At 49.3% G+C, this 268,133-nt stretch overlaps 14 protein-coding genes, 3 long non-coding RNA genes and 2 pseudogenes across 50 annotated transcripts; 5 read left to right on the top strand and 14 right to left on the bottom strand.

Annotated features, from left to right (window-relative positions):
- The first annotated feature begins 9,283 nt into the window (after positions 1-9,283).
- RDH13 (retinol dehydrogenase 13) lies at positions 9,284-32,049 on the top strand. Of its 2 annotated transcripts, XM_088830431.1 has the most exons (8): positions 9,284-9,484; positions 11,765-11,883; positions 13,852-14,007; positions 16,558-16,662; positions 18,042-18,254; positions 19,024-19,125; positions 31,569-31,658; positions 31,937-32,049. In XM_088830431.1, the coding sequence occupies exons 1-7, from the start codon at positions 9,420-9,422 to the stop codon at positions 31,655-31,657; spliced, it is 849 nt and encodes a 282-aa protein (XP_088686557.1). In that variant the 5' UTR covers positions 9,284-9,419; the 3' UTR covers position 31,658; positions 31,937-32,049. The 2 variants fall into 2 exon arrangements, with proteins under 2 accessions (XP_088686557.1, XP_055266638.2); XM_055410663.2 differs by lacking the exons at positions 31,569-31,658; positions 31,937-32,049 and adding an exon at positions 20,912-23,971 and having other exon boundaries at positions 9,285-9,484.
- Positions 32,050-32,114: 65 nt separating this feature from the next.
- LOC148774267 (uncharacterized) lies at positions 32,115-46,651 on the top strand. 2 transcript variants are annotated; one of them, XR_016035866.1, is made up of 7 exons: positions 32,115-32,283; positions 32,508-32,543; positions 35,976-36,231; positions 36,324-36,361; positions 37,707-37,759; positions 44,168-44,266; positions 45,291-46,651. XR_016035866.1 is itself a non-coding variant. In XM_088830448.1 (7 exons), the coding sequence occupies exons 1-7, from the start codon at positions 32,250-32,252 to the stop codon at positions 37,932-37,934; spliced, it is 462 nt and encodes a 153-aa protein (XP_088686574.1). In that variant the 5' UTR covers positions 32,115-32,249; the 3' UTR covers positions 37,935-38,528. The 2 variants fall into 2 exon arrangements, 1 of the variants encoding a protein (XP_088686574.1); XM_088830448.1 differs by lacking the exons at positions 44,168-44,266; positions 45,291-46,651 and adding an exon at positions 37,815-38,528 and having other exon boundaries at positions 35,976-36,113; positions 36,189-36,231.
- A 390-nt stretch (positions 46,652-47,041) lies between these two features.
- Positions 47,042-72,007, top strand: GP6 (glycoprotein VI platelet). 9 transcript variants are annotated; one of them, XM_088830423.1, is made up of 9 exons: positions 47,042-47,239; positions 49,963-49,998; positions 50,116-50,373; positions 52,095-52,379; positions 53,860-53,913; positions 55,231-55,281; positions 58,287-58,341; positions 59,801-60,084; positions 71,989-72,007. In XM_088830423.1, coding segments are annotated over exons 1-9 (1,059 nt in total). In that variant the 5' UTR covers positions 47,042-47,205; the 3' UTR covers positions 71,991-72,007. The 9 variants fall into 9 exon arrangements, with proteins under 9 accessions (XP_088686549.1, XP_088686548.1, XP_088686550.1 ...); XM_088830422.1 differs by lacking the exon at positions 71,989-72,007 and adding an exon at positions 62,418-62,568; XM_088830424.1 differs by lacking the exon at positions 71,989-72,007 and adding an exon at positions 62,418-62,567 and having other exon boundaries at positions 58,287-58,337.
- Positions 62,803-73,864, bottom strand: NLRP2 (NLR family pyrin domain containing 2). The gene is made up of 8 exons (XM_055411166.2): positions 72,320-73,864; positions 70,211-70,381; positions 68,478-68,642; positions 67,179-67,349; positions 66,667-66,837; positions 66,271-66,441; positions 65,465-65,635; positions 62,803-63,062 (listed from the first exon to the last, which is right to left on the bottom strand). The coding sequence occupies exons 1-8, from the start codon at positions 73,759-73,761 to the stop codon at positions 62,924-62,926; spliced, it is 2,601 nt and encodes an 866-aa protein (XP_055267141.2). The 5' UTR covers positions 73,762-73,864; the 3' UTR covers positions 62,803-62,923.
- Positions 73,865-84,260: 10,396 nt separating this feature from the next.
- On the bottom strand, positions 84,261-84,506 carry LOC148774266 (pyrin domain-containing protein 2-like; annotated as a pseudogene).
- Positions 84,507-94,345: 9,839 nt separating this feature from the next.
- LOC129546001 (leukocyte immunoglobulin-like receptor subfamily A member 5) lies at positions 94,346-110,196 on the bottom strand. 2 transcript variants are annotated; one of them, XM_088830430.1, is made up of 12 exons: positions 110,020-110,196; positions 108,540-109,067; positions 108,403-108,438; positions 107,938-108,222; positions 107,389-107,685; positions 101,589-101,624; positions 101,124-101,408; positions 100,575-100,871; positions 100,293-100,337; positions 98,234-98,365; positions 96,603-96,655; positions 94,349-96,530 (listed from the first exon to the last, which is right to left on the bottom strand). In XM_088830430.1, the coding sequence occupies exons 2-12, from the start codon at positions 108,571-108,573 to the stop codon at positions 96,390-96,392; spliced, it is 1,641 nt and encodes a 546-aa protein (XP_088686556.1). In that variant the 5' UTR covers positions 108,574-109,067; positions 110,020-110,196; the 3' UTR covers positions 94,349-96,389. The 2 variants fall into 2 exon arrangements, with proteins under 2 accessions (XP_055266636.2, XP_088686556.1); XM_055410661.2 differs by lacking the exons at positions 107,389-107,685; positions 107,938-108,222; positions 108,403-108,438; positions 108,540-109,067; positions 110,020-110,196 and adding an exon at positions 101,726-101,855 and having other exon boundaries at positions 94,346-96,530.
- Positions 102,130-103,676, bottom strand: LOC148774265 (uncharacterized). Its single transcript, XR_016035881.1, has 3 exons — positions 103,540-103,676; positions 103,206-103,415; positions 102,130-102,253 (listed from the first exon to the last, which is right to left on the bottom strand). It is a non-coding gene; the product is annotated as an uncharacterized LOC148774265 (long non-coding RNA).
- LOC129545957 (NACHT, LRR and PYD domains-containing protein 7) lies at positions 108,166-137,317 on the top strand. 5 transcript variants are annotated; one of them, XM_088830313.1, is made up of 8 exons: positions 108,166-108,239; positions 124,279-125,855; positions 126,271-126,441; positions 129,918-130,088; positions 131,750-131,920; positions 132,585-132,755; positions 134,871-135,038; positions 136,788-137,317. In XM_088830313.1, exons 2-8 carry the CDS (start codon positions 124,303-124,305, stop codon positions 137,089-137,091), a joined length of 2,709 nt encoding a protein of 902 aa, XP_088686439.1. In that variant the 5' UTR covers positions 108,166-108,239; positions 124,279-124,302; the 3' UTR covers positions 137,092-137,317. The 5 variants fall into 5 exon arrangements, with proteins under 5 accessions (XP_088686439.1, XP_088686442.1, XP_088686441.1 ...); XM_088830316.1 differs by having other exon boundaries at positions 136,697-136,929; XM_088830315.1 differs by lacking the exon at positions 108,166-108,239 and adding an exon at positions 112,420-112,499.
- LOC129546020 (leukocyte immunoglobulin-like receptor subfamily A member 5) lies at positions 111,967-116,019 on the bottom strand. Of its 4 annotated transcripts, none has more exons than XM_088830441.1 (6): positions 115,350-116,017; positions 115,213-115,248; positions 114,748-115,005; positions 114,199-114,378; positions 113,916-113,960; positions 111,967-112,709 (listed from the first exon to the last, which is right to left on the bottom strand). In XM_088830441.1, the coding sequence occupies exons 1-6, from the start codon at positions 115,381-115,383 to the stop codon at positions 112,531-112,533; spliced, it is 732 nt and encodes a 243-aa protein (XP_088686567.1). In that variant the 5' UTR covers positions 115,384-116,017; the 3' UTR covers positions 111,967-112,530. The 4 variants fall into 4 exon arrangements, with proteins under 4 accessions (XP_088686567.1, XP_055266677.2, XP_055266678.2 ...); XM_055410702.2 differs by having other exon boundaries at positions 114,199-114,495; positions 115,350-115,992; XM_055410703.2 differs by having other exon boundaries at positions 112,589-112,709; positions 113,828-113,960; positions 114,199-114,495; positions 115,350-115,990.
- A 6,708-nt stretch (positions 137,318-144,025) lies between the features above and the next one.
- On the bottom strand, positions 144,026-150,148 carry LOC129546011 (natural cytotoxicity triggering receptor 1). Its single transcript, XM_055410682.2, has 7 exons — positions 148,472-150,148; positions 148,354-148,389; positions 147,893-148,177; positions 145,560-145,838; positions 145,238-145,285; positions 144,661-144,708; positions 144,026-144,553 (listed from the first exon to the last, which is right to left on the bottom strand). Exons 1-7 carry the CDS (start codon positions 148,503-148,505, stop codon positions 144,387-144,389), a joined length of 897 nt encoding a protein of 298 aa, XP_055266657.2. The 5' UTR covers positions 148,506-150,148; the 3' UTR covers positions 144,026-144,386.
- Positions 150,149-157,330: 7,182 nt separating this feature from the next.
- FCAR (Fc alpha receptor) lies at positions 157,331-171,354 on the bottom strand. Of its 3 annotated transcripts, none has more exons than XM_055410685.2 (5): positions 171,204-171,331; positions 170,318-170,353; positions 162,857-163,141; positions 160,448-160,735; positions 157,331-157,783 (listed from the first exon to the last, which is right to left on the bottom strand). In XM_055410685.2, exons 1-5 carry the CDS (start codon positions 171,235-171,237, stop codon positions 157,554-157,556), a joined length of 873 nt encoding a protein of 290 aa, XP_055266660.2. In that variant the 5' UTR covers positions 171,238-171,331; the 3' UTR covers positions 157,331-157,553. The 3 variants fall into 3 exon arrangements, with proteins under 3 accessions (XP_055266660.2, XP_055266661.2, XP_055266662.2); XM_055410687.2 differs by lacking the exon at positions 157,331-157,783 and adding an exon at positions 157,990-158,401 and having other exon boundaries at positions 171,204-171,335; XM_055410686.2 differs by lacking the exon at positions 170,318-170,353 and having other exon boundaries at positions 171,204-171,354.
- Positions 171,355-180,233: 8,879 nt separating this feature from the next.
- Positions 180,234-186,109, bottom strand: LOC148774264 (putative killer cell immunoglobulin-like receptor-like protein KIR3DX1). Of its 3 annotated transcripts, XM_088830443.1 has the most exons (6): positions 185,684-186,109; positions 185,425-185,460; positions 183,725-183,915; positions 182,221-182,519; positions 181,380-181,479; positions 180,234-180,810 (listed from the first exon to the last, which is right to left on the bottom strand). In XM_088830443.1, the coding sequence occupies exons 1-6, from the start codon at positions 185,689-185,691 to the stop codon at positions 180,782-180,784; spliced, it is 663 nt and encodes a 220-aa protein (XP_088686569.1). In that variant the 5' UTR covers positions 185,692-186,109; the 3' UTR covers positions 180,234-180,781. The 3 variants fall into 3 exon arrangements, with proteins under 3 accessions (XP_088686569.1, XP_088686568.1, XP_088686570.1); XM_088830442.1 differs by having other exon boundaries at positions 180,234-181,479; XM_088830444.1 differs by lacking the exon at positions 180,234-180,810 and having other exon boundaries at positions 181,364-181,564.
- A 1,342-nt stretch (positions 186,110-187,451) lies between these two features.
- LOC129545983 (putative killer cell immunoglobulin-like receptor like protein KIR3DP1) lies at positions 187,452-194,861 on the bottom strand. 9 transcript variants are annotated; one of them, XM_088830390.1, is made up of 10 exons: positions 194,752-194,825; positions 194,574-194,609; positions 193,996-194,105; positions 193,187-193,459; positions 191,989-192,288; positions 190,674-190,988; positions 189,656-189,706; positions 188,793-188,915; positions 188,012-188,064; positions 187,452-187,902 (listed from the first exon to the last, which is right to left on the bottom strand). In XM_088830390.1, exons 3-10 carry the CDS (start codon positions 194,021-194,023, stop codon positions 187,750-187,752), a joined length of 1,296 nt encoding a protein of 431 aa, XP_088686516.1. In that variant the 5' UTR covers positions 194,024-194,105; positions 194,574-194,609; positions 194,752-194,825; the 3' UTR covers positions 187,452-187,749. The 9 variants fall into 9 exon arrangements, with proteins under 9 accessions (XP_088686516.1, XP_088686512.1, XP_088686513.1 ...); XM_088830386.1 differs by lacking the exon at positions 193,996-194,105 and having other exon boundaries at positions 194,752-194,861; XM_088830387.1 differs by lacking the exon at positions 193,996-194,105 and having other exon boundaries at positions 190,674-190,973; positions 194,752-194,860.
- A 1,453-nt stretch (positions 194,862-196,314) lies between these two features.
- On the bottom strand, positions 196,315-199,459 carry LOC148774263 (uncharacterized). The gene is made up of 3 exons (XR_016035879.1): positions 199,107-199,459; positions 198,788-198,893; positions 196,315-198,385 (listed from the first exon to the last, which is right to left on the bottom strand). It is a non-coding gene; the product is annotated as an uncharacterized LOC148774263 (long non-coding RNA).
- A 12,291-nt stretch (positions 199,460-211,750) lies between these two features.
- LOC148774262 (leukocyte immunoglobulin-like receptor subfamily A member 2) lies at positions 211,751-219,739 on the bottom strand (annotated as a pseudogene).
- Positions 219,740-226,156: 6,417 nt separating this feature from the next.
- LOC129545989 (leukocyte immunoglobulin-like receptor subfamily A member 2) lies at positions 226,157-231,338 on the bottom strand. 3 transcript variants are annotated; one of them, XM_055410635.2, is made up of 9 exons: positions 230,564-231,338; positions 230,233-230,384; positions 229,983-230,018; positions 229,540-229,824; positions 229,079-229,384; positions 228,596-228,874; positions 227,897-228,196; positions 227,017-227,067; positions 226,157-226,887 (listed from the first exon to the last, which is right to left on the bottom strand). In XM_055410635.2, exons 2-9 carry the CDS (start codon positions 230,264-230,266, stop codon positions 226,766-226,768), a joined length of 1,413 nt encoding a protein of 470 aa, XP_055266610.2. In that variant the 5' UTR covers positions 230,267-230,384; positions 230,564-231,338; the 3' UTR covers positions 226,157-226,765. The 3 variants fall into 3 exon arrangements, with proteins under 3 accessions (XP_055266610.2, XP_088686507.1, XP_088686506.1); XM_088830381.1 differs by lacking the exons at positions 226,157-226,887; positions 227,017-227,067 and adding an exon at positions 227,092-227,631 and having other exon boundaries at positions 230,233-230,433; XM_088830380.1 differs by lacking the exons at positions 226,157-226,887; positions 227,017-227,067 and adding an exon at positions 227,092-227,631.
- A 6-nt stretch (positions 231,339-231,344) lies between these two features.
- LOC148774261 (uncharacterized) lies at positions 231,345-234,778 on the top strand. Of its 2 annotated transcripts, none has more exons than XR_016035872.1 (3): positions 231,345-231,785; positions 231,920-232,140; positions 232,551-234,778. It is a non-coding gene; the product is annotated as an uncharacterized LOC148774261 (long non-coding RNA). The 2 variants fall into 2 exon arrangements; XR_016035873.1 differs by having other exon boundaries at positions 231,352-231,785; positions 232,026-232,140.
- A 71-nt stretch (positions 234,779-234,849) lies between these two features.
- LOC129546051 (leukocyte immunoglobulin-like receptor subfamily A member 6) lies at positions 234,850-239,438 on the bottom strand. The gene is given in 7 exon segments (XM_055410750.2): positions 234,850-236,089; positions 236,985-237,287; positions 237,497-237,808; positions 238,022-238,324; positions 238,465-238,749; positions 238,920-238,955; positions 239,107-239,438. Coding segments are annotated over 7 exon segments (1,377 nt in total). The 5' UTR covers positions 239,123-239,438; the 3' UTR covers positions 234,850-235,967.
- Positions 239,439-250,643: 11,205 nt separating this feature from the next.
- Positions 250,644-260,256, bottom strand: LAIR1 (leukocyte associated immunoglobulin like receptor 1). The gene is made up of 9 exons (XM_055410681.2): positions 260,101-260,256; positions 259,654-259,689; positions 256,189-256,506; positions 255,580-255,630; positions 254,378-254,497; positions 254,241-254,283; positions 254,119-254,156; positions 253,872-253,924; positions 250,644-253,468 (listed from the first exon to the last, which is right to left on the bottom strand). The coding sequence occupies exons 1-9, from the start codon at positions 260,132-260,134 to the stop codon at positions 253,322-253,324; spliced, it is 840 nt and encodes a 279-aa protein (XP_055266656.2). The 5' UTR covers positions 260,135-260,256; the 3' UTR covers positions 250,644-253,321.
- Between the last annotated feature and the right edge of the window lie 7,877 nt (positions 260,257-268,133).

Genomic DNA, 268,133 nt, shown 5'->3' with positions numbered 1-268,133 from the left:
ACTGTGCCCAGGTAAGAGAAAATGCGAGGAAGTGTTTGCACCCACATAGGTGAGGGCTTTCTTCCACAGGTCCTGCAGCAGTAAGGCTGAGCGTGACTTGGGAGCCCAGAAGAGGCGGTTCAGAGGGTCAAGGCAGTCTTCCCGGAGGAAGGCGGGGCGGGGCGGCCGGAGTCAAACCTGAAGGGCAAGTTTGGCAGCCCCAGGCGGCCTCGAGGGTGAGGGAGGGGTGTCCCCGCCGGGAGCGGCGGAGGGGAGGGCTGACTCGCCTGCCCACGCGCCGGCCGCTGGCCCTCGGCCCCGCCGCAGGAACGACCCTGCGCTCCTCTGTGCCCTGCTTCTGTCACTTTACGTCCCTGCGCGTCCATGCCACAAATATTTTCTGAGCTTGGCCAGCCTTGGGGGCTGGGATGGCGGCAGGCTGGGACTGGTGCCCCACTGATGGGGAAGACAGCGGTCGGAGTGCGGAGGCCACCAGCCCCAAGTCTCAGTGGCTCTGGGCCAGGACCAACGCAGACCCGGCCGAGCCCAGCTCCTTCCTTCACGTGCAGCTGGAGGACAGTGTGGCTGTGTAGGCATTCGGCGGGGGCTGCAGTCCTGGGTTGGGGAGGACTGCCTAGGGCTCTGCACCTCCGGGTCTGAGGGAGAGCGGCCTGGGGGGTCCAGACTCCGGGGTCTGAGGGAGGAGGGGCTGGGGGCCCGGATTCCCGGGTCCGAGGTGGGAGGCGGGTGCAGCGCAGGCGCCCCAGGCCCCCCCACCCCGCACCCCGCAGCTCCTCGGTGCTTGGGAGCAGCAGGTGACACAGAAACCCGAGCCTCCGCCCCAGTTCAGGGCCCGGGGCCTCCTTCCTTCTTCCCCGGCCACAAAGGAGCCGCCGCCCTCTCTCCAGACCGGGACTCGTGGTTCCCACATACCAGTGGACGCTCACACCCCTGCGCCGGCTGACTCCCTAAGTCCTGGCGGAGCGGGTGGGGGCGCTCACCTGGGGAACCCCCGAACCAGACCACCAACAGTGCAGCGCCTTTTATTGAGGGAGCTTTCGGGCTCTGTGGCTCTGCACTTGTCTCTGTCACCGGATGGGGGGCGCTTGGTCGCGGGGGAGCCGGACTGTTCATTGTCTCCGTTGGGTGATCCCGGAAACCAGACGGAATGTGCGCCGCAGCTTGTTAAGCCAACATCGTCTGTGGGTCGTATCAGAAACCACCCTTCTCTCTTCCATCACCCACCTCTTCCAGGGCACGCCCCCACTTCTATCTCCCCGCCTGGAGGCTTTGCTGGTGAGTTCCTAGGACTAGGAGGGAGGCAGAATTCACAGGAAGTGGGGTCTGGTAGATCGCTGGGGCAGGGCTTATGAATAAGATGCGAGCTGGCTATCAGCAGATATATTTAAGGTACATATTTATTAATTTACTCATTCAGTAAATGGCTCCTGAGACCCAACTGGTGCCTCACTCTTTGCCCTCAAGAAGACAGGTTGGTTGGGGAAATAGACCTTGCTGGCACTCACAGTAGGGATTCACACGACATATGCTCTGACTGAGGTGGCAACAGGGCCCTGAGTGTCCCTGGAGGAGACCTTTCATTTGAACCTGTGGTGGGCACGTGAGGAGGTCAAAGAAGACTTCCCCAGTTAAGCGATAACTGGATGGGGTTCTGAAGGATGAGTAGGAGTTTGCCAAGGAAGATGTTGGCAAGGAACACTATTCCAGGCCAGGGAAGTGGCATGTGCCAAGTCCCCAAGTCATGCAGGAGCAGGTACTCAAGCACCAATCTGGTCCAAGCACGTTCTAAGTGGGGACCAACAAGACCCCTCCCTGCCTTTGTGTTCTTGTTCCTCTATGGGTGTGGTGGGGAGACAGAAGATAAACAGGTAGGAACACACTGTGAATAAGCCTTTCAGACTGTGGGAGTCTCTGTGGAGGAAGCAAAAGGTGACAAGATGGAGTGACCCGGGGCGGGCAGGTGTGGCGACTTCTGGTGAGGTGGTCACGGGTGGCTTCTCTGAGGAGGTGGCATGGGTGCCTGGACTTGAATTTCAGGACCCAGGAATGCAGAGAGGGTTTTGGGCAGAGGGGAACACCTGGGGGAGGCTGGGCAGGTGAGGGTGTGGCTGGCCAGAGATGAGCCTGGAGACAGTGTGGAGGATGGTCCTGATGTTGATGTTGACCATGACAATGGCAAAGGACAGGGTGGTCAGACTCCAGCTCAGATGGATTTGCCCCAAGCCTGAGTTTCAAGATGCTCCCTCTCTGGTTGGGGAGGTGACATGTACATGGGTGGCCCAAAAGTTACCATAAACGGAGGCCACTCTGGCAGGGTGGCAACTCAGAGGAGTTCTTCCTGGGGCGTAAAAGCTAAGAGGTTAAGGAAGGTTTTCCTTGACGCTCCTCTGAAACCAACTAGCCCATGAGCGGTGGCGGGGAGTGACACCCAGAGGGTGAGTCTAAGAACTGCCCTGGCTGGAGGAGGGAGGCTGGTGGTAAGCTGTTTATTCTCTGGGAGGGATCCAGGGCGAACGGTCTTCCAAAGCTGGAGGAACTTGGCTCTCAGGCTGGGGGGCTGGGTCGGGGGTGGGGTAGGTGATAGGAAAGGACTCCAGACAGACTAGAGCTGGGATCCTGGGTTGGAGCAAGTGACTCCAGATTGCTCTCCTTTCTACCTCGCTACAAGGAGCATAAGCCCTGGTTGCTGCAGTAAAGGCTGCTGGGAAGATGAGGTGTGAAAAGGCAGGTCAAGTGCTTAGAGTGGGCTCAGTGCTCAGCCGATGGATGGGTGAAATATAGACAAAGGGATGAACCAAGAACTACATGCCCGGATCCACATACATGAGAAGGACTGGTTCTGCAGACCGAGAGCTCCGTGCCCCAGTGCCTGCTCGCAAGGAACGGGCAGACTCAGTCCTCAGCTTCTGATGACTGTTCATTTATTCAGGACATTTATCCATTCACTTGACAAGTGGTTATGAAGCATCTACTCTAACCAGGTGCTGTGCCAGGGGCCGGGGAACTCAACGGCCCCAAACCTGCCCTCGTGGAGTTTATATTCCGGTGGAAAGTAAAAACGTGAATGTGTGGAATGTCAGGTGGCGGCCATAAAGCAGGGGAGAGGGTCCCGTGGCTGTCTTGGGAGTTTTATCGGTTGGGGAAATCCTCACTGAGACTGTGCTATTTCAGTGAAGACCTGAAGGGAGTGAAAGTGTTAGCTGCTCAGTCATGTCCTACCCTTTGTGAGCCCATGGACTGTAGCCTGCCAGGCTCTTCTGTTCATGGGATTTCCAGGCAAGAATACTGGAGTGAATTGCCTTTTCCTCCTCCAGGAGATCTTCCCGACCCAGGGATTGAACCTGCGTTCCCTGTGTCTCATGCATTGCAGGTGGACTCTTTACCTGCTGAACCATCAGGAAAGGGAGTGAGCTGTGAGGAGATCTGGGGAAGGATCTTCAGGCAGGGGCAAGGGCCAGGGCAAAGGTCCTGAAGCGGGTGCTCACGCAGCAAAGCCAGTGTTTCTGGGGCAGAGGTGCAGGGCATGCAGTCAGAAAGGTGATGGGGTGCACTGTGTGTTCTCAGGATCACTGTGGGAGTCCGAAACTGACAGGTGCTATGGTGGGGTTTTGATCAAGTTTTTTTAAAATTGACCTGAAATTAGCCATCTTAAAGTGAACAACTGAATAGCATTTCGTCCATTGACAGTGTTATGTAACCATCAGATCCATCTAATTTCTAAACACTTTTATCCTCCTCAAATAAAGTCCATACCCTTATTTTTATTTAGCAATTTCTTTGGCCACACTGTGCAGCATATGGGATGTTGGCTCCCCAACCAGGGATTGAACCCATGTCTCCTGCCTTACAAGGCGATTCTTAACCACAGGACCACTAGGGAAGCCCTGGAGTTGCCATTTTCTGAGATTCCAGGGAAGCCCGCCATCCTAGCTGAGCGGTCAGCCGTTTGCACGGTGCCTGCCTTGCTCCAGGCCAACTCGCGAAGTCTCTCCTTTCCTCCCTTCCTTCTCAGCACCGTTGACTCACGTCCATGCTCTGCCCCCCGCCCCCCTGACTTCCCTCCCTTCCTCCAGATTATGGAGCCATGAATGCTGCGCTGAGCACCTGGACTAAACCAGCAAAACAAGACTGATTGTCCCAGTCACTATGGCCATGCAACAAATCATTCCAAGACCTGGTGGCTTCAGACAAGGGCCACATTCAATCTGCGCGTGAATCTGCCCTCTGCACAGGGCTTGGTGGCGGCGGCATACAGGGAAGGAAAGTGAAGTTGCTCAATCGTGTCCAACTGTTTGTGGCCCCATGGACTGCAGCCTGCCAGGCTCCTCCATCCATGGGATTCTCTGGGCAAGAGTACTGGAGTGGGTTGTCATTTCCTTCTCCAGGGCATCTTCTCCACCCAGGGCTCGAACCTGGGTCTCTCGCACTGCAGGCAGGCTTCCGTCTGAGCCACCTCTGCTCTCTTTGGTGAGGGTGGGTGTGGATTGGAAGCTGGGGCGGCATCGGGACTGGAAAAACGAGCCTGGAATCATCAGGGCTCCTCCACCATCTAACCTTGTCTCTATGTGGTCTATCCAGCATGGTAGCTTCAGGGTCGCTGAACCTGTTTCTTACATGTCAGGTAAGGGCTCCAAAAATGCGCGGCTAGGAAGAGAGGAGAGAGGGAGGGAGGAAGAGAGAATGAGAACGGGAATGAATTGGGTGTGATCAGCCTTCTGAAGGGGGAGGAGTTCTCTCAGTACCTGGGACAGCACCCAACGTTTGTAGGGATTTACTGGCAACATCCACAAAGATAAACGAGTGCATAGACCACCTGATAGCAGATATTCTGAACTCCTCGGGTGCATCTGGGAATCAAATAGGAGCTCCTCGGAGGAAGGAGTTTGCATGCATTTCTCTCTTTGTAATAACACTACAGCCATCAGTTGCTCTGGCGTTTCCTGTGTCCTTGTCATGAATTACTTTCTGCCATCCTTCCAAACCCTGTGACAGGCCAGCAAAACGTGGCCCACCGCTTGTTCTTATAAAGTTTTATTGGAATGCAGCCTTGCTCACTTGTTTTCATATCGTCTGTGGCTGCTTCCCTGTCATAATGGCAGAGTCGTTGCAACAGGGACTGGATGGCCCAAAAAGCTGAAATTATTTTCTCTCTGGTCCTTTGCAGAAGGTGTTTGTTAACCCCGGCTCTAGAGGTAGATAATGTTCAGTTCAGTCGCTCAGTCGTGTCCGACTCTTCGTGACCCCATGAATTGCAGCACGCCAGGCTTCCCTGTACATCACCAACTCCCGGAGTTCACCCAAACTCATGTCCATCGAGCTGGTGATACCATTCAGCCATCTCATCCTCTGTTGTCCCCTTCTCCTCCTGCCCGCAATCCCTCCCAGCATCAGAGTCTTTTCCAATGAGTCATCTCTTCGCATGAGGTGGCCAAAGTATTGGAGTTTCAGCTTTAGCATCAGTCCTTCCAATGAACACCCAGGACTGATCTCCTTTAGGATGGATTCGTTGGATCTCCTTGTAGTTTATAGAAGAGAAGAAAAAGGGCTCACAGAGGGGATGTTTATTTGAGGTTGAGCGAGCCAGCATCAGTACTTTTTTATTAAAAAATTTCCCCATTATTTTTAATTGTGATAAGCTGCACATTCCATGAAATTTGCCATTTTAACTATTTTTGAATGCACAGTTCTATGGCATTAATCGTGTTCACATTGTTGTGTGCCCATCAACAAACACCTTCCATCTACAGAATTTTATTTGTCTTAGAAAATGGACAAGAACTCCAGAACAAGAAAATGCAGATGAACAAAAAGAAAAAAAAAAAATCCTGCCTGGCAGAGATGCCAAAGAGAAGAGTAGTTTTTTTTTTTTTTAACTCGAAAAATATGAACTTTGATATTTAAGCTTAAAAAAGAGAATCAGTCTGCTCTCCCTGCCTCCCCCTACCCATTGACATTTAAGGAAAAAACTCTGGATGTTGTTAACCATTTGAATTTCCTAAAGCTGTAGACAGAGTCTACCCAGGGACACGTACAGATGAATTAACTTGTATAGACGTAGAGGTTGATTTTATTTGTGCCAGTGTCTTGCTATTACAGAGAGACAGGGCAATGAGAAACATTTCCCCATGTATGTTTCTTTCCCAATGACCTATTATTCTCTTAGCCTAAATTCTTCCAAGGGGAAGAGGTGGGTCAAAGATTGGCACAGATGGTTTTGCCATGTATTACTGAATGACCTTTTCGGAAGGCTGTACCAACTGACGCTCCCACCAGCAGGTAGGTGTACCTGTTTCACCACATCCTTGCCAACACTGGGTATTATCATTGCTTTGATCCTGCCAATCTGATAAGTGAAAAATATTATCTTGTCATTATCCTAATGAGTTTCTTTGATTCCCAGTAAAGCTGAGTAGTTTTATGTGTTTGTTGATTTTCTTTCTTTGCAAATTGCTCCTTATATCCTTTGCCTATGCTTCCCCCTCTCTCTGTTAGGGATGAGACTTTTTTTTCTTATTGATTCATTAGAACTCTTTACATGTGAAGGATACTAATTCTGTCATTTTGGTGGGTAAGAAGAGATAGAATTTGACAGAGGGGAAGTACTACTCAAGGTACACATCTAAGAAGAGGTGGAGCAGAAATCTGAAACAAGATCTTTCTAGATCCATGCCGGGGGGTCTGTACAACCTCTGTGGAACCTTCCCCTTTCCCACATCTTGCCCACTCCATGATTAAGGAACTCTGAGTTTCCACAATCTCAGGAAAGGGATAAAGCTTTTGCCAGATCCAGCTACCCTTGCAATGCCCCAGCAGCAAAACTTTATCTTGATTTGCTGTGTGGATTAAATATTTGGCACAGACTAGATACTCCATAAACAGCTCTGTGCTGTGTGCTGTACACAGCTGCTCAGTTGTCTTTGATTCTTTGCAACCCCATGGACTGTTGCTCACCAGGCTCTTCTGTCTGTTGAATTCTCTAGGCAAGAAAACTGGAGTGGGTTGTCATTTCTTTCTCCAGGGGGTCTTCGCCACCCAGGGATCAAACTCATGTCTCTTGTGTCTCCTGTATTGGCAGGTGGATTCTTTACCACTGTGCCACCAGGGAAGCCCACACTTAATAAACAAAAGCTGGCATTATTGCCTTTTTTGTTTTTTAATCTTCTCTTCAGCCACATCTCTTGCCAGATGCCTACCCCTTCAAGTCAAACCTCCTGCCATCCCAAGCAACTTGCCTCACAACTTCTCATGACTCCAGTCAGTCCACTTGAAGAACTCCTACTCATCCTTCAAAACCCTATTTAGGATTTGTCTCCTCTAGGAAGTCTTCCCTCACTCCTAGCCTGATTCTCCAATCACAGATCCTGGATGCTGGCCATTGTGTTTTCTTTGGATGCCCTGTTGTGTTTCCTGTGTCCAGGAGGCTTTTCATGGCTCACTGTTGGTTCTGCTGCCCCAGACCTGCAAGTCACGTCAGCCCTCTGTGTCATAATGGAGCCAAGGGGTGATGCTTCAGAGTTTCTAGATCTTTCTCCATCCTGGACATCCCCATCTCAGAGACTAACCTGGAGCTTCCTGTCCAGGTACTTTCATCCTGTCCCCAAGAGTTCCTGCTGTTGTTGGGGGTGGGGCTCCCCACCCTCAAGACTGCTGACCTCTGGCTCCTCCACCCTGAGTGCTCTATTGACCCCAGAGCCTCTCATCTCCATCCTTGTACATTTCTGCCGATGTCCTACCCCCATTCACCAATTTTAGCTAAATAGGCATGTTTTGTCTTGTTAAAAAAAAAGGAAAAGAAAAAAAAGTTCTTGGGACATTTGGAAACAGTTTATTAATCAGCTATTTGTCATTTTGAAAGTGTTCTAAAGTGTGTCTGTGGATTATTGACAAACTCAATCCAATCATAAATCAGAGTTACTTGGATGATATAATTTTTGAAACTAAATTATGAAAATCTTCAGTGTTTGTTTTGCTTTTTCATCAGTTTTATTGCAGTATAATTTAGATGCAATGCGTGCCTGCTAATTGCTTCAGTCATGTCCAACTCTTTGCAACCCCATGAACTGTAACTCGCCAGGCTCCTCTGTCCATGGGATTCTCCAGGCAAGAGTACTGGAGTAGGTTGCCGTTTCCTCCTCCAGGGGTTCTTCCCCACCCAGGGATTGAACCAGTGCCTCTTATATCTCCTGCACTGGCAGGTGAGTTTGTTTTTTTGTTTTTTGTTTTACCACTAGCGCCACTTGGGAAGTGTCTTACATGTAATGAAATTCAGTGAACATACTGCTGAGACTTGAGGAATGTATGTTGTCATATGTATAAATTTTTGTGTAATCAAGATACTCTTTCCAAAACTCCCCATAGGTTCCCTTTGCAGTATTCACTTCCCCTACCCCCTCGGCCTTTGGTAACCACTGGTCTTCATTCTCTCTCATAGACTGTCATGTGACTGGAATCATACATATTGTACAAATACCAATAGATCATTCTTTTTTATTAAGAAAGAGTCCATTGTCTGAGGAGAAGGAAATGGCAACCCACTCCAGTATTCTTGCCTGGAGAATCCCATGGACAGAGGAGCCTGGTGGACTACAGTCCACAGATTGCAAAGAGTCCGATACGACTGAGTGACTTCACTTTCACTTTATTTCCATTGTCTGAATTTATTATAACTTATTCCTTTAGCTGTTGATGGACATATTTATTACAAAATTGGATTACTTCCCACTTTTGATTATTTTGATTAAGTGGGATGAGTTGAATTGCCTCTCCCTTCTACCCCCACAAATTTATATATGTTGAAATCCTAACGTGTAGTTCAGTTCAGTCGCTCAGTCGTGTCCGACTCTCCTTGACCCCATGAATCACAGCACGCCAGGCCTCCCTGTCCATCACCAACTCCCGGAGTTCACTCAAACTCATGTCCATTCACATTTTTAATGGATTACATTTGGTTTAAAGTTTTTATGGAATACTGGCGGTCGTCCCTGTGCTGTACAATATCGTTTCGGAGCTGTTTTGTTTTATACATAGCTAGTTCGTAGCACACGTATTTTTAGATGAGGAAACATGCTGATCCATTTGAAAGGCAAACCGAGGGCCCAGGCCCGGATGCGACAGCTGCCTCGCTGGGATCCCGCGGTCCCTACGGCACGGCGCTGAAGTTTTAAGCGGAGCGGTGTGACGTCATCGGAACAGCGCGTAGGCCCCGGCCCCGGCAACTACCATTCCCAGCAGCAGCTGCGCTCGCAGTCCGTCCCCATAGGTCCCACCTGGAGGCCCCGCCCCCGCCCCGCCCCTTCCGGCGGCGCGGGTTCCGGCGGCGTGTGCCCTTCCGCACGTGGGTCCCGGGCGGCGCGCTCCCGGGGCGGACTCCGGGCGCGGGCGTGTGGGCGGCTGCAGTCGGGCTCCCGCTCCCGCCAGGCATGAGCCGCTACGTTCTGCCGCTGTCCGCGCTGGGCACGGCCGTGGGCGGCGCCGTGCTGCTCAAGTGAGTTCGCGCGGGTCTCTCAGGCGCGGTAACGGCGGGCCGGTGGGCTTGGACAGCGAGGGAGGGCTGGGTGGAGGTCGCCAGCTCCTCGCCCACCCGGGAGGCCTCCAGGCCACTCGTCCAGCAGTGCTCCCAGGGAATGCGGGGACAAGCCTGGGCCCCGAGCGGCAGGTCACGGCCCAAGGTCGGCGGGAGAGAGGGGCGGGTCCGGGCCCTCGTAAACACTTTGGTCTAGTTGCTTCCGGACTTCTAGTGCGTTAATTCATTCTTTCAGCAGATACCTGCTGGGCACCTCCCATATGTCACGTCCTGGCCCAGATGCAAGGAACATGTGTGCCCCCTAAGCTCTCGTTGTCCGGAATCAGAGGAACAAGTTGGAATTGTCCAACTCAGTCAATGAAAAGATCGTTATTGCCTGCGATATACACATACGACAGTTCTTTCCTGTGGCTCCTGGGCTAATTCTCTAAATAAAAACAAGACAGGGGACTAAGAGGTACAAACTGTTAGTTATAAAATAAACTACAAGGATATATTGTACAACACGGGGAGTATAACAAATCTTTTATAATAGTTATAAGTGGAATATAACCTTTAAAAATTGTAGATCATTATGTTGTACACCTGTATATAATATTGTATATCAACGTATATAATATTGTATATCAACTATTCTTCAATATATAAAAATCCCCCCCACTCCAAACCAAAATACAACAACCAAATATTCTATAGCAGCACCATTCAGTAGAACTTTCTGTGAAGATGGAAATCTTTTACATTTGCCCTGGCTATTTTAAGCCATACAGTGTGACTATTGAGCACCTAAAAATATAACCGTGTTATGTTTGTGGTAACAGTATTATACTGTACACTTAAAAATTTGTTAAGACGGTAGACCTCATCTTAAGTATTCAGGATTAGCAATATGTATTTTATTACAGTTACAGGAGAGCTGGGAGTTAGGCCAGAAAGTGACTACAATATTGAAGTATCTTTTTTTCCCCCTCTCATAAGGGGTTGAAGGATAGACTGATTGACTGTTAATCTCTTTGCATAAAAACGTTTAGGCTTCTTCATCTGCTCTGTGATGAGGCTTCATTTTGAAGTTGTTCCTCCTGATCCAATAAAGTCTTTTTTGTGTAGCTGGATGGTATCTTGTTTTTTATAAACTCCTGCTTTGTAAATATTAACTGCCTTTTTTTGGGAAGCTCTAGGAAATGGAAATAATTTTTCCTTATCATAGATATCATGGGGAAATTCCCTGGCGGTCCAGGCGTTGGGACTTGGCGCTTTCACTGCCGGGGCCTGACTGTTCAGTCCTTGGTTGGGGAAGTAAGAACCCTCAAAGCAGAAGACATGGCCCCCCCAAAATTCATTGGCTGCTGTTTTTATTTTTATTCGTGCTGATGTCTGTTAGTTCTGAAAAAGCTTAAAAAAATAATAATAAAAAATACCAACATGGGAAGAATAAAAGAAAACTGAATTCCCTGTCCCTGGTTGGGGACAGGGAATATGACTATTTTTAATTAAAAATGACCCTCTTGTCTGGAGAGGACACTGGCCAGCTTCCTGTTCGTGACATTTAGTTGTTTCCAGTATTTAGCCTTTGGAATATGGACACAGTAGCAGAATAAGGCCCTCCTGCCCTCTCCCGAACATTCTAATGCCCAGAACCTATGTTTCCTTACCTGTTAAGGGGACTCTGCAGATGTCATTAAGGACCTCCATGATGGGAGATGATCACCAGGTGGCTCACAGCATCGTCACAATGGTACTCACAAGAGGGAGGTGGAAGAGTTGCTGACTTTGAAGGCAGAGGAAGGGGCCACAAGCCCAGGAATGCTGGTGGCCCTTAGAATCTGGAAAAGGCTTGGGAACAATTCTCAATTCTCCCTTGTGCCTCCAGAAGGAACACAGCTGTGCCAACACCTCAGTTTTATCCTGTGAGACTCGTCTCGGACTCTGACCTGCAGACTCTAGGGAAACACCATTGTGTGGTTTTAACCCACTGAGCTCCTGATGAAATGTTACAGCAGTCGTAGGGATTGAACACAGAGGTCTTTATCAGCTGGCAATGGTTATGACGAGGAGGCTTCCCCACACCAGGCGGTGCTGAGTAACCACAGGGCTCCCTTGGGTTGTGTAATATTGATCCCATCTTTTCGCTGGGGGAACACAAGCTCAGAGCGGTCACTTGTCTGAGATCGTAACCATTGGGGGCACCTGCAGTGAGAGTGGACAGACAGATGGAACTGATCTCCCGTTTCCTACCTCCAGGGACTTTGTCGCCGGCGGGGCTTGTCCCAGCAAGGCCACCATATCCGGGAAGACTGTCATTGTGACTGGTGCCAACACGGGCATCGGGAAGCAGACTGCCTTGGAGCTGGCCAAAAGAGGTGATGTCCCGTTGAGCACCTGCTTCTCAGCCCGGGGCTCGGGCGCGAGATCTGGTGGTGGACAATGGGATTCTCCTGGGGGTGTTAAGATCTGGTGGTGGATGGTGGGATTTCCCTGGGGGTGTTAAGGCTTCTGATTCTTTTGGTTTTGCAAGTGGCAGAAACAAATGCAGGTTGGCATAAGCCCCAAAGCCTGGTGTTCCTGCAAGGGGGCGGATGGGTCCAAGGGCTCAGAGGAGCCTGTGGATGCTCAGCAGCTTCTGGTTCGGGTTTTTCTCTGCATTGGCCTCGCCTTCCCCTATGCTGGTTGGACTCAGTCCCAGTGACTGGGTCGGGGCCTGGCTTAGAGGTTGGGAGTAAGACTTGACTTCAGGCTCTTCCAAGCTTACTAATCAGGTCTTTAATAGAAAGAATGCCCCCTTTGATTTGGGTCTGTTTGATGTTTTTCTCATGGTCAAAGTGGGCTTATGGAGACGTGTCCTCCTCAGCACACAGATCTCTCTTTTTTTAAAAAAATTATTTAATTTTGGCCCCACTGTGTGGCATGCAGGATCTTAGTTCCCTGACCAGGGACTGAACCTGTGCCCCCTGCACCGGAAGCTTGGATTCCTAACCACCTGACCGACAGGGAAGTCCCCACAGAGCTCTCTTTTGAATTTAGAATCAGTGGGGTTTCTGGGGGGACAGGCACGAGAGAGGGAGGCATCCCAGTTTTTGTTTGAACAGCTGGAAGATGAGTTGGGAGGGAGAGGCCGGGGCAGGTGTGAGGGCTGGGGGAGGCTGGGACCTCTCCTTGTGGGGCTCGAGTCGCAGTGGCCAGTGAATGCGTCCCTGCTGGATCAGCCAGGCCCAAGCTGCAGGTTTGCCCCGAGGTCAGAGTGATGGGGGCCATGATGGGCGGTCCTCTGCCCCTGCGCCTCATCACACGGGATTTCCCCCAGGGAGGGGCAGGTGTTCCTTTCGGGACCTGGTCAGACCGGAACTTGGGCCGTCTAAGGGCCGGGCTGGCCCTGTGAGGACGGCCGGAGCCTGGAGTTGATGAGCTCTGTCCTGGACTGTGTGATGGGGCGGCCGGTGTGGGAGGCGGCTGGTCCACCCCAGGGGAGCCCCAAAGACCCACACAGTCAGCATCGTTGTTGCCTGTCCTTCTCTCAGACCCTGTTTCTGCTCACTGTTCTCATTTGAAAAAAGTTTTTTTTAATGGGTGTATTAAGATTTAATTCACACATTTAAAATACACACTTCTGTGATTTTTAGTATATTCACAGAAGTGTGCAACCATTACTGCTCTCCATTGCAGAACATTTTTCATCACCCCCAAAATAAAACCTGGGTCCTCTAAGTCATCACCCTCTTAATTTCCCATCCTCTGCAGAGCTAGGAAACCGCTGATCTTCCTTCTGTGGATTCGCCTCTTCCGGGTGTTTCAGATCAATGGAATCTCACACTGTCCTTTTGTGTCTGCTTTCTTTGACTGAGTGAGAATCGTGTTTGTGAGGCTCATCCATGGTGTAGATGTTTTGGGGTTTCCTTCCTTTTCATGGCTGAGTAATACTCCACTGATGGGTAGACCATGTTTCCCTTAATGATTTTTAAAGATATTGGAGTATAGTTGATTTACAGTGTTGTGTTAGCTTCCCTGTGCAGCAGAGTGATTCCGTTTTACACATACATGTAACTATTCTTTTTTAAGTTCTTTCCCATTCAGCTCATTACAGAATATTGATCAGAGTTCCCTGTGCTCTCCAGTAGGTCCTTGTTGGTTATCTATTAATATGCAGTAGAATGTCCATGTCATTCTTCCCTTGAGGGACGTTTGGGGCGTTTCTGCCTCAACCGTGCCTCTGTGTACGTTACAGTACATAGTTTTGTATGGACTTATCTTTTCATTTATCTTGGGTATGTACGCTTAGGAGTGGATCTTTTTTATGTTTATTAAAAAATTTTTTTCTCGTCTGACTCTTCCAGGAGGCAACATCATTCTGGCCTGTCGAGACATGGAGAAGTGCGAAGCGGCGGCCAAGGAGATTCGAGGGGAGACCCTTAATCACCGTGTCAATGCCCGGCACCTGGACTTGGCCTCCCTTAAGTCCATCCGAGAGTTCGCGGCGAAGGTCACTGAAGGTAAGAGAGAGGCCGCTGGCCTTGTGAGGGAGGGCTTGAGCGGCCAGGCTGTGAGGAGCGGATCACACCAGGCAGGTTCTCGAGCCGAGTGTTGCTCACTGCCTGCTTTTGTTCGGTCTTTGGGTGAAGATTTTACATTTTTTTCTTTTCTGACATTTTCACGTTTGCATATTTTTCATTTTTACATGTGGGAAAGAAAAAAGAATAACATTTGACGACATGTGACTTTTTTTTTTTTTTTTACTTTTTTTTTGACATGTGACTTTTATTTGGAATTCAGACTGTGTTTTATTTTTTTTGGCCACACTGCATGGCTTTGAGGATGTTAGTTCCTGGGCCAGGGATTGAACCTGCTCACTGGGCAGTGAAAGCACAGGATCCTAACTACTGGATTGCCAGGGAATTCCTGGAATTCAGATTTTAGTTTCCCTAAAGGTTTTTCTTTTAAACTGGAGTATAATTGTTTCCAATATTGTCTTAGTTCCTGCTGTAGATGAATGTCGATCAGCTGTGTGTACACATATGTCTCCATAAAGGGTCTTCCCTGGTGGCTCAGTGGTAAAGAACCTGCCTGTCAATGCAGGAGATGTGAGTTCGATCCCTGGGTCAGGAAGATCTGCTGGAAAAGGGAATGGCAACCCACTCCAGTATTCTTGCCTGGAGAATCCCATGGACAGAGGAGCCTGGCGGGCTATAGTCCATGGGGTTGCAAAGAGTCGGACACGACTGAGTGACTCAACAACAACAAAGTCATCTCCGTAAAGTTTTATTGACACGCAGCTGGGCCCAGCGGTTTCCATATTGCCTGTGGCCGCTTTAGACCTGTGCGGGCAGAGTTCAGTGGAGACAGACCAAATTGCCTGCATAACCGAAAGTATTTGCTGCCTGGTCCTTTGCAGAAGAAGGTTACCGAGTCCTGCTCTCCAGGAAAACCAAGTCCTTCTGTCTGAGCTGGGCTCCTGGGAGAGACGGATTTGATGTGTAGGGAGGCAGAGGACACGAGTCACCCACTGTTTGCTCAGGCTCTCTGGCACTGAGGTGACTCCGGGGACACAGACGTGAGTCAGATTCAGGCTCTGTCTCTGGAGCGCCCGGGGCTGTGTCGGCCGTGAGGACAAGTGACTCAGAGGGGACCCGCAGGCATGACGCAGAGCACCCGGAAACACCCACCTTCTCCACTGGGCGTCTCCTTCTGTAGAGCCAGGCATTAGGCTGGCGTTTCTCTGCACTTCCATCTGCTTGATGGCTGACTCACTCTTCCTGCTGCTTGCCACACGGTCTCGGAACCACTTACATATTTATTTATTTTTCGAACAGGAACGACATTTGCAAGCTTAAACGTTCAGAAAGTGCAAACGGGGCTACAGGAGGACATCTTCCTGGTGCACCGCCACTAGCTCCCTGGATGCTGTCCTCAGATGGGTTCACTACTTCCCCTGCTGTGTGTCCTCTTGGGGACCTTTTATGTATAAAGCAGACGGGGGCTCCACCTCCCCTTGGGTTTTCTGTATAAACCGCAGCCTGTTATACAGCCGATACTGCCCCTCACTTTTTGTCCCCAGCTCACACCTGGAGATCAGTGCGGGCAGGACTTTTTCCTTTTATTGTTGTGGCTGTCTTGTGTCTGTTTCTTTCCCTGCCCCTGTGGGACTTGCAGGATCTTAGTTCCCAACCAGGGATTAAATCCATGTGCCTTGCTGTGGAAGTGTGGAGTCCTAACCACTGGACTGCCAGGGAATTCCTGTGTGTGTGTGTGTTTTAAAATTTTTATTGAAATATAATGGACTTACAATGTTTTGTTAGTTTCGGGTTTATAGCAAACTTGAATTCTGATTTAGTTATGTACACACATGAATGCCCACAGAAATAAATTTTTTTTTGAGATTCTTTTCTATTATAGATTATTACAAAGTTTTGAGTATGGTTCCCTGTGCTACAGTATGTCCTTGTTGGTTATCTATTTTATATATAGCAGCAGGCATATGTTAATCCCAGACTCCTAATTAATCCCTACCCCTGCATCTCAGTTACCATAAGTTTTCTGTCTGTGAGTCTATTTCTGTTTTGTAAATAGAGTCATTAGTATCCTTTTTTTTAGATTCCTTATATAAGTGAGAGGATGAGATGGTTGGATGGCATCGACTCAATGGACATGAGTCTGAGCAAACTCTGGGAGATGGTGAAGGATGGGGAAGCCTGGTGTGCTGCAGTCCATGTGGTCGCAAAGAGTCGGTTGCAAACTTAGTGACTGAACAAAACAGCGTATAAGTGATAGCGTATAATTTTGCCTTTCTCTGGCTCACTTTACCTAGTATGATCATCTCTAGGTCTATCCCTGTTGCTACAAATGGCGTTATTTCATTCTTTTTTATGGCTGAATAATATCCCATTGTACTGCGGCTTCTTTATCCACTCCTGTCGACGGACACTTAGGTTGCAGAAAGTACTTTTTGAGTGGATAATGATGAAGCCGTCCTACCTGGCAGGTTCTGTTACCCATTTTACAGAGGCGGAAACTGAGTCCCGTTTGTCCTCACCCCTGTTTTCCAGAGGAGGAGCATGTTCACATCCTGATCAACAATGCGGCCGTGATGCGGTGCCCCCACTGGACCACCGAGGACGGCTTTGAGATGCAGCTTGGCGTTAACTACCTGGGTGAGGCTGCTGGCTGAGTGGCATCAGCCGGGATGTGGGTGGGGGCCCCCGTGGACCAGACGCAGGTTCCAGGAGGGGTCTTCCTCCACTCTTCAAGGTGGCCGTGCGTGGGGTCATCTGGCAGCTCGGGGAGCCCCCTGTTCATGGCTGGACCTTCAGTCCTTTGGACCTTTCATCAGCCTCTTGGCCTCTTGTCCCTTGTCTGTCTGTCCTCCGGTCTCCATCTGCCCTTCACTTGCTGTGTCCGTTTATCTGCTGTCACTCTGAGTCCACCAGTGAGGCTGAGGGACGTCGGGTAGACATCAGTCACGCAGGATTAGGGACTACCCTAATGACCTGGTTTAAACTTTATCACCTTTCTGTAGGCCCTCTCTCCATATAAGGTCACACTCCGAGGACTTTTTTTTTAGGAGTGTTTAGGGGGGTGACATGGCTTCCCTGGTGGCTCAGGTGGTAAAGTATCTGCCTGCAGTGCAGGAGACCCGGGTTTAATCCCTGGGTGGGGAAGATCCCCTGGAGAAGGGAATGAGCAACTTCCGTTCCGTTCCGTTGCTCAGTTGTGTCCGACTCTTTGCGACCCCGTGGACTGTAGCCTACCAGGCTTCTCCGTCCATGGGATTCTCCAGGCAAGAATACCGGAGTGGGTTACCGTTTCCTTCTCCAGGGGATCTTCCCGACCCAGGGATCGAACCTGGGTCTCCCGCATTGGAGGCAGATGCTTTAACCTCTGAGCCACCAGGCACAATTCACCCATAACACACATGTGACTGTCTTCATCCACTGCTGGCTGGGACTCAGTCATGTGACCTGGTGGAGCTGCAGGGGAGACTGGGAAATGTAGTCGTTTACTGGGCTGTCTCATGGGTAACCCAAACTTCTATCACTAGAAAGAAACAGAGAAAGGATTTTGAGAGACAGATGGTCCTCATAGAGGGTTATCACAAGACTTTGTGATAATTAGTTGTGGGGACTATCTTGTGCATTGCTGGATTTTTTGTTTGTTTTAATGTAATTTGTTTTTTTGGTACACCACAGGGCTTGTAGGATCTCAGTTTACTGGGCAGGGACTGCACCCAGGCTGCAGGAGTGAAATCCTGGCATCCTAACCACTAGACCCCCAGGCAGTCCTGCGCTGTGGGATTTTCAGCCGCATCCCTGGCCTCCACCCACTAGGTGGCAGTAGCACTCCTGTACGGTCCACAGCCGTAGTGATGAAGCGTGCCTCCAGACTTTGCCAGTGCCCGCTGGAGGGCAGAGGGGGACCCTGCTGAGAAGCACAGGTTATGGAAGGAGGCGATAAGGTGACGGTGTTCTCAGTAGGGTCCTACGTCCAGGACGAGAATTCAGGAAAAGCTGTCTTTCTGTTTTCCTTCTTCCAGGCCACTTCCTTTTGACGAACCTGCTACTGGACAAGCTGAAAGCCTCCGCCCCTTCGCGCATCATCAACGTCTCGTCCTTGGCCCACGTCGCTGGGCACATAGACTTCGAGGACTTGAACTGGGAGCAGAGGAAGTATGACACGAAGGCGGCCTACTGCCAGAGCAAGCTGGCTGTCGTCGTCTTCACCAGGGAGCTGAGCCGGCGGCTGCAAGGTGCGTGTGGCCGAGCCTCGCTGGGCTCCCTTCTGCTTTGGCTCCGAGTCTGAAACGGTCCTGCCGTGACCTTGGGTGGCTGGGAGGTCAAGCAGTGGCTCCAGGACAACCCATGACACGCTTACCACCACGGTCCCCGCTGGTGCCCGACGCAGACATCACTAATCCATCTCCGCACTTTCCTGTGCTCGTCCCATGCAGGCATCCAAGCCTTCGCTGTTCTAGGCCAGTGGAGCTTTGGCAGTATCTGGAGATGTTTTTGGCTGTCTGTCTGGGGAAGAGGGCGGGTTGGGAGATGTTCCAGGCATCTCGTGGGCAGAGGCTGGGGGTGGTGCTCAACATCCTACAATGCACAGGATAAAGAATGATCCCAGCTCAGAGTCTATAGTGCCAAAGCTGAAGAGCCTGCCCTTTGCCTTGCTTCTCAAAGAGAGTCTGGACTTGCAGCGTGGGCTCACCCGAGCGCTTGTCATCCCTGCAGCATCTCAGACCCCTCCCTGACCCACTGCTTCAGACTCTAGGCGTGGAATCTAGTGGTCTGGGCTTCTCCAGCCCTCCAGGTGATGTTTACACACTCAGGTTCAGAGGCTTCGCTCTGGGCAGCCGTGAGATAGCTGCCGTGTAAGATTAAAGCACGGATGTGAAGGTTTCAGAGCAGGAGGGTGATGTGGACTCGGGGGAGCCCCAGAGCCCAGGGCGGGCAGCATTAACCTTCAAGGTAAGGGGTGAACCTGCTGTCTGCTTTCCTCACTGTTCCCTTCTGTCCCAGGCACAGGCGTGACTGTCAACGCCTTGCATCCCGGCGTGGCCAGGACAGAGCTTGGCAGACACACGGGCATGCACAGCTCCGCCTTCTCCAGCTTCACACTCGGTAAGTCGCCTCCTGGTCTGGGTCCCTTACCTGAACACCTGTCCTCCCAGCTTGAGGCCCAGGGCCCTTCCTCAGTGTATTAGGGTTTTCCAGGAAAACTGAACCAATAGGGTATATAGGGATATTTAGGGAGATTGACTAGGAGGGTTTGGCTTGTGCATCTGGGGGTCTGACCTGTATGTCAGAGGCCCGGGAATGCTGGCCCTGCAGTTCCAGCCCAAACCCGAAGGCCTGAGGACCAGGGGAGCCGCTTGTGTAAGTCAAGTCCCAGGCTGACTTGAAAAGCCAAGAGGGGATGGACATCTGGGTTTACCGTCTCATCCCCGGTTAACTTCCCAGTGCCCGCCCACCTCGGGAGGGTGGATTTCACACGCTCACAGACACCCCGGAAATAGTATTCTGCCTGCTCTCTGGGCATCTCTTAGCTCAGTCAAGTTCACACATACATTTTCTTTCTCTTTGACCTTTGGCTGCTTTGCACGTGGGATCTGGTTCCCTGATCAGGAATCGAACCTGTGCCGCCTGCATTGGCAGCTTGGAGTCTTAACCACTGGACCATCAGGGAAGTCCCCCACACACATAAAATTAGCATCGCACTTGAAGTCTGTCTCAGGGGCTTTTCTGTTTTCCCCTGTGTCTTCCCTGGTGCCGACTCACTTTCATGCGTCTGCCCAGCCGGTCAGCCTCAGAGCACCCTGGGAAACAGGCCAGAGCCTGTGTTGTTCAGTCGCTCAGTCGTGTCCGACTCTTTGTGACCCCGTGGACTGCAGCACGCCAGGCCTCCCTGTCCATCACCATCTCCCGGAGCTTGCTCAAACTCCTGTCCATTGAGTCGGCAATGCCATCCAGCCATCTCATCCTCTGTCGCCCCCTTCTCCTGCCTTCAATCTTTCCCAGCATCAGGGTCTTTTCTAATGAGTTGGCTCTTTGCGTCAGGTGGCCAGAGTACTGGGGCTTCAGCTTCAGCATCAGTCCTTCCAGTGATGGATGAGAAAAGTGTTTGAGAGGAGGAGGTCATGGGGCTGATTGCCTGGAGTCTAGCCATGCTTGGGATAGCTCCAGTTTCATCCCAAGCTAGCTGGGCCGCCCAGGGAAGGGACTTATTTCCAAACCCCTATTTGCTGATCTGCCAAGTAAGGCTCACAGTAGTGCCTGTCTCACAGTGGGGAGGACTAGATGAGACCGCCCTCGAAAGGACCAGCACAGCGCCTGGCCCAGACTCAGGCTGAATAAATAGTGAGAGCCTTATAACCAGTGTTTGTTATCCTGGAAAACATTCTAGTTGGTGGCGGCTAGGTATCAAGACTCTTAAGCCGAGGCTGGCACTGGAGATAATACACAATAGTTTAAAGAAAGATCAGGGTGGTGGGGGTACTTCCTTGGTGGTCCAGTAGTTAAGACTCTGTGCCTCCACTGCGGGGGCCCCAGGTTCAGTCCCTGGTTGGGGAACTAAGATTCCATATTCCACGCATGGCGCAGCCAGAAACAAAGCAAAAAGAAAGATTGGGTGGGGTGAGGACTTGGACTGTCCATTTGCCTGGGAAAAGCCAGGGGGGCTTCCTGGAGGAGGCAGCTTTCAGGCTGGTTCCTTCATCTGGAGTTGATTTGTCTGGGCAGTGCCAGGGAAGGGAGCTCCTGTGTAAAGAACCAGAGCGGCAAAGGCCTGGAGGTGAGCTCTGTGGGACTCCAGGGACCCTTCTGGCTTTGGTGGGCCCTGAGCAACGCGGGGTGAGGTGTACCTTCGTCTCTGAATGTCTGGACTGAACTCTCTGTGGACTGACTGCAGGGCCCATCTTCTGGCTGCTGGTCAAGAGCCCCCAGCTGGCCGCCCAGCCCAGCGTCTACCTGGCCGTGGCGAAGGAGTTGGAGGGCGTTTCTGGAAAGTACTTTGATGTACTCAAAGAAAAGCCTCCGGCCCCGGAAGCTGAGGATGAAGAAGTAGCCAAGAGGCTTTGGGCTGAAAGTGCCTGCCTAGTGGGCTTGGAGATGTCCCATGGATCCCATGGGAAGAGGGGGCAGCCGCTCCCCAAATAACTGCTGGGAACAGGTGTGGAAGCCACCAGGAAGACAGAGCCACCAGGGTGGAGCGGCTACCCACCAAAGCTAGCTGTCATGTCCGCAGCATCCACCAGGTGGCAGTATTGACAAGGGTCAGAGCTATGGTTTTCTCAGTGGCCACTTTGGGATGTGAGAGTTGGACCATAAACAAGGCTGAGCACTGAGTCTTTCGAACTGTGATGCTGGAGAAGACTTTTGAGAGTCAACCAGTCCATCCTAAAGGAAATCGACCCTGAAGATTCATTGGAAGCACTGATGCTGAAGCTGAAGCTCCAGCACTTTGGCCACCTGATGTGAAGACCTGACTCATTGGAAAAACCCTGATGCTGGGAAAGATGGAAGGCGGGAGGAGAAGGGGAGACAGAGGATGAGATGGTTGGACGGCATCACCGACTCGAGGGACGTGAGTTTGAGCAAGCTCTGGGAGACAGTGAAGGACAGGAAGCTTGGTGTGCTGCAGTCCATGGGGTTGCAGAGTCAGACATGACTGAGTGACTGAACAGCAACAAATTGTCAAAGGGCTGCTGACCGCCATGCCTGCGGCTCCTTCTAGATGTGGCATTGCCTCTTCTGGCCACAGGGGATTGGCCCCCAGGTGAGCATCTGGCCCGGGGCTGGCTGGCACAGCTGTCCTGCTGCCAACAGGTGAGCTGGGCCAGTGGACGCCTCCTTTGGGAATCCACACAAGGAGTTTTGGGGGCGGTGACACCTGCCTCTGGTAGGAACCGTGCCTGAGACAGGATAGCCCGTGGGCAGGTTTCTCTGACGCCGCTTGAGGGGTCCGTGGTCCGCCGTGTGAGTGTGTGCACCTCCGGTCTCCTCTCTCAGCCTTGGCTCCCCCAGCTGTTCAGCGGACTTCCTCATCGCATGGGGCCGAGTTTCCCCTGGCTCGGAGGATGGCAGCTGCATCTTCCTTGCCAGTGGCTGTTTACTGAGGACCTGCCACATGCTGTCCCCCGGCGAGGTGCTGGAGACGCCCCCTCAGGAACACACCCTGTTGTCTCCGTGTCATGCTGGCGACATCACGGGGGCGGGGAGGAACCACAGAGGAGCCCGGAGGCCCGGGACCACGACCATCACAGCAGTTCCCGTGGGGACTTCAGTCACAGACTCTCCAGCAAAACTGTAACTGCCTTATCGGTTTCATTTTCTTCCTCTGTGTGTGTGTGTGTGGCGCGGGCAGTGCTAACAAGCTGGCCCGAAAGAACTTGGATTTATTACATTTAGAAAATGGGCTCTTGACTTAACTATCGCCAGGGCAGTAAACGGCTCAGAAGTTCAGACTTTTGGAGACTAAAGGGGCCCGTTCCTCCTTTCTTGAGGCCTGGGCGCCTTCCAAGTTAGAAGCGGGGCTGACGTTCCGCTTGGGCACAGGGTGGAGGGGACCCACAGAGCTCAGTTATCGAGGTAAAACGTATCTTAACGTTAAAATGTTTAATACTTGGGAGAACCGTGGAGGCCACATTGTACGATGCGCAGAAGGGCAGAGAAGGACCCTGTCCCAAATACTGTCAGTGCCGAGGGGCTGGGTGTGGAGGAGGTGCTGAAGACACCCCAATGCTCCCTGGACACGGCGAGTGTTCCCTCTGTTCCCATGTCAGGCAGACAATGGCCAGAGGACTGGCATGGGGTGACCAGGCCTGGGGGGCCCCCCTCCCTGTCTGTGCCCGCTGTCTTCCCTGTGGGCTGCACATGGACACTCACTTCTTTTTTTAAAGAGAATGGAATTAAAAAGAAGCATTTATTTGGTTGTGTTGGCCTCTTTCATTGGGAGCGAGGGCTTTCCACCGGGGTTGCTCCGTGGCAGGTGGGATGTTTGTTCCCCAACCTGGGATTGAACCCACAGCCCCCGCTGTGGAAGCATGGACTCTTGAGCACTGGATCACCAGGGAAGTCCCTTCTCTCGTTTTTTAAGGGCCTCTTGATACCTCTTGTCCCATCCAGACAATCCAGGATTGTTGTCCTCCTTTGAAGTTAGCAGTTAGGAACTTGAACTGGACATTCCCCTTGCTCCCCCTTTGCCCTGTAAAGTAGAAGTTTCTGTGGATTAGGATGTGAACACCTTTGGGGGCACCCACTTTTCCGCTGACACTGTTCTTTTCAAAATTCTTAAGCAAAAATCCTTTCTGCTTAAGAGGAATCAGCTTCACCAGGGTTGTTTGCAAGCAAATCAACTGAAAAGAACAGGTTTTTAAAATCACAAACTCCCCACTATCTGCTTGCAAAAAAGAAAAACTTGGGGTGTGTTAGCAAGAAGAGGGGTTGGAATTCAGAGTCTGATTGCACAGCCCACTCTTTCTGGGGGAGGGTTATAGGTTCAAATGTCCATGAGAACCTCTGAACGCATGGAGATTCGTCTGTTACGGACATGCAAGCAACCTGCGGCCTATGGCTAACCACAAACCTTCACAACCAACATCCGCTTCCTTTCTGAAACCGAGAAACCCCAAAGACCGCAGGCGTGGAGTGACACATCAGCTTCACCCTTGACTGCTTCTCTGAAGGCTTTGAGGTGGTTCACAAACCCATCTACAACCTTCAGACGGACGGAAGACAATCAAAACCAGTCTATAACAAGACGGCACAAAACAAAACCCAAACGCGCAGAAGCAGCTCAGAGGTGATGGTGGCAAAGTTGTGCACGGACCCAGGGCCCTCCGTGGAAGGGGTGCTCGGGTGGGCTCTTTGCCATGAGAAGCCAGGCTGGGGTCACATCCTTCATGCTGCCCTTTGGGGATTGGGAACTGTGTCGGGATGGTTTGGCTGCCGATCATGGGACATGAAGGGTTTAAGCTGAACTGACGTGTGCCCACGACCATGTGTAAAATAGATGGCTAGTGGGAAGCTTCTGAGTAGACAGCGCAGCTCAGTGCTCGGTGATGACCCAGAGGGTGGGATAGGGGTGGAGGGAGGTTCAGGAGGGAGGGGATATATGTATACATATAGCTTCCCTGATAGTTCAGTTGGTAAAGAATCCACCTGCAATGCAGGAGACCCCGGTTCCATTCCTGGGTTGGGAAGATCTACTAGATAAGGGATAGGCTACCCACTCCAGTATTCTTGGGCTTCCCTGGTGGCTCAGCTGGTAAAGCATCTGCCTGCAATGCAGGAGACCTGGGTTTGATCCCTGGATTGGGAAGATCCCCTGGAGAAGGGAAAGGCTACCCACTCCAGTATTGTGCCCTGGAGAATTCCATTGCAAAGAGTCAGACACAGCTGAGCGACTTTCACTTCACATGGCTGATTTGTGTTGTACAGCAGAAACTAACAAAACGTAAAGCAATTATATTCCAATTAAAAAAACAAACAGGGTTTAATCTGAGCTGACCTTCTTCCCAGGCAAAAGCGAGAAGGAATTCCATTTCACAGAAGTACAAGCCCAGGGGTGTGGCAGGCTTTGGGTTCCGTAATATCATGGAGATTCCTCCTGCAAGATTGGGGTCCAACAATTACTGACATCACTCCAGGGTAGGGCTCTGTGGCAGGTTGAGTGGATGTGCTTCCCCTAAAAGGTACGTCTGTTCCTGCCACCAGTACCTGTGAATGGAGCCAATTTGGAAAAAGAAGTTTTTTTAAGATTTTTTTGATGTGGAGCATTTTTAAAGTCAATAAGGAGTTCATGATCTGAGCCACAGTCAGCTCCTGGTCTTATTTTTGCTGACTGTGTAGAGCTTCTCCATCTTTGGCTGCAAAGAATATAATCAGTCTGATTTCGGTATTGACCATCTGGTGATGTCCATGTGTAGAGTCTTCTCTTGTGTTGTTTGAAGAAGGTGTTTGCTATGACCAGTGCATTCTCTTGGCAAAACTCTATTAGCCTTTGCCCTGCTTCATTCTGTACTCCAAGGTCACATTTTCCTGTTACCCCAGGTGTTTCTTGACTTCCTACTTTTGCATTCCAGTCCCCTATAATGTAAAGGACATCTGTTTTGGGTGTTAGTTCTAGAAGGTCTTGTAGGTCTTCATAGGACTGGTCAACTTCAGCTTCTTCAGCGTTACTGGTTGGGGCATAGACTTGGATTACTGTGATGGTGAATGGTTTGCCTTGGAAACGAACAGAGATCATTCTGTCGCATATTGGGCACCTACTGATCTCGGGAGTTCATCTTTCAGTGTCCTATCTTTTTGCCTTTTCACACTGTTCATGGGGTTCTCAAGGCAAGAATACTGAAGTGGTTTGCCAATCCCTTCTCCAGGGGACCACGTTTTGTCAGAACTTCCACCATGACCCGTCCGTCTTGGGTGGCCCTACACAGCATGGCTCATAGTTACACCGAGTTACATGAGGCGGTGGTCCTTGTGATCAGATTGGTTAGTGTTCTGTGGTTGTGGTTTTCAGTCTGACTGCCCTCTGAGGGAGAAGGACAGAGGCTGTGGTCCTTGTGATCAGATTGGTTAGTGTTCTGAGATTGTGGTTTTCAGTCTGACTGCCCTCTGAGGGAGAAGGACAGAGGCTTATGGGAGCTTCCTGACGGGAGAGACTGACTGTGCGGGAAACCGGGTCTTGTTCTGCTGGGCGGGGCCATGCTCAGTTCAGTTCAGTTCAGTTGCTCAGTCGTGTCCTACTCTCCGCGACCCCATGAATCACAGCACGCCAGGCCTCCCTGTCCATCACCAACTCCCGGAGTTCACTCAGACTCATGTCCACAGAGTCAGTGATGCCATCCAGCCATCTCATTCTCTGTTGTCCCCTTCTCCTCCCGCCCCCAACCTTTCCCAGCATCAGAGTCTTTTCCAGTGAGTCAACTCGTCGCATGAGGTGGCCAAAGTATTGCAGTTTCAGCTTTAGCATCAGTCCTTCTAATGAACACCCAGGACTGATCTCCTTTAGGATGGACTGGTTGGATCTCCTTGCAGTCCAAGGGACTCTCAAGAGTCTTCTCCAGCACCACAGTTCAAAAGCAGCAGTTTGGAGATCAGCTTTCTTCACAGTCCATTGACAGAAAATTGGATTAAAGATTTACTGAGCATGGCCGGGCCTTGCTCAGTAAATCTTTAATCCAATTTTCTGTCAATGGACTGGGCTGTGTTCCTTCCCTGTTATTTGACCTGAGGCCAAACTAGGTGGAGGTAAGATAATGGTGACCTCCTTCAAAAGGTCCCTTGCACTAAGACATGACCTAAATCAAATCCCTTATGATTATACAGTGGAAGTGACAAACAGATTCAAGGGATTAGATCTGACAGAGTGCCTGAAGAACTGTGGACAGAGGTTCGTGACTGTACAGGAGGTAGTGATCAAGATCATCCCCAAGAAAAAGAAATGTAAAAAGGCAAAATGGCTGTCTGAGGAGGCCTTACAAATAGCCGAGGAAAGAAGAGAAACAAAAAGCAAAGGAGAAAAGGAAAGATATACCCACTTGAATGCAGAGTTCCAAAGAATAGCAAGGAGAGATAAGAAAGCCTTCCTCCGTGATCAGTGCAAAGAAATAGAGGAAAACAATAGAATGGGAAAGACTAGAGATCTCTTCAAGAAAATCAGAGATACCAAGGGAACATTTCATGCAAAGGTGGACTCAATAAAGGACAGAAATGGTATGGACCTAACAGAAGCAGAAGATATTAAGAACAGGTGGCAAGAATACACAGAAGAACTGTACAAAACAGATCTTCACGACCCAGATAATCACGATGGCGTGATCACTCACCTGGAACCAGACATCTTGGAATGTGAAGTCAAGTGGGCCTTAGAGAGCATCACTACAAACAAAGCTAGTGGAGGTGGTGAAATTCCCAGTTGAGCTATTTCAAGTCCTAAAAGATGATGCTGTGAAAGTGCTGCACTCAATATGCCAGCAAATTTGGAAAACTCAGCAGTGGCCACAGGACTGGAAAAGGTCAGTTTTCATCCCAATCCCAAAGAAAGGCAGTGCCAAAGAATGCTCAAACTACCGCACAATTGCACTCATCTCACACACTAGCAAAGTGATGCTCAAAATTCTCCAAGCTAGGCTTCAACAGTATGTGAATCGTGAACTTCCAGATGTTCAAGCTGGATTTAGAAAGGGCAGAGGAACCAGAGATCAAGTTGCCAACATCCTCTGGATCATTGAAAAAGCAAGAGTGTTGCAGAAAAACCTCTACTTCTGCTTTATTGACTATGCCAAAGCCTTTGACTGTGTGGATCACAACAAACTGTGGAAAATTCTGAAAGAGATGGGAATACCAGACCACCTAACCTGCCTCCTGAGAAACCTGTATGCAGGTCAGGAAGCAACAGTCAGAACTGTACATAGAACAACAGACTGGTTCCAAATAGGAAAAGGAGTATGTCAAGGCTGTATATTGTCACCCTGCTTATTTAGCTTATATAGAGTACATCATCAGAGAAGGCAATGGCAAGCCACTCCAGTATTCATGCCTAGAAAATCCCATGGATGGAGGAGCCTGGTAGGCTGCAGTCCGTGGGGTCGCTAAGGGTCGGACACGACTGAGCGACTTCACTTTCACTTTTCACTTTCACACATTGGGGAAGGAAATGGCAACCCACTCCAGTGTTCTTGCCTGGAGAATCCCAGGGACGGGGGAGCCTGGTGGGCTTCCGTCTATGGGGTCACACAGAGTCGGACACGACTGAAGTGACTTAGCAGCAGCAGCAGAGTACATCATGGGAAACGCTGGGCTGGAAGAAGCACAAGCTGGAATCAAGATTGCTGGGAGAAATATCAATAATCTCAGATATGCAGATGACTCCACCCTTACGGCAGAAAGCGAAGAAGAACTAACGAGGCTCTCGATGAAAGTGAAAGAAGAGGGTGAAAAAGTTGGCTTAAGCTCAACATTCCAGAAAACAAAGATCATGGCATCTGCTCCCATCACTTCATGGGAAATAGATGGGGAAACAGTGGAAACAGTGAGAGACTTTATTTTTGGGGGCTCCAAAATCACTGCAAATGGTGATTGCAGCCATGAAATTAAAGGACGCTTACTCCTTGGAAGGAAAGTTATGACCAACCTAGACAGCATATTAAAAAGCAGAGACATTACTTTACCAACAAAGGTCCATCTAGTCAAGGCTATGGTTTTTCCAGTAGTCATGTATGGATGTGAGAGTTGGACTGTGAAGAAAGCTGATCGCCGAAGAATTGATGCTTTTGAACTGTGGTGCTGGAGAAGACTCTTGAGAGTCCCTTGTACTGCAAGGAGATCCAACCAGTCCATCCTAAGGGAGATCAGTCCTGGGTGTTCGTTGGAAGGACTGATGCCGAAGCTGAAACTCCAATCCTTTGGCTACCTGATGGGAAGAACTGACTCATTGGAAAAGACCCTGATGCTGGAAAAGATTGAGGGCAGGAGGAGAAGGGGATGACAGAGGATGAGACGGTTGGATGACATCATGGACACAATGGATGTGAGTTTGAGCCACTCTGGGAGATAGTGAAGGACAGAGGAGCCTGGTGTGCTGAAGTCCATGGCGTCACAAAGAACTGGACATAACTCCGAGACTGGACAACAGGTCACAGAGGTGATGTTATTTGTTACAGGGGTTGGAGCCTAATGCAACCTCTTTGGTGGAGGGTCACGAGGTGGCTGCCAGAGCCAGTTTGGGCCACTTGCTTTTTTGTGTTTGTTTTTTTTTTTGGCGAGTGAGGGAGAGAGAAGTGCTTCCTTTTCGCGCCTCTGATTGGGCTGTCTCAAGTCACGTGCTCATCTTGCGTGCATGCTAAGTTGCTTCAGTCGTGTCTGACTGTGCGACTCCATGGACTATCGCCCACCAGGCTCCTCTATCCATGGGATTCTCCGGGCAAGAATACTATAGTGGGTTGCCATTTCCTATTCCAGGGGATCATCCCAACCCAGGGATAGAACCCATGTCTCCTGCATTGCAGGCAGATTCTTTACCATCTGAGTCACCAGGGCAGCCCTTGATCAGTACAAAATGTAGCTCAAGACTTTTGATGAAAGATAGCCTCTTAGGAGGGAACTGTGCTTTACTCTGTAGCCCGTCAAGTGTAGTGAGCCACAAAGCTGTGACCAGGCTTGGGCAGGTTTTCTGTTTATCTCCCCCCTTACTCTCTCCATTAGGCACCTCCCCAGGGCAGAATCTCCTTGTTGGTTCTGTTCAGTTTACAGCAGCAGACTCAGCAATTCCTCCCTCAAAATGAAGCCTACGAATCTACACGCACGGGGAAAAGCTGATGTGTAAAAGAACGTTGATTGCGCTTGTAAAAAAGTGCATTGATTGCCTTCCTTTAACACAGAAAGGCTGGGGAATATGTAAAAGTCAGCTGTATGGCTTAAGCAAATAATGGTGCATTCAAGGGAGGAAACATTTCGCAACCATTCAGTGAGCACAAGCCCTGTTTTCCTGTTGTTTTTAAACAGGTCGTCTGGGAGAAGAGCTCAATGGGGACATAGTGAAGTGTGGGTGGGTGGGACTGAGGGTGGACCCCAGCCAGTAGGGGCATCACGGTACCTGGAGCAAGAGAGTAGGAGGAGGGCGGGAGGTAAACACGGCGTCTAGTGAATAGGCGCTGCTCTCCCCACGTGGCCAGGACCAGCCATCACTAACAAGCGTCCAAGAGAGAGCCTGGAAAGTGAGAGGCCGCCCAAGGAGCCCTTTGGGACTGGAAGTTGAGGAGCGGGGGTCATCTACTTAGAAGTGACACATTAGGAGGTCATGCGTTCTCGGGGGGTGGAGGGGGTCACAGAGGAGGTGTGTAGGTTGACGGCCAAGATCCGGTGGATCTGATGAGATGGAGTTGAGAGGAGGAGAAAGCAGAGGCGGGTGAGACGGAGGGAGGAGAAAACGCGTCTTGTGCCACCAAAACCGAGCACGGTAGGTTTTTGGAGAGCCTGGGACCCCCAGCGCCAGAAAGAGCAGAGAAACACGGAGCTGACGTCAGCAGGCTGGGGGGGCGGGGAGCCGTGGGCTGAGCTGGCCAGGCTCATGATCCTCCTTACCAATCTTGGGGTGTTGCTTATAGTTATGAGGGCTCCTCCCCAGTTGGCTGAGACCAACACACTTGAAATCTTCTCTGCTGAACCAGGCATCAACCGTGAAGACCCCTGGGATCACCAGAAACATGGCGGCTTCAGCCAAGCGGATGAGAGCCTCTGCACTGTGGTCCCCAGGGCAGCGCCTGGGGACAGAGACAGAGAACTCACTCATGGGGGAACTTGCCCTGTCTCATACCAGACTTCTAGACACATTTTTATTTGAGGGGGAGGATGGATTTGGGGTTGGGATTGACATATACACACTATTATGTATAAAATCAATAACTAATGAGAACCAAAGTACAGCCCAGAGACTCTGCTCACTGCTCAGTGGTGACCTGAATGGGAGGGAGTTCAAGGAAGAGGGGATACATGCATACGTGTGGCTGAGTCACTTTGCTGCCCACAACACTGTAAGCAACTACAGCCCAGTTTAGAAAACGAGGTCCTACAGGGGCTGGAGTATATAATGTATATACTTCCGAATATACAGTTATATACATGTATAAATATATATAATATACATGTGCTTACAGACACAGTAATATGCGTATAATAATACAGACACAGTCACAAACATACACCTGTATATATTTATGTGCAATTAACAAATTATGTGTATAATTATATATATGTAATTATATATAATTTTATATACAATTAGATATATTTATATGGACTTCCCCAGTGGCTCAGCAGTAAAGAACCCACTTGCTAATGTAGGAAACGTGGGTTCGATCCCAGGGTCGGGAAGATCCTCTGGAGGAGGGCGTGGCAACCCACTCCAGTATTCTTGCCTGGAGAATCTCATGGACAGAGGAGCCTGGCGGGCTACAGTCCATGGGGTCGCAGAGAGTGGGACACGACTGAGCAGGTGTGCACATCTATGCAATTGCATATATTTATATGCAATTCTATATAACTATATACTGATTGTTCCTTGAACAACATGGGTTTGAATGGCATGGGCCCACTTACACAGGATTCTTTTTTTTTAAGTTGGGGACATTTTTATTTATCTATAGGCAATTAGTGTGTCAAGTGACTGATTAATGTATCAAGTGACTCCCAGGTGCCAAATCCCATGTGAAACTGCAGAATATTCCATGTCGCTTATGTCTTTGTGGGAAAGAATTGATGATCAAAACTGCAGGAGTGGAATGAGTATCAATGCTTCTTTTTTCTCTTTTTTTCATCCTTTTTTCAGTAATGAAGTCTCAACCTTGTTATCTGTTTCTTTGATTTTCTTTCAGCTTCTTTCAGTTTGAATATGATATGCTTAAAGTTTAGGACTTGTTTTGAGGTGTTTTGGGTATTCATTTTTTATTAGGTATAATTGACATATCACATTATATTAGTTTCAGATGTTTTTCTCCACAACTTTCCCCCCTTTCTTTCTTTCTCTCTGACGTGGCTGCATCTTTTCACACACCCCTTTACTGCAGAGTCCGCGTCGGACAGAAGAATTGGTCTTCCAGGCGTCTTCCTGGGACCGCTCCACACTGCTCTCCATCAGACTCTCAGGTCTGATTAAGGTCAGCAACACCATCCCTCAGAGTTTCCTTTATCAGAGTCAGCCTTTACTAGTTGCATGTCACCTCCTTTTTCTGGGGGAGGAGTAAGACTTCTTAGATGTGTGTGTGTAGTCAGTCGTGTCCGACTTTTTGTGATCCCATGGTCTGCAGTCCGCCAAGCTCCTCTGTCCATGGGATTCTCCAGGCAGGAATACTGGAGGGGGTCGCCATGCCCTCCTTCAGGGGATCTTCCCCACCCAGCGATCGAACCCGCGTCTCCTGTGTCTACTGCGTTGCAGGTGGGTTCTTCCCGCTGAACCATCAGGGGAGCCCTGCAGCAGATCAGCAGGGCGTTGTGGAGAGCCGATGTCCCACATCTTCGCGGCGGAAGATTACGGCAGGAAACCCGCAGGTAACCCACGCCCAGCCCGGGCGCCGTGCTGGAGGGTGGAGGGGCACCGTCTCCGTCTTGCACAAGCATTGCTTCCCCTTCTGCCGGGCAGGCGATGCTGTCACTCGGCGGCCGGAGGTCTCCGGCCCAGGCGGCTCGGGCCGCGGTGCAGCCGTGCTGGGCGGGCTGCGCGCCGCGGGCGGTGCGGGCCGGGCATCGCCATGTCCCCGGGCGTCCTTCTCCTGCTCGGGCTCGGTGAGCGGGCCACGGGCGGTCCTGTGGGAGGCTGGGGAGGGAAGGAGGCGCCAAGGAGGGGTTCGTAAGCAGGGTCCTCTGCTGGGACTCCCGCCTGTGAGGCCCGGGACAGGGGACTGCAGGGCCGCATTTCTCCGGTTCGGTGTGGACATCACGACTCGCGGTGTTTGGGAGCCCACCGTGTTACTGGCCGACTTCTGTCACCAACTGTTTCTCCGTTGCAGTGTTTTGCTGGGACCACGGGATTTGGGCACAGACTGGTGAGTGGTGCCTGCCTTTCTCTCCCGGAGAACTTCGAGTTGGGCTGTGTGGACATGGGGGTGAGCTTGTGTCACCTTGACAGAGCCTCGGCCTCTCGCCGGCACCATCCCCTCTGCCACATGCTTCGTTTAATTAATTTAAATAATTTATTTTTATTTATTATTATTTTTTTTGGCTGCGCTGGGTCTTCGTAGATGGGCGTGGCCTTTCTCTAGCTGCAGTGAGCAGGGGCTCCTGTAGCTGGGATGCTCGCCGCGGCGGCTTCCCTTGTTGCCCGAGCATAGGCTCTTGGCTGCCCGGCTTCAGTGGTTGCGGCTCCTGGGCTCTAGAAGCGGACTCTGTTTGTGGCACACGGGCTTAGTTGCTCCTTGGCAGTGGGATCTTGCCGGACCAGTGGTGGAACCGACGTCTACTGCATTGACGGCCGATTCTTTACCACTGAGCCGCCAGTTGTTCAGTCCCTCGGTCGTGTCTGACCCTGCGACCCCATGGACTGCAGCATGCCAGGCCTCCGTGTCCTTCACTATCTCCTGGAGCTTATTCAGACTCATGTCCATCGAGTCGGTGATGCCATCCAACCATCTCATCCTCTGTCTTCCCCTTCTCCTCCTGCCTTCAATCTTTCCCAGTATCAGGGTTTTTCAAATGAGTCAGTGCTTTGCATCAGGTGGCCAAAATACTGGAGCTTCAGCTTCAGCATCAGTCCTTCCACCGAATGTTCAGGGCTGATTTCCTTTAGGATGGACTGGTTGGATCTCCTTGCTGTCCAAGGGCCTCTCAAGCGTCTTCTTCAACACAACACTTTGAAAGCATCAATTCTTCAGCGCTCAGCCTTCTTTATGGTCCTTTCTTTATACATCACTACTGAGCCACCAGGGAAGACTTTAATTAATTTTTTGTATTTTAATTCTTCAACATTTTGCCAATCTTTGGTGGAAAACCTCTTCCGCTCTAGAAAGCTTCCTGATCTCCAGCTATTCCCCATCGGCACAGATGAGTCACGAAGGAAATGCTCAGGTTTTGATTTAATGCAGAAAGAGAACACAGCTGAGGTCGACATTCACAGCGCAGATGCAGAGAACCGGGGACATTTATACAGGCCCCGGGTCCCCCTGTGGGTTCGGGAGTGTCACTTGTTGGGGGTGCTGTGCGTCCTCTCCGTTTGCCGTCACCTCACCTGTCTCCAGGTGGCTCAGTGGTAAACAACTTGCCTGCAATGCAGGAGACGTGGGTTCGATCCCTGAGTCGGGAAGATCCCCTGGAGAAGGAAAAGGCAACCCACCTCAGTACTCTTGCCTGAGAATTCCATAAACAGAGGAGCCTGGCGGGCTACAGTCCATGGGGTTGCAAAGAGTCGGATATGACTTAGTGACTAAAGAACAGCAACAGTAATTGCTTCCGGCTCTCTCAGCTATGGAAGTTCTGTTCACAAGGAAGGCACTCTTGATTAGGAGACAGACTTGAAGTAAAATGAAGACATCAAGATTTGCTAGTTCTGTGACCTTTGGCAGGCAGTTTCCTCATCTGAGCCCCAGGTTCCTTCTTCCTAAAGTGAAATTACAGGAGTTCTCTGGAGGTCCAGTGGTTCGGTGCTTTCATTGCCATGGCCAGGCTTCAGTCTCGGATTATGGAACAGAGATCCTATAAGCAGTGAAGCACAGCCAAAAACAATAATAATAACAGTGTTGCATCAGTTAAGATGCGATCCTGTGAATCAGACAACAAGCTTTTGCTCAAAGTAGGCATTGTTGTTTAATGTTAACAGTTGCTAGGTAACATCTGTTGAGGTTTTCCCATCTACCAAGTGCTATTCTCAACATTTGTACATATGAACTTGTTTTAATCTTATGAATCTATCAAGAGGTAAGTTAGTTTTTTCGTATTCCAGATATATTGAGCCCTGGTTGTGACCTCAACATTGGACTGTTTGGCATAGGTTTTTCATAAGTTAATGGAAATACAGTTGAAGTACAATATTATAGCAATTTCAGGTGTCCCTGGTGGCTCAGATGGCAAAGAATTGGCCTGCAATGCATGAGACCTGGGTTCCATCCCTGGGTTGGGAAGATCCCCATAAGTGACCAGCTACCCACTCTAGTACTGTGGCCTAGAGAATTCTATACAGTCCATGGGGTCACAAAGAGTTGGACACAACTGAGCGACTTTCACACTGTATAACGATTGGACATTTATATACCTTATGAAATGATAACCGGGATACGTCTGGTAACCATCTATTCTCATGTAAAGTTATTAGGTTATTATACATTCCCTGTGCTGTGTATTTCATCTCTGTATTTTTTTTTATTCTATAACTTAAGGTTAGTACTTCTTAATCCCCTTCAGGCATCTTGGCAGCCGCCTGGTTGTTCTCTGATTCTGTAGGTCTGCTCTTGTTTTGTCTTGTTCTTCAGATTCCACACGTGAGAGCCGGTGGCATTTGTCTTTCTCTGACTTATTTCACTTAGCCAAACGCCCTCTAGATCCGCCCATGGTGTCACAGATGTGCGACACTTTACTCCATCTTTTGCAGCGTTAACGAACCTCGGCAGCGTCGGGCCCCTGCTGCTGTGAGGCTGCTCTGGTCGTGGAGCGCGGGCGCCTCAGCAGTCGCAGCTCGCGGCTCAGTGGTGGTGTGCGGGTTTAGCCGTTCCGAGGCATGTGGGAGCTTCCTGGGCCGCGGATGGAGTCCATGCCTCCTGCTTTGGCAGGTGCATTCTTAACCACCGAGCCGCCAGGGAAGCCCAGGGTTGTGCTGTTCAGTCGCTCAGTCACGTCTGACTCTGCGGCCCCGTGGACTGCAGCGCGCCAGGCCTCCTTGTCCTTCACCATCTCCCGGAGCTTGCTCAAACTCATGTCATCGAGTTGGTGAAGCTGATCCAGCCATCTCATCTTCTGTCGTCCCCTTCTCCTCCCGCCTTCAATCTTTCCCAGCCTCAGGGTCTTTTCCAATGAGCCAGCTCTTCGCATCAGGTGGCCAAAGGATTGGAGTTTCAGCTTCAGCATCAGTCCTTCCAATGAATATTTTCAGGACTGATTTCCTTTAGGATGGATTGGTTGGATCTCCTTGCTTTCCAAGGGACTCTCAAGAGTCTTCTCCAACACCACAGTTCAAAAGCATCAAGTCTTTGATGCCTAGCCTTCTTTACAGTCCAGCGCTCTCATCCATACGTGACTACTGGAAAATACAGTAGATAGTTTTGTTGTGTAATTTGCCTCATTGCACAGAAGACTAACAACTTCTGTGTATTGGCTCATGTGTCTAGACTATTGTTGCATAGGTTCACCACAGTCTCTAAGACATCCACTGACTTGCTCGTATATGGAAGGTGCACAGTACAGATACAGTAAATACAATACGTCTTTACTGAAAGGGTGACTTGGTCCAGCTGGAGACCAACCGCAGATCTGGACTGTTCTCCGACTCCTAGACCTGCCTGAAGTCTACCGAAACCCTCTTGAAGAAAGAGCCCTTCCCGTCATGTCCGGGACTTCCGCCATCGGGCTCCTCCCTCTGCTCTTCCTCCTCCTCTTTTTCCTCTGCCTGTGCTGCTGTGGAGGCCAACAGGGTACGTCCTGGAAGGGGAAGGGGTCGCCTGGGGGGCAGAGCGTGGGGAGGGGCTCTCAGCACCGCCTCTCTGTAGGTTCCACCGATAATGAAACCAAGAGCCAACCGGATTTTAACAGGTAGGAAAATCCAGACTCTTCCCAGTAGAAAATGCTGTTTCCATCTCATTCGTCAGACCCAAACCTTAATACGTCTGTCTCCTTTCTCTCAGCTCCAACCCTGGCATGGACTTCTCAGAAGAAAATCCGGGTAAGAGGCTGAGAAGGCGGGGGAGCCGGGCTGGGGGAAGGATGCCTTCAGGTGCAGATAGAGGGATCCCCGAAGAAGCGGAGCGGCTGGGGCGGGCCTTACCACGTGTGGCGTCACTGCCCTGCCCTGCTTCCAGTCCTCCGGCTGAAAGCAGCTGGCGTCGTTCCTGGGGGCTCGGAAGAGCTCCGAACCACAGTCCTTCCTGTCTCAGCGCAGAGAATTCAGTCAGAGCGAAGTGGTAGGCAAGAAGTGATTTACTAGGAAAGGACGCTTGCGAGGCTTCCAAGTGGACAGAGAAGGGGGTGCCACCCCCGAGAGTTTCCTGGGCTACAGTTTTACAGTCACAGGAAAAGTGGGGAGGGGGAGAAGACCTTCTCTGACTTTCTTGAGCAGACATCACAGTTCCCACATCAGCTCCTCCTCCAGGTTGAGCCGGTTCCCCTGGCCCCTCCCCCAGGTGTCAAGCGAGGTCCACAAATGATTGTTCTTTTTTGATGTGAGCAGAGAGCATGTCCCACGGATCATTGAATTCGGCGCTCCCTGGGCAGGCTGTGGGGCTCACGCCACTGTCACGCGTGTGTATGTTCCTCGGTTCTTTGTCTCGTCACAACAAAAATTTGGAGTGACGGACATTAAAGCCCCGTCAGCGTGTCACAGCTCTCGGGTCTTGGACAGACCGTGTTATAGCTCTCAGGTCTTGGGTGGACCATTTTATAGCTCTTAGACAAATCGGTGTTACAGCTCAGTGTAGAAGATAGCAGGAAAATCCATCTTCGAGGCGTGAGGGCACGTTTGTCCAAAGACGCGAAGAGAAGAGCGGCCCAGCGCGCGGGGGAGAAAGAGAGAGAAAGAGCGTAGGCCCGCGGGAGAGGGAGAGGGAGAACAAGCGCTTGGCTCCTCCTTTTATATGTTTTCCTCCCCCTGGGCCTGCCCTATGCACAGTGGGCTTAGTCAGGAGTGCTGTTCTACCTGCAGTCTTCACTCTGGTCCTCGGACCTTCCTTTGTTCTATTTTCGCGGGCTTTTCCCTTCCTTGTCTTTTGGCCACCGCCATTTTGGACTCCTTTTCCCTATTCTACCTATCTAACACCACCACTGTTTCATTGTTGGGGGCAGGTCTCCTGCTTCTGTTGTGTCGTTCTGTTGCTAAGCAAGCCTGCTTTCTGGAGTCCCCCACTTACAGGGGTCTCCCATACTGTTTCCTACCTACAGTCCCCTGGGGGACTGACTGTTGAGTCACCTACGTGGTCCGCCCACTCTGGCCCGTCACGGCTCTGAAATACAGATGGCAGGACTGGGTGATCAGAAGGCCCTTCCTGGAAGCCTGGCCTCCTCTTTCCTTGCAGACGGTGTCTCGGGGCACCTCCCGCCGGAGGAGGACAGACAGAGGGACATGCACGTGAGTCCCCCCCCACCCCCGCCCCGGCCCCGCCCCTCACTTTGTGTCTTCCCAGATCCACCCCGAGGCATGCCCATGGGGCTCTTCTGAGTCCTCCGCTGAGCCGCACCAGGATTCCTGCACGGGGAGTGAGGTTTCACTCCCGTCTTGCAGCCCTGAGGACTCCTCAGTATAGCCCCGCCTGGTCCCACCTTCAGCTCGTCCAGAGAGCAGAGCTGGAGCTGGCTGTGTGCACTCCATGGTGCAGGTGCCCCTTAAGGAGTGTGGTGCTCATGTGCCCACAGCAGTCGTCATCTTGTGTGTGAGTGAGTGTGTATGTGTGTGCGTGCGTGCACCTGCCCAGTCGTGTCTGACTCTCCGCGACCCCATGAATCACAGCACGCCAGGCCTCCCTGTCCATCACCAACTCCTGGAGTTCACTCAAACTCACGTCCATCGAGTTGGTGATGCCATCCAGCCATCTCATTCTCTGTCGTCCCTTTCTCCTCCCGCCCCCAATCCCTCCCAGCATCAGACTCTTTTCCAGTGAGTCAACTCTTTGCATGAGGTGGCCAAAGTATTGCAGTTTCAGCTTTAGCATCAGTCCTTCCAGTGAACACCCAGGATTGATCTCCTTTAGAATGGACTGGTTGGATCTCCTTTCAGTCCAAGGGACTCTCAAGAGTCTTCTCCAGCACCACAGTTCAAAAGCATCAATTCTTCGGCGATCAGCTTTCTTCACAGTCCAACTCTCACATCCATACATGACCACGGGAAAAACCATAGCCTTGACTAGACGGACCTTGGTTGGCAAAGTAATGTCTCTGCTTTTTAATATGCTATCTAGGTTGGTCATAACTTTCCTTCCAAGGAGTAAGTGTCTTTTAATTTCATGGCTGCAATCAGCATCCGCAGTGATTTTGGAGCCCAAAAGAATAAAGTCTGACACTGTTTCCACTGTTTTTCCATCTATTTCCCATGAAGTGATGGGACTAGATGCCATGATCTTTGTTTTCTGAATGTTGAGCTTCAAGCCAATCTTTTCACTCTCCTCTTTCACTTTCATCAAGAGGCTTTTTAGTTCCTCTTCACTTTCTGCCATTAGGGTGGTGTCATCTGCATATCTGAGGTTATTGATATTTCTCCCGGCAATCTTCATTCCAGCTTGTGCTTCTTCCAGCCCAGCGTTCCTCATGATGTACTCTGCATATAAGTTAAATAAGCAGGGTGACAGTATGCAACCTTGACGCACTCCTTTTCCTATTTGGAACCAGTCTGTTGTTCCATATACAGTTCTAACTGTTGCTTCCTGACCTGCATACAGGTTTCTCAAGAGGCAGGTCAGGTGGTCTGGTATTCCCATCTCTTTCATTTACTAGAGAAATGCAAATCAAAACTGCAAGGAGTTGTCAGCTCACATGGGTCAGAATAGCCTTCGTCTAAAAGTCTAGAAACAGTAAAGAGTGGAGAGGCTGTGGAGAAAAGGACCCCTCCTGATGCTGGGATGTAAATTGTGAACAGTCAGGATGGAGGACAGGGTGGGGGCTCCTTAACAGGTGAAAAGTGAGCCAAGTTACACCACTCCCTAACCAATTACAGAAAAAGAAACTCCAGACCGGTTAAAGAGCTGGATGGAGGGACAATTACTCTAACCCTCTTGAGGAAACTATATTAATAGCAGAACAGGCTTTGATAAAAATCACAGCAACTTCTTTCTGGAGCCACTCTTAGAATAATGAAAAATAAAACTGAATGAAAGGGCCCTCATTATCATCAAAAACTTTTGCATGGCAATGGAAACCCTAAATGAAAAGAGAAGACAACCCTAAAAATGGGGGAAAAATGTTTGCAAATGAACTTAAAAAGCAAGGAGTTCATCTCCAAAACATGCAAACAGTTCATGCAGTGGTGGTGGTTTAGTCGCTAAATCGTGTCCAACCCTATGGACTGTAGCCCACCAGGCTTCTCTGTCCATGGGATTCTCCAGGCAAGAATACTGGAATGGGTTGCCATTTCCTTCTCCAGGGGATCTCCCCGACCCAGGAAGCAATCAATCTAATACAAAAATGGGCCAAAGACCTAAGTGGACATTTGTCCAAGGAAGGCATCGAGATGTCCATAAAGCCCATGAAGAGGCGCTCAGGATGACTGTTAGAGAAATGTCAACCAAAGTGGCAACGAGGTATTTGCTCACATCCCTTAGAACGGCCATCTTCCAGAAGATCTACAGAGATAAGGTGCTGCCCAGGGCGGGCAGGAAGAGTCTTCCTACTCTGTGGGTGGGGATGTAAAGGGTTGGGTGCCCGCAGGAAGGAAGCAGTATGGAGACAGCATAAAACACTAAATGCTGACTGACCGCCTGCAGTGACAAACTGCCTCTTGCCTTAGATCTGGAGAAATTCATAATTCAAAGGGATATGTGCACTGCTAGTTTTAGGACAGCACTATTCACAATATTTAAGACAGAGCACCAAACCAAAGTGTCCATCAACAGAGAAAAAAGGAGTTAACTGGTCCATCCAGACACAGGAATGCACTCAGACAACCAAAAAGAGGGGAGACGTGCTTTGGAAGCAGCGTGGTTGGACTGAGAGATTTATCATGCTGAGTGATATCAGTTAGAGAGGGAAGGAGAAATAACATACCACTTAAACGTGGAATTTATTAATTCATCCAGATAAACTAATATATAAATCGACTCACAGACTTAGAAAACCAACCTACCATTATTGAGAAAATGGTAGGGGAAGGGGGACATTAACAGGGTGGGAATAAGTAAATACACACTAATTATTATCAGATCACCCAAAAGAGCCTACAGGAGTAGCACAGGGAGCCCTCGAACACACTGAAAGTACCTATTTCGGAAAAGACCCCTCCCCCCCAAGTAGATATACGTCTAAACCAAGTTCTTGTACGTCTAAAACAAACACGTCGGAAATCAAGTCTACTTCAATAGAAAATAAGTGCTCAGTTACCAAAAGAAAAACAAAGAACGCCAGTGGAGTGTGAAGAAATGCTGTCACCTTCTGGCCATTTTTGTAACAGCAAAAACCTGTGCCGATGGACGCGTCCTCACCAGGCCTGTGGGGAGGTAAGGAAAGACCCCTGTCCTCAACAGATGTCCTCGGGCAGGTCCTGGAAGGAGGATTCAAAACAGGGCAGATGGTCAAGAGGCCAAGCTCCAGAGGTCAGTTTTACTCAACTGTTCTTTCAAAAATCACATGAAAAGCCTCCACATCCTGACATCTTATTGAAATGCAAACCGAAATTACAATGAGGAGTCAGCTAGACAGAGAGATAGGTATGCTCAGTCGTGTCGCCAGGCTCCTCGTCCGTGGGGTTCTCCAGGCAGGAATACTGGAGTGGATTGTCATTTCCCGCTCCAGAGGATCTTCCCGACCCAGGGGTTGAACCCGGATCTCTTGCATCGCAGGCAGATTCTTGACTGTCTGAGCCACCAGGGAAGTAGCATAAGCAGACTCAGAAGACCACACATACACAGTCTGATTCCAGTTATAAGAAATACCCAGAGCAGGGCAGCTCTAGAGACAGAAGTACACTGGCAGTTACCAGGGGCTTCAGGAAGGGAGAACGGGGCGCTGTCACCATTTTGGTTTCTCTACAGGGGTAAAATGCATGGAAACGGAGAAGTGTTTTGAACAAGGTGCTCATATGGAGCAGTACCTGACAGATCTCTGTAATGGATGGTTTCGGCGAACTTTTCTTTGGAGCAGTGACGTGGGTCAGAAATATTCACAGAGGAAAAGCAGCACACTCAGCCCTAGAGCCCTGATGAGGGAAAGAGCCTGCATTTCACCCAGAAAATGTGAGCAGGAAAAGATGGGTGTGGCCGGAATGAGCTGAGCAGAGTCCTGACTGCAGACTGCAGGGGCGGGGTCAGGACGTGCCAGCCTTGGGGGGCGAGGCTTTATCTTCAGTTATAATTATAGAGCTATCTAATTAAACATATAAAGTATATGCGTGTGTGTAGTTGAAGGATCCTGGTGGCTCAGTGCTAAAGAATCTGTCTGCAATGAAGGAGACCCTGGATCAAGAAGATCTCCTGGAGAAGGGCATGGCAACGCTCCAGTATTCTTTTTCTTTTTTTTGCAGTTGAGTTCCTTTTCCTGACAACCCTGCAAACCACCCTCACTCCAGTACTCTTGCCTGGAGAATCCCGTGGACAGAGGGGCCTGGCGGGCTACAGGCCGTGGGGCTGAAACGCTTCAGACGTGACTGAGTGATCTTGCGTGGCTCATTTACAATGCTGTTAGTTTCGGGTGTCGGCACGGCAGCTCAGCGATGCACGTGTATCCACGTTCTAATGTGCACACGTGTATGTTCCTTCCCAGCCTCTTCTCCCTTTGGGTTACTGTTGACACAGACACTGAGTCGAGCCCCCTGTGCTGTACAGTAGCTCCTTCTTGTTCACCAGTTTTGTGTTGTAATTCCTCCCTCTTTTCTGGCTGCACTGTGTGACATGCGGGATCTGAGTTCCCCGATCCAGCCTCGGCCGCCTGCAGTGGAAGCGTGGAGTCCTAACCACTGGACCGCCAGGGAGGCCCCTGTTTACCTGTCTTATAGGTGGTAGTAAGCATATGTTAATCCCAAACTCCCAGCTCATCTCCCCCGACCCCCTGCTGTCCCCTCTGGTAATCACACGATTGTTTCTTATGTGAGCCTTTCTGTTTTGTAAATAGGTTCCTTTGGACCAGGTGATTCTTGAAGTAGGGAGGAGAGAGCTGTCCTGTGCATTAACCACTAGATGGCACTAGTCGATGCCCCATCCAATTGGGGGATAACCAGAAAATGTCTTCAGACGTTGCCGGATGCCCCTGGGGAGGGGATAGAATCACCCCCAGTCAGGAACTGTTGGGTTACATCATTCAGGGACTAAGAGGGCAAGATAGACTTGGGCATACAGATACCTCTTCATAATGCTGGAGAAGACTCTTGAGAGTCCCTTGGACAGCTAGATCAAACCAGTCAATCCTCAGGGAAATCAGCCCTGAAGATTCATTGGAAGGACTGATGCTGAAGCTGAAGCTCCAATACTTTGGCCACTTGATGCGAAGAGCTGACTCATTGAAAAAGACCCTGATGCTGGGAAAGGTTGAAGGCAGGAGGAGAAGGGGACGACAGGATGAGATGGTTGGATGGCATCACAGATTCAATGGACATGAATCTGAGCAAACTCTGGGAGGTAGTGAAGGACAGGGAAGCCTGATGTGCTGCAGCCCATGGGGTCAGAAAGAGCCTGGCGGAACTGAAGCAACTTAGCATGCATGCAAATTCAGCACAGGAGTTAAGACAGCCCAATGAAATGAACGAAAGAGAGCACTTTTCTCTCCCTCACTGGACAAAACACACACACACACAAGAAAGCAAGTGGCCCAAACTGGCTGTGGTAGCCACCTCCTGACCCTCTACCAAAGAGATTGTGTTAGGTTCCTCCAGCCGCTGTAACAAATACCTCACCTTGATGACTTGTTCAGTTGCTAAGTTGTCTCCAACTCTTTGTGACCCCATGCACTGCAGCACACCAGGCTTCCCTGTTCTTCACTATCTCCCATAGTCCATCCATTGAATTGGTGCTACCATCCAACTGTCTCATCCTCTGTCATCCCCTTCTCTTCCCACCTTCAATCTTTCCCAGCATCAGGGTCTTACCTAATGAGTCAGTTCTTCGCATCAGGTGGCCAAACTCTTGGAGTTTCAGCTTCAGCATTGGTCCTTCCAATGAATATTCAGAGTTGATTTCCTCTAGGGTTGACTGGTTTGATTGACTTGGTGACCTAGAACAAGATAAATGTATTCGTTCACAGTTCCAGAGGCCGGTGTCAAGAGCCAGGGGTGGGGGTGGGGTGGGGGGGACACACCCTCAGAGGCTCGTGCCTTTTGCAGCTTCTGGGGCTCCAGCCGCTCCTCGGTCGGGGCTGCATCATGCCTATCTCTGCCGTCCCCTTGTCTCCTCTTCCCCTGCCCTCTCTCTTCTCTTCTGAGGACACTTGTTGGAGCTAGGCTCCACCCAGATAGTCTAGGACAGTCTCATCTCCAGACCCGTACTGATATCAGCGAAAACCTTTTTCCGGGGACTCCCCTGGCGTCCAGTAGTTACGACTTCTCCTTCCGATGCAGGGGGTGGGGGTTCGATCCCTGGTTAGGGAGTTAAGGCCCCACATGCCTTGGGGCCAAAAAACCAGAACACAAAAAACAGAAGCAATATTGCAACAAATTCAATAAAGACTTTAAAAATGCTCCACATTAAAAAAAATCTTAAAAAACCCCCTTTTTTCCAAATTAGCTCCATTCACAGGTACTGGGGGGAGGACCAGACGTATCTTTTAGGGGAAGCACCTCCGTTCAACCTGCCACAGCGACCTGCCTTGGGGTGATGTCAGTAATTGTCGGACCCTTGTCTTGCAGGAGGAATTGCCAGGACATTGCTGAATCCAAAGCCTGCCACCCCCCTGGGCTTGTACTTCTGTGAAAAGGAATTCCTTCTTGCTTTTGCCTGGGGTGAAGGTCAGCTCAGCTTAAACCCTTTTTTAAAAATTGGAATATAATTGTTTTACAATGTGGTATTAGTTTCTGCTGTACAACAACGTGAGTCAGCCGTGTGCATACCTGTATCCCCGCCCTCCTGAACCTCCCTCCACCCCCAGCCCACCCTCTGGGTCATCACCGAGCACTGAGCTGCGCTGTCTACTCAGAAGCTTCCCACTAGCCATCTATTTTACACATGGTCGTGGGCACACGTCAGTTCAGCTTAAACCCTTCATGTCCCGTGATCGGCAGCCCAAACCATCCCGACACAGTTCCCAAGCCCCAGAGGGCAGCATGAAGGATGTGACCCCGGCCTGGCTTCTCTTGATGAAGAGCCCACCCAAGCTCCCTTCCATGGCGGGCCTTGGGTCCGTGCACGACTTTGTCACCGTCTCCTCTGGGCTGCTTCTGTGAGTTTGGGTTTTGTTTTGTGCCGTCTTGTTGTAGATCGGTTTTGATCGTCTTCCGTCCGTCTGAAGGTTGTAGGTGGGTTTGTGAACCACCTCAAAGCCTTCAGAGAAGCATTCAAGGGTGAAGCTGATGTGTGACTCCATGCCTGTTGTCTTCGGGGTTTCTCGGTTTTAGAAAGGAAGCGGATGTTGGTTGTGAAGGCTTGTGGTTAGCATCAGCCATGGGCCGCAGGTTGCTTGCATGTCCATAACAGAAGGATCTCCATGTGTTCAGAGGTTCTCATGGACATTTGGACCTATAACCCTCCCCCAGAGAGTGGGCTGTGGAATCAGACTCTGAATTCCAACCCCTCTTCTTGCTAACACACCCCAAGTTTTTTTTGCAAGCAGATAGTGGGGAGTTTGTGATTTTAAAAATCTGTTCCTTTCAGTTGAGTAGCTTGCAAAGAACCCTGGTGAAGGTGATCCCTCTTAATTTAAGCAGAAAGGATTTTTTGCTTAAGGGTTTAGAAAAGAACAGTGTGGTCGGCAGAAAAGTGGGTGCTCCCCCTGAGGTGTTCACATCCTAATCCACAGAACCTTCTACTTTACAGGGCAAAGGGAGAGCAAGGAGGATGATGGATTCAAGTTCCTAACAGTCAGTGTCAAAGGAGGAAGACGATCCTGGATTGTCTGGATGGGCCAAGCGATATCAAGAGGCCCGGAGAAGACTTGCAAGTCCCTTGGAATGCAAGGAGATCCAACCAGTCAATCCTCAAGGAAGTCAACTCTGAATATTCATTGGAAAGACTGATGCTGAAGCTCCAATACGTTGTCCACCTGATGGGAACAGTCGACTCATTTGAAAAGACCCTGATGCTGAGAAAGATTGAGGGCAGGAGGAGAAGGGGGCGACAGAGGATGAGATGGTTGGATGGCATCACCAGCTCAATGGACATGAGTCTCAGCAAGCTCTGGGAGATAGGGAAGGACAGGGAAGCCTGGCGTGCTGCAGTCCAGGGGGTTGCAAAGAGTCGGACACGACTAAGCGACTGAACAGCAACTTCTGCACTGGCAGGCAGATTCTTTGCCACTGAGCCAGCAGGGAAGTCCTGCTGATGTACTTTTCCCCTTTCTTTTTTAAAACGTTAATTTATTTGGCTGTATCTGGTCTTGGTTGTGGCCTGTGGGGTCTAGTTTCCTGACCAGGGATGGAAAATGGGGGTCCCCAGCATTGGGAGTGCAGAGCCTTAGCCACTGGACCACCAGAGAAGTCCCCAGTGTACTTTCTGACTCTATTGATTTCACTGACCCATTGGGGTTTTGATTTGCGAGCCCCTGTCACCTTGCTTATTTAACTTATATGCAGAGTACATCATGAGGAACCCTGGGCTGGAAGAAGCACAAGCTGGAATGAAGATTGCCAGGAGAAATATCAATGACCTCAGATATGCAGATGACACCACCCTTATGGCAGAAAGTGAAGAGGAACTCAAAAGCCTCTTGATGAAAGTGAAAGAGGAGAGTGAAAAGGTTGGCTTGAAGCTCAACATTCAGAAAACAAAGATCATGGCATCTGGTCCCATCACTTCATGGGAAATAGATGGGGAAACAGTGGAAAGAGTGTCAGACTTTATTTTTTTGGGCTCCAAAATCGCTGTGGATGCTGATTGCAGCCATGAAATTAAAAGATGCTTACTCCTTGGAAGGAAAGTTATGACCAATCTAGATAGTATATTAAGAAGCAGAGACATTACTTTGCCAACAAAGATACGTCTAGTCAAGGCTATGGTTTTTCCCGTGGTCATGTATGGATGTGAGAGTTGGACTGTGAAGAAAGCTGATCGCTGAAGAATTGATGCTTTTGAACTGTGGTGCTGGAGAAGACTCTTGAGAGTCCCTTGGACTGCAAGGAGATCCAACCAGTCCATTCTGAAGGAGATCAATCCTGGGTGTTCATTGGAAGGACTGATGCTAAAGCTGAAACTCCAATACTTTGGCCACCTCATGCGACGAGTTGACTCACTGGAAAAGACTCTGATGCTGGGAAAGGTTGGGGGCGGGAGGAGAAGGGGACGACAGAGGATGAGATGGCTGGATGGCATCACCGACTCTGTGGACATGGGTTTGAGTGAGCTCCGGGAGTTGGTGATGGACAGGGAGGCCTGGCGTGCTGTGATTCATGGGCTCGCGGAGAGTCGGACACGACTGAGCGACTGCACTGAGCTGAACTGAACTGAATGAATGGAGGGGGCTACGGGAAGTAGCAGAACACAGACGATGCCTCAGGAGGCAGACTCGCTGGGACCCTGGTCTGGCAGCAGGAGATAAGCCAGGCTCCTTGGAGCTTGTGTGCAAGTCACGCTTCGGAGGGGACAGCTCCGCTCGATGAGTGCCAACTAGGGAAAGCCAGGCTAACAGGGGAGGGAGGAGAGGGCCCTTCGCCCCCGCCGTCGCATCCTGTGTCCAGCTCCAGCCCCACCCAAGGCTTCCCTCCTGGGCTGCAGAGCTCAGGACAGGCGAGGAACCATGTCCCCAGTCCTGTCTGCCCTCTTCTGTCTTGGTGAGTCGTTCTGGAAGATGCTGAGGGACAGGCAGTGGGCTAGGAGACAGAGAAGGTTTTTTTTCTTTAATTGCATCAGGGCAAGAGGCGACCTACAAGCATCACCTCACTTATTTGCTGGGTGGGAAAACTGGGACCCGGGGGAGGCTGCTTGTATGAATTATTCTAGTTTATTCGTGGCTGGGTCGAGAAATGAATACAGGTCTCAGAGTGTCGGGCTGCAAACTTCTCCCACTATGCCATATTGTTTTATTTTTAATTAACTGATCAATTAAAGTCTGCTCAATTTACAATGTTGTGTTAGCTTCAGGTGTACAGCAAAGTGAATCACATATATATTGTATATATCACATATATAATCACACACATATAATATAAATAATATGGAACATACATATTATATAATAATATTAATGCATTAGTATTATAATACTAGTATACATATTATATATATAATATGTATTCTTTTTCAGGTTCTTTTCCCTTAGAGGTTATTACAAAATTTTGAGTAGCACTCCCTGTACCCTATAGTAGGTCCTTGTATTATAATTTTTAATTTTGTTTGAGGTGGATTTGATATCAGTGCTAGATTATAGATTGAGCTTGTCAATATCCCTTATGGTTCTGGTGCCAACAATTTTGCTGTTTGTGACAATGTGTTTGGACCTTGAGGGTATTCTGCTAAGTGATATAAGCCAGATAAACAAATATTGCAGGATCTTACTTACACATGGAGTCTCAAAAAGTTGAACCCACAAAAGCAGAGAGTAGCGCGGTGATCGCCCGGGTTGGGGACAGGCGGTTGAAGGCAGAGGTGCGGGTAACGGGGAGGTTGATGGTGTGGGTCACTTATAAGATGAAATCTATTCCGGGGATTTAAGTCATAACTTGGTGCCAACAGTTAGCCACTCTATAGCACGTACTTGAAATTTGCCAGAAGAGTAGATTTAGATTTCTCACCAAAAAAATACCCCCAAAGATATTTAATTATGTGAGGTGACGGATGTGCTAACTAGCTTGATTGCGGTAGTCATTTCATGAGTCATCACGCCATACACCTTGGATATGTTCGATTTTTATTTGTCAATCTCAATAACGCTGGAGTAAGAGTCTCCTGCAATAGGACTGGCGCAGGGGCTCAGATGCGGTTTTTTACAGTCTTCTCCTTATCAAGCTCTATTCTGGGCACGTCTGCGCATGATTTCCTTATTTCCTCAAAGGAATTTTATCACGGAAAAGGACAGAGGCTCCCGGGGTAAGCAGGAAGGGAGAGCAGTTGTGTCATCAGGGGTGGGAGCGCACACTGTGAAGACAAACTGCGTCTCGGTCACTCGTGCCTTTATCCAGCCTTGAAAGGACTCACGGGGCTCTTACACACGCCTTATTCTGTGCTTTTATTTTACTTTTGGCTGTGCGGGGTCTTCGCTGCTGCGCGCGGGCTTTCTCTAGTTGTGCTGATGGGGGCTCCTCTCTGGTTGCGGTGCTCAGGCTTCTCACTGCGGTGGCTCCTCTTGCTGCGGAGCACAGGCTCTGGGGCCCGCAGGCTTCAGTAGTCGCAGTTCCCAGGCTCTGGGGCACCGGCTCAGTAGTTGTGGCACACGGGCTCAGTTGCTCCTGGGCACGTGGGATCTTCCTGCATCAGGGATCGAACCTGTGTCTCTTGCACTGGCAAGCGGATTCTTTACCACTGAGCCACCAGGGAAGCCCTACTCTGTTTCTAAAAAGACACTCATTTAATCCCCATCATGGCCTGATGAAGCAGGGCCTCCTATTATTCCCATCTCATGGGTGAGAACACAGGCCCAGAAGGATTAAGTAACTTGTTTAAGGTCACGCAGCGACAGGCTCAAATACAAACTAAGGAATGTTTGCACCAGAGCCACATGATTTACTGCAAAAATGTGCTGCCAGTGTTTAAATCTACCTCCTGCCAGTTGCAGGACTATGGACCTCATGGGATATACTGTGCAAAAAAAAAATTATTTGCTGTCTATCTGAAATTAAAATTTAACCAGGAGCCCTGTGTTTATTTTTTAATTTTTATTAACTGGCCATTCCACAGGGCTTGTGAGATCTTAGTTCCCCGAGCAGGGATTGAACCTGGGCCCCTGCATTGGGAGGGCAGAGTCCTGGTCACTGGACCACCAGAGACGTCCCAGGTTGGCTTCTTTCACTTCAATCATGTGCTTGTGTATCTTTGAAAAAAAAAATGACACACACACAGAATAATGACAAAAGAAAGGGACTTGAAACTAACACAAGGTTGTTCAACCACCAATTCGGTTCAGTCGTTCAGGTGAGTCTGGCTCTGTGACCCCATGGACTGCAGCATGTCAGGCCTCCCCATCCATCACCAGCTCCTGGAGTTTACCCAAAGTCATGTCCATCAAGTCGGTGATGCGATCCAACTATTTCATCCTCTGTCGTCCCCTTCTCCTGCCTTCAATCTTTCCTAGCATCAGGGTCTTTTCAAATGAGTCAGCTCTTCACATCAGGTGGCCAAAATATTGGAGCTTCAGCATCAGTTCTTCCAATGAATATTCAGGACTGATTTCCTTTAGGATGGACTGGTTGGATCTCCTTGCTGTCCAGGCGACTCTCAACTATATCCCCAATTCAAAAAAAAAAGCAAAAGCATGCAAGTCTGTCAGCTCAGTGTGCAGCACGCAGGAGGTGTGGGTTCACATGAGGTCCTGGTGACTGGTTGCTTGCTCTTTCCTCAGGGCTGTGTCTGGGCCAGGTGATTCGCGCTCAGGAAGGTGAGACCAGATCTGTCTTCCGGGTTCAGCCAGTGAGAGGGCAGAAGCTGGGGGAGGGCCCAGGACGGGAGGGCTCTGTCGGAAGCTGAGCTCCACTAAGATTTGCTTCACTTCCAGGTCCCCTGTCCAAGCCCTCCCTCCAGGCCCTGCCCAGCTCCCTCGTGCCCCTGGGGAAGCCGGTGACCATTCGCTGCCAGGGGCCTCCGGGTGCAGACCTGTACCGCCTGGAGAAGCTGAAATCCGGGAGGTATTTTGACCAGGCGGAGATCTTCATCTCCGCGATGGAAAGAGACCAAGCCGGCCGCTACCGCTGCTCCTATCAGATAGGGATGCTCTGGTCCCCTCCCAGCAGCCAGCTGGAGCTGGTTGCTACAGGTAACCAGGGGTGGGCGTGCTGGATGTGGAGCCTCAGGGCTGCGTGGTCCTCTGTTCTGGGCGCCAAGAGGGTGAGAGTGGGGGTGATGGAGACCCTAAACCCAAAGTCCCGGGGCGAGGGTCGGGGGGTGATGCTGGGATTAGGGTGGGGCAAGCGAGACGTTGGGCTTGAGTGCCAAATTTAGGGAAGGTGCCCAAAACTCAGTAACCCACATAAATAATATGTTAATGCAATATTAAAAAAAAACACCCCAAATCAAGGCAAAAAATCCAGGATGTTCACAATAGCACAATTTCAAATAAAGGCAGATTCTAAGTCACATGCAAGCCTGACACGAGAGGGAAATGTGTACCCCTCTAGCCATGTTTATGCCTGAAAAGTATTTATTTTGTGGCCACACCCTTGGGGCATGTGGGGTCTTAGTGTTCCATTCAGGGGTCCAACCACTTGTCCCCGCCAGTGGAAAGGTGGAGTCTTAACCACCTTTTCTCTCTCTCTTTTTTATCCCCCCCCAGTTTTAATATTTTTTAATTGAAGTATAGTTGATTTCAGTTCAGTTCAGTTCAGTCACTCAGTCGTGTCCGAATCTCCGCGACCCCATGAATCACAGCCTCCCTGTCCATCACCAACTCCCGGAGTTCACTCAAACTCATGTCCACAGAGTCGGTGATGCCATCCAGCCATCTCACTCTCGGTCGTCCCCTTCTCCTCCCGCCCCCAACCTTTCCCAGCATCAGAGTCTTTTCCAGTGAGTCAACTCGTCGCATGAGGTGGCCAAAGTATTGCAGTTTCAGCTTTAGCATCAGTCCTTCCAATGAACACCCAGGATCGATCTCCCTTAGAATGGACTGGTTGGATCTCCTTGCGGTACAAGGGACTCTCAAGAGTCTTCTCCAACACCACAGTTCAAAAGCATCGATTCTTCGGCGATCAGCTTTCTTCACAGTCCAACTCTCACATCCATACATAATCACAGGAAATACCATAGCCTTGACTAGACGAACCTTTGTTGGCAAAGTAATTTACAATGCTGTTAATTCCTGCTGTACAGCAAAGTGCTCCAGCTATATATATTTTTTTTTGAAAAATATTTTTCCATTATGGTTTATCATAAGGTATTGAATATAGATCTCTGTGCTATACAACAGTAGAATCTTGTTGTTTACCCATCCCATATATAAACACTTACATCTGCTAACCCCAGCCTCCCACTCCATGCCTCTCCCAACCCTCTTGCCCTTGGCAACCACCAGCCTGTGCTGTGTCCATGAGTCTGCTTCTTGTTCACAGATAGGTTCATCTGTGTCATATTTTAGACCCCACATATAACTGATGTCATGTGCTATTTGTCTGTCTCTGTCTGACTTACTTCAGTCAGTGTGGTCATCTCTGTTTGCACGTGGCATATCGTCACCAATGGCATTATTTCATTTTTTGTGGCTGTGTCGTATTCCACTGTGTATATGGACCATCTTCTTTATCCAGTCCTCTGTCGATGCATATTTAGGTTGTCTCCACGTCTTAGCTATTGTGAGCATTGCTGCTGGGAACATACGGGGGCGTGTATCTTTTCGAGTTAGAGTTTTGTCTGGATATGTGTCCAGGAGAGGGATTGCTGGATCATATGATAGGTAATTCTAATTTTAGTTTTCTGAGGAACCTCCATACTGTTTTCCACAGTGGCCACCATCTTTAATACTAAAGTCCTCTCCTTTCACAGGAACTTCCCCCAAGCCTTCGCTCTCAGCCCAGCCCAGCACGGCGGTGCCCGCAGGAGTGACGGTGACTCTACGCTGCCAGAGCCAATATGGTTTTGACCAGTTTGCTCTCTACAAGGAGGGGGACACCAGGCCCTTCAAGACACCAGAGAGGTGGTACCGGGCAGACTTCCCCATTGTCACAGTGACTGCCGCCCACAGCGGAATCTACCGATGCTATAGCTTTTCCAGCGCACACCCATACCTGTGGTCAGCCCCCAGCGACCCCCTGGAGCTTGTGGTCACAGGTCAGGGGCACAGACAAAACCTTTTCTCCAGCCTTGGCAGTCCCTGACGGAAGTTTCCAGGGGCAGGGCATGGGAAGTCGGAGGCTTTGGAGGGTGTCTGGGTGTCTGGGTGCTGCTGTAACAGGTGACCACAAGTTCGCTGGCTTAAATCTCACAATATACTGCCTTACAGTTCTGGAAGTCAGCAGTCTGAAGTGGGTCCTGCAGGGATAAAACCAAGGTGTCAGCCAGCCTTCCTTCTGGAAGCTCAAGGGGAGAGTTCATTTCTGGTGCCTTTTCCAGCTTCTAGAATCACCTGTATCTCTTGGCTCCCATAGTCCCTTCCTTCATCATCAAAGCCAGTATCATAGCATTTTCTAATCTTTCTCTTTCTCTCTGACTCTTGACCTTCCCGCTTTGCTCTTAGGCTTTTAAGGACCCTTGTAATCGGACCCACCCAGATAATCCAGGATGGTCTCCCCAGCCCAAGATTTTATTTTTTAAAAAATTTGTTTTAGAGTATAGTTGATTTACAGGGCTTCTCAACTAGTGTGGTGCCAGTGGTAAAGAACCTGCCTGCTAATGCAGGAGATATAAGAGACTCAGGTTCGATCCCTGGGTTGGGAAGATCCCCTGGAGGAGGGCATGGCAACCCACTCCAGGATTCTTGCTTGGAAAATCCCCATGGACACAGAAGCCTGGTGGGCTACGGTCCACTGGGTTGCAAAGAGTTGGACACAACTGAAGTGACTTAGCACACACACACAGTTAATTTACAATATGGTGTTAACTTTAGGTGTACAGCAAGGTGCAGGAGTTATATATATATATGCATACATATATCCAGTCTTTTACATTAATTAATTAATCAATTATTTCTATTTAAAAATTTTAATTTATGTATGTTTTCTTTTTTTTGGCTGCACCTCGCGCCATGTGGGATCTTGGTTCCCTGACCAGGGACTGAACTTGCACCCCCTGCAGTGGAAGCCTGGAGAAAGTGAAAGCCAGGAAAAAGAAATTTTAATACTGTTTTAATTTGAATGCTATGAATAATGCCTTGTGATTGGTCTGGGTAAACAAGCAGATAGCAAGGGTAGTGGGAGAGGGAAGGGGCTGTTTTGTTCCCTAGGCAGTACCCATTTGTCCCCACATAGGATGCCTGTCTTTCTCTGGACGTAGTCCATGGTTTCTGCCTCCTTATCTGGTTCCCAGGAGACAAAAGCCACTTTTGTTCCCAGGATTTGTAAGATGGCAGGTCACAGGGATCCAGAAGAAGGGACAGGACTAAAGTTTGGAAAGTAGGGAAGGCAGCTACAGGGATCATCATTATTTAGCTTCAGAATGTGTTAGGTGTGCCTTTCAAATGCTGTTTAAGACTCACCACAGTCCAGTGATGGAAGCATCCGTATTTTTATTTTCCAGGTGAGGAAACTGGGTTTGCTCAGGAACCACACATAACAGTGCACAGATCACTCTCTGTTTTTTTCTGATTTCTCAGGGACCTCTGTGACCCCCAGCTGGCTGCCCACGGAGCCACCTTCCACCGTAACAGGTAGGTTTTGGAGCATTCACCCTGTGTCTGTGGTATAAAGGCACAGGAACCCCGTTATCCTTCTCCTCTTTGTTTAGATTTCTTGATTTACTTGAATACTGAAGTGGGTTGCCATTTCCCCCTCCAGGGGATCTTCTTACATAATTACAGTACAACAGAAAAACCAGAAATCTGACATTGGCATAATATATATGTATAGTTCTATGTCGATTTATCACACAGATTCATATAACTACCATTGCATTCAAAATACTGTTCCAAGGGAAGAAAACAAAAAATGCTATTCCATCCTCACAAAGATATTTCTCAGGGTCCCCCCTTTATAGACACCCTTCCCCTCCCATGATCCCTAACCCCTGGCTAATTTGTTCTTCCTAGATTTAATTTTGTCATTTTGAGAATGTTACATATAAACAGAATCATACAACATGGGACTTTTTGAGATTGTCTCCGCTCCCCCCTTATTATAATACTCGATGGACATGAGTTTGAGTAAGCTCTGGGAGTTGGTGATGGACAGGGAAGTCTGGCCGTGCTGTAATCTTTGGGGTTGCAAAGAGTCGGACATAACTGAGTGACTGAACTGATCGTAATACCCTTGAGATTTTTCCAAGTCATTGCTTGCATCAATAGTGCTTCCTTTTTAAAAAAAAATTAACAAAAATATTTGTTCTTGGTGGTGTTGGGTCTTCACTGCTTCATGGGCTTTTTCTCTAGATGTGAGAGTGGAGGCTACTCTCCAGTTGCGACACATGGGCTTCTTATTGTGGTGGCTTCTCTTGTTTCAGAGCACAGGCTCTAGAGCATGTGGGCTTCAGTAGTTGCCGCTCCTGCGCTCTAGAGCAGAGGCTCAATAGTTGTAGCACACAGGCTTAGTTGCTCCACAGTATGTGTGATCTTTCTGGACCAGGGATCGAACCCAGGTCTCCCGCATTGCAGGCAGATTCTTTACCCCCGAGCCAATGGGGAGCCCCCACCCTCAGTATATACAGACAAGAAAATTTAAAAAAGTGTATTCACACAGAAGCTTGTATGTGAATGTTCAGACAGTAGCAGAATCCACAATAGCCCCTACGTGGAAATAACTGTGTCCATCAGTGGATGAATGGAGCTATTTCTCAGGAAGCCACTCAGAAGTAGAAGATGGTCTATCTCGGGCTTTCTGAGTTTGTCTTTCCTCTGTGTCTGTGCAGTGTGTGGTGGAGAAATGAGTTCCAGGGAGATGCGACAGCTCAGAAGGGGTAAGGGGAGTAGGGACTCACTGAACAGACCTGACATTACCCACTTTCTTATAATCCTCTTGCTTAAAATTCACAGAAGCCTCCAGGAAATTGAACCACTTGATTCTGAACGAAGCCTCCACAACTGGTGAGTAACCAGGCACTCAGAGCTCGCTATTCCGTCATCTAAGGCTGTCGGCTTTCAGTCTGCTTCTCAAAACCACCTGACTCTTCCCAGGAAAGTCCTTGGTTTGAGGGTGAGTGGGGTGGAGATGGGCTCTGAGCTTGGGGGTCGAGGAGCGTTCTGGGTAACGTGGCTCCTTCCAAGCTGGCGGCACCGAGGCTACCGTGGGGACGCCGTTACTCATCCCTGCACTGTGCTCTTCTTCTTTTCTGAGTTTACTGTTCACTGAAGGACAACTGCTTTACCACGAGGCTGCCGTGGGGACGCCGTTACTCATCCCTGCTCTGTGCTCTTCTTTTCTGAGTTTACTGTTCACTGAAGGACAGCTGCTTTACCATGAGGCTGCCGTGGGGACGCCGTTACTCATCCCTGCTCTGTGCTCTTCTTTTCTGAGTTTACTGTTCACTGAAGGACAGCTGCTTTACCATGAGGCTGCCGTGGGGACGCCGTTACTCATCCCTGCTCTGTGCTCTTCTTTTCTGAGTTTACTGTTCACTGAAGGACAGCTGCTTTACCACGAGGCTGCCGTGGGGACGCCGTTACTCATCCCTGCACTGTGCTCTTCTTTTCTGAGTTTACTGTTCACTGAAGGACAGCTGCTTTACCACGAGGCTGCCGTGGGGACGCCGTTACTCATCCCTGCTCTGTGCTCTTCTTTTCTGAGTTTACTGTTCACTGAAGGACAGCTGCTTTACCATGAGGCTGCCGTGGGGACGCCGTTACTCATCCCTGCTCTGTGCTCTTCTTTTCTGAGTTTACTGTTCACTGAAGGACAGCTGCTTTACCACGAGGCTGCCGTGGGGACGCCGTTACTCATCCCTGCACTGTGCTCTTCTTCTTTTCTGAGTTTACTGTTCACTGAAGGACAACTGCTTTACCACGAGGCTGCCGTGGGGACGCCGTTACTCATCCCTGCACTGTGCTCTTCTTTTCTGAGTTTACTGTTCACTGAAGGACAACTGCTTTACCACGAGGCTGCCGTGGGGACGCCGTTACTCATCCCTGCACTGTGCTCTTCTTTTCTGAGTTTACTGTTCACTGAAGGACAGCTGCTTTACCACGAGGCTGCCGTGGGGACGCCGTTACTCATCCCTGCACTGTGCTCTTCTTTTCTGAGTTTACTGTTCACTGAAGGACAGCTGCTTTACCATGACGTGTTGGTTTCTGCCGTACAACGTGAATCAGCTCTACGTGCGTCGCCTCCCTCTCGAGCCTCCCTCCCACCCCGGCACAGTGCTGTGCTTCTTTTCCTTTTGGACTTTCCGTCACTTAGAGTGTTGCCACAAGAGCTCTTCTACGTAGGTAGTGAGTTCTGAATGCTTCTTTCTTTCTTTTTTTTTAAAATTTGTTGGCTGTCCTGCATGGGATCAAACAGGGATCAAACTCACGTCTTCTGCATTGGAAGTGCAGAGTCTGAACCGCTGGGCCCTCAGGGAAATCCCTTTGGTGTGCTCTTCCAACTCGGCTCTGATCAATGTGTGTAGCCTTGTTCCCATTGCTTCCAGGCACGATCCTGTGCCTCAACCCCACGCAGATCGTAGTTCCCTGGACACAGTACGGTCCTCCAGCCCACCGGAGTTATGTTTCCCTCAGACGGTTTTTCTCTTTGCCCTTGGCTTCCCTAGGGAGAGTCTCCTTTTCCTTCGAGACAGAAAACCTTGGCAGATTCCCTGAGAATTCCTTAGCTGTCTCCGTGGGGTCCATACACTTTAGTTTCCTGATTCCGGCAGGTTCTTTCTAAGACTCTGAGGAGATTCTTCTCCGTCCTATGTTCAAAACACTTCTTGGTTCCCAGTCACTCTCAGGAGGAGTAGGAAAACTGACCCATAGCTACTAAGTCATTTGCCAGATAGTAAAGAATCTACTTGGTAATGCAGGATACCTGGGTTTGATCCTCGTGTCAGGAAGGTCCCCTGGAGAAGGCAGTGGCAACCCACTCCAGTATTCTTGCCTGGAGAATTCCATGGACAGAGGAGCCTGATGAGCTACAGTCCATGGGGTCGCAAGGAGTCAGACGTGGCTGAGTGATGAGCCTAATAAGTGACGAGTCTGAGGTGCAGAGTCTGACTCTGCGGTGCATGCTGTTGACTCCCTCAGTCGTGTCCGCAGAGTCTGACTCTGCACGCTGTTTACTCCCTCAGTCGTGTCCGCAGAGTCTGACTCTGCGGTGCGTGCTGTTTACTCCCTCAGTCGTGTCCGCAGAGTCTGACTCTGCCGTGCGTGCTGTTTACTCCCTCAGTCGTGTCCGCAGAGTCTGACTCTGCACGCTGTTTACTCCCTCAGTCGTGTCCGCAGAGTCTGACTCTGCGGTGCTGTTTACTCCCTCAGTCGTGTCCGCAGAGTCTGACTCTGCACGCTGTTTACTCCCTCAGTCGTGTCCGCAGAGTCTGACTCTGCGGTGCTGTTGACTCCCTCAGTCGTGTCCACGGAGTCTGACTCTGCGGTGCTGTTGACTCCCTCAGTCGTGTCCACAGAGTCTGACTCTGCCGTGCGTCCTGTTTACTCCCTCAGTCGTGTCCACAGAGTCTGACTCTGCGGTGCTGTTGACTCCCTCAGTCGTGTCCACAGAGTCTGACTCTGCGGTGCTGTTGACTCCCTCAGTCGTGTCCGCAGAGTCTGACTCTGCGGTGCTGTTTACTCCCTCAGTCGTGTCTGACTCTTTGTGACCCCGTGGACTGTAGCTTGCCAGGCTCCACGTCCATGGGATTTCTCAGCCAAGAATACTGGTATGGGTTGTCATTTCCCCCTCCAGGGGATCTTTCCAACCCAGGAATGGAACTCGTGTTTCTTGCATTGGCAGGCGGGCTCTTTTTTTTTAACCACTGAGCCGTCAGAGAAGCCCTTTGCAGTTCATGCTCTTCTTATAAACCTGGAATTCTGCCTCTCAATGCAGCTGTTCAGGATTAGGGCGGAAACAGGGATAGAAGAGATGGCTCCACCTCTTTACGCTTATCCTTTTTGATTCCCAGAAGCTTCTAGAAATATCACTGTCTTTCCAAAGGAGTCGGACCCTCCAACTGGTGAGTAAGTGTCCTTCTCTGGACCAACTTCCTTCCCCTCTAGCCCATGTCTTTACCCCAAACTGGCTGCTTTCCCTTCAAAGAGACTGCAGCTCTGTGGTCTTGGGTTCTGGTGTGTCAGCTAAGAAGGGAAGGGGTGGTGTTAGCATATGGAGCTCAGAATTGGGCAAAGACCAGTGTGAAGGTGGAGATTATCTAAAAGGTCAGAGGAAGGGAAACTTCATCTCTGTCCCATCCCCTATGGCAGTCTCCTCTTCCACAATCAGCCAAACAACCAGGTGGTGTCTGTGTGGGGAGAATTTGTATCAGAGGCCTGTGAGGGGCTGAGTGGAAGACGTCCTACTCAAAGAATGGGGCTTATCTAGTCCTGGTGCTTGGTGAGGATGAGAGGAACCCTCGAGGAAGGAGGTTGGCACCCTAGCTTGTTATTCTTCAGTGGTGTCCGACTCTTTGCAACCCCATGGACTGCAGCATGCCAGGCTTCACTGTCCTTCACCATCTCCCAGAGTTTGCTCAGACTCATGTCCATGGAGTTGGTGATGCCATCCAACCATCTTGTCCTCTGTTGTCCCTTCTCCTCCTGCCTTCAATCTTTCCCAGCATCAGGGTCTTTTCTAATGAGTCAGTTCTTTGCATCAGGTGGCCAAAGTATTGGAGTTTCAGCTTCAGCATCAGTCCTCCCAATGAACACTCATGGTTCATTTCCTTTACGGTTGACCGCTTTGATCTCCTTGCAGTTCAAGGACTCTCAAGAGTCTTCTCCAACACCACAGGTCAAAAGCATCAGTTCTTCAGCACTCAGCTTTCTTTATGGTCCAACTGTCACATCCATACATGACCACTGGAAAAACCATAGATTTGACTAGACGACCTTTGTTTGCAAACTAATGTCTCTGCTTGTTAATATGCTGTCTAGGTTTGTCAGAGCTTTTCTGGCTAGCGGAGAGTAATAGGTTTTCAGATGAAGGATTTGGCTATGACAAACTCAATATGCGGCTTGGAGTGGGTCCTGGCGAGGAGCTTTATTTATAATTTTTATTTTTGGCTGGGCTGGGTCTTAGTTGCAGCTTGAGGCATCTTTGATGTGGCACATGGTTTTCTCTCTAGTTATGGTGCTCGGGTTCAATAGTCAGGCCTCACAGGCTTGTGGCATGTAGGACCTTAGTCTCCTGACCAGGGATCCAGCCTGTGTCCCTTGCATGGAAAGGCAGATTTTCAACCACTGGACCACCAGGGAAGTCCCAAGATTATTATCATTACTTTTTTGGATATGGACCACTTTTAAAGTTTTCATTGTATTGCTTCTGTTTTATGTTTTGGTTTTTTGGCTTCAAGGGCTCTTAGCTCCCCAACCAGGGACTGAGCCTGCATGCCTGGCATCAGAAGGTCAAGTCTGAACCCCTGGGCCACCAGGGAAGTCCCCCTGTAGCTGGGCTTTTACCACCTGCTCCTGTCTCTTCTAGTTCCTCCAGGTCTTGCCCTCCAGCGCTACACCAAGGGCAATCTGGCCCGGATATGCCTTGGGGCTGTGGTTCTGATTCTCCTGGTGGGGCTTCTGGCAGAAGACTGGCACAGCCGAAGGAAACCTCCGATGAGGCACCGGCTCAGAGCTGCACACAGGCCGCTCCCGCCCGTCCCGCAGACCCAGAAACCACAGGGGCATCAGGATGGGGGTCGACCAGATGGTCCCAACCATGGCTTCCATCACTCGAATCCCAGGCTTGGTTGCGTCTAAGAGATTGGTCATGTGAGTGGGGAGGGGACCTAGAGTGAGTGGACTATGAGAGCCACAGTCTACTCATGGTCGTCTTACTCACTGCCTTTTTTTTGGGGGGTGGGGGGTCGGACTGCGAGGCATGCGGGGAGTTTAGTTTTGTAACCAGGGACTGAGCTCACGCCCCCTGCATTGGAAGGAAGAGTCTTAGCTACTAGACCACCAGGGCAGTCCCTCCAGATGGACTGATTTTTTTTCATTCTATTTATTTTTAATTGGAGGATAATTGCTTTGCACTGTTGTGTTGGTCTCTGCCGAATGTCACCTGAATCAGCCGTGGGTACACACATGTCCCCTCCCTCGGACCTCCCTCCCCACCCCACAGCCCTCTAGTTGTCCCAGAGCACCAGTTTGAGCTCCCTGCGTCATACAGCAAATCCCCACTGGCTATCTGTTTTACACGTGGTAGGGTGTGTGTTTCAGGGCTGCTCTCTCAGTTCATCCCACCCTCTCTTTTCCCCACTGAGGACTGACTTCTGACATCACCCCCTCTCACAGCTGACCCAATCCATCCTCTGCCCCAAACTCCCCCATGTGTTCCCCTTGCCCACCTGCCTTGTGCTTTTTAAAAAATTCTATTGACATATAGTTAATTTACAGTGTTCTGTTAGTTTCTGGTATGCAGCAAAGTAAATCAGTTCCTGAGGGTTTTTTTTTTTTTTTTTCTGGTTATCCCCAAATGTAACCCTCATGCTAATGCTGTCTTAAGCTACAGTCTGACAAAAATCTCTTTTTGTTTCTTGGGTTTTACCTGACTCTTTCAGGCCTTTGGGTATTCTATTCTTTCCCCTTCGAATATAATAATAATTATAACTTACATGTTAATGACTTGCCTTTATATTAGAAAAAAAGCCCAAAGTCCTAAGCTTATCCTAAAGGTCTGGATAGGTGAATCCGTAGAGACAGAAGACAGACTGCTGGTTGACAGGGGTTGAGGCGAGGAAGAAACAGGGAGTAACTACTTGCTGATCAGTCGCTAAGTTGTTCCGACTCTTTCTGACCCCATGGACTGCAGCACACCAGGCTTCCCTGTCCTTCACTGTCTCCCAGAGTTTGCTCAGATTCATGTCCATTGAGTTGATGATGCCATCCAACCATCTCATCCTCTGGCACCCCCTTCTCCTTGTGCCTTTGATCTTTCCTAGCATCAGGGTAATTACTTAATCGGTGATTTTTTTCTTTTCTGATTTTGCAGTGATGAAAACCTTTTGCAACTAGGTAGAGGTGGTGGTTTCATAACAAAGTGTACTAAATGGCACTGAATTGTTCACTTTAAAATGGTAAATTTTATGTTACATGAATTTCACCTTAATAAAAAGGAAAAAAAAACCAAACCCAACCTTACTCCCTGACATTCATCCCTGTCTGTGTGGGTCACTTATCCTAGGGAGGTAAGTGACATAAGTCAGAAATACTTCCCTTTTCCTGTCGCCAGCCTGTGGCACCTAGTTGGGTGCCCCATGCTAAACAGAAGCCTCTCTGTTGCTGACACAGTCTTCAGATGAAGTCCAGTCTGGCTCTCCCGTGAATATGACTCTGGTATATATCTGGGGTTCCAGTTCCTACCAGAGTGAACCCCAGACCCTGACTTTATTAGGGAACTTCCCCCCAGGAGCTGTGATGAAGATTGGCAAGATCTGGCCCCTCCCCCAACACTGCTGGCCCCCAGGCTGCCTGCCTTCCTGGCGATTCTGAGCTCAGAGCCCTCCCCCAGTGTGCCCTCTGTGCCACTTTGGCTAGAGGAACTATCTAGAAGGAAGTAAGGTTTGGAAGAAAAAAAAATAGTGCTTAATAAAAAAGTAATTCTTATAGAAAATAATATTAAAAGGAATATATATATGTATATATCACCGAGTCACTTTGCTGTACAGCAGAAATTAACACACCAATGTAAATCAACCATACTTCAATTTAAAAAACATCAAAGAATAAAGGTTCTAATAAAAAAGTAATTCTGCACTGCTGCTTTAAGGAATTTGGGGATTCTGTATGTCACAAGGGAATTCTGAGGGCTGTAAGAGGAAGAGCTATGCATACCATGAAGTTCTGTTTTCTGTGGAATCATTAAATCACTGACATGGAATCATTAAAAGTTAATCAGAGCAATGATGTGATCATACGTGGGCTTCATGTATGTGTGTGTTAGTTGCTCAGTGCTGTCTGACTCTGCGGCCCCATGGACTGTAGCCCACCAGGCTCCTCTGTCCATGGTATTTCCCAGGCAAGAAAACTGGAGTGGGTTGCCATTTCCTCCTCCAGGGGATCTTCCTGACCCAGGGATCGAATTCTGGTTTCCTGCCTTGCAGGCGGATCCTTGACCTTCTGAGCCACCAGGGAAGGCCACTGAAGCATGCAAGAGGGCTGCACAATACTGTGGGACCAGCAGGAGAAGCACTCCGCTGAGGAAGACTTGTCAGGCGCCTGTCCACTCAGGCCAAGAAACATCAGGTCTGGGCAGTGACTTGGCAGACAAATCCATGTGATCACCAGCATTTCTTTCCCACTCCCTTACCCCTGGGCTAAGTTCTCCCTGAATACAGTATCTTTTCTCCAAGTCTGGTTGGAATCCATTCATAAATAGACTTCACTCATGAATGCTTTCACCTTTATTTTTCTTGATATACTCAAGGTAGAGACATTTCATCCACCACAGGGTTAAGTGATGAGTGTGTGTTTTATGTAAACCAGAGGCTCAGCCATGGCTAAGCTAACAGCTGGCGCGGCAGCTAACATCACTGAGGGGCTCTCGCTAAGTTCACTCTCACCTTGATGATCTAGGACTTCACTGGAGAATGAATGGCTCCAGCGTGATTCAGAAAATGAAGTCATGGGAAGAAGGTCTGTTATTTTTTGGGTCTCGATGGTCACTCTCAATAGTCAGCTGTGGGTTGCTTTCCTTCATTTCTCTCAGCAGCTTCTGAACTCGAGCATCGGATTCATCTATCTTCAACCTAGGAGGCAGAATGTAGGAGAGAGAACGTTTTCTTATTGCTTTGAGGAACTTCATTCCAAATGCCCAAGTGCCTGGCAAAGGTCATGATTTAGAAATTTACAGAGCAAGGGCCATCTGCACTGGCTATTCTATGCTGCAAAGTAGAGCTCCAGATCGATTTGGTAGGGAAACAGATGCTCCTGGGTTAACACTGGTGGTGGTGGTGGTGGTGGTGTAGTCATTAAGTCATGTCTGCCTCTACAGTCATGAACTGTAGCCCACCAGTCTCTTCTGTCCATGGGATTTCCCAGGCAAAAATATTGGAGTGGGTTGCCATTTCCTTCGCCAGGGGATCTTCCTGATCCAGGATCAAACCCAGGTCTCCTGCATTTGTAGGCAGATTTTTTACCACTGAGCCACCAGGGAAGCCCTGGGTTAACATTGTAATAGTATAAAGGCACTACATAGCTTTGGGTGCTTGAATGATCTTGGGTGATTATATCATCATGCTTGGCACTAGAGATGGAGTTTATGAATACCTCTGTGATGTCCATCTAAAACCTACCTACTCCATAACATTGACAACTTCTACTTGGTGAATCCAGGATGAGGCAGACACATTTGAATCAAGTCAGTGGGATTAGCTTTTTATCTTCCTTGGCTACGAGCTTCTAGATAACTACCACCTCATATGTGATCTGTGATAAGAGCAGTCTCATTTCTTGGAGTTGCCTTTTAGTAACCATATTCAGTCACATGTATGTGGAAATGGGAGTGGGGAGGGAGAGGGAATAATTAAAATTACAAATAAAAACAGGAGACCAAGGGTATTGGCTGCCGTGTTTCTGATTGGCATTATAGTCCCAATTATGCTGGCATATTAATCAAAATCTGTTCTGTTGTTTGAGCTTCCCAATATGTCATGCAACAAACCTTCAGTTAAAATGAGTAAGTTTTGGGGGGTCTCATGTACAGCTTGGTGACTATAGTTAATAATACTATTGTATATCTGATATTTGCTAAGAGAGTAGATCTTATGTGTTCACACCACACACATGAAGGTAACTGTGTGAGGCGATGGACGTGTTAATTACACTGACTGTGATGCTCACTCCACAACATATGCATACATCAAAACAGTACACTGCATACCTTAAACATATACAATTTTGTTAATTATATCTCAGTAAAGCTGACAGAGCACCCCTGCCCCCAAACTCCACGTACCCGGTCAACTTTAAGCTAGCTTGAGCAGAAACCTTGTCAGCAATCAATATAACTTTTGCTAAAATATAGGCCAACGAGCTTCAAAATATTTAAAACATGACTCTTTAAGGTTAAACATAGTGTGTCTATTCATGATTTTCAGAAGTTGGTCACAGTCTTTGGTAGAAAAAAAATAGTCCCACAGATGATCTGTGTGTGGCTGAAAATGTTGAAGGAATCAGAAATGGGGTGTGAAGAACACATCAGAAGATACAAATGTGTTACTCGAAGAACTAGGATGGTGCTGGAGAAGATGCCTGGGAGTCCCTCGGACAGCAAGGAGATCAAACCAGTCAATCCGAAAGGAAATCAACGCTGAGTATTCGCTGGGAGGACTGATGCTGAAGCGGAAATACTGATGCGAAAAGCCAGCTCGTTGGAGAAGACCCTGACGGTGAGAAAGAAGGAAGACAAAAGGAGAAGGGGGTGGCAGAGGATGAGGTGGTTGGATGGCACCACCAACTCAATGGACATGAATTTGGGCAAACTCTGGAGATCACGGAGGACAGAGGAGCCTGTTGTACCGCAGTCCATGGGATTGCAAAGAGTCGGACATGACTTAGTGGATGAACAACAAAAGCCATTGTCTGGGCTGCATCTGAGGATTTAAAAAAGTTCCCACACTCTCGGGAAGAGTTTTATGGTTCTTCGTTACCACAGTAGCAAATCAACAATAGAGCAAGAACAATAGAACAGTGAGCAAGTAGAAGACAACCCATTGGTAAGAGCTCCTACAATCACAGATTACTTTGATTGGGCAGCAAACTCACTCCAAAGAACATGCTTCTAAGTCTGACATTGGCCCATTGGACCTCTGTAACTAATACAGTCCACAAACAAACTTTCCAAAAACACCATGTAAGAGCTGTGATTCCATTTTCCTAATGAGACAATCGCTGGCCGCCATAAGTCCCCCTCAGGTAGATAAACCCTAAGTTCAGCCTCTTGGTTTCCAGGTTGAGTTTTGGTCTCCTTCGACTCACCTTCTCTGTCAAAACAATGGAAGGAACCTATGGGAAAATTATCTCATAACCAGACATCAATAAATGAAAGTTGAATGTGAGCATTAAATGCCTATAACAAATTGCTATAGTTTGTGTTCCCCCAAAACCTAGGATCGTGGAGCAAACACTCAGGGGAGTAGGAGGATCATACCTGAGTGTCTGGAGGGGACAACTTTGAAGTTTCAAGGCATCACACAGCATATTTACTCCACTGGACCCCAAGGTATTTTGGCCCAGGTCCAGCGTGATCAGGTTCTGATTGCTTCTAAGGGCAGATGAGAGTTCTGCGCAACAGAAGGGAGTGATGGCACATCCCCACAACCTGGAGGTGAAACACACACATTCACTGATTTACTCAACCAACGCTCGTTGATACCACCCCATATGCCAGGCACACACTTGGGTGGTAGTGGCCTTTGTGGTCAGGGTTGATTTGGGGTCCTCTGTGGTTCACTATGAATTTGGGGATTAAATTTTGTGTGTGGGTGTGAAAAATGCCATCCTGGTAGAATTTTTAATTTTTATTTATTCTTTAAAGATTTGCCTATTTTTGGCTGCACCGGGTTTTTGTTGATGTGTGTGGGCCTTCTCCAGTTGCGGTGTGGGGGCTACTCTCTAGCTATGGTGTTCAGACTTCTCACTGCAGTGGTTTGTCTTTTGGGGATCATGGACTCTAGAGTCTGCAAACTTCAGCAGTTGCAGCTCACAGGCTCCAGAGCACAGGCTTTGGTATTTGTGGCACACGGGCTTAGTCGCCCTGTGGCATGTGGGATCTTCCCGGATCAGGGGTTGAACCCGCGTCCCCTGTACTGGCAGATGGATTCTCTACCACTGAGCCACCAGGAAAGCCCCATCCTGGTGGAGTTTTTTAAATGCTCAATGAAAATTGCGGGGGAGGTCTGCTGTATTGACAGTACCTTTTAGATACAGACTAAAGTTCACAAAACCGTAACTCACCATAGACATCTTAGTTTACACAGTGGTTTCTTCAAAGCCTCGCACAGAAACTTCAATCCAATAATTCCTATGTGATTCAGTCCCAGATCCAAGTGTGTGAGGCTTGAATTTTGCTGGAGGAGTGTCGAGAGATGAATGCAGCCATCGCTGGTTATGTTGCAACACCATAGCCTAGCAATCAGATCACACGAAGAAAACATTTTTCTTTTCTGCCACCGATGAGACACACCAAAACCATGATCATCTATCTCAAGCCATGGCTTTTTAGATGAGTTTGAAGATAATGGAGACAGTAACTAGAAACTGCCCTACTTGAATCCAGTATGCATGTATATACATACAACACACGTGTGCGCACACACACACAACACACACACACAGCCAGCACAGACGTACACCAGGGTTTGCAGTTGACATTCCGGGTAAGTCAGGCCCTCACACAGCAGTTTCACCCCACGATCTCCAAGAGCATTCTTGGCCAAACACAGGTGAGTCAGCCTCTGGTTGACAATCAAAGCAGAAGACAGATCTTTGCAATAGGCTTCCGTAAGGTGACAGTTTTCCAACCTGCAAAGGCACCGCGCAGACAGCAAGATGGTGAAAACATTTCCAGAACCCAACTTTCTTGGCTGTCTCCACTGACTAGAGCCCTCGGTCACACCCCTTTTTGTCAACTCTCTGCCCTCTCTCAGTGGTATGCTAGCGATCGTGGTCACAAAGGGACAGAAATGAGAGAACAATGAGACACACGAGCCATTGGTCTGGGGCCAAAACTGGGAGCCAGGCGTCTATATCAGTGGGGTGCTCCATCCTGGACACCCAGCAATTCCAGGTGTTGCCCCTGCTCTTCTCCGTGTGACCCTACATCTACCACAAAGATGCTCGATGGAAAGAGAGGAGAGACTTACGACAGCCTCTGTAGGGAGCACGTGGGATGTCTCAGCGTCATGTACAGCAACTTGGCTCCCTCATCCAGGAACTCATTGGCTGTGAGGTTCAAGCATGTGAGGGACTGATTGGTTCTGAGGCAGCAGGAGAGATCAGCCCATTGCTGAGTGGTGGCAGAACAAGACACCAACCTGCAGGAGAAATGGCAGCAAGTCATTCGTGAGGACCAAACACTGGACACACAACTGTCTACAGTTCTGTCTCTCACTCTATTGTGTCAGGGCTTCCCAGGTGGCTCTAGTCGTAAAGAACCCACCTGCCAGTGCAGGAGACTAAGAGACCTGGGTTCGATTCCTGGGTCAGGAAGCTCCCCTAGAGGTGGGCACGGCAACCCACTCCAGTATTCTTACCTGGAGAATCCCATGGACAGAAGAGCCTGGTGGGATATGGTCTATGGGGTGATAAAGAGTTGGACCCAGCTGAAATGACTTAGCGTGCTATTATGTTAGCCCTGGACTAAATTATCTGGAGCAGAGGTTATTCAAGTGTGATTCCTGTACTAGTTGCATCAGCACCATCTGGTAACTGTGTAGAAATGCAAATCGTCTAGAGACTCTAGATGGAGAGGCCAGTGATCTATGTTTTAAGGTATCCTGCAGTCACCTGGAAGATGTCTTTTAACAAATTCCTGGGCCATATACTCAGATTGTGATTCTGAAGATCTGGGTGAGACCCAAGAATTTGGATCTTTTTATCAAGTTCCCTGGTGATGGTGCTGCTGCTGGTGGTCTGGAGATGACACATCAACAACTACTTATTTAGAAATCCAGCCAACCAAGCATATTGTGCCACTATATTCTATCTGGAGATACATATTCTATTTCTGGAGGTACACATTCTTCATCATGAGCAAATAAAACTTTATTGGACCATGATATATAGTATCATGATAAAGAATATGCATTTCCAGGAGTAGAATACAGGTAACATGTTTTTCTTTCTTTGGGCGGGGGGAGGGCCACGCTGCCTGGCATGTGGGATCTTTGTTCCCTGACTAGGGATCGAACCCGCACCCCTTGCAAGGGAAGCATGGAGTTTTAACCACTGGACCTCAAGGGGAGTCCCCTCCAGCTCATTTTCTATTCTGGGGCATGTTCCTTAATTGGTGGAAGTTGTTGTTTAGTCGCTAAGTTGTTCTGACTCTGTCCAGTCAGAGTAAGGTATTCCCACCCTCTCCGATGTGCACAGCATTGCCATGTAGGTTTGTGCTAGCTCTGTTCACAGGCTGCGGGTTTTCAGCGATGGTGAGGCTGATATACCTGAGATACTGCAGATTACAATTGGGGTTCCTCAAGACCTCACACAATGGGGGAAGCATGTCATTCTGGTCGTTTCCTTCAAGGGTCAGATGTGTTAAAGTCTTGTGACCACCAAAAGCCAGGCAGAAGTTCCGATAAGTGTCAGCTGGGGAAATATTTTTGAGGCTAGGGAAAAGAAACAGGTATTAGCTTGATTTTGTATACCTATCCTGCATACACATAGAATAAAGAACTGCCATGGGTTTAAATGTTAGAAGTAATTTTTTTTATATTTTTACCTTTATTGACATACTGTTGACAGATAAAACTGTATATATTTAAAACATATGACTCCATGTTTTGATATACAAGTACCTTGCGAAGTCACCCCTACTATCAAGCCATCACTGCACACAGATCCCCTTCCTCCTTTTCTTCTGTGGCAAGGACACTTATGATGAACTGTCTTAGCAAATTTCAAGTATTCAGAGCAGTACTGTTATCACTGTGAGCAGTCACCACATTGCAGTCCATCAGGTCACCAGAACTTACCGTCCTGCATACCTGAAACTTTGTGCTATTTAATGAACAGCTCATTACAATTAGAAGCTCGAGTTTCATTTTTTTTTAAAGCAGGAAAGAATTTTAATTATCCAATTATTCTCATTGAAGAAAAAGATCTGAGCTATTAGTAGCTGTCATGTCATAGATGGATAGATGGATGGACAGACAGATAGATGATAGACAGATCTTATGAAAGTAGAAGCTCCAATTTCTTTAGTTGTTTCAAACTTTTGCCAAAGGGAAGTCAGTCATAAGCAGTCATTTTAGACAAAACCTGTTCTCCTATTGCTTTTTGAGAAAGATAAGGCAGCATCTCTTTTTCTTGAAGTGTTAGCAATGGATGCATTTCAACATGCATAATTATGTCCTTGATGACAAAATTATAACAGAGTAATTACAGTTCAGGTGTTCAAATTGGAGTCAGGCGGCTACTGAGAATCTGGTCTCAGACACCTCTCTGCATCACTGAGAACTTGAACTTTCTTAAAAAGCCCAAGGACAGCACCCTCCAGCCCCACCCTTATGGTCCCGCCAATCTCCCCTTGTAACCATATAACCATTTCAGACCCCAAGCAATCCTTGCTTAAGAAGCACTCTTACTTCTTGCCAGCTCCAATTATAATTCTTGACAAACAACTCAGGTAACTGACTGTAACCCTGCATTTTCTGCTTTATAAACCTCCTCAACTTTGTAGTCAGGAGGAACACAGTTCAAACATTTCCTGAATCTGTTTCTCTTGGGCTGTGGTCCTAAATGACCCCTAATCAGCACCTTTTAATCTCAATCAAGCCTCCATTTCTGAAATGTTGGTTAACAGCCTGTTGAATACTTTGACTCTAAGGAACGCTCTTGGGCTTAGAATCAGGACTGCAGAGTCAATAAAACCCAAAGTGGGAGGAACTCTTGTCTCTCCGTGCTGAGAAAGAGTACCGAAAGAGGACGCCAGCAGCCTGGGCGGGCCTCAGTGATGCCGAAGCTGACGCAGCTGATGCAGCAGCTGGCTCCTCCTCTCCCCTTCGTCCTGACTCACCTGCCCAAACGGGAGCGTGCAGGGTTTTCCCACAACACTAGCTCCACAAAGAACCTCAGGTCCAGGAAAACTCGAACTAAATGCTGTCTTAGGAGGACAAAATATAAGAAGCTTGGACATGCCCTGGAGGCTTTAATCCAGGGACTAGCTGCTACTTACACCACTTTCTGGAGACTAGAGGCAGCAGAGGCTATTTTTTCGCAAAGAATTCTCACTGACGAGGTACTGAGGAAGCTCTGACTGATGTCCAGAAACAGCAGATTCCTGTTTGAGTCAAACACAGAACAAAGATCCATCCAGAGAGGGAGCATGTGTTGATCATTCTGGGACCTATGGGAAAGAGACGAAGGAAGGGACTTAGAGAAAAGTAACATCTGTCCATCTTCGTGAATGTGTTTCAGGTTGCTCTGGGCATTATTGTTGCTTAGTTGCTCGATTGTCTTCTACTCTTTGTGATCCTATGGACTGTAGCCTGCCGGCTCCTCTGTCCATGGGATGTCCCAGGCAAGAATATTGGAGCGGGTTGGCATCCCCTTCTCCAGGGGATCTTCCTGACCCAGGGATAGAACCTACATGTCCTGAACTGGCAGGTGGATTCTTTACTACTGAGCCACCTGGGAAGCCCTAATAAGAAATTATAACTCTAAAAGTTGGGTGATTTAATTATTTAGCACAAGTATCAGACAAACCAATACCTAAGACATATTACTGGAGAAAGAACTTGAACTTCTCGCATGTCAATCTAACAGAGCCTTAAAATAAGTCAAAATTCTAACCATATCATTGATCAAAGATTGAGAGCAATATACATCATTGACAAACACTTAAGAGTAGGTGTACACATCAATACAGGTTATTTGGATATTTGATGGTAAATCCATATAAATAATATTCAAGCTAATTTATAACCGTGTTTGCTGACCTAAGATGGTGTCCATAAAATTTTGAGAAAATACAGTCTTTAAGTGGTTGCATATTCATGTACAAAGATTTCTCCAAGAATGGCTATTTTGTTCTGGTGATTGCTTTTGAGTGGAAGGATTTTAGCAGACAAAAGATATAGGAGACCTGGGTTTGATCCCTGGGTCAGAAGATCCCATAGAGCAGGAAATGGCAACCCACTTCAGAATTGTTGCCTGGGAAATCCCATGGACTGAGGAGCCTGGCAGGCTATAGTCCGTGGGATCGCAAAAGAGTCAGACACAACTTAGCGACCTAACAAAGATTTAGAAAAATTAGTATGCAAGCCTGTCAAAACATTTGAGTGAAAGAAGGGGAAAAAATCAGAATATGAATATAAATGGATCCGTAAGGTAGAGAAAAGCTGATGTCAAGTTATCATGGTCCTAACACTTCCTGGAGGTAAATCAAGCTTATGACTCTTCACCAAGTGGTGAGGGAATGTGAGAGAACGTTAAGGGAATATGTAAAACAGACACCTCCCCCAGGGGGCTAATGAGGGCATTTTATTCTAGTTCAACAAATATACATGGAGATTTCAGACACAGATTTCAGATAACCACCTAGGGGGGAGGAAGAGGTGAGTTGATAAGATGAATATCAGTATGTTGACAGGTATTACACATCACTGTGAGGCAGAGATTTTAGATTGTGAGCACACGACTTTATAAGCCAATAGCCTTGAGCTCTAATCCCAGCCAAACACCCTTTTCTGAAGCCAGCATCTTCATCTTAACATGGAAGGTGACCTGTTTCTAGTAGGTGCCAAGTGAGAAGTATCTGGAAACTGCAAATGATCTCAGCTGATATTATTTGTGCCTAAATGGAAAATAACAAAGATTCATAACTGGCCATCTCGTTATCTAAGTCTGTCAGGTGAAGTTCTTGGGGGGAGAGTCTCCGTGATCATGGGTGGGGTGTAGCATTCAGAAACTTGGCAGATTCAACTCCTGACTCCATCTTTAATGCTTTTCTAGAAGTCATGCCCCACATGGGACCACCATGTCATACGTCTCCCCAAATCTACACAGCCAATCTGCAGACTGAAACAGGTGAGGCCATTTGCAAAAAATGGTTTGTCAAGGAAAATGGAGGTGGGTCTCCAAAGAAGGTCTGGTTCCAAAGCTCCCATTTCTAATGACATCATACCTCCTCCCTTGAATGTTAGGTTGTCAGGACACAAGGCCACAAAAAGCCACTTACTGACCTTAAGCAAGAGGGAATAAGACACACTGGCCTTTCCTTAACGAGCCATGGAGTAAGATAGTAAAGATAGGAGAACTAGCTGGGTGAAAAGTGAGTTCTCACCTTTCAACCTGAGTGCCTGATTCCAGTACAGTATCATTATCCAGGAATATCCCCTCTTCTACCTGCAGTGAAAGTTTCTGCAAGTTTTCACAGTGCTTGAGGCAGAATGATGAGTGCACGACATCCGTTTTATTTTTCAAGTGCAGGGACATCTCCTTGATGTGGGCCATGGCATCCTTCACCAGCTGCTCCTCCTGAGACTCGTAGAGACAGCACAGAACCTCCTTCGTGTCCGTCACCGAGAAGGATTTCTTCCCATGGGGCACCAGCGCGTATTTCAGTAGCTCCCGCTTGATCTCCGTCGACACCAGGCAGCCGAAAGTCGCCTCCAGCTCCATGGCGCTCCTTTGGTTGCAGAGGCCGAACAGGAAGCGCCCGACGAGGGTCAGGCTGGGGTTCTCGAGCCTCTCCTCCCTGGACAGCAGTTTCCGCACGTCCCCGACGTGCCACGGGCGGCCGCCCAGCCCTTCCTCCTCCTGCTCTTCCGGCTCCAGGACGTAGAAGGCGGCGGCCAGAAACTGCTGGACGCTGAGGTGGATGAAAGCGTAGCAGGCCTCGGCGTCCCCGCGCTTCTGCAGCACGCTCCCGTCCAGGAAGGGGCGGAGGGCGGCCGGGCGCACGCCGAGCCGCCCGAGGTCCTCCGCGTCGAACTCGGAGCTCCGCGTCCACACGCCCTCCGCGGCCAGGAGGCACAGGGGCCTGAGCGCAGCCTGCGCGCCCCGCCGGGGGCCGCGGCCGCAGAGGAAGCGCAGGAACAGCGCCGTGCAGGTGCGGCAGGCGGCGGCGGGGTCCTCCCCGCGCTGCATCTGCTGTCTCAGACAGCTGCAGACCACCCAGCACACGGACGGCGCCGAGCCCAGCTGGAACAGAGCCGCGTTGCTCCTCATCGAGTGGAACGCGCGCAGGGCCTGGCCCTCCTCTTCGAAGCGGCTCAAGAAATACGCCTTCCGCTCCTCCTCCGAGAACCCCTCGATCTCCAGGAAGAGCGGCTGTTCCGTTAAGAGCCGCAGCTCCCGCAGGGCGCCCGGTCGCGTGGTGATGAGTAAGGTGGCCTTGGGTAGCAGCTTTCTCTTGAGTAAACTTCCCAGGAGGACGGGCACCGGCTTCTGCTTCTTCCAGTCGCCACATAGGTCGTGGATGAGCGCCCCCGAGGGAACCTTCAGCTCATCAAAACCGTCGAGGATGAACAGGACTTTCTGGGCCCGGGCGAGGATCGCTGGTATGTCGTCCTGCACACGTGGCCGGTTGGCAGATATCAGCTCTGCAAAGGTGCACGTCCCTCTGTGGTTGAGCCCCTTGCAGCTGAGGTAGAAGGCGGAGTTGGAGGTCTCTGCCAGGTTGTCCTGTGTCCAGTCCAGCATCAATTTCTTTGCCAGTGTGGTTTTCCCGACGCCAGCAGGACCGTGCAGCACCACAGTGTGTGGAAATGGCCCGGCCAACATTTTAGGATTACAGAATGGGATCAGGGTCTCATATCTTTGGGTGACAATACAAACATCTTCACTGAGTCTGGGCCAGAAGTTCTTCCAGCGTTGACAGAACTTCTTCTTCAACATATTTCTGTTTTTATCTTGTTTACCTTCAGTGATAAGAGGCAGGGGATAGACAGAATATAGTTGGTTATTCATTAGGGAGATGATGCTTTGTTTTAAGTAGGAAAGGGAAAAAGAAGAAGAAATGAGGTTTATAAAGAACCACCCGACATCAAACTCACTCCAGGTGGAGAGGACAGACCTGGCTTTTCTCCTTCCAAATCTTTTGTTTCTCCTAGGTTTGTGACATCTTCTTCCTGTACTTGGGCCAGCTCTGCAAAATACAAATTAAAGTCAGCTTGACACAAAACCGGTGTACTACTTCTTTTTTTTTTTAAAACCAGAAATAGGGTGTTAAAGTATACCCCAAGGAGTCTGGAATCTAAGTTTCTTGTCCACAGTATGTGCTGGGATGTGTTAAGTTGGGTTTATAGTGATGAAGATAGCAAGTGAATCCCTAAACCAAGTTGCATGCCTCTACTCTGTGGAACCATAACAAGAAATACTGCCTCTATCACAACTCAATGTGGTTTATTGAAATTATTTGTCTATCTTTTCCAAGGGATTAGGAGAAGTGCCTGGGAAACAGGTAATGGATCTTCCCCATAATAGTCTCAAGTCATTATAGGAGTTCAAGTATTAAAGTACAGGCAACTCATAAGTATGCACCCAAGATAAATGGGCATGTGTCTATACAAAGATTTGAACCCTCTATACAAAGAGTGCTCATGGCAGTGTTATTCAAGACAGTCAAAAAATAGATATGATTCAAACTTCCCTCCCCTGATGAATGAGCAACCCAAACGTTTTATATCTACTCAATAGAATATTGCCCAGCAACAAAAGGGATGGCTCAGTGACACATGTAACAACATGGATGAACCTCAAAAGCATTTTTTTTTGAAAGTTGCTCAGTTGTGTCCAACTCTTTGTGACCCCATGGACTGTAGTCCATGGAATTCTCCAGGCCAGAATACTGGAGTGGGTTTCCATGCCCTCGTCCAGGGGATCTTCCCAACCTAGGGACTGAACCCAGGTCTCCCGCATTGCGGGCAGATTCTTTACCAGATGAGCCACAAGGGAAGTCCAAGAATACTGGAGTGGTTAGCCTATCCCTTCTTCAGCAGATCTTTCCAACCTAGGAATTGAACTGGGGTCTCTTGCGTTGCAGGAGATTCTTTACCAACTGAGCTTTCAGGGAAGCCCCCGAAACCTCAAAAATGTTATTGTAAGTAAAAAAAAAAAAAAAAAAAAACAGACACAAAAGACCACACATATTCAGAAAAGGAGAATCTAGAGAGACAAAAAAATTAATGGCTGCCTGCACTTGGGGGATAGAGACCAGGGAACAGTTACATATAGACAAGAAGGATCTTTTTGGAGGTGATGGAAAGATTGTAAAATTGAATAGTGGTGATTTTTTTACAACTCAGTAAACTGACTAAAAGTTATTAACAGGTACACTTAAAATGAATGAACTTTATGATACATAAATTATACTTCAACAGAGCTGTTGAAGCAGACTTGAGAGTAAGACTAATGTTAAACTGACCTCCACATCAGTTGAGGCAAATCAGCTACCTACAACAGGTCTCAATTTTCTAATCTGTGAGATGATGCTATCAAAGTTGTCTGAACAATTGGCAAAATCTAAGAAAATTCTATACAACATACTCCTGATTTTCCATGAACTGAATTCTGGCTTTCCCAAATGTTTATTTCCCCCTTTATTCTTACATAATAGGAATAAAAGAGGGAGGAAGGCATTCTCCATAAGACAACTGGGGACGATGAATCAGTTCAGTCCAGTCACTTAGTCGTGTCCGACTCTTTGTGACCCCATGGACTATAGCATGCCAGGCCTCCCTGTCCATCACCAACTCCTGGAGCCTATTCAAACTCATGTCCATTGAGTTGGTGATGCCATCCAACCGTCTCATCCTGTTGTCCTTTTCTCCTCCTGCCTTCAATCTGCCTTCAGCATCAGGGTCTTTTCAAATAAGTCAGTTCTTTGCATCAGGTGGCCAAAGGATGGAAGCTTCAGCATCAGTCCTTCCAATGAACACCCAGGACTGATCTCCTTTAGAATGGACTGGTTGGATCTCCTTGCAGTCCAAGGGACTCTCAAGAGTCTTCTCCAACACCACAGTTCAAAAGCATCCATTCTTTGGTGCTCAGCTTTCTTCACAGTCCAACTCTCACATCCATACATGACTGTTGGAAAAACTGTATCTTTGACTAGATGGACTTTTGTTGGCAAAGTAATGTCTCTGCTTTTTAATATGCTGTCTAGGTTGACTATGAATATGTCTAGGGTACTATGAATAGTGGTAAAATAAAGTTAGAGAGAGGTGAGGTTCCCCAGAAGAGTGGGAGAGGACAGCCAGGAAGGGTCTGCTTCATTTAGCTTACTCCAACATTGGATGTCCTAAGATCAACCTGGCTCTTTGTCTTCCTCTTCTCCTAAATGCTGCTGTGTTTGTTCCGGGTTTTCACATTTTGTTATCCCTGAAGAAAAGGGAGGGTGTTATGGTCTTGCCACTATGCCAATATTGAAGCTTCTGTTTATAATAGAGTGGGATTTCAAGAAGTTTCAAGTTCAACAATTGGGTCTCAATGTCTAAGCCCAGATTACATGAAAAAGGTGTTATTGAGGTTCTAGAGATAAAACTAAAGTGTCAAGCCATGATCTAAGTGCCGCTTTTGACAATTGAATTCCTGTGCAGTTCAGAAATGGGCACATATAGACAATGGCTCTTTCCGAGGGGCATCAAAAAGCCTTCAAGACAAATTCCCTAGTTTCTGACAAGGTATGTAAAGTTACATAGTCCTAGGATGCAACCTTGGAACAGGGAGAAGTCATACAGGAGAAGAAATACTTCAAGTGCAACATGGATAATGAAGAGGTGAGGGAGTTCCCTTGTGGTCCAGTGGTTGGGATTCTGAGCTTTAGTGCTGAGGACCTGAGTTCGATCTCTGGTCAGGAAGCTAGGACCTCAAAGGCAAAACAAAAGAAGAGGTGAGCGTGTGGAACTTCCGAAAAGGTATCCAGGAGGCAACAGGATATAAGTATCTGAAGTTCAGGGCAATGAGGAAGATGGCACCTGGAGAGTCCTTGGCATATAAATAGCCAGTAAGACTCCAAGTGAGCCTTCCAGGATAAGTATAAAGAGTGAAAAATGGCCAACCAACCATTCATTTTGAAGATTAAACAGGAGAGCAGGGGCACTGGGGGAAATATGATTGTATACAGGTGATGACACGTTGCCAAGAATTAAGGTTTTTTTTAAGGATTTTTTTTTGATGTGGACCACTTTTATGAAGTCTTTAATGAATTTATTACAATATTGCTTCTGTGTTATGTTTTGGTTTTTTGGCCATTAGGTATGTGGGGATCGAACCTGCATCTCCTGCCTTAAGGTGAAGTCTTAATCACTGAACCATCAGGGAAGTCCCCAAGAGAAATATTTTTAGACAAGGAACTCTCTGATGCTAGTTTAGTTAGAACATTAAATTAAATATCAACTTTGAGCCTGGTACTATTCCTTAAAGCATTGCCAAATGTCAGTTCTAACAGATCGTTAGCTTACGTTTGAATTTGGGTCATAACTGTAGGACATTTAACATATTTGTCTATCAATAGAAGCAGTTAGGTTTTCAGTAGGGGGATTATGTATGAATGGCTGTCTTTACTTTTCAAACTATCCCCTAGTCTACAATTGCATTGAACCCAAGTTATTTTTAAAGATACTGGGGACGTCAAGAGAAGATAATGTTGAAAATCATAAATTCAAAAATCCTTTTTGGCCAGGATTAGCAAACTTTAAAAAAAAATCCCCTCTGCAAAGGAGCAGATAGTGAAGATTTTCTGTTTTATGGGCAATATAGTTTGTTGCAATTACTCATGTCTGCCCTTGTGGGGCAGAAGCAGTCATAGGAAATATATAACCAAAGGACTATGCTGTGTACAAATAAGTTTATTTACATTAATATGTAGTTAAATTTGAATTTCACATGATTTTCATAGGCCATCAAATATTTCTTTTTTAAAAAATTATTTATCAGCTGTATTAGATCTTGGGGTTTCTCTGATAGCTCAGTTGGTAAAGAATCCACCTGCAATGCAGCAGACCTAGGTTCAATTCCTGGGTCAGAAAGATCCCCTGGAGAAGGGATAGGTTACCCACTCCAGTATTCTTGGGCTTCCCTTGTGGCTCAGCTGGTAAAGAATCCACCTGCAATGCAGGAGACCTGGGTTCACTCCCTGGGTTGGGAAGATCCCCTGGAGAAGGGAACGGCTACCCACTCCAGTATTCTGGCCTGGAGAATTCCACGGACTGTATAGTCCATGGGGTCACAAAGAGTCGGACACGACTGAGCGACTGAACTGAACTGAATTGACTGAACCTCTACTCTAGATTTTTAATCTTTGCTTTTTGGTATTTGCTGTAAATTTGTACCTTTAAGAATCTAATCTTCAATATCCATTTTCACTTAGGGATGTGATTACTCACTTGATTTCTCTCTCTTCTTTTGATTCCCCCTTTTCTCCCTCAGGTCACCTCTATCTCCTCTCTTCCCCTTCTCTTCTCTGTGTAACTCTGTGAACCTCTCTGAGTGTTCCAGACTGGGGAGAGCACATAGGGAATTGATCACTGGCTAGCTTGCTCTCTCCCCTTTAGATTCCCCCTCTTCTCCTCCTGGTCACCTCTGTCTCCCTCCTCCTTCTTCTCTTCTCCATGTAACTCTGTGAACCTCTCTGGGTGTCCCTCACTGTGGAGAAGCTTTTCACCGTTAACCTAGATGTTTTATCATTGGTGCTGTATGGATGGAGAAGCCTAGAGCCTACTGTAAGAATAAGACCAAAAACCAGAAGCAGGAGGCTTAAATGCAAAATTTGAGGACACTAGAAAACTTCTGATTCCAGGGATCATTAATAGACAAGAGCTCATTCAAAAGCTTCGGCTCCGCCCAAGAGCCAACAAGTTCCAGAACAAGACATACCACACTAATTCTCCAGCAATGCAAGAATACAGCCCTGAGCATTAAAATACAGGTTACCCAAGCCATGCCAAGCCCATAGACACCCCAAAACTCACTATTGGACACTTCATTGTGCTCCAGAAAGAAGAGATCCAGTTCCACCAACCAGAACACAGATGCAAGCTCCCCTAACCAGGAAACCTTGACAAGCCACTAGTCCAACCCCACTGACAGGGAGCAAGCTCCACAATAAAGAGGAACCACAAACTTCCAGCCTACAGAGAGGCCCTCCCAAACACAGCAATCTAAACAAAATGAAAAGGCAGAGAAATATTCAGCAGCTTAAGGAACATGATAAACGCCCACCAAACCAAACCAAAGAGGAGGAGATAGGGAGTCTACCTGAAAAAGAATTCAGAATAATGATAGTAAAGATGAGCCAAAATCATGAAAACAAAATGGAGTTACAGATAAATAGACCAGAGACAAGGATTGAGAAGATACAAGAAATGTTTCACAAGGACCTAGAAGAAATAAAAAAGAGTCAGTCAATAATGAATAATGCAATAAAGAAGATCAAAAACACTCTGGAGGGAACCAACAGTAGAATAAAGGAGGCAGAAGATAGGATAAGTGAGGTGGAAGACAGAATGTTGGAAATAATTGAAACAGAGAGGAAAAAAGAATTAAAAGAAATGAGGACAACCTCAGAGACCTCCTGGACAATGTAAAATGCCCCAACATTTGAATCTTAGGAGTTCAAGAAGAAGAAGACAAAAAGAAAGGCCATGAGAAAATACTTGAGGAGATAATAGTTGAAAACTTCCCTAAAATAGGGAAGGAAATAGCCACCCAAGTCCAGAAACCCAGAGAGCCCCAAATAGGATAAACTCAAGAGAAACACCCCAAGACACATATTAATCAAGTTAACAAAGATCAAACATTAAAAGCAGCAAGGGAAAAGCAACAAATAACACATGAAGGGAGTCCCATAAGGATAACAGCTGATCTTTCAATAGAAACTCTTCAGGACAGAAGGAAATGGCAGGACATACTTAAAGTGATGAAAGAGAAAAACCTACAACCTAGCTTACTATACCCAGCAAGGATCTCATTCAAATATGAAGGAGAAATCAAAAGCTTTACAGACAAGCAAAAGCTGAGAGAATTCAGCACCACCAAACCAGCTCTTCAACAAATGCTAAATGATCTTCTCTAGACAGAAAACACAGAAAAGGTGTATAAACTTGAACCCAAAACAACAAAGTAAATGGCAATGGGATCATAATTATCAATAATTACTTTAAATGTAAATGGGGGTTGAATGCCCCAACCAAAAGACAAAGGCTGGTTGAATGGATACAAAAACAAGACCCCCATATATGCTGTCTACAAGAGACTCACCTCAAAACGAGGGACACATACAGACTGAAAGTGAAGGGCTGGAAAAAGATATTTCACGCAAATGGAGACCAAAAGAAATCAGGAGTAGCAATACTCATATCAGATAAAATAGACTTTACAATAAAGGCCATGAAAACAGACACAGAAGGACACTACATAATGATCAAAGGATCAATCCAAGAAGATATAACAATTATAGATATATATGCATCCAACATAGAGGCACCACAATATGTAAGGCAAATGTTGACAAGTATGAAAGGGGAAATTAACAATAACACAATAATAGTGGGAGCCTTTAATACCCCACTTACACCTATGGAATGGTCTACCAAACAGAAAATTAGCAAGGAAATGCAAACTTTAAATGATACAATGGACCAGTTAGACCTAATTGATATCTATAGGACATTTCACCCCAAAACAATGAATTTCACCTTTTTCTCAAGTGCACATGGAACATTCTCCAGGATAGATCACATCCTGGGCCATAAATATAGCCTTAGTAAATTTTAAAAAATTGAAATCATTTCAAGCATCTTTTCTGATCACAATGCTGTAAGATTAGATGTTAACTACAGGAAAAAAACTATTAAAAATACAAACATATGGAGGCTAAACAACACACTTCTGAATAACCAACAAATCACAGAAGAAATAAAAAATGAAATCAAAATATGCACAGAAACAAGTGAAAATGAAAACACAGCAACCCAAAACCTATGGGATTCAGTAAAAGCAGTGATAAAGGGGAAGGTTCATAGCAATACAAGCTTACCTCAAGAAACAAGAGAAAAAGCAAATAAATAACCTAACTTTACACCCAAAGCAACTAGAAAAAGAAGAAACGAAGAACCCCAGGGTTAGTAGAAGGAAAGAAATCATAAGAATCAGAGTAGAAATAAATGAAAAAGAAACAAAGGAGACTATAGCAAAAACCAACAAAACTAAAAGCTGGTTCTTTGAGAAGATAAATAAAATAGACAAACCATTAGACAGACACATCAAGAAACAAAGGGAGAAGAATCAAATCAACAAAGTTGAAATGAAAATGGAGAAATCACAACTGACAACAAGAAATACAAAGGATCATAAGAGACTACTGTCAGCAATTATATGCCAATAAAATGGACAACTTGGAAGAAATGGATGAATTCTTAGGAGAGTATAACCTTCCAAAACTGAACCAGGAAGAAACAGAAAATCTTAACAGACCCATCACAAGCACAGAAATTGAAACTGTAATAAAAAATATTCCAACAAACAAAAGCCCAGGACCAGACAGCTTCACAGCTGAATTCTACCAAAAATTTAGAGAAGAGCTAACACCTGTCCTACTCAAACTCTTCCAGAAAATTGCTGAGGAAGGTAAACCCCCAAACTCATTCCATGAGGCCACCATCACCCTAATATCAAAACCTTACAAGGATGCCACACAAAAAAGAGAACTACAGGCCAATATCACTGATGAACATAGATGCAAAAATCCTCAACAAAACCCTAGCAAACAGAATCCAACAACATAGTAAAAAGATCATACATCATGACCAAGTGGGCTTTATCCCAGGGTTGCAAGGATTCTTCAATATTTGTGAATCAATCAATGTGATACACCACATTAACAAATTGAAAGATAAAAAATATGACTATCTCAATAGATGCAGAGAAAGACTTTGACAAAATTCAACATCCATTTATGACAAAAACCCTCCAGAAAACAGGCACAGAAGGAACATACCTCAACATAATAAAAGCCATATATGATAAACCCACAGCAAACATTATCCTCAATGGTGAAAATTGAAAGCATTTCCCCTAAAGTCAGGAACAAGACAAGGGTGCCCACTCTCATCACCTCTATTCAATATAGTTTTGGAAGCTTTAGCCACAGCAATCAGAGAAGAAAAAGAAATAAAAGGAATCCAGATTGGAAAAGAAGTAAAACTCTCACTGTTTGCAGATGACATGATCCTCTACATAGAAAACCCTAAAGACACCAGCAAAAATTACTAGAGCTAATCAATGAATATAGTAAAGTTGCAGGATATAAAATTAACACACAGAAATCCCTTGCATTCCTATACACTAACAATGAGAAAAGAGAAGAAAAATTAAGGAAACAATTCCATTCACCTTTGAGATGAAAAGAATAAAATACTTAGGAATAAATCTACCTAAAAAACTAAAGACCTATATATAGAAAAGTATAAAATATTGATGAAAGAAATCAATGATACAAATAGATGGAGAAATATACCATGTTCATGGATTGGAAGAATCAATATAGTGAAAATGAGTATACTACTCAAAGCAATCTATAGATTCAATGCAATCCCTATCAAGCTACCAATGGTATTTTTCAGAGAACTAGAACAGACAATTTCACAATTTGTATGGAAATACAAAAAACCTCAAATAGCCAAAGCAATCTTGAGAAAGAAGATGGAACTGGAGGAACCAACCTGCCTGACTTCAGCCTCTACTACAAAGCTACAGTCTTCAAGACAGTATGGTCCTGGCACAAAGACAGAAATATAGATCAATGGAACAAAATAGAAAGCCCAGAGATAAATCCACGCACCTATGGACACCTTATCTTTGACAAAGGAGGCAAGAATATACAATAGAGAAAAGAAAATAAATTAATTTAAATAAATTAAATTAATTTTTAAAATTATAGGATAAGAAGAAGAGATATGTTAAATGCTCTTGCTGAGGGTGGGGAGAGAGAGAATGTTTATAGTCATATTATATGGGGGAGGGAAACATAGTGGGACTTGAAGACAAAATAGAGGGTTTATAACCCCAATCTTCACATTTTTCTCCTATATTTTTTACACAGAAGCAACTATTTTATGAGTAATTGGAGTAGGAAATGGCAACCCAGTCCATGGAAAATCCCATGGACAGAGGTGCCTGGTAGACTACAGTCCATAGGGTCACAAAGAGTTGGACACAACTGAGAGACTGAGCCTGCATGCACATAGTATTTTTACTTTTTTCTTTTAATTCTTTGAATTTCATTTCTCTTCATGTTTTTGTTTTACTTTTTTATATACATAATACTGTATGCATTTTAAAATATACATAATACTATGAATGTTTTATGGAGAGGGAAATGCCAACCCACTCCAGTATTCTTGCCTGGAGAATCCTTTGGACAGAGGAACCTGGTGGGCTGCTGTCCGTGAGGTCTCACAGAGTCAGACACGACTGAAGTGACTTATGACTTAGCATGCATGCATGCATTGAAGAAGGAAATGGCAGTCCACTCCAGTATTCTTGCCTGGAGAATCCCAAGGGACAGAGGAGCCTGGTGGGCTGCTGTCTATGGGGTCACAGAGTCAGACATGACTGAAGCGACTTAGCAGCAGCAGCAGCATGAATGTTTTAAACAGAGGTTTGATAAGATCTTGGAGGACATATGAAAGAGTGAAAAAATGAACCTACTCCAGAAATAGTCTTGAACGGGAGAGGAGTTGTATAGTGAAGTGGACAGGGTAGGTATACAATACCTGGAGTAAAAATAGCTAGAATACAAGAACCTTGGAAGACACCATCAGACTTGACCAAGTTATAGCACTTGTGTTCAGGTCAGATAGCCTCTCCATGGAGCAACATTATTTCTGTCTTTCTAAAAGCACAGAGACTATTACTCCTCCCTTCCAGGATGCAGTGTGGGCTTGTTTCTGCTTACCCCGGAGTTCATCCTTTGCTCTCTCAGACAGATCCATTTGGTTCATCTCATCAGAGACCTGGATGCATAATGGAGGAAGGAGAGGGTGGGACAAATTGAGACAGTGGGGTGAAAATATATACACCACCACATATGTAAAGTGGGTAGCAGTGGGAATTTGCTATGTGAGGCAGGGAGCTCAACCTGTGCTCTGTGATGGCCTAGAGGGGTGGGATGGAGTGGGAGGTGGGAGGGAGGTTCAAGAGGAAGGGGACACATGCATACCTATGGTTGATTTATGTTGATGTATGCCAGAAACCATCATAGTAGGTCAAGTAATTATCCTCTAATTAAAAGAAAAGAAAAAGACCTGGATGGTCACCATCTCTACCCAGTAGTTGGGGCAGCGGGCAGTGAGGAGGTCAGCCAGGTGCTTCCTACTGGCTTCCTCCACCTCCGTCTACAGGAGGTGCTGTAACTCCTCTTTCAGGGAATGGTCCCTCAGAAGAGATTTGAATTTGCTCCACTCATCCTGGCCGAGTTCCTCTGGTAGAGGCTGCAGACGGAAACCCAGCTCGGCAGAAGGTGCCATCTTGACCAACAAACGAGAGCTCAAATTTTGGCATTAACCATGTTTTAAGGGGAGGAAGGGAAAGTCACAGGGGATTGGTACTCCCCTCTCAAATACTGGTTGCTTCTGTGTCAGGGAATAGTCTGTTTATTCTCATTGCCTAACCTGCTGCTTTAAGAACAAACTCCCCAGTAGAGGTAAAACCCACATAGAACTCTTTATTGGCTTTAGAGCTCAGGACCTCTCTGAGAACAGGAGGTAGCTAAGGTAGGAAGGAAGTCCACACTGCTGGATCTCCTGTATGCAGCAGGTCAGGTCACCTGTTATTTTTCAGTAAATTGATGTACAAATAAATTAATGAGAATTATTGACTTTAGCCCTTAATAGCTACCTGATGTGTAGTTATCTTAGGATGTTTATGGAGCTTGACTACTATGAGTCGATACTATCTTAACAGATATTCACTCTGCAGTTGAGTGGACTGCCTTTTCAATTTACTATTCTTAAAGAGTCACTTCCTGAACTCAACAGACCTGGATGTGAAACGCTTTTAACAGTTGAGGGTTTGAGGCAAGGGTTCTGAGCTCGAATTTCTAATTGCCAATCAACTACACCATCACCCACCTTATTAAATGGCTAGGGGCATTCATCTATGCCAATAAAAGGTTCCTTTGGATGTCAGGAATTATTTAAAAAATTATTGATATAGTTGATTTATGTTGTATTAATTTCTGCTGTACTGCAAAGTGATTCAGTTATACATATATACTTTTTAAAATTTTAATTGGAGGCTAATTACTTTATATTATTGTATTGGTGTTGCCATACATTGTCATGAGTCTGCCCCGGATGTACATGTGTTCCCCATCTTGAACTCCCCTCCCATCTCCCTCCCCATCCCATCCCTCTAGTTCATCACAGCGCACCAGCCCCGAGCATCCTGTATACATTTTTACATTCATTTCCATTATATTTGTCATAGGATATTGAATATAGTTCTCTGTGCTTTGCGGTAGGACCCTGTTATTTATCTATCCTGTATATAATAGCTTACATCTGCTAACCCCAAATTCCCAATACATCTCTCCCCAACCCCTCCCCGCCAGGAACAATTTTAGGACTCAAGTGACAGCTGTAAAGATGGGTAAGGACTCTGCCTACTTGGGGTTTATACTCAGTGTGAGTACACACATGGTGTGTGTTGAGGGGGAGAAGTAGACACTTCACAGATGAATTCAAACGGAAGCAACGACAAAGCTTGAAGACAAGATGACACAGAGAAATAGGATCAGGGTCATGTAACCATGGAATTTTCTCAGAGGAAATATCATTTCAATTGAGGACCTGAAGAGTAGGAGCTGCCAGTTAGGGAAACTGGTGGGGCTTAGAAATTCTAAGCAGTGTGAACAACTAGCATCATTTCAGGGCTGAAATGAATATGGCGTGTTTGAGGCAAAGAATTTAGGTGTGTATTGGTTGTATCTCTTGCTCAGACGAACACAGGACGTGACTCCTACCCTAGGATCGGACATCCTGTCATGAAGGGGTTCCAGGTTAAATGAGGATTTGCAATTTGATTTCAAGTGCAGTAGCAAGTTGCTCTAAAATTTCCAGTGGGGAGACCTCACAGACCACTGTGTTTTCAGAGGGAGTCACACCAAGGAGCCGATAAAAATTTTTCATGATGCTATGCTTAAAGCTTGTAAGGAAGACTTTGAGAGAGGTTACGGAATTGGAGGTTTTGAAGTTAGGGGAGAGAGACAGAACTTAACTCCAACTGCAATAAGGACAAGTGGGAATTGAGAACCAAAGAACAGGATTTACAGGGTGGGGAGGGGTTCAGTGGGGGCCCAATTACTAACAGGAAACATCAAGGCTAGGAGTATTCTTGCCAGATTGACTCAACAGTATTCTTGCTGAGGGCAGGTTGGGGTGATCAGACGTCCCTCTGAGGGGTGATGAATTTGATCAGATATTGAAGGTGGGGATTTTTGCTCAACTGACTGAGCAGTGCTGTGCTTAGTTGCTCAGTTGTGTATGATTCTTTGCGGCCCAATGGACTGTAGCCCGCCAGGCTCTCTTGCTCAAACTAGACTGAAACGGGCCAGGGAGAGAGCCCAAGGATTAAGTCTAGTGAAAAGCAACTCAGAGAATCCTGACTTGAGTTGGGGCAAGGAAAGTCTTTGTTGCCGCCTGCTGAGGATTCTGAACTCATCCAGGTGAGGGTGGGGGCAGGGAACACCTGGATAGTACCAGGTAATGCAATCAACTCTGTAGATTTGGCTCATTAATCCTATGATATTCTCAAGTACTATATTCTCCCTATTCCAGATATTGATACTAGGGTAGCAGAGATACTGGGGTAACAGAGATCTATCTAACAGCGATGTTAGAGAGATCATCCACGTTACATGGCCCGAAAGTGTCAGAACTGGACTCTGAACCAGGTATAACAAATAGCTCTAGGGTCCATGTTTTAGTTAATTACTCTGCCATGATGGTTCTTTGTTCTTAGATGTAGTTGTAGAGGGGATTCCCAGGTGGCACTACTGGTAAAGAACCCACCTGCCAATGCAGGAGACGTGGGTTCCATCCCTGGGTTGGGAAGATCCCCTGGAGGAGGACATGGCAACCCACTCCAGTATTCTTGTCTGGAGAATCCATGGACAGAGGAGCCTGGTGGGCTACAGTCCATAGGGTCGCAAAGAGTCAGACATGACTGAATTGACTTAGCACTCACACCTAGTTGTAGAGAACTAATTGAATTCAGGTTATATCTTTTGAGAGAAATCAATAGTTTTTGACTGGATATGGAAGGAGGGAAAAGAAGAATTTGCAAGAACATAAGCACTTGAGTTACGGCCCCTCATTTGAGCTGGGATCCTTCCACCTCCAACTGCTTGGGATTCCCATATAGCCTTCCCACTAAGGAAAGGGTTAGGTTTAAGGTTTGGGCCAAGAACAGGCACCTCTGTTGTGCTTCTGAGGTGCATGGAAAGTTAATCCAATTTACATTATGTTCCTGTGACTTGAGGAGGCCGAGCTTCAGCAAGAGGAAAAGAACCTGTATAAAGTTATGGAAGGAGCGCTGGGAAGGGGCTCCCCTCCAGGAGTGCTCCATCTTTGCACAAGCAGGAGTTTGACTTGAAACTTCAAGTCCTTCAACAGTTTGACATCCAAACATTCAAAGAAAAGGAGGAGGAATTTTTTAATTGTAGAGACTTAGCAGTTGAATGAAGATAGAGAGGCATAAAGTCAAGAAGTAGGATTGTTACTCACCTCTCCTACGCCTAACCCCTGCTCCATGACCTACTCCCTGCCTCTGAGTGCTGAAGCCACAGGAAACCTCCTACAAAAGACTTCCTCTTTCTGCCCAAGCTCTGTGATTGGCCGCTGGGATCCAATCCCATTGCCAAGAACTTCCTGCAGCCACACAATGACTGACAGGTGGAGACCATTTCCTCAACTTGAGCATCAAGTTCTCCTAGGCCAGCGGTTCTCAGCCTTGACCGCCTTAAAACTCACCTCCCCGGGGCATGGTTTCAAAGGATTAATGCCCAGAGATTCTGATTGCTGGGTTAGATCAGAGATGCCCAGACACGGAGGTTCTCTAAAGGCGCCCTGTTGTTGTTGAGTCACTCAGCTGTGACCGACTTTTTTTGACCCCATGGACTGCAGCACGCCAGGCCTCCCTGTCCCTCACTATCTCCCAGAGCTTGCTTAAACTCATGTCCATTGAGTTGGTGATGCCATCCAACCACCTCATCCTCTGATGCTTTCTTCTCCTTCTGCCCTCAATCTTTCCCAGCATCAGGGACTTTTCCAAAGAGTCATATATTCGCATCAGATGACCAAAATACTGTAGCTTCAGCTTCAACATCAGTCCTTACAGTGAATGTTCAGGACTGATCTCCCTTGAGATTGACTGCTTTGATCTCCTTGTTGTCCAAGGGACTTTCAGGAGTCTTCTCCAGCACTACAGTTCTAAGTCATCAATTCTTTGGCATTCTGCCTTCTTTATGATCCAGTTTTCACAATTGTACATGACCACTGGGAATATCATAGCCTTTACTACGTGGACCTTTGTTGGCAAGGTCTCTGCTTTTCAACACACTACCTAGGTTTGTCATCACTTCCCTGCCAAGAAGCAATTGTTTTCTGGTTTCATGGCTGCAATCACTGTCCACGGTGATTTTGGAGCCCAAGAAGAGGAATCTGTCACTACTTCCACCTTTTCCCCTTCAATTTGCCATGCAGTAACAGGGTCAGATGCCATGATACTAGTTTTTTTTTTTTTTTTTTTAATATTTAGTCTTAAGCCAGCTCTTTCACTCTCCTCCTTCACCCTTATCAAGAGGCTCTTTAGTCCCTCTTTGCTTTCTGCCATTAGAGTGGTATTATCTGCATATCTGAGGTTGTTGATGTTTCTCTGGCCTATCTTGATTCCAGCTTGTAACTCACCCAGCCCGGCATTTCTCATGATGTGCTCAGCGTATAGGTTAAACCACAGGGTGACACAGACAGCACTGTAGTACTCCCTTCCAGATCTTGAACCAGGCAGTTTTTTCATACAGGGTTCTAACTGTTGCTTCTTGACCTGCACACAGGTTTCTCAGGAGACAAGGGCCCCTAGGTGATTGTAATTGCAGTCAAGCTTGAGAACCACTGCTTAGAACCTTCAGCTGTTGATCAGCTGCCTCCTCACATCAAACCAGATACATTAAAATCCATCCACATTTCACATTCAATATAAGTAACATAAGAAATGCATCAAGCACATAGTTCATCAATTTTACACTATTTCATAAAATATTAATATTTACAATATTAATTTCTGTAGATTTATATTAAGACTTCAAAATTGTTGGTTTTTAAGTCTTCATCTTTTAGAAGCAGTATATCTATATCTACATATCTCTCTTCCCACCTCCACCTATCTGCTCAAAATTGAAGTCTTATGGTGAAAACAATATACCATACAATAAATTGAATACAATAAAATAGCTTAACATACTAAAATAATATAGTAAACATGTAATATTGACCATGCTTGTAATTTAAAATTTTCTAATAGCCATATCAAACAAGTAAAAAGAACTAAATAAAACTGATTTTTATAATATATTGACTCCAACATATAAAGTATTATTTCAACTTGTAGTCAATATAAAAACAATTGAGATATTTTCGCTTCAACATTTGGTACTGAGGCTTCAAAATCCAATATTTCATACTTGGAGGACATTTAAGCTTACATTAGCCACAGTCCTTGCTTTCAATAGCCACATGTGTCTACTGGCCACCATATGGGTTAGGTCTGGACTAGAGGATAGGAAAGGGACCTCTGGCTTTAAACGTTTTTATAATTATTATTTTTGGATGTGCTGGATCTTCATTGCTGTGCCTGGGCTTTCTCTAGTTGGGGTGAGCAGGGACTACTCTTTGTTGCAGTGTGTGGGCTTTTCATTGCAATGGCTTCTCTTGTTGCGGTTCATGGGCTCTAGAACGTGGGCTCAGTAGTTGTGGCACGTGGGCTTAGTCACTCTATGGCATGTGGGATCTTCCCGTACCAGCGATTGAACCCATGTCCCCTGCATTGGCAGGTGGATTCCTAACCACTGTATCACCGGGGAAGCCCGGGACCTCTGGGTTTAAAAGAAAGGAGGGTCAAGGGATTCAAAGGTTTGGATATCCTCCGTTTGAGCATCAGTTTTGTGAAGTGGGCTTTCCCTTTCCCTTAAATCCAGAAAAGGAGAAATTGTACTTTATGCAAACCCTGAAACACTGTAGTCAGAGGCCCTTCCACACAGGTCAGGTAAGCCATATTAGTTAATAATGTGATACATAATAAACCTTTTAATGGCTAAATATTTTAGCTCTTTCAGGTACTGTGAACTCGCCATCTTGCAAAAATATATTTTTTATGCAAGATTTTATAGACATGGAAAAATGAGGCAATGAATACTTTAAAGCTGATTTATTTTTACAGAAAAGTTACATCCTCCTGATTCCATATCCTGCTGTTTCTCCTTAAAACTATATCCCTGACATTTCCACCTCTGTTTCTATTCATATCTGTATCCATAGATGTGTGTGCTCAGTCGCTTCAGTCGCATCCGACTCTGCGACCCATGGACTGTAGCCCACCAGGCTCTTCTGTCCATGGAATTCTTCAGGAAAGTATACCAGAGTGGGTTGCCATGTCCTCTTCCAGGGGATCTTCCAGACCCAGGGATCGAACCTGTGTCTTTTGTGTCTCTCGAATTGACAGGCGAATTCTTTTACCACTAGCACCACTTGGGAATGCCCTCAGACATCTATAGATATCTAAATAAAATGTATGAACATGAGTTATATGTAGAATCATGTGAATGACAAAATGGAAAGCTACTCAATCATTTAAATTATGCACAAGCACATATAAAAATACATTCTAAACAATAGATTATCATAATATATTACATGTATAATATACTATACACAATATAAATATATAAAAATGCATATTCAAATGTATGCATATATGTTAGTATATATAATGTGTATGACATATTAAATATATAAATACTTAAATCTATGCATGATTTAAGTAACTGAAGGTTTTTCCATTTGGTCATGTACATAATTATCTTTATTATTCCCAAGATCTACCTTTGTGTAATTTTTGTGTTTGTGTACATGTTCGTGTGTGCATACATATGCTTCTAATTGTGTGTTTGTGAGTGCCTATAAAAAACTTATAAACAGAAACCTCAATTAACTGGAGTTGGGAGAGACCAGAAGGGGGCGCTCCCACAGCCTGAGCTGATAGCTCAGCGTGACAGGAAGAAGGAAGACCCCTCTTCTCGGTAGCAGCTCAACCAATGAAAAGCCACGGACGTTTACCAGGTTCCTAGTCCCCGCGATAAAAGTGGTCTTCTCTTGCCCTTTGGGAACATGGGTCCCCATGGCCATAGAACCTGAAGTGTAATTCTCCAATTCTGAATAAACACATTTTTGCTGTTGAAATAACTGGCAGTCTATTTGTTCAGGTTAACATCTACGGTTTTCCTTTTCTTTTTTAAAATTTATTTTTAATTGGAGGGTAATTGCTTATTTAAAGGACACTGAACTGAGAATTTCTTGAGAAAATAGTTCCATGTTGTGTAACGACCTCTTGAATTCAAGTTTCTAAAGTGGATTTTTGAGTCAAAAGTCACCAACTTCTCCAGTTCTGAGACACGTTGCAAGCCGCTCTCCAGAAATTCTGCATCGGCTGGTGCTTCCTCCAACTTCTTCCTCTGAGTCAACCACAGGGACCAGTCAGGTGGTGCAGCTTCTGTTTGCTACCTTCTGGGAAGCTCTGAAATCTACTCCTTCCTTTCTGTGTGGGCTCAGGTCTGACCTCTGACATGGACTCCCTCCTTCTTTAAAGAGCTCCGCTTCTCTCAGTTCCTCCCTTCCTTCCAGTCTCCAAGGTGACCTCCAGGGAGCTCTTTCTCACACGCAGTTCTGATCTTGTCACTTCTCTATTCAAACCGCACCTTGACTCCCAATCCCCCTTTCTGTAAAATCCAGGCGGAATGTAATTTTCAAGACTTGTTTGAATCTGGTTTCAGCTAATTTTTTTCTCTTTTCACATTTCTATCCACTTGGTGCTCACCCCAAGCAAAGTTTTGTGGTTCCATGGGAAATAGATGGGGAAACAGTGGAAACAGTGTCAGACTTTATTTTTTTGGGCTCCAAAATCACTGCAGATGCTGCTTGCAGCCATGAAATTAAAAGACGCTTATTCCTTAGAAGGAAAGTTAGATAGTATATTAAAAAGCAGAGACATTACTTTGCCAACCAAGGTCCGTCTAGTCAAGACTATGGTTTTTCCCGTGGTCATGTATGGATGTGAGAGTTGGACTATGAAGAAAGCTGAATGCCGAAGAATTGATGCTTTTGAACTGTGGTGCTGGAGAAGACTCTTGAGAGTCCCTTAGACTGCAAGGAGATCCAACCAGTCCAATCTAAAGGAGATCAATTCTGGGTGTTCATTGGAAGGACTGATGCTAAAGCTGAAACTGCAATACTTTGGCCACCTCATGCGACGAGTTGACTCACTGGAAAAGACTCTGATGCTGGGAAGGATTGGGGGCGGGAGGAGAAGGGGACAACAGAGAATAAGATGGCTGGATGGCATCACCAACTCGATGGACATGAGTTTGAGTGACCTGCGGGATTTGGTGATGGACAGGGAGGCCTGGCGTGCTGTGATTCATGGGGTCACGAAGAGTCAGTCACAACTGAGCAACTGAACTGAACTGAACGTGTGGGGCAATGTTGCAATAACTTTTTATCAAAGGGATGGTGGGTTTTTTAATTTTCATTTTAAAAATAGCAGTCGTGTGTATAATATATAAGGTGTACACAATGATAGGAGTTCTTTTGGTGGCTCAGTGGTAAAGAATCCGCCTGTCAATGCAGGTGACTCAGGTTCCACCCCTGGGTCGGGAAGATTCTCTGGAGAAGGAAATGGCAGTCCACTCCAGTATTCTTGCCTGGGAAATCCCATGGACGGAGGAGCCAGGAAGGCTACAGTCCATGGAGTCACAAAAGAGTCGAACACGACTTAGCGACTAAACAAGAACCACCACCACCACGTGACGATGACTGAATACTAGGGTTATATCTTCTCTCTGCATTTCATGCCCACAGGTCTTTGCTATGGTCCCTGTGACTGACTTCTGTTCATCCTAATTCCCACGACCGCATTTTTTAAAATCACTTCCAGATAACCCGACTCAATGCATGCGTTGTTACAGAATATTCTGTCTACCTAACTTTCTTCACTTACTAGACCAGGATGTTTTTCAAACATCCTCTGTAAATGACACGACAATAAATATTTCAGGCTTCGTGCACTATAGTTCTCTGTCTCAAAGACTCAACTTTGCTATTGAAGTGAAAAAGCAGCCAATATGTAAATAAGCACAGACATGTTCTAATAAAGCTTTATTTAAAAAAAAACCAAACAAGCATAGTTTGCCAATCCCTGGTCCAATGTAAGTGTTGGTAAAACTACAGCCTGAGGGTCATTCTCCTGTTTCTGTAAATAAAGATTTACTGGAACACAGTCATGTCATTCCTTTACGTGTCAACAGTCCGCTAACTGCTGCATTACATCACGGGTTTGGAGCCTTGGCTGCACATGGGAATAACCTCGGAGACTTAAGGAATTTTACTGCCGGGGTGCCATTCCAAGAGATTTTTCCAGGGGGTGGGAGAGTGTGGAATATGGTTCCCAGGATTTAAAATAATTCTTTAGTTGATTTGAATATGCAGCCAAGTTTGAAAATCACTGTATTAGAGTCACATCTCTTTAAGTGGGTGCCTCTTAATTGTCTGTATTAGAAATACGTGGGAATTTTTATAAATGATAACCATTTCCTGAGTACTGTCCTTGGTTGGCTGAAGAAGTCATAGAACCAACCTTTAATCCTCCTCCTCCATGCCCTCTTCCCATACCAATAATTCTTATTGAAACTGAAGTTTTGGAACATTTGCAATAAACCAGCAGCTGGCAGATGTTTTCGTCAAGGGCCAAAGAGTAAATATGTTAGGTTTTGAGAGCCATCTGGTCTCTGCTGCAATTCCTTAATGCTACAGGAATTACAGTGGGGGGATAGCCACAGGTAATATGTAAATCAATATGCATGGCTGTGTTCCAGTAAGCCTTTATTTGTGGAGGTTGAAGACTGAATTTAGAATATTTTTTACATGTCATAAAATATTACCTTTTTCATCCTATTTGGGGTCCTTTGGGCTTCACAGATATGGTTACATCTAGTTGGGCTTCCCTTGTGGCTTAGCTGGTAAAGAATCCACCTGCAATGTGGGAGACCTGGGTTCAATCCCTGGGTTGGGAGGATCCCCTGGAGAAGGGAAAGGCTACCCACTCCAGTATGCTGGCCTGGAGAATTCCATGGACAGTATAGTCAATGGGGTCACAAAGAGTTGGACACGACTGAACGACTTTAACTTCACTTCAGTGGCTTGATTGTGGTGATGGTATCATGTTATTTGCATTTATCCAAACTCATCAAATAGTACCCACGAAATATGTGCAGTTCTTTCTTTTTCTTTTAAAAATTTTTTTTATTTATTTTACAGATGGCTAACAAACACATGAAAGGATGCTCAACATCACTCATTATCAGAGAAATGTGCAGTTCTTTCTAAATCAGTTATACCTCACCAAATCAATTAAAGTATTCTTCTTTTGATTTTTTTCCACCATACAAAATGCAGTGGTGCTGACTGTTGTATAACAATGTGAATGTATTTAATGCCATTTAACTCTATACCTAAATTTTTTTTTTTCTTTTTCATTTAGCCATGCCCTGAAACATGCAGGATTTCCCCAACCAGGGACTGGACTCATGCCCCTTGTGGTGGAAGCGTGGAATCTTAATCACTGACATCCAGCAGGTCCCTAAAAATGGTTAAAAAGGTAAATTATATTGTACCACTGGGCTTAACTGCTCAGTCATGTCCAAGTCTTTGCAACGCCATGACTGTAGCCTGTCAGGCTCCTCTGTCCATGGGATTCTCCAGGCAAGAATACTGGATACTGGAGTGTGGGTTGCCATGCCCTCCTCCTGGGGATCTGCCCAACCCAGGGATCAAACCCAGGTCTCCAGCATTGCAGGTGGATTCTTTACTGTCTGAGCCACCAGGGAAGCCCACAAAAGCAAAAAAAGTATTGAAAAGTGTAAAAATGTAACATGTATGGTACAAAACAGGTGACTTGCCAGATCTGACCTGTGGGTTCTAATTTATTGACCCCTGCCCTAGAGAATAAACTTCAACAAGAGGGATGGTTTTAGGCTCTTTCCTGTGTCCCTACAAATAGTCAATCTGCAAAATAAAGCACCAGTCATACAGAAACAATGAGAGTGAGGTTATTTACATCTGAGGACTTATCTGAACTGGAAACCTGATTTCAAAGTTATTTTCATGGACCTTCAGTTAACTGGCACCCAGGAGCCTCTGAGTGGAGACTTTCAGAGTGAAGGTCAAAAAACTATCAGAATTTCCTATCAATCACTCAAGACTCCTGATAGATTCCTTAAAAGCCAATGTTCAGCCCTTTCTCATTCCTGTATATAGATTCAAATTTTCATCTGGTATATTTTTTTCTTCGCTTAAAGAACTTCCTTTAGTATTTCTTATAGTAGGTTATGAACATTCTCAGCTTTTGTGTTCAGAGGGCTGTAACGTAAAACCTGGTACCCAAGAGGATTTAAGTACACTTACTTAATTAATCCCCTTCATGGATCACAGCCTTGTCATGGTAAAAGAAAATCAACCCTGAATATTCACTGGAAGGACTGATGCTGAAGCTGAAGTTTCAATACTTTGGCCACCCGATGTGAAGAGCTGACTCAATGGAAAAGACCTTGATGCTGGGAAAGACTGAGGGCAGGAGGAGAAGGGGACGACAGAGGATGAGATGGTGGGACGGCATCACTGACTCAGTGGACATGAATCTGAGCAAACTCCAGGAGACAGTGAAGGACAGGGGGTCTGGCGTGCTACAGTCCACGGGGTTGCAGAGTCGGACATGACAGAGACTGAACAACACCATTTAACTAACGAATAATGAACACTTACAAACTATTACCACTGTCGCTCTTCTGATGACTTCAGAGGGTCTCAGGAACTCCTGGGCAATTAGAGATTCTGGGACTGACTGGGTGATGTTGCTGAGGTCTCTAGATTTCCGTGTGTAGGGGGGCAGCAGGACCTTCCGGGGAATCTGGGCTCCCTCAACCAGGCTGACCGTCAGGTTTGGAGCCTCAGTTCTAGAGGAGGACGCTACCGACAGGTGGCTGTGAGTTCTGCCGCCCAGATGAAGCGCTGGCCCTGGCGCCTGGCTTATCTGAAGGCCAGCGTGACATACTCACTGCTGTGGGTCTGTCTGGGCACCCAGGAGGGGGTCCCAGCTGTCCCCTGGGGGGGGACACGGCAGGTCACCTGGGAATAGGTGACCTCCTGCGGGTCTGCCGCTTCAGAGCCCTGAGGAAGGGAGGAGACTGTGAGAGGGGTGTGGCACGGGGTCCAAGGGGCAGTCCCGGGGGAAGCCCTTACCTGCCCACTCGCCCGGCCGGCTGCCTCTGCGTGTCTCTCTTTCCTCGCAGCGTCTGCAGGGAGAGGGGAGGTGGTTGTGGACCGTGTATCTGTCCCCACTGCCCCTCCCCTCAAATTCGTCTGCTGAAGTGGGGACCTGCACGTGATGGTGTTTGGAGATGGTGCCCTGGGGAGGAACTGAGGTTTCAATGGGGTCCTGAGGGTGGGATTCTCATGTTCAGCCAGAGCTCTAGCTTGCTCTCTCTGCCAGGAGAGGTGACCGTCTGCAAGAGAACCCTCACCAGGAACTGAACCCTAGCACCTACATCTCGGACCTCCCAGCCTCCAGAACTGTCAGAAATGAATACTGGACGTTTGAAGCACCTGGTCTACGGTGTTCTGTTACAGCAGCTCGAACAGGCAAAAACAGCGTCATTTCTTAAAAAATGGAAGTACTGTTGAGTATACAATATAAGTCACAGGTACACACTATAATGATTTATAGTTTTAAAAGGTTAAACTCCATTCATAGTTATTACGAAACATTGCTATATTCCCCATTTTGTTGTTGGGGCATTTAGGATCTATTTTTTTGTTTTTTTTTCTTAGTTGTGGCATGTGCGATCTAGTTCCTTGACCAGGGATCAAAACTGTGCCCCCTGCATTGGGAGCGTGGAGTCTCAGCCACTGGACCACCAGAGAAGTCCCATCCTTGTAGATTATTTTATGCATACTAGTTTGTTCCCTTAATCCCCTACCTGTTAGTTACCCCCCCTCCCCATTGCTGCTGCTGCTGCTAAGTCGCTTCAGTTGTGTCCGAATCTGTGTGACCCTATAGACGGCAGCCCACCAGGCTCCGCCGTCCCTGGGATTCTCCAGGCAAGAACACTGGAGTGGGTTGCCATTTCCTTCTCCAATGCATGAAAGTGAAAAGTGAAAGTGAAGTCTCTCAGTCGTGTTGGACTCTTTGCGATCCCATGGACTGTAACCTACCAGGCTCCTCTGTCCATGGGATTTTCCAGGCAAGAGTACTGGAGTGGGTTGCCATTGCCTTCTCCGCCCCTCCCCATTAGTCACTGCTAATTTGTTCTCTATATCTGTAATTTTAAACATACAACATTATAGCCGGAATATTTCTCTTTGTCACTAGAGGTGTTTCCTAAATAATATTTTAAATGGCTACATTAGCTATACCATCATGTGTGGTTTATATCCTGTTTTACGACACTGTTTTAGTTTATGGGTTATATATTGTTTCATGACATTGTTTTGTAATATTGTAAATAATGCCATGGTCACTACGTTTGTGAATCCGTGTATCCTTCCACCAGCAGCTTAAGAGAGTGCTTACATCTCATCTTCCCAGATTGAATTTTCTTATCTTTTTAATGAAAAATGACAACAATCTCATGAACATAACAAAGAGAGGGTCACGTTTTCGGGAGGGTGGCTGTAGATTCCCCCCAGCCCTGTCTTCTGGAAGGCAGTTACCACAGTCACTGCGTGAACCAGCAAAACAGCCCACCCCTCATTGCTTCTGGACCTCTCAGCCCCTCCCCATCCCCTAGCAAATGCCCCTCCCTGTTTCCCCAGTGGGATTTGCATCCCAGGGAGCTCTGCACAGGCTCCCCCTCCGGCTCTCAAGGACCTACTGATTTTGGCTTTGCGCAGACAGTAGAGGGTGAGGAAGACAGGGAAGACTAGGAGCAGGAGACCCGCGGCCACCGGGACGCCGATCCAGACGCCGAGGAGTCTGTCTCGGGAGGCTAGGTTGTCAGACGGGGCTGCAAAAGAGGACACAGTGCTGGAGCAGGCACCCTGAGTAAAGAACCTTCACACCCAGCACGGTTTCTGAGTACTTCCTCAGACCCCACCACAGTCCCCAAGCTCAGAATTGTTGACCCCTTTTCTTAGAAAAGAGCAATGAGCTCTGACCAGCTCGTTTGCTTGCTCCATGAAGTCACGGATAACAAAGCACTTGGAGGGACTTCTTTGGTGGTCCAGTGCTGAAGACTTTGCCCTCCAATGCAGGGGGTGCTGGTCCCATCCCTGATCAAGGAGCTGGGATCGCACATGCCCCGTGGCCAAACCCCCCAAAAAAACAGAAAACAGAAGCAACATTGTAACAAATTCAATAAGGATTTAAAAGAGAAGGTGCTCGGAAATGGAAATTTATATCTTTATAGAGACCAGCATGTGATGACACACTGACCAAACCCCTGCCCACCTGTGTTTTCCTGTGGCCCTCGAGCTCAGAATAGACTTACATTTTTAAACTGTAATCCAAAAACAATTAATAATAATAATAAAAGAATAAAATTTGCAAACAAACTGAATTCAGCACCTTATCTACAGTTTCATCAGAGCTCGTCCTCGGCTCACTTGCTCCTGCATCTTGTCTGTGGCTGCTTTTGTGCACAGGGTCAGAGTGGAGCGGTTGGGAAAGAGACCAGCTATCCACCCACTGAGTGACTGGCCTATTATAGGAAATATTTACTGACCGCTGGCAGAGGAAGTACAGCTCAGAAAAGGGCCAGCAGTGGTGAATCAAGAATGTGGTGTTAGCCAAGCTCAGGGGAGGGCTCATTCCAAGAACTGACTTGAGCCATCATATGGAAATGTGTAGGAAAAGTATGCATTTAAAGACACAAAACAACCACAGATAACAAAAAGAATTCTTTCTGTGTTGGCTAGATTCCAATACAGAAAACAATATATACATATATTTAAAAAAACAAAGAAGTGTGAGCTGAATAGAGCACACGTTTCACACCCCCACCCCTCCCCCCCGCCCCCAGTTTTCCAATCAAGGTTCTATCTGTCTCATAGGCGATAGGGCCCACATGGGGTCTCATTGATAAGGTGGCTCACTATATCGACCTCGCAAAGAATCAAGTCTCGACAGCCATCCGTGAGACTGACCACATTGCCCACACGGCACCCTGTGAGCGCACTGGTGCCCATCTTCTCAAAGCTGCGAGGCCACAGATTCCCGACCTCTGGCTATGTGACCATCCCTTCAGAGAAGTTTTCATTGGTGGGGTCTAAGAAGGACTCCGTCAGAAAGGGAGAACGCTGGTTCTCCTTGGGGCCAGTCACCCTGGTTTCCCTCTAATACGTTTCCTTTTCTTGCTGACTGCCCCGCTCGCTCTCTCTCTCTGCACTCACCTTAATTCTGGTGCCGAAACCCGGGAGGGAGAAACGAACCCTTCTGGGAGCAGAGCTCCGTGGAAAGTGAAAGTGAAAGTGAAGTCGCTGAGTCGTGTCCAACTCTTTGCAACCCCATGGACTTCAGCCTACCAGGTTCCTCCATCCATGGGATTTTCCAGGCAAGAATACTGGAGTGGGTTGCCATTTCCTTCTCCAGGGGATCTTCTCCACCCAGGGATTGAAACCAGGTCTCCCACCTTGTAGGCAGATGCTTTACTGTCTGAACCACCAGGGAAGTCCAGAATATTGTCAATGATGGATCACTGATAAATGGTATCTATAGATCCTGTTGGCTTTATCTGCAATCTGTAGACCTTCTAATCTTCTCCTTTCCCTTAGGGAGAGCAGCCCTACCTACTATATCTGTGTTCCATGCCCCAAGACAACAGAAGTCTTCTTAAAAAGGTGGCCTTGCCTCTAGCAAGCCCCGTTCCACTCCAGGTCAGAGAGAAGAGAACACAGAATCTCGTTTCAGTTTTCCTCCTAAACTCAGCCACTCACCAGGTGAACGTCTGGGCTGTGTGCTGCTGGGAGAGTCAGTAGTTCCTGAAAATAGAGGTGAAGTGGGAGCAGTCTGCCTTATTTCCACCCAGTCAGGCTCTCACCTCCCAGAGTCCCAGGGACCCAGATGACCCGTCCCAGCCCGTCCCTTAGAGATGCGTGTCTAAGCCGATGGCCCTCACACACCCCCCTTTTGTGGTCCTCTTCCCCAGCCAGTGCTTTAACCGTGCAGAGTCAGCCCCCAGGGCGGGGATCAGGTGGGCGGATGGGCTTCCTCCTCACCTTCGACCTGAAGCTGCAGTGGGTCACTGGGCCCAGACCACACATAGGGGTCCTGGTGGAAGGCACCGTAGCATCTGTAGGTCCCCGCCTGTGTGGGGGAGACTGGATTCAAGAGGAAGATGCTCTGGTGTCGTCCGTCCTGGGGGGCGGAGTTTTGGTTCTGGGTGTGATTACCATCTCCTTTGGTGAGGATAAATACATCATAGCTTAATTTGGAGAAACACTGCAACTTCACCTTCTCCCCCGGAGCCACCACTGTGCCAGCCACGTTGGAGAGGGAGGGCTTGTCATAAGCTCCTGAGAAAGAAGGCAGTTCAGCAATGAAGGGAAGGGTCACACACGCACTGTCCCTTTCTGTCCCCTGGGGGCAGACGTGGCTCTGGTCTCTCTCCCTCCTCGCCCCCCTGCCCCTGGAGGAAGTCTCTCAGCATCACCCCTGAGACCTCCCCAAGGACAAGGATTGGTCCTCTTCCTTCCTGTCCCCAAAGCCCGGCCCTTCCCTAGGCAGAGGGGTCAGTCCCGGCTCCCCTGCCTCTGTGTCCCCCTCACCCGTCATCACCAGCTGCAGGGGGTCACTGAACTGGGACCAGCGGCCTCCTCTCTGATAGGAGCAGTGGTACAGCCCTGTCTTGTCAACTGTCATCTCTGCAATAGTCAAAATGTTGGTCTTCCTGGGTGTGGTCTCTTCCTCTTTGTCCAAGGGCTCAGGACTTCCCACTTTTGATATCTTGTACCCGTCAGCTCGTTTAGGTCCTTGACACAGGAGGGTCACAGGACTCTTCTGTGGAACTGTGGATCCAGGCAGAGCTGTGATACGAGGCGGGGGAAGACTTCCTAGACACAGGGAACAGGTGAGAGACACATGAACGTTTCTGCTCCTCCCTCCAGCCTTCTATTTCTCCCCTCTTGCAGCCCCCACTCTAAAGTCTGAGTCCCGTCTTTCCAGCGGCCAAGAGAGCTGAAACCTGGCTTAAACCCTGCTGGGTCCTCGGGAGTATCTCACAGAACACTCACCCTTCTGTGCCCAAGTGCTCTGGCTCAGACACAATCCTAGAAAGAAACGCCCGGTGAGAACAGCTTGAACTTAAAGAACCACCAGCCCCGCCCTCCTTAGCCGTCTATTTGTGCCCAACCCTCTCTCCCCGACTGACCAAGACAGAGCAGCGAGGGTGGAACCGCGGACATGATCCCGCGTTCAGGCTGCCCACTGGCCTCAGCCCCACTCCTCTGATGAAGGGCACACTGCTCCGTCGAGTGACCCACACTTACAGGAAGCTGTGCAGTTGCTTTCAGTTCTCAGCCCTGTAGTGAAGGCAGTTCACACCCTCTTCCTCCTGGGTTGGGAGTGGGGCTTACAGACGTAGCTGACAGCATGAAGACGTTGATCTGAACTTCTCTGTGGGCTTACTGGGTCACGGCTGGGTAGAGAGAACCATGGTGTCGGGGTTGAAACTTCAGAGGCCCGTGGCTCAGGGGGGCTTCCCTCAGGACAGAGGAGGCGACTGAAGGTTCCCACTCAGAGCCAGAGGGGGTTGTTGTTGTTTAGTCACTCAGTCGTGTCCGACTCTTTGCGACCCCACGTGCTGCAGCACGCCAGGCTTCCCTGTCCATCACTGTCTCCCAGAGTTTGCTCCCACTTGTGTCCATTGAGGTTAGGCAGGGCTTTCTTTCCTCTGACGCTGTGGAGAATACACATATCCATGTCTATCATCATCCGTCATTTTATTGTCTACTTATCGATCATCTGGCATCTAGCAATCATGCATTTATTATCTGTCCATCATTTAGTATCATCTACCTGCTGCTGCTAAGTCGCTAGCTACCATTTATTTATCTAATTCTATCTTCTATCTATGGCCTTCCATGGTGGCTCAGTGGTGGAGTATTGCCTGCAATGCAGGAGACGTGGGTTCTGTCCCTGGGTGGGGACGATCCCCCGCAGCAGGAAATGGCAACCCACTCCAGTGTTCTTGCCTGGAGAATCCCATGGACAGAGGAGCCTGGTGGGCTACAGTCTGTGGACTCGAAAAGAGTCAGACACGACTTAGCGAGTAAGCAGCAGCAGCAGCAGCAGCAGTCACTTGCGTACATCTGGACATCGTCATCTGTTAATAATCTCTTTGCTATTTATCTGCCATCTATTCATTCTCTGTCTGTCAAGCCGTCATCTATTGTCTATTATTTTATTTTAAATATCCAGTTATTTGTGCGTTTATCTGACCGCACCAGGTCTTACTTGTGGCCCCGGGATGTTTAGTTGCAGCAGGTAAACTCTCAGCTGCCGCCGGTGGGATCTGGTTCCCTGACCAGAGACCAAACCCAGGTCCCCTGCGTTGGAAGCAAGGAGTCTCAGCCACTGGACCACCAAGGAATTCCCCATTTTTATCTTTAAGACAGCCTGGAAATAGACTATTTTATTTATTTAATTTTGGCCATGCCCTGTGGCATGTGGGGTCTTAGTCCCCCGGCCAGGGATTGAACCCACGTGCCCTGCATTGGAAGTCTTAGCCACTGGACCACCAGGGAAGTCCCTATCCATCATTTTCATATGTCATTGTTTGCTTACCTATCTAACTATCTGTCAATATCTAATGTCCTCTATCTTTGAATCATTTCTGTCCCTCCTCCCACCTCTTTCCCTCCATCCAGGGCATCGAAAGGGAATCCTGAGAACACCCGCATCACTGCTTTCTAGGAGAACCATCTCCAGATACTTTGTTTAGCTTGTCTTCGCTCTCAAGTTACTTGGACTCAACTTTTTGGAGGAAAGATTGTAAGAAAGGATCATTGAGTTCTAAAACCCACTGTCTGTTTTTGCATGGCCTCAGGATTTTTAAATGGCTGAAAAAAACAAAAAAACAAGAGAAAATTAGCATTTGTAACCCATGAAAATGATTTAAAATTCACACATTTGCTTTTTCAAACTAAGTTTCACAGGATTATGGCCTTGTTCCTATGGTCATACATCATCGTTCCTGCTTCTGTGCTGTGTGTGTGCTCAGTCAGGTCTGACCCTCCGTCTGACCCGTGGACTGCAGCCCGCCAGGCTCCTCTCTGTCCATGGACTCCCAGGCAGTATACTGGAGTGGGCTAGCAGTTCTTTCTCCAGGGAGTCTTCTTGACCTAGGGATTGAATCTGGGTCTTCTCCGGCTCCTGCATGGGCAGGTGGGTTCTTCAGCCCTACTGCTCCCTGGGAAGCCCCTATGAAAGCAGAACTGAGTGCCTGCAAAGAAAGCGAATGGCTCACCATATACTTACCGCTTTACAGAACTAAGCTGTCATTTAGAACATGACAGGGACACCCAGCTGACTCTGAGAAGACATTCAGAGAAAGCACCCAAGGAAAGTTACGTCTGTGCTGACGCAGAGAAAATGCATGGAACAGGCAGAAGGAGGGGACTTTGGCGAGGGAGCAGCAGCCAATGGCAGATGGCTCTGAGTCGAGTCTTGGGGCAGAGATGAGACTGAAGAGCATGTGATCACTTAGTACCTCTGTTTTTCTGTGCGGTATCCATGGAGGTTTAAGTCCAAAGGTATTTATCATTTACTTAAATAGCTTGGAGCTAAGAAGTCCCCAAACTATATCATCAGCTCAACTGTAACGGGGGTGAGTTAGCCTTTCTGTGACTCTGCTGTTTTAGTCTCATGCTTTGAAAGATGTTTCTTCTCAGAAAGAAAAAAACAAACCCCCAAACCCAAAGAGGAGCAATTGCTAACATCACAGTCATCTGTGTAACTTAAATTCTCCAAACCAACCAACCAATATGCATGTTCATGCTTTTATATTTGCTTTTTGCTGCTGCTGCTGCTGCTAAGTTGCTTCAGTCATGTCCAACTCTGTGTGACCCCATAGACGGCAGCCCACCAGGCTCATGGGATTTTCCGGGCAAGAATACTGGAATGGGGTGCCATCGCCTTTTCCACTTGCTTTCTAGAATTTTTAAATTCGGCAGAGTCGGACACGCCTGAGCGACTTTCACTTTCACAAGGGCTATATTGAAGGAAAAAAGAAATCAGCATTTCTAGCCCTAGACCCATTTCCCACCCTGCAAGAACAACCACTCTAAGGAATTTACACATTACACATAAGCAAAGTTTATTAAGTATCATCTCTGTTTGAATCACGTCCTGTTCTAAATTGAAAAGAGTGTTCAAACATTTATTCCCAGGTACTTCCCTGGCAGTCCAGTAGTTAGGACTTTGCCTCCCAATGCGGGGATTGTGGGTTCAATCCCTGGTTGGGGACCAATGATCCAACATGCCTCGTGGCCCCAAAACCAAAAGGTAAAACAGAAGCAAAATTGTAACAAATTCAATAAAGACTTAAATATTAAAGCAAAACAAAAAACCGTGCTTATTTCCAAGTCTCTCCTGCAGGGCATAAATCAAGGATTTCTGGCTCAAAGATCAGACTCAGTGATCTCCAGGAGGCAGGGTGAGAAATAGCCCTCTAATTACAGTTTTGTAAAGCTACCCAGAACCGCCATGTCAAAAGGGACACCGCAGATGTGGTGAAATTAAGGGTCTTGGGTGGGGGCTTATTGCAAGTTGTCACAGGTGGGCAACATAGTCACGTGTTCTTTTTTTAAAATATAATTTTATTTGTATGTATTTATTCATTTGGTTGCTGCTCAGAGGCTTAGCTGCTCTGCCGCCTGTGGGATCTTGATTCCCTGACCGGGCATCAGACACACACCCCCTGAGTTGCAGGGCAGATTCTTAACCACTGGTCCACCGGGAAGTCCCCACAGGTGTTCGTTAAAAGGGAAGCACGAGGGTGGGGGTGTGTGAGGCAGGAAGGTAGGAAGGAAGCCGAGGTCAGAGAGAAGAGGCGCCCCCCCCCAGCCCGGGTCTGGAGGAGGGAGCTACACGACAGGGAGCGCAGGCAGAGTCTAGAGGCACCAAAGGCAAGGACACCAACAGGAACGCAGCAAGCAGTGCAGGCTCGCGGACAGGGTTCAGGCTCTGCTCTCTGGAACTGAAGGAGAATTCACACTGGGCAGCTCTCGGCCACGGTGCCGCCGGTGCGTTGTTTCGGTTCAACAGGAAGCGAGTACCCCGCTGTATTGGCTGGGAGGCCCAGCCAGGGCCCTGTCTCCTCCGCCCCAAGGTGAGCACAGTGCTTTGATGCCAGCGGAGGGTCATCGGCGCTCGTTTGTCCACTGGGGCGGGGGCTCATCTGACTTCACTGAGGGACCCCCCCCCCCCCCCCCCCCCGCCGCTGCACCAGGCTTCAGCCAACAGGACGGCCATGACCAGGAGAAGCAGGGCAGCCAGGCTCAGGCGGACTTGAGTCTCCACAGAAAGATGCCAAGCGGTAGGCGCTGTGAGAGAAGAGGCAGAAGGTGCCGATTCCCGTTTGTGGTTGTTGATGAGTCACTCAGCTGTGTCCTTGTGAGCCCATGGACTGTGACCCACCAGGCTCCTCTGTCCATGGGATCTCTCAGGCAAGAGTGCTGGAGTGGTTGCCATGCCCTTCTCCAGGGCTTCTTCCTGACCTGGGGGTTGAACCTGGGTCTCCTGCTTGGCAGGCAGATTCTTTACCACTGAGCCACCAGGGAAGCCCATGCCCCTAAAGGACCCTAAACCCGACCTCATTTCTGCAGGCCTCTGGACCTGGTGGGAAGCCTGCCCAGCCCACCCCCTCGGGGTAAGCAGTTCAGTACCTTTCTTTCCTCCTGTCACAACGGGCGCTGTGCTGATACCGGCGGGGGCTTCTGGGGTCAGAAAGACAGGACTGGGGCGCTGGAGGCTGCCAGTCCCCGCCCCAGAGCCCAGCCTGCTCCCCGCTCGGTATCCCCTGAGATTCGACCGTTCCCCAGCAGACACGCTGGCCACTTGCTACCGGTGGGCTCCTGAGCACAAGTCTACCTCGGGTCTGTGCCCCTGACTTGTACCTCTGCCTGTCCTGCGCTCTCTACAAGGATCACCCCTCGGATTTCATCCCAGTGTCCGTTAAAAATACACCCACGACGGACTGGCTTGCTGAGCCATCTTCTAAATCATTAGCCCCTTCTGTCAGTCTTATTCTGTTACACTGCGTGACTTTGTTTTTCCCAGCCAGTCATTATGTTAGCATTTTTATTCTGACAGAGGTGAAAATACATATAACACACGTATTAATATAGTCTATATAAATATTTTTCTGCAAAGCATATATGATATTTAATAATAGTTACATATATATATATAATACATACATATACATGGAGTTCCCTGTAGCTCAAACAGTAAAGAATCTGCCTGCGATGCAAGAGACCAGGGTTCCATCCCTGGGTCAGGAAGATCCTCTGGAGAAGAGAATGGCAACCCACTCCAGTGTTCTTGCCTGGGGAATTCTATGGATAAAGAAGCCTGGCGGGCTACAGTTCGTGGGGTCGCAGAGTCGGACACGACTGGGTGACTAACACACACATACATACATATACTATATAACACATACACCTTCATCCACGCGGTTAACACTCCAGGTCAGAGACATGGGAACACAGAATCTCGTTTCAGTTTTCCTCCTAAACTCAGCCACTCACCAGGTGAACGTCTGGGCTGTGTGCTGCTGGGAGAGTCAGTAGTTCCTGAAAACAGAGGTGAAGTGGGAGAGGTCTGCTTTATTTCCACCCAGTCAGGCTCTCACCTCCCAGAGTCCCAGGGACCCACATGACCCGTCCCTGGCCCGTCCCTTAGAGATGCGTGTCTAAGCCGATGGCCCTCACACACCCCCCTTTTGTGGTCCTCTTCCCCAGCCAGTGCTTTAACCGCGCAGAGTCAGCCCCCAGGGTGGGGATCAGGTGGGCGGATGGGCTTCTTCCTCACCTTCGACCTGAAGCTGCAGTGGGTCACTGGGCCCAGACCACACATAGGGGTCCTGGCGGAAGGCACCGTAGCATCTGTAGGTCCCCGCCTGTGTGGGGGAGACTGGATTCAAGAGGAAGATGCTCTGGTGTCGTCCGTCCTGGGGGGCGGAGTTTTGGTTCTGGGTGTGATTACCATCTCCTTTGGTGAGGATAAATACATCATAGCTGATTTTGGAGAAACACTGCAACTTCACCTTCTCCCCCGGAGCCACCACTGTGCCAGCCACGCTGGAGAGGGAGGGCTTGTCATAAGCTCCTGAGAAAGAAGGCAGTTCAGCAATGAAGGGAAGGGTCACACACGCACTGTCCCTTTCTGTCCCCTGGGGGCAGACGTGGCTCTGGTCTCTCTTCCTCCTCGCCCCCCTGCCCCTGGAGGAAGTCTCTCAGCATCACCCCTGAGACCTCCCCAAGGACAAGGATTGGTCCTCTTCCTTCCTGTCCCCAAAGCCCAGCCCTTCCCTAGGCAGAGGGGTCAGTCCCGGCTCCCCTGCCTCTGTGTCCCCCTCACCCGTCATCACCAGCTGCAGGGGGTCACTGAACTGGGACCAGCGGCCTCCTCTCTGATAGGAGCAGTGGTACAGCCCTGTCTTGTCAACTGTCATCTCTGCAATAGTCAAAATGTTGGTCTTCCTGGGTGTGGTCTCTTCCTCTTTGTCCAAGGGCTCAGGACTTCCCACTTTTGATATCTTGTACCCGTCAGCTCGTTTAGGTCCTTGACACAGGAGGGTCACAGGACTCTTCTGTGGAACTGTGGATCCAGGCAGAGCTGTGATACGAGGCGGGGGAAGACTTCCTAGACACAGGGAACAGGTGAGAGACACATGAACGTTTCTGCTCCTCCCTCCAGCCTTCTATTTCTCCCCTCTTGCAGCCCCCACTCTAAAGTCTGAGTCCCGTCTTTCCAGCGGCCAAGAGAGCTGAAACCTGGCTTAAACCCTGCTGGGTCCTCGGGAGTATCTCACAGAACACTCACCCTTCTGTGCCCAAGTGCTCTGGCTCAGACACAATCCTAGAAAGAAACGCCCGGTGAGAACAGCTTGAACTTAAAGAACCACCAGCCCCGCCCTCCTTAGCCGTCTATTTGTGCCCAACCCTCTCTCCCCGACTGACCAAGACAGAGCAGCGAGGGTGGAACCGCGGACATGATCCCGCGTTCAGGCTGCCCACTGGCCTCAGCCCCACTCCTCTGATGAAGGGCACACTGCTCCGTCGAGTGACCCACACTTACAGGAAGCTGTGCAGTTGCTTTCAGTTCTCAGCCCTGTAGTGAAGGCAGTTCACACCCTCTTCCTCCTGGGTTGGGAGTGGGGCTTACAGACGTAGCTGACAGCATGAAGACGTTGATCTGAACTTCTCTGTGGGCTTACTGGGTCATGGCTGGGTAGAGAGAACCATGGTGTCGGGGTTGAAACTTCAGAGGCCCGTGGCTCAGGGGGGCTTCCCTCAGGACAGAGGAGGCGACTGAAGGTTCCCACTCAGAGCCAGAGGGGGTTGTTGTTGTTTAGTCACTCAGTCGTGTCCGACTCTTTGCGACCCCACGTGCTGCAGCACGCCAGGCTTCCCTGTCCATCACTGTCTCCCAGAGTTTGCTCCCACTTGTGTCCATTGAGGTTAGGCAGGGCTTTCTTTCCTCTGACGCTGTGGAGAATACACATATCCATGTCTATCATCATCCGTCATTTTATTGTCTACTTATCGATCATCTGGCATCTAGCAATCATGCATTTATTATCTGTCCATCATTTAGTATCATCTACCTGCTGCTGCTAAGTCGCTAGCTACCATTTATTTATCTAATTCTATCTTCTATCTATGGCCTTCCATGGTGGCTCAGTGGTGGAGTATTGCCTGCAATGCAGGAGACGTGGGTTCTGTCCCTGGATGGGGACGATCCCCCGCAGCAGGAAATGGCAACCCACTCCAGTGTTCTTGCCTGGAGAATCCCATGGACAGAGGAGCCTGGTGGGCTACAGTCTGTGGACTCGAAAAGAGTCAGACACGACTTAGCGAGTAAGCAGCAGCAGCAGCAGCAGCAGTCACTTGCGTACATCTGGACATCGTCATCTGTTAATAATCTCTTTGCTATTTATCTGCCATCTATTCATTCTCTGTCTGTCAAGCCGTCATCTATTGTCTATTATTTTATTTTAAATATCCAGTTATTTGTGCGTTTATCTGACCGCACCAGGTCTTACTTGTGGCCCCGGGATGTTTAGTTGCAGCAGGTAAACTCTCAGCTGCCGCCGGTGGGATCTGGTTCCCTGACCAGAGACCAAACCCAGGTCCCCTGCGTTGGAAGCAAGGAGTCTCAGCCACTGGACCACCAAGGAATTCCCCATTTTTATCTTTAAGACAGCCTGGAAATAGACTATTTTATTTATTTAATTTTGGCCATGCCCTGTGGCATGTGGGGTCTTAGTCCCCCGGCCAGGGATTGAACCCACGTGCCCTGCATTGGAAGTCTTAGCCACTGGACCACCAGGGAAGTCCCTATCCATCATTTTCATATGTCATTGTTTGCTTACCTATCTAACTATCTGTCAATATCTAATGTCCTCTATCTTTGAATCATTTCTGTCCCTCCTCCCACCTCTTTCCCTCCATCCAGGGCATCGAAAGGGAATCCTGAGAACACCCGCATCACTGCTTTCTAGGAGAACCATCTCCAGATACTTTGTTTAGCTTGTCTTCGCTCTCAAGTTACTTGGACTCAACTTTTTGGAGGAAAGATTGTAAGAAAGGATCATTGAGTTCTAAAACCCACTGTCTGTTTTTGCATGGCCTCAGGATTTTTAAATGGCTGAAAAAAACAAAAAAACAAGAGAAAATTAGCATTTGTAACCCATGAAAATGATTTAAAATTCACACATTTGCTTTTTCAAACTAAGTTTCACAGGATTATGGCCTTGTTCCTATGGTCATACATCATCGTTCCTGCTTCTGTGCTGTGTGTGTGCTCAGTCAGGTCTGACCCTCCGTCTGACCCGTGGACTGCAGCCCGCCAGGCTCCTCTCTGTCCATGGACTCCCAGGCAGTATACTGGAGTGGGCTAGCAGTTCTTTCTCCAGGGAGTCTTCTTGACCTAGGGATTGAATCTGGGTCTTCTCCGGCTCCTGCATGGGCAGGTGGGTTCTTCAGCCCTACTGCTCCCTGGGAAGCCCCTATGAAAGCAGAACTGAGTGCCTGCAAAGAAAGCGAATGGCTCACCATATACTTACCGCTTTACAGAACTAAGCTGTCATTTAGAACATGACAGGGACACCCAGCTGACTCTGAGAAGACATTCAGAGAAAGCACCCAAGGAAAGTTACGTCTGTGCTGACGCAGAGAAAATGCATGGAACAGGCAGAAGGAGGGGACTTTGGCGAGGGAGCAGCAGCCAATGGCAGATGGCTCTGAGTCGAGTCTTGGGGCAGAGATGAGACTGAAGAGCATGTGATCACTTAGTACCTCTGTTTTTCTGTGCGGTATCCATGGAGGTTTAAGTCCAAAGGTATTTATCATTTACTTAAATAGCTTGGAGCTAAGAAGTCCCCAAACTATATCATCAGCTCAACTGTAACGGGGGTGAGTTAGCCTTTCTGTGACTCTGCTGTTTTAGTCTCATGCTTTGAAAGATGTTTCTTCTCAGAAAGAAAAAAACAAACCCCCAAACCCAAAGAGGAGCAATTGCTAACATCACAGTCATCTGTGTAACTTAAATTCTCCAAACCAACCAACCAATATGCATGTTCATGCTTTTATATTTGCTTTTTGCTGCTGCTGCTGCTGCTAAGTTGCTTCAGTCATGTCCAACTCTGTGTGACCCCATAGACGGCAGCCCACCAGGCTCATGGGATTTTCCGGGCAAGAATACTGGAATGGGGTGCCATCGCCTTTTCCACTTGCTTTCTAGAATTTTTAAATTCGGCAGAGTCGGACACGCCTGAGCGACTTTCACTTTCACAAGGGCTATATTGAAGGAAAAAAGAAATCAGCATTTCTAGCCCTAGACCCATTTCCCACCCTGCAAGAACAACCACTCTAAGGAATTTACACATTACACATAAGCAAAGTTTATTAAGTATCATCTCTGTTTGAATCACGTCCTGTTCTAAATTGAAAAGAGTGTTCAAACATTTATTCCCAGGTACTTCCCTGGCAGTCCAGTAGTTAGGACTTTGCCTCCCAATGCGGGGATTGTGGGTTCAATCCCTGGTTGGGGACCAATGATCCAACATGCCTCGTGGCCCCAAAACCAAAAGGTAAAACAGAAGCAAAATTGTAACAAATTCAATAAAGACTTAAATATTAAAGCAAAACAAAAAACCGTGCTTATTTCCAAGTCTCTCCTGCAGGGCATAAATCAAGGATTTCTGGCTCAAAGATCAGACTCAGTGATCTCCAGGAGGCAGGGTGAGAAATAGCCCTCTAATTACAGTTTTGTAAAGCTACCCAGAACCGCCATGTCAAAAGGGACACCGCAGATGTGGTGAAATTAAGGGTCTTGGGTGGGGGCTTATTGCAAGTTGTCACAGGTGGGCAACATAGTCACGTGTTCTTTTTTTAAAATATAATTTTATTTGTATGTATTTATTCATTTGGTTGCTGCTCAGAGGCTTAGCTGCTCTGCCGCCTGTGGGATCTTGATTCCCTGACCGGGCATCAGACACACACCCCCTGAGTTGCAGGGCAGATTCTTAACCACTGGTCCACCGGGAAGTCCCCACAGGTGTTCGTTAAAAGGGAAGCACGAGGGTGGGGGTGTGTGAGGCAGGAAGGTAGGAAGGAAGCCGAGGTCAGAGAGAAGAGGCGCCCCCCCCCAGCCCGGGTCTGGAGGAGGGAGCTACACGACAGGGAGCGCAGGCAGAGTCTAGAGGCACCAAAGGCAAGGACACCAACAGGAACGCAGCAAGCAGTGCAGGCTCGCGGACAGGGTTCAGGCTCTGCTCTCTGGAACTGAAGGAGAATTCACACTGGGCAGCTCTCGGCCACGGTGCCGCCGGTGCGTTGTTTCGGTTCAACAGGAAGCGAGTACCCCGCTGTATCGGCTGGGAGGCCCAGCCAGGGCCCTGTCTCCTCCGCCCCAAGGTGAGCACAGTGCTTTGATGCCAGCGGAGGGTCATCGGCGCTCGTTTGTCCACTGGGGCGGGGGCTCATCTGACTTCACTGAGGGACCCCCCCCCCCCCCCCCGCCGCTGCACCAGGCTTCAGCCAACAGGACGGCCATGACCAGGAGAAGCAGGGCAGCCAGGCTCAGGCGGACTTGAGTCTCCACAGAAAGATGCCAAGCGGTAGGCGCTGTGAGAGAAGAGGCAGAAGGTGCCGATTCCCGTTTGTGGTTGTTGATGAGTCACTCAGCTGTGTCCTTGTGAGCCCATGGACTGTGACCCACCAGGCTCCTCTGTCCATGGGATCTCTCAGGCAAGAGTGCTGGAGTGGTTGCCATGCCCTTCTCCAGGGCTTCTTCCTGACCTGGGGGTTGAACCTGGGTCTCCTGCTTGGCAGGCAGATTCTTTACCACTGAGCCACCAGGGAAGCCCATGCCCCTAAAGGACCCTAAACCCGACCTCATTTCTGCAGGCCTCTGGACCTGGTGGGAAGCCTGCCCAGCCCACCCCCTCGGGGTAAGCAGTTCAGTACCTTTCTTTCCTCCTGTCACAACGGGCGATGTGCTGATACCGGCGGGGGCTTCTGGGGTCAGAAAGACAGGACTGGGGCGCTGGAGGCTGCCAGTCCCCGCCCCAGAGCCCAGCCTGCTCCCCGCTCGGTATCCCCTGAGATTCGACCGTTCCCCAGCAGACACGCTGGCCACTTGCTACCGGTGGGCTCCTGAGCACAAGTCTACCTCGGGTCTGTGCCCCTGACTTGTACCTCTGCCTGTCCTGCGCTCTCTACAAGGATCACCCCTCGGATTTCATCCCAGTGTCCGTTAAAAATACACCCACGACGGACTGGCTTGCTGAGCCATCTTCTAAATCATTAGCCCCTTCTGTCAGTCTTATTCTGTTACACTGCGTGACTTTGTTTTTCCCAGCCAGTCATTATGTTAGCATTTTTATTCTGACAGAGGTGAAAATACATATAACACACGTATTAATATAGTCTATATAAATATTTTTCTGCAAAGCATATATGATATTTAATAATAGTTACATATATATATATAATACATACATATACATGGAGTTCCCTGTAGCTCAAACAGTAAAGAATCTGCCTGCGATGCAAGAGACCAGGGTTCCATCCCTGGGTCAGGAAGATCCTCTGGAGAAGAGAATGGCAACCCACTCCAGTGTTCTTGCCTGGGGAATTCTATGGATAAAGAAGCCTGGCGGGCTACAGTTCGTGGGGTCGCAGAGTCGGACACGACTGGGTGACTAACACACACATACATACGTATACTATATAACACATACACCTTCATCCACGCGGTTAACACTCCAGGTCAGAGACATGGGAACACAGAATCTCGTTTCAGTTTTCCTCCTAAACTCAGCCACTCACCAGGTGAACGTCTGGGCTGTGTGCTGCTGGGAGAGTCAGTAGTTCCTGAAAACAGAGGTGAAGTGGGAGAGGTCTGCTTTATTTCCACCCAGTCAGGCTCTCACCTCCCAGAGTCCCAGGGACCCACATGACCCGTCCCTGGCCCGTCCCTTAGAGATGCGTGTCTAAGCCGATGGCCCTCACACACCCCCCTTTTGTGGTCCTCTTCCCCAGCCAGTGCTTTAACCGCGCAGAGTCAGCCCCCAGGGTGGGGATCAGGTGGGCGGATGGGCTTCTTCCTCACCTTCGACCTGAAGCTGCAGTGGGTCACTGGGCCCAGACCACACATAGGGGTCCTGGCGGAAGGCACCGTAGCATCTGTAGGTCCCCGCCTGTGTGGAGGAGACTGGATTCAAGAGGAAGATGCTCTGGTGTCGTCCATCCTGGGGGGCGGAGCTTTGGTTCTGGGTGTGATCGTCATCTCCTTTGGTGAGGATAAATACATCATAGCTGATTTTGGAGAAACACTGCAACTTCACCTTCTCCCCCGGAGCCACCGCTGTGCCAGCCACGCTGGAGAGGGAGGGCTTGTCATAAGCTCCTGAGAAAGAAGGCAGTTCAGCAATGAAGGGAAGGGTCACGCACGCACTGTCCCTTTCTGTCCTCTGGGGGCAGACGTGGCTCTGGTCTCTCTCCCTCCTCGCCCCCCTGCCCCTTGAGGAAGTCTCTCAGCATCACCCCTGAGACCTCCCCAAGGACAAGGATTGGTCCTCTTCCTTCCTGTCCCCAAAGCCCGGTCCTTCCCTAGGCAGAGGGGTCAGTCCCGGCTCCCCTGCCTCTGTGTCCCCCTCACCCGTCATCACCAGCTGCAGGGGGTCACTGAACTGGGACCAGCGGCCTCCTCTCTGATAGGAGCAGTGGTACAGCCCTATCTTGTCAACTGTCATCTCTGCAATAGTCAAAGTGTTGGTCTTCCTGGGTGTGGTCTCTTCCTCTTTGTCCAAGGGCTCAGGACTTCCCACTTTTGATATCTTGTACCCGTCAGCTCGTTTAGGTCCTTGACACAGGAGGGTCACAGGACTCCTCTGTGGAACTGTGGGTCCAGGCAGAGCTGTGATACGAGGCGGGGGAAGACTTCTTAGACACAGGGAACAGGTGAGAGACACATGAACGTTTCTTCTCCTCCCTCCAGCCTTCTATTTCTCCCCTCTTGCAGCCCCCACTCTAAAGTCTGAGTCCCGTCTTTCCAGCGGCCAAGAGAGCTGAAACCTGGCTTAAACCCTGCTGGGTCCTCGGGAGTATCTCACAGAACACTCACCCTTCTGTGCCCAAGTGCTCTGGCTCAGACACAATCCTAGAAAGAAACGCCTGGTGAGAACAGCCCGAACTTAAAGAACCACCAGCCCTGCCCTCCTTAGCCGTCTATTTGTGCCCAACCCTCTCTCCCCGACTGACCAAGACAGAGCAGTGAGGGAGGAACCGCGGACATGATCCCGCGTTCAGGCTGCCCACAGGCCTCGCTGATGCGGAACGGACTTGTTAAGACCTCCAGGAAGTGAGTTTGTGGCCCTCAGCATCCTCTTTCCCCCTACTTCCTCTGGGTGAGGCTTGAAGTATCCGCCCTTAAGAAGATGTTCATCATCTGCACTTCAGCCTGAGGGATCTTTCTTGTGTTACGTGGCATGTGGGATCTGAGTTCCCCGACCAGGGATCGAACCCACAACCCCTACATTGCAAGGCGTGTTCTTAACTGCCACACCCCCAGGCAAGTCCAATCACCTGTGCGTCGGATTATCATTGGTCTAATCTGATTCCTCTCTCTTCCCCAATCCCCTGTGTCAGCATTTTAATCTTTACATGATGTAAGGGGTAAGAGACTCTCAGTGTAAAAACAGGAGGGAAATAAATTCCGTTGTGGGGATTGCTCTGAAATCTCCTGTGTATTCAGGGCCCTGGCCTCTTAACACTGCATTCCAGTTCTTTATATGCAAATCTGGCGGAGTGTTGAAATGTTCCCAAAGCTACAATCACTTGGTATATGGAAATTGTCCAAAACAGACCTTGCTAGAGAGATTGTTTCAGAGTCACTAGGAAAGCAACTCTTCTGCCCTTTCCTGTTTGTCCATTCTGGTTTCCCCAACCCTAGAAGAACCTATGAGTAATGACAGAAATGAGATCACTAGCCAATTTAACCTAACTGCTGATTTACGTTCTACTGAATGCCCACCGTATCTTGCCAACCCTGTATATTCTTTTCCTAGATTAAAAGAAGAATGAAGAATTAAGTCCTTAAAGAGTGACTAGCTCTCTACTCCCTTAGGGATCCCTCAGGCTGATCACATGGGCAAGATAACTTCTGAAAAAAGATCATGTGGGAGACCCTGGTGATGTAGTGGTTGGGACCTCACCTTCCAACACAGGGGCTGTGGGTGTGACCTCTGAAGGGGTAGCTAAGATCCAATTTGCCTTACGGGCCAAAAACCACAACATAAAACAGAAGCAATATTGTAACAAATTCAATAAAGACTTTAAAAATGGTCCACATTAAAAAAAATCTTATAAAAGGAAGAAAGATCATGAAGAGTTAGACAGTCGGCAGGGTGTGCAAAGAAAAGGACACAGGGACTAACCTGCCTTGATGATTCACTTGGGGTTCTTTGCCTTTAAAAGTTGTCTTGGCCACACAGAATCTGCGGAGTGGATTCTGGAACATGGGTCTGCCTTCTTCCCAGATGGCTGGCCTTCTGATTAAAGCAATTTTCCCTTTCTACCAACACTTGCCTCTCCAGTATGTTTTTTTTTTAATATAGTTTTTGATGTGGACCATTTAAAATGACCTTTACTGAATTTGTTACAATGTTGATTGTATGTATTGGTGGTTTTTTGTTTTTATTTTTGGCGATGAGACATGTGGGATCGCAACTCCCTAACCAGGGATCAAACCCGCACCCTCTGTGTTGGCAGATGAAGTCTTAACCACTGGATGACTGGGGAAAGCCCTCCAGTACTGGTTTTAGAGTGGTGAGCGGTTGAATTCGAGCTTGGTAACAATTATTCCACCATCCCCACCCACTTCTGCAATATTCCCAACATCATGTCAGCATTGATTATCCACTGGTGTCAATTTTGAACCTAAATGAGATACATACACTCCAGGTGGCTCAGTGGTAAAGATCCTGCCTGCCAATGCAGGAGACACAGGAGATGCAGGATCGATCCCTGGGTCAGGAAGAGCTGCTGGAGGAGGAAATGGCCACTCACTCCAGTATTCTTGGCTGGAGAAGCCCATGGACAGAGGAGCCTGGCCAGCTGTGTGTCCACGGGGCCACAAAGAGTCAGACAGGCCTGAGCAACTGAACACACACACACACACACACACACACGTAAGGTTAAGTCACGACTTTGTTCTTAAACTTTCATTCTGGCTGAAACTTACTGAATAGTTAATGGTAACGCACTCCAGCGTTCTTGCCTGGAGAATCCCAGGGACGGGGGAGCCTGGTGGGCTGCCATCTATGGGGTCGCACAGAGTTGGGCACGACTGAAGTGACTTAGCAGCATTCTCGATATACACATACCATTGATTTAAAGTATTCCCTATTATATTGTCATAATGCTATCTTTGCAAAAATCTAAGCTAACTTGAGACACCCTGGGCTTCCCAGGTAGCTCAAACAGTAAGGAGTCTGCCTGCAATGCAGGAGACCTGGGTTCAATCCCTGGATCAGGAAGATCCCCTGGAGGTGGGAATGGCAGTCTACTCCGGTATTCTTGCTTGCAGAATCCCATGGACAGAGGAGCCTGGTGAGCTACAGTCCATGAGGTCACACAGAGTCGGACCGGACTTAGCACCCATGAACAGACACACGTAGTCACATTGTAGATCTGAAATTTCCAGTTACAATTCCCTCAGGACTTAAGGACTACTGTGGCATGGGATACAGGCTTTATTACAGGGATTGGACTGGACTGTGACCATGGAGGAAGAAATTTGTGGAAGGCCACTGTGGTAGCATCTGTGGTCCTCCTGAGGTCATGAAACGTCAGCTGGACTGGGTGTTGAGAGGTGAACCTGGCTGTGTGTGGCAACCTGTCCATCTCTGGCTCCCATCTCAGTGAAGCGTAGGGCTCTCTATCACAGGTCTTCAAAAAGGCGGGTGCAGGTGCTGGCCTCGTTGAAGGAGCTGGGGGAGTTGGAGGCACTGGGCTTGGCTATGGGCTCGCACCAGTGGGTGGGCTGCAAGTCCCACGTAAGGTGTGTGGGCTGAACACAGGCCCCTGAGCGTGGTCACACTCAGCGTCTGGGTGTCAGCAGGCCCGCTGCTTCACTTCCACCTTCGGTGCCCTGCGTCAGAGCTGGAGGGGGAAGAAGATTCTAGGAAACGTCGTTCAAATTTAGCTAAACTGACAGAGGGGAAAGCCACAGTCGCTGCTTCTCATCAACTTGGCTTCCAAAACACATCCTTTAACCATACTCCAGGCTTCCCCAATGGCTCAGTGTGTAAGGAATCCGCCTGCAGTGCGGGAGACACGGAGATACAGGTTCGATCCCTGGGCTGGGAAGATCTCCTGGAGGAGGAAAATGGCAACCCATTCCATTACTCTGGCAGGAAACATCCGAAGGATAGAGGAGCCTGGCGGGCTACAGTCCATGGGGGGCGCAAAGGAGCTGGACACGACTGAACGACTAAGCACAAAAGCACACGACCACACTTCCCTTTTGGATATAGACATGGAAAAATCAGGGTTTCACTTGACATGATCATGCCAATATTCTTCATATGACTGGAAGCATGCCAGTCATCTCCCGGTAGAGGGTACGGGAGGTTTTATCCACCGTGGGGTGAGGTTCAGTCCTTTCCTAGTCGAGTCATGCTCTTAGTCTGACACCTGGTCAGGTATCAGAATCGCTAATGTTTGTGGCTTTGGCCAGCGTCTCCCTTTCCCCCACCTACCCAGCCCCTGAGAACCACTGTTTTACTCTCTTGTCTCCACAAGTTCAGTTTTTTGAAGCTTCCACATATAGGTGATACCTTTCACCCTGAGACTTTCTCTGCCTGGCTTAATTTCACTCAGCAGAATGCCCTCCAGGTTCATCTACGTGGTCACCAATGGCAGCATTTGGAGACCCAAATTAGAAGCAGGCGATCTACTACTTATTTATTTTTCAACTTTTTATTTTGTCTCAAGGGTTATTGCTGATGAACACTGTTGGGATCGTGTCAGGGGGACAGTGAAAGGACTCAGCCCTACCTTTACGTGTATCCGTCCTCCCCCAAGCCCCGCTCCCATCCAGGCTGCCACCCAACAGGGAGCTGGGTTCCCTGTGCTCTACAGAAGGTCCTTGTTGGTTCCGCATTTCAAATGCAGCCGTGTGCACACGTTTGTCCCAATCTCCCTGACCGTCCCTCCCCCAGTTCGTCCCCCTGGCCACCGTAAGTTCGTTCTCCAAGCCTGGGAGTTAGAAGCAGGCGGTTTAGACGGTGGGCTTTATTTCCCCTTCTCAGGGTAACAGTCCTGCCTTATCCGTCACCCTCACCTGCCTGTCTACAGAGACCCACAGTCTGGCTTCAGTCAGCTGTAACAGCACTGGACATGCTGTTGAAGTATTTTGGAATTGTGGCTTCTTATCAACTTCACCAGTGCTATGTTCTGGCCATGGAGTTCCTCTTTTGAATATCCGACCACCTCTGCGGGCTTGGTCTACCCTCCCCAAACTCACTTATTCCAACAGAAGGCTGTTTAATTGCACCCCTCTCCCCCGCCACCCACGAGTCATATGAACTTCGGGATGTTAGCTGACATTTCAGTTTTAATTTCTTCACTCATAAATGAGAATCTTAAGAGCACATATAGGGTGATGGGATGATTAAACAAAACCATGTAAAGACAGGCTCACAACATGTATGATTCCAGGGATACACATGGGATTGTATTTTTTCCAGCTGTTTTTCTGAATTCCAAAATATGTGTGTGCGTGTGTGAGTAACCGGCAAAGCCCCTGATGCTGGGAAAGATTGAAGGCGGGAGGAAAAGGGGGTGACAGAGGACCAGATGGTTGGATGGCATCACCGACTCAATGGACATGAGTTTGAGCAAGCTCCGGGAGATGGTGAAGGACAGGGAAGCCTGGCGTGCTGCAGCCCGTGGGGTCGCAAAGAGTCGGACACGGCTGAGCGGCTGAGCATCAACAGCAACACACGTGTGAGCGAACAACTGCCCACTTGGTGAGTGAGCTGGCTAGTCAGCTACTGGGCTTAGCCAATAGTTTGAGGCACTGGCTGGCAAGCCTTACTGTCTTGATTAGAATCCTGGATCAGCCAATTATAATCCTACAGCTAACTGAGCGTTACTTGAAAAAAAGTTTTTTTGGCTGCGATGGGTGGCATGTGGGATCTTTGTTCCCTGACCAGGGATCAAACCAGTGCCCCCTGCATCATTGGAAGTCCAGAGTTTTAACCACTGAACCACCAGGGAATTCCCCTGAACATTACTGTTTAGCATTCAAAAGACTGAAATAATTATAGTACCTATTTCATAAATTTTATGAGATTTAAAGGGTATAATATGTGCAATGTTGTTACAATGGTTCTAAGCAATAGTTTGTTCCACAATTTTATTGTTATTAACAAAATAATAGTTTTATTATTAATAAAATTAACGCTATTATTAATTTTTATTTAAAAACCAATCATTGATACTTCCCTTTAATTATACAGGCTGTTAAACCATCCTTTAAAATGCTGAATGGGACTGCAGGCCATGGCTAACATAACCTGTTTTGGTAGCTATTAGTTTTCTCGGGCATTTAATTTGCACAGCTGTCATCTCTCCCAGCAGTGTATGAACGTGTCCCCATTCTTTACGAGATGGGCTTCCAATAAACACCATTTTTGGTTTAATTTGTACACAGTTTATTGGTGAAGTTAATCATCAATACATTGACTGGATTTGTATTTCAATACTTCTGGATCATAAGTGTGAGCTTTGAAAAGAGGATGAGAGATGCGACTTTACAGAGTGAAAGAGAAATACACTCTCAGGGTTTGTACTGTACGTGTGTGCACAGAAGCATCGGACTGCCAGATTCTGTTTGTGAACAGTAGGTTGATACGTGGCAGGATGGGATTTCAATTCCCATTTGCTTAGGCTTATTGATTGATAAGACTAAACAAAATACTATGTAGTTTTATTTTGTGGGGAAACAGAAAAGTTGACAACAGTAATCAAGGTTTTTCTCCTATGTTTTGAGTAAAAATATCCAGAAAGTCTCTGGCCAAAGATCTTCCAATTTCAGCAAATCAGGGCCAAATAGAAAACACTTCACACACACACACACACAGTGTGTGAAGTGATGGATGTGCTAGCTTGATGGTGGTGATTATTTCACAGTATAAACATATATCAAAATATCACATGTACACCTTAAATATATAAAATGTCTATTTGTTAATGTTTTCAAAAGCTGGTAAAAAAAAACGACTCACGAAAAAAAAAAAATCAACAAACAAAAAAATCCAGAAAGAAACTTGTATGTGTGCTCAGTTGCTAAGTCAAGTCTGACTCTGTAGCCCCACGGACGGCATCAGGCTCCTCCGCCCATGGGACTTCCTGCAAGAAGTCTGGAGTGGGTTGCCATTTCCTTCTCCAGGGTATCTTCCTGACCCAGGGATTGAACCTGGGTCTTCTGCGGCTCCACCATTGGCAGGGGGATTCTTTACCACTGAGCCACCTAAGGAAGCCACAAAGAAACTATATGGGACTAAAAATAACCGTGTACATGTGCAGTTGGGGCAAATTCTGGACAAAAGATACAAAGAGACCCAAAAGCCTAACTGCCAATTTTGAAGAGCCTGGAGCAAAAGCAGAGTCCTGTGTCATGTCCCCTACACTCAACACATCCTTAGAAGGGGCAAACCATGCCAGCCACCCCTCCAGCCAGACCCCTGGACATCCCTACCCTCTCCCCACATAAGGAACCAGCTCACCCTCCCTCTTCGGGAATAATCAAGCTGTCCAGGGAAACTGTTTCCTGTTCTTGCTTCCCCCTGCTGCAGCAGGGACCCCGGTCAAGCCATGCCTGAATTTCCTGTCTGGCCTCTGATCAGTTTCTGTTAGTTGGGGAAGATCAAGGACTCTGGTGGATGTAAGAATCACCTGAGGAGCTTTTGAAGCCTCCTGGCTTCCTAAAGCCCACCCCAGACCAATTCAATTAGGATCACCAAGGATAGGACCTGGGTGATTGCAATGTGAGTTGCATTTTCAAGATTGAGAACCAGCCACTGTTAGGAGGGTCATTCACCCTGGGCAGGAAGTCCAGCCCTCACCCAGGGGCCCACGGGCCAATCCCAGAGCATGGGCTGGCGGGGGACTTTTCTTATTGAAGATTTCATTTGTGTGAAATACCCACAGGCTGCAACTGAGTCTTTGCTGGAGGGAGGTGAGTACCGGCTCTCCAGTTCGTTTCTCTGTCTTGTCTTCTAAGTCAGTGGCAATTATTGGTGGAGTCTGTAGCACTGAACATTGCAAGCCTTAATGGCTGGCGTGAGGCTTTTATTACTTTTTGGCCAAGCAGCAGCTTGTGGGATCTTGGAACCCATGGCCCCTGCAGTGGAGGCACCCAATCCTAACCACTGGGGTGCCAAAGCTGAACTCTCTCTTTAGTAGTTGGAGAAAAGACTTGGACAGGGGTAGCTGTCAATGACTTCCTATGTAATTTTTTTCCTTCTGATTGTCTTGCTTTAATTGGCATGTTTCAGGTGTGGTGATGTTTTTCGATTATTGCACTCTTCTGATTTAGCATTTTAGCATGAACATTTTAATTTTTTTTAACGATTTTTTTGATGTGGACTATTTTTAAGTCTTTATTGAGTTTGTTGCAATATTGCCTCTGCTTTTTATATGTTTTGGTTTTTGTGACCGTGAGGCATCTGGGATCTTAGCTCCCTGACCAGGGATCAAACCTGCGCCCCCTGTATCGGAAGGCAAGGTCCCAACCACTGGACCACCGAGGAAGTCCCCGCATGAGCGTTTTTATGTTAAATATCTTCTAACAATCATGCTCCCTTATCATACATTGTGTTTTAAAATATTTTGCATAATAAACCTTCTGTTTGGGTGCACTTCCCGTCCCCCCCACCGTGTACTTACTAACCTGTGTTTCTCATCTTGTGAACCATCCCTGAGTGTTGCCCATTTAATGAATGAGGATGTAAGGATTTTTGTTTATTTGCTTCTATTTCACTGAGGCTTCCCTGATAGCTCAGTTGGTAAAGAGTCCACCTGCAAGGCAGGAGACCCTGGTTTGATTCCTGAGTTGAGAAGATCTGCTGGAGAAGGGAAAGGCTACCTACTCCAGTATCCGTGGGCTTCCCTGGTGGCTCAGCTGGTAAAGAATCCTCCTGAAATGTGGGAGACCTGGTTTCAATCCCTGAGTTGGGACAATCCCCTGGGGAAGGGAAAGGCTGCCCACTCCAGTATTCTGGCCTGGAGAATTCCATGGACTGTATAGTCGATGGGGTCACACGACTGAGTGACTTTCACTTCAGTGGGGAAATGTCAGTGATTGAGAGCACAGATTTTTGAGTTAAACTCCTGGATATAATCTTGGCTTAAACCTGGGTCTTTGTTTCCCATGCCCATGATCCTGTAACTAACATTTATCATAATCACCTGGAAGGTTTGTTAAAAACACAGTTTCCTGAGCCCATCTCCAGGGATACTGATTTTATAGGCCTGGGATAGGGCTTAAGAGGAGAAGGGCATGGCAACCCACTCCAGTATTCTTGCCTGGAGAATTCCATGGACAGAGGAGCCTGGTAGGCTATAGTCATGGGGTCGCAAAGAGTTGGACACGACTGAGCGATTAAAACAACCACCACCATCATTCTGGGAACAGGGTCTCTATCAGCAGAGACGTCTGCATGGGTGGAGGGCAGCAGGAGGAGCCGGCAGGACTTGGCGCTCAGAGTCTGCCCTGGGACCCGTCGTCTCTGCTGGCCCCACAAACAATGCTTCACCAAACAACTGCTTTTCCATCTTCACCTGTATTTCCCTCCTCCCCTTTGAGTCCCAAGCTATTACCTTCAGCAGCCTCTTTTTGTTTTAGCTGAAGATAACTTTTAGGGGGAGGGTTTCAGCCATTTTTGTGAGTTAATTCAGTTTTCCTGGGTTTCTGTTCTTATATATGTTATTAAATTTTTTTTAAATTCTCTTGTTAATCCATCTCACATCAATTTAATTCTTAGACCAGTCAGAAGAACCCGGGACAGGGGAAGCGCATTTCTTCCTCCCTAGCGCTGGTCCTTTACAGTGTAAATGTTCAGCTGAATGTTCCAGTATAATCACTTTCACCTCAGTGCTCTCCCTTTGCACATCAATACAGGCGAAGAGGAGAGACGGAAACACGATGGAGAAATTCTCCGTCTGGAAGGATATACTGTGGTCAGGAGATGATGGTGGTTTTCACTACAACATCACCCAGAGAAGCCCCAAGCTGATAACATACCTGAACCCGCAGGCACCCACACAGTCCACCCCACTCACGATGGTGCTGCACGGTCCTGCCGGCGTCGGGAAAACCACGCTGGCCAAGGAGCTGATGCTGGACTGGACACAGGACGACCTGGCAGAGACCTCCAACTCCGCCTTCTACCTCAGCTGCAAGGGGCTCAACCACAGGGGGACGTGCACCTTTGCAGAGCTGATATCTGCCAACCGGCCACGTGTGCAGGACGACATACCAGCGATCCTCGCCCGGGCACAGAAAGTCCTGTTCATCCTCGACGGTTTTGATGAGCTGAAGGTCCCCTCGGGGGCGCTCATCCACGACCTATGTGGCGACTGGAAGAAGCAGAAGCCGGTGCCCGTCCTCCTGGGAAGTTTACTCAAGAGAAAGCTGCTACCCAAGGCCACCTTACTCATCACCACGCGACCGGGCGCCCTGCGGGAGCTGCGGCTCTTAACGGAACAGCCGCTCTTCCTGGAGATAGAGGGGTTCTCGGAGGAGGAGCGGAAGGCGTATTTCTTGAGCCACTTCGAAGAGGAGGGCCAGGCCCTGCGCGCGTTCCACTCGATGAGGAGCAACGCGGCTCTGTTCCAGCTGGGCTCGGCGCCGTCCGTGTGCTGGGTGGTCTGCAGCTGTCTGAGACAGCAGATGCAGCGCGGGGAGGACCCCGCCGCCGCCTGCCGCACCTGCACGGCGCTGTTCCTGCGCTTCCTCTGCGGCCGCGGCCCCCGGCGGGGCGCGCAGGCTGCGCTCAGGCCCCTGTGCCTCCTGGCCGCGGAGGGCGTGTGGACGCGGAGCTCCGAGTTCGACGCGGAGGACCTCGGGCGGCTCGGCGTGCGCCCGGCCGCCCTCCGCCCCTTCCTGGACGGGAGCGTCCTGCAGAAGCGCGGGGACGCCGAGGCCCGCTACGCTTTCATCCACCTCAGCGTCCAGCAGTTTCTGGCCGCCGCCTTCTACGTCCTGGAGCCGGAAGAGCAGGAGGAGGAAGGGCTGGGCGGCCGCCCGTGGCACGTCGGGGACGTGCGGAAACTGCTGTCCAGGGAGGAGAGGCTCGAGAACCCCAGCCTGACCCTCGTCGGGCGCTTCCTGTTCGGCCTCTGCAACCAAAGGAGCGCCATGGAGCTGGAGGCGACTTTCGGCTGCCTGGTGTCGACGGAGATCAAGCGGGAGCTACTGAAATACGCGCTGGTGCCCCATGGGAAGAAATCCTTCTCGGTGACGGACACGAAGGAGGTTCTGTGCTGTCTCTACGAGTCTCAGGAGGAGCAGCTGGTGAAGGATGCCATGGCCCACACCAAGGAGATGTCCCTGCACTTGACGAATACATCTGAGATGATGCAGTTTTCCTTCTGCCTTAAACATTGTGCCGAATTACAGAAGATCTCACTGCAGGTAGGAAAGAAGATATTCCTGGAGAATGATCCCGCACTGAAATCAGACCCTCAGAATGATACGTAAGAACTCTTTTTTTTTAACTTGTCTTCCCATCTTCAGCTTCACACTGTTTTAGGAAGATGACAGTCTCCTATGACTCCTTCTGGTTTAGGGTCTGAGTTCTCACTGAAGTTTCTTCCTACCACGTTGCCATGAGGAATGGGGGCTTTTGAACCTTACTTTTAGTGTCATTGTTCACATGTGGCTCAGCACGCTCTAGACATTTCATATAATCCGCCCCCGCCCCGCCGCCAGTTCTTTTCAAAAACTTTGTTTTCATATATAGTCACCATGCCGCCCATTACATCCCAGGACTTTGTTATCTTACAACTGGATGTTTGTACCTTTTGAAGTGCTCACCAGTTTTTCTGCCACCCCTCCCCTTTTGCTGATGGTTCTCTTTCAGAGACGATCCCGTCTGTGCGTTTCTCCTAGGTCACAGCACGACCATCATTCTCTCCAACACTGGGCGGATCTCTGCTCTGTGTTCAGTTCAAATGAGAACCTGAACTTCCTGGATGTGAAGGAAAGCTTTCTGAGTCACTCCTCAGTGAGGATTCTTTGCGAGCAGATAACCCACGTCACCTGTCATCTCCAGAAAGTCATGTAAGTGACAGCTGATCTTGCAGTTCAGTTCAGTCGTGTCTGACTCTTTGTAACCCCATGGACTGCAGCATGCCAGGTCTCCCTGTCCATCACCAACTCCCAGAGTTTACTCAAACTCATGTCCATTGAGTCAGTGATGCCACCCAACCATCTCATCCTCTGTCGTCCCCTTCTCCTCCCACCTTCAATCTTTCCCAGCACCAGGATCTTTTCCAATGAGTCAGCTCTTTGCATGAGGTGGCCAAAGTATAGGAGTTTCAGCTTTATCATCAGTCCTTCCAATGAACATTCAGGACTGATTTCCTTTAGGAAGGACTGCATTGGGGATTTAAAATGTGAGAGCAGTATTGGAATGTCAAATCAGGCCCCATCCAGCCAGGTGGTCAGAATACAAAGAATTGTTGCTTGAAAAAAAGGTTTACTTATTTATGGCTATGATGGGTCTTTGTTGCTGCACAGGCTTCTCTGGTTGCGTAGATTGGGCCTTCTCATTGTGGTAGCTTCTCCTGTTGCAGAGCATGGGCTCTAGGGTGTAGGATCAGTAGTTGTGGTGTGTGGGCTTAGTTGTCCCACGGCATGTGGAGTGTTCCTGGACCAGAGATCAAACCTGCGTCCCCTGCGTTGGCAGGTGGATTCTTAACCACTGGACCACCAGAGAAGGTCCCCACGCAGCCCTTAATGGTCCGTACATTCAAGGAGTCTATAACTTATTTGCTGACTTATAGTCCATAACTTACTGTAGCTTGAATGAAAACTGTGTATGGAAGTGCAGATGACTACATGGGGATATAGTAGGAAGTGGTTTACTTTTTACCAGAAAAAGTCAGGCATTGAGGAGGAGGGAAGGTTGTGTGTGGACTGAATGTCGAAAGAGATAAAGGACATAATACTGTCTGAGAGGAAGAAAATTCTGTCTATACTTCTGGCTGGTTGGAAAATGAGATTGATACGAGACAGATTAGGAAAAGAAAATCAAACATTTAGTAGCATCCATATATGGGAGAGACCCAGAAAAACTGAGCAACTACCCCAGTGACTGAAATCCTCACGTTAAATACAACCTTCCATTAAAGACAATACAGGATGATGAGGGTTGTGGTTTGGGACTTCAAAGGGGAGGAAGGCAATTCACTTGGAGATGGAAATCAAATGTTTGGTAGACAAAGGATCAGATCTGTATTTCCTGCGTTTGCAGGTGGATTCTTTACCACTGAGCCACCAAGGGAAGCCTGGTTACAGGAACAGAACTATCCAAATTCTTCAGGAAGTTAGGGGAAAGATCAAAGTATCTTCCTGAGTGTTTTCAGTCCTTGTTTATTCTCAACCTGAAATAATCTTCACATCGAAGAGACATTTTGGGGTGACAGATTTTGTACCCCTGCAATAAAAAAAGGATAGAGTTTCTCCGAAGATGAACATAAAGAAAAGAGAGCATCAAACCCTTTACCATTCAATTCCATCTTCTCATCACCATATACTGCTTCCACTAGTGGTCTGTCCTTCTCTTCTCTCCAGCTATCACTCCATTGACTGGTTCTTCAAGTCAGTTCAGTCCCGTCACTTAGTCCTGTCTGACTCTTTGTGACCCCATGGACTGCAGCACTCCAGGCATCCCTGTCCATCACCAACTCCCGAAACTTGCTCAAACTCATGTCCATTGAGTTTGTGATGCCATCCAACCATCTCACCCTCTGTCATCCCCTTCTCCCCTCAGTCTTTCTCAGCATCAGGGTCTTTTCCAAGGAGTCAGTGCTTCATATCAGGTGGCCAAAGTACAGGAGTTTCAGCTTTAGCATCACTCCTTCCAATGAATATTTAGGGTTGATTTCCTTTAGGATTGACTGGTTTGATCTCCTTGCAGTCCAAGGGACTCAAGAGTTGTCTCCAACCCCACAGTTCAAAAGCATCAATTCTTCAGCGCTCAGCTTTCTTTATAGTCCAACTCTCACATCCATACCTGACCACTGGAAAAACCATAGCTTTGACTAGATGAACCTTTGTTGTCAAAGTAATGTCTCCGCTTTTTAATATGCTGTCTAGGTTGGTCATAGCTTTTCTATGAAATGAACAAGTGTCATTTAATGTCATTGCTGCAGTTACCATCTGCAGTGATTTTGGAGCCCAAGAAAATAAAGTCTGTCACTGTTTTCATTGTTTCCGTATCTATTTGCCATGAAATGATGGGACCAGATGCCATGATTTTCGTTTAGTGAATGTTGAGTTTTAAGCCAACTTTTCCACACTCCTCTTTCACTTTCATCAAGAGGCTCTTTAGTTCTTCACTTTCTGCCATAAGGGTGGTGTCATCTGCATACCTGAGGTTATTGATATTTCTCCCAGCAGTCTTGATTCCAGCTTGTTCTTCATCCAGCCTGGCATTTTGTGTGATGTACTCTGCATATAAGTTAAATAAGCAGGGTGACAATATACAGCCTTGATGTACTCCTTTCCAAATTTGGAACCAATTTGTTGTTCCATGTCCAGTTCTAACTGTTGCTTCTTGACCTGCATATAGATTTATCAGGAGGCGGGTCAGGTGGTCTGGTATTCCCATCTCTTTCAGAATTGTCCACAGTTTATTGTGATCCACACAGTCAAAGGCTTTGGCATAATCAATAAAGAAGAAGTAGATGTTTTTCTGGTATTCTCTTGCTTTTTTGATGATCCAATGGATGTTGGTAATTTGATTTCTGGTTCCTCTGCCTTTTCTGAATCCAGCTTGAACATCTGGAAGCTCATGGTTCATGTACTATTGAAGCCTGGCTTGGAGGATTTTGAGCATTGTTTTTTGCTAGTATGTGAGATGAGTGCAATTGTGCAATAGTTTGAGCATTCTTTGGCATTGCCTTTCTTTGGGTTTGGAATGAAAACTGACCTTTTCCAGTCCTGTGGCCACTGCTGAGTTTTCCAGATTTGCTGGCATATTGAGTGCAGCACTTTCACAGGATCATCTTTTAGGATTTGAAATAGCTCAACTGGAATTCCATCACCCCCACTAGCTTTGTTCATAGTGATGCTCCCTAAGGCCCACTTGACTTTGCATTCTAGGATGTCTGGCTCTAGGTGAATGATCACACCATCATGATTATGTGGGTCATAAAGATCTTTTTTTTTGTACAGATGTGTGTATTGTTGCCACATCTTTGTAATATCTTCTGCTTCTGTTAGGTCCATACCATTTCTGTCCTTTATTGTGCCCCTCTTTGCGTGAAATGTCTCCCTATCCCCTTCTTGACTTGTGGCTTCTCCTTGCACTCTGTGTTCTCAGCACCATCCAGCTACAACAGCCAGAACAGAACCCCTTCTTTTTATATTCCCTATCCCCGGGTCAGGAAGATTCCCTTGGAGAAGGGAATGGCTACCTACTCCAGTATTCTTGCCTGGAGAATCCCATAGACAGAGGAGTTCTGGCAAGCTAGAGTCCATGGGATTGCAAAAGTCAGACACAACTGAGTGACTGACACTTTCACTTTCAGGATTAAAAACGTCTCCCCTGCCAGCGCTTACCGGGACTTCTGTCTGGCTTTCATTGGTAAGAAGACTCTGACACACCTGGCTCTGGAAGGCAGCTTCCATGGTGATCAGATGCTGCTGCTGCTGTTGTGTGAGATCCTGAAACATCCGAGATGTAATCTTCAGTATCTGAGGTAGGTCTTGTGTCATTGCTGTCCTCAGCATGAAAAGGATGCTGTGAGTTCTGAACGAAACAGAGGATTACCGTGCTGATCAGGTACCATGCTGAACAGGGGAGCATATTCCCAGATAGTAATAGAATATCAATGGTACGTCAGCCAGTAATCTTCTCCCAGCCAGCCTGTCTTCTGGACTGAATAGTGAGACCTGAATGCAAAGAAACACTCAGAATTTCATTAAATTAGAAAAAAATCTACTACTCTGTTCAGTTCAGTTCAGTCACTCAGTTGGGTCCAACTCTTTGTGACCCCATGGACTGCAGGGGTCACGCCAGGCTTCCCTGTCCATCACCAACTCCTGGAGCTTATTCAAACTCATGTCCATTGAATTGGTGATGCCCTCCAACCATCTAATCCTCTGTTGTCCCCTTCTCCTCCTGCCCTCAATGAATGATGTTTCTAAGTGAATTACCAAATCTCCAAAATAACAAATGGCCGGTGCACAGTCTCCTAGTTTTGCTCATTGACTTGAGACACTTTACATTTTGCCTTGTATTCAAATTATTTAAGTGAATTTACAATGTCCTTTTTCTAGGTTAAACTTTGAGGGAGGAAAGGTACTGATTTTTAAGAACTCCGGGTTTACTTATGACATATATTCTAGTAGGCAGAGTATGGATTGATTGTATTCTTTATTTGATTGACCTAAAATGTATCCTCTCTCCCCAAAATACAGATAAAGGAAAAAAAGAATATGAAAAAGTTCAGCTAACTTGTGAACTTGAGCAAACTCTGGGAGATAGTGAAAGACAGGGAAACCTGGTGTGCTGCAGTTCCTGGAGTCTCAGACAGTCAGACAGGGCTTAGTGACTGAGCAATAACAACAACAGCTTGTAAATACTGTGAATGTAGTAAGGGGCGGAACCGTGATTCAAACAAGCTTGTCCTAAAGCCCTCTATTCTGATCTGTATCTACAAGAGCAGCTGAGCTTCAGACCCCATGCAATGGATTAATGGAGTGCCCCAGTGTTCTCTAAAATGGCTGTATCACATTCATTTTGATCCACAGAAGTTTCCAGTTATTCTGGCAACACAAACTTCAAACTTTGGACCCAGCTGCCTAAGTATCCAATTGTTTCTCCTTGTTTTAGTTAGCATATTCCCTAATAACTTCTGAAGTTGAAGTTTGAGTATCAGGCATCAACTTTTTTCCATTAGAGTCACGTTTAAATTTAAGTGGAAGGTGGGGATATATGGATAGGAATCATTGATTCATTTTGACATACAATGGACTAATATAACATCATAAAGACAACTATACTCCAATAAAGATTAATTTAAAAAATATAAGTGGAATTAGGACAGGCTTAGTTCAAGAAAAATGATGATATAAAAGGTGGAGTTTGAGAAATAGCAGACCACATTGGCGAAACTTCATGCAGAATTGTATCATGGAGTTTTTCTCTTCTTAGCGACGAGGCTGGATGCTCATCCAATGGGCATGGCGATACTTGAGGAAACAAAGGAGATCCGTTTTCTAATAGTTCAGGCCAGGGTTTGACACGTGTTGGAGCAGAACGAGATGAGAGTCAGAGATACAGTCTTCAGGGAAGGATAATAAGCTGACAGGGTCTCTGGCCTCCCAGCGGAATGACTTGCCCCCGTTTATCCCACAGGTTGCGGTCTTGTTCTGACACCACTCGGCAGTGGGCTGACTTCTCCTCGGCGCTCAAAGTCAACCAGTCCCTGAAATGCCTGGATCTCACGGCCAGTGAGTTCCTGGATGAGGGTGTCAAATTGCTGTGTTTGACTCTGAGACACCCGAAGTGCGTCCTGCAGAAATTGTCGTAAGTCCCTCTTTTCCCGGGGAGCATCTTCATCTTAGGTCTGGAGTCACATAGAGAAGAGCAGTGGTAAGACCAGACATACAGGGCAAATCCTATGGGACTTCTTAATGGGGGAGAGTCCTGATTGCCTTTTTTGGTCCCAGGTGGGTGATACATGCTTAAAAAAAAAGGGTGTGTGTTTGTGTGCTCAGTTGTATCTGATTCTTTGTGACCAGTGGACTGTAGCCCACCAGACTCCTCTGTCCATAGGGTTTTCCTGGCAAGAATACTGGGGTGGGTTGCCATGCCCTCCTCCAGGGGATCTTCCCAGGGATCAAATCCACATCTTCTGCATTGGCAGGTGGATTCTTTACCACTGAGCCACCAGGGAAGCCCGCATTTAAAAACTATTATTAATTAATGAGGCTGTGCTGGGTCTTACTTGCTTACAGCATGTGGAATCTTAGTTTCCTGACCAGGGATCGAACCCGGGCCCCTCACATTGGGAGTGCAGAGTCTTAACCATTGGACCACCAGGGAAGTTTGGCTGCCTTTCTCTCATTCCTGTCCTTCAGGCTTTGATCACTAGCTTAGGATAGAGCAGGTGGGGACTCCAAGAAGGGCTGTCAGCTGAGAAGCTTGGACTTTGGAAATGCCTCACCATGTATGTGGTGCTTTTTTGCAGGTTGGAGAACTGTCAGCTTACAGAAGCCTGTTGTAAGGAGCTGTCTTCTGCTTTGATTGTCAACCAGAGGTTGACCCACCTGTGCTTGGCCAAGAATGACCTTGGGGATGGTGGGGTGAAGATTCTATGTGAGGGCTTGAGTTACCCTGAATGTCAGCTACAGACCTTGGTGTAAGTCCCTGCTGGTTTCTGTGTGTGTGTGTGTGTGTGTGTCTGTGTGTCTGTGTGTCATATACACACCTGGATTCAAGTGGAACAGACCCCGGAGCACTTAATAATTCCACTTGAATGAAACCAGGAAGATCCTGGTGGAAATTAGGAAAAGAACAGGTAGAAACAGATGCTAATGTCTGCATGTCTTTAAAGTGTAAAGTTGACCGCCCAGCCTCTTTCTAGTCTTAGAATTTGAGATAAATAGTTAATTCTCAGGTCTGATGTTCTGTGTATATTCTGAAAATTCACATGACATCTGCCAGCAATTCAGAGTGGATTGAGTTACACAGTAGGGTTTAAGACTGGAAAGGAGAATCAGGAACTCTGTTTATAGAGAGAGAAAAGGAAAAGGTCATTTCTGCCTCTGTAGTGTTCATTAGAAGAATATAAAACTTCCTTTATGATGTCACACAGAATGTCCTGGCTTAAAAAAATTTTTTTTTTTTAATTTATCACTTTCATTTTAAAACTGTATTATTTTCATTGTGATTATTAATTTTATTGTAAGAATGCTTAACATGAGATCTAGCCTCCTAGATTTTTATTTTTACTTTATATTAGAATATAGCCAACCAACAATGTTGTGATAGTTTTCTTTTAAACTTTTTATTTCATATTGGGGGCTACAGCCAATTAATAATGTTGTGATAGTTTCGGGTAAACAGTAAAGTGACTCAGCCCTGCATACACATGTATCCATTCTCCCCCGAACTCTTCTCCCTGCTAGGCTGCCACACGACACTGAGCAGAGTTCCCTGTGCTGTGCAGTAGGTCCTTGCTAGTTGTCTGTCTTAAATATTGCAGCGTGTACTTTAGGCTCCCCTGTTCTAAAGGCAGAGTTGATTTAGGTGTCTAATCAACAAAAGTGTCGATACTTGGTACTTACTGTGCATCAGGGATTCTACTAAAGTTTAGAAGAATTAAAAACATCCTTACAAGCACATGCCATAGTTACCTTTATTTCAGTTGTGTTAGTTAGAAAACCAGAGTTTCATCGCTGAGTTTGCCGGTGGTCCCATCTTTGCAGTAGGTGTAGGTGTGAAGCCCCTGTATATGCTGAGTTGTCAGTGATCATTATCTTAAAAACATAAAGGCGTTGTTTGACCAACCCTTCATTTTGTAGGCTGTCAAAACTTGGAGTTTTAGATTTTGCTTCAGCTCCTCTCCCCAGCTCCCCAGGTTCACGTGTGAGTTTTTAAGGACCTCGCACAGCACAGAGCATGGCATCTTTCTGTCCAGTTACCACCCACCTGCTCACTGCTACGTTAGTTCAGACTCTACGCTTTCGCTGTTACGCCATGCTTGGGGCACAAGGTATTTGGGGGAGACCTGTCCATTTGAGTCATGGGAACACCCTTCTCTGTGGTCAGGAGGACTTGTAGGCGTCTAAACTTGCTGGAGAGTCTACAGTGTTTTAGTGAGAAAGACAGCCTCTCAAAGTCAGGAACGTGAAGATTTTGGTGTACCGAGTTATGCTGGAACAAATACAGGGCTTGAAATAAAACACGAGACGGGGAGCATGGACTCCCAAAGACCTGATCGTGCAGGAAGGAAAAGAAGCTTCACATTCTGAACACATTCTCAGGTCTGTCTGAACCCAGATCCCTTCACCTGCCGACATGCTGTCATGGAAGGAAAACCTGTATCTAGGGTGCGTGTCTTTTTCTCCAAAATGAAGGGGGGCAGATGAAGGCCAGCTGAATACTCCACCACGTAGGCAGGGTGGAAACGCTCATCATTCCATGCGCGTGTGTTTTTTTTGTATTAATTTAATTTGGCTGCATCACGGAGCGCAGGCTCAGTAGTTGCAGTGCGGGGTGGGGGCGCTAGTTGCTCCACAGCATGTGGGATCTTAGTTCCCCCAACCAGGGATCGAATCTGCCTGCATCCCCTGCATTGCAAGACAGATTCTTAACCACTGGGCCACCAGGGAAGTCCTTCCATTTGCGTGTCTTTATGTAGAAGCCTACGGAAAAGCGTGTGACTTGAGATAGAAAACAAGTATTAATAGCTGGACATAACCTCCACGTCACAGAGGGATAATCCAATTTCTTCATACAACTGTCTTGGCAGGCTGCGTCACTGCAACATAAACAGACATGGCTGTAAGTATATCTCAAAGCTTCTCCAAGGAGACTCCAGCCTCACCAGCCTGGACCTGGGTTTCAACCCCATAGCCACCGGACTGTGTTTTCTCTATGAAGCTTTGAAGAAACCAAATTGTAACCTGAAATGTCTAAGGTAAGTCATTTTCTTCATTTTAAGGATGTTTGAAAATATTTTTGGTTTTTCTTTTTTGCCAGCAATGAACAACTGAAATTTTGTCTTTTTATGGCATTATAGCTCATTTTCTTTCTTTTTTTTAAAAAAAAATATTATTGAGTATAGTTGATTTACAGTGTTGTGCTAATGTCTACTGTACAGCAAAGTGAATCAGTTACACACATATCCCCTCTGTTTTAGGCATCTTTCCCCATATAGGTTATTACAGAGTATTGAGTAGAGTTCCCATGCTGTACAGTAGGCCCTTATTATCTATTTTATATATAGTAGTGTGTCTGTATCAATCCCAAGCTCCCAATTTAACCCCTGCAGCCTTGTTCCCTTCTCTGGTAACCATAATTTATTTTCTATATCTGTGGCTCAACCTCTGTTTTGTAAATAGGCCCTTTTGTACTATTTCTTTGGATTCCACATATAAGCATTATCATATGATGTGTCTTTCTCTGACTGACTTGCCTCAGTCCCTGCGTCACAGAGATTATGCCATTTTCTCTGAACTAGTCTGTGGGTTTTGATTCTTGATTTCCTGATGTTGGGTCTCAACCCATCACCCCCAGATGTCTTTCAGCTTGCAAGCCAGGCCACAGCACATGTCTTTCAAGACACAAAAGTTCCTTGGGTCACTGTAGATAAAAATCTGAAGGTTTTCTGTGTTGTTTTCTTTTCGCTTGTTTTTCTTTCATAACATCTTTCAGAAAAACCCAAATAAACTTTTTTGGCCAACCCAACATAATAGCCTACAAGAGTGTATGTGCTCAGTTGCTAAATTGTGTCCGAATCTTTGTGACCCTATGGACTGTAGCCCACCAGGCTCAGACTCTGTCCATGGGACTTCCTAGGCAAGAATACTGGAGTGGGTTGCCACTGCCTTCTCCAACAAGAGTCTGTGGGATCCTATAATTAGTTATGAGCCACTCTTTCTTTTGTTTAATTGTCTGTTGGATACTTTGAAACTTTTATCTTTGACGGGAGGATAACTGCTTTACAATATCGTGTTTGTTTCTGCTATATATGAGCGTGAATCGGCCGTAGGCACACGTATGTTCCCTCTCTCTCGAACCTCCCCCGGCCTCCCAGCCCATCCCACCCCTGTAGGTTCTCACAGGGCGCCGGATCTGAGCTCCCTGTGTCGTACTGTAAATTCTCAATGCATGTTTCAGTGCCACCCTCCCCGTTCGTCCCACCCTCTCCTTCCTCCGCTGGGTCCGCAAGTCTGTTCTTTGTCTGCGTCTCCGTGGCTGCCCTGCAGACAGCTTCCTGAGTGCCACCTTCCTAGATCCCACGCGTATCGATGTGATATATGGTATCTGGTTCTGACTGACTGCACTCTGTTTAACAGTGGGCCGCTCTGCTGCTGCCCTGCGAGCTTGGCCTCTCGGCTATACTGGCTTCCATGCCCCCAGTTATCATCATGGTTCACTCCGTATTCTTCTTTTTCTCATATCATCTTTCGAACATGGAATTCATGGACCACCGCCAATCCACCTAATCCGCCTCTGTTTTATTGATCCTGTTTATTTTATTCCAATACCGTTATCCCCTCTTCAAGACAACATGACCTGATGTGGCTAGAATAAGCTCCACAAAGAAGATAACTTTCATGTCTTCCCTACTAGGTCCCCAGGGAGTAAGGGTGTGCCTGGCCATCCGGTGGGTTCTCCGTTAAGAACGCGCTTCCATGAGTGACTTTCTCTACTTCCTCAACAGACTCTGGGGCTGCGCCGTCACCCCTTTCAGTTGCCAGTGTCTTGCGTCCGCTCTCATCAGCAGCCGGAGCCTGGAAACGCTGGACTTGGGCCAGAGCACCTGGGGACAGAGCGGCATCATGGCGCTCCTTAAGGCTTTGAAACAGAACAGTGGCTCCTTAAGGACGCTCAGGTTGCAGATGGACAGATCTACCGTGGAAGTCCAGAGGCTGCTGAAGGACGTGAAGGAGAGCAACCCCAGACTGACCATCGAAAGCAACGATGCCAGAACAACCAGATCCTCATGTTGTGACTTCTTTTCCTGAACGTGCTGAGATATTTCTCGTACGTGTCCCCAGAGGGGTGATCCGATACCTCTAAGACATCTCGTTCATGAAGGCCAGAATGTCAGATGTCAAGCGCTGGATCAGAATGTAGAACTGCACACTGGTTTTTCACTCTCTGGTTTCTGGGAATATCCGCACAAGTCACGTACCCACTTGATGCCAAAATGTTCTGTCTCACAAGGGTAATAAAAGGCAAAGCACTTTGTTTGATGCTGAATTTATTCACACACCCAGCAGCTGACTTAGAGTAAACTTCGTTCCTGGCGTGCTTAGTCTAGGAAGAATCATTACAGAGCTCACGATGATTACGCGTGTTCCTTCTGTTTTTCTCCCCTATGCGTGTGTGCTCAGTTGTGTCCGTTCTCTGCGACCCCATGGACTGTAGCCCGCCAGGCTCCTCTGTCCATGGGGTGTCCCAGGCAAGAATTCTGGAGTGGGTTGCCATTTCCTCCTCCAGGAAATCTTCCCAACCCAGGGATCAAACCTGCATCTCCTGCATTGGCAGGTGGATTCTTTACCGCTGAGCCACCAGCGAGGCCCCTGTAGTAACTTAAAAAAGACTTTTGGATACCACTGTTTAGTGGGATACAGCTAGGTAAGGATTTCAAGGGAATAGATGATGGAGGAATTGAGTATGGATCAGGAGTGCTCAGGTTTTTTGACGCAAGGCTGAGTGAGTAAAAATTCAGCCTTCTCCTTGAGTACAAAGCTCATGGGTAGGATTTACATTTTAAAAAAATGATACAAACATAATCGAGGGAGGTTGTGATGGACAGTGTCTGGGTCACACCCTCTGCTGGGTATTTTAATTTTTTGCCTTTTTTTATTTTTTAAATTTATTTGTTTTAATTTTTATTGCTGGGTATTTTAAATACATTCTGATGGACACTTTGTGGCAGTTCACCCCCCTCCCAGCTATCTTGTTATTTTTATCTGTTTATAAATAAGGAAAGAGTAAGAGGACTCATTGACCCTATATGACATGGCCTCTGAGAAGCAGGCTGAGTTTTGAAAACAGAGTTCTTACAAATTGGAAAGCCTGTGGTTTGTCTTATAGCTCACTTTGTGCAGAAAATTTTAAAAAGTCTTATGGAGTTTAGGACATTGAAGATCAGTGGTTCTCACTAGGGGACCCAGGGACACCATCAAGGACACTTGCCACCCAGGGACACTGGGCAATGTTTATAGGTTGTTTTTTTTTTTTTTACAACGAGGGGGCGCTCCTGACATTCAGTGCGTAGACATCTCACCATGCACGGAACAGCCCCACCACAACAAAAAACTATCCCCTCCCCCAAGAATTTCGATAGTGCTGAGATTGAGAGAGCCTACAGTCTAGCCATTCATTGCTATAGAATAAGACAGTGGTCTGCAACTAAGCCTGATCTTGCCGTGTCCCCCCGCCCCCAATCTGGCAAAGTCTGAAGACTTAAAAAATCGTGGGGCAATACACATCACATCAACGTAACCATTTTCATCATCGTGAAGTGCACAGTTGAGTGGCATTCAGGGTGTTCACACCATTGGGACCATCACCGCCATCTAGTTCCAGAATGTCTCAGTTCAGTCGCTCAGTCGTGTCTGACTCTTGGCAACCCATGGACTGCAGCACACCAGGCCTTCCTGGAGTTTACTCAAACTCAAGTCCATTGAGTCGGTGATGCCTTCCAACCATCTCATCCTCTGTCATCCCCTTCTCCTTCCTCCTTCAATGTTTCCCAACCTCAGGGTCTTTTCAAATGAGTCAGTTCTTCTCATCAGGTGGCTAAAGGATTGGAGTTTTAGCTTCAGCATCAGTCCTTCCAATGAACACTCAGGACTGATGTCCTTTAGGATGGACTGGTTGGATCCCCTTGCAGTCCAAGGGACTCTCAAGAGACTTCTCCAACACCACAGTTCAAAAGCATCAATTCTTCGGTGCTCAGCTTTCTTTACAGTCCAACGCGCTCATCCATACGTGACACTGGAGAAACCGTAGCCTCGACGTCTGCATCTCCCAGCAGGAAACCCCATACCTCTCCATTTACTTTGTCTCTATGGGTTTGACGACTCTGGATTTTGTGGGGAGGTCACACCTGGCTCTGCTATGAACTTTTCGTGGGCACAGACCAAGGGTGCTGTGAAACCTTCTACAGCACACACCACAGCCCCGCAACAGTCGTCACGCAGAGGCTGAAAACCCCATGGCAGGTGGAGAGCGAGCACTGTCTTCAGGATGTCGCACCTCCCACGGGTCCCCGGTTGGGTAGAGATCTAGGTGGGGGCGTGACTCTTCCTTTGGCAGGTGTTAAAACCCTCAGACTCACGGTATTAGGTGGGCCTCCCCCTCTCCATCTGGCTCCTCTCCTGGACCCGTCTGCCTCAGTCTCAGTACCACTGCAGCTCAGTTCTGCTGGGGCCAGAGGGCCTGAATGGTTCCAGAATCTTATCTCCTCCTCTCACCCTCCTGCTGAGCCTTGGTGAGTCCCAGAGAGAAGATGGGGGCCCCTAGATGCCGTGAAGTGGAGGCACACTCTTGAATTTGGGGTTCACCTCACCAGGGCTGTCTTCCAGGGCTGTGTGTATGAGCCAGGAGATCCAGGTTTACGAAGGCAAGTCCCTCCCCCGAAGTTATAATTATTCTCGTTTTGCACAAGGTGATGGCAAAAGACAGATCTGGGGTTCAAAAGTCACTTCCGGGGCCTTCTCTGGTGGTAAGCACGTTAAGAAACTGCCTTCCAATGCAGGGGATGTGGATTTGACCCCTGGCCGGGGGTGAGGTCCCCATGCCACAGGGCAACTAAGCCTGCAGACCCCAGAGCCCGTGCTGCGCGCCTGGAGAGGCCTGTGAGCCACGACAAAGAGCCCCTGTGCTGCAGTGAGGACCAGCGCAGCCAGAATAAGAAAGAGAGGCCCTGGGCTCACCTTTCAGCCGGGTCTCCCCTGACCCCCTCTGTCCCAGTCGTGCGGGCTGTCCCGCCACTCCTCTGCCTCGAGCCCTGCACCTGTGGTTGTTCCTGCCTGGGGGTGAGGGCCTGGGAGGCGTTTCAGAATTTCACGTGGCCGTCCTTCTCAGCACAGTCAACACGTTCTCACCTAGCTGACCACCGGATCTCACGGAGGTCCCTCCCCCATCACAGCCACCTTCTTCCACCACCCCTCTTTATATCCTTCCAAGCCAGGGGTTCTTAACCGGGTAGCTCCTCAGGGCAACATTTGGCAATGTCCGTGGAGACTTCTCCCATGTGGCACGGTGATAAAGAACCTGCCTGCCAATGCAGGAGTCGCAGGAGCTGCAGGTTCGATCCCTGGGTCGGGAAGATCCCCTGGGGAGAAGGAAGTGGCAACTAACTCCAGTACTCTTGCCTGGAAAATCCCGTGGATGGAGGAGCCTGGTGCGCTACAGTCCATGGAAAATCCCGTGGATGGAGGAGTCTGGTGCGCTACAGCCCATGGGGTCACAAAGAGTTGGCCACGACTGAGCACACATGCATGCTCAGCTCAGCTCATGGAGATTGTTTGGTTATAATAGGTTAGGTGGGTGGTGGTCCAGGCATACAGTGGATAGAGGCCAGGGGTGCTGCTCAACACCAAGCTCAGGACGGTCCCTGCTGTGGGCTGAATTGTGTCCCCCTCGAATGCACATATTGAGGCCCCAACTCCCTCCCCCGTCCCCCACCCCCACCCCCTGCCCACCACCAATGTGACTGTAATCAGAAGAGAAACAGATTTGGGCATCTGATTGTAGAGAAATCGAAACCGTGGCGTTAAATGAAGTCAACCCAGACTTGTGTCCAGAGAAACATTAAGTCCACCATAGAATCTCAAAACTCTGGCCATGAGAGCCCCCCAAACCCGGTGGTGTAGGGAGAGTCAGAGTGAGTAGGGGGAGGGGTCAGAGAAAGCCAGTGAGGTGACTTTTTCAAGGAGGAAGTGGTCATATGTAATTAACAGAAGAGCAAAGATAAGGGCTGAGCGGTGTCCACTGAGAGTTCCGGGAAACTTATTATGTTACAAAAACAGCTTCAAAGGAAGTGATGGGTGAGAACCAGTTTCTAGTGGTTGAGGAGTGAGCCTGAAGGGGTAGAGTACATCCTTGCCCAGGTGGGTGATGTCTCAGGGCGATTGGTCACCCCATTCACAGACCAGGAAGAGTAGAAGGGGGTGGACCTTCTCCAAAAGATCATATCCATGTTCTGAAGATTTTGTTCCTGTTCCTGACTCAGGGTGAGAGAATTCTGGTACTGGTGGTGATGTGATAACTGCGAAGCGCTGATAAATTCCTAGAATGAGGACTTCCCTGGTGGTCCAGTGGTTAAGGCATGGCCTTCTAAAGCTGGGGGTGTGGGTTTGGTCCCTGGTCAGGGAGCTAACATCCCACATGCCTTGGGGCCAAAAAATCCAAAACTTAAGACAGAAGCAATATGGTAACAAATTCAATAAAAACTTTAAAAGGGTCCACATAAAAAAATTATTTTTTTAATTTGTAGAATGATGTCATGAGCTCATGTATTACTGAGAAGGAGCGAGCAACCCCTCCTTTTGGCCAGTGGAAGGTGAAAACGGAAAGGATGTAGTTTGCCTCGGGAACACAGATGTTAATGGAGCTCAAATTCCGTCCTTTCTCCCTGCCTCCTGATTCTGCAGCGCACTTGTTGTATGAAATGGGGTGAAGACAGCAGACAGAAAAGGCAGACTGGAGATCCTGTCAATAGTTGCAATTGGGAAAGTGGAAGAACGTGGGGGTAAACAAGGAAGGAAGAGAGGCTGAGCTGAGGGAGGAGAATGAGATGCCCTCTCCATCGTCAAAGCTCACCTTTCCTGATCTCCACGAGGCCAGCATCAACTGGCAGAAATGGGTCTCCAAGCACGTGGGTGCCTTGAGAGGTGTAGATGGGTTAGACTGGTCCTGGGCTGGAGTGATGAATGTGCCTCCTTAAAAATATAGATTTCGTTGGGATGGTTCAGTCACTATGTCGTGTGTGAATCTGTGACCCCATGGACTGCAGCACGCCAGGCTCCTCTGTCCTCCACTATCTCCTGGAGTTTGCTCAAATTCACGTCCAGAGTCAGTGATGCCATCCAACCGTCTCATTCTCTGCTGCCCCCTTATCCTTTCGCCTTCGATCTTCCCCAGCAGCAGGGTCTTTTCCAATGAGTCGGCTCTTGGCATCAGGTGGCCAAAGTATTGGAGCTTCAGCTTCAGCCTCAGTCCTTCCAATGAATATTTGGGATTGATTTCTTTTAGGATAGATTGCTGCTACTGCTACTGCTGCTAAGTCACTTCAGTCGTGCCCGACTCTGTGTGACCCCATAGATGGAAGCCCACCAGGCTCCCCCGTCCCTGGGATTCTCCAGGCAAGAACACTGGAGTGGGTTGCCATTTCCTTCTCCAATGTGTGAAAATGAAAAGTGAAAGTGAAGTTGCTCAGTCGTGTCCAACCCTTAGTGACCCCATAGACTGCAGCCTACCAGGCTCCTCCATCCATGGGATTTTCTAGGCAGTAGTACTGGAGTGGCTTGCCAGTTTGATCCTAAAGTCCTTGCCGTCCAAGCGATTCTCAACTGTCTTCTCCAAAACCACAATTAGAAAGCATCAGTTCCTCAGTGCTCAGCCTTCTTTATGGTCCAAATAAAGATATGTTATATATATATAGTAAAAATATATATAATTCAGCCATGAGAAAGAAGGGAATCTTCCCATTTTTGACAACAAGGATGGACCTTGACGACATTATGCTAAGTGAAATGAGTCAGATGAAAACAAATACTGTGTGATGTCACTTAAAGGTGGAATCTGAAAACAAAGCCAAGCTCGGAGAAACGGAGAGCAGAATGGTGTTTACTGAAGACTGGTGGGTGGAGGGAATGGAGAGATGACATTTAAGAGAGCAAACTAGTAGACGAATAAGTCCTGGAGCCTAATGATCAGTATGGTAATGACACACCACAGTGTCACATGAAAATCATCAAACCTGCTAACGGGCCAGATCTTAATTATTCCAGCCACAAAAAAGAAATGTTGATAATGTGATGTGAGAGAGGTGCTGGCTAACACTATAATGGCAATCGTTTCACAGCAGATAAATGTATCAGAGCAACAGATTTGCAAGCCTTAAACTGATAGAGAGTTCTATGTCAAAAATATTTCAATTAAAAATTTAAAAACGCTTTTCAGTTTGGGACGACAAAGGTTCTCTGAAGTCTGTTGATGTTGCCCCAAATGTATTCTTTTCTTATGACACCTGTCAAGGTTCATCTCCAATAGCAATGGGTAAGAATGGGCTACTGGGTTGTTGCCTCTCTAGCTCTTAATCCTATTGATAAATATGCCTTTTCTGTACTGGTGGTTAAATATTTTGAATGACATCTGCAGAGACAGCAAGGAATAAAGAGGGATAAATAGCCAGGATGTGGAAGCAACCTAGATGTCTGTCGACAGATGAGTGGATAAAGAAGTTGTGGTACATATATACAAAGAAATACCACTCAGTCATAAAAAGGAATGAATCTGAGTCAGTTCTAGTGAGATGGATGAACCGAGAGCCTGTTATACAGAGAAATAAGTCAGAAAGAGACAAATTTCATATAGCAAAGCATGTATATGGAATCTAGAAAGAATGGTAACTGATGAGCCTATTCGCAGGGAAGGAACAGAGATGTGGACACAGACGATGGACATGCGAGCACAGCAGGGGAGGCAGAGGGTGGGACAGATTGGGGGAGCCGCGTTGAAACGTGACTGCCGTGTCATAAGGGATCCCCAGTCGTAATGTGCTGTATGTTGCGAGGAGCCCAACATGGCGCCCTGCGACGACCTAGAGGAGTGGGAGATGGGAGGGAGGTTCAGAAAGGAGGGACTCATGTACACCTGTGGCTGATTCATGTTCTCCGGCAGAAACTATCACAACGTTGTAAAGCAATTATCTTCCAGTTAAAATTAAATAAATTTATAAAAAGTAAGGATAAAGACAAAAGGAAGAAGGAACTATTCCCGTGGCCGTGATGTGAAAGCTGTTTTCAGGAAAGACGGGGGTGGTTGAAAATTTGGCTCGCAGGAAGGAAGCACGAGAGTCCTTCAAACCTGGAAGAGACGACAGGCTTGGTCTGCAGGAGAAACGTGCCGTCTTCATCTCCCTCCTGCCCGACTGCACGCAGTCCTCCCTTAGTTCTCTGCAGCAGCTCCCTTCCTCCATGGGTTCCACGCGGAGCTCCCGCAGCCCAAGGTCAGGGCCGCTTTCAGCTCCACCGGTGGCCGCTGGGTCTCTCGGTCATGTCTCCTGGGCTCTCTGTGCTCAGAGCCTTCTCCCGCACCCCCGACGTGAAACCCTGTTGGCTCTCTCTCCAGACTTCCTCCTGTGAAGCCAGTCTTCAAGCAGGAGCCCCACGAGGACCACCAGGACCAGGACAGCCAGGCCAAGCCGGATGAGATTCTGGACCACGTGATTCCAGAGGAAATGGTCTGGGCCAGAAGAACAGAGCGATTGCTCACGGGGTGCTACCAAGACCACCTCAGCCCATGCCTCTCCCCTTTCCTGTGAGGGCCCACAGCCCCCGCTGCCGGCTTACCTTTCTGCGATTGGGCCCCTGTGGTTGACTCGTAGGAGTCCCAGTAGTCTGCAGAGGATACGGAAAGTGAAGAAGTGAGGGGAAGAGATGGTGTGAGGGACTTCCCTGGTGGTCCAGTGGCTAAGGCTCCATGCTCCCAGTGCAGGGGGCCTGGGTCCGATCCCCGGTAGGGGAACCAGATCCCGCCTGCCCCAACTAAGAGTTCCCTGATGCTGGGAAAGGTTGAGGGCAGAAAGAGGAGGGGACGCCAGAGGATGAGATGGCCGGATGGCTTCACCAACTCCATGGACACGAATCTGAGCAAACTCTGGGAGATGGTGAAGGACAGGGAAGCCTGGCGTGCTGCAGTCCGTGGGGTTGCAGTCAGGTTGGACCTGCCTGAGCGACTGAACAACAACGACTCTGACTCTACGTTGTGAGTGCCATACACGCAAGGGTCTTTGTCTGGTTGGCTGACAGAACTGCAGCTAATGGCTTGCTCTGTGCACTCTAGGGCTATTGTGAACGAACGCCAGTTTTTACTGTGGTTGGGAGGCTTTGAGTCCTTCCCCTGAGTTTAGAAGTATCTGTTACTCACCAGAAGAGGTGTGTTCGGTGGGTGCGAAGGTGGTGTCCCCGGCATCTCCTGGCAGTGGAGACAAGGAGAAGATCGAGGGGTCTGGTCTTCCCACCTATTCCCTCCCCCATCCCCGCTCCTCCATCTGCCATCTCTCTGGCAATGGTCCTCTTCCTCTCTCTAGCACCTGAACCTCTGGGAATCGATGTGGATGAGAGCACTGGTGCAAAGCATCTTCTCTGCATCTCCCCACCTGCCTCTTTGCTGCCATCCTCGTCACTGTTTGGTGGTCACTTAGAGATCCAGAAAGGACATGGGGGAACATTGATGGGGAGGTCCTCACCTTTGACCAGGAGCTTCACAGGCTTGCTGGGGAAAGACCACGCGTGGTTGTTGTAGGAGCCAAAGCATCTGTATGTCCCTCTGTGTACTGGGGTCACAGGGCCGAGGTGGAACTCTGCCCGCAGGTTCCCGTATCTGAGCTGGGGGCGGCTGGATCGTCCCCCCTTGAGCAGGAAGAATGTGCTTGTAGCTGTTGCCAGCTGGCAACGGAAGGTCACATTCTCTCCTGAGGTCACCTCAGACCTGGGTTCAACTGAGAGCGTGGGTGTGTCATACAGTCCTGTGAGAGAAGGTGGCTAGTAGTTTAAGAGCATCTTTTATTTTTTCTTTTGGCCATGCGCCACATGGGATCAGAGTTTTCCCACCAGGGATTGAACCCGAATACTTGTCACTTGAAGGGTGGAGTCTTCACCGAAGGATCCCCAGGGAAGTCCCGGTACAGAGCATCTGTATCCTGCTTCCTGCGTCTCCGAGCGTCCCGCTCAGAATCTCGGTCTCTCCTTCTATTTTCTAGATTTGTCTTGGTCATGGACACACCCTCCCTGAATTCTCCCTTCAAGACGGAGACGGTCCCTCCTGCAGCTGCCAGGAGAGTTAAGAGGAATCTCTTTCTGGGAATTTCCCTACATCACTGGTCCTCAGCGTTTGGTCCTTGGGACCAGCAATGTCAGCATCCTGGGGAAACTTGTTAGAAATGCAAATTTCCAGGCTCTACCCCTGAACTATTGCATCAGAAACTTGGAGGAGGGGCAGCCACCTGTGTTTTAAACCGTTTTGTTGGGACTTCCCTAGTGGCCCAGTGGTTGAGACTCTGCCTTCCAGTGCAGGGGCTGCAGGTTTGAGCCCTGGCCCAGGAACTAAATCCCACGTGCCTCATAGTGGCCAAAATCCGAAACATAAAACAGAAGCAGTATGTTAACACATTCAGAGACTTTAAAAATGGTCCACATCAAAAAATAAAATAAAAACCTTTGAAACCTCATTGCTACTTTTAGTTGTAAAATATAGATAAATTTACCACCTCAACTATTTTTAATTGTATAGCCCCATGATATTGAGTACATCCACACTGTTGTACAATTGTCGTCCCTGTTAATCCCCCGAACACTTTTCACCTAGCAAAACTGAAACTCTATATGTTAAACATTAACTTTTCATTTCCCCTTCCCCCAGACCCTGGCAACCACCATTCTACTTTATGCCTTTGAATTTGACTATCTTAAGTACCCCATATAAGTGGAATGTACACTTACTGATCCTTTGACGGTGGGCCTATTTCACGCCATATAACATCCCCAAGTTACCGAGTGTCGGGATTTCCTTCCTTCCTCAGGCTGAATGATAGTCAGTCGTATGAACAGACCACACTTTCTTCATCCACTCACTCACTGCTAGGCAGAGTTGTTTCTACCGTCTGTTGTGAATACTGCGTCCACGAATGTGGGTTTACTAAAGTCATCTGTGCTTCTGGATGTCCACAGGTGACTCTGATACTGACTTAAACTTGAGACCCACATCCCTCGATGGAAGGGAACCACCTGTCCCAAGATCGCCTGGCCACCTCAACCCCACTTACCCTACTTCTTCCATGCTGCCATTTCACCCTCACGTGCTGTGTAACTGATTTTGATTTCCTGACTTTGACTCATAGTCTGTCTTCTGCTAGAACCCAAGAACCACAAAAGCAAGACTATCTGTCTGGAATCTCCCCAGGAGTGGTTCTCATCCAATCCCTGCCTGATAGGAGTACAGAGCTTCTAGCCTCATTTCAAGACTACGCTGAAAGGCCAGCCAGGTCCAGAGTTCCACGTTTGCTCAGCTGAAGTCTCTGTCCTTAAATTTTTGATTTAAAAACATTTTTGGCCACACCACACGGCCTGCGGGATCTTAGTCCCCTGGCCAGGGATTGAATGCTCTTCACCTGCATTGGAAACATGGAGTCTTAACCTCTGGACTGACCACCAGGGAAGTCCCTGAGGTCTCCCTTGGAGCTGCACTGCTGTCCAATTGCCCTTTCTGTGAGCAGTGAGGGCCTGTGCCCCTCAGTTATCACAGGTGCTGTTTTTAAGGACACTCCATGGTGATTCCCTCTGGATACAAACATCCATCTTAGAGTCTCTTTTCCGAAGAACCTAAGACCAATCTGCTTCTAGGACATAGAGACAATTCTCTATAGATAACCCCATAGGCATTAACCAACCCCCTGCATTGCCCCCAAGACAAACTAATATCTGAGCAAGGCTTGGGGGGGACAGAGGGAGACGAGCATGTGAGGACTTTCTGGAGGACTCAGGTTGACGAGATGACCCCATAGCTGCACCACAGGACAGTTACCTGTTACCACCAGCTCCAGAGGGTCGCTGAGCTCTGACCAGAGCTCCCCACTTCGGTAGGAGCACCTGTATTGCCCTGCGGTGTGCGAGGTCATGGCCGGGATGGGGAACTTCACCCAGTTCTTCACTGGGGGTGACTTCGGTCTCTCCAAGGCAAAAAGGCCCCCCTCAAAGAGCAGTTGGTACTCCACGGCCTCACCAGCTCCCCGACACCCGATGGCAGCCGGTCTTCCCTTTGGGATCATGAAACTGGGTCTGACCCAGATGGCAGGTTTCGAGAGTATCTCTAGAAAGGAATCAGAGGCGGGAGTCCCTGAGAAAGCACCCCTCCCAGCCTCCAGTCCACCCAACTGCTGGCCATGAGCCCTCCTAGCCAGTCGGAGCCCCTGGCCTTTCCTCCAGCTGTTCTCAAGCAGACACAGTGGCTGAACCTGACTTGGGGGCTTTGAAGGAAGGACTTACGCTTCTGGGTGCTGCTCCTCTGGCTCAGACCCAGCTCTGGAAGACAGGAATGATGAGATATGTTGCCCCATCTGTGCTAGACCCCTCAGTTCCAGCTCTCTTCCATGTGAGAACTTACCAAGGACCAGAAGGACAGCAAGTGTGGAAGGCATCGCTCAAAGTCTGCCTGGTGAATGTGGACAGCTGGGTGGAGATGGAGCCCCACAGGCCAGGGGGATGCGCAGGATGTGGTGAGTGAAGCCCAGGAGCAGTCGACCAGAGGCTTTCACACTGACTTGTTTACTGATGATTCAAAGGTCTCCCTCCATCTCTGGCCATTGGCAGTAAGGAAAAGACGCGGTTCCCGTGATGCATCTGAGCGTATCTGTGGTTTCTAACCAGAGCCTCTGACCATGGTCTGGTCCCCGGCAGAAACTTATTTCTAGGTCAACTGGTAAATTTTGAAATGAGGACATTATGCCCAGGGAAGGCACAGGGCAGTGTGCAGAGCAAAACCCTTAAAGTCATTTTTAAAAATATGTGTTTGACTTTGGCTCCTCTGTGTCCAGCATTCATGTGCTGGGATGTTAATTGATTTCATCAGAATGGAATGATAGAGGGAATTCTCTGGTGGTTCAGTGGCTGGGACATCACCTTCTGACATGGATAGTGTGGGTTCCATCCCTGATGAGGGAGCTAAGATCCATGCCACATGGCACATGGCCAAAAAAACCAAAACATGGAACAGAAGCAATATTGTAACAAATTCAATAAAGACTAAAAAAAAAAAAAGAATAAAATGATAAAACTGTCTTCTTCAGATTTATTACAATGTTTTAATAAAATACTATTTTTAAGCAAAAATATATTTCTTACATAATGACATTCCTTCAGTCTGCTATAAAGCAGAATATTAAAATATTAAGTACATTAATATATTTTAAACACAAAATGTGTCCATTGTTCTTTTTTAAAGGGTCTAAATAATTTTTAAATAAATAAATAGATAATTGAAGTATAGTGGATTTGCAATATTCTATTAGTTTCGGGTATATAGCAGTGATTATAGTCCAAAATAATTTGTTCCAAGAAAATGACCATAATTCCTTGTGCTGTATAGTCTATTCTTCATGCTTATCTACTTTACCCATGTTAGTTTGTATCCCTTACTCCCACATCCCTAATTTGTGCCTACCCACTTTCCTCTCCCGTTTGGAAACCACAAGTTTATTTTCTATTATCTGCGAGTCTGCTTCTGCTTTGCCTATACATTCATTTGTACTGTTTTTCAGTCTACATATAAGTGATGTCATGCAGTGTTTGTCTTTCTCTGTCTGACTGATCTCACTAAGCATAATGCCCTTGAGGTCCATCTATGCTGCTGCACAAGGCAGAATTTCATCCCTTTTTATGGCTGAGTAGTATTCCATTGTATATGTATATGCCCCATCTTCTTAATCCAATCATCTGTTGATAGGCACTTGGGTTGCTTCTATGTCCTGGCTGTTGTAAGTAGTACAGCTATGAACATTGGGATGCAAGTATCATTTTGTTTCTTTTGCATTTATTTCTGCCCTAATTTTTAAGATTTCTTTCCTTCTACTAACCCTGGGGTTTGTCATTCCTTCCTTTTCTAGTTGCTTTAGGTGTTCAGTTCAGTTCAGTTCATTTCAGTCGCTCAGTTGTGACCGACTCTTTGCGACCCCATCCCTGTCCATCACCAACTCCCGGAGTTCACTCAAACTCATGTCCATTGAGTTGGTGATGCCATCCAGCCATCTCATTCTCTGTCGTCCCCTTCTCCTCCCACCCCCAATCCCTCCCAGCATCAGAGTCTCTTCCAGTGAGTCAACTCTTTGCATGAGGTGGCCAAAGTATTGGAGTTTCAGCTTTAGCATCAGTCCTTCCAATGAACACCAGGAACTGATCTCCTTTAGAATGGACTGGTTGGATCTCCTTGCAGTCCAAGGGACTCTCAAGAGTCTTCTCCAAAACCACAGTTCAAAAGCATCAATTCCTCGGCACTCAGCTTTCTTCACAGTCCAACTCTCACATCCATACATGATCACTGGAAAAACCATAGTCTTGACTAGATGGCAAAGTAATTGTTGGCAAAGTAATGTCTCTGCTTTTTAATATGCTATCTAGGTTGGTCATAAGTTTCTTTCCAAGGAGTAAGCATCTTTTAATTTCATGGCTGCAGAGTTTGGTGATTTATTTGACTTTTTTCTTGTTTCTTGAGGTAAACCTGTATTGCTATGAACCTTCCCCTTAGCACTGCTTTTACAGTGTCCCATAGGTTTTGGGTTGTTGTGTTTTCATTCGTTTCTATGCATATTTTGATTTCTTCTGTGATTTGTTGGTTACTCAGAAGTGTGTTGTATAGTCTCCATATGTTGGAATTTTTAATAGTTTTTTTTCCTGTAATTGACATCCAATCTTACTGCATTGTGGTCAGAAAAGATACTTGGAATGATTTCAATTTTTTTGAATTTACCAAGGCTAGATTTATGGCCCAGGATGTGATCTATCCTGGAGAAGATTCCATGTGCACTAGAGAAAAAGGTGAAGTTCATTGTTTTGGAGTGAAATGTCCTATAGGTATCAATTAGGTCTAACTGGTCCATTGTATCATTTAAAGCTTGTGTTTCCTTGTTAATTTTCTGTTTAGTTGATCTATCTATAGGTGTGAGTGAGGTATTGAAGTCTACCATTATTATTGTGTTATTGTTAATTTCCCCTTGCATACTTGTTAGCATTTACCTTACATATTGTGGTGCTCCTATGTTGGATGCATGTATATTTATAATTGTTATATCTTCTTCTTGGATTGATCCTTTGATCATTATGTAGTGTCCTTCTTTGTCTCTTTTCACAGGTTTTATTTTAAAGTCTATTTTATCAGATATGAGTATTGCTCAGTTCAGTTCAGTTCAGTCGCTCAGTCGTGTCTGACTCTTTGCGACTCCATGAATCACAGCACGCCAGGCCTCCCTGTCCATCACCAAATCCTGGAGTTCACTCAAACTCATGTCCATCAAGTCGGTGATGCCATCCAGCCATCTCATTCTCTGTCGTCCCCTTCTCCTTCCGCCCCCAATCCTTCCCAGCATCAGACTCTTTTCCAGTGAGTCAGCTCGTTGCGTGAGGTGGCCAAAGTATTGGAGTTTCAGCTTTAGCATCAGTCCTTCCAATGAACACCCAGGATTGATCTCCTTTAGAATGGACTGGTTGGATCTCCTTGCAGTCCAAGGGACTCTCAAGAGTCTTCTCCAGCACCACAGTTCAAAAGCATCAATTCTTCGGCAATCAGCTTTCTTCACAGTCCAACTCTCACATCCATACATGACCACGGGAAAAACCATAACCTTGACTAGATGGACCTTGGTTGGCAAAGTAATGTCTCTGCTTTTTAATATGCTGTCTAGGTTGGTCATAACTTTCCTTCCAAGGAGTAAGCGTCTTTTAATTTCATGGCTGCAATCAGCATCTGCATTGATTTTGGAGCCCCCAAAAATAAAGTCTGACACTGTTTCCACTGTTTCCTCATCTATTTCCATTGATAAGTATGATCCCGTTGCCATTTTCTTTGTTCCTTTGGGTTCGAGTTTACACACCCTTTCTGTGTTTCCTGTCTAGAGGACATCCTTTAGCATTTGTTGAAGAGCTGGTTTGGTGGTGCTGAATTTTCTCAGCTTTTGCTCGTCTGTAAGGCTTTCGATTTCTCCTTCATATTTGAAAGAGATCCTTGCTGGGTACAGTCGTCTGGGTTGTAGGTTTTTCTCTTTCATCACTTTAAGTATGTCCTGCCATTCCCTTCTGGCCTGAAGAGTTTCTATTGAAATACCAGCTGTTATCCTTATGGGAATCCCTTTGTGTGTTTTTTATTCTTTTTCCTTTTCTGGTTTTAATATTTGTTCTTTGTGTTTGATCTTTGTTGATTTGATTAATATGTGTTTTGGGGTGTTTTGCTTGGGCTTATCCTGTTTGGGACTCTCTGGGTTTCTTGGACTTGGGTGACTATTTCCTTCCCCATTTTAGGGAAGTTTTCAACTATTATCTCCTCAAGTATTTTCTCATGGCCTTTCTTTTTGTCTTCTTCTTCTGGGACTCCTATGATTCAAATGTTGGGGCGTTTAACATTGTCCCAGAGGTCTCTGAGGTTGTCCTCATTTCTTTTAATTCTTTTTTCTTTTTCCTCTCTGCTTCATTTATTTCTGTCTTCCACCTCACTTATCCTATCTTCTGCCTCCTTTATTCTACTGTTGGTTCCCTCCACAGTGTTTTGATTTCATTTATTGCATTATTCATTACTGATTGACTTTTTTATTTTTTCTAGGTCCTTGTTAAACATTTCTTGCATCTTCTCAATCCTTGTCTCCAGGCTATTTATCTGTAACTCCATTTTGTTTTAAAGATTTTGGATCATCTTTACTATCATTATTCTGAATTCTTTTTTAGGTAGACGCCCTGTCTCCTCCTCTTTTGTTTGGCTTGGTGGGCATTTATCCTGTTCCTTTACCTGCTCAGTATTTCTCTGCCTCTTCATATTATTTAGATTGCTGTGTTTGGGGTGACCTTTCTGTATTCTGGCAGTTTGTGGTTCCTCTTTATCGTGGAGGTTCCTCCCTGTCGGTGGGGTTGGACGAGTGGCTTGTCAAGGTTCCCTGGTTAGGGAAGCTTGTGTCCGTGTTCTGGTGGGTGGAGCTGGATTTCTTCTCTCTGGAGTGCAATGAAGTGTCCAGTAGTGAGTTTTGAGATGTCTATGGGTTTGGTGTGACTTTGGGCAGCCTGTATATTGAAGCTCAGGGCTATGTTCCTGTGTTGCTGGAGAATTTGCATGTCTTGGTATGTCTTGTTGTGGAACTTGTTGGCTCTTGGGTGGTGCTTGGTTTCCGTGTAGGTATGGAGGCTTTTGGATGAGCTTTTACCGATTAATGTTCCCTGGAGTCAGGAGTTCTCTGGTGTACTCAGGTTTTGGACTTAAGCCTCCTGCCTCTGGTTTTCAGTCTTATTCTTACAGTAACCTCAAGACTTCTCCATCCAAATAGCACTGATGATAAAACTTCTAGGTTAGTGGTGAAAAGCTTCTTCACAGTGAGGGACACCCAGAGAGGTTCACAGAGTTACATGGAGAAGAGAAGAGGGAGGAGGGAGACAGAGGTGGCCAGGAGGAGAGGAGGGGGAGTCAGAAGGGGAGAGACAGATCCAGCCAGTAATCAGTTCCCTAAGTGCTCTCCACAGCCCGGAACACACACAGAGACTCACAGAGTTGGGTAGAGAAGAGAAGGGGGAGGGAGGAGATAGAGGCGACCTGGTGGAGAAAAAGGAGAGTCAAAAGGGGGAGAGAGCAATCAGGCCAGTGATCGCACTCCCAAGTAAGAATGGGTGCTGAAGATTGGGTTCTTAAAGGAACAAAATGATAACAAATACCAAAAAGCAAAGATTAAAAATTTAGAGGAGAGGTTGCTGCTGCTGCTGCTAAGTCACTTCAGTCGTGTCCGACTCTGTGTGACCCCATAGACGGAAGCCCACCAGGCTCCCCTGTCCCTGGGATTCTCCAGGCAAGAACACTGGAGTGGGTTGCCATTTCCTTCTCCAAGAGGAGAGGTTAGACTCTCAAAAATACAATATTAAAAAAAAAAAAAGTCACAAAAATTATAAAATATATATATGAAGTTTGCTTTAAAAATAGGGTCTTTTTTTTGCAAGGTAATAGTAGGTTATAAAAATGAAAATTAAAGGATTAATAGAGGACTTAAAAATAAAAATTTGTTTTTAAATTTAAAAAATGATAATAGTGAAAATATATGTAGGAATTTCTCTGGAGCTGTTGTGGGCAGTGTGGGGTCAGTTCAGTTTCAGATAGTTCCTTGTTCCATCTTATACTTCTCAAGATCTATAGGCCCCTTCCAATGTATTTGGTGCTAACAACCAATCCATTCTAAAGGAGATCAATCCTGGGTGTTCATTGGAAGGACTGATGCTAAAGCTGAAACTTCAATACTTTGACCACCTCATGCGAAGAGTTGACTCACTGGAAAGGATTCTGATGCTGGGAGGGATTGGGGGCGGGAGGAGACGGGGACCACAGAGAATGAGATGGCTGGATGGCATCACCAACTCGATGGACATGAGTTTGAGTGAACTCCAGGATTTGGTGATGGACAGGGAGACCTGGGGTGCTGTGATTCATGGGGTTGCAAAGAGTCGGACACGACTGAGCGACTGAACTGAACGGAACTGAATGGAACTGAACACAGATTTTAATCTGTTGCACCCGTCACTTCCAAAGCGGTTCCCTCTGTTTATTTTAGCTTCTTCTGTTTGCTGGTCTTTTCAGTGTCTGATTTCTGCCTTGACACAAGGGGGTGAAGGTGATCTCATGTTTAGGCTCACTTGTTCAGTTGTGCTGTGGGGAGGGAGGAACACTGCAAACAAATATCACTGGCCTCTGTGGGGAGTGCTCCCAGTATGTCGGCTGCACTGAGTTTGCCCCCACTCAGGGCGTGTGCGCTTTCCCAGTCTACACTTCTCAGGCTCTAGGTTGCTCTGTCGGGGAACTGTCTGAGGCGGGCCCCGGTTGCATGCACTTCCCAGGTCTAAGCCGCTCAAGTTCAGGTTCTCGGATACTCCACAAAGGCGCAGACTCGGTTGGGCCTACGTTTTGTGCCCTTCCCAGGTCCGAGCAGCTCAGGTAACCAGGTGCTTGGCGAGCGCACACTCCCCAGGTGGAGTGTGTCTTATCACCTCCCCATCCGAGCCCCTTGGTTTTCTGGGTGCGCAGTGGGCACGCCTTCTCAGGTGTGCTGTGTGTCTCTTCTGGGGAGCTGATCTCTGGCTGCGGACCCTCCCGGCGGATGTCAACCATCCAGAATCCCAGGTTTTGGTTAGCAACTGGGCGCCTGCTCGCAGTTTGGTAATGGATGCCCTCTCTGGGGCCGAGAGTGCTCCCTTCCGGCTCTGGCTGTCCCCGCCTGCCTCCCTGCGGTCCGCAGCTGGCTAGCTCTCCTCTGGTGTTCGCTCAGGCCTTTTTTCTGAGAGCGGGCGGCAGTGCCCTCGGTTAGGGCTTTTCATGGGATAGTTCTCTCTCTCTTTCTCTCTCTCTCTGGCTATCCCATGGATTGGGTTACTATCTCACGTTAGCTCCCTCAGATTGCCCTCTGGGCATTCATGCCGGGTCCTTACCCTAAGCAATGCAGCCCGCGCCTCCTTGTCCAGCGCCCGCTTGCTGGTGGCTGACGTGAGTGTCTGGGCTACTTGTCTGCTGGGAGTTGCCGTTAGGGACGTAATCTGTGGGGTTTATTTATTTCCTCCTGGTAATGTTGCCCTCTGAGATTCCAAAACTCCCCACAGACCTGCCGATGAGAGGGTTTCCTGGTGTTTGGAAACTTCTCCTCTTTTAAAACTCCTTTCCCAGGACAAGTCCCTGTCCCTAACTCTTTGTCTCTCTGTCTTTTATATTTAGTCTTGCCTCCTTTCAAAGACAATGGGCTGCCTTTTTGGGTGCCTGATGTCCTCTGCAAGTGTTCAGAAGTTGTTTTGTGAAATTTGCTCAACGTTCAAATGTTCTTTTGATGAATTGGTGGGGGAGAAAGTGGTCTCCCTCTCCTATTCCTCTGCCATCTTAGGACCCCTCTAATCCTTCTCAATGCTTGAAAAACCCCAACTGTATTGAGATATAATTGACATACTCTATAATTTACCATTTAAAGTGTATAATTCTATGTTTTTTTATTATAGCTCCACAGTTACTCAACCATCACCACAATCTAATTTCAGAACTTTTTAAACCCCCAACCTCCCAAAATACCCCACTACCCACTATTGCTCACTGTGCAGTGCCCTGCCTCTCTCCCACTGCCCACTATCGCTCACTGTGCAGTGCCCTGCCTCTCTCCCACTGCCCACTATCGCTCACTGTGCAATGCCCTGCCTCTCTCCCAGTTGGGAAACCACTAACCTACTTTCAGTTTCTATGGACCACAAAGAACTTTTTAAAAAGTGTGGTTAGACATACATGACCCAAAATGTACCATTTTAACCTTTTATAAAAGCTTTTTTTAATTATTATGGTAACCCCCTCCTCCCACATACATGAAACATAATGTCTTAACCATTTTTAGGTGTACAGTTCAGTTGTGTGATGTACATTTCCATTGCTGTGAGACAAATTTATAGAACTTTCTCATCTTGTAAAACTGAAACTCTATACCTCCAAAGGAGAGTTGCTACTTAATGAGCATAGAGTTTCATTTTTGGAAAAGACCCTGTTGCTGGGAGGGATTGGGGGCAGGAGGAGAAGGGGACGACAGAGAATGAGATGGCTGGATGGCATCACCAACTCGATGGACATGAGTTTGAGTGAACTCCGGGAATTGGTGATGGACAGGGAGGCCTGGTGTGCTGTGATTCATGGAGTCGCAAAGAGTCGGACACGACTGAGTGACTGAACGGAGCTGAACTGAGAGTTTCATTTTAACCATTTTAAGTGTACATTTCAGTGTACATTCGTATCATCATGCAACCATCATATAGACATTCATATCATCATGCAACCAACACAACCATCTATTTCCAGGTCTTTTTCATCTTCCCAAACAGAAACTCTGTATCCACACATTTTATCATTATTCAAATTATATGATTTCTGCACCTCTGTTTCCTCATGTGATATAATTGGTTTATCACATGATTGACTGAATTAGAATTGATTAAATTCAAATTCATAGGGTTACAGTGTGTGCATGTGTGTGCCAAGTCGTGTCTGACTTTTTGCGACCCCACAGACTGCAGCCCTTCAGGCTCCTCTGTCCTTGGGATTTCCCAGGCAAGAATCCTGGAGTGGGTTTCCATGCCTTCCTCCAGGAGATCTTCCCGACCTAGGGATGGAACCCACGTCTCCTGCATTGGCAGGTGGGTTCCCTACCCACTGAGCCATGTGAGAAGCCCAAAAGTCTATAGAGGAAGGGTGAAAAACAGCAAGGAGAGCCGAGAATGCTTTTCATTATTTTTTATCACAGGAAATGAGTTCAGCCAAGATGATACTGAGAATGTTCTCAACCGTGTCTAGAAAGGTGGAGTGCAAATGTATCAGATGCATATAAGAACATACCGTCTGACTGGTTTGAAAGGGACCCAAACTTCTTCATACTCCATCTCCCTTGTGCTCTCCAAGCAGCTGCGGCGGACTCCACAGGTGCTGGCTCTTCTAAGAAGCATCAGCTCCAGGAGTCTCCCTGGTGGTCCTTAGGAGTCAGTCCGAAGGTCCATTTTGTCTGACTTTTCTGTCGACTCCAGCTCAGGTCAGGCAGATCTTGCTGGTCTTCCTGGTGTGGAAGCTGAGGGCCCAGGCAATTTTCAGCCAGGAAGGCCAAGAGGGCTATGAGGACCAGCCCCGCCACACCCATCCGAACCCAGTTCTCTGTCCTGTAATCTTGGCTCCTGGTATCTAGAGGTGTCATTAGAAGGGAATGAATGATCGCTGGTCACGCTTCATTCCCTCCCGACCAAGAGCCCTGGGAAGGGGGCTCATTTCCCTAAGTTTGTGGGTTTGCTGGGACCCCCTCCTCAGGCAAGGCGTGCATTCGTGAGCGCCATCCTCCATCTCGGGTTTCCCCGATGACTCAGTGGGCAAAGAATCCACCTGCAATGCAGGAGACACAGGAGATGCGGGTTTGATCCCTGGGTCAGGAAGATCCCTGGAGAAGGAAATGGCAACCCACTCTAGTATTCTTGCCCCATGGGCAGAGGAGCTGGTGGGCTACAGTCCATGGGATTGCAGAGAGGCAGACACGACTAAGCACACAGGCCCTGCACGACACTGCTAAGCTGGCTACCACTGTGTGTGAGCCTCTGTACCTCACCTAAACCTGAGCCCAAAGCTGTGGTCCCAGCGGTTTCTCGTCACGAGGATGTCGTGTTTGCTTGTCATCCCCTCCCCACGTGGCAGGCTCACTGAATATCTAATCATGTCCTCGAAACATCGTCATAGGTCCAGAGCCCCGAACTCTGCGTTGTCTGACCCCACAGGACAGTGTGTGTTCCTCTCTCATACAATGACTGGTATCTGGGAAGCAAGTAGGAAAGAGAAAGTTTAGACAGACCTAGGGAAAGTTCAGAACTTCCCTGGCAGTCCACTGCAGCAGACGTGGGTTCAGTCCTGGTCAGGGAGCTAGGATCTCTGAATGCCATGTGGTGTGATCAAAACACAAAAAACTTAGGGAAGCGAAGTGTGACCTCGGTCCACTGGTGTGTGACCTTTCATTAGTTATTTCTGTTCATTGGACCTTTAAAAAATGTATCCAATTGTTTTATGGACCTCACGGGCTCAAGGATGTAATAAAATATTGTGAAATTACAATGCTCAGAAATCCTAGTAACGCTCTTCTGTTAAAACATAGACAGCAGTTCCAAGTGGATTTGGGCAGGTGGATTCTTTACCATCTGAGCCACCAGGGAAGCCCAAGAATACTGGAGTGGGTAGCCTATCCCCTTCTTCAGGGGATCTTCCTGACCCAGGAATCAAACTGGGCTCTCCTGCATTGCAGGTGGATTCTTTATCAACTGAGCTACCAGGGAAGCCCTGGAACTCAACATGAATTCCTAATCGCAAAGTGCAAAATATTTCAAGTCTGGGAAGATAATATAAGAAAGGATCATCCTGACATTGGGATAGGAGGTGATCTCTGAAACAAGATACAGTGACTGTCTACATTAAAGGAAAACGCTAATAAATGCAGCCCTCCTCCACAGGTGCCCAGCTGACCCTGTATCTTTAATTGAGAAGACCATTTGGCCACAGGAGCTTATGAGGCCATGACTACTGCATTCGCTTAGCTTGAAGAATGACTGGACAAGACAAACGTGGCCACCCCTCTCAGTCACTAGCAGTTGCTTTCCTCTGCTATAACTCATGTTTGCTCCCTCTGGGCAGGGTGATGCATGCAAACAATGTGGAAATGAAGCTTGTTTTGAATCTTTCTGTTACAGCTCATTGTGGCTTATGGGATCTTAGTTCCCCAACCTGGGATGAAACCCAGGTCCACAGCAGTGAAAGCCTTGAGTCTTTATATATATATATATATATATATATATATATATATATATATATACATATATATATATATATATACATATACACATATACATATACACACACAAAATTTTATTTATTTATTTATTTTTGACTATGTTGGGTCTTCCTTGCTGCTTGGGCTTTTCCTCATTGGGGTGAGTGGGGGCTACTCTCTAGTTACGGTTCTCAGGTTTCCCATTATGTTGGCTTCGCTCATTGTGGAGCACAGGCTCAGTAATCATGGCACAGGCTCTTTGTTGCTTCGAGGCATGTGGGGTCTTCCTAGATCAGGGATGAAACCCATATCTCCTGCATTGCCAGGCAGATTCTTTACCACTGAGCCAGCGGGGAAGTGTCCCCCTTTTTCTTTCTTAAATATTTGCTTATTTATTTGGCTGTACTGGGTCTGTAGCTGTAGCATGTGAGATCTTCAGTTGCAGCTCGTGGGATCTAGTTCCCTGATCAGGAATCGAACCCAGGTCCCCTGCATTGGGAGCTCGGAGTCTTAGCCACCAGCCTATCAGGGAGGTCCCAAAGCCCCGAGTCTTAATCCCTGGAGCGCCAGTGAGTTTCCCTAAATGAAGCTCTTGATAGAGTTTTTTAGAGTCTTCCTGATGAGTGGCAAGTTACCAGTCAACCCCTCCGAGTGGCTTCTAAATTAGAGGTCCATGTCAGGACTCCCCATTACGACTAGGCATGTGATGAAAGAACGTGAGCTCATCAAAGGTTGGGCCTGGTATCTGCTGACTCAACGGCACCCCTGAAGGTGATTCTGAATGTGGGCCTCTCCTTTCTTAACAGGCCATGTGTCTTTTAGGACACTGGAGAGCTCGGGGACACGCTGTGGAAGTCACATGTCATGTGGCTGAGAAGGACTTCTCTCTTCGCGGTCCTCTGAGCCACGAGTCTCTCCTGCCCCGATCTTCTTTCTTGGTGCCTCTCTGTTCTCCTGCCTAATGCCAAGGCCCTGGACAGCTGGCTAGAGCCCCGAGGAGGAGGACAGAAGTCTCTGGCGGGGGGTGGGGGGGATGCCCTTACCTGTGACCACCAGCTCCAGGGCATTGCTGGGGGCTGACCATACGTAGGGGTGGCCACTGTCCCAGCCATAGCATGTGTAGACTCCTGAGAAGCTGAGGTTCACAGGACCCAGAGTGAAGTCCCCCTGGAGTCCCACATCTCGGTGCCATGACAGGGTGGCCCCTCCCGGCCTGCTCAGTGAAAATCTGTCGAACGACATGTGTGCTGAACTGCACTGGAAGGAAATATTCTCCCCTGGCATCACCACATGGCCCCCATCGGTGGAGAGAAAGGGTTTGTCGTACAGGCCTGGAAAAGAAGAGAGTGAGTTGTTGGCAAGATTTCTGTCTTTCCCTGTTTCCCCGCCACTCATTTTGGGTCCGTGCTAAGAGAAGGGCAGAAGCTCATGTTTTCTGGATGCAAAGGAATGGGCCGTGGCAACATTCCATGTCGCCACAGAGGACCCATGTACCTGTGCTCAGTCGTGTCCAACTCTTTGTGACCCTAAGGATGGTAGCCCCCCAGGCTCCTCTGTCCATGGGACTATCCGGGCAACAACACTAGAATGGATTGTCATGCCTTCCTCCAGGGGTTCTTCCCAACCCAGGGAACGAACCCACATCTTCTGGGTCTCCTGCATTGCAGGCAGATTCTTTACCACTGAGCCACCTGTGGAGCCCCCTGTAGGACCCGTCCTCTGTCCCAAATTCTTGTAGATGGAGCTGAGTGAACAAACAGATGAGCAGACATCTTCCAAGGACAGTGATCTAGTCTCTAAAGCCAGAAGGGCCACATGGTTCTGTTCCCAGTTCCAACCTGTGGGTTTCCTCCCTAGACCGCTGAGTGATTCTGAGACACCAGCTGGGCGTCCCCCTGCTGCTGCTGCTGCTGCTAAGTCGCTCAGTCGTGTCCGACTCTGTGTGGCCCCATAGACGGCAGCCCACCAGGCTCCCCCGTCCCTGGGACTCTCCAGGAAGAACTCTGGAGTGGGTGGGTCGCCACAAGTCGCCTCAATTCTGACACTCTACCTGGCAGTAGCGTCAGATCCTGCAGTCTGGGGCTCTGGGTTAACAGCTCAGTCCTAGAAGTTCCTCCCACTTCAGAGCCCATCAGAAGTCCAGGTTATCACCTGTGCTTCTGACTGAGTGGCAATAAATCGGAAGTTGCTGGGTCGCAGTTCCTATGTTCAATTCATTTGTTAGAGTGGCAGACGAAACTCAGGGAGCCAGCCTGCTTACTAGATTACTGGCGTATGAAAGCATGTGTCAGTTACAGCCAGAGGGGAGAACTGGAAGAGTACAGAACTTCATTTCCTAGGCAAGGCTGATTATGTCATCATTGGCCATTGGTGATCCACTCAACCTCCCGCCTCTCTGCCCTCCCTGGAGCTCAGGTGGGGCTGGGGCGGGGCAGAGCATTCTAACCCACCAGTTACTTGGTTGGTTCCCCTGGCAACCAGCTCATATCCTTAGGTGCTTTCCGAAAGTCACCTCATTTACATAAAATCAGGTGTGGTTGAAAGGGATTTCTTATGAAAATGAAGATATTTTAATTGTTCACCACTTAGGGAATCCTAGGAGCTTTCTCTGGTGGCTCTGATAGTAAGGGATTCACCTGCCAATGAAGGAGACCCCGGTTCGATCCCTGGGTTGGCAAGATCCCCTGAAGGAGGAAATGGCAACTCACTCCAGTATTCTTGGTTGGGAAAACCCATGGACAAAGGAACCCAGTGATTTTTATTTTGGCAGGTCAGAAATTAATTCTGTTACTTCATAAGACTTTGCAGGTTATTACATTCAATAGTTACACATGACACAGCTGTAAAGTTCTCCAGCACTGTGAGTTTCATTTTCACTTTCTGTATCAGAATCAATCACTAAGGTTTTTCTTCTTTGGTCTTTTTGCTGATCTAACACTCACCTTGTCTGAATCGGAACTTTATGCGGAAGAACCATCATCTTCTGAGATGCTAGTATATGCGTTGCTCGGACAAACAGAAAAAGTAACTGTGTAAAATGCACCGAAAAATTCCTCACTCAGAATTTCTCGATGCATCATTTTTGAAAATTTTACAGTAATAAACTTGCATTTATAATATACACAAGGTTAGAACAAAAGCCTAATGGAGCAAAATGTGAATGATAACGTCAATCATAAGTTGTTGAGTGAATCCTTGATAAATTCTAACCTCTAACAAATTTGCACCAGTGATGTTAATTGTATCACTCTCTAAAAATGCGTCGATACGTTTGCAGTCAATAACGTTTGGGTAACAAAAGACCTATTAATAAGCCTTTGATCAACAATGTTAAGAACAGGGGAAACTGGGTGCAAGGTATATGGGCACTGTCTGTTGCATCACCTTAGTTTCCCTGGAAATTTGAAGCTGTTCTGAAAATAACATCTCTGAAAAACTAGGAAAGGCCTCACCTGTCACCACCAGCTCCAGGGCTTCACTAGGTGCTGACCAGCGATGTTCTCTTCCGTATCGGCACTGATAACGCCCTGCGGTGTTTGTATCCATGCGGTTAATGACGAACTCCGCCACCTCCTGAAATCCCAACTTCTTCTCCACCAGTTTGTAGGTGACGTTTTCCAGAATCTCCAGTTGGTACACGTAAGACTCCAGGGTTCCCTGGCACAAGATCTTCACGGACCCATTCCAGGGAATCACAGAGCCGGGCATAGCAGATATGATAGGAATGGGAAAATTCCCTGAAAGAAAACAGGGCCCAGACTCCGGTGGCCTGCCGTGGAGAAACCACACTGCTTTCTTCTTCCGTGGGGTAACACTAAATGAAGGGTGCGGCAGACTTGTAGCTCCTTCCTTAAAATGTTTTTGGGGTAATTTCTAATTGTGGCAAAAATGAAATGTTATATAAAGACTAAGTTTATCATTTAAACCATTTCTAAGTACACAGCTAAGTGGCCTTAATTACACTCACTGTGTGTGTGTATCTATCTGTATAAATATAGATAGATATAGATACAGGTATAGGTATGGATAGATAGATAGATGTGAACTCTTTTTAAAGTCTTTATTGAATTTTTTACAATATTCCTTCTGTTTTATCTTTTGGTTTTTTGGTTACAAGGCATGTGGGATCTTAACTCCTAGACCAGGGATCCAACTTGTATCCCCTGCATTGGAAAGTGAAGTCTTGGCCACTGGGCCATGGGGGAAGGCCCTATACTCACCATATCGTGCATCTGTTTCCAGGACTTTCTTGGGATTCCTATACCTAAACCCCTATAAAGACTAAGCAATAACCCTTCACTCTCTCTTTTCTTAGGCCCTTCTCATTTCTGATTGACTTTCCGTCTCTATGAGTTTTCCTCTTCTAGATTGCTGTATCAGTGGAATAACACAGTATGTGCCTTTCTGTGTCTGGTGTTTTTTTTAATTAGTGCAATGTCAGCAAGATTCATCCACACTGTAGCGCGAATCAGAATACGCCTCCTCTTCATGGCTGAATGATATTCCACTCTGTGCATAGACTGCATTTTGCCATGGTAACCCTTATCCACACGCAATTCTGCTTTTCACCCTAATGTAAGGGTGCTGAAGCTTGGAGTAACCTTGCCAGTTGCTCAAGACCACAAACTGAAGAGTGCTCCAACTTGGTTTGGAAACTAGGACCATCTCACCCCAGCTTCTCTGCCGTTTCCTCATCATATGGGGAGAGCTGTCTCCTAAAGCAGTTAGAGAAGCCAAACAAATAAATAACTTTTTTAAAGAAAGTAATGCCGGCCCCGGCGGCGCAGACGCGGGGGACGCCGGCCCCAGTGCAACCGACCAGGCAAAGAGGCGTGGCCGAGAGGAGCTCCCCGACGCCTGAGGCCAGGGCCGGTGGCCAAGAGGAGCTACCCCACGTCCAACAAGCGGTGGCTGCGCTGGCGCAGGAGGGCCGAGAGGAGCTACTCCACGTTCAACGTTAGGAGGGGCGGCCTTGAGGAGATACCCCTCGTCCAAGGTAAGGTACAGCGATTGCACTTTGCTGGGGCGGCTGTGAAGAGATTTTCCATGACCAAGGTAAGAGAAACCCAAATAAGACGGTAGGTATTGCAAGGGGGCATCAGAGGGCAGACACACTGAAATCATAATCACAGGAAACTAGTTGATCTGATTACATGGACCACAGCCGAATGTGGTCCACTGGAAAAGGGAATGGCAAACCACTTCAGTATACTTGCCTTGAGAACCCCATGAACAGTATCAAAGGGCAAAATGACAGGATACTGAATGAGGAAGTCCCCAGCTCGGTAGGTGCCCAGTATGCTACTGGAGATCAGTGCAGAAGTAACTATAGAAGGAATAAAGGGACGGAGCAAAAGCAAAACCAATATCCAGTTGTGGATGTGACCGGTGATGGAAGTAAGGTCCGGTGCTGTAAAGAGCAGTATTGCATAGGAACCTGGAATGTTAGGTCCATGAATCAAAGGAAAATTGGAAGCGGTAAAACAGGAAATGGCAAGAGTGAACATCGACATTCTAGGAATCAGTGAACTAAAATGGACTGGAATGGGTGAATTTCACTCAGATGACCATTATATCTACTACTGTGGGCAGGAATCCCTTAGAAGAAATGGAGTAGCCATCATGGTCAACAAAAGAGTCCGAAATGCAGTACTTGGATGCCATCTTAAAAATGACAGAATGATTTCTGTTCGTTTCCAAGGCAAACCATTCAATATTACAGTAATCCAGGCCTATGCCCCAACCAGTAATGCTGAAGAAGCCGAAGTTGAATGGTTCTATGAAGACCTACAAGACCTTTTAGAACAAACACCCAAAAAAGATGTCCTTTTCATTATAGGGGACTGGAATGCAAAAGTAGGAAGTCAAGAAACACCTGGAGTAAGGCAAATTTGGCCTTGGAGCACGGAATGAAGCAGGGCCAAGGCTAATAGAGTTTTGTCAAGAGAACGCACTGGTCATAGCAAACACCCTCTTCCAATAACACAAGAGAAGACTGTACACATGGACATCACCAAATGGTCAACACCGAAATCAGATTGATTATATTCTTTGCATCCAAAGATGGAGAAGCTGTATACAGTTAGCAAAAACAAGACCAGGAGCTGACTGTGGCTCAGATCATGAACTCCTTATTGCCAAATTCAGACTTAAATAGAAGAAAGTAGGGAAAACCACTAGACCATTCAGATATGACTTCAATCAAATCCCTTATGATTATACAGTGGAAGTGAGGAATAGATTTAAGGGACTAGATCTGATAGATAGAGTGCCTGATGAACTCTGGAAGGAGGTTCGTGACATTGTACAGGAGACAGGGACCAAGACCATCCCCATGGAAAAGAAATGCAAAAAAGCAAAATGGCTGTCTGAAGAGGCCTTACAAATAGCTGTGAAAAGAAGAGAAGCAAAAAGCAAAGGAGAAAAGGAAAGATATAAGCATCTGAATGCAGAGTTCCAAAGAATATCAAGGAGAGATAAGAAAGCCTTCCTCAGCGATCAATGCAAAGAAATAGAGGAAAACAACAGAAAAGGAAAAACAAGAGATCTCTTCAAGAAAATTAGAGATTCCAAGGGAACATTTCATGCAAAGATGGGCTCGATGAAGGACAGAAATTGTATGGACCTAACAGAAGCAGAAGATATTAAGAAGAGGTGCCAAGAATACACAGAAGAACTGTACAAAAAAGATCTTCACGACCAAGATAGTCACGATAACGTGATCACTGACCTAGAGCCAGACATCTTGGAATGTGAAGTCAAGTGGGCCTTAGAAAGCATCACTATGAACAAAGCTAGTGGTGGTGATGGAATTCCAGTGGTGGTGATGGAATTCCAGTTGAGCTATTTCAAATCTTGAAAGACGATGCTGTGAAAGTGCTGCAGTCAATATGCCAGCAAATTTGGAAAACTCAGCAGTGGCCACAGGACTGGAAAAGGTCAGTCTTCATTCCAATCCCAAAGAAAGGGAATGCCAAAGAATGCTCAAACTACCGCACAATTGCACTCATCTCACACGCTAGTAAAGTCATGCTCAAAATTCTCCAAGCCAGGCTTCAGCAGTATGTGAACCGTGAACTCCCAGATGTTCTAGCAGGTTTTAGAAAAGGCAGAGGCACCAGAGATCAAATTGCCAACATCTGCTGGATCATGGAGAAAGCAAGAGAGTTCCAGAAGAGCATCTATTTCTGCTTCATTGACTATGCCAAAGCCTTTGACTGTGTGGATCACAATAAACTGGAAAATTCTGAAAGAGATGGGAATCCCAGACCACCTGACCTGCCTCTTGAGAAACCTGTATGCAGGTCAGGAAGCAACAGTCAGAACTGTACATGGAACAACAGACTGGTTCCAAATAGGAAAAGAAGTGCGTCAAGGCTGTATCTTGTCACCCTGCTTATTTAACTTATATGCAGAGTACATCATGAGGAACGCTGGGCTGGAAGAAGCACAAGCCGGAATCAAGATTGCTGGGAGAAATATCAATAATATCAGATATGCTGATGACACTACCCTTATGGCAGAAAGTGAAGAGGAACTCAAAAGCCTCTTGATGAAAGTGAAAGAGGAGAGTGAAAAGGTTGGCTTGAAGCTCAACATTCAGAAAACAAAGATCATGGCATCTGGTCCCATCACTTCATGGGAAATAGATGGAAAAACAGTGGAAACAGTGTCAGACTTTATTTTTTGGGGCTCCAAAATCACTGCAGATGCTGATTGCAGCCATGAAATTAAAAGACACTTACTCCTTGGAAGGAAAGTTATGACCAACCTTGATAATATATTAAAAAGCAGAGACATTACTTTGCCAACCAAGGTCCGTCTAGTCAAGGCTATGGTTTTTCCCGTGGTCATGTATGGATGTGAGAGTTGGACTGTGAAGAAAGCTGATCGCCGAAGAATTGATGCTTTTGAACTGTGGTGTTGGAGAAGACTCTTGAGAGTCCCTTGGACTGCAAGGAGATCCAACCAGTCCATTCTAAGGGAGATCGATCCTGGGTGTTCATTGGAAGGACTGATGCTAAAGCTGAAAGTGCAATACTTTGGCCACCTCAGGTGACGAGTTGACTCACTGGAAAAGACTCTGATGCTGGGAAAGGTTGGGGGCGGGAGGAGAAGGGGACGACCGAGAATGAGATGGCTGGATGGCATCACCGACTCTGTGGACATGAGTCTGAGTGAAGTCCGGGAGTTGGTGATGGACAGGGAGGGTTGGTGTGCTGTGATTCATGGGGTCGCGTAGAGTCGGACACGACTGAGTGACTGAACTGAATGAATCAACAGATCAAATTGCCACCGCTGGATCATCGAAAAAGCAAGACAGTTCCAGAAAAACATCTATTTCTGCTTTATTGACTATGACAAAGCCTTTGACTGTGTGGACCACAATAAACTGTGGAAAATTCTGAAAGAGATGGGCATGCCAGACCACCTGATCTGCCTCTTGAGAAACCTGTGTGCAGGTCAGGAAGCAACAGTTAGAACTGGACATGGAACAACAGACTTGTTCCAAATAGGAAAACGAGTACGTCAAGACTGTATATTGTTCAGTTCAGTTCAGTTCAGTTCAGTCGCTCAGTCGTGTCCGACTCTTTGTGACCCCATGAATCACAGCACGCCAGGCCTCCCTGTCCATCACCAACTCCTGGAGTTCACTCAAACTCATGTCCATTGAGTCGGTGATGCCATCCAGCCATCTCATTCTCTGTTGTCCCCATCTCCTCCCACCCCCAATTCTTCCTAGCATCAGACTGTTTTCCAGTGAGTCAACTCGATGCATGAGGTGGCCAAAGTATTGGAGCTTCAGCTTCAGCATCAGTCCTTCCAATGAACACCCCAGATTGATCTTTAGAATGGACTGGTTGGATCTCCTTGCAGTCCAAGGGACTCTCAAGAGTCTTCTCCAGCACCACAGTTCAAAAGCATCCATTCTTCAGCGATCAGCTTTCTTCACAGTCCAACTCTCACATCCATACATGACCACGGGAAAAACCATAGCCTTGACTAGACGGACCTTTGTTGACAAAGTAATGTCTCTGCTTTTTAATATGCTATCTAGGTTGGTCATAACTTTCCTTCCAAGGAGTAAGCGTCTTTTAATTTCCTGGCTTCAATCAGCATCCACAGTGATTTTGGAGCCCCCCAAAATACCCTGCTTATTTAACTTATATGCAGAATACATCATGAGAAACGCTGGGCTGGAGAAAGCAGAAGCTGGAATCAAGATTGCCGGGAGAAATATCAATAACCTCAGATATGCAGATGACACCACCCTTAGGGCAGAAAGTGAAGAAGAACTAAAGAGCCTCTTGATGAAAGTGAAAGAGGAGAGTGAAAAAGTTGGCTTAAAGCTCAACATTCAGAAAGCTAAGATCATGGTATCTGGTCCCATCAGTTCATGGCAAATAGATGGGGAAACAGTGGAAACAGTGGCTGACATTTTTTTTCTGGTGTCCAAAATCACTGAAGATGGTGACTGGAGCCATGAAATTAAAAGATGTTTACTCCTTGGAAGGAAAGTTATGACCAACCTAGACACCATATTAAAAAGCAGAGACATTACTTTGTCAACAAAGGTCCATCTAGTCAAGGCTATGGTTTTTCCAGTGGTCATGTATGGATGTGAGAGTTGGACTATAAAGAAAGCTGAGCGCCGAAGGATTGATGCTTTTGAACTGTGGTGTTGGAGAAGACCCTTGAGAGTCCCTTGGACTGCAAAGAGATCCAACCAGTCCATCCTAAAGGAGATCAGTCCTGGGTGTTCATTGGAAGGACTGATGTTGAAGCTGAAACTCCAATACTTTGGCCACCTGATGTGAAGAGCTGACTCTTTTGAAAAGACTCTGATGCTGGGAAAGATTGAAGGCAGGAGGAGAAGGGGACGACAGAGGATGAGATGGTTGGATGGCATCACCGACTCAATGGACATGAGTTTGGTGGACTCCAGGAGTTGGTGATGGACAGGGAGGCCTGGCGTGCTGCAGTTCATGGGGTCGCAGAGAGTCGGACACGACTGAGCGACTGAGCTGAACTGACTGAATGAATCAGGGAGCGTGCAGACTGCGCCCTACACAGAGTTCAGAGACTGTTTTCCTCATGGTCACCACCATCATCATCAGAGGTATCTCTACCACTGAACCACCTGAGAAGCCCATCACAGGTAATACACTTATTCACATGCCTTATCTAGATTAATCCCAACAATTGGATCACAGTGATCCCATCCTCCCATGATCCAATCTGCTTTCATTGTTACTTTTATTTCCCTTTTGAAAGTGAAAGTGTTAGCCTCTCAGTCATGTTGGACTCTTTGCAACCCCATGGACTGTAGCCCACCAGTCTCCTCTATCCATGGGATTTTCCAGTCAAGAATACTGGAGTGGTGTAGCCATTCTCTTCTCCAGGGGATCTTCCCGACTCAAGGGTCCAATCCAGGTCTGCCATATTGCAGGCAGATTCTTTACCATCTGAGCCACCTTTATAGACAAAGAAATTGGTTCTAAGAGTTGAAGCCACTTATATAAAGTTCTCTAAGGCAGTGTCCCTTTACAAGAAGAAAAGTGGATGGACTGCAGAGAGTTAGGTTATGAGAACATTTGATGTAGGAAGAATATTGGGCAATGGAAGTTGGTTCCTGACTTCCTCATCCCTGCTGTTGTGAACATTCAGTAAAACACACATCTTGAATGGACAGTCAGCCTACCAGAGACAAAGACTAAATCCTAGTCTGAGCATGAATTTGACGGATCCAAAGATTCCAAAGTGAGGTAGAAGTTGTGCAAAAGAAACACAGCAGAGACAGCGGTCAACAGAACAGGAAATGAAATTGGAATCCCTTTGAGCTCCAGACTTTTCTATCCCAGAGTTGCCGTGAGGATGCAAGGGGATTGGAGGAGACTTAGAGAAACACTTACCATCCTGTGCCTGAATCTTCTGGCCAAGACAGAGCACTGGAAGAGAGACATTCATGAAAACTCCACCCACCAGTTTCCAACCTTTATTATAAATTACTCAACAGAAAGACTCTCACTGCAAAATACCCTAATGTTGGGAAAGATTGAGGGCAGGAGGAAAAGGGGGAAACAGAGGATGAGACGGTTGGATGATATCACAGACTCCATGGACATGAGTTTGAGCAAGCTCTGGGAGATAATGAAGGACAGGGAAGCCTGGCGTGCTGCAGTCCATGGGGTCGCAAAGAGTCGGACATGACCGAGCGACTGAACCACAACAACATAAAGACATACAGGTGCCATTTGTTCTCTTCAACAGCAAACAAGGCTTATCTTTTAGTTTTATCTTCCAGATTCCAGCCCCTAAGGCTCTCATCTGCAGGAACTCTGGAACCATTCAGCATGGCATGGGCTGAACGAACCCAGCAAGGCCAACTTGACAACTGGAGCACTGAGCCTTAGAAGCCAGCATGGGCTTGGACAGACACATATCTGGGCAAAGACCATCTCCCTACTCAGGAGAGCAGAGTCTTCTTGGCAGCCACTGAAATCACTGAGTTCTTATGTTAAGAGAAAGTGAAAATGTTAGTCGCTCAGTAGCATCTGACTCTGCCACCCTATGGACAGTAGCCCACCAGGCTCCTCTGTCTATGCAATTCTCCAGGCAAGAATACTGGAGTGGGTTGCCATTCCCTTCTCCAGGGGATCTCCCCAACCCAAGGATTGAACCCGGGTCTCCTGCACTGCAGGCAGATTGTTTACTGTCTGAGTCACCAGTTAAGAGGGACCTTGACTATTTTGGACTCCCCCATCTTCCCCTCTAACCCACCTGCATTTGGGGACTCACCGAGACAGAAGAGGGTGACGTCTCTGGGGGCCATGGTTCTGTGCGGCCAGCCTCAGCCCACTTAGCCTCTTGACAGTGAACATCAACAGATGACAGAGTCTCACAAGACGGTGAGACCCACAGGAAGTATGAACTCAGAGGTCCTCGTCAGAGAATTTCTACACTTATTGCCCCAGAGGAATGGTTCCTTCCCCAAAACTTCATTCTGGGGGGCCCTGAGATGGAGTCTAAGAGGAGATCAACCTTCCTGTTTATGTTTCAGATGAGAAGTGAGCATTTCCTTCCACCAGTGTTGAACGGGGCTCAAATCCTCCTTCAGACAAGATCCCACATCCCAGGGGAAGGGCTGGGGACAGAAAATTATTAGATGGGTGCCATACAGACAGAGATTTTCCTTCATTGATCCATCAGTCCAAAACCATGTGGCCTTGATGGCTATGGATCCTCATAGCCTCCACGAAATTCATGGGCCAAATATATCCGTTTGGTCTTGATCAGGCAGGCAGTGTACTCTTATGTTGGGAATTATTTCAATGGCGGCATGTAGAGGAATTTTTTTCATTCATGTCTAAAGAGTGAGCCTCCTATGTCTATATCTAAACCTGTAATCTATGGATAGATGATGGATTGATAGAGAGCATCGATTAGATAGATAGATAGTCAGGTAGGTGGGTAGACAGATAAACAGATAGATGGATGGATAGATAAATTTGGCTACAGACACCTACCTGACTATCACTAGTTCTTCAAGTATAAGAAGTCAAATATTTCACATCAAACTTTCTACTGGCTATCTCATTTTCATTGCAAGACATCACCCTTTATTTTCAGCTTTATTGAGATGTTACTGACATAACATCATGTGAGTTTAAGGTGCACAACAGGTTGGCTTGATACACTCCCTTGCTGCACAGTGATGTTCATAGTGGCATTAGCTAATACATCTGCCAGCTTGCGTAATTACCATTTCCTTTTTTTTATTTTTTAAACTGTTATTTATTTGTGGTGAGAACATTGAGATTTACTTTCTCAGCAGCTTTAGCAAGATTTATTTATTTATTGGAGAGCTGCGCCAGGTCTTAGCTGTGGCACGTGGGATCTTTGATTTTTGTTGTGGGGTGTGGGATCATTCTAATTGTGGCGTGCGAACTCCTAGTCACAGCATGTGGGGTGTAGTTGTCTGACCAGGGGTCAAACCTGGGCCCCCTGCATTGGGAGCTCAGAGTCTCAGCCACTGGACCATCAGGGAAGTTCCTCTCAGCAACTTTTAAGTATAGAATACAATATTGTTAATTATTCTCACCATGCTATACATTGTTGTTGCTCAGTTGCTCAGTCGTGTCTGACTCTTTTGCAACCCCATGGACTGTAGCCCGCCAGACTCCTCTGTCCGTGGGATTCTCCAGGCAAGAATACTGGAGTGGCTTGCCATTTCCTTCTCCAGGGGATCTTCCCAACTTGGAGATCGAGTATGCATCTCCCGCTTGGCAGGTGGATCCTTTATCACTGAGCCATGCGCTGACCTCAGAGACACAGACAGAGATCGAGTATGCATCTCCCGCTTGGCAGGTGGATCCTTTACCACTGAGCCATGCGCTGACCTCAGAGACACAGACAGAGAGTGACCAGTTAGCGTCTTTCCTCTCTTGCATTAAAAAATTTTTTTTAAATTTTTTGGCTGTGTCAGTTCTTAGTTGCAGCACATGGAATCTTTTCTTGTGGCTCACAGGTTCTAAATTTTTGGCTGTGTCAGTTGTTAGTTGCAGAACGTGGAATCTTTTCTTGTGGCTCACAGGTTCTAAAGCTCCAACTCAGTTGTTGTGGCGTGCGGGGCCCAGTGGCATTGGAAGGCAGGCTCTTAACTGAACCACAAGGGAAGTCCCCTCTGTTGCAGTTTTTAAAGGTAATTTATCCCGGATTAGAGTATATGTCTGCAGCTGGTTGAGTACTCTTCACCTGGGGGTGAGCCTGGCATGGGTTCCTGAAAAATCAAGTTGAAACTTAGAGTTTTGAGAAGTGTTTAAAGATGCTTTCTTGGTATATTTTGATATTTATACCAAAGAATAAAGGGAAGTATGGCTTAAGATGTATATATCTTGATATATATATTATATGTGATATATGTGTATGTATATATTTCCATGTATGTATTCCTCTCACAAATATGAATATATATACAGTCCAACTCTAGTCAAAGCTATGGTTTTTTCCAGTAGTCATGTATGGATGTGAGAGTTGGACTATAAAGAAAGCTGAGCGCAGAAGAATTGATGCTTTTGAACTGTGGTGTTGGAGAAGACTCTTGAGAGCGCCTTGGACTGCAAGGAGATCCAACCAGTCCATCCTAAAGGAAATCAGTCCTGAATATTCATTGGAAGGACTGATGTTGAAGCTGAAACTCCAATACTTTGGCCACCTGATGTGAAGAACTGACTCATTTGAAAAGACCCTGATTCTGGGAAAGATTGAAGGTGTGAGGAGAAGCAGACGACAGAGGATGAGATGGTTGGATGGCATCACCGACTTGATGGACAGGAGTTTTGAGTAAACTCTGGGAGTTGGTGATGGACAGGGAGGCCTGGCAAGTTTCTGTCTGTGGGGTCGCACAGAGTCGGACATGACTAAATGACTGAACTGAACAGTCCAGCTCAGTGACTGAACAACAGCAACGTATGTATGTGTGTATCTATGCATGCACATCTATCTGTCTATCCAGTCATCTAATAAAATATGACTTTGGGGACTTTGTGGTGGTCCAGTGACTGAGACCCTGCACTCCCAATGTAGGGGGTGCCTGGGTTTGACCCCTGGCCGGGGAACTGGATCCCACGTGCCGAAACTAAGATCCCTCATGAGCAACGAAGACCTGGTGAAATCAAATAAATAAATAAACAAACAAATATATTTAAAAAAAATTATGGCTTTGTCGCTGAAAAAAATGAGCCTATCCCAGGCTATGCTCCATGTTGCAGGGGTTTATGGCACACTGACTGACTGGCTCTATAATACTGAGCAAGGCACAGACATTACATCCTGGACAAGGGCTTCTCAGCCTCAGTACTGCTGACATCTGGGGCTAGCTAATGATTCTCTCTTGGGTGTGGTGGGCTGTCCTTGCACTGAGGGTGCTGAGCAGCACCCCTGCCTTTACCCACAGGTGCCCTGGCAGCCTCCCCCACAGTCATGACAAGCAAAAACTGTCTCCAGACACCAACGAATGGCCCCTAGTGGGCAACATTGCCCCAGCTGGGAACCATTGTTTGCGGCGTCTGCTGACACGTACAGGCTGAAGAACCAGAGGTGTCCCAAACCTCTATGCGCCCTGCAGGATCACCCGCCCCTTTCTTGGGACAAGTTGAGGTTCTACAGGACATGGACCCCACACAGAGATCAGCCCGGGGGAAGATCCCTAGAATGTATTTCCAGGCACAAACCCCCAAAGAATTCCTTTAATCTGATGTGAGCCAGAGTCTGAACAACCAAGTACCCCCTACCCTGACCAGCACACACACACTCAGAAACAAACCCAGCCGAGACACACTTCTCTTTCCTTCCAGCTCCTGCAGGAACCCCTGCTGTTCTGACAATAATGAGGACCTTGCAGTTTGGAGAAAGAAATTACCTTGTCATACTTATTCATAACACTGTCAGCAAACCCATATGCAAATTTAACTTCCCATCAAAAAGCTTGTCTTTTTCTTTTTTTGATAACCTATTGGTTAATATGTTTGAAGGAGTTTTAAAAACATCTCCTAACTCTGATGCCTTAATTTCTTGTACTCTTCTGTTCTTCCAGCATCATCCAGATACAGCTACCCCTCCAAACTGGAGCTCCTTGTTTTGAGCCTTGGGGATAATTATCAGTAAAGAATAGAGACACAGGGTCCACTGGGCCCCCTACAATGCACCCCGAGGTGGTGGCTGCGAAGGTGGTGAGAGTCACACCCCATGTTGGCAGGGCCAGCAGGGCCCTTTCCGGCAGTCAGAGGTCTCTCATCTGAGGATGCCCAGGCCTGCCTGTGCACAATCTCTCAGATCCCAGTAGACATGGGTAGATCTATCTGGAGGATAGACATGAACTTGAGCAAACTCCGGGAGATAGTGGAGGACAGAGGAGCCTGGCATGCTGCCGTCCATAGGGTTGCAAAGAGTCAGACACGACTGAGCAGCTGAACAACAAATCCAGAAGATTCTAACAGGACAAAAGAGTACATGAGATTAAGACATCAGAGTCTGGGAGACTCAGCAGGACTGGACGCACAGTAGTGACATGTTCACACAATGGGTGCTTACATAGGAGGGAAAAGAAAAAATAGACTCCCACCTAAAGATATGATTAAATCCCAAACATACAATGCTGAATGAAAACGTCTGGTCATGAAAGCACAGATTATATCATTTTATGTAGATGAAAATTCAACAGCAACAGGGAAGGGAGATGATAGATAAATAGATAGACAGATATGTGTATGCTCAGTCGCTCAGTCGTGTCCGACTCTTTGCGACTCCATGGACTGCAGCCCGCCAGGCTCCTCTGTCTATGGGATTCTCCAGGCAAGAATACTGGAGTGGGTTGCCATTTCTTCCTCCAGGGGATCTTCCCGACCCAGGGATCGAACCTGCATCTCTTGCATTGGCAGGTGGATTAGTTACCACTGTGCCATCTGGGAAGCCCCTTTCTCTCCTATAGATAGCATTCAATGGTTTTATGTGTTGGCATCTCCCACTGGACCAAGATCCACAACAAGAGGAAGTTTTCTTCACTAATATTTGTTTAGAGACTTAGAATAGGCTATGCTGCCATAGAAAACTGTTGGAGAAATTAAATCACTGATTAAATATATCATGATTTCTAGGAGTTTATCAGTTGAATGTCAGAGGAAGTGTGCTATTTAAGGTTGGCTTTCTAGAACACTTTGGTGACTTTTTTGATAACATTGTAAAAGACTGAATCATCATGATAGCCATCTAGAATGGCTGGGGGAGGTTTCCGAGGGGTCCTGGGGCTTTAGAGATGACCCTCTGATGAAGAGGGATGACCCTAACGATGGAGATTTATGTCTTCAGATTCTAGCTGTTGTTAGGATGGAGCTCTCAAGCTGAGTTTGACCTCCCCCAGGTCTTTCTGGGCACGTTCCAGGGATGGGATTCAAGCTATGAGCTGCTCTTAGCATGTTGCAAGATCCATGTACACACTGGCATCAGCCGAGGGCTCTCTGGGCCTCTGGGACGTGGGAGTAATGATTTTCCGTGTGAAAACCGAACAATCCAAGTCGGTGTATGTCACCTCCTCCAGTTCCTCTATGTCAGAGTCCTGCATAACGGGGAATGACGAGTGAGGGTGTGCAAACGCTTAGGGGCCGATGGGGGAAATGAGACTCATTCAGAGGTTGCACCAAAGCGAACCTACCTCCTGGTTCACCCTTCTGCCCACCTCGGGCTGGCTGCTCATTACAGCAGCACCTGTGGGCGACAGAAGTCATCAGGACGCTTGGGGGCACGTCTGGATTCTCGCTTTATCCATACAGCACCAGTGGGCAGAGAGGGGTGGTGGATGACAGGGAGATGACTCATCCTCCCCGAAGTCAGTCACTCGGTCGTGTCCGACTCTTTGCGACCCCATGGACCGCAGCACGCCAGGCTTCCCTGTCCATCACCAACTCCTGGAGTTTATGCAAACTCATGTCCACTGAGTCTGTGATGCCATCCAACCATCTCATCTCCTGAAAGTAGAGTTCTAAATTTTACCTCTTTGAGGTTCAAACGCCCACCGCATTGATAGTTCCCCCTTTTTTATTTTTTAGATTTTTTGATGTGAACCATCTTTAAAGTCTTTATTGAGTTTGTTACGATTTTGCTTCTGTTTTGTGTTTTGGTTTTTGGCCACCACGAAGCGTGTGGGACCTTAGGTCCCCGACTAAGGATCGAACCTAAAACCCCTGCACTGGAAGGTGAAGTCGTAACCACTGGACCACCAGGGAAGTTCCAACAACTGCCTATCTCTATCCCACTGGTTCCCTCCCCTGACTTCTCCCTTGTCGATCCCTTCTCTAGATCAACACTGGCTGCACTGGACCAGTGGAGAAGTAGGCCACTACCTGTAAGCTGAGAGGAGGGGCAAGGGCACTGATGTTCTCTCCTGAAAGCTCTATCCTGGGACTTCCCTGGCAGTCCAGTGGTTAAGAATCCACCCCTCAAGGCAGGGGATGCAGGTTTGATCCCTGGTCCAGGAACTAAGATCACACATGCCTTGGAACTGTTAAGCCTGTGTACCAAACTAGATAGCCCAAGTGCCAGGACAAAAGATCCCGTGTGATGCAGCCAAGTTCCCCGGTGCTGCAACAAAGACCCGACGCGAAGGAAGGAAGGGAGGGAGGGAGTAAAGAAAGACAGCTCTGTGTCTGTGGCTCCTGCCTTGAGCACATACCTGTACACTGTCCCCACCCCTCCCCACCTTGCCCAGATGGCACCGGCCTCTTCTTCCTGAGACTTCCCCTTTCCATCAGGGCACCAGTGATGGACAAGGAAGGAGATAAGGCTGACCAGGAATACGAAGGCCACGGAGGGCCCAATCAGAGCATGCAGGTGCCTGGGGTTACCTGCAGGAGGACCTGAATCCATTAAGAAACAAATCATAGCTGCTCTTCTTTACTGTTTTCCAGGTAAATGAATGTGCTGTCTCGACCTTCACAATACCCTTGAGTCAAATTAAATTATCCAGTGGAAGAAAAAAGCGAAATACAGATCAGAGTAAGGGCAGTTGTCTTATGTCACATGCCCAGGAAACGACAAGACAGTTGAGCCCAGGGCTGTAGAACGCAGCTTGGCTGTGGCCTCATGAGCCATATTTAGGCTGATGCTGTGTGGGTGAGGGAGAGAGAAAAGACCAACCCCGCCGCCAGCTATTGCCGGACATACCTTGTTGTCCATCCCCCGACCAACAAAACCAGTCCTTTTGGAAATTAGGAGGAAAGTTGATCGGGAGGTTGTGCTGTTTCCCACCTCTGAGTCCAAGATCTGAACTCACTCAAAAGAATGCTTGCAGCCTTCCCTGGTGGTCCAGTGGTTAAGAATACACCTGCCGATGCAGGGGACATGGGTTCCATCCCTGGGCCAGGAAGATTCCATGTGTCCCAGAGCGACTAAGCCTGCACTGAACTACCAAGGCCTGCGTGCTGCAACTAGAGAAAGCCCCCACAGCAACAAAGACCCAGTGTAGCCAAAACTAAATACAGACGTAAAATAACAAAAAAGAACATTGACATTCACCTCCCAGAATCTATCTGCATCTGCACATACAATTGGAATTGGGGTGGAGCAAAGGTTTTGGGTGGGGAAATGGACAGGGGCAAGTTTTGTACTATGCAGACAGCACTTTGTTTGATCCAGAACCTGTGCCGTGCGGGGTGGCGGTGGGGTGAGTCATGTTTTCACCGTTTTGATTTGACCCCATCCTCACAGAGAGCCTCACAGGGAAGAGGTTCAGTCTGGCTCCATTGTAGATAAAACAGAAGGTCAAATAGGTGATCTTACCGGAGTAGACTAATGGTGGTTTGAACCCAAGTATGTTTGGCATTCTAGTGTTTTATAAGATGGGTTTCCCGGGTGGCTCAGTGGTAAAGAACCTGCCTGCCAATACAGGAGACATGGGTTCAATCCCCAAGTGGGGAAGACCCTTTGGAATAGGAAATGGCAACCCACTCCAGTATTCTTGCCTGGAGAATCCAGTGGACAGAGGAGTCTGGTGGGCTATAGTGACTAAACCACCACCAGCAGCTGCTAAGACTCCAGGCTTCCAACGCAGGGGGCGCAGATTTGATCCTTGGTCAGGGAAACTAAGATCCAACGTGGAGCAGCCGATTTTTTTAAGAAAGGTTTAGAATAGGGAGATTATCCTAGATTATTGGGATGATCCCAGTGTAATCACGAAGTTCTTACAGGGGAAGGAGGGAGGAAGAAGAGTAGGATTGGAGAGAGTGATGAAAGCGGGTCCGAGAGAGGCAGTGGCGGGCGGACAGGCCAGCCACTGCAGCTGTGAAGGTGGACGAAGTGGCCGGGAGAGGCAGGAGACGGAAGGAGCCTCCAGAACCTGGGACAGGCAAGGCGATGGGTTCTTCCCCAGAACCTCCAGAAGGAATGCAGTCCTCCTGCCGTCTTGATTTCAGCCGTTCATTTTAGAGGGCTTCCCTGGTGGCTCAGAGGGTAAAGAATCTGCCTGCCATGTGGGAGGCCTGGGTTCAATCCCCGGTTCAGGAAGATCCCCTGGAGGAGGGCATGGCAACCCACTCCAGTATTCACGGACAGAGGAGCCTGGCAGGCTACAGTCCATGGGGTCACAAAGAGTCAAACACCACTGAGCGACTAACATTTTCACTTTTACCCATTTCAGACTTCCCATTATAGAACTGTAAATACTTTAAAACACCATGGTGATATTATCCCCTGAGCCTGTGGAAATTTGCTGAAGCAGAAATAGGAAATGAATGTCCAATGCATATTGTACATTACTTAAACGAGTACTTAATGAGTAAGAACTTCAACTGGAACAGTACTTAAACAAGTAAGTTAATGAAGGAACCCTAAACATGGATGGATTCAGTTCTTACTCTAGCTTTTGTACTCCTGAGAACTTTTGGTTTCATCCTGACAGACAAGAGCTTATTTCTTTTTATTTTTAAAGATTAAAAAAAATTTTTTTTTATGTGGATCATTTTTTAAAGTCTTTATTGAATTTGTTACAAAATTGCTTCCGTTTTATGTTTTGCTTTTTTGGCCATGAGGCATGTGGGATCTTAGCTTCCCGACCAGGGATCGAACTCACACCCCCTGCGTTGGAAGGGGGGTTCTTTTTTTGTATACATATCCAAATGTATTCATTTATTTTTTAAAATTTATTTTTGATTGGAGATAATTGCTTTACAATGCTGTGTTGGTTTCTGCTGTTCATCAACATGAATCAGCCGTAGGTATGTGTATGTCCCTTCTCTCGTGACCCTGCTGCCCACCTCCCACACCATCTCACCCCTCTGGGTTGTCACGGACACCTGGTTGACCTCCCCGTGTTACACAGCAATGTCCCATTAGCTGTCTGTTTTACATATGGTAATGAAGATGCTTCAATGCTCCCCTCAATTCATCCCAGCACCTCCTTCCCCCGCCGTGTCCAAAGTCTGTTCTCTATGTCTGCGTCCCTATCCCCACCCTGCAAACAGGCTCATCAGTATCATCTTTCTAGACTCCATGTATCAGCATTGATATACGGAATTTGCTTTCCTCTTTCTGACTGACTTCATTCTGCATAGCCAGCTCTTGGTTCATCCACCTATGAGAACTGACTCAAATGCGTCCCTTTTTATGGCTGAAGGAAGATGGACTCTTAACCACTGGACACCAGGGAAGTCCCAGTGCTCATTTCTTGGCAAACAGAGCTTCTCACAGAACTGGGCCATCGCCCCCACCAGCTGCTGCCTTCTCCCCCTTCCTCAAGCCTTTACAGCTCTCACCTCCAGTTGGCAATGAGGACAGGTTAGTCGTGGCATTATTCCTGGCGGCAGAGTTGGCGGGGGTCAGGTTTATTCTCATCCTCCTCTCTTGGAGGAGACCTTAGCTGCAGAAAATTAGAGATTAAGAGCCCTTGCTGGGGAAAAATGTATATATGTGTATAACTGAGTCACTTTTCTGTACAGCAGAGATCAGCACAACACTGTAAGTCAACTATACTTCAGTTAAAAAAATATTGAGTCCTAACTGGACAACAATCCACGGGGTTGCAAAGAGTCGGACACGACTGAGTGACTGAACTGAACTGAACCGCACACAGACCCAAACCCCCTTCTGATGCGGTAGAATCTGGGGATCAGACAGGGTAGATAACAAGCCCAAGAGCACAGAGTTGGGAAGGTGGCTGACTCAACACATGCAGGCTCAGTCACTCACTCGTGTCTGACTCCTTTTGACCCCATGGGCTGTAGCCCGCCAGGTCCTCTGTCCATGGGATTCTCCAGGCAAGAATACTCGAATGAGTTTGAGCAAACTCCAGGAGAGAGTGAAGGACAGGGAAGCCTGGCATCCTACAGTCCATGGGGTTGCAGAGTCAGACACACTTAGCAACTGAACAATACTGGAGTGGGTTGCTGTTTCCTCCTCCTGGGGATCTTCCTGACCCAGGAATCAAACCTGTGTCTCCTGCCTTGGCACGCAGGTATTGTACCGCTGAGACACCTGGGAAGCCCAGCTGAGTCCATAATCCATTCAAGAGCTTCTCCCTCCCAGGGTTCTGCAAGCAGAGATCAGAGGAACCAGGCACTCACCGCTGTTGGAGTTTGGTTTTGCGTATAGCGGCTGACTACTTGAAGCGTTTCCTAGAAAGAGGGGCAGGAGAGAGGGGAGGGAAGAAGGCTGCCTTTCACCTCACGGAAGCTTCTCTGTCGTCTCATGCTGAGGTCCTGAGAGTCTTGGCATACCTTCTCCTCATCCCTGGGGACTTGACTGCCTCCCTGAGCTTCAAGATGCCAAGGGGTGGACTTCCCTGGTAGTCCTGTGGGTAAGACTTGGCCTTCCAGGGCAGGGGGTGTGGGTTCCATCCCTGGTCCCAAAGATTGCATATGCCTCGAGGCCAGAAAACCAAAACATTTTTAAAAAAAAGAATCAGGGCTTCCCTGGTGGCTCAGAGGTTGAGAATCCGCCTGCCAATACAGGAGACAGGGGTTCGATCCCTGATCCAGGAAGGTCCCACATGCCGAGGAGCAACTAAGCCTGTGCCCCAGGACTACTGAGCCTGCGCTCCAGAGCCTGGGAGCCCAAGTACTGAGCCCACGTGCTGCAACGACTGAGACCCACACACCCTAGAGCTCGTACTCCGCAAGAGAAGCCACCACTAGTGAGAAACCTGCGCACCGCAGCTAGAGAGGAGACCCGCTCCTGAGAAAGCCTGAGCAGCAATAAGACCCAGTGCAGCCAGACACAAATAAACAAAGTTATGACAACAAAGTTTCGTTCGAATCAAGAGGTCCCTCACCTGCGACAGACAGGAACAGAGGGTCGCTGGGGTCTGCCCACGAGTCGGGAGACCGAGCGAAGGAGCCGTGGCACCTGTAGACCCCGCTGTGGGCTGGGGCCCAGGACCCAGCGGGAACTCCGCCTGGCATGTTCTGCGGGGGCAGCGGCCTCCAGCGAGCGGACGCCCAAGGTTCCGCCCCTCCCTGAGCAGGTGGAACTGGTCACAGGCGCTCTCGGAGCTGCAGAGCAAGGTCACGTTCTCTCCTGACCTCACCACGGGGCCCCCCTGGGCTGAGAGGGAGGGTTTCTTGGACAGACCTGGAAGGAGGAGAGGCAGTTTCGTGGGACAGGCTCTTCCCGAATCCCATGTCCTTCACCCCTGAACTGAGAATTCACACGCGCGGTTCCTCTCAGCTCCGTCTCTCTCTTATTCTCCCCTATCTCTCTCCTGCTTTCTCTCTTGAGCTCTCTGAAATTGCCTCCCTCCTAAGTTTTTTCCTTCTTGCGTTTTTTAACTCTCTCTGCTTCCTCTTGGATTAGTTGCTTTGCTCTGCGTTCTTTCATTCTGAGTCTCTCATTCTCTCTCTTGTCTCTATATTTCAGCATTATCCATCTGTCTGTTCTATTATCTGTCTGTGCCCCCATCCGGCCGTTCTGTCTGTCCATCTTATCGTCTATCTATCTATCCATCCATCGTTCCACCATCTGCCTTTCTGTATGTGTAGCTACTCTAGTTTATCATCTGTGTATCTTACCTATCTGTCATCTATTTCCACTTCCACGACTTCCTCTGCTTCTCTGTCTCTCTGGGTCTCTTTTGGAATCTCTATTACCCACCCCCACATCACCGTCTTTCTCAATCTTTGTGCCCATCTCCCGTCCCAGGTCTCTGATTTTTACGGCTTCTCTGTTCCCTCCCTTCTTTCTCGTTAATTCTCTATCCTTTTTTCCTTCTATTTACCTTTATTTTTTTAATGTTTCTCCCACCACCCCCAGTCCCTCTGGCTTATTTTCCGTGTGTGCGCACAGCAGCTGTGTTTCTGCCTCTGATTTTCGTTGACTCTGTTTCCTGTCTGAGTCCATCTCTCTGTGGGCTTTGACCCCCATAATCTTACAACGTTTGGTGTGAGCTTGCTCGTGGGCCTGAGCACACAGCATGAGAACCCAGGAAACACGCATCATACAGGAGCTGGCGTTTGGCTCCGTCACCAGGGACCTTGGTGTCCTGGGCACAGTGTGGCTCAACCGCCTGGAACGAAGCCACATTAGAGTGAACGCAGCGTCTGTGCATCACCCGGGGCATGAGGACGCAGGGCTCCCGGGGAACAGCCTGAGACAGGCCAGGAAGTGCTCCAGGCATTCTAGATGAGAGGATATTTAACAGAGGACATTGGGTCCCGCAGCAGGCAGAATGATGGTGCCTCTAATGATGCCCGCATCCTAATACCCCAAATCTACGATCGCTACGTCCCATTCCGAGGGAAATGAAACCGCATGTGGAACTAAGGCTGTAAGCAGGTGACCTTGAGCCGAGGAGGTTTTCCTGCAGACGTTTCTGTGCTTTCGGCCTCTCCCACTCTCAATGGTCAGCCCCTCAGTGACCCTCTGGACACGGTGATCGCAGGTGAGAATGTCCAGAGCTCGCATACCAACTGGATGTACCAGGACGCGGAAGCCGCCGGTGGTGGCGTGGGAGACGAGAGAAGGGTCCTTTCTATGGAGAGAAACCGACTTGGTGAGAGTTGCATCACAGAGACAAAGAGAGGAGCAATGAGTAGAGACCACCTGTTATGACAGAAAAGACAGACGCAGGGGCAGAGACAGAGGAACTCAGGGATAAAGAGTGCAGTGAGAGATGCAGACGGACGGGCAGGTAGCAGAGAGGGTGCCCTTCCACCCTGACTTTGCTCGGAGACCCAGAAACAGTTTAGGAGCTTGGTTTCCATTTCAACATGTCCCTGAGGAACCACAGGGCTTGGCCCGGCTGACAGGGAGGGCTTGTCATGACCATCTGAGGGAGAAGAATGCACAGTTTGCAGTAGAAAATGGGGAACCCCTTCCTCCCTCTGGGCTCAGAGGACCCTCTCTCTTCCCACATCTCTAAGGCTCCTTTTCAAACCAGGGGAACCTGTGCTCCATGGAGATTCCCACACCACAGAAACATAGCACCTCCTACACGAAAAACATCTGCTGAGAATTTTGAGTGTGTGTATGCTCAGTTGTGTCTGACTCTTGTGACCCCATGGACTGTAGCCCGCCAGGCTCCTCTGTCCATGGGGATCTCCAGGCAAGAATACTGGAGCAGGTGGCCATTTCCTTCTCCAGGGGATCTTCCAACCCCAGGACTGAACCCACATCTCCTGTAGCTCCTGCATTGCAGGCAGGTTCTTCACCACTGAGCTACCCGGGAAGCCTGAGAATTTCGAGCAAGTGTCGACTAACAGACTCTTCCTGGATGTTGATAATGTAAAATTTGTTTTATAAAACAAGATGGAGTAGACACCCAATGGAAGAATAACCTGTGTGAGTGAAATGATGTTAGCTTACATGAGAAACACAGGACATGATGGAGCCTGTGATAGAACCTTCTGGAATCTCAGGAGGCAGGGCATACGGTTCTCCCCTTCTTCTGAATGGAGGACAGCAGCAGCAGTTCTCTGTAATGCTTACCCCATGGAACTGCTGGAAAGCCTGAGTCATCACCTTGTCCTCCGAGGGTCTGTGTCCCTGGCCCTGCTGCCTTCCCTCAGTCTACAGATAACACTAGTCCCTCCCAGTCGCCCCAGCTCTGAGCATCACAGTCTCCTGTAGGTGCCCACAGAGCCTGGCTCAGCAGAGGGAAGAGTGTCTGGGGGAGGGTCTCTGGACCAGAATTGGGGCCTAGATTTCCCTGAAAGTGTTAGTCAACCAGTCGTGTCTGGCTCTTTGTGACTCCTCTATCCATGGAATTTTCCAGGCAAGAATACTGGAGTGGCTTGCCACTTCCTTCTCCAGGGGATCTTCCTGACCCAGGGATTGAACCCAGGTCTCCCTCACTGCAGGCAGACTCTTTACCATCAAAGCCACCCTGGGCTCCCATTTTCTACTTCCAAAAGACTCACCTCATATGGTTATGACTTCCCATGGTTGACCCGTCACCCTACCTTTTGTGCCATCTCCCCTCCTATTACAGGAGAGTCTTACCTGAGGAAGATGGCAACCATGGTTTGGGGGAAAGACTCACCCTCTTGTGCCCAGATGCTCTGGATCAAGAGGAACCCTGGAAAGAAAGACTCGTGTCGGATGGTCCATCTTATGTCAGACCTGGCCTCCTATTCCCCCGGCCTGTTCTATGGGCCTTGTTGGCAAGGACGGTGCTCGGCCTTGATGAACCCAACTATCAATGTCCACCTCGCCCCCGTGGAGGCAGGGCTCTCTGTTAAGGAGGACCCAGCCCTCCAGGTCAATATTTGCACCAGGCTTCGTTCCCATCCAGGACTCACCAAGACATGCCAGGCTGACGATGGGTGACAGCATGGCGCTGCTTCTACTGAGCAGGAGGCGGCTCAGCAGACCTGAAGCGCACACAGGATGTTATGATGACGCCCAAACTAACGCTGGGTGCAAGCTGACCACAGGACGGAAGGGTGACTCACACAGACTCTTCTTACTTTAAAGAGGGCAGTGTGTGGGGGCCCCGGCCGAGGGAGGAATTGGGCTTCCTGGAAAATTTTAAGGCCAGTGCTGTCTCTTCAGATTGTTTAACAAACTTGAACCACAACCTCTGACCCAACCCACCTTTGGCTACATTTTCAAGTTTACCAAAAATGTATGCTGCAATATCTAATCTGCTATGACTTTGATGCACTGAATTATATTGTTTTCATTCTTGATATGATTTTCATAGAATTTCTTATTTCATTCCTATATTAAAAAATTTCCAAGCATTATATTTTATCTTTAATGTTCAACTATCTCTATGACATCCACAGTAAAAATGTCTTTATTGAAAATGCTAATTTCATGATTTTTTTTTAATTTATGGATTTTCCTATATTGTATTTTCTTTTCCTTGTATGTATGCACTGCCAAGTTCCTTGAACATGTAACAATTTTTAAAACTTTATGTATAGTTGGCTTACAATATTATATTAGTTACAGGTGCATTACATAGTGATTGAGTATTTTCATAGATTACACACAGTACAAAATATTATAAAATATTGACTATATTCCCTGTGCCAGACATTATAGCCCTGTGACTTGTTTATCTTATAAATGGTTGCTGGTATTTCTTAATCCACTCTACATACTTTGCTGCCCCTCACACCCACCCCTCTCCTCTCTCCCCTCCGATAACCACTAGTTTCTTCTTGGAATCTGTGAGTCTGATTCTCTTTTGTTATATTTGTTCATTTATTTTTATTTTCTTAATACTTATTTTTGCTTATCTGGCTGCATCAGATCTGAGTTGTGGAACGTGGTGTCTTTTTAGTTGTCGCTTGTGGGATCTAGTTCTCTGACCAGGGATTGAACCTGGACCCCCTGCATTGGGAACCCAGAGTCTTAGTCACTGGACCATCAAGGAAATCACTATTTTGATGTTTAGATTCCACATGTAAGTGCAAACACACAGCATTTCTCTTTCCGTGTCTGACTGATTTCATATAGAACAAGGCAATCCATGTTCTCAAAAGCCAGGATTTTGTTCTTTTGAAAAAGCTGAGGGGGGCTTCCCTGGTGGCTCAGTGGTAAATTGCAAGAGACATGGCTCAGTGCCATTGCAAGAGACATGCGAGACCTGGGTTCGATGGGTTGAGAAGATTCCCTGGAGAAGGGAGTGGAAACTGATTCCAGTATTCTTGCCTGAGAATCCCATGCACACAGGAGCCTGGGTGGCTACAGTCCACGGGTCGCAAAAATGACTGAATTGACTTAGCATGCATGTATTCAGCCTCGTATGGTTAGTGGCACCATACCGGCTATCTCAAACAGAGTATACTTCATCTTTTTATTTTGCCAACTAGCATTGTCATTTTTTCATGGGAAGCATTTTATTTTAAATACAGCAGTGCACATGTCAGTCTGAAGCTCCCAACCTACCTGTCCTCCACTGCTCCCCTCTGGTAACTCTAAGTTCGTTCTCTAAGTCTGCAAGTCTGTTGAGGTCTTGTAAATAAGTTTACCCTTGTAAAATGTTACTGAGTAGAGGGGTTTTCTTTTATTGGTTTTGTTTTATTTTAAACTGAATAATTTCAAGAGTCAACTGGCAAATTTTTTATGCTTTATTGGAATTTTAGAAAAAATAGGGTGATCATGATAAGCTACCTAGTATGTGCAATTGATTATAGCATCTCCCCAAACAGTGACATAGTTACAATAGAGTCCTAGAATAGCCAGGAGATTATTAAGATTGTTGAAGGTGATACTGTGATTCTTGGACTCCACTCCTCACCTCAGAGCTGCTGGGTGGCTTTGGAGGAGAAGGAGTGTCCATGAGGAACCCCTTTAACAAGAGATCTAGGTCCTCGGTTTGTAACACGCTGTGTGCTCAGAGGGTGGGGCCAGGTCAGGGCTCAGCACCGTCTTGGTTCACATCAAATTCCTCATAGATAATGGGCTCGGCGGAGGGGTGCATGGGCCTCAGGGGAGCGGGAGAGGTTCCCTCGGAGAGGGTCCCAAGGTCCAAGTGAGCGTATATCACGTCTTCTGCTGGAGAGTCCTGAGAGGAGAGAGGTGAGAATGATGGACTGAGAAGTGATCTTCGAAGGCTGGGGCATTGGGCGTTGGAGGCTCAGACTACGGCAAGGGTTTGGGCTGGGAGGACTCACCTCGCCGTTCACTGTTCTGTCTTCCATGGGCTCTCCGTCCATGACGGCAACATCTGCAAATGGAAGAGAGTCAAGGCTCTTCGGGGTGGGGGCAGTTATTCCAGACCTCCGTAACTTTGATAGTTACTTCAAAGCCAGAAAAAGGCAGGGATGTGATATGCCCCAGGCTGCTGAGTCTGTCTACTCCACTAAATGAAACAAAACAAAACAAAACAGTCCATGTACAAGCCCAGCCATTCATGGACTGTCTCAGGAACCAGTGCAAACCCATGGACCCATCCTAGTCTTCTGTTATGGACCAGCCTTTTCTACTTATCAGCAGACTCCCAAGATCATGTAGGGGAGAAAAATGGATGGCTGTAGTTGAAGGGAAGAACAGGGCCTGAAATGTGCCTGGTGGCCCAGGGATTAAGAGTCAACCTTCTAGTTCAGGGAGCATGGGTTCTATCCCTGGTGGGAGAACCGGGATCCCACAGGCCTTGAAGCTACTATCCTCAATGCTGCAACTGCTGGGCCCATGAGCTCTGGAGCCTTGAACTGCACCCCAGCACCACAATGAGGATCCCCCATGCTGCAGCCAAGACCTAATGCAGCCAAGAATAAATCAACACATATTCTCATAAAAACAACAGGGTTCCATGGGTCTCTGGAAGATGTTCCATCAGGGATTACAACAACAGAAATCGGTTTTTAACTGACAGGAAGTGAAAACGCCATTCTCTGCTATGAGCCCACCTCCCCCTGGGTCAGATGACGCTGAGCTCACCACCTTCAGACTTACGATTTTGGGTAGAACGCCAGTGACAGACAAGAGCAGCGAGGATGATGCTGGTAGAGGTGAAGGCTATGGCAAGCCCAAGGACAATGCACTGCGTGCTGGAGTGTTCTTGAGGAGGCCGTGCTTCTGCCAACAAGCAGACGGCAGGAGGTCTGGGTATTTGTTGCACACGCTGTGCCCCTACACCCTGGATCTGTTGCATCCTTGCGTCAAACTGTCAGCATCTCTCAACCTGATCAGTTATGGTCTCCACTTCCCAGGAGGTACCAAAGCCTCCAGGGGAGATGCTAGCAGTGGATGAAGTGAAGAGGCCATGCAAGACCAGCAGACGTCTGAAACAAGGTCCCCCGGGCACTGATGCAGTTCATTCTGCTGCCCCGTATGACAAGGCATGGTGTTTTGCATGAATGGAGGCCCTTTAATCCACAATACATTTCCCCCTCCATCCGCATATACCTGGAATGGAATCCTCAAGAAGACATGACACTTCTATTTCTGACCTGTGGGATGCTTAGTTCATAAAACACTAACAGAGGAATGGCACATATTATAGGTGCTCCCTAAAATTTTCCGCTTGCCCTGCCATCCATCCACAAAGATCCTGGTGGAGGGAAGGTAAGCATCTCCCTTAAGCATGGGGTTCGGTCACTCTGACCCTCTTTGCCCAGTTTAGAAATTCACAGGCACAGAGCATGAGAAGCTCAGTGCCCCCGCTGGTTCTAGGCCGACCACGGCCTCAAATGCTGACTTAAGAGGGACGTTGAGGAGCCCAAAGTCACAGAGCTGGGAGGTGGCAGAGCCAACACTCGCACAGGAGCACTCTGTCTTCTCAGAGATTTGCTGAGACAGGAGACCGTCTTGCTTACCTTCTGTGCTGTGTGGATCCATGGTTGATGGGCAAGTACTTGTAGTGGATCCTAGCGGAAAAAAGACAGAAGGGGTGAGCAAGTACCCTTCCTCATACCCACTGAAAGAGGACTTCCTTCTGGAAGGTTGACCTCCTGCCTGTTGACTCTGTCATCCCTCAGAGCACTGACTAGGGACGGGAGAGCTTCTGGTCCCTCCCTGTGAATGTGTTGAGTAGCCCCTCCATCCTGGAGAAGGGATGGTGGAAGGAGACGGGAAGGATATGCCTGGTGGTGAAAGACAGCTGTAAGCAGAGACACCCTCTCTGCTCCGGGAATGAGGATCTGAGCTCCTTAATTGGGAAATCGCCTGTATGTCAGAGCTGCATCTGGGAAAACACTTAAGAGCAAGGGGCTGATGCAGTCTCTGATCTTCCCAAAGCAGCCCGGCCTCTGCTCCCCCCGGTCTGCCCTGACCCTTTACTCTATTGCCAGGATAGACAGGACCCTGATGTGAGCCTCCATACGGGAGGTGGGGGAGGGCTGAGACGCCGCTTACCGTCTCTCTGCCTCTGTGGTTCTCATTGCCTCCCTTTCTCCAGAAGCCCTAAGGTTCCCCTGACACCAGCACGCGGCCCATGAGACAGAGCTCAGTGATAGAGTCAGGTGCTATGCAAAAGCCCAAGTGGACTTCTTGCCCAGTGCAATCTCATTTACTATATTGTAAAGCATGGGACTCTTCGTGGGTTCTCGAGGCAAGAACACTGGAGTGGGTTGCCATTTCCTCCTCCAGGGGGCCATGTTTTGTCAGGAATCTTCACCGTGACCCGTCAGGCTTGGGTGGCCCTGCACAACACGGCTCGTAGCTTCATTGAGTTCAGCAGGCCCCTTCACCAGGACAAGGCTGTGATCCATGAAGGGGAGATGGCGAAGGACAGAGGAGTTGGTCGAGCTGCAGTCCACGGGGTCGCAAGGAGCTGGATGCAACCTAGCAACTGAACAGGAACAGCAAAGCATGGGCCAGGAAGAGGTCCCTCACCTGCGACAGACAGGAACAGAGGGTCGCTGGGGTCTGACCACGAGTAGGGAGAATGAGTGAAGGAGCCGTGGCACATGTAGACCCCGCTGTGGGCTGGGGTCCCAGGACCCAGCAGGAACTCTGCCTGGCGTGCTCCGTGGGGGCCGCGGCCTCCAGCGAGCGGGTGCCCAAGGGTCTTCCCCTCCCTGAGCAGGTGGAACTGGTCAAAGGTGCTCTCGGAGCTGCAGAGCAAGGTCACGTTCTCTCCTGACCTCACCACGGGGCCCCCCTGGGCTGAGAGGGAGGGTTTCTTGGACAGACCTGGAAGGAAGAGACCTTGATCACAAAGTCACTCTAGTCGTAAGTATAGGACTAAAGCCGGAAGCGTGCAATGCGACAAACACCGCAGTGAGGAGGCCGCCCAGCGCCAGGAGAGAAAGCCCCACAGCAACGGATACCCAGCAAGGGAGAAACTCAGCGATAACTCTAAACATGGGTGTCACTTATTAATATTTTTTTTAAAAAAAGAATATATGTATATGAATAACTGAGTCAGTCTGCTGTACAACAGAAATTAACAACATCTTAAATCAACTAGACTTCAACAAACATAAATAAGAAAAAAAATTTTTTAGATCAACCAGGTGTACGGTTCTCTTGAAATAAACGGAACCTACTAACTACTGCTGGGACCATCAGAAAACATCGTATTGACCATGGAGAAGAGATTATGGAGTGGAAATTGCCAGAATCTCACAGGATCTTTGACCACTTCTTTCTTGAGGGCGTGTTCAGCGCTGCCCTGCCCACCCCCAGGGGCTGGAAGGGACTCCTTAGCAGGGAGGGTTGGAGGGACCACTCCCCCCTCTTTCTGCAAAGGATGTGTTAAACCATGAGGCTGAGCAACTTCAGGGGTCGACCTTCATCTCGATCACCCAGGGGCCGGACGCAGGGGCGTCTGGTACCACAGTGTGCTGCTGACAGAGGAAGGGAGCTCTGACACGAAAGTGGGAGACCAACCCCTTAACCAGCCGTCGTTGGCTGCCTGAGCGGGGAGTTGCCCGGGGCCCTGCTCGGGGATGCTTTTCTCCATTGGTCGCTTTCCACGTTCTTGCTCCTTCACTCCGTCACCGGCTGTGTCTGCTCTTCAGCACGTGGCAGGTACTCTGTTCTCTTTTCCCTTCCGCGATCACACCTCCTCTGCCTGGTTTGTCCACCCTCCCGGGTTTGTGGGTGTCTCCGCACGCCTGTCATTCTCCCCTGGTACTGATGCTGGACTGGACACCAGACCTTCTGTGGCACACAGAGCAGAAGGGACTGGTCTGGCCACACTCACCTGTGGTCACGATGTCCACGGGGTCGCTGGGGGCTGACCACTCATAGGGGGAGCGGCTGAGAGAGCCGTAGCATCTGTAGGTGCCCGCACTACTCGCAGTCATGGGGCCAATGGAGAAGTCAGCTGGGGCATGCCCCCCAGTGAACGTCTCTGCATGTCTCTGGAAATGCCCTATGCTCTCTTTTTTGTGCAGGATGAATTTTTCAAGCAGCACCGATGAGTGACAGCGGAGGGTCACATTCTCTCCCGCACGCACGAGGGGGCCTGGGTGGGCTGAGATGGCAGGTTTTGGGAACACACCTAAGGGCAAAGAGGCTGTGAGCTTCAGTGAGTCACCCCACTTCGGCGCTTCCCCTGACATCTGAAGGTGTGAAAAACGTCCCCATGAACCATCAAAGCCAATGCTTCCTGTCTGTCCTGTTGCATTCTCTTTAGCCTCGTTCTCGGGCTCTGGCTCATGCTCTTCTGTTTCTCTTTGCTCCAGACCTCCAGCCTCCTCTGTGTTTGTTCTAAGCTCTTTAGCTTTGGATCTGCTCTCAGCTCCATGCGTACATGCTCAGTCACTTCACTCGTGTCTGACACTGTGGGACCCCAGGGACTGTAGCCCGCCAGTCGCCTCTGTCCATGGGATTGTCCTAGGCAAGAACACTGGACTGGTTTGCCTTGCTCTCGGCTTCATCCCATCCCTAATATGCATTTCAGGGGCTGGGGTGGTTCTGCAGATTCATACCCTGGCTCCCTTCACACATATTTCCTATAACATGGGTGATGACTGGCATGAGATTGGGAAGGAAATGGAGAAAAAAGGGGACATTTCCCATCTGTGATCCCCACCTCATGCCTCTGGAGACATTCCTCGGTTGACTTGGTCTTAACTGGGACCCCAGTTCCTTCATATGGGATTACAACTCCCTAATGGGTGGCAGGTCCTGGATCAGGGTTGTTTCCCATTCTCCCAGCTGGCAGGCAGTGGCAGCATCCTGTCTAACTAATGCCTAGGGAGGCTCCTCCTTTCTGTGCTGGGGCAACACATCCTTCTATTCAACACCCTGAGTTTAAAGTCTCAGACTGGGTTCTCTTTCTTTGGTTCAGTTCTGGCTGGGAATCCTGAGGACATCTTTGGCCGCACTGGCACGTGGACCTAGGGTAGGATTGCCTGCAGGCACGGGTGTCCCGGGCTGGGCTGGACCCCTCCTACCTGTGACCACTATCTGCAGGGGGTCACTGACATCGGACCACACAAGGAGAGACCTGTAGACTCCAGAACACGTGTAGGACCCGGCATGTTCTCTGGTCACCGGGCCAAGGGTGTAGTAATGATGTCCCCGGAGCTCAGGCAACCTGGTCCCATCTCTTTTGGAAAGTCTGAATATCACAAATGGAGGACTGGAGTGACACCGAAGAGTCACAGACTGTCCAAAGGGAACCACGGGGCTTGGCCAGGCTGACAAAGAGGGCTTCTCATATTCAGCTAGAAGAGAAGGAGGCACAGGCTTTGAGAGGTAAACAGGAACAGTCCCCTCTCCCCCCTGCCCCCGTGGGCGCTTCCCCTTCAATTCTTCCAACTCTCCTCCCCTGAAGGGCATCACCCTGATGCTCAGGGACACCTGGGGCTTGGGGACAGACAGAGACACAGTCAACCCAGGACGGACATCACAAGATTCTGAGAATACGATTCTCAGAGGTGAGAAGAATCACTCCTTGGGTTGACAAAATGTAGAGAAACTTTCTCTCAAAACACAAAACACGGGATTCCCTGGCGGTCCAGTGGTTAGGACTCAACACTTTCTCCGCTAAGGGCCCAGGTTTAGTCCCTGATCAGGGAACTAAGATCCTGCAAGCTGCGCGATACAGGCAAAAGAAAAACTGATGCACAGAAAAGAAGTGAAAGGACTTCCCTGTTGCATTTGTTGTAGCTCAACTAGTTAAGAATCTTCCTGCAGTGCAGGAGAGTAGGGTTCAGTCCCCGAGTTGGCAAGATCCCCTGGTCAAGGAATGGCAGCCCACTCCTGCATTCTTGCCTGGAGAACCCCATGGACAGAGGAGCCTGGTGAGCTGTAGTCCGTGGGGTCGCAGAGAGTCGGACTAACACAACTCAGCAGGGAAAGGCCACTCGCCTGGAAAGAAGGACGTAAACCGTGAGCCTCTCAGCTTCATTAGGTAGCCTACGTCATGTGTGTGACGAGGTCCCAGCGGCCCTGCCTGACGGCCAGACCCTTCCCTGGGGTCAGCTCTAGAGGGCGGTCCTGCAGATCCTGTTGTTCAGGGTCAGTTGCAGATGCCACGAGCCACCTTGTAGGGGAGGGTCTGTGGGTGCAGCCTCTTGCTCCCCTCTCGTGATAGAAATCACATTCAGTGGGCCTAGCTCTCAGCTCCCAGACTTCACACTGTCCCTTCAGGTCCAGAGTCCAGAGCTGGGCTAACCTCTGGGGAGAGTGAAGATGAGTATCCAAAAGAGACCTGGGATCCACAGGGCACACAGCTCTCACTGTACTGAAAGGGGTCTCACCCCGGCCACCCAGTGTCATCTGCATCAGCCACAGCTGCTCTGCTCAACAGAGAAATAAGGGATGGGGAGGACTCACCCATAACTGCCCAGATCCTCAGACTCACACAGAATCCTAGAAGGAAAACCACGCCAGAGACGGCTTGTCCTGATGGACCCCACGCTCCTTGCACCCTCATCCAGGGAACCTGGTCAGTGGTGCGAGGACCCCCTGATTTCCACCATAGCCCTCTCCGACCATGTCTTTCCAGACTCACCGAGACTCAGGAGGCTGAGGAGCGTGGGGCACATGATTCTGCTTCTGTGAGACGGGAGGCAGAACCGAGCAAAGCTGGCTGAGTCACAGGATGCGGAAGGCGGGCGGTGTCATCTGTCCAGTCAGCCTGGCTCACATCACGAGGGGCGATGGCCAGCCTCTTCTTATGCCAGGGATGGGCGTCTGACTTGAGCCGCATCATCGAGCCAGCTGCATGACCCGAGCGGCACTTTTTCTTTCCCTAAACACTATAAACCTAAGAGGATTCGAACAGATCTTGCTGCCTTTAAGAAGTAGCAACAGTGATTCAGTATATATCATGCAGGATGCTTTTCCCAAGCTCATGATAAATCTCATTAACCTTAACTCTTTGAAGAAGAGAAATCACATGTTCCCACGTCTTATGTCAGGCTTAGTGCAGGCTGGAATTAAAGACTCATTAATAGAGACTTTGATTCTGCATTCTTATGAGAGGACCAGACAAGCATATTATGACTCTTTGAAAATATTAAAAAATTCTACATTGTAATAAATGTGATTAAGGGGCTGACTAACTGTGTTAGTTTCAGGTGTTAAACAAAGTGATTCGGTTATACATGTACGTGCATCTATTGCTCTTCAAATTCTTTTCCCACCTAGGTAGTTACAGAGTATTAAGTAGAATTCTGTGTGTTATTCAGGTCCTTGTTGGTCGTCCATTTTTAATATAGCCGTGTGTATATGTCAATCCCAAACCTCCAATCGAACCTCGACCCAACACTATCTCCCCTGGTAACCGTAAGTTCATTCTCTGTGAGTCTGTTTAGTAAATAAGTTCATTTTTGTAGATGTCACAAATAAGCGATATCATGTGATATTTGTCTTTCTCTGACTCTTCTTCATCTGAAATTATTTCGTGACTGTGAGTGGAAACGTTGCACACGTAACACTCCGTCTGTCTCTCTTCCTCCCTTTGCAATCCAAGGACCACACGTGTACACAAAGATAATGTGTGTAAAGATGACTGTGGTGTTTTTTGGGAGGGGGGTTTGTTCTGCCTGAAAAGGTGGACAACCTTGCTTCCCAGATACTCAAATGAACACAAAATATGTCAAGTAGAGACTTCCAAGCTCCAGAATGCTTGAGTGAGGGGTGTGTCCACAACAATCAACTTGAAACAGGGACAAAATGGCCCAGCTGTTTCAGGACTCCAAGGGCAGACATACACCCCGTTCAGCTGTCGTTCATAGACAGGAAAGAACCTCAGTAAGGGCAGTGATTCCACACCATTTTACTGGGGGTGTGGGTCGTTAACATTAGTGATGCTCCCTAAGTAATAAATCTGGTCTCCTCTTGATCATTATGTATGTAATGGAGTAACAGTACAGTCACCCTTCTTAAAATTTCCTTTTATTTACTTAATATCATGTTTCAGAATTGATCTGTATTCTTTGTCAATCCAGTTTGTGCATTTTTACTGCCATGGAATGTTTCATTGCAGATATATAAACCACAAATTTTTAAAAATTAAAAAAATTTCAAGTATAGTTTATTTCTGCCGTACAGCAAATTGATTCAGCTCGACATATATATTCTCTTCCATTATGATTTATGGCAAGATACTGAATAGAAGTCCCTGTGCCGTACTGTAGGACCGCATTCTTTATCCATTCTGTGTATAAATAGATGTCGTCTGCTCATCCCGAACTCCCCGTCGCTCCCTCCCCCCGGCAACCACAAGGCTGTCCTCCGTGTCCGTGAGTCTGCTCCTGTCTCACGGATGTGCTCCTTTCAGACTCCACACATGGGTGATGTCACATGGAAATTGCTTTCTCTCTACTTCACTTCATATGGTAATCTCCAGGTCCATGCCTGCTGTTGCAAATGGCATTATTTCATTTTTTAAATGTCTGAGTAGTATTCCATTGTGTGTGTATAAGCATATACATCTTCTTTACCCATTCACCTGTTGTGGACATTTAGGCTGTTCCCATGTCTTGGCTATTGTAAGTTGTGCTGCTATGAATATAGGGCTGCATGAATCTTTTCAAGGTATAGTTTTGTTATAGATGTATGCTTGGGATTGGAATTGTTGGGTCACATGGAAATTCTGTTTTTGGTTTTTGAGGAATTTCCACGCTGTTTCCCACAGTGGCTGCACCAGTTTACAGTCCCCCAACAGCGTAAGAGGGTTTCCCTCTTCTCCGCATGCTCTCCAGCACCTGTCGCTCCTCGCCTGTTTAAAGACGGCCATTCTGGTGGGTACGAGGTGGTGCCTCAAAGGTCAGTTGGCCTTTCTCTACTAACGAGCAGTGCTGAGCATCTTTTCATATGCCTGCTGGCCATCTGCGTGTCTTCTTTTAAACCACAGACATCAACTGTGAGAGTGAGGTCTATGGATTTTGTCTGAAATGAACGACACCTCTGCTGATGTCTCATGAATGTGCTCTGAGTCCAACCTCACATTGCTTGTCATGGGACAGAGGGATGAGGTCTTCAGGAAAGGAATAGCGACTTTATTTGGAAATCTAGCCGACCAACAAGAAGGTGAACTCATGCTCCAAAGAATCATCTTACCTGAGTTAGATGGGCTTTTTTGGAGGGGAAGGATGGTCAGTGTTTACTGAATGTAAAATAACCCTAGCCCACGGGGAAGAAATTCCAAGCAGAGAGAACAATACAGATTAAATACCCGCCTGTGAGCTCACACTTTCACACTTACACACACACACACTTAAAGAGGAGGAGGTGTAGCTGGTTGTTGCCAACTTTTAATTAACCGATTAATGGCCGTGCTGGGCCTTCGTCGCTGTGCACAGGCTCTCTCTAGTTGTCGGAAGCAGGGACTGCTCCTTGCTGTGGGGCAGGGTCTCTCATCGCCGTGGCTTCTCTTGTTGGGGAGCATCTGCTCTAGGCTTGTGGCCCACGGGCTAACTGCCCCGAGGCATGTGGAATCTTCTCGGTCCTGGGATCAGGCCCCTGTCCCCCACATCAGCAGGCAGATTCCCAGCAATGGACCACCAGGAAAGTCCTGTTGCAAGCTTTTTTTCCCCTTAATTTATTATTTTTAATTGAAGGACAACTACAGTATTAGTTTCTGCCATACATCAACATGGATCAACCATAGCTATACTTACGTCCCCTCCACCGTGGAAATCTTTTAATCCTGGAATCCTTTGTTCTTAAAGCTGTCCATGCAGGTCGGTCATAATGTCCCTCTAAGCCCCCAACAAGACAAAAGATTCTGTCTGTTCTGCCACTTTTTATCTCTATACAAATGGGTAAGTGTTACACCTTTCAAGTTCAGAGCCTTGAGAATAGTTTAGTCCCTCAGTCCTGTCTTACTCTTTGTGATCCCATGGGCTGCAACCCGCCAGGCTCCTCTGTCCATGAGGCTTCTCCAGGCAAGAGTGCTGGGGTGGGTTGCCATTCCCTTCTCCAGGAGATCTTCCCAACCGAGGGGTTGAACTCAGGTCTCCTGCATTGCAGGCAGATTCTTTACCACCTGAGTCACCAGGGAAGCCCAGCAATAACGTGATGCGACTCAGTGTTTCCCCACAGGGAGCGTTGCCATTGTTTCCATTTACTTTTAACGTGGGCGTGGTGGGGGTTCGGCACCATGCTTTCAGTGTGGTGTGACACTGAGGTGAAGGATACTGTAAATTTAAAAATAGAGGCGTGAATACAATGCTAGATTTCTAATTTAAAAAAAGATATGCAAGAAGCAACAAAGATTTACTGTATAGCACTGGGAACTATAGTCAATATCTTTCAATAACCTAAAATGGAAAATAATCTGAAAAATAATGTATGTGTCTTTGTATAACTGAAAATCACCTTGCTGTGCGCCTGAAACATCGTAAGTCAACTACACTTCAATAAAATATATAGATTATGAGGTTAAAAAATGGAACCAGTAAAATAAATAAATTTTAGAATAAAATGAAAGAAAATGAAGTCACTCAGTTGTGTCCGACTCTTTGCAACCCTGTGGACTATAGGCTGGCAGGCTCCAATGTTCATGTGATTTTCCAGGCAAGAATACTGGAATGCCTCACCATTTCCTGCTCCAAACAGTGCAGGCCAACTGCAGCGTACTCCCTGATGGTCTGTATGGTCACTCTCACATTCCAGCTCTGCATACGGTGTATTCACACGGGTACCCTGAAACGGCCCCAAAGAGTCTCAGCCCAGATGGTGAGTTTGTGGAAGGTCCCTGGAAGGAAGTCAGAGGCTGAGTCCCAGGACCTCCCCACCCCTCACTCCCCAGCTCAGCTCAGGAGCCCTTCCAGGTTTCACCAGCATCACTCTACGATCCCAGTGCCCTCACCGATTTCCTGGGACTGAAGTGAGACATGGGGACCCAGGAAGACTCACCTGCAGGGTTTGGGGTCCTCTGGCCCAGACTCAGCCCTGGAAGTGAGAGATTTGCCACCGAAAGCTTGGGCTGTTTCTCTCCCCGTCAGGATCCCTGGTCCCTCCAGCTGCCCAAGCCCTGAGGTTCCCATGAACTGGGGGAAGGGTGGGTGTCCTGTGCCCTCCTGTGGTCCCCTCCTGCAGTCCCCTCCCTACCCTCTGCATCTGGCCAAGGCAGAGAAGCGCAGAGGGGATGGAAGGCACGTCTGCAGCTCTGAGCGCCCAGCCGCTCCCACCCCCGCCCTGTGCAGATGCGGAGACCACGGGGCCCTAGGGGATAAACAGGATGTGGTCCCTGGGGGGCTGCCACAGCCCCTCGGGGTTCCCACGAGCCGTGGACCTGCAGCAAGGCGGCGGCTCCTCCATGGCCCTGGCTCCGGTGTCTCCAGGCTCAGGAGGCTTCTCAGCCCCGACCTGAGGTCTCACCTCTTTCTCTTTCTGACCCGTCCGACCGCCTGCTCTAGAGGGTGGGACCCAGATTCCTGTCCTGAGTCAGCCCCTGACAGTCTGGCTCCAACTAGGACTCAGAGCTTTATTTTCCCAGTCCCCTCCAGAAATGGAATTTACTTCTCATCTTGGGTCAGTTCATAAATTATTTTAGAGCACCTACTGTGTATCATGCATTGGTGCCACACAGCAGAAATACACCCATGACCCAGGGAAACCCATCTTCTGTAGGTGCTTGAAGAACTCAGATTCTGCAGAATGTGGGCATCAAATGCTAATAATCAATTATTTTTTTAAAAGAAGAAATAATAGAATAACTAGGTCCTATGTCTACACTGTAAACATTTTAAAAAATGAAGCTCCTGAACTCTGGTCCAAGCACTTCATAGCAAAAAAAAAAAAAAAAATTAAGGGATAAGTGGAAACAGTGACAGATTTTCTTTTCTTGGGCTCCAAGATTACTGCAGACAGTGACAGCAGCCATGAAATTAAAAGACCCTTCTCCTTGGATGAAAAGCTGTGACAAACCTAGACAGTGTATTAGAAAGCACTGTGCCAACAAAGGTCCTTATAGTCAAAGCTATGGTTTTTCTAGTAGGCATATAGGATGTGAGAGTTGGACATAAAGAAAGCTGAGCACTGAAATACACGTTTTTAGACTGTAACGCTGGGGAAGACTCTTGAGTGTCTCATGAACCGCAAGGAGATCAAACCGATCGATCCTAAAGGAAATCAACCCTGAGAATATTGGTAGGACTGATGCTAAAGCTGAAGCTGCAATAATTTGACCACATGATGCAAAGAACTGACTATTGGAAAAGACCCTGATGATGGGAAAGATTGAGGGCAAGAGGAGAAGAGGGCGACAGAGGATGAGATGGTTGGATGACATCAAGACTTCATGGACTTGAGTTTGAGCCAACTCTGGGAGACAGTGAAGGACAGAGAAGCCTGGCAAGCTGCAGTCCATGGGGTTGCAAAAGTCACACGTGAGTTGGTGACCGAACAACAACGTCCACACTGTACTTGACGGAATAGCTGCTTGAGGAGCTGGAGAGCCATGGGGTAGGAGCAAGTACATTCTAGAGAGAAAAGAACATTCCATAGAACCCTGGGACACAGGGACTTACTGAAGGGGGGGCAGGGGGAGTTGATGGTGGTCATGTACAGTGCTGTCCACTGTTCAAGGATGATGATTTTACTTTTAAGAAAAATGGAATATACAAGCAAAAGACTGTATGATAAGAAAGCTTTAAGAAGGTCATATTATACTAGCCACTGTAGAGAAAAGGGAAATGAGAGTATAAGTTTAATTTTTTTTAATTAAAAATAAATAATTCTTGGCCTTCAATTATTCCGATATGGGTGTGTCAACCAGCATTCTAAATGATTTATGTGGATTTTTCTTATGAAAATTGCCCCTTAATAAGGCAAAACCTCATGTTTACTTTTGATTGGGAGTAGAAAAGGAACTTGTTCAGCCTGAATGTTCTCAGAAGAGCTGATTGAGAGAGCACACAAATGTTAAATGGCCCATTTTCTGTGTGTGTGTGTGTGTGTGGTGTAATTGCACCACTATCATTTGGAGAGAAGAAGAGGTGAGAGCTGGGTTGGGGGGTTGCCTCTGGAGGACCGTGAATAGGCTTGAAGTCAGATATAAGAGTTTGGAGTTGGCCCTGAAGATGGTGGGCACCATGGAAGGATTTGGGGCAGAAAGCAGATTCTGAAATGGGAGTTAGAAAGATGAAATGTGGAGGGTGACCTGGAGATGGAGTGTGGGTCTGGAGCTCAGAACCCAGGGAGGTTATGGCTGGGATCCAGGTGTGGCTGTGGGCTGGACTGTGGGGATGGAGAGGACAGCAGGGGTCAGGGGGACCCTGGAGGCGGAATTCTTTTACCACGTGATTGGCTACGAAATGTAAGAGTTGAGGAGTTGAGTGTGACCTTCACTCCCCGCCTTGTTGGGTGGAGGCGCCAGCGATGCCCTCAGAGCCTGGTCAACCGAGGGGAGGAGGAGCGAGGAGTGTGGGTGGTTTTGCAAAGTACACTCTGCTCTCACGAGAGAGCACAGCCATTCCTCTTGGGCCCAGAGGGCAGTCTTTACTTCTCCCAGTGACAGGCCAGGGAGTGTAAGAAGCAGGATGTGTCTCTGCCCCCTCGAGGGGAAGCAAGTGAGTCATTTCTGTCTCCGGAGACTCCAGAATTCAGACAAGAATGGTCCTCATCAGGGTTCCTGATCATGGACAGATGCATATATTAATACATATGGTATATTTCCATGAAGTGAAATAAGAGAGGAAGTAGCCTGCTAACGTCATCAACCGCCCCAGGAAGTGGTATTGCCACCACTGAAATCTATTGATCTGTCTATTTATCTACATATCATCATGGAGAATGAGATGCAAACCACTCCAGTATTCTTGCCTCGAGAATCCCATGGATAGAAGATTCTGGCGGACTACAGTCCAAAGGGTCACAGAGAGTCGGACGCAACTAAGGACATGTATCAACTATCTATCCAGTTTCCTTGAGTTATAATTGACTTGACTTACATATATTATGAAATGATTACACTTTCAGATATATCGCACAGCAGTGTGGTATATGCTCACTCACGGTAGCAACAAGAAATGAAGCCCCAGCATGTCTTCATTTGTAGTGATCCTGATATTTCTCTTGGTAAAACTGTTCTTGGGCAGTTTAGTTCTAAGCCGGGAGAAAGATCACACACAGAGCGGTCAATGAGCAACTAAGGCTCCATGGAGCTTGATCTTCACCCCCTTGCCAGCTCAGTTCACACCAGGGTCCTTATGGTGTTATCCTCTTCAGCCCTCCGCTTGGTTGAGCCAAGCCACATTGTGCCACCAGTTGCTAATTTAAAAGGCACAAGATTCTCAAATCCTTTTTTCAGGGAAAACAAGCAAAATTAAAAAATAAGCCCAAATATCTATGGATTAACGCAACACATGCAAAGCCTCGCTGGGGCAAGTGCTCTCTCTGCAGCCCTTCAGTGATCTGGAGTGGAATGTCCAGTAGAATTCTCTGTGATGACTGGACTTTTTAAACATCTGCTCTGTGGCTACTGAGCACTTGAAATGTGGTGGGTGTCACTGAAGAACTGAATGCTTTACTTCATATATGCGTAGACTCATGGTCTGTGCCGCGTGGCTGGGTAACTACTTGATCGGCCAGTGCAGATCCAGACTGACGGGGATCTTGTCCTGTGTCTACCCCTGGAACCCAGCACCCTCAGTGCACGTGGCTGGGAAAGAGCATAAAGAAGCACGCTTTCTTCTGCCAGGAAGCGACGCGTATCACCTCTGCTGGAAGCCTATTGGCCAGAACAGACACGCAGCCCCGCCTACCTGTAGAACCTGCCTGGGGGCTGTGGTCAGGAAGAGGAAGAGAGCTGGAAAAACTGGTAAGCGCTAGAAATATGTACTATGATCCTTTTATTTTAACTTTACCTCTGCATGGGGGAGAAAGGGAAAGTTCCGTGATCCTATTTTGACTTAGCTAAGAGAAGGGAATGGCAACCCACTCCAGTTTCCTTGCCTGGAGAATCCCATGGACAGAGGAGCCTGTTGAGCTACAGTCCATGGGGTCGCAAAGAGTCGGAGAAGACTGAGCAACTAAACAAGACAAGTCATGCTTTCAAGAAAAGTAGAATTCAGCAAGAGGGGCACTGGACAGTGAATTCTCTCTAACAGCGACCCCCTATGGCCGACTGTGAGAACTGCATCTTCCCAGCTCCCCTGGGATCACCAGGAAGCAATGTGAGACCCCAGTGTGTACTCGTGGAATCGCTTCCCATCTCGAAGATTTAGGATAGTCAAGTGAATCACCATCTTGGGCTTGGTGACACGACACTTGTCAAAGAAGATAGTTCCCTGTGCTATACAGTATGGCCTTGCTGTTTATCCATCCTGTATATATAACAGTTTGCATCAGCTAGCCCCAAACTCCTAGTCCATCCCTCCCCCAACCCCCGCCTTGGCAACCATAAGACTGTAGAGAACTGCTTTTCATGGCTGTCTGACTGTCCTCATTTCTTTCCGTCCAGGGAAAAGACTGAGTCCTCCTCTCCTTTCAGCCAGGCCCTTAGCAGCTCCACTTTGTGGTACCTCATGACAGGCAGCTCCTTCCATCTTTTTTTTTTTTTTCTTTTTTTTTAGCTTCAAGGACATTTATTGTTAAGGAGTCTTGTGGTTGGCAGTTAGCTCAACAGTGTAATCAAGGTCTTGTAATTTTTCTGTTTTTTTCATTCTCTCCTTTCTTTAGCTTGTTGCATCTGCTTGGTTTTTGCCTCATGGTGGCAAGATGGCCATTGCAGTTCCAGATGTCACATCTTTGTTCAAAACAAGAAATAGGAGAAAGTCACCCTGTCAGCACACCTACCTTTAGTGTCTGTTCTCATGCCGTTGTTAAAAATCAAGGTAAGATACACAAAACATAAAATTTACCATTTGAACCGTCTTAAAGTATACAGTTGATTCAGTGATATTTTGTACATTCCCAATGTTATGCAATGTAGAGTTTCCCAGATAATGCTAGTGGTAAAGAACCTGCCTGCTGATGCTGGAGTGATGAGAGGTGTAGGTTCAATCCCAAGGTCAGGTAGATCCCCTGGAGGAGGGCATGGCAACCCACTCTAGTATTCTTGCCTGGAGAATTCCATGGACAGAGGAACCTGGTGGGCTACAGTCCATGGGGTCGCAAAGAGTTGAACACAACTGAAATGACTTAGCACAGCAACACAATGTTATACAGCTATCACCACTGTCTAGTTCTAGAACATTTCATCACTTCCTGAAGAAACTGGGAGCCGGTTAAGCAGTCAGTTCCAACCGTCCCCCCCCGGCCCTGGGCAGCCACGAATCCACTGTGTCTCTGCGGACTTGCCCCTTCTGCACATTTCGTAGAAGTGGAGTCATCCACCGTGTGCTCTCTTGTGTCTGGTCTCTTTCACTGGGCGTGTTTGTTTTCAAGGTTCATCATGTTGCAGCATGAGTCAATGCTTCTTTCCTTTTCACGGAGGAGCAATACTCCGCTGGAGAAATGCACCACATTTTGTTTATTCTTTCTTCAGTTGGTGGACACCTGAGATGTTTCCGTCTTCTGGCTATTATGACTAATGCTGCTATAAACGCTCATGTACATTTTTAAAAGTTTATTTAATTGGAGGATAATTACTTTACAGTATTGTGATGGTTTCTGCCACACATCAGTATGAATTGGCCACAGGCATACATGTGTCCCCTCCCTCCTGAACCCTCCTCCCACCTCCGTCCCCACCCCATCCCTCCAGGTTGTCACAGAGCACCAGCTTTGGGTGCCCTGTGTCATACAACAAACTCACAATGACTGTCTATTTTACATAGTGAAGTGAAAGTCACTCACTCGTGTCTGACTCTTTGTGACCCCACGGACTATACAGTTCATAGAATTCTCCAGGTCAGAATACTGGAGTGGTTAGCATGTCCCTTTTCCAGGGGATCTTCCCAACCCAGGGATCGAACCCAGGTGTCCCGCATTGCTGGCAGATTCTTTAACAGCTGAGCCACCAGGGAAGCCCGAGAATACTAGAGTCGGGTAGCCTGTCCCTTCTTCAGGGGATCTTCCCGACCCAGGAACCAAACCAGCATCACCTGTGTGGTCGGATTCTTTACCAACTGAGCTATCAGGGAAACCCATCTATTTTACATATGGTAATGTATTTTTTATCTGATTTATTTTGGCTGCATTGGGTCTTCCTTGCCATATGCAGGCTGTCTCTAGCTGATGCGTGCCTGGGCTTCGCACTATGCAGCATGTGAGATCTTAGTTCCCTGATCAGGGACTGACCTGAGTCCTGTGCATTGGAAAGCAGATTCTTAGCCACTGGACCTCCAGGGAAGTCCCTGTGCTTCTCCTCTTGGTTTCCTTTCTCTGCTCCTGTTTCCTAGGTATGCTTCTGTATTTTTCCCAACAGGTTCTGTTAGACAAGCAGGAGCAGCTGCTGTTATATCCTGGTAGCCCCCAGGACTGTCCACACTGTCGTGTCTGTCCACCTTTGCCACGTCTGTGACCTGTCATGTATCTCCCTTCGCTCCCTCCAGTCTGATCTAATTCTCTCTCTGCTCAGCCGAGGCTCCCCTGGCTTAAGAGGATTGGAGAATTTGCTAGATGGGACCAGGACAGGATCAGAGAACCAGCTGTGGGGAAACCCTGGTGCCAAGATGGTCACAGAAGCCCGCAGAGAAACTGGAGACCAAAGAGCGTATAATTGGTGCAAGGATACCAGACCATCAATCCCAAATGCAGACTTTGTAGATATTGAATCCACGCATGAATGGATCTTTGATTTATGACAAGTTAACCAGTCTCTCCATACACTGACAACAGTAAATTCACGAGGATAAATGAGAAAGGAATCTCTGCCTCACACCACACACACACACAATCAATTCTAGAAGTCTTAAGACCCAAAGTGGCTCAGATGATAACCTGCCCACAGTGCAGGAGACCCAGGTTCGATCCCTCGGTCAGGAAGATCCCCTGGAGAAGGGAAGGGCTACCCATTCAAGAATTCTTGCCTAGGAAATCCCATTTCCGGAGACATTTCCTCTGTCTTGGCTCCCAAAACAGAGCCTGGCGGGTTACAGTCCACGGGGTCGCAAAGCATTGGACCTGACTGAGCAGCTAACACTTTCACTAAGACCTGAACGTGGGAGACGACACTGGTAAGATTTTAGAGAATACAGTGTTTATGACCAGTATCTTTCGACAATGAAAGATTTCTTAAACAAGAAAGATAAAAGAAAAAGTGTTACCTGCAGAACAGAATAGTTAAAACAGAGTCCTCCCCAGTCCCCTGCTGCCCGAACCTTGAGGTGGATTAAAAGTAGTAGACCAAGGAGCCAGAACTGGTCCCCCAGCAAACTGTTCTCAGCCTGTGATAAGGCAAGTTGACATTGAGTGTCAGGTTTTCTGAATTTTTATGTCAACTTGAGAATGAGGCTTCTGAAGGTTATTTTAAGTCTTTATTAGTAAATTCATTTTGTTTTACAGCATATCAGTGTGGCACTGACAGAGACGACAGAAAGGAAAACACTGGTGGATGATAACAGGTAGGGAGCGGCACTGAGATACAGGAAAATCAGGAAATCCTACTTGCGAAAAGCACGAGCGGGAAAAGAAATGTTTGCAACACTTTAATTACCAAAAGGGATAAAACGATAAATTCAAACAAATTAAGAAAAATTAACAAAAAAAATTCAAAAAATAAAAATAAAAGGGCACTCTGCACGTATTCCTAACGCCTAATAAACACCAGTAGGGCTCAGTTTCTCTCTCATGGGGAATCGATATGAAAAATCACGGAGAAGTCGCCAGACAGCAGATGGGCAAACATCACAAAGGCTCACATCCTAAATGTCCCTGAGGATCAGCAGGAGTGCTGGGCGATCGAAGCTGGTCAAGCGTCCCCCGGAAAGTTCCCGCGGGTGGCACCCACCAAAGCCGAGCGCACACCGGGAGCAGCAATTCCATGGCCGGCTTAGGAACCAGCTGAACTGCCCGCGTGCGCCCTAAATAAAGTGGAGGGGGGGACACTCAGAGCAGCGCGACCCCCGAGGGCCGCTTCTCGGTGAGCACAAATGCCCCCCTCCGCAGGCTGGATCCACGGAGGCGCGTCCCTCCCGACAGCGACTAGCGGTTACTTGGTGATTGGCTAAGCCGCCAGGGTTTCTGCACGCCAGCGCAGGAGCGCAGGCCGTGTCTGCAGGACTTTGCCGGGACAGATGGCTCTATAAACTCAGAAACTGCCGGGGGCCCGAGTCGTTCTCATCCGCAGAGTTATCTCCCTTATTATGGTACTCCGAGAACAAGACGGAGGGAGGTTCGTGGGAGGGTTCTTGGAGCGGGAAGAGGTCTGTGAAATCAAAGATGACAACAGAGTCTGGCCAGGAGTCCGAGGCGGCGCGGGGGTCCTGAACCCAGTCTGGAGTCGGGGCTGAAGTTGGACCTGGGGTCGAGGCTGGAGCTGCCATAGGGAAGCCCTCCTGGGCGCCCTGCGCCGGGGCGCAGCCGGCCGGGCCTTGGCTGGGGACGCCGCCTGGCGCTGGTGCGCTGAGCATGCCGGCGGGGCTGGGCGGAGAGGGGCTGCGGAAACCCGGGCCCTCTGGGGGCGCAGAACCTGCAGCCGCGGCGGCAAGGATAGAGGCAGTCCCGGGAGCGGGGGCGTCGGGGACTCCGCCGTCGGTGGAAGCGCTGCGGGGACCCTGGCCAGGCGCCTGGGTCAATCGCTTCAGCCGAGCGTTTTTGGCCCGGCGGTTCTTGAACCACACCTGGGGAGACAGAAGGGCCGGGGAGCAGGCGTCAAAGGAGGGGCCCTTCGCATCTGCGGCCGCCGGGGGTGGGTGGGAGGCTGCCCGCCGTTGGAGCGGAAGCCGGCCTCGGACCCCCCAGGCCCAATTAGAGGCTCCTGGAGTTTTCAGGAGGCCGCAGAGGAGACCTGAAGAGGGCGGGGGTGGCCGGCCTTGGTCACTCAGGAGCTCGAGCGCCAGGAAGGGGGTCTGCCAGAGGGGCTCCCTGGGTTCCCCGAGGCCCTGAGATTCGGACCCCGGGAGAGCCCTTGCTTCCTGAGCGACCCAGGGCCGCGCTCGGGCCCCTTGGACCTCGGAGGGGCGGAAAGCTGGCCCCCGGATGCGGCGCGTGCTAAGTGCCAAGGTGGGAGCTGGTCCTGGTGCGGCTGTGGGGATGGGGGGCGGGATCTGACCTGCACTTTGTACTCCTCCAGGTTGATCCTGGCCGCCAGGTCCTCGCGGGCGCGGTAGCTCGGGTACTGGTTGTTTACGAAGTGTTCCTCGAGCTTGCGTAACTGTTCTTTGTTGAACACCGTGCGCTGCCGCCGCTGCCTCTTTGCGGGTCCTGAGAGCCGTTGGGGGAGAAGGAGGGTCAGACGAAGCCCACCTCCAGATGGCCCCCAGCCCGCCTCCCCCGACCTGGCTCAGGCCCTGGTGAGCGGATGGCGGGGCTCACTCTTGCCGGCAGAGGCCGGTGCGGGGTTATGCGTGTGGCATCCGGCCTGGCCGCCCCTGGTGCCAGCCTGGCTCTCCTCCTCCCACTCCAGCCCCAGCACCTCTCTGGGCCTCAGTGTCCACATCCTTGCGATGGGCCTGATCTCAGCCCCAGGGCCCCCAGCCTGGGAAGGCAGGCGGGCGGGCTCTCCTGGGCGCCGGGTCCCCCCACTATCCAAGGGCTGAAGCCACCCTGATGTTTGCAGGGGGCCACGGTGGGCCGGCTTATCTCCTCCATATAATATAATTCCATCCCTCAGACTCTGCAGTGTCCTCCCCACCGCATGAAGCCCTCTCGGACAGCTGGGCCTTCCTCTGGGTGCTCGGCCACGACCCCCAGCCTCTGGCCCAGGCCTTTTGCCCTGGCCCATACTCACCCATGGTAGACCGAGGGTGAGTCTCGTTCCTCACTGCTGCCCTGCTCTCTGCCTTTGGGGCTCTGCAGGAAGATCTGAGGCCAGGGTCCCACACCCCAGCTTTATAGGCTGTGCCCACCTTGACACACCCTACAGGACCCGCCCTCTTTTGCCCCACCCCCTTGCAAGAGATGCAATTATCCCTTAATCCTTTCATTGCTGAGCAATTGCTGCTCACTGAGTCCTGTTCTGGGGCTGCCAGGAAACCTCTGGGGCCCTGCCCCCCTCCCGTGTAAGCGAATGAACCGGGTTTCCAGTCCGACTCAGCAGCTTGGGCCCCTGGAGTCCAGCCCCTCCTGGACTCACAGACGCATAGACCTGCGTCTAAAAGGCAGGCTGAACTCACGGCTCATGCCAGGGCCTCCTGGGAATGCCTGGACACTCTCTCTCCTGGTCAGAGCAAAGCACAACTTAGGATGCCCCTTCCCAGGGACTCGATTATCAGCAGTGGGGTGAAATTAAATAGGTGATCAGTACAACATGAAACGCAGCAAAGAGATCTTGTTATTTGATTTATGTCACTGTGAACTGTCACTCGGGGTTGCATTCCACTATAAATGGACATTTACCTGGCTTCCTTTTTGCCAACATTCTGCCATAACTGGACATCTTTTCTGCTTCTTGGACACCTGGAAGCACACTGGTCACCAGGACAGTTGATGGCAGTACTGTCAACAGGGGAGAATCCAATAATTTCCTTGGTGTATGAGATGTGACCAGAGGCCGTCTTCTGATGACTTCCTAATGGAAATTAAGTGTAGTTTGTTGATTAGATTGGCAAAGATTGAGAAGAGAGTCCTTGCCTGGGATTGGTAGGGGAAGGTGTGGGTATCTGGCTTTCTCATGTTTTGCTAGTGTGGGTTGGTGTCTGGGACGGATTTGATGATATCTTGATGATATGTTAGTTGTTGTTTAGTTGTGTCCAACTCTTTGTGACCCCATGGACTGTAGCCCACCAAGGCTCCTCTGTTCATGGAATTTCCCAGGCAAGAACACTGGAGTGGCCTGCCATTTCCTTCTCCAGGGGATCTTTCCAACCCAAGGATTAAACCCAGGTCTCCTACATTGGCATGAAGATTCTTTACCATTGAGCCAGCAGGAAAGTCCAATATCTGCCAATACCCTCAGCCAGAGGTTTTCAGGAAGATGCTGGGGGTGCCTCTGTTCTGTCCAGACAGCTGAGTGGGTGCTCCCATTCTCTTGTGGCCAGACCCTCATGGGGTCAGGGGTCAGAGGAGAGCATGGCTAACAAAGCTTACAGTCCAGAGTGCTGGAAATACATGGGAGGTCAAATTCAAAATTAAGTAAAACATGTAGACATCTTCAGGCTTCCCAGATGGTGCAGCAGAAAAGAACCTGCCTGCCAGTGCAGGAGATGCAAGAGACGTGAGTTCGATCCCTGGGTTCGATCCCTGGAGGTGAGCATGGCAACCCACTCCAGGATTCTTGCCTGGAAAATTCTATGGACAGAGGAACCTGGCAGGATAGAGCCCCATGGGGTCAGAAAGAGTCAGACACGACTGAGCCACTGAACGTGGACGTCGTCATTATAAGTCTTGCTCATTGTTTTGGTGGCTACTTTGGGTTGGATGTAGGGGGGTTTCATAGTCCACCAGCTAGCTCCTTCTCATCTAACATATTTTAATCCTCATAAATATGCCAGTGGAGAGCAGCAAAGTGAGGTCCTTGCTCTCAAAAGTTCTGCGATGCAGCACCTATCTGGCCAAGAAGAGCATGAGTAGATGCAGAGACTCACTGACGGTGCCTTATGAAACGATTAATTTATTTATAATGCTTATTTACAGCTATGCCGGCTCTTAGTTGCGGCATGCAGGGTGGTCTTTGCTCACGCGGGATCTTTGGTCGCAAAGCATGGACTCCCTCTAGTTGGGTTGCACAGGCTTCAGTAGTTGTGGTACTCAGACTCAGTCACCCTGAGGCATGTGGGTGGGGTCTTACTTGCCTGACCAGGGGTCGAGCCCACATCCCCTGCGTTGCAAGGCAGATTCTTGACCACTGGATCATCAGGGAAATGCCAGAAGTATATAAAGTTGGAAAAGTTGATGGCTGCATTACAAGAGCCAAAATTGGAAGCTAAATGGAAGTGACCACCCATTGATGAAGGGATAAACAAAGCATCATACATTCACACAATGGAATACTGTTTAATCATAAGAAGGAATGAGGGACTGACACAGCCTACGACATGGAAGAACCGTGAGAGCATTACACTAAGCGAAAGAAGCCAGACCCCACAGGTCACGAGTTGTATGATTCCATTCATAGGTGGTGGTTTAGTCATTAAGTCATGTCCGACTCTTGTGACCCCATGGACTTTCGAGTCTACCTGGCTTCTCTGTCCATGGGATTCTCCAGGCAAGAATACTGGAGTGGGTTGCCATTTCCTTCTCCAGGCGATCTTCCCAACCCAGGGATAGAACCCTTGTCTCCTGCATTCCAGAACAGAAAAACCCAGGGAGAAGATAGACTAGCAGTTTCCAGGAACTGGGGACGCCGGGGGGCAATTGGGATTGCCCAGTGGTGGGTATGGGGTTTCTGTTTAAGGTGATGACAAGTTCTAAAATGAATTGTGGTGAGGGGTGCACAGCTCTGTGAGTAGAGTGGACACCGTGAAGTTGCGTACTATGGAACAGTTGTGCTTATTTAGTCTGGCTGTGAGGCGTCACTGGTGCTGCGCCCGGGCGTCCTCTGGGTGCTGCCGGCAGGGCCGCCTCTCCTCGCAGTGCCCCTTCTCGCTGTGGCGGCTTCTCCTGCTGCAGCGCAGGCTCTCGAGCACGCGGGCTTCAGCGGTTTCGGCTCCTGGGCCTTAGAGTGTGGGCTCAGCGGTTGTGCTGCACAAGCCTAGCTGTCGCGAGCGAGGCATGTGAAATCTCCCAGACCAGGGATTGAACCCGTGTCCCCTGAGTTGGCAGGCAATTTTTTAACCACTGGGCCACCAAGGAAGCCCCTGAACTATACACTTAAAAGCAGTGGTCCCCAACCTCTTTGGCACCAGGGACCGGTTTTGTGGAAGACAGTTCTTCCCCAGACTAGGGATGGAGGGTGGTTTGGGGTGATTCAAGTGCGTTACATCTATTGTGCACTTTATTTCTGTTATTATTACATCAGCTCCACATCAGATCATCAGGCATTAGGTCCTGAAGGTTGGGGATACCGTCTTTAAAGGGGTGCATTTTGTGTTATGTGGATACATATCGATAAAAGTATACAAATGAATGTAATGCTAATTTCATCACCCGCTGGATTGATCAAGACAGCTGGGACACAGGAGGAGAAATTTGGCTTTCTCTCCCTGCTGATGGGGCATGTGTTGGTACACAATTTTTGGAGGTGTTGAAGACAGAATTGGTGATGTTTGATAAGGATCAAATGAGCACAGAATTGGTGATGTTTGATAAGGATCACTGACTCAGTGGTTTTTATCCTAAGAGATTTCTTCTGGGAGAATTCTTGACTACTGTGAAGAAGCATATATTTGCTTGAACTATCAATCAACTGAGTTGATTGGATTAATTCACATCTGGGTTTTTATCCTAAGAGATTTCTTCTGGGAGAATTCTTGACTACTGTGAACAAGCATGAATATATTTACTTGAACTACCAGTCAGCTGAGTTAATTGGATTAATTCATGTCTGTGACTAAGCAAATGATTAAATAATTCTTAACAACTTCAGAAATGTGAATTAACAGTTAAAAGGAAGGAGGGGTAGAACTTTCAATAACAATTGATGATTTTCAGTGTAGTTTTTGCTTTGTTTACCTGGTGTGTCTTCTTTCGGCTGAAGTAGATGTGTCTGGAACACATCTTGTTAGACTTCTTTTTCTTCCTCCCAAATCTAGTCTAGAAAACTTGAGGTTGATGACTAATGAAGTGTTGCATGACTGAATGAAGGTGCGGGTTTTGACATGGACGTAATGTCAAAAAATGAACAAAGTCAGACACATTGTTCATTTCTGAGGATGAACACATTCAACAAGCAAAAGATCTATAGCATGCATCTATAATATGTTTAAATTAACAACAAAACATGGAGCAAAAATGAATTACCCAGGGACTATGGCAGATGTTGGGCTTCCCTGGTGGTTCAGTGGTAAAGAATCCACCTGCCAGTGTGGAGATGCAAGAGATGTGGGTTCCCTCCCTGGGTTGGGAAGATCCCCTGGAGGAGGAAGTGGCAACCCACTCCAGTATTCTTGCCTGGGAAATCCCATGGACAGAGAAGCCTGGTGTGCTGCAGTCCACAGGGCTGCAAAGAGTCAGACATGACTGAGAGACTGAGCACAGAGGCATGGGGAATGTTACATATTCATCTTCTCTCTTTCTTATTGCTTAGTTATTATTACTTTTTAAGTTGAAAGCAAGAAAACAAGAAAAATGTCTGGTTCTGGATCCTGCTTGGATCATGTGGGTGACCTGATTCATCCCAGGGCCAGATGGAAATCCAGAGGGCAGAGCCCGCCCAGGGACAATTGGGGAGGGATGTAGGGAGAGAGCAAGAGTTCCTGAGGGTTCCTCCTTGGGCTTCCTAGGCTGCTGTCCAGTTCCTAGATTCAGATGGATAGAGAGGTTGCCTGTGGCCCAGAATCTGCTTGGGCAAAAGAGAAGGAGCTGGGAAGAGAGTTGGCAGAAATATGTGCTAAGAGGAAAAAATTAGTTCATTCATTTTGATTCAACCAGAACGGAAACAGTGGCTGTCTCTCCATCCATCAGTTCCTTGACCTCTTCTGCAGCCCTCTCCCCGGCAATCTCAGATTCTGGTCCTCCCAGAATGGTTGCTCCATCTCTGCCTCCAGCCTCAAGGATGTTCATGGACAGGGAGACTCTCCCTGCTCTCTCCACAATGAGAGACATCACTCAGCAGAAGGGATGGAAAAGAGAAAGCTGGATTTTGAAGACAACACTGGGGAGACAGAGATAAGATGGGAATAGAGGATTGGACCTCTGCTTTCTGGAACCTCTCACCTGTCTTTCTGCCCCTGGGGTGCCACTTCGTGTCTCCAGACACTGCTCTCTACCTCCATCTTCATTCTTCAAGTACAGTCCATTCCCCATTGTTTTTTTTTTTTTTTTTTTTGCAGACTCCATATTTGCCAATCTGCCAAACTCATGTCCATTGAGTCAGTGATACCATCTAACTAGCTCATCCTCACCCTTCTTCTCTTGCCCTCAATCTTTTCCAGCATCAGGGTGTTTTCCAATGAGTCAGCTCTTCACATCACATGGTCAAAATATTGGCGCTTCAGCATCAGTCCTTCCAATGAATATTCACGGTTGGTTTCCTTTAAGATTGACTGGTTTGATCTCCTTGTTGTCCAAGGGACTCTCAAGAGTCTTCTCTAGCACCACAGTTCAAAAGCATCAGTTCTTTAGCGCTCAGCCTTCTTTATGTCCAACTCTCACACCCATGCATGACTACTGGAAAAACCATAGCTTTAACTACACGGACCTTTGTCACCAAAGTGATGTCTCTGCTTTCTAATACACTCTCTAGGCTTGTCATAGTTTTTCTTCCAAGAAGCAAATATCTTTTAATTTCATGGCTGCAGTCACCATCTGCAGTGCTTTTGGAGACCAAGAAAAGGAAATCTGTCACTGAGGCTCTTTAGTTCCTCTTTGCTTTCTGCCATTAGGGTGGTGTTATCTGCATATCTGCAGTTATTGATATTTCTCCTGGCAAATTTGATTCTAGCTTCTCCTTCATCCAGCCCAGTATTTCACATTACGTATTCTGCATAGAAGTTAAATAAGCAGGGTGACAATATACAGCCTTGATGTACTCCTTTCCCAATTAGGAACCAGTCCATTGTTCCATGTCTGGTTGTAGCTGTTGTTTCTTGACCTGCATACAGGCTTCTCAGGAGGTCTAGTGAGGAGGCTTCTAAGGTGGTCTAGTATTACCATCTCTTTATGAGTTTTCCAGTTTGTTGTGACCCACACAGTCAAAGGCTTTGGCATAGCCAGTGAAGGAGATTCCCCTGGCGCCCTTGACGCTCAGGCTCCCGGAAATCAGCACCACGGACAGGGGTGAGGAGGCCACCTCCACTCTGCCCTGCCGGAAATCAGCACCACGGACAGGGGTGAGGAGGCCACCTCCACTCTGCCCTGCACGCTGTGGGGCTGATTCCCTCGGTGCCCTTGACTCTCGATTCAGTTCAGTTTAGCCGCTCAGTCGTATCTGACTCTTTGTGACCCCAAGGACTGCAGCTCGCCAGGCCTTGCTGCCTGTCTCCAACTCCCAGAGTCTACCCAGACTCCTGTCCATTGAGTCGGTGATGCCATCCAACCATCTCATCCTCTGTCGTCCCCTTCTCTGCCTGCCCTCAATCTTTCCCAGCATCAGGGTCTTTTCCAGTGAGTCAACTGTTCGCATGAGGTGGCCAAAATATTGGAGTTTCAGCTTTAGCATCAGTCCTTCCAATGAACACCCAGGACTGATCTCCTTTAGGGTGGACTGGTTGGACCTCCTTGCAGTCCAAGGAACTCTCAAGAGTCTTCTCCAACACCACAGTTCAAAAGCATCAATTCTTCGGTGCTCAGCTTTCTTTATAGTCCAACTCTCACATCCATACATGACCACTGGAAAAACCATAGCCTTGACTAGACAGACCTTTGTTGGTAAAGTAATGTCTCTGCTTTTTAATATGCTATCTAGGTTGGCCAGAACTTTCCCTCCAAGGAGTAAGTGTCTTTTAATTTCATGGCTCCAGTCACCATCTGCAGTGATTTTGGAGGCCCCAAAAATAAAGTCAGCCACTGTTTCCCCATCTATTTTCCATGAAGTGATGGGACCGGATGCCATGATCTTAGTTTTCTGAATGTTGAGCTTTAAGCCAACTTTTTCAGTAGGCACTAAGAGAGGGCATCAGAGGACAGACAGACTGAAACCACAGTCACAGAAAACTAGCCAATCTGATCACATGGACCACAGCCTGTCTCACTCAATGAAACTAAGCCATGCTGTGTAGGGCCACCCAAGATGGACGGGTCATGGTAGAGAGTTCTGACAAAATGTGACCCACTGGAGAAGGGAATGGTAAACCATTTCAGTAGTCTTGCCTTGAGAACCCCATGAACAGTATGAAAAGGCAAAAAGATAGGACACTGAAAGATGAACTCCCCAGGTCGGTAGGTGCCCACTATGCTACTGGAGATCAGTGGAGAAGTAACACCAGAAAGAATGAAGGGATGGAGCCAAAGCAAAACCAACACCCAGTTGTGGATGGGACTGGTGATAGAAGCAAGATCTGATGCTGTAAAGAGCAATATTACATAGGAACCTGGAATGTTAGGTCCATGAATCAAGGCAAATTGAAAGTGGTCAAACAGGAGATGGCAAGAGTGAACGTCAACATTCTAGGCATCAGCAAACTAGAATGGACTGGAATGGGTGAATTTAACTCAGTTGACCATTACATCTACTACTGTGGGAAGGAATCCTTAGAAGAAACAGAGTAGCCATCATAGTCAACAAGAGTCTGAAATGCAGTACTTGGATGCAGTCTCAAAAACAACAGAATGATCTGTGTTCATTTCCAAGGCAAACCATTCAATATCATGGTAATCCAAGTCTATGCTCTGACTAGTAATGGTGAAGAAGCTGAAGTTGAACGGTTCTATGAAGACCTATAAGACCTTCTAGAACTAGCACCCAAAAAAGATGCCCTTTTCATTATAGGGAACTGGAATGCAAAAGTAGGAAGTCAAGAAACATCTGGAGTAACAGGCAAATTTGGCCTTGGAGTACAGAATGAAGCAGAGCAAAGTTCTGCCAAGTTCTGCCAAGAGAACACACTGGTCATAGCAAACACCCTCTTCCAACAACACAAGAGAAGACTCTACACATGGACATCACCAGATGGTCAACACCAAAATCAGATTGATTATATTCTTTGCAGTCAGAGATGGAGATGCTCTATACAGTCAGCAAAAACAAGACCAGGAGCTGACTGTGGCTCAGATCATGAACTCCTTGACTCTCAGGCTCCCAGAAATCAGCACCACGGGCAGAGGCGAGACGGCCTCCTTCACTCTGCCCTGCACACTGTGGGGCTGGTTCCCTTGGTGCTCTTGACTTTCAGCCTCCCGGAAATCAGCACCACGGACAGAGGCGAGGAGGCCGCCTCCACTCTGCCATGCACACTGTGGGGCTGATTCCCTTGGCACGCTTGAGTCTCAGGCTCCGGGAATCAGCACCACGGACAGAGGTCACCTTCACTCAGCCCTCCACACTGTGGGGCTGATTCCCTTGGCGCCCTTGACTTTCAGCCTCCCGGGATCAGCACCACGGACAGAGGCGGGGAGGCCGCCTCCTCTTCTCTCCCTGCCCAGGTGGGTGGCTTCCCCCTCACGCATTTCTTCTCACTCTGAGCAGCCAGTAGAGACCAGTGAGCTCAGTTATACTTGGGACCTGAAGCCCCCTCCCTTCAGCCCCACCCTACTCGAGACCCTGTGGGAAGCAACCTGTAAAGGTTTAGTGGGGAAGGGGGAGCAGGAGGTCGCCCAGGGCCGGGGAGACTTCGTCTCCTCTAGGCTAGGAGGACTTGGTTACTCAGCGGCTGTGGAGCTCGCGCATGTGGGTGGGGGTCTCCAGGCCCCAGCTACTCCCTGGTACAAGGACTCGGTTACTCAGCGGATGTGGAGCTCGCGCATGTGGGTGGGGGTCTCCAGGCCCCAGCTGCTCTATGGTACAAGGACAGGAGGAGGGTGTGGGGGTGTGTCTGGGTCATGCTGCTTTTAGCTCCATCCTTCCCTCAAAGCCCAGAGCGTCCCACTCCGCAGTCCCCTCTCTGCACACCTAGCACTGCCTGGACCCTGGGGAAGGGGTACGTGGAGTAGAGGGAGAGGGACCCCCTTGTATTATCCATCTCTCCGTGTGGCTGACGTCCCCTTGTCTCTCTTCTTCCCAACGTAGCCCAGAGCTGCCCGGGGACAGGGCTGAGCTGTGGGTCTAACTCCTCAGTGGGTATGGGCAGGGGTCTCCTCACCTGAGAGCAGGAGCTCCAGGGGGTCGCTGGGGAGCAAAAGCAGGTGGGGGGCGGTGCTTCATGAGCTGTAGCGCCTGTAGCTCCCACTGTGGGCCAAGGTAACAGCACGCAGGGTGAAGCTGGCCTGAACGGGTTGAGCCGGGTCCTGCAGACGAAGGTGCTGGGGAGGATCGAGCGACCCCTCCTTGGACAGATGGAAGGTGTCTGACTGGACCTCAGAGTGACACTGCAGGGTCATGTTCTCTCCCCAGGGCATGGAGGCCCTGGGTGGGTAGAGAGGGAGGGTTTCCTGTGCATTCCTGGGGGAGGCTGGGGTGATGAGCAGAGAGCCCCTCCCCCACCCGGACCCTGAGCTGAGGGCCTCCCCGTGAGCCCGCCCAGCCCCTCTCGGCCGTCTGTGTGGGTCCCTCTAATGTCTTCAGTTGTTCGTTTTTCACTTTGTTTTTGGTGGCACAGTGCCACATATGGGCTGTTAGCTCCTTGACCAGAGATTGAACCTGTGCCCCCTGCAGTGGACATGCAGAGTCTCGACCACTGGACAGCGAAGGAAGTCCCAGGTCTGGGTCTCCTTAATCTCCGTGCCGCTCACTCCTGTTTTCACGTTCCCCTCCCTGGACCCCTGCCCCATCTGGGCCTCTGCTCCAGGACCCTTTCCCCGGACCCATCACCACCAGGGCTGACCCTGGTCCAGCACCCTGAGCAGACAATCAGGACCTGGCCCAGGACAGGGGCACCTCACCTGAGATCAGGATATCCAGGGGGGTGCTGGGGGCTGACCATGCATAGGAAAGGTTGTGTCCGCTGTAGCATCTGTACCAGCCCCCATGGGTGCTGGAGAAGGAAATGGCAACCCACTCTAGTATTCTTGCCTGGACAATTCCATGGAAAGAGAGCCTAGTCAACTACAGTCCATGGGGTCACAAAGAGTCAGATATGGCTGAGCAACTAACACTTTCACTTAACACTTTCCATGGGTGCTGTTCACATGGCCCAGGGGAAGTTGGGGCTCAGCCACCCTTCTAGGCAGAGGGGAGAGCTGAGCCCCTCATCCTTGGTCAGAACGAATCTGCCAAAGCCAGACTCTGAGTGACACCAGAGGGTCAGGTTGTCTCCAAGGAGTACAAGCGAGCCAGACTTGGGGGAGAGGGAGGGCGCCCCGTACACTCCTGGGGGGAAGGGCTGTGTCAAAGGGGGACCTCCAGCCCACTGACCCTGGGTGTGGGTTGGGACAGGAGGGGTCCACCTGAGCCCACACTCCACTCCTCTGCCTGTGAGGAGGCCCCCACAGTGGGAGGACCCGGCCCTTCCTCTTACCTGTCAGCACCAGGGGCAGGGGGTCGCTCCGCTCTGACCAGCCATTCCTGCTCTGGCGTGCACACTGACACTGCCCGGTAGTGCTCAAGCTCCTGGCACGGTGGAGAAGCTGGCCTTGTTACTGGAGTCCTGTGGGGGCCGAGTAACCAGGGGGCTGGTTGGGTGGAAGCAGGAGGTCTGGTGGGGACTCACCTGGTTGTACCTTGTCCCACTGCTCCCAACACAGCCCTGGAAGAGCTTCCTGTTAGCGCCCATCGTCCACCACACATTGTAGGTGTTCCAGGTCTGGTGTGGGCCCTGCGTGCTGGGGTCAGATCTGGGGCTGAGTGCATCCCCCTCCCCCTGGAACATCTGTCCCCTTTAAGACTTCTGTGTCCTGGGGTCTCGCAGGACCCAGGCTTGAGGACAGTGAGGGTCTGTGTTGTGGCACTGCCTCTCATGGTCCCCACTCTTTCAGTTCAGTTCAGTTTCAGTCACTCAGTCGTGTCCGACTCTTTGTGACCCCATGGACTGCAGCACACCAGCCCTCCCTGTCCATCACCAACTCCCGGAGTTTACCCAAACTCCTGTCCATTGAGTCGGTGATGCCATCCAACCATCTCATCCTCTGTCGACCCCTTCTCCTCCTGCCCTCAATCTTTCCCAGCATCAGAGTCTTTTCCAATGAGTCAGCTCTTCACATCAGGTGACCAAATACTGGAGTTTCAGCTTCAACATCAGTCCTTCCAATGAACACCCAGGACTGATCTCCTTTAGGATGGACTGGTTGGATCTCCTTGCTTTCCAAGGGACTCTCAAGAGTCTTCTCCAACACCACAGTTTAAAAGAATCAATTCTTCTGTGCTCAGCTTTCTTTATAGTCCAACTCTCACATCCATACATGACCACGGGAAAAACCATAGCCTTGACTAGACGGACCTTTGTTGGCAAAGTAATGTCTCTGCTTTTTAATATGCTGTCTAGGTTGGTCATAACTTTCCTTCCAGGAAGTAAGCGTCTTTTAATTTCATGGCTCCAGTCACCATCTGCAGTGATTTTGGAGCCCCCCCAAAAAAATAAAATCAGCCACTGTTTCCAATGTTTCCCCATCTATTTCCCATGAAGTGATGGGACCAGATGCCATGATCTTAGTTTTCTGAACGTTGAGCTTTAAGCCAACTTTTTCACTCTCTTTCACTTCCATCAAGGGGCTTTTGAGTTCCCCTTCACTTTCTGCCATAAGGGTGGTGTCATCTGCATATCTGAGGTTATTGATATTTCTCCCGGCAATCTTGATTCCAGCTTATGCTTCCTCCAGCCCAGCGTTTCTCATGATGTACTCTGCATAGAAGTTAAATAAGCAGGGTGACAATATACAGTCTTGACTGTACTCCTTTTCCTATTTGGAACCAGTCTGTTGTTCCATGTCCAGTTATAACTGTTGTTTCCTGACTTGAATACAGATTTGTCAAGAGGCAGGTCAGGTGGTCTAGTATTCCCATCTCTTTCAGAATTTTCCACAGTTTATTGTGATCCACACAGTCAAAGGCTTTGGCATAGCCAATAAAGCAGAAATAGATGTTTTTCTGGAACTCTCTTGCCTTTCCATGATCCAGCAGATCTTGCCAATTTGATCTCTGGTTCCTCTGCCTTTTCTAAATCCAGCTTGAACTTCTGGAAGTTCATGGTTCATGTATTGCTAGAGCCTGGCTTGGAGAATTTTGAGCATTACTTTACTAGCGTGTGAGATGAGTGCATTTGTGTGGTAGTTTGAGCATTCTTTGGCATTGCCTTTCTTTGGGATTGGAATGAAAACTGACTGTTTCCAGTCCTGTGGCCACTGCTGAGTTTTCTAAATTTGCTGACATATTGGGTGCAGCACTTTCACAGCATCATCTTTCAGATTTAGAAATAGCTCAACTGGAATTCCATCACCTCCACTAGCTTTGTTCATAGTGATGCTTCCTAAGGCCCACATGACTTCACATTCCAGGATGTCTGGCTCTAAGTGAGTGATCACACCATTGTGATTATCTGGGTCATGAAGATCTTTCTTGTACAGTTCTTCTGTGTATTCTTGCCACCTCTTCTTAATATCTTCTGCTTCTGTTAGGTCCATACCATTTCTGTCCTTTATCAAGCCCATCTTTGCATGAAATGTTCCCTTGGTAGCTGTAATTTTCTTGAAGAGATCTCTGGTCTTTCCCATTCTATTATTTTCCTCTATTATTATTTCCTATTATTTCTTTGCACTGATCACTGAGGAAGGCTTTCTTATCTCTCCTTGCTAGTCTTTGGAACTCTGCATTCAAATGGGTATATCTTTCCTTTTCTCCTTTGATTTTTGCTTCTCTTGTTTTCACAGCTACTTGTAAGTCCTCCTCAGACAGCCATTTTGCTTTTTTGCATTTTTTTCCCTTGGGGATAGTCTTGATCTCTGCCTCCTGTACAATGTCACAAACCTCTGTCCATAGTTCTTCAGGCACTCTATCAGATCTAATCCCTTGAATCTATTTGTCACTTCCACTGTATAATTGTAAGGGATTTGATTTATGTCATACCTGAATGGTCTAGTGATTTTCCCTACTTTCTTCTATTTAAGTCTGAATTTGGCAATAAAAAGTTCATGATCAGAGCCACAGTCAGCTCCTGGTCTTGTTTTTGCTGACTGTATAGAGCATCTCCATCTTTGACTGCAAAGAATATAATCAATCTGATTTCGGTATTGACCATCTGGTGACGTCCATGTGTAGAGTCTTCTCTTGTGTTGTTGGAAGAGAGTGTTTGGTATGACCAGTGTGTTCTCTTGGCAAACTCTATTAGCCATTGCCCTGCTTCATTCTGTACTCCAAGGCCAAATTTGCCTGTTACTGCAGGTGTTTCTTGACTTCCTACTTTTGCATTCCTGTCCCCTATTATGAAAAGGACATCTTTTTTGGGTGTTAGTTTTAAAAGGTCTTGTAGGTCTTCATAGAACTGTTCAACTTCAGCTTCTTCAGCGTTACTAGTTGGGGCATAGATCGACTTGGATTACCGTGATATTGAATGGTTTGCCCCAGTCTTTCAGCTCAGTTCAGTTCAGTCGCTCAGTCATGTCTGACTCTTTGTGACCCCATGAATCACAGCACGGCAGGCCTCCCTGTCCATCACCAACTCCCAGAGTTCACTCAAACCCACCTCCATCGAGTCGGTGATGCCATCCCATTCTCTGTCGTCCCCTTCTCCTCCTGCCCCCAATCCCTCCCAGCATCAGAGTCTTTTCCTTGTAGGTCTTCATAGAACTGTTCAGCTTCTTCAGCGTTACTGGTCGGGGCATAGACTTGGATTACTGTGACACTGAATGATTTGCCCCAGTCTTTAGATGACTTAAAAAGCCCACAGACCTAGAAGGACAAACAGACACCTGGGGTGCGTGACAAGGTCCAGCCTCTGTGTTACATGTTGCAAGTTCCTCACAGTGGCCTCACAGGAAGATAAACAACCCTAGCCCCCCCAACCCAGGGCCTGATTCCACCCTCCCTGCAGGATGGGGCCCAGCAGACAGCAGGCTTTGAAACTTTCCAGGCCATATGTGAGTCTCACCAGACCCCACACACTCTGCCTACACCTTGTGCCAAATCCAAACCAAGAGAGTGACAGGAGGCTGAGATGCAGGGCAGGGCCTAGGAGCAGCCCTAATTTGGTTCTAATTGTTTCATTTTCTTTCTTTCTTTATTTCTTTTTTTTTTTTTCTGTAAAAGCCTTTATTGTTTCCATTTGATCCAAAGCTTGGGAGAGGGCTCCAGGGTGGTCTATAAGCTGCCTCATGGCTGCAGAGAGGCTTCAGGAAAAAGCCGTGACACCAGAGGGTCTCCTCAAAGACCACTGGGATGAGATGGGAAATGTTCTGTTTTCCCAGCACCACTTACTGAAAATATTGTTTTGTCTCTATTGTATATTGTATTGTATATCCTTACCTCCTTTTTTGAAGATTTTTTTGACCACAGGTGTGTGGGAGTATTTCTAGATTCACTGTTTTGTCCCAGTGACATGTCTATAAATTTTGTGCCAATACCACACTGTTCTGATTACTGTAGCTTTGTAATATTGTCTCAAGTCTGGAGGGTTATTCCTCCTGCTTTTTTCTCAGCATTGCTTTGGCAATTCTGAGTCTTTTGTTGTTCCATATAAGTTTTAGCATTATTTGTTCTAGTTCTGTTTTTAAAAATGCCATGGGTAACTGGATAGAGATTGCATTATATCTATAGATTATTTTGGGTTATATGGTCATTTTAACTACATTAATTCTTCCAATTCAAGAGTAAGGGATAGCTTTCCATTTCTTTGAATCATCTTCAATTTCCTTTATTAATGTTTTATAGTTCTCAACGTATAACTCTTTCACCTCCTTTGTCAGATTTATTCTTACATATTTTATTATTTCTTATGCAATTTTTAAAGGGGTTGGTTTTTACTTTCTCTTTCTGATGTTTCATTGTTAATGTAAAGAAATGCAACAGATTTCTGTATGTTAGTCTTGTATCCTAATACCTCTTTGAATTCATTTATCAGTTCTAATATTCTTGTTTGGAGTCTTCACGGTTTTCATGATATATAGAGTATCATGTCATCTGCATATAATGATATATAAGTCCCAGCTATAGCAATTAGATAAGAAAAAGAAATAAAAGATATCCAAATTGGGAAGAGACTTCCAATGCTATGTCGAATAAAAGTGGTGGTCATCCTTGACTTGTTCCAGGATTTAGTGGGAATATTTTCAGGTTTTCACCATTGAGTATTACATTGGTTGTGGGTTTGTCATAAATAATTTTTCCTTCTATACCTGCTTTGGAAAGAGTTTTTATCATGAATGGATGTTGAATTTTATCAACTGCTTTTTCTGCATCTGTTGAGACAATCATTTGGTTTTGTCTTTTATTGTGGTGGTATATTACTTTGATTCAGTTCAGTTCAGTTCAGTCACTCAGTCGTGTCCGACTCTTTGTGACCCCATGAATCACCGCACGCCAGGCCTCCCTGTCCATCACCGACTCCTGGAGTTCACTCAAACTCATGTCCATCGAGTCAGTGATGCCATCCATCCATCTCATTCTCTGTCGTCCCCGTCTCCTCCTGCCCACAATCCCTCCCAGCATCAGAGTCTTTTCCAGTGAGTCAACTCTTCGCATGAGGTGGCCAAAATATTGGAGTTTCAGCTTTAGCATCAGTCCTTCCAATGAACACCCAGGACTGATTTCCTTTAGGATGGACTGGTTGGATCTCCTTGCAGTCCAAGGGACTCTCAAGAGTCTTCTTCAACACCACAGTTCAAAAGCATCAATTCTTCTGTGCTCAGCTTTCTTCACAGTCCAAGTCTCACATCCATACATGACCACTGGAAAAACCATAGCCGTTGATTTGTATATGTTAAATCATTCTTGTGACCCTGCAATGAATGCAACTTGATCACAGTGTATGATCCTTTTAATGTGTTGTTGGATTCAGTTTGCTGGTATTTTGTTGAGGGTTTTTGCATCTATATTCATCAATGATAGAAGTGAAGTGAAAGTCACTCAGTCGTGTCTGGCTCTTTGCAATGCCATGGACTATATAGTCCATGAAATCCTCCAGACCAGAATACTGGAGTGGGTAGCCTTGGCCTGTAATTTCTCTTTTTGGTCTGAGCTTTTTCTGGTTTTGGTTTCAAGGCGACAGTGGCTTCATAGAATGACTTTGGGGGTGTGTCCTCCTCTTCAGCTTCTGAAAGAGTTTGAGAAGTATCAGTATAAATTCTTCTTTGTTTGGTAGAATTCCTCTGTGAAGCTATCCAGTTCTGGACGTTTGTTTGGGAGGAGTTTTCATCTTTAATATGATAGACGCTATTTCACTTCTAGTGACCAGCCTTTTCACGTTACCCATGTCTTCTTGACTGAGTGCCGGCAGGCTGCCTGTCTCTAGAGACTTGTCCACTTCTTCCAGGTTGTCCAATTGGTTTTTCTTAATATTCTCTGATGAATTTTTGTATATCTGTGGTATCAATTGTTATTTCTCTTCTCTCGTTTCTTACTTTGTTTACTTGGGTCCCTTGTTGTCCCCTTTTGAATTTGATGTGATGGAATACGCTCCTATAGTTTCATTTCACTTATTCACCATCACACTTGAAAATTGAACTGTGTTACTGTTGCAGTTTAACTTTGTGAATTTTTCTGTCATATAAAATTTTGTCATATATGTATATATAATCATTCATTTTTGGTGGGACTGACTTCTATAATTTTTTCCTAATGTGAGCAACCCATCTATCTGTCCATATGCTCCTGCTTGTACACTTGTGGTAATGCAGACATTTTCCTCTAGGTTATATAACTGTGGACCAGAGTTGGGTCTCTTCCTTTCAACTGATAATTGTTATTGACTCTCCAAATTGACTGGAGTAATTAGTATACCTCCTAGTGATGTGCCAGGGTTCAGCACACTCAGCGTTTTCTCCTACAATTGTTTTTTCTTCCCTAGCTTTATCTTTCCCTCTCTTATAAATGAACTAGGATATTTTGGCATCTGGTTTCATGGAATCTGGGGCAAGAACCTAAAGTGGAAATGATCTAACCATGATGTTTAATATAAACGACACATCTGTACCCGTGGGGGTCATCAGTGAGGGGCCGGCTGGATCGGACTTGCTTCTTTGGGAAAGAGTCTGCTCCTTACTTCCCAGCCTGCTTTCAGCACATTCACCTGAGCACCTTGAGGTTGGCCACGAAGAGAGTGTTTACACTGAAGAAACAGACAAAAACCACAAATCTGGGCTTTTTACAAAATGGGTATATTGCTAACACCATTTACCAGCACAACACCTGACTGTCACTTCAAACGACAAGGTGTCCGTTCACACTGACGGTGTCTGGGGAAACGACAGCGGGTGCCATCTGACGAGGAGAGAGGGGCTTCAGGGGTCCGGGGGGCGTTCAGGGCAGAGTTCTGGATCCATCTGTTCCCAGTGGGGCCCCACCTCCACCCATTGATTCAGTTACTTAAACGACGTTCTGTTTCTGAGAAGGGATGGAGGTCACTGCGCACAGCAGAGGCCGTGGGCATGAACAATGAGACTCACGTCCTCCACGAGAGTGGACAGAGTCTGCGGACGTGCAGGGCGAGGACCCGCCCCTTCCGTGTGCGATGCGCCTGGGGCCCGGGGTGAGGAGTCGGGGACTCCTCCTGAGGAGGGAGGGGCCCCCGTGAGCAGAGCCCGAGCCCCCGGGGACGCCCGGGCCTCCTCCCGCCCCGCGGCGCGTCTCTCCCCCGGGGTCTCCGCAGACAGCGCGCCCAGCTCGCGCCGCAGAGGCTCTTCCTGAAGCTCCGGGGCTGGAAGCTCGCGTCCCGGGCTCCGGCGCTCCAGGCGGTGAGGGGTCCCGGTGCTCAGCTCCGGGATGCGTCTCGGGCTCCTCCGCGGTCGTGCCGAGCCTGGCAGAGCAGGATCCCGAGGAGCAGCAGGACCGAGGCCGCGAGGCCCATCCGGATGAGATTCGGCACCTTGTAGTCTGGGGTGAGGGCGCACAGGTCAGCGCCGGCCCCGTCACCCAGAACAGGGGTGTGCGCCCTGGGCACCCGCCTCCCGGGAGAGGACGTGGCCCCGAGCCCAGCCCTCTAACAGACTTTGTCTTACTCACCGTTCTTGGGGTCTGACTTGTTTTGTGGTGGGCTGATACTGTCAGCTGCTCCTGAGAAGCATGAAGTGAGTGGTGTGGGTTAGCTGGGGAGACCCTTCTCTTGGTTCTGTGTCTTTCCCTGTGGAGCCCCATCCCCGTCCACCCTCATTTTGACCGTCTCAGGCATTTCTGAGGACAGGACTCTGAGCTCAGACAGGACAGTGTCCAGCCCCTCACCCGAGACCACAAGCTCTAGGGGGTCACTAGGGTGTGACAGCTCCGGCCACCATGGACCCACCACCCCCTCCCTCGCTGACCGCTCTGGGGGTCTCCCTCCTGGGAGAAAGGAGCTGATCCTCAGAGCTGCTGGGGGTCAGGACAGGGGCTGCCCTCCCCAGGCTGGGCCCCAGCATCCCCCACTGCATGGCCTCCCACCCTTCATCCATGTCTCATGCCCGGGAGCCCCGCGGCCCCCCAGGACACCAGCTGAGCCAGGGCCTGTCCGCTTGCTCCCTTGGGGGCTGCGGGCTCTGCTAGCCCCTTTCTTGTGCTGCTCTCTGGGCGAGGGGCCACCAGGACTGGAGACCAGAGGAGGGTGGGGACCGGGGCGCTGGCCTTGAGTCCTGCTGGTTGGCCCTGAGGAGGGTGGGACCGGGGCGCTGGTCTTGAATCCTGTGGTCGGCCCTGAGGCCTCTCTAGCTCTGCTCCATCATCAGGAGGGGTCTGGATGCCCGGGATGAGGGCAAGGACGGGCAGGGAAGGGAGGCCTCTGGCTCTTTCCGGCCTCCTCAGAGTTGATCCCCGCCTTCTGTGACCCCCCACTCCCACCTCAGCCCAGAGATTCCCTGGGGACAGGGCCCTGTCCTGACCCGGAGGACACAGGACCAGGGTGGGGCCTCACCTGAGACCAGGAGCTCCAGGGGGTCGCTGGGGAGGGACAGCAGGTGGGGGGCGGTGCTGCGTGAGCTGTAGCACCTGTAGCTCCCACTGTGGGCCGAGCTCACAGCACGCAGGGTGAAGTTGGCCTGAACAGGTGGAGCCGGGTCCTGCAGACGAAGGTGCAGGGGAGGAGCGAGCGACCCCTCCTTGGACAGATGGAAGGTGTCTGACTGGACCTCAGAGCGACACTGCAGGGTCACGTTCTCTCCCCGGGGCACTGAGGCCCCCGGGCGGGCGGAGAGGGAGGGTTTCCTGTGCATTCCTGGGGGAGGATGGGGTGATGAGCAGAGAGCCCCTCCCCACACCCGGACCCTGAGCCAAGGGCCTCCCCGTGAGCCCGCCCAGCTCCTCTCGGCCGTCTGTGTGGGTCTCCTGTGCATTCCTGGGGGAGGATGGGGTGATGAGCAGAGAGCCCCTCCCCACACCCGGACCCTGAGCCGAGGGCCTCCCCGTGAGCCCGCCCAGCTCCTCTCGGCCGTCTGTGTGGGTCTCCTTAATCTCCGTGCCTCTCACTCCTGTTTTCACGCTCCCCCCTAGACCCCTGCCCCACCTGGGCCTCTGCCCCAGGACCCTCTCCCCGGACCCATCACCACCAGGGCCAAGCCTGGTCCAGCGCCCTGAGCAGACAGTCGGGACCTGGGCCAGGACAGGGGCGCCTCACCCGCGATCAGGATGTCCAGGGGGGTGCTGGGGGCTGACCATGTGTAGGAGTTGTGTCCGCTGTAACATCTGTACCGGCCCCCGTGGGCACGGCTCACACGGCCCAGGGGGAAGTCGGGGCTCTGCTGCCCTTCTAGACAGAGGGGCGGGCTGAGCCCCTCATCCTTGGTCAGAGCGAAGCTGCCAAAGCCGGCCTCTGAGCGACACTGGAGGGTCAGGTTGTCTCCGGGGAGCACGAGCGAGCTGGGCTGGGCGGACAGGGAGGGTGCCCTGGACAGGCCTGCAAGCAGGACATGGAGGCACGCGGCTGCACGCCCGCACTGCTCCCGGGGCTGCGGAGAGAGCTTCCCTGTCCCTCCCCAGGCTCCCACCTGCGTCCTGACCCAGGAGCCCAGTGTCCCTGCCCCCGTCTCCCCCAGGGCTCATGGGCATAAGGCTTAGGTCAGGGGTCTGTCCAAGAAATAGAGGGGCCTGGGGGCCTCACCTGTGACCTGGAGATGCAGAGGGTCACTGGGGCGCGACCACACATAGGGCTGGGCGCTGGGAGCATCATAGCATCTGTAGGTCCCCCCATGGGAGGTGGTCACGTGGCCCACAAGGAACACAGCCTGTTCCCGTCCCTGGTTCCCATAGTTACTCGAGGTCTTGTGTCGGAGCGGGTCAGCGCCTCCCTCCTTCAGCAGGTGCAGAGTGCCCGCTGCATACTGTGAACTGCACGTGAGAGACACACTGCCTCCTGCGGCCACCACAGGGCTGGGCTGGGCAGACAGGGAGGGCGCCCTGTACACTCCTGGGGGCGAAGGGCTGTGTTAAAGGGGGACCTCCACCCTGTGACCCCAGGTGTGGGCTGGGAGGGCAGGGGCCCCCCGAGCCCACACTCTGCTCCTCTGCCGTGAGGAAGCTCCCACGGTGGGAGGGACCCGAGGGACCCGCCCTCCCTCTTACCTGTCACCACCAGGGGCAGGGGGTCGCTCTGCTCTGACCAGAGATTCCTGCTCTGATATGCACACTGATACTGCCCGGCCTCACTTGAGCTCGAGGATTCAAAGTGGAACCAAGCCTTGTTCCTGGAGCCCTGTGGGGCCTTAGCCTCCCAGGATACAGAGCTCTTCTCTTTATACAGATGGTAGACATCCGCCAGCAGAGACCCCTGACACCATATGGTCACGTGGCTCCCCTGGGTGACCATGGTGCCTGGGTCGGCCCAGATGGAGGGTTTGGGGAGAACCTCTGGAAAGGAATCAGTCCTGAGGAGTCACAGCTCCCTTCTCCTCCAGGTTCCCCAGCTGTCACCCAGGCCCCTCCCAGATGGGCCACCAGCGGCCCCGACCCACTGTGCTCCCCAGTGACCAGGTTGGTGAGTGGAAGCAGGAGGTCTGGGGGCTCACCTGGTTGTCCCTGGTCCCATGGACCCCAGCACAGCCCTGGAAGAGAGTTCCCTGTGAACACCCGCCCACCACATGTCCTGGACGCTCCAGTTCTGCTCTGCGCCCTGAGGGCTGGGGTCAGATCCGGGCTGAGGACATTCCCCTCTCCCCCAAGGAACTGTCCCCACCGAGCCTCCTGCATCCTGGGGCCTCTCAGGGACCAGATGTGGGAGGAGAGCGGTTCCCACCCCCTCTGTTCCCCGAAGCTCACCGATGCAGAGTAGGGCGGTGAAGGTCAGGGTCATGGCGCTGCCTCTAATGGTCCCCAGCAGAGCAGGTGACTTACAGAGACCTCAGAGCCCGCAGGCCGGACAGATGCACCGGGCGTGAAGGTCCAGGCTCAGTGGCTCGCGTCTCGGGTTCCTTCCAGAAAGAGGAAGAGCCCCACCCTGCTCACTCTGCTCACCCTGCCCTGTGGAGCCCAGCAGACAGCAGGCTCAGGAGCCTTCCAGGGCACATGGGAGTCTCACCAGACCCCACCCCAAAACCCAGAGAGTAACATGGTCCCTGGACAGGAGGCTGAAATGCAGGGCGGGACCTACCTCAACATTGGTTCCATTTTTTTTTTTTTGAAAAGGCTTTATTGTTTCCATTTGGTCCAAGGCTTGGAAGATGGCTCCATAGTGATTAACAAGCTGCCTCTTTGTTGCAGAGAAAAGCTTCCTGGCAGAAGCCCTGACCCCAAAGGGACTCCTCAAAGGCCGCTGGGCTCCAGAGGCTCCTAGTGGTGCTTTGGAGGCTGAACCTTTGCAGGAGAAAGCCGACCGGCCCCACCGGGGACCAGCCGGCCTGGGGGGCTGGTCAGGTGGGCGCCCACCATCGTGATGAGTTTCACCTGCTTGTCCAGGCCGTGGCTGCAGGAAGTCAGGGAGGTGGAGTCGGGCGTGGAGGACCCGGGGCCTGCGGGTTCACAAAGGCCTGGCTCAGGTTCTCCGCAAGCAGGGCGGCCCCGCAGCGTCTGGGGTCTGACCCCCGCGTCCTGCCCTGGACGGACGTCCTGGAAGAGCGTGGCCACAGCGCTGGCTCTGCAGTCCCATGGAGCTCGGCGGTGCCCCCCACCCCCCGTTTCTCCCCCGATCCGCGGGGAGATGGCCCGCCCTCCAGAGCCGCCTGGTCCTAGTGGTCGGAGAAGCCCAGAGAGAGGTCGGTGCGGCGAACCGGAGGCTGCACGTGGACGGGGAGGCCGGGAGTGAGTCTCAGGAATCTGGGAGCTCACAGGTGGCCGGCGACAAGGAGCCGGGCTCTGCAAATGGCGCTGACTGGTCCCGGGGGCCGAGGACATCTGGTTGGTTCCAAGGTTGCCACTGGAAACATGGTTGGAGGGTGGTCGGAGCCTGGAGGAAGGCGTGTCCCTGGGCCTGTTCTGTCCGAGCACCGTGGAAGGAGAGACACATTCGCGGTGCTGCCCAGTGCAGTGCTTTGGTTCCAATTCTGATTCTGCTTTTCATGGAAACGGTGCAACCTTGAGTTGCTTCCCTTTTCTGAGACTCTGAAAATGCAAAGTTCCTCCCTCCCTCCCTGCCTTCCTTCCACCATCCAGGCTGTCAGCCAGTGTTTACTGAGCAGTTCCTATACCCAGACGTGAGATTCTGTGGTGAAAGTGACCAGTTCCTTCCCTGGACTCGGGGGTTCTGCTCATGGTGACCGACAGTGTGCACGTTTAGACGGTGACTACGTTGGCTCTGGTTTCGGTCAGTTGTAGAGAAGGGGAACCACAGGGCAGCGAGACCCAGTAACTGGCGGAGGTCCAGGAAGCTAGTGATGGTGAGTGGGGGCTTCCTGGAGAAGGAGAGACCCAGGCAGCTAGCGGTTAGCATGGGAGTGGCGAGGGGCCGGGAAGGGGGAGTGGGTTTTTCTGAGAACTGGAGTCATCCTGGTGCTGCGCCCTGGTCACACAGAGTCTCATGCTCCCGCAACTGCGCCAGGATTATATCCCTGAGGCAGTAGGCTCGTCTTCAGGAAAGGAAGCTGTGAGCACACACTGAGACGGTCACCATCCTGTAGGGACTGGACTCTGGGAGGATGGTGATGGTGATAAACGGTGATACAGCACCAGTGTCAAGTCGACCAGTAGGTGATGAGTGGATCAGCATCTAAGAGGTTTATGAGGTTTTCTCAGGTAAGCCATCCACAAATCCTACAACAAAATATATGCACAGTTAAATGGGATGAGTCATTATCATCATCATTGCTTGTCGTTATCATGGTTTAGGAGAACTCTTGTCAGAAATCAACTGATCGTGCGTATAGGTTTATATGTTGGCATTCCAAGCATCAGTGTGTCTCTTCTCAAGCCAGCACCACTCTGCTTTGATTACTGGAACTTTGTAGTAACTGTTGAAATCAGAAAGTGTGCAATTTCCAACTTTGTTCTTATTTTTCAAGATTGCTTGGTTACTGTGGGTCTTTCTTGATGACCTTGACTTCAGAGAAATGGCTTTCTTTTTTTCTGCAGAAATAGCCTTTGGGATTCAGATAGGGATTGAATTAATTCTGCAGGATGCCTTGAGAGTATCGTTCTCTTTACAGCATTAATCTTCCACCCCACCATCCTGGACATGAGTTTGAGTGAACTCCGGGAGTTGGTGATGGACAGGGAGGCCTGGCATGCTGTGATTCATGGGGTCGCGGAGAGTCGGACACGACTGACCGACTGAACTGAACTGAACTGAACCATCCTGGAGTGTCTTCCCATTAATCTAGCTCTTTTCAGATGTTCCTCATCAGATGAAAAAGAACTACAGTGTATAATTATTGCACCTCCCTCGATAGAGTCATTCCTACGTATATTTCTCCTTCGGAGGCTGTTCATTTTCACCTCAGTGAGTCTCTTGCAATCGGCAGCCTCACTTCCTGGGGATGTGACTTTCGGGAAATGGGGTCTTTGCGGCGGCATCATGTGGAGCTTGTACTGCAGTGGGTGGCTGTTCATGTGATAGTTAGGTGCTCCAGTCGGATGAATTGAAGAGGCACGTGGAGAAGCTTGCCGGACACAACAGAGAGGCACCAGGAGCCACAGCTGTGTGGAGTGGAGGAGAGTGAGAAGAGGTTCTGCCCCAAACCAGGGGGTGCCTTGGCCAACAGAGCCTGGAAAGAGGCAGTCAGGATTGTCGCCTAGAACCGCAAAGGGACACCCTCATGGTGGGCTTCTCCAGAGTTGTGATCGAATACACGCCTGTTGTCCTAATCCTCCCAGATTGTGGCAATGCCCCCCAGCCCTCGGACACTAACGCAAGGTGGAAGAGCATTGTGCTGGCAAGACAGGGCTCTGGGGTCAGCAGCTTGGGCTCGTTCCTGGACCTGTCCCGCTTTGCAGCTCTGAGCCCGCTGCCTCTTCTGCAAACCTCAGCTTCCTCAAGTGAACACGTGAGTGACGGCAGTCACGTCTTCCTGAAGCTTACGAGGGGGACCAGATTGTCCCCTGCCTTGAACACTCCACACAACTGCAGGTCACTTTGGCGTCTGGACGAGATCACACATTGCCGTGGGATATTTCCCTGGGGATCCTGGAAGACTCAGCAACACGAGCCGGGCCTGGTCCCTGCACTATTTCTCGGGGACACGGTTTGATGGGCTCTGTTGGGGGAGGGGGGCACGGGCGCCTGTCCAGCCTGAGGACAGAAGCAGCGAGCGGGGGAGTGGGCTCGGGGGCCCTTCCCTGTCCGCGCCACCTCCAGTGACACTTTGTTGGGGCGCTGGCACTGCCCGTGCTGCAGGGACCGGGGCGGCTGTGCTGTTCGGGGGGCTCGGGGCACCTGGTGCTGCTGGAGCTCAGAGTGCCCCTCCTTCCCAGGCCTGAGTCGTCACCTGCTCTGCTTCACCGCATGCCATCCGGTGGTAGAGTGTGTGTCTGAGGCCCCGTTTCCCCCCGGCAGCGGCTCATCATCCGGCTGGACTCAGTGAGGCCGACCGGGCAGCTGAGGTCGTGGTGTGTGGAAACGCTGACAGTGTGTGGCGGGTTTGCCGTGACTCGGCCCCTGCACGGGGCTTGGCTTTCCCCAGCCTGCTTCAGCCCTGCCTCACTGGGGTGAGAAGCCAGGGAGGGTGATGGAGCCAGTAAGGAGCCGCAGACAGGAGTCAGTACCCGAGGGTCAGGAGGGACAGGGCCGCGTTCCAGCAGCCCCTGCGCTTCCCTCTGACAGCGCCCCCGCCCCCTCCCCGGTGTGTGAGGACCAGGAGGCCACGTGGGAACTTTCCTTCCTCTAGTCCTAAGATTCAGCAAAGTTCTGCCTCCCCAAGTAACGTGTTTTGTCTCCTTTTGCCCGCATGAAGTCGCTTCAGTCGTGTCTGACTCTTTGCGACGCTATGGACCATAACCTGCCAGGCCCCGCTGCCCATGGGGTTTCGCAGACAAGAGAACTGGGGTGGCGGCCACGCCCTCATGCGTCTCCTGTCGGATTTTGTGCTGGAGACCCTCGTGCACACACCTGCAGATGTTCTTCACTCATTAATTAACGTGCCTGAAAGCTGGTCTGTGTCACTGTCATAGTTCAACTTTTCTCCAGTCCGTCGCAGGGCGTCCCTGGCGTCCAGTGGTTAAGAATCCACCTTCCAATGCAGGCAATGTGGAGTCCATCCCTGGTCAGGGAGCTAAGATCCCACGTGCCGAGGGGCAATTTAACCCCATGTGCTGTGACCACTGAAGCTCGTGCTCCCTGGAGCCTGCCCACCACAACAAGGCTCTGCAATGAGATCCCACACGAGCCAACGGGATCCCACGTGCTCCAACTGGGACCTGACACAGCCAAAGAGATCAATAAAATATTATTTAAAATGAAATTTTAAAGCTCCATCGCATGTATGCACCGAAGCATTCGTGTTTGTGAGGTTTTCTGTGATCTGCCTGATACGAGCAACCCCCCAGTCCAGACTCTCCTGCTTGTGTACCGGTGGTCCTGCGCAGTTTTCCCCTCGGTTCCGTAACTCTGGGTGGGGACTGTGCACCTCTCCCTTTTAACTGATGGCTGTCATTTCCTCCCCAAATCACTGAGGCGATCTGCACTCCAGCCTGTAAGGTACTGGAGTCAAGGTTCTCCGTGTTTTCTCCCACAACTGGTACTTGCGTTGTTTTCTGTTTCCCTCTTGTCTGAATGGACTAAGGTTTTGGCGTCTGATTTCATGGAAAGTGGGGCTTGAAACTGAGGTGGAGACGATCCTATGTGCTGTGTAACACAAAGGACGCATCTGTGCACGTGGGGCCACCGGTGGGGGCTGGCTGGACCAGACTCGCTCCTGTGGGAAAGTCAGCCTGCTCCTTCCTTCCCACCCTGCCTTCAGTGCGTTCACCCGGGCTCCTTGAGGTTGGCCACGCAGAGCGTTTGCACCAAAGGAGATACACACTTCACACACCTGGGCTCCTTACAAAATGTTGTATTCCTTAGCCGTTGACCAGCACAGCACCTGGCGGTCACTTCAAATGCCAGGGTGTCCCCTCCAGCGATGCTGTCTGCAGAAATGACACTGGGTGTCATCTGAGGAGAGCCGGGCGTTTCGGGTCTGGGGGGGTTCAGGGCAGAGTTCTGGATCCCTCTGTTCCCAATGGGGCCCCACCTTCACCCATTTAGTCAGTTACTTAAACGACGTTCTGTTTCTGAGCAAAGGGATGGAGGTCATTGCACACACCAGAGACAGCGGGCATTAAAAATGAGGCTCACATCCTCCATGAGAGTGGACAGAGTCCACGGGCGTGCAGGGTGAGGACCCGGCCCTGCCATGTGCGATGCACTCGGGCTGGGGTGAGCGAGACGGGAGTGGGAGCGCCCTCCCTGGGAGGGAGAGGGCCCGTGAGCAGAGGCCGAGCCCCCCTCCCCCGGGACGCCCCGGTCTCCACCCGCCCCCCGCGGGTCTCTCCCCGGGAGTCAGAGGCTCTTCCCGAAGCTCCGAAGCTCCCGGGCCAGAAGCTCGCGTCCCGGGCTCCGGCGCTCCAGGCGGTGCGGGTCCCGGTGCTCAGCTCCGGGACGCGTCTTGGGCTCCTCCGCGGTCGTGCGGAGCCTGGCAGAGCAGGATCCCGAGGAGCAGCAGGACCGAGTCCGCGAGGCCCATCCGGATGACATTCGGCACCGTGTAGTCTGGGGTGAGGGCACATAGGTCAGCGCTGGCCCTGTCACCAGAACCGCGGTGTGCGCCCTGGGCACCCGCCTCCCGGGAGAGGACGTGGCCCCGGAGCCCAGCCCCTGACAGGACGCTGTCCTCGTCCCCACTCGCGGGTCTGACCGCGGTGCTGGGGGAGGGTGTCAGCGGGGCCCGGGGGTCCTGAAGGGAGGCCGTGGGTGGGCCGTGTCCTCCTCGGGAGCCTCCCGGGGCCTCTCTATCTTACTGTCAGACGTTCCTGCTCAGGATCCTGAGCTCAGACAGCACAGGGTGGGCCCGCCCGCCCCTAACTGGTGGTCTGCAGGGTCACAGGCTGGGACCCAACCATGGTTCCCAGGGACCCACCACCACCCTGCACAGGTGCTCGCTCAGCCCTCTACGGCTGCCGGCTTGACTCTGCCTGGGGGAGGGGGCAGGATGGGGTGGGGGTGGGCCTGCTCTGCCCCAGACTGACCCCCTATCCAGCAGCCTCAGGCCCCTCAGCCTGTGGCTCCCGCGCCATCTCTGCCCGACTCCCCTCTGGTTCTTGATGACCTGAGTGGGTATTAGATCTTCTGGCTCCCACACCGCCCTGGGGTGGGCTGTCTCCCCTGAGCACAGAGCCCTGAGACTCCCCAGGTTTGGATCTGGGTCTGTGGCTGGGAGAATGGGGCCCTGGTAAGCTTGAGCTCAGGAAGGGGTGTGCCGGGCTGATCCGGGGTCTCCACCTCACTCCCCTCTGCCCTGCACGGCCCTGTGGCCTCCCTGAGACTCTCCCACTGCCCACCTGCCCCTCACGGACCCCAGTGTGGTGCCCCCTCACTGCAGACCACCCGGTGCTCGCAGGGCACAGAGCCCCGAGCTGCTGAGTCAGACGGACAGACTGGGCCTCACCTGAGACCTCGAGCACCAGGGGCTCACTGGGCTGAGACAGCAGGTAGGGGTCTGTGCTGAGGGAGCGGTAGCACCTGTAGGTGCCCCCGTGGGCTGCGGTCACCGGGCTCAAGGAGAACTCGGCCTGGTACCGCCCGTCCTGGTCCCGGGAGTGCAGACGCAGGGGGCGGTGGGCTGCCCCCTCCTTGGACAGAAGGAAGGTGTCCGTCCTGTTTCCCGACTGACACAGCAGGGTCATGGTCTCCCCCGGGGCCACCGAGGGGCCCGGCCTCACCGAGAGGGAGGGTCTGTCTCTGAGCAGTGCTGCAGAGAGGAAGGGGGTGCGGGCGCCAGCCCGGTTCTGAGCGAGACTCCGTGGGCCTCTCTGGACCCTCAGCGCTGTCTCTGTTTCTCTGAGTCTCTCCTCCCCCACCCCGTCTCTCTGTCCCCTCCCTGGGACCCCTGCCCCTGGCCCCAGCATCACCCCTGGGGCTCCCCGGTGGGGCCTGTGCAGAGTCTGGTCCCCAACTGACCCGCCGGCTCCTCTCCTGCCACCAGCAGCTCCAGGGGCTCGCTGGGGACCGACCACTTGGAGGAGAGGCTGTGTCCACCGTAGCATCTGTACTGGCCCCCGTGGACGGTGCCCACCGGGCCCAGGGGGAAGTTGGCCTGAGAGAGCCCCCCCTGGGGCCTCCTGGCAGGGCGCTGGGTGAGGTCCTGTCCCCTCTCCTTGGACAGAGCGAATCTGGCGTAGCCGCTGTCAGAGCAACACTGGAGGGTCAGGTTCTGTCCAGAGGTGATGACAGGACCCTGCGGGGTCAGGAGGGAGGGCTTCCCAGACAGCCCTGGGGAGAGACATGTGCCAGGTTGTGGGGACCGCTTCCCCCGTGGACCCCCTCTCCCGGCCCGGCCCCAGGCTCGCCGGCTCTTGGTCTGTGTGTCTGTCCTGTGAGCTCCACGCTCCTCTCCCCACCCTCTACAGGGCTCCCCTGGAGCAGAGACCCCAGTACGTTGTCTTGTCTGCACAAACGTATGGGATCAGGATGGGACTTCCTCACCTGAGACCTGGAGCTCCAGGGGGTCACTGGGGGCCGACCACACCCGGGGGCTGTCCCTGTTAAAGCCGTAGCATCTGAACATCCACCCATGCCCGGGGGTCACAGGGCCCACGGGGAACAGGGCCTGGGTCTGCCCGTCGGGGCATCGTTGTCAATCCAGGGTCTGAGAGGACTCGTCCCCTCCTTCCTTGGTCAGAAGGAATCTGTTAAATCCATGACGGGAGCCACACTGGAGGGTCACGCTCCCTCCCAAGGTCACCACAGGGCTCGGCAGGGCTGAGAGGCTGGGTTTGCCGTGGGGTCCTAGGAGAGAAGCAGGCAGCTGGTTCCTTGGGGCTCCCACCCTCCCCTCCCTTCCCTCAGGTCTGGGCTGTGAGAGGGACACCCCCTGAGAGCAGACCCCTTCCCGAGGGCAGAGCCCAAGGCCCCCGAGAGTCCCTCACCTGTCACCACCAGCTCCAGGGGGTCACTGCACTCTGACCAGCCAGTGGGGGTTCTGTAGTAACACCGATAGCTCCCTGCATGGTCCTGTCCCATGTAGTGGATGGAGAACTTGGCCTTGTCCCCGGGCTCCAGAGGTTTCTGTCTGTCCAAGCCTACTGAGATTCCCTCTTTATCCAGATGGAGTTCCAGGGCCCCCGGGGGTCCCTGACACCAGATGGTCACGGGGCTCCCCCAGGGGACCACAGAGCCCAGCTCAGCCCAGATGGTGGGTTTGGGATGGGTCCCTGGAAGGAAATCAGAGGTGGGCTCACCAGATGTCCCCCCAGGCCCCAGCTCTCAGCCCAGCCCTCCCAGACTCCCCTCCGTGAGCCCTGAGCTGCCCTCCCCCTCCAAGCAGCCTGGGGGAGACCCTTGTCCCCACGAGAGGAGGGAACTGGGCCTGGGACAGACTCACCGGCCTGCACCTGGGTCCTCAGGCCCACACTCAGCCCTGCAAGAGAGCCCTGTGAGAGCTCTGCCCTCCGCTCTGAGCAGCGCCTCTCCTCCCCGGGAGCCTACTGGGCCCTGGGGTCCCCTGAGGGAGCAGGCTGACTGGGGGTGGTCCCTCCAGACCAGGGCTCCCCTGCCCCTCCTCCTCTCACCAAGGGTGGGGGCCATGGCGTCTCCTCCCTGTGGTCCAGGCTGTGAGGATGGGGAGACCTGGGTGTCCTCTGGACAGACAGAGCACAGGGTGTGTCTTCTCCGGGGCTGATTCTTCCTGTCACAAGATCATCAGGTCAGCAGCCCCACAGGAAGGGTACCAACCCTCCTGGGAGCCGGGCCCTGGTCTCTGCAGACTGAGGCTGCAGCGGGCAGTGGGTTCCACAGCCATTTCTGACCGTTTCTGGGGCCTTCTGTGACTCTAAGCTGCCCTAAGCCTTCCTGGTCTGATGGCCTTTCTCCCCGCAAGCATCTGCACCTATTTCTCGGTGTTGGCCATGTGCCTGGCTTAGAGATACATCTCTGGGCACGACAGATTCAGACCCTGAGCTTGCAGAGTTCAGACTGGCAAATGAACAAGCAAACAGCGACAGCCACCAAAACCCCCTCAGATACTCAGTGTTTGCTTCCTGTGGCTGCAGAGCAGTTGCTGGAAGTCACCGCATTAAACTGACACAGTAATTACCTTCCAGTCTGGAGGTCAGAAGTCCAAACTGGAAACCCCAGAATTCAAACCGTGGTATAGTTAGGCTGCGTTCCTCCTGATCGCGTGGGGGAATCTCTCCCCACACCTTCTCAAGCTTCTGCAGACGAGCCTCTCCCTGGCCTCACCCCTCCCATCTTAAAAGCCGGCAGTCACAGCTCTCCAGCTTCCCCTTTCAAGTCACATGTGCTCCGGCTCTGTCCTCCCTGCCTCCTTGTTTCACCCATAAGGACGTTGGTGGTGACAGGGGACCGCCTGTTCCCCAGGTAATCCAGGCCTGTCTCCCCATTTCCACCACTGAGAAGGCATGTTAGGGGATCTCAAAGGGAAATTCAAGGCTCGTCCTCAAATAACTGAATGATGATAATAAAACTATGGCTCACTCTCCTTCCCCGAAGAGTGGGGCTGAGGAGGGTGATGAGTGCTGAGATCACAGCGACTCCCCTGCCCGCCCCGGACTCTGCAGAGGGACGAGACGACAGAGCCTGGGAGGCCACTCTGACCAAGAGGATGCCATGGGCAGGTGTCCGTCACCCCCAGCATGCGTTTCAACGCTGAAATTTTCACCGGAAGCTGAGCAGCTCTTCCCTTATATGTCAGTCTCTGAGGCCACCCCACAGAAGATGTAGAATCCTTTTTGTTCAGAAAACAGTGTCTGCCCAGGAAACGTCATAAACCGAGACGTGTGCTCCAGGCCTGGTCCAAATGTGCCATCAGTTGACGAGAGCCTGATGCCGGGCTCAGGGCTGCACGGTCAGAAGATTAGAGGCTCCTGCCCAAGGTGTGAGCCCCTCCTGGTTTTGAATGGCTCGTGTTCATCTCGAGTCTCCGGCTCGGGGCCACCTGTGTGGACGCAGTGAGGTTTCCATCTGTCTCCCGACCAGGTGCCGGGATGCCTCCCCTCACAGAGGGTATGAGAGCAGTGCCAGGCCGCTGGGGAAAGCGAGCCGGCCGAGAAAGGAGGCTTGAGGCCCCCAGCGCTGGTCAGATGCGGGCTGCGCCGGGGGCGGAGGACCAGCCAAGCCGCGCTGGCCTTGTTTCTCCTTATTGCTGAGTGCGGGTGAACTCGGCGCGCCCGGGGTCTCCCCAGAGTGAAGCTGCGGTTTTCCCTTGGTAATCAGTCACCGGGGTGCGGGGAGCTACTGAATCTCTGAGAGTCTGAGCACACCGCGTCCCTGAATGATTCCAGCGGCGCTGGCCTTGCGCCGCCGCCAGACGCCATCGTCTCCCGGAAGCGCCGCGGCCAGGCGCCATCTTCTCCCGGAAGCGCCGCGGCCAGACGCCATCTTCTCCCGGAAGCGCCGCGGCCCGGCGCCATCTTCTCCCGGAAGCGCCGCCTGCACGTGAGCCCCGCTGCGGATAACGCCCCGCGCCGTGAGACTTCTGCGGACGCGGCCGAGTCTCCGCTCCTTTCCCGGAGTGAGGAGACGCGCCGGGCGAGAGAGCATGAGGCGGCTGGATGGCATCGCCGACTCTGTGGGCATGCGTTGAGTGGACTCCGGGAGTTGGTGATGGACAGGGAGGCCTGGCGCGCTGTGATTCATGGGGTCGCGGAGAGTCGGACGACTGAACGGAACTGAAGGAGACGTGCCTAGGCTTTCTTATTGCCTCGACTCACAGGCTCTATGGTATATGTGCTATTTTTAAAAATTAAAAAAAATTTTAATGCGAACCGTTTTTAAAGTCTTTGTTGAATTTGTTGTAATGTTGTTTCTTTTTCTGTTTTGGCTTTTCGGCTGTTGGGCATATGGGATCTTAATTCCTCAACAAAGGATGGAACCCCCCGCATTGGAAGGTGAAGTCTAACCACTCGACCAGCAGAAAAGTCTCCATATGGTGTGTTTTAACTTATGGTTGAGCTCATCCCCTCTGCCTGCGTACTGCTTCTCTTTGGGTGTTTCCTAGTTGTTATTTTTCCATAAAAAGTTTAGTGTCAATTTGTCTAGCTTTTGAAAAAATGCTTGCTGGTGCATTTTGAGGACTGGGGCTCATTTATAAATTAGCTGAAGAACTGACATATCTGTCATGTCCAAGGATCTGATTTTTGTGCCACTCAGGAACGTTTGAAAGATAGACTCTTACATGGGCTCAGTTTTGCAGTTTGTATTACACTGACCCCTTGGAGTTTTCCTCTGCTGTGGTTTTTGTTGCTCCTACTAAGGGGAAGCTGGGATCTCTTTGTGGATCTGAAATGGCTGGTTCATAGGAATTAATTTTATAGTGACTACAAGTCTGACTTTTTGATGGCTGAGTGACTCCCACCGCGGTGTCTCGAGGACTCTCCAGTCCGCTTCCCTCTGCTTCCCTCCGCTCCCCGCGCTCCCCTCACCACTCAGCCCCTCCCCCTCCCCTCCCCTCCCCCCACCCCCTCCCCTTCCCCCTCCCCCTCTCCTGGTGGCTCAGCTCCCCGGGGTCTACACATGCAGGTTCTCCCTGGTGGCCATGGTCTTGCAAGAACTATCTCATCCTGCCTCTCCCACTCTACCCCTCAGTATCCCCACCAGAGAAGAACATGTAGAATTCATGTGAGGACAGGGCTTGCACTGCCAAAAATTCCATGAAAACAAGCAAACAAAAACAACTGGTGATGGGCCTGAGTCTTCTAATATTCCACCTTGTCTTTTTTTGGGGGGGTAGGGAGGGGACAACTGGCCTAGAGAACACTGAAAATTCTGTGTAAATGCAAGAATTGTAAAGATATGTCTAATTTGGGGAGCCTGTAGCAGTACAAAATAAGAATCTAAAAGTGTAAAACCATCATGAAAACAACAGGAATAAGCTTTTTCTCTGTGGCCAGGATTCAGGACGTTTCCTTAAGGGCTGATGGAACCAGATGACGCCCTGGACAGGCGGCCCTTTGGTTACCTCCTGTCTTCCCTTTGGCCTTCCAGAACGTTCTCGCATGTTGCTGCCTCCGTCCAGCAGGCCGGCCCCCCTCCAGGCGCCCCTCACCTGGGCTCTGCTCCCAAGTTGGGCAAGGGTCCAGGCCTCTCCCAGTGCCCCTTTCTCTCCCTCCCCAGGCAGCGCCGGATGTCCGGGGTGTGGTTTCCTTTGTGCTGTCCAAGGCTAGACTTGCAGTGGTTCCAACAGGTGTGGCCTGAAGTGACCTAGTGGTCTGATCTAGGAAGTGACTAACCATCGCTCTGCTCTGTTCTCCTCAGAGGGTGAGAAGACCATCTGACTTCAGAACTGAAACGCTGGCTGGGAGGAAAAAGAGGAAGCAGGGATTGAAAGAGGCATTGTCTTCTGGTCCAGAAGGCAAAGACGCAGAGGCTTTCAGAAGGGGTGAAGTCCAGTTCACAGACTGGATTCAGTCCGTTGAACAGAGGTTTTCGAGCCTGTGTTTTTAGCCTCCGGTTCTGATCCCTATGGTGACCAGCTCTTTCATTTTCGATGTGGTTGACAGCTCTGTAGGTGTCAGAACCACTTTCAGCCCCGACCTTGAAGAGTGTAGCCATCCCTGGGACAATTCCAAGCAGTGGGGAACAGGAGCCACATTCCAGGGGTCACCACCTTTGGAGGGAAGGCCCTGAAGGGCGTTCTCTACACTCTCCGAGGTCCTGGTGGAGTCCCCTGCCGCCACCTCCTGCACAGACCTCAGGAATGCTTCTCTGCCAGGAATTCCTTTCCTTCACACTCTCCCTGCCCTACTCCACCTTCTTGCTTCTCAGATAAACTACCTACACTTCCATCCTTAGATGGTGCTTCCAGGGTAACTCACAGTAATTCGGGGACTAGAGGACTAATATTCCACCTTGTCTTTTTTTTTTTTTGGGCAGGGAGGAGACAACTGGCCTAGAGAACACTGAAAATTCTGTGTAAATGCAAGAATTGTAAAGATATGTCTAATTTGGGGGAGCCTGTAGCAGTACAAAATAAGAATCTAAAAGTTTCCTTCAGGAAACGTCCTGAATCCTGGCCACAGAGAAAAAGCGTATTCCTGTTGTTTTCATGAAAATAACATGAGTTGTTTTGGGTTTGTTTTTTCCAATGACATCATCTCTTCTCTGACTGCTCGAGATCACTCACCGTAACTGCTCCATGACTGCTTGGACTTGCAGCCTTTTTTTCATCCTTCACCATTCAGGAATCCTATCCCTATTCACTAAAGAAATATTTAAGCATGTCAACCCATGGCCATGCCAGGAAATGAGATAAAATTGAGCAAAGCCCATGTATTCCCCACCCTCAAGGAAGGTCTGGTATCATAGAAAAACTAAATGAACAAAACAATTACACAGAGTGTTCTAGCAAGATCTGTCATAACCAGACTCAACCTGAGTCCAGATGAAGCAGGCATAGTATTAACTGATCATAGATAGAAACATGATAGGTAGATAAATAGGTCAATTGATTGATTAGCTAGATGATGCATAGACAGATATACAGATAGTTACATAGACAGACACACAGACACGAAAGTAAATGGCTACATAGAAACATGCGTAGCTATGCAGGTAAATGCAGACTCATGGTCACACAGACACAGAGACAACTGCGTAAATAACCAGACCACAATGTAGCGTATTGGCGGAGAAAGTCCCTGCACCGCTTCTGGTCCTAACAGGCTGACAGTGCTCCAAGCGCTCATTTCCTCGCTCAATCTCTTGGATTTCCCAGCGCAAAAGGAGAAAGAAAACTCTCCTGTCAGCGTCACGTTGTTCCATCAGGAGGCGCCCAGACAGACTCTCTCCAGCCTCCCTCACGGCCTCCGGGGCGCACACCTCAACTGCGAAGCCGTATCCTGTGACCCTGGGCTGCGCTCTCCGCGCTCACCCCTGCCTCCCAGCTGGCTCAGATCCTTTCTAAACCGAAGGCTTCAGTCGACAGGTGCGGGAGAACTAAGGAGGCAGTTACGTTCGTCCAGCGTGGGTGGGCGGGGCTTCTTGGACCCGCGAGTGTGCAGAGAACCCGCCGGGTCTGGGACGGTGGCTGGATTCTTGCCTGCACCCCACGGGGCTCACAGGACACGGGCCCTATGATGAGGCAGGGCTGGCCTGGCGGCCCCAACCCCTGAGCCCTCCCGTCCTGGCACCCAGGGGAGGGGCCGCCCTTGTGAGGAGGAGACTGGGGAGGGGCGTCCGATGCGGAGGGAGGGAGAGGCCTGGGGTTTCTCAGAGTCACAGCCCAGAGAGCGGCTGGCTGAGCCCAGGGCACCAAAGCCAGGCTCACAGGCAGAGCGCTGGGTGTTCAGGAAGGGACCTCCTCGGGATGCTGGGGTCAGGAAGGCGAGGTCTGATAGAGATGGAGGGCGGTGATGTCCTGTCCGAGGGGTCAGTCTGTCCAAGCGCTCAGACCTGTAGCTGGTCCTAAGCCTTGCTGTATTCAAGCCCGCGGGGCCCTCAGCCCCAGTGGTTGCTTCTGTTCAAGGAGAATACAGCCAGGCTGTTGGTGTCTGATCCTTCCCGGCATCAAGGTCCTCGTGCCTTAGGACTCTTGACCCAAGCCCCCACATCTGCCTAGACCCCCCCCACAGCTGACCAGCTCCTCCAAGAAACTGGAAGCCCAGAGCCCCGAGCTCTGCACCCAGAGGGAACCCAGAAAAGGGGCCGCGTGGTTGCCACGGAGGGCCCCCCCGGCAGGCTGCAGGAAGCTGGGCTCTGCAGTCAGTCACTCTCCTCTGAAAAGCACTTCCCTTTCTGCATGAAAACAGCCTCCTCATTTCCTCCCCAAGTCAGGATGAGATCGGCCACACACCCTGTGTTGAAACTCACCCCTGTGCAGACACTCAGACAAGGCACCCTGCCCACTGCTTACTGCCCACCAGACCTGTCACTCATTTTGAAACCATGTCGCCCCAGGTAGGGAAGTCAGCGGGAGAGGGGAAGAGGGGCATTACTGGCAGAGGGCAGGGCCCCATGGAACCTGCCACAAACCTCTGAGTGTTGTCATGGAAGCAGCATGCACACAAGGGTGCTGTGGTTGGATTTTTAAGTGAAAAAGCAGTAAACGTGACCTCTCAATTATTTTTCTTGTTGGAAAAGAAAACAGTGATATATACGTTCAAAAAAATGCGATGCATGCATGCTAAGTCGCTTCAGTCCAATTCTTTGCGGCCCCATGGACTGTAGCCCGCTAGGCTCCTCCGGTGAGATTCTCCAGGGAGTCTCCTCCATGGGATTCTCCAGGCAAGAATACTGGAGTGGGCAGCCATTTCCTTCTCCAGGGGATCTTCCCGACCCAGGGACTGAACCTGCATCTCTTACATCTCCTGCATTGGTAGGCAAGTTCTTACCACTAGCGCCATCTGGGAAGCCAAAAAAAAAAACGGATGAATAATAACAAGAATTTGCATTTGTCTAGCTCTTTCTCCCCCCTCCCCTTTTTTTGGCTGAATGTTGTTACCTTTACTGTGAGGTCTTGTTCAGATTCAGATTCAGGAAGCCACCCAACCTCACTCTCACCCACATTCTGCCCCCAGACCTCCTGAGTAGGTTCTGTTCTCACCAGCTCTGAGAGTTCAGACAATATGGTTGCTTATTCAACAAGCCCTGTTAGAACATGTGTTTTTGTTGTTGTTGTTCAATTGCTAAGTCACGTGCGACTCTTCAACCCCATGGACTGTAGCCCGCCAGGCTCCTCTGTCCATGGGCTTCTCCAGGCAAGAATACTGGGGTGGGTTGCCATTTCCTTCTCCAGGGGATCATCCAAGCCCAGGGATCAAACCCATGTCTCCTGCATTGGCAGGCTGATTGTTTACTATCTGAGCCACCAGGGAAGCCCTGATGACTGGGTGTCTTTTCATTGAGTCATTCCGATTTTGAATAATTTGATTCTAAACTAACCATTACTCACTGACTCTAAAATTATTTTTTAATTGAAGTGTAGTTGACTTGCAGTGTCGTGTTAGTTTCAGGTGTTACAAAGTGACCTCCTGAAAAGTGACTCAGACATGTATCTTTTTCGGGTTCTCCTCCGTTATGCGTTGTTACCGGATATTGAATATAGCTCCCTGTGCTCTACAGGAGGCCCTTGTGGCCTCTCGTTGTTTATAATCTAATCTACTGTTCTGTGGCCGCACGGGGTCTTCACTGCGCTGCGGGCTTTCTCTAGTTGTGGTGAGCAGGGCGCCCTCTAGTGGTGCTCGGGCTTAGTTACCTCGCCGCACGTGGAATCTTCCCAGACCAGGGATGGAACCCATGTGCCCTGCACTGGACCGCCAGGGAAGCCCCACTTATCTATTTCATATAGTAGTGTGTGTCTGTTAATCCCAGTCTCCTATTTTATCCCCTCCCCTAATCGCTAGTTCTTTATCAGGAGGCTTCAGGTTTTGATAAGAGGTTCTGCCAGTGAGCGCTCGGTACCGTTACAAGAAGACACAGACGCCCCTGGAAAAGGATTTTTTATACAATTTTCTATGATTCTTGACTCTCTTTTATAATTCAGAGAAATTATTCATTTTGACTTTTATCTTTTTATCATATTATGAATCAACATACCACCTTTCTGAAATCAATGGTTTCCCACTGACGGGACTCTGCTGTGTATAACCGAAGCGCCGTTAGAGGCCTTATGAGGTGCATGGCTTTCTTCCGGAAATTAAAACGTGGAGACGTTAGACAGTACTGCATATGAATGAATGCACCATCATTGGCATGTATTAGTTTTGGGTGAGTGTGCAGGTGTGTGCATGTATCTGTGAGCATGGGTGTGTACACACATGGCTTTTTAAAAATTAAATGTATACACTTTTAGTTGAAAGATAACTGCCTACAGTACTGCCTTGGTTTCTGCCAAACACCAACGCGAACCAGAGAAGCGGCTTTTTAAATATTTATTTATCCGGCTGCTCCAGGTCCTAGCTGCAACGCAAGGGATCTTCGATCTTCTCAGGGACACTTGGGATTTTTGGTCTCCTTGCAGCTTGCGGGACCTTTGACTGTCCCACGTGAACTCCTAGTCGCGCCATGTGGGGTCTAGCTCCCTGACCAGGGGTGGAACGCGGCTCCCCTGCATCGGGAGTGCTGAGTCCTACCTGCCAGCCCAGCAGGGAAGTCCCTGAAACGTCTTTATTGTCTGGCACTGATCTGGTCCCCGTAGCGGCCCCCGCTTAATGGCAGCACACACACACCCCGCCAGAGCTTGATACTTAGCCCCGCCAATGAGTATAAAAACACCCCGTGGCATTTATTTCGCCTCAGTGTTTCCCTGTCCACGCTCCAGTAGGACAGTGCCCAGGGGAGAGGGAGCAGTCGTTCGCACGGCAGGGAAGACTCCGGGCCCCCGCTGGCGCTGGGTCCGAGCTGACCGGCCGTGCGGGCCTCGCTCACAGGCTGCTGGAGGCTGACGTCTGCGGGCGGCGGTCGAGGGGGCCATCCTCGCTCGGCTCCCTGGGAGCCCGGGGACCCTTCAGGTCATCGCGGTGAGCTCTTCGTCCCCGGGAGCTAAGCGTCTGAGCATCTGTCCCTGCCCCGTCTCATCCCGGTGACGGCCCACGACGGGGCCCACTGACCCCCGAGAACGCACTGGAGCGGGCAGGGTCGGAGCGCGAGGTGGAGCCTCGCTGCCTGACCACGCAGCACTGCCCGGCTCGTCCTCCAGGTGGCGCCCGGGGGCCTCAGAGCCGGAGGGGCGGCCCTCCCCGCGGGAACGTGCTTGCAGCGAGTCCGTCCCCGGGCTCGGGGGGGCCACAGGGTCAGGAAGAAGAGACTAGCCCTAACTTCCGGCTTCCTGTCCCCTCTCTGGGCCCGTCTTGTCTTCCCACCTGCTTCTGGGAAGGGTTTTTCTTTTACCTTTGTCTTTATTTCTCCTAAACCCTGTCTGCTCCCCGCTGTGGGCTGGACTCATAAAAATACTTTTCAGTGGGGCAGGCAGCACCAGCTCAACCATCCATGAACCGGGCGAGGGCGTAGAATATTCAGGAACGTCTCCAGGAATGCCAGCCCCTCCACACTTCCCTCTGCTAAGCACCCACCTGTCCACCTGTCTGCCTAGAGTCAGGGTCAGGCCAGATTTTAGGGGAAATGCACCATTCTAACTGTGATTGTTAATTTATGTGTTAACCTGCCTGGGCTAAGGAGCCTCGGGAGCTGGTAAAACAGTATTTCTGGGCGTGTCTGCGAAGGAGACTCTGGAAGAGATGAGCTGGGCTTAGTGGCTGAGAGAAGGGAACCACCCTCACAATGTGGGCGGCTCCACCCCATCCCCTGGGGCAGGGGGTGGGGTGGGGGTGTGTGAATTCCCTGCCTCTTCTTGCGCTGGGATGCTTAGCATCTCCGGCCCTCAGACTCAGAGGCCCTGGTTCCCGCCTCCCCAGCCCCAGGCCGGGACTGACACCGCACTGACGCTGTCAGCCGCGCTTCTGGGTCTGCAGCAGGTCCTGGGGCGGACTCTCCACCTCCTGAAGCCCGCGAGTCTGTTCCCGTGATGGCCTCCTCTCACAGATCCCCGGACAACCGTGTGACGACCTGCCCGTCCTGGAGAGTCTTGACTAATACGGTGACAGTGGGGAATAGCAGACAGAGCCAGAGAGGAGCAGAGAGAGAAGCAGAGAGCCCGAGCCCGAGACGGAACGCGAGCAGACAAAGGCGAGGACGAGCGAGTCAGGACGCGGACCTCTGCAGGAGCTCACCGCGGGTGTAAACGAGAAACAAAGAGCAGTGCTGACAGTGAGCTGGGGGCTGGGCACCCTCCTCTGAGCCAGGACAGAAACCTCCCGTCTGTCGAGAGACAGCCCGCCCCGAGGTCAGGGCAGATCAGGTGTCCACGTGGGTCTGCGGCCCCGTCACTCAGCGCTGGCCGACCTTGGGCAAGGTATCGAATGTCCCTCGGTTCTTGCAGAAAAATGGAGAAGAGAGTAGGACATTCTGCGGAGGGTTCGTACCAGGGTTAAATGTGCCAGTGTTTGCACAGAACTAAAACAGCCATCGTAGGAGCTGGCTGAGGAGAAGGAAATGGCAACCCACTCCAGTATTCTTGCCTGGAGAAACCCAGGGACAGGGGAGTCTGGTGGGCTGCCGTCTATGGGGTGGGGTGGCATAGAGTTGGACACGACTGAACCGACTTAGCAGCATCAGCAGGAGCTGGCTTCATCTAGGATGAATTATTAAAATATGCTTCAGGTGTATCAGTTCAGTTCAGTTGCTCAGTCCTGTCCGACTCTTTGCGACCCCATGAACCACAGCACGCCAGGCCTCCCTGTCCATCACCAACTCCCGGAGTTCACTCAAACCCATGTCCATCGAGTCGGTGATGCCATCCAGCCATCTCATTCTCTGCCGTCCCCATCTCCTCCTACCCCCAATCCCTCCCAGCATCAGACTCTTTTCCAGTGAGTCAACTCGTCGCATGAGGTGGCCAAAGTATTGCAGTTTCAGCTTTAGCATAAGTCCTTCCAATGAACACCCAGGATTGATCTCTTTTAGAATGGACAGGTTGGATTTCCTTGCAGTCCAAGGGACTCTCAAGAGTCTTCTCCAGCACCACAGTTCAAAAACATCAATTCTTCGGCGATCAGCTTTCTTCACAGATAAGGACATCTTAAAATACCAGGCCTGTAAGAGGCACGCAGATTTCTTGTGTTTCTATTATGAACTAAAAACAAAAGTGCTGACAACTGGACGCTGCCGCCCCCTAGAGGGACTTGAGGGTGAAGTTTCTGTTTAAATCTGAGTGGGAACGACAGTCTGACCGCCCTAAGCAGAATGGTGACCACGCACGCCGCTCAGCGGAATCGGGGCTCTCCTGGCTGGTTCCGGGGTGGAGGGGGTGTCCCTGGTTAGCCAATACCTGGACCTGGGGTGACAAGGGCAGGTGGATAGTGGCCCAGATTGTGGCCCTCCATAAAGAAGGTGGTTAGGGTGTGGACCCTGGATTGACTGGTTTCTGTTTGATACGTGCACCCGAGGAAGAGGATTCTTGCTCAGAAATTTGGGGAGGGGCACAATGAGAGGCAGGAGACCTGTACAATTGACTCAGGCATATTATCAGCTCAGCCAGGAAAAGCGATGTCCTGTGTCAACCTTAAAATTCAATGTCCAGTTTTCGGTTGTTGTTGTTTTAACCATTAGTATGAGTTTATTTAGGAATGGCAAAGGGATTGCAATTCGGGACATTCAAACTATGGCAAACCAGTCAAATCCAGAGAACAAAGGAGAGGAATATCACTTAACAGTCAAAAAGGAGGAAGCTGGAAGAGGCTGCTTTGAATCAAAGCCCCTTGAAGAAAAGCAAGCGTTCAGGGCAATGATGGTTTCTCATTGGCTGGGATGTGGCTGTTTCTCATTGGCTGGGCTACGGTTGTTTCTCATTGGCCAGGATGTTGCTATTTTCTCATTGGCTGAGTTGTTGCTGTTTCTCATTAGCTGATTTATTGCTCTTTCTCATTGGCTGGACTGTTGCTGGGCAAGGAGAATATCATCCTTCCACTGCTGTCTATTAAGGTAACTGTCTTCCTGCCCGGGAATGTAAAGTAAGCTGCAACAGAGGGGAATGGCGAGAGAGGGCCCCTCTAGGCTTCCCAACTCTGTTTTAAAGGTTTCCCTTTATTAATGTTCACACAAGAATATGCGTGTATCACACATGTTAAAGCATCAACTTTACAGAAACCTGAAACAGGGCTAACACAAGAGGTACAGGGCGCTCTACTCCACCGTCATCCTGGGAGCCGGGCCCCACACTCAGTGTGTGCTGCCGAGGTCGCCCAGGGCATCCGTTTCCACCAGCAGAAGGGCCAACAGTGAGGATCTTGTGAGGGAGGGTTTGGGGCCAGGCCTGGAAGCGGCTCCGTGCATCCTGCTCACTGTGAACGTCTTCCCAGGACATGCGTAACTGCAAGGAGGCTGGGAGATCACCTCGCTGGGAGCCCAGGAAGGGAGGGCACGGGGCTGGTGGCAGCCACAGTCCTGTCACACGGGGGCCACCTCCCCTATGGGCCCCTGGGGGTCACACGGTGGGGGTGTTTCTAGTCTCCACTGCTTCTACTCGACCTCCTCTTACACAGAGGCTCTAGGGACACAAGAAATAGACTCTCAAGAATTTATTCTTTCACAAGCTAGTGGAAACAGAAGGAAACATCCCTGCAAGGAGATGCACAGAATTCAGTGAGGCATTCGAGCCCAGAGGAGCCCACGAACGGAGGTGGTGCTGCGGATGGACACCCACTCAGGTAGGCAGTCACCAGCTGCTGTGTTACCTTAGGTGCAAAAGGGGTCCTTGCAGGTGTGACTGAGTTAAGGCTCTTGTGAAGGGGAGATGGCCTTGGATATTCTAGGTGGACCCAATGTAATCTCCAGGGTTCTTACAAGAGAGAAGCAGGAGGGTCAGAGAGTGAGGAGATGAGACGTGGCCCCAGAAGCAGGAGTCCTAGTCAGAGGGAGGATCTGAAGATGGAGGAAGGGGCCGTGAGCCAAGGAGTGTGGATGGCCCCCAGACGCTGCAAAAGGTAAAGGAATGGAGCCTCCCCTGGAGCCTCCAGAAGGAACACAGCCCTGCCCACCCCGGATTTCAGCCCTGTGTAACTGATCTCAGACTTCTGACATCCTGAACTGTAGGGTAATAAGCTGCGTTGTTTGGTGCTGCTATGTGAGTGGTAATTTGTTACAGCAGCAGTTGTACACTTGTTGGGATGAATGGCCTCCAATCCCAAATCTGACGGGCCTTAGCCCGGTGAGGGGTGAAGGTCAGGTCAAGGACAGTGTCCTGCAGCTGCTGGGCCCTCTCATGTTTGGGGAAATGCACGACATCCAGTGGGGATGAACTGGGGTGGGGTGGGAAATGGGGGTCTGCCTCTTCCTCTGGGTGGAGCTAAAGCCTGAGGGGCCCTCCCTGTGCAGCCATGGCCTCACCAACTCCCTCGGCCAGCCTGCCGTGCCCACGAGTGCAGGTGTATGCATGAGTGTGTGTGTGTACAGTGTGTGCATGTGTGTAAGTGTATCTGTGTGTGCGTGCCTTCATGGACCTGTGCGTGCAGGGGATGGGAGCTGTATGCAGGCGGGGCAGCTCTGCGCCTTCCCCCAGACACAAGTCCCCTCAGACACACCTTTGGGTTGGAAAACACTGATTGGCTTGTTTTTGTCTTGTTTCCCTCACTGAGTTTTGGGGGACGGTGGAGGCAGAGACTGGGACCTAGAACCCGTGTACCCAGTGCCACATGCAGGGCTGATGCACTTGGACCTGGGAGAACATTGACTGACGAACAAGGTGAAGTGTGATCCAGAGAACTGGGTATCAGCTATCAGCTGCATGAGCGCAGCCCAGATTCAAGATCCCCACCCGAACTCTAGAAGGTTTGTAGAGTCAGCTGAGAAGACAAAATGGTTCTCCAGGGGCAGTGGGAGATACACAGGACATGTCTGGAATCCACTGGGCAACTGTAGGAAAATAGCTGGGTCTCTGAAAAACAGCCAAGTGCCAAAGCTGGGTCTCTAGAAACAGCCAAGAACTATAGATGGATCTCTGGAAACAGCCAACAAACACCATAGCTGGGTCTCTTGAAACAAGTGCTACACCTTCTCTCCAAGGAGCTAGTTGGTTGTGGGAGGGACCACATGGTTAGTGAATCTCCTAGAAGGTAATGTGGGGTCTTAGGACTCCAGCTCTTGCCTGCAGGAGGATTGACTGGATGTCTTTCCAGAAAGGAATGATTCCACAGGGAAACCCGCCCAATGTCCACTTCGGGCTTTTGCAAGTGTGACTTCCTGCATCTTTACTGCAGAGGCCAGGTGGGTGTGGGGTCAATGTCTGGCAATGGTTGCATACGTGCTGGACTCGGCCCGGGGTTCTGTGGACAGCAGGAACACAGCTCTGGCTGCCCTCTGGGTGAGGGGCTTGTGGTTCAGCTGGGCGTAGGTCACCTCCTGGGGGCCTCCTGAATCAGGGGTCTGAGGATAAAGACGCAGGGTGGGTTTGGGTGGCAGAGTGAGGGCATGTCACCTCCACAGTGAGGACACAGAAGACACTGTGGCTTCTGTCCCTCTCTCTTGGGGTCCCTCTCTCTGGGGGAGTCTGACCACCACGAGAAGACCGTGTGGTGAGGATGTGAGATCCTGCCCGCTGCTAGGGGACTGAGTGTCGTGGAAGTGGATCTTCCAGCCCCGGTCGAGCCTCTGAGGAGTGCAGCCCTGCTCAGCATCTTGACGGCAACCTCAGAACAGACCGTGAGCCAGAACTACACAGCCGATCCGATTCCAAGTTCCTGGCCCAAGAAACTGAGATGATTCTGTTAAGCTGCTAAATTACAAGGGCTTTGGTTCAGAGCATTAGCTGATGAATGCAAGCACTTACCGAGGTGCCCGCCTCTCCATCCGCGTCAGGAAATCTGTCAACACCAGCCACATCTGAATGGGAGGAAGACCGGGGCTCACTTCTCTGAGGTGGAGCTTAGGAGACAAACATGCCTGACCTCACAGCTTCACACTCCGTCTCCACCCTACCTGGAGCGTTCTGGAATGCTTCACCCCCCACACGGATTCCTGGATGGCACTGAACCCCTGCTTCCCCTCCCAGACCTGTCCCCCATCCTTGTCTTTACCTGAGGTCCCATCTAGGACATCCACAGCTGGGCTGAGCCTAAGGAGAAAGAACATGTGAGCCCTGAGGGCTGCCTGGGGGCAGAGGATGGGCGGTCTGGGAGGTCATCCCCAGGGCCCTCACCTCCCCTGGCGTCTCTGCTCCTCGTCTTTGCTTCTAGGTGGCCCTGAGAAGAGTCAGGTGTGAATTAAGAGGAGAAGGATTCTTTCCAGCACCCCCAAACGGCCTGCGCGGTCACCCCACCCTGTCCCGAGACCTACCTCGTTTTCTCTGGTGCTGACGATGGAGGAGGAGAAGGACCAGAAGGAATAGACAAAGGAGAAAGGCCACAGAGACGCCGGTGAGAATATAAACCTGCTCCGTCGACAGGCCTGTGGGAGCTGGGAGGGTGGAATCAGATTATCAGCAGTATTCCCTTATGGAGCACCTGCTGCATACCACCCCCCCACACACACACATGCTGGGTGCTTATGGTGTTCACACTCAGATATAAAGAAAGCTCTCTCACACACACCAGTCCTGTGGCTTGGGACTTGCTCTTCCCCCCTCTACAAAGCCGGGTCTGAGTGCTGAAGCCCTGTGTCCACAGGGCATTGGCAGAGCTGGAATACTACCAACACCAAAGCCCGTTCTCTCCCCCTTCCCCAAAGAGCACACACCACACGGAGGGAAGAAAATATTTCCTCGTATGAATAAGATCAGCACTTCTCCAGGCTCAGGCAGTGCTGCGGGGTCGGTGCATTTATTCCTGGTTTTGCACACGAGCAGTGAGGAGTGTGGAAGGATTGGAAGGATTTGATTTGCTCTGGGGCACAGAGCCAGGGAGGGCGGGACGATCCAGGCAGTCTCGGTGATGGGTTCTGCTCTGGACATGAGTCTCCACAGCATGAAATAGGAGGGAGGGAGCGAGATAGAAGGGGGCTGAGCTGGACTCCTACTCCCGGCGGGTTCCGGGTCTGCCTGCTAGGCTGCTTAGGCATAACCATCAGCTGTCCCTTCCCTTTGGCTCCCAGCCCCGCCGTCCCTCTCTCAGCGCGGAGCCGGGCCCGCCGTGGACCCTGACCACAAGGGGGCGGTGCGGAGCGGCGGCCAAACCCCCGAGTCTGGGGTCCAGTCTGGCTGCCCTGGGCTGGTTCCTCCCTTCCAATCCCTGTGCCTTTGGACAAGAACCTGTAAACTCCTTTCTGCATAGGAAAAGGGGCGGAGGCTCTGAGAAGGTCCGGGAAGTGCTGCCCACGATGGGCCGTCCTGGCATCATCCTAGGTGCCCAGTGCAGGGTCATCTAGCCGGGTGAGTGCTGCTCCCGGGGTCCTTATGAGTGTCACAGACACCCCGGCGCCCTGCGCCTGCCAGCCCCGTGCTGCGCTCTCACAGTCCCCAAGCCAAGTCCGGGAGAGTGCTGCACCCTGACCCCAGCACAGAGCCCCCCAGACACCCCTGCAGGCAAGGGTCAGCTACTCACCAGCCGAGGAGCAGCACTGAGCGGTGGGGGAGCTGACGCCTCCAGGGGGTCCTGTGGGGGGGGGGACAGGAGAAGGACTGGTGCTGTGTGGGGGCTGCCCAGGGTCTGCCCCACTCAGCCTGGCGCCTCTCCATCCTGAGCATCCGACTGCGGGCCACACACGGCCCTCACTCAACCCCGGACAACACCCCGAGGTTCTTGAGCAAAGGGGGCCGGGGCCAGACATGACGGAGCCCCCTGCTCCATCGTGCTGGGGCCACACCCTCTGCACCTCCCGGAGCTGTGCCCCACATCACTGCCCAGACTCTTCATGGTGACCTCCTCTGCGGGTGGGGGGTCAGAGTGTGCTGGACAGACCCCGACTCCAGGACACCCTGGGGGCTGACCACACACAGGCCAGGCACGGCCTCACCCCAAAAGTCCCCTGAAGCACCATCCAGCCCTGGTCAGGGGTCCCCTGGACCTTGTGTCTTGCCTGCTGAGACCAGGCTTGGGGAGCTGAGCCAGGCGTGGAGGCAGGGGATGCGTGGGCAGAGGGGACAGAGGCAGAGGGCTGGGGGGTGGGGGTGGGGGCCTGTGGGCAGAGGGCACAGCAGGGCCTGGGCACACCTGTGGGGAGGGCAGAGACGACTTCCGCGGTCCCCTCCAGGCTCAGGGCCTCGCTGAGCTCAGACCAGGTGGACTCTTTTTGATAGATGCAGCGATAATGCCCGACGGCATCTTCACGCAGAGCAGTGATGGGGAACCTGACCTCGGTCCCCTGTTCGCCTCGGGACGTGACACCCACATCTCTGTAGTTGGATCTGTTATTCTTCTCCAGGCGGAAGCTTGTAACCCCGGCAGGGCCCCGGCACACGAGGGTCACCGGCCGCTCCCAGGGCACCACGGAGCCCGGCTCAGCTGAGATGGAGGGTCTGGGCAGGGTCCCTAAGAGGGGAGAGCAGGGCCCCAGGGTCTGTCGTGAGGAGACCAGCAGACGACGCAGTTCTCTGATCTTAGTGGAGAATCACCACACAACGCAATTCACTCTCTCCCTTCTTTCTCTGTTTGGAAGCTTGCAAAGTTGTGCAGCACCCCTCACAGTCCAGTTTGGGAACGCTCCCGTCACCCCTGCGTTGGCCGGCCCCACCCCACGCCCGTCCCAGGAGCCAGTGAGCTCCCGGCACAGTGGTTGGTCTCCCCACTGACGTGAGGACCCTGAGACTTGGTCACACCTCGCTCAGGGTGACATGGGGGGTGGCGGAGCAGCTGGGGGCCTGGACATGTCTGCTGGGGGTGGGGGTGGCTCCCTCCCTGCCCGTGGCCACTCCAGAGACAGGGGCAGGGGGACACAGAGTGGGAACGCCCAGGTCATTCCTGGGACGAGGAAAGCAGGGCTCTGAGTGGGTAGGAGTGACCTGGGCTGGGGCTGAAGGGAAGGGCCGCTGCCTGTGCTGGGAGAGATTGTGTGTGGGGGGTGGGTGTATATATGTGTGTGCATGTGCGGGTGTGTGGGTGGGTGTATGTGTGTGTGCGGGTATATATGTGTGTGGCTGTGTGTGGGGAGTGTGTATGTGTGTGTGTGCAAGTATATATGTGTGTGGGGTGTGTATGGGTGTGTGTGCAGACTTGTGTGTGTGCAGGGAGGGTGTATGTATGTGTGCGTGTGCATGGGGGGATGTGTGTGGGGTGTGTGTGGGGTGTGTGTATGTATGTGGGGGGGTTTGGGGTGTGGGTATGAGTGTCGGGGGGCTGGGTGTGTGTGTGTGTGTGCAGGTATGTGTGTGCATATGTGGGGTGTGTGTGTATGGGTGTGGGTGTGTGATGTGTGTGTGTGTGCAGGGGTGTGTGGGGGATGTATGTGTGTGTGCGGGTGTGTGAGGGTCTGGGTGCATGTGCAGGGGTGTGTGGGGGATGTATGTGTGTGTGCGGGTGTGTGAGGGTCTGGGTGCGTGTGCAGGGGTGTGTGGGGTGTGTATGTGTGTGTGCAGGTGTGGGTGCGTGTGCAGGGGTGTGTGGGGTGTGTATGTGTGAGTGCAGGTGTGGGTGCGTGTGCAGGGGTGTGTGGGGTATGTGTGTGTGCAGGTGTGTGTGTGTGTGCAGGTGTGTGTGTGTGTGGAGGAGCTGCTCCCACAGACCCAGGGGTGAGGGTCCCTGTGTCCACTCCGCAGCACCCGGGCGAGCCCAGAATCTGAAGGGTTGGTGCCGGCTGGAGACCAGGAGAGCTGGTGCTGCGGTTCGGGTTCAGAGGCAGTCTGCTGGCACAGCCCCCTCACTCAGGGGAGGTCAGTCTTTTGTTCAGCTCAGGCCATCAGCGGATGGATGAGGTCCACCCACACTGTGGAGGACAGTTTGCTTTGCTCAAAACCCAATGATTTAAATGCTAACACCATCCCCAAACATCCTTGCAGACACACCCAGAATGTTTGACCATGTAAATGACCATGGGCCAGCCGAGGAGACACAAAATTAAATACCACAAATTGCACCACCCCCTAGGCACCAACTTTACACCTGTGTGCACATCCTGAAACCACACCTAGCCTCCAGATAAAGACAACAATGTGAGGGAGGGGGTGAGGAGTGCGCTCTGCCGGCCCCTGCCTCTGCGGGGACCTCGCTGACTGAGGCCGGCTTCCTGCTTCAGGGCTGCAAGCCCTCCCCGACCCCCAACGCCCCCTCACCCCCCACCGCGCCCCCACCCAGCTGAGACACGTGGGGTTTCCAGACACCTCAGTGACAAGGACACGGAAATACACTGGGATGGAGGAAGAGAAGAAGCCTGAGAAAGCCCAGGGATGGTCTCTGCAGACTCACCCTGGACACAGGGACCCTCACCCGCCAGGGAATGTGGGGCCAGACCTGTGCTCCAGCTCCTCCACACACACACACACACACACACTCATTCACAGACACGCACACACATACACACATACCTGCCCACATACACAGACACACACATAGATACCTGCACACACACCCTACACATAACTGCACACACACACACCTACCCACATGCACACACTCACATACACACGTACATGCACCTGCATATATACAAACACACATATACACCACACACACGTACACACACATCTGCCCACATACGCACACACATGCACTCACACACACACACACACACACACACCCATATACACACATACCCGCCCAAATACGCGCACACATATACACACACACACCTGCCCACATACACACACACAAACACACACACACACACCCTTCGCTTCCCCGTTCTGCAGACTGCTCCCCTCGACAGGCACCTGCCCTTCAGACTCAGCAACACAGGCTGGGAGAGCTCCCCCTCCCGCACCCCTCACCCCTCCCTCTTTCTTTCCACCACAGCCAGTTCCCGTCCATCCATTTACTGACGCCTCCATGTGCCTCTGGCTCCACAAACACGGGAAACACCTCGTCACCTGCCCCCTTGGGGCTGACAGTCCAGTTGTGCAAACTCACGGGTACGAGCAGTGACGTGTGCCCTCGGGGTGAGTGTGGTAATCTGTGGGAAGGGGGCAGACCGGAGGCCGAGCTGCCCCTCAGGGGTTGAGGGAGGGATGGTGTTCCTGAGCTGAGAGCAGATGTGGAGGACGGTCCCGGGCTGAGGGGCAGGGCGGAGGAATCACCGTGGGGAGGGCTGGGCTGGGCGGCGAGATTCAGAAAGTGAAAGGAAACCCAGTGAGCAGCCAGCCTCATGGGGGTGTGCAGGGGAGGCTGGAGGAGCCGGGCAGCCTCACGGGGTGTGCAGGGGAGGCTGGAGGAGACAGCCGGGCTGGTCTTCAGCGTCCGCCGAGCGAGCACTATTCTCTGCACGGGGCTGCGGGGCGCTGCGAGGGGCTGTCTGGGCTCACGGAGGGGGGCGGGGGGGGCAAGCTTGCGGGCTCAGCCCGGTCCTGAGGGTCGGGTCGTCCATGCGGGGCCATCGAGGGCAGAGGGGGGACAGGGGAGACCCGGGCCAGGGTCCTGCACTGAGGCTGTCAGCAGCTCGGGGTATAAGCCAGGGCCCCCAGGCCCCCAGGGTCCGCTCCACTCTCATCGAGGTCTGCCTTGGGGAGCCAGGGGTTTGGGGAGACTCACCCTGCTGGGTGCGGGCCATCTGGGCCAGACAAAGCGCTGGAAGAGAAGCTCTAGTGAGAAGATGCCCGCCTTGCAGTTTCCTCAAGGGCGGCAGTCCCGGAGCCCTCGAGGAGCCATGGGGTGGGCGGGTGTCTTCCCATGATTTCCCAACATCTGCCCCCAACATGACATCTGAGTGCAAGCCCTCTCCTTGCTCTGAAGCAATCTCAGACAGCCCTGACCCTCTCCTCCAGGCCAGCCCTTCTCTGTCTGCACTCACCCCACACCCAGCCCGCGTCCAGGACCGAAGCTTCCCCATCACTTGGGTCTGGGCCAAAGCTGAGGGCGCCCCCGGGGATGGAGGGGGAACCGCGTAGTCCCCCAGGACCCCGGAGTCTCCTGGGCTGGAGTCAGCACTGAGCAGAGCCCCTCTGCCCCTGGAATTCGGCCTGGCACCCCCGGACTCACCCAGGCCCAGGAGGGTGGAGGGCCCGGGCGCCATGGCCCAGCCCTGTCCCGGCGCGTCCTGGAGCCGGTGCTGAAGGACGGAGCCTGCAGCCCGCAGGGGAGAAGGGATGTGCCCCGGGCCTTTATGGGGTGGTTTCCACCCAACTGCCTCACTCAAAGGGGAAGAGCGCCCTCCCCGCCCATCACACTTCCCGCTAAGGGGCCACGGGCCGGCTCCCAGCTGTTCCTCCCTCCGGGCTCCCAGGAGGCTCACCTCCTCTCCGGGTGCACCCCGGGGGCGGGGAGCCCCATTCTCCACCCGTGAGCAGAACACGCTTTGTGCAGCACAGTACTTGACCATCAGTCCTGACTCTGTTCCCGGGCAAAGAGTTACAGCACCTTATGCCAACGGTGCCCTGTATTGAAAATGGAAAACCCAGAAGTCCTCCTCCGAGTGCTTAATATTGCGATATGTGTTACATTCCCGGGAGGTATGGAGCGCATTAAAAATATCTTATCACGTGGGTTCTCTGCCCCTTTCCCCAGGCGGTGCTGGAACCGGGGGAGGCGGGGCTGGCCGGTGAGCACACACAGAATCCCAGAGCTGAGTGATGGGAGACAGACCTTGGGACCTGGCCCTGGGCTTGAGACCCGGTGGGACCCCGGGCTGGGCGCTGCAATGAGAGCAGGGCTGGGGGGTGGGAGGGCGTGTGTGCACACGGCCCCGCAGGACAGGAGCCCCGTTGTGGAGTCCCTTGTCCTCTGTCCCCGAGGCCAGGGAACAGCCGCTTCTTCCGGGAGGAGCTCTGCCAGACGGGGATGGCAGTTTGTATGGCAGCTGGCGCTCAGCCTCTTTATTAACAGAAACCTTGTTCTGTCTGCGGGGCTGTCTTCCAACCCTGGACTGGGGAAGGGGGAGTGGAGAGGATGTGGTTTGGGGCTAAGGCACTCCAACAATCCCATTTGCAGTGACTGGTCCAGAGTGGGTCACCAGACCGTGGGTGGTCAATGATACCTAATGTGGAATATATCAGGCTTTCTGGAATCACATTTCTCTCTTATTGACAAGAGGGTCTCATAAGACATTTGCCTCCTGTCCATGGGCAGCTATATGATGATGATGTGATATCTGGAGCTGCAACAGCCATCTTGCAACCATGAGGCAACAAGCTTGACTACAATAGCAGAGATACTGAACACACTGAGGTGAAAGAATACAAGATCTAAGGTTTGCAGAAACTCCTGGAATTGCTGAAAAAGCGCTGCGACTGCCTACCCCTGGAGTTCTTAATAAGTAAAGAATTACTGCACTAGATTTTCTGTCAAATATCAGACTAAATCTACGGACCACACTGCATCTTAAAATAGTAACTGTTTTATTGATATCTCAGTGGTGAAGGATCCACCTGCCAATGCAAGAGACACGGGTTCAATCCCTGGTCTGGGAAGATCCCACATACTACAGAGCAGCTAAGCCCATGTGCCATTACTATGGAGCCTGTGCCCTAGAGCCTGTATTCCAGAACAAGAGAAGCCACCACAAAGACAGCATCGCAACCAGAGAGTAGCCTCTGTTGCCGCAACTAGAGAAAGACCCACACAGCATCAAAGGCCTCGTACGGCCAGAAATAAGCAAATGATTTTAAAAATAATCATAACTACTTTAAAAACTAAAACTGATTTATAGCATATTTTAAAGGTTGACTTAAATGCCTCAAAGAAATGAAAACTCAGCCCTGACAAGATTCCCTGGAGCCAAGTTGAATGCTGAACATGGCCATCACCGTGACAGCAATGAATTAAGTTTTAGTTTCATGGCCTGACCGAGGGTAGCGGCTAAAGGCTAGTGTGTGAGGCTAGTAAAGCCAAGGCTAGAGTCAAGTCAACCAGGGTGACCTGGCTGATTAGGACAAACACCAGCACAGCCCCGTGCAACCGTGCCTTTCTGGCCTCTGTGTGTGTGTGTCTCCCTCGCTCGTGGTCATTAGTGGCTTTTATCAGCTTTATTAACAGCTAACTTGCAGACAATTAACCGCAACCATTAAATATGGGCATGTCCACTGTGGGTCTATGAGACTACAGTACAGAATCAACAGCGCCGAGGTGTCCGGGGGCAGGCTCCCTGCTTCCAGGAGACTCTGCTGCAAAGCTCACCTCAGGTTTTCCAGACTAGCCTGCACCTCTGTTTTCCCCTCAGGGCTTCCCTGGTGGCTCAGACGGTAAAGATTCTGTCTGCGATGCAGCAGACCTAGGTTCGGTGCCTGGGTTGGAAAGTTCCCCTGGAGGAGGGCACGGCAACCCACTCCAGTATTCCTGCCTGGAGAGTTCCATGGACAGAGGAGCCTGGCGGGCTACAGTCTATGGGGTTGCAAAGAATCGGACACGCCTGAGCGACTCAACGACAAGACATCAGAGGCAGAAGCAAAGCAAGCTGAAAAGTGCGCTGCCTGTGGCGTGTTGGACCAGAATGCAGTCTGACAGTTCTGTATCTCAGCGAGTACCTAGGACCAAGCAGTTTTCTTTCTGCTCTGTGTGGGTCTCTGTGTTCTGCCCCGGGCTGGGCTGAGAAAAGAACAGGGCTTCCTGAAACTGTTGTACAGGAAACCCAATGCTATATTAGGCAGCCCTCATCCCCTAACTACTCCCTGATGTGAACTACACCTTGGCCCCAAGCCTCCTATCCAAACTGGCCATGATTTGGTTTTACAAGTGCTAATGGCTGGATGGCATCACCGACTTGATGGACATGAGTTTGAGTGAACTCTGGGAGTTGGTGATGGACAGGGAGGCCTGGCGTGCTGTGATTCATGGGGTCGCAAAGAGTCGGACACGACTGAGCGACTGAACTGAACTGAACCGGAACTCATATCAAAGATTTTAAAACCTTTTTAGTTTTCTTCTTTCCTCAACTACCAGGTCTTATGATGATGGTGATATATAATACTCCTTTACCTACTAAATACATAAGTATATTATTCTTGTAAAAAATAATACATAATAATATTATATTAATAATACATAATAATATTATTCTTGTAAATAATAATACCCTGGTGGTCCAGTGGTTAAGGATCTGCTTGCCAACGCCAGGGACATTTGGTCCCTAGTTTGGTCCCAAGTCTGGGAAGAACCCACATGCCACGGGGCAACTAAGCCCGTGCAACACAGCTTGAGCCTGCCTGCTGTAACTCCTGAAACCCCAGCGCGCCTGGAGCCTGGGCTTCACAACAGGAGCAGCCGCCGCAGGGAGAAGCGCGCACCACAACCAGAGAGACCCTGCCCCGCAGCCACGACCCAGGGCAGCCGCGACAAGAGACACACGCAGACTCCCAGGATTACTGCAGCCGGAACTGTGGCTCAGCCTCACTTACAGAGACAGTCATTTCCTTGGTGAACGTCAGTGAGCTGCGGAATGTATCTTGCAGTTCTGTGTAACGAGCAACATGAGACACACATGAGAACTGTCTCTCGGGGGCTTTGCCTCCAGCCCTCTTGTTTGCTGACCGAATGAAACCTCTCCCCCGCCCCGTCTCTCTGTGCGTCTGTCTCTGCCGGCGTCTGTCTCTCCCCGTGTCTCGGTCTCTCTGTCCTGCCTCTCTCCCTCCTGCCCTCTTGCTTGCTCTCTCTTCCTCCTAACCCGTCCTGAACTTTACTTCCCTAAAGGCAGCCCTGCAGCCCTAGGCCCCTGGGTTTGTACAATTTCACTTGACAGCTGCACTCAGTGGTGTGTGGAGCAACCAGCTCAAGCCGGTTCCCGACGCCTGACTGTTAAATCCCTCCCCCATTGCAGGCCCAGTGGTCTCCCTTTTGAAGCTTGCAAGGAGCCACACTGTATTTACTCCCCAGAAACTGGCCAGTGCTACGGATCAGTTGCTTTCTCTCATAGACGTAACTGTTACACATTTCCCATCACACTGCTGGGCAATTTCCAAAGGCCACCGTAAAGAAAGTTAAACAGGACAGGGAGGACTTCCCTGGTGGTCCAGTGGGTAATGAACCTGGCTTGCAATGCAAGAGACATGGGTTCCATCCCTGGTCCGGGAAGATCCCGTGGGCAACTTAGCCCATGAACCACATCTACTGAAGCCCGCATGCCCTAGAGCCTGTGCTCCACAGCAGGAGAGGCCACCGCAATGAAAAGTAAAGGATATGGAAAGAAACACTCCGTGACGTCCCCATACGAAAGGAAAACTGACAAAGTCCTGTCTGTACCCCGGTGCCCCGCAGCAGGCTTTATCCTCCCTCCCCTGACGCAGCCAGCCTCTGAAACCGCGTGTCCGAGTGTCTCTCGCATTCTTGTAAAGACACTGTGACCACATATATACAGATTTGCGTGTGTATGTGTATACGTATGTGTGTTCATTGTCATTTTTAACTTTATGACCCCATAGAGTTTTGAAAATGATTTTTGAAATCGGATATGGAGTAAGCGTGGACTAATGTTCTACTCCTTTGACTACAAGATGGCGCAGTAGAAGAACGTGTGTTCACCCCCTGCTAGAACTCCACAGATTACAACTCGCTGCTGAACAGCCATCAACAGGAAAATGTTGGATCCCACCCAAAAAAGATACTTTGCCAACAAAGATCCGTCTAGTCAAGGCTAGGCTTTTTCCAGTGGTCATGTATGGATGTGAGAGTTGGACTGTGAAGAAAACTGAGCGCTGAAGAATTGATGCTTTTGAACTGTGGTGTTGGAGGGGATTCTTGAGAGTCCCTTGGACTGCAAGGAGATCCAACCAGTCCATTCTAAAGGAGATCAGTCCTGGGTGTTCATTGGAAGGACTGATGCTGAAGCTGAAACTCCAGTCCTTTGACCACCTGATTTGAAGGACTGACTCACTGGAAAACACCCTGATGCTTGGAAAGATTGAGGGCAGGAGGAGACGGGGACGACAGAGAATGAGATGGTTGGATGGCATCACCGACTCAATGGACGTGAGTTTGAGTAAACTCTGGGAGTTGGTGATGGACAGGGAGGCCTGCAGTGCTGCTATTCATGGGGTCGCAAAGAGTCGGACACGACTGAGCAACTGAACTGAACTGAGTGTTCTCTTCATTAATGATGTAATCATCTTTTGAAATTCCTGTCTTTACTCAAGTATTTGCCTTTCCATTGTCCTTTGTTCCCGCCTGCATGTCTTTCCACTGGGATTATTTTCCTCTTACCTGAAACCACCTACAATGCAGGAGACATAGTTTTAATCACCGGGTTGGGAAGATCCCCTGGAGAAGGGCATGGCTACCACTCCAGTATTTTTGCCAGGAGAATCCGAGGGACAGAGGAGCCTGATGGGCTATGGTCTATAGGGCTCGAAAAAGTTGGACACCACTGAAGCGACGAACACACTTCCTTCTGGTGCCCATCTGTTGGTGAAGAATTCAGTTTCTCATTGCCTGAAAGTAATGTCTTTATCTCACCTCCAATTCTGAAGTTTTCTCCTGTTGTAGAGCTCTAGGTTGCCATTTACTTTTCAGCGCTTAGATATGGCATTGATCGTTTCTGTTGCAAATGAACTGAGATCTTCTCATTGCTCCTTTGAAAATAATGTGTCCTTTTTCTGTCAGTGCTTTTAAGACTTTGCCTTTGGAGTTCAGCAATTTTCCTCTGATGTGTCTCAGCGTATGTGTGTGTGTTGACTTTTACTGAAGTGGAATAGATTAAAAGTGCACATGTAGAATACACAGCTTGACGAATACTCACAGATTGAGCACTGCTAGGTTTGCCGGAGAAGGCAATGGCAAGCCACTCCAGTACTCTTGCCTAGAAAATCGCATGGACAGAGGAGCCTGGTGGGCTGCAGTCCGTGGGGTCGCTAAGGGTCGGACACGACTGAGTGACTTCACTTTCACTTTTCACTTTCGCACATTGGAGAAGGAAATGGCAACCCACTCCAGTGTTCTTGCCTGGAGAATCCCAGGGACGGGGGAGCCTGGTTGGCTCCCGTCTATGGGGTCGCACAGAGTCGGACACGACTGAAGCGACTTAGCAGCAGCAGCAGGTTTGCCAGTAACTTCTCTCCAAAGGTAATGACTTTGCTGACTTCTAACAGCATGGGTTAAATTCGCGTGTTCTGGTTCTTTATCTCAGGGTGAATCTTCTCTGCAGCCTCTTTGTGTGTGTGCACGCGTGTGTCTTCCTCTGCTCAGTTGCATATTTTAAGATTTGTCTAACACTCCGGGTGCTGCGGAGTGTTTTGTTGTGTGAATCACCACCATGCGTACATCCCCGCTGTGTAAAGAGGAATTGCTTAGCTTCCAGCTTAGGATGGAGCGTGTTTCTTTGACTGTCTTAATCCGTGTCCAGTGGTGAGCGTGTATGTGCGCTTCTGCTGGATTAAACCTCGGAGTGTACTTGCCGTGTGTTGTGCTGTGCGCGTATTCAGTTCTAGCGGGCACTTCTGCGTATGTTTTGAAGCGATGGCATCAGTTCGCACTCTGAGCATCTGGTCACCCCACATCCTCACCTGCCCCTCCGCTTTCCTACCTTCTTATTTTCGCCCCCCTGCGAGGGGCGGTGGTGCCTTTGTGGTATTACTTTGCATGTCTCTGGTAACTAATGCATTTGGGAACATTTTCCTATGACTTTTGGTCATTTGAATACTCATCCAATTTTGTGAAATGTCTGTTTGAGTCATTTTTCTCATTTCCTCATTTTAGAAAACTGAGTTGACTTTTTTTTACTAAACAGTAGGAAGCTTTCTCTTTTTCTTATTATGCTCGAGTCCTTTGTCGGATGTGTTCCTTGTGAATATTTGTTCCTCGTCCAGCTGAGGGTCACTCTCTTGTTGCTGCATTTTGAAAAAGATTATTTCTGAATCTTATTAGAGCCATTTATCTAGTTTTATTTTATGTTTATTGCTGCCACAAACGGTGAAGAGATTTTCTGTATGTTCCTCCCAAAGCTAGAGATGTACTTTCTGAATGTGTATCTTCAGTCCTTGGGACATAATGCTGTGTGTGTGTGTGTGTGTGTGTGTGTGTGTGGGTGGGAGGGTGGGTAGGTGTTGTGTGCTAACAGTCACATGCATTTTTCCTATGGAAACCCGACTAATACAGCACAGTTTATTGGAAGGACTATCCTTTCCTCACTGAGCTGCTGGATATCCTGCGTCGTATCGCAGGAGACTGCTCTGTTGTAATGATTAGTGTGTGTATCTGTGCCCAGTAACTCGTGGACCAGACACTCTAGCCCCACAGTGAGGCTTGACACCCGGGAGTATGTGTCTTCCAGCTGTGTCTTTCTTTTTCAGGGCATCATTGAATAATTTTGGCCTCAGCATGTCTGACAACAACAAAAGCCTCTCTGTTTTGTTGCTGTCATGCTGTTGTTTGTAGAGCAATTTGTATCTGCTGGGGCTTCCCAGGCGGGGCGGTCGTAAAGAACCCGCCTGCCAATGCAGGAGATGCAAGAGACCCAGGTTCGATCCCTGGGTTGGGAAGATCCCTGGAGAAGGAAATAGCAGCCCACTCCAGTGTTCTTGCCTGGAGAATCCCATGGACAGAGGAGCCTGACGGGCTACAGTCCATGGGGTTGCAAAGAGTTGGATACAACTGAGCAACTAGCACATGACTTGATAAATAAATAGGCAAATAAATATACGGAATATAAGTTAGTCTCTCTTTTTCCTCACTAATTGTTTTCATAAGATTGATGTTATTTTTCCTTTGAAGTTTGGATGAATTCACTCTGAAGTACTGAACACTTTTATTTGTACTTATCTTGGGTTTCTCTGAGCTTTTGGGAGCAGTGGCTTGATGGCTGATCCACATATGGCTATGGAAACACATACGGATCACATTGGATGATTAAAAGTTGGATAGAATTCCAATGGGAGTATGATGCAGGGAGCTCAGCCCAGGGCTCTGTGACAACCTAGGGGCTGGGATGGGCTGGGAGGCGGGCAGGAGGGGACACATGTCTATCTGTGGCTGATTCAGGTAGTCGCACGACGGAAACCAACACAATATTGTAAAGCAACTACCCTTCAACTGAAAACAAACACATTTTTAAATAAAAGCAAATTTAAAAAGAAAGATGAAATCACACAAAA

Source organism: Moschus berezovskii, chromosome 22 (genome assembly GCF_049115385.1).
Source record: "Moschus berezovskii isolate FMDL1 chromosome 22, NW_MosBer_1.0, whole genome shotgun sequence".
NCBI lineage: Eukaryota > Metazoa > Chordata > Mammalia > Artiodactyla > Moschidae > Moschus > Moschus berezovskii.
Note: the sequence above shows the minus strand (reverse complement) of the source record. Positions and strands in the feature narration are given on the sequence as shown.

Excerpts from the sequence above, each read along its gene's own strand:
- NLRP2 (XM_055411166.2), bottom strand. The coding sequence starts at position 73,761 with ATGTTGGCCGGGCCATTTCCACACACTGTGGTGCTGCACGGTCCTGCT. Across the intron at positions 67,350-68,477 it reads TGTAATCTGCAGTATCTCAG|GTTGGTGTCTTGTTCTGCCA; the intron begins GTATATCAGCCT and ends TTTCTCCTGCAG. Across the intron at positions 65,636-66,270 it reads TGTAAACTAAGATGTCTATG|GTTGTGGGGATGTGCCATCA; the intron begins GTGAGTTACGGT and ends TTTCACCTCCAG.
- LOC129545989 (XM_088830381.1), bottom strand. The coding sequence starts at position 230,266 with ATGACCCTGACCTTCACCGCCCTACTCTGCATCG. Across the intron at positions 230,019-230,232 it reads CACCGCCCTACTCTGCATCG|GGCTGTGCTGGGGTCCATGG; the intron begins GTGAGCTTCGGG and ends ACTCTCTTCCAG. Across the intron at positions 227,632-227,896 it reads CCTGGAGCTCCTGGTCTCAG|GGCCAACCAGCAGGACTCAA; the intron begins GTGAGGCCCCAC and ends CACCCTCCTCAG.
- RDH13 (XM_055410663.2), top strand. The coding sequence starts at position 9,420 with ATGAGCCGCTACGTTCTGCCGCTGTCCGCGCTGGGCACGGCCGTGGGC. Across the intron at positions 14,008-16,557 it reads CGCGGCGAAGGTCACTGAAG|AGGAGGAGCATGTTCACATC; the intron begins GTAAGAGAGAGG and ends CCTGTTTTCCAG. Across the intron at positions 16,663-18,041 it reads GCTTGGCGTTAACTACCTGG|GCCACTTCCTTTTGACGAAC; the intron begins GTGAGGCTGCTG and ends TCCTTCTTCCAG.
- LOC129546001 (XM_088830430.1), bottom strand. The coding sequence starts at position 108,573 with ATGTCCGCGGTTCCACCCTCGCTGCTCTGTCTTG. Across the intron at positions 108,223-108,402 it reads GAGCACTTGGGCACAGAAGG|GAAGTCTTCCCCCGCCTCGT; the intron begins GTGAGTGTTCTG and ends CCCTGTGTCTAG. Across the intron at positions 101,625-107,388 it reads ACTGCAGCTTCAGGTCGAAG|GATTGTGTCTGAGCCAGAGC; the intron begins GTGAGGAAGAAG and ends GTTTCTTTCTAG.
- LOC129545957 (XM_088830313.1), top strand. The coding sequence starts at position 124,303 with ATGGAGAAATTCTCCGTCTGGAAGGATATACTGTGGTCAGGAGATGAT. Across the intron at positions 125,856-126,270 it reads TCAGACCCTCAGAATGATAC|GTCACAGCACGACCATCATT; the intron begins GTAAGAACTCTT and ends CGTTTCTCCTAG. Across the intron at positions 131,921-132,584 it reads TGCGTCCTGCAGAAATTGTC|GTTGGAGAACTGTCAGCTTA; the intron begins GTAAGTCCCTCT and ends GCTTTTTTGCAG.
- FCAR (XM_055410685.2), bottom strand. The coding sequence starts at position 171,237 with ATGGCCCCCAGAGACGTCACCCTCTTCTGTCTCG. Across the intron at positions 170,354-171,203 it reads CGTCACCCTCTTCTGTCTCG|TGCTCTGTCTTGGCCAGAAG; the intron begins GTGAGTCCCCAA and ends TCTCTCTTCCAG. Across the intron at positions 163,142-170,317 it reads GAAGATTCAGGCACAGGATG|GGAATTTTCCCATTCCTATC; the intron begins GTAAGTGTTTCT and ends GTTTTCTTTCAG.
- LOC148774264 (XM_088830442.1), bottom strand. Across the intron at positions 183,916-185,424 it reads GAGCATCTGGGCACAAGAGG|AAAGGACCCTTCTCTCGTCT; the intron begins GTGAGTCTTTCC and ends TTCTCTCCATAG. Across the intron at positions 181,480-182,220 it reads TCTGTTCCTGTCTGTCGCAG|AACCCTGGGAGGGAGAAGCT; the intron begins GTGAGGGACCTC and ends CTCTGCTTGCAG.
- LOC129546011 (XM_055410682.2), bottom strand. The coding sequence starts at position 148,505 with ATGCCTTCCACACTTGCTGTCCTTCTGGTCCTTG. Across the intron at positions 145,286-145,559 it reads TGTGAAGCTCCTGGTCAAAG|GAGATGCCGGGGACACCACC; the intron begins GTGAGGACCTCC and ends CTCCACTGCCAG. Across the intron at positions 144,709-145,237 it reads CACCGAACACACCTCTTCTG|ACTACTGGGACTCCTACGAG; the intron begins GTGAGTAACAGA and ends TATCCTCTGCAG.
- LOC148774267 (XM_088830448.1), top strand. The coding sequence starts at position 32,250 with ATGTCCCCGGGCGTCCTTCTCCTGCTCGGGCTCG. Across the intron at positions 32,544-35,975 it reads CGGGATTTGGGCACAGACTG|ACCTGCCTGAAGTCTACCGA; the intron begins GTGAGTGGTGCC and ends TCCGACTCCTAG. Across the intron at positions 36,114-36,188 it reads CTGCTGTGGAGGCCAACAGG|GTTCCACCGATAATGAAACC; the intron begins GTACGTCCTGGA and ends GCCTCTCTGTAG.
- LOC129546020 (XM_055410702.2), bottom strand. The coding sequence starts at position 115,383 with ATGTCCGCGGTTCCTCCCTCACTGCTCTGTCTTG. Across the intron at positions 115,006-115,212 it reads GAGCACTTGGGCACAGAAGG|CTCTGCCTGGACCCACAGTT; the intron begins GTGAGTGTTCTG and ends CTCGTATCACAG. Across the intron at positions 113,961-114,198 it reads ACTGCAGCTTCAGGTCGAAG|GAACTACTGACTCTCCCAGC; the intron begins GTGAGGAAGAAG and ends CTCTGTTTTCAG.
- LAIR1 (XM_055410681.2), bottom strand. The coding sequence starts at position 260,134 with ATGGCGCCCGGGCCCTCCACCCTCCTGGGCCTGG. Across the intron at positions 254,498-255,579 it reads TCAGTGCTGCTCCTCGGCTG|CTCCCACAGGCCTGTCGACG; the intron begins GTGAGTAGCTGA and ends CCACCCTCCCAG. Across the intron at positions 254,157-254,240 it reads GAGCAGAGACGCCAGGGGAG|GCTCAGCCCAGCTGTGGATG; the intron begins GTGAGGGCCCTG and ends CTTTCTCCTTAG.
- LOC129545983 (XM_088830384.1), bottom strand. The coding sequence starts at position 194,673 with ATGAGGGTGCAAGGAGCGTGGGGTCCATCAGGACAAGCCGTCTCTGGC. Across the intron at positions 192,289-193,186 it reads CCTGCAGATAGTGGTCACAG|GTGTGTTCCCAAAACCTGCC; the intron begins GTAGGAGGGGTC and ends CTTTGCCCTTAG. Across the intron at positions 190,989-191,988 it reads CGTGGACATCGTGACCACAG|GTCTCTTCCTTCCAGGTCTG; the intron begins GTGAGTGTGGCC and ends TTTGTGATCAAG.
- GP6 (XM_088830420.1), top strand. The coding sequence starts at position 47,206 with ATGTCCCCAGTCCTGTCTGCCCTCTTCTGTCTTG. Across the intron at positions 47,240-49,962 it reads GTCTGCCCTCTTCTGTCTTG|GGCTGTGTCTGGGCCAGGTG; the intron begins GTGAGTCGTTCT and ends CTCTTTCCTCAG. Across the intron at positions 53,914-55,230 it reads GCCACCTTCCACCGTAACAG|AAGCCTCCAGGAAATTGAAC; the intron begins GTAGGTTTTGGA and ends TAAAATTCACAG.